General features: G+C 46.2%; 4 protein-coding genes, 1 long non-coding RNA gene and 2 other non-coding genes across 10 annotated transcripts; 4 read left to right on the plus strand and 3 right to left on the minus strand.

Annotated features, from left to right (window-relative positions):
- The first annotated feature begins 245 nt into the window (after nt 1-245).
- TRNAI-GAU (transfer RNA isoleucine (anticodon GAU)) lies at nt 246-319 on the plus strand. The gene has a single exon. It is a non-coding gene; the product is annotated as a tRNA-Ile (tRNA).
- A 20027-nt stretch (nt 320-20346) lies between these two features.
- LOC130487371 (uncharacterized) lies at nt 20347-58937 on the plus strand. The gene is made up of 3 exons (XM_056860864.1): nt 20347-20693; nt 47242-47319; nt 58715-58937. Exons 1-3 carry the CDS (start codon nt 20347-20349, stop codon nt 58935-58937), a joined length of 648 nt encoding a protein of 215 aa, XP_056716842.1.
- A 15834-nt stretch (nt 58938-74771) lies between these two features.
- Nucleotides 74772-175650, plus strand: LOC130487435 (protein Aster-B). 4 transcript variants are annotated; one of them, XM_056860930.1, is made up of 20 exons: nt 74772-74843; nt 126552-126762; nt 137997-138017; nt 140415-140438; nt 153103-153187; nt 154421-154524; nt 154669-154764; nt 156973-157053; nt 160522-160637; nt 162454-162613; nt 162937-163123; nt 163810-163953; nt 165932-166050; nt 166223-166365; nt 167266-167369; nt 167597-167800; nt 168644-168734; nt 172413-172520; nt 174134-174251; nt 175508-175650. In XM_056860930.1, exons 1-20 carry the CDS (start codon nt 74809-74811, stop codon nt 175595-175597), a joined length of 2241 nt encoding a protein of 746 aa, XP_056716908.1. In that variant the 5' UTR covers nt 74772-74808; the 3' UTR covers nt 175598-175650. The 4 variants fall into 4 exon arrangements, with proteins under 4 accessions (XP_056716908.1, XP_056716909.1, XP_056716911.1 ...); XM_056860933.1 differs by lacking the exon at nt 74772-74843 and adding an exon at nt 89785-89804; XM_056860932.1 differs by lacking the exon at nt 74772-74843 and adding an exon at nt 113210-113272.
- A 7823-nt stretch (nt 175651-183473) lies between these two features.
- Nucleotides 183474-203979, minus strand: SCN3B (sodium voltage-gated channel beta subunit 3). The gene is made up of 8 exons (XM_056860865.1): nt 203945-203979; nt 199032-199130; nt 192986-193338; nt 189999-190165; nt 189038-189272; nt 185284-185422; nt 184484-184582; nt 183474-183588 (listed from the first exon to the last, which is right to left on the minus strand). The coding sequence occupies exons 1-7, from the start codon at nt 203977-203979 to the stop codon at nt 184519-184521; spliced, it is 1092 nt and encodes a 363-aa protein (XP_056716843.1). The 3' UTR covers nt 183474-183588; nt 184484-184518.
- A 32504-nt stretch (nt 203980-236483) lies between these two features.
- Nucleotides 236484-270943, plus strand: ATP12A (ATPase H+/K+ transporting non-gastric alpha2 subunit). The gene is made up of 23 exons (XM_056860934.1): nt 236484-236572; nt 240109-240258; nt 243960-244019; nt 246386-246589; nt 247167-247280; nt 248194-248328; nt 249553-249670; nt 250252-250520; nt 252172-252370; nt 252688-252797; nt 253826-253960; nt 254455-254647; nt 256825-257000; nt 258366-258502; nt 259359-259509; nt 261682-261850; nt 263447-263601; nt 264534-264657; nt 265485-265630; nt 266925-267058; nt 268443-268544; nt 269534-269625; nt 270834-270943. The coding sequence occupies exons 1-23, from the start codon at nt 236564-236566 to the stop codon at nt 270860-270862; spliced, it is 3111 nt and encodes a 1036-aa protein (XP_056716912.1). The 5' UTR covers nt 236484-236563; the 3' UTR covers nt 270863-270943.
- A 6798-nt stretch (nt 270944-277741) lies between these two features.
- Nucleotides 277742-281417, minus strand: LOC130487438 (uncharacterized). The gene is made up of 3 exons (XR_008933780.1): nt 281376-281417; nt 279912-280013; nt 277742-277846 (listed from the first exon to the last, which is right to left on the minus strand). It is a non-coding gene; the product is annotated as an uncharacterized LOC130487438 (long non-coding RNA).
- TRNAV-GAC (transfer RNA valine (anticodon GAC)) lies at nt 278100-278171 on the minus strand. Its single transcript has one exon. It is a non-coding gene; the product is annotated as a tRNA-Val (tRNA).
- Nucleotides 281418-287202: the final 5785 nt, after the last annotated feature.

Here is a 287202-nt window from a genome sequence, read left to right on the forward strand (position 1 = left end):
TTTGACGGACCAAGGGTCTGATTCAGTGGAAGGCAGCTTCATGTGTTCATGTGTCAGTGACTAAGGTGGAATGTGTGAACTGACAAATGCATAGAAACTGGCACAGTATTTTAAAAAATTTCTTCGGATTTTGGCTTTAAAATGTTGGCGGTCGATGTGCAACTGTGGCTGCTTTACTTCTCTTATGTTTGGTATCCACTTTCAGATCAACCTGTGTGGGTAACTGGACATTCTTCGACCCTCGGGGAAGGCTGTGGCTCAGTGGTAGAGCATCTGCTTGATGTGCAGAAGGTCCCAGGTTCAATCCCTGGTATCTCCAGTTAAAAGGACCAGAAGTAGATCAGGAGTCCCCAACCTTTTTAAGCCTGTGAGCCCATTTGGGATTTTGACAGGGCATGGTGGGCACAGCAACAAAATGGCTGCTGCAGGAGGCAGAGCCAGCCACAAAAATGATTGCCACAGCGTAACTTCAGCAACACAGTGTGGATCCTTGTGCTGCGGTGGTAGCTGCTGCCAAAGCAATATTTTTTAAAAATCTGCACAGCCAATCAAATCTCCGGGTGCCATGGCGCCCACAGGCACCACGTTGGGGACCCCTGTAGGACATGACGTGAAAGACCTCCACCTGAGAGCTGCTGCCAGTCTGAGTTAACCTTGATGGGCTCATGGTCTGATTCAGTAGGTAGCTTCATGTGTTCATATAAGGCGAGGGGCTGTGGCTCAGTGAAAGAGCCTCCGCTTTGAATGCAGAAGGTCCCAGGTTCAACCCCCAGCATTTCCATTTAAAAGGACCAGGTGGTAGGTGGTGTGAAAGACCTCTGCCTGAGATCCTGGAGAGCTGCTGCCAGTCCGAGTTGATAATACTGACCTTGATGGGCCCATCGTTTGAATCAGTATAAGGTAGCTCAATGTGTATGTTCATAGTACCATTGTTGTTTCATAGCAGTGAAGCATGTATGTCAAGATGAAGATCTTCCCATCTGCTGCTCTAACACAAGTGGGGAGGGGCGAGCCTCTGCTTTGCATGCAGAAGATCTCAGGTTCAATCCCCAGCATCTCCAGTTAAAGGGACTAGGCATGTAGGTGATGTGAAAGACCTCTACCTGAGACCCTGGAGAGCCACTGCCACTCTGAGTAGACAAGACTGACTTTGATGGACCAAGGGTCTGATTCAGTAGAAGGCAGCTTCATGTGTTCAAAGTGCTGTGTTTTGCAGACATGCAAGCCTAGACTGCCACCTAGGATTCCTGACTGGTAAGGCTGCCTGTCGGAAGCAGTGCAGCATTGAGCGGCAGACGCCACCCCTGGATGCATGCCATTGCTGCATTGAACAAAGGCTGGGGTTTTCCTTGGCTCCTTTTCATCTGCTGCCAGATGAGAGCCGATTTGTTTTCAGACCTGATGATATCACAGCGGAGGAGGGGAACTGCGCTTTTCTCAAGAATCTCTCACAGTACTCATGAGCGCAGACAGAAATTTCCCAAACAGACGCTTGATAAAAACAAGATGTAGATGCAAGCACGGGCATACAGAAAGCTTGGCCATGTAGGTATTACTGGGACATTTAAGCAATGATCTTGAGCATAATACGTTACCGCGTCTAATGTGCAGATGCTGAGGTTCTTTTATACTACAGGAGAGGCAACCTTAAATAATTCAGCTATTCCGTGCTGTATATAAATAACATCAGATGCATAATTCATTCCAAAGCTTTTTTCTTTACACTGTTATGCGAAAGGCTGATTTCTGCATCGCCGTTCTTGGAATATAAACAGCATTCGTGTCTGGGGTTGCCACACAGCAGATTGCTCAATTGGAGCAACGGCGATATTGTTGTCACTGTTTTGCCGGCTCTTGTTTTCAGGCCATTATGCCGCGTCAGATTGCTCTACAATAATGAGGACTGGTGACAAATGCTCAACAGGTGCTCCATCCATAATATGGGGACTGTTGTCTTCCTGGCAAGCACCTTGCTGTAACACGATCTGCCTCGGGGTTATCTAGAATAGTTGGAATTCAAAGTGATGCGAACCTCAGAAAATACCCAGACTGGTGACGAGAAGCTGCTGGTGTTAGATCATGGGAAATACCTGAAAGGCATGCCAGGAGCAGGATAAATGCTTAAGAATTAGGGTTGCCAGGTCCCTCTTTGCTACCGGCGGGAGGTTTTTGGGGTGGAGCCTGAGGAGGGCGGGGTTTGGGGAGGGGAGGGACTTCAATGCCATAGAGTCCCAATTGCCAAAGCGGCCATTTTCTCCAGGTGAACTGATCTCTATCAGCTGGAGATCAATCATAACAGCAGGAGATCACCAGCTGGTACCTGGAGGTTGGCAACCCTATTAAGAATGCACATCTTTGATCTGTGCGTCGGTATGTCTGTCTCTGCATCCCCTTACCATTTAATGTGCATTCAGGTGTATCATACGCTGAGGATAACCTGGAGTGACTAACCTTATCCTGTACAATGTACAGGATTATCTGCCTTCAGCCTGCCAGACATTCTGTATGATTAAAAAATAAAACCTGAACAGATAAGTCTGCTAATGTAAACCCATCCAATAAAGAAGTGTTGCTTTGTAACTGGGGATGCCAGAGGATCCTCTGGAATTATACCTCATCTCCAGACTACAGAGATCAGTTCCCCTGAAGAAAATAGAGGGTGGACTCTCTGGCATTGTACCCCACTGAAGTCCCTGTCCTTCCCAGGCTCCACCCCCAAATCTCTGGAGATTTCCCAACCTGGAACTGGAAACCCTACCCACCCATCTCCTGCCTATGGCCGGGGGAACCTGGAAGCCCTCTTTGTGACAGAAGGAGTTTTGAGAAAGAGAATGGTGTTTCATTTACAGGAGGGGTGTCCAGATAAAAGGAAGTATTTCTTCACACAACACATAGTTAAATTGTGGAACTCCCTGCCCCAGGATGTGGTGATGGCTGCCAACTTGGAAGGCTTTAAAAGGGGAGTGGACATGTTCATGGAGGAGAGGGGTATTCATGGCTTTTAGTAAAAATGGATGCTAGTCACGATGCATCCCTCTTTTCTCCAGGATCAGAAGAGCATGCCTATTATACAAGGTGCTGTGGGACACAGGCAGGACAATGCTGTTGCAGTCGTCTTGTTTGTGGGCTTCCTAGAGGCCCCTGGCTGGCCACTGTGTGAACAGACTGCTGGACTTGAGGGACCTTGGTCTGATCCAGCAGGGCTTTTCTTATGTTTCTTACGTTAAGGCTTTAAGAGGGGAGTGGACATGTTCATGGAGGGTAGGGCTATTCATGGCTGCTAGTCTATATGGATACTAGTCATGATGCAGACCTATTCTCTCCAGGATCAGAGGAACATGCCTGTTATATGAGGTGCTTTGGAACACAGGCAGGACAATGCTGCTGCAGTCGTCTTGTTTGTGGGCTTCCTGGAGGCACCTGGTTGGCCACTGTGTGAACAGACTGCTGGACTTGATGGACCTTTTCTCCTGATCGGCTGGAGGTCAGTTGTAATAGCAGGCGATCTCCTGCTAGTACCTGGAGGTTGTATTTAAAGAGACAGCACGGAGGCTCAATTGTTGCGATACATACACCTGAGTCAGTTAGACTTACCTTCTGTGGGCAGTGAATGTACCTCCCCCTCTGTGGTCTCCAGGATCTTCTTGTTGAGCTTTTGGACTAATGTTTTTAGTCTGTGGACTGGACTCTTACACAGTTTATAGAAATAGTGGTAGTATATTAGTATAGTAATGTATAGTAGAGTTGTTAAGGTGTTCCTGTTTGTTCCTGTTGTGAAGTAGTAAATGTATGTATAGCAACAATTGAGCCTCTGTGCTCTCTTTAAATACAACGTAGTTTAATTCAGCATAGGTTTTCTTTTCTTGTTAGTACCTGGAGGTTGGCAACCCTACGCATTGGTCAGGCTGCACCTGGAGTACGGTGTGCAGTTCTGGAGGCCAAGAAGGACATGGACAGAATGGAGCAGGTGCAGGTTAGCACAACGAGGATGATCAGGGGCCTGGAGACCAAGCCCTATGAGGAAAGGCTGAGGGACTTGGGAATTTTCCATCCAGAAATGAGGAGATGGAGGAGGGACATGAAAGGCTGTCACTTAGCCATGTTCTTCAGCGAGTTGTTCCAGGAAGTTGGCAGTAGAGGATAGGACTTGCAATAATGGGTTTAAATTGCGGGCGGAAAGGTACCGGATGGATAGTAAGATTTTTTTTACAGTGAGTCGTTCGACAGTGGGATCAGCTCCCTAGGGAGGTGGTGAGCTCCCCCTCACTGGCAGTCTTTAAGCAGAGGCTGGACAAGCACTTGTCAGGGATGCTCTAGGCTGATCCTGCATTGGGCAGGGGGTTGGACTAGATGGCCTGTATGGCCCCTTCCAACTCTGTGATTCTATGATTTTGTTGGCTGGTTTCAGTTATTTGTATTTCTTATCTATTTGCTCGCTTCCTTAAGCTTTTCTCTTTTAAAAAGATGGGATGTGTGTAAAATAAATATATAAATACTAGGCAGACCTAGTAGGGTTACCATCTCTAGGTTGGGAAATTTCTGGAGATTTGTGAGGTAGGCCCTTGGGAAAGACCTCAGCAGGGTGTGATGCTATTGAGCCCACCCTCTAAAACAGCCACGTTCTCCAGGGGAAACTGACCTCTGTCATCTGGAGATCAGTCGTAATTCCAGGGGATCTCCACGCACCACCTGGAGTAGGGTTACCAGCTCTGCAGTTTGGTGCTGATGCTGATAATTCTGTTAGAGATTCCTAGCCCCTTTTCTCTTAGAGCTAAAGTTCCCAGGTCTCCCTAGGGAGAGGGAAGAATTGCTGCTGAACCAGTTTTAGTTGTCATGCACACGTAAGTCCAGTGGAACTCTGTGAGACTTGTTTATGAGTATTCCAGGTGGGTAGCCTGGAATTGTAGCAGCAAAATAAAACAGGAGTTTTCTTTTTATTTCTCAGATATGTCCCTGGGTGGTAAACAGACATAGGATTGGACTGCAGGTCTGTAGAATTGTCAAGACTCTCATCAAACTACAATTTCCAAGAGCCGTTAAAGATGCCATGTTAGTTAGGCAGCTAATATGTGATAGTAGCCTACGTGGTCCTACGTGGTTCTCTCCCTAGCTTTCAGATGATTGGTAGGAATGAAAGAAGACTGGAAAAACCAATATCTGTTTTGGTACATGATGGAAAGGGAGGGGGGAAATGAACAGTTTTGACACAGTTCAAACTACAATGGCCTAGGAAACCAGTTTTTAAGCCCAAGGAAAGGATGAGGAGAATTGAAACCTCGTGGTGCCGAAAACAGTTTCTCATTAAATTCAGAGCTGAGTCAGGTCCTCGCCAGGGTGCCGGTAGTCAGCCTGCTGGGTGTCGAAACCCATTTAGCTGGAATAATGATGCAAACGTACAAGGGAAGAGATGCTCTCTGCATTTCTGAAGAACAACCGAGTGTCGGGGCTAGGAGATCATCTACGTCCCAGTTTATTTTAAGAACAAATGTGTATGGGGGAGTAGCAGGCCAGACAAAAGTCTCATGCCCCCATCTGCCCTCATAATACTGACCACATCACTTCATGCCTATGTCTTCACTGTGGTTTACAGAATTAGCCTTGGAGGGCCCTCATTTACTCTTTTATGGGATTTTGCCAGGATTTCGTTTCCAAATACCATGTAGTTGGACTGTCAGGTGGCATTGGAAGGGAGAAAAGGGCTTAAGCAGGAGGGGAGAAACAGGGGAGGGAGGTTTTCTCACAGAATCTGGCTGTTAGTGGGTAAGTATGGGGATGCCAGCCTCCAGATAGGGCCTAGGGATCTCCTGGAATTACAGCTCTAGAATCATAGAGTTGGAAGGGACCACCAGGGCCATCAAGTCCAAGCCCCTGCACAATGCAGGAAATTCACAACTACCTCACCCCTCCACACCCCTAGTGACCAGAAGATGGCCAACATGCCCTCCCTCTCATCATCTGCCTACTGTCACAGAATCAGCATTGCTGACAGATGGCCATCTAACCTCCTCTTAAAACCCTCCAGGGAAGGAGAGCTTACCACCTCCCGAGGAAGCCTGTTTCACTGAGGAAGCACTCTGTTAGAAAATTCTTCCTAATGTTTAGACGGAAACTCTTCTGATTTAATTTCAACCCGTTGGTTCTGGTCCGACCTTCTTGAGCAACAGAAAGACTGTGTGTCTAGACTACACAGTTCTTCTGGAGAAAAGGGATGCTTTGGAGGGTAGACCAGGGGAAACTGATCTCTTTCGTCTGGTGATGGGTTGTAATTCCAGGGGATCCCCAGGTCCCACCTGGAGGCTGGCATCCCTATGTTGGATCCAGACTGAATTGGACAATTTCAACCTATTTCCTCTTCCTGCTGCAGTTCCTCATGTCTTTCTTCAGAGTTCCCTATTCCCCAGCATTGTGTAGGGATGAGTGGGCCACAGTGTGAGGGGAGGCAAGAAACTTCTATTCCGCCATTGGAAAATTTAGTCTGGATCCAGCCCACTGTCTCCCAGATGAAGAAATGTGCATCTTAGCTGTTAGGTCTAACTCCCTGCCCTCCAGTGGCTTGTGGGAGGCAGGACTGGGCAAGGACACCCATGCTTGCACTCCGCAGGGCTCTGCCCTCCTTGCAGCTGGGTGGCAGCTGGGGTGAGACCAGGAAGCAGTAGGTTTGCCAACCTCCAGGTTGGGCCTGGAAATCTCCAGGAATTACAACTGACCCCAGACTGCATGGCTCAGTTGCCATGGCTGCCGTGGAGGTAGGGTTGCCAGGTCCCTTTTGGCCACCAGCTGGAGGTTTTTGGGGCAGAGCCTGAAGAGGGTGGGGTTTGGAAAGGGGAGGGGCTTCAATGCCATGGAGTCCAATGACCAAAGTCACCATTTTCTTCAGGTGAACTGGTCTCTGTCGTCTGGAGATCAGTTGTAATAGCAGGAGATCTGCAGTTAGTACCAGGAGGTTGGCAACCCTATGTGGAGAGTGGACTTGATGTAGGGTTGCCAAGTCTCTCTTCACCACTGGTGGGAGGTTTTTGGGGCACAGCCTGAGGAGGGCAGGGTTTATGGAGGGGAGGGACTTCAATACCATAGAGTCCAATGGCCAAAGCAGCCATTTTCTCCTGGTGAACTGATTTCTATCAGCTGGAGATCAGTTGTAATAGCAGGAGATCTCCAGCTAGTACCTAAAGGTTAGGGTTAGGGCTAGTACCTAAAGGTTGGCAACCCTACCCTAGGCTCCACCACCAAAGCTCCAGGAATTTGATGCAGGACAGGAACTCCCCGTTAGAGGTGCTGAGGAGGATGTACCTGCCTCCCGATGGGTGACTCATTTCTGGGGAAGGGAAGGAAGTCCATGTGGAGCACGTGAGGTCTGCAGGGCTGCCTTTAAGAGAGGACGGGAGGAGGCCAATGAGGACATGCAAGACAAGCCCTTTCGAATGAGTCACAGTTCTGGTTCTGACTGTGAGCAACGCTGAGGTTCCCGTTCAGGAAAGTACAGCTGCATGAAGGAGCTGATTTGTGTCTGCAAAATGGCTATTTACAGCCCTTTGTTGCTTCCTTAATCACTGCAATTACCCACGAGCATACTTAATGCAGGAACGGCCAGCCAGAATAGGCGTCAAGTTTAGATTTCCCCTTCTCTTGGGAAGTACCAGTGGCTATGGATGTGATTCCTCTGATTAAGTTCCTCAATGCTTCTAGCGTTTATTAATGCTTATTTTTATTTGTATGACAGAAGCGCGTAGATTTTTGAGGCAGAAATGCCTGAGCTTTCTTTTCATTCCAGGGGAAGTACTTGGAAGGCCAAGCCAAATACATCAGTTGTAATGACAATGCTATTGCAATGTATATCTTTCATGGTTTCTTCTTTTTTTTCTGTGAAAAGAATACTGGGGAGGGATGTTAACCTGGATGGCCCAGGCTGGCCTGATCTCAGCTAGATCTTGGATGCTAAGCAGGGTCAGCCCTGGTTAGTATTTGGATGGGAGACCAGTGAGGAAATCCAGGGTTGCTACGGAGAGGCAGGCAATGGCACACCACCACTGTTCATCTCTTGCCTTGCAAACCCTGTGGGGTTGCCTTAAGTTGGCTGCAACTTGACAGCCCTTTCCAACACCACGAGAGAGAGAGAGAGAGAGAGAGAGAGAGAGAGAGAGAGAGAGAGAGAGAGAGAGAGAGAGAGAGAGAGAGAGAGAGAGAGAGAGAGAGATTTTCTGCATGATGATGGCCTTCTGTAAGGTTGACTCTGTGTGCTCGACTGATGATATCTTTCTCCATTGCCAGCTCAGTTCGCTAACACCTACTCATAACCCTTGTCTGTTTGCAAAAGCATCTGATAGAGTCTCAGAACATCCTGTGCAAGAAAGAATATGAACGGTTCTTTTGCCATGGTCAGACCACACACAGTGGAAGAAATTTCACACAGAGATTGACAAATACCTAATAGGGTTTTGATGAACAATCCAAGATAAGGAACTGAGGTATATGAAAAGGAAGCAAGCTGCTCTGGCTATAGGTTAGAGCAGAGGGGGTAAAATAATGGCAAGTATCTTACAATTCAAACCATATACCTGGTGTGCTGTCAAGAGAGGAGTCTGCTTTGGGCCTTTCTTAACAGTCTCTCTGTTCTTCCTGTCAACTGTGAAAGAGGGCAGTTTGCCAGCAAGAATAGTAAAAATTTCTGAGTGACTGCTCTATGATCTGTGCTCTGGAAGTTTAAACCTGGGCAAACGTAAGGCTCCATCTACGCATTGCACAGTCTTCATGTTTTGTTGGAAAACAACACGAGGAATTCGTATCATATGTGCAATAGAAGTTTTGTATCAAGACCATCAAGGAAGTTCAGCTTATCTATATGGATTATATCAAGTAAGCAACTTCACAGGGCTTCTCCCCACCCCCATTTATTTCGCATGTTGATTCTGCTGAGCATGGAGAGGGGAACACATAATGAGGTGCCGCTGAAGCCCCCTCTGGATAGAAATCCATGCTCAATTCTTTCTCTGATTTCTGAGATTTCACCACCAGTTTATGTCTAACATCTTAAGGTCTAGAAACTTGGTGTTTTATTTAATGAAATCTCAGTTTATCAGGGTATTATACACACTACTGTTGCTCAACATGCAGAGAGGGCATGTAGATTCACGCAGTTGTGGCTATAGATTTCTGCTGACTCTGTATTCTGCTGCTTCCATGCAGTATTGAGTGCGATCTCCTAGAATGACAGAAATGGGGAAAATTGGTCTGGAGTAGGTTGAGTTTCACTAAGAGAGGCTTTTCTGAAATCAAAGAATTGCCCAAGTGACGACAGAGGTCTTCATAAGAGTTACCACAAGCTGTGCACAGAATCAGTGACAGAGCAAGGTGCCATCAGAGTTAGATGATTTTAGTGTTGTGTTTTTGATTTGGAGATGAAACATTTCTACACCACAGAAAAGCGCCATTAATTATATTCATCTCAGGCACATCCGGTGTTGTAACTTGATGATCTAACACTCGCCTTTTCACTCCGGCTTCTGTTGCAGCCACATCTCAGCCAGACTTCCATAACCAAGGCAGTTGTTTACAACAGTGCATTGCCAGACCCTCGTTTTCTTAGCATAACCTGTTGGGAATTTTGGAGCAATGTCTCTTAATTTCCTTCAAAATAATACTTGGGACTAATATGTCCTTCTTTTCATGTATTAGTGCTCACGGCAGCCAAATAAACCCAGAAACCCGTGTGAGCAAAATCTCAGTAAAACAAAATTGCAAAGGATAATTCTCCAGCAGCACTTGATGTTCCTTAAATGATACAGAATTCATCAGGCCGGTTTGGGTCCTTTTGCTTTTACATTAACAGGCAAATGAGAGGGAAAGAGGCTGGGTCTGGGGCTGATTCAGGGTCATTAATCCTGGTGACAGATAAATCAGATACAGCACAAAGCCCTGGTTGTGTAAGTTACCTCGAAAATAACCCCATGTCTGTCCTTGTTGCAAAGCCTTTGAAGATGCGTGACCTTGCTTCGCCAAGGCCCACAGCCTGCATATTAATCAGTGGTAATGAATTTGTGTTGTGAAATGGGAACAAGACAGAAAATATCATGTCCTTGTATAAATCATGGCATATCTGCATTTTGAATACTGTGGTGAATACTTCTGGCCATCCTCTCTGAAGGGATACATCTGATGCTAGAATGTTGTGCTTTAATGCTGCAGGTAGGGTTGCCAATTCTTGGTTGGGAAATGCCTGGAGATTTGGGGGTGAATCCTTGAGGGGGGGTTGGGGAGGGACCTCATCAGGATATAAAGCCATAGAACCCACCCTCCATAGCAGCTTTTTGCTCCAGGGGAACTGATCTCTGCCGTCTGGAGATCAATTGTAATATCAGGAGATCTGCAGGCCCCACCTGGAGGTTGGCAACCCTATGCTGCCAGTCTGTGGCACAGCTGTTACCTAAAACGACAAATGATCTGTTTCAGGAACATCATCTCAGATGTTTTTGTGCCCTCTTGTTCACTGCCCCTTGTATGCTCTTGTGCCGTTCGGAAAATGTGACCATTTTCATGGGAGTCTCCAGCTATTAAATGCCCTTGTGTGGAAAGGTATGTGCAGGTTTATAAAAGGTTCACAGCATGTGTGTAGTATGTGTTTAATTATGGGCTAAGATGCATAAATAATCCAGCAGCATTAAGGTTACCAGCTCCGGGTTGGGAAATACCTCGAGTTTTTGGGGGTGGAGCCTGAAGAGGGTGGGGTTTGGGGAGGGTACGGCCTTCAGTGAGGCATAATGACATAGAGTCCACCTTCCAAAGTGGCCATTTTCCTCAGGTGAACTGATCTCTGTCTCCTGGAGATCAGTTGAAGTCCCAGGAGATCTCCAGCCACCTGGAAATTGGCAACCCTAAGCAGCATGTAACATTTTCTGAGCAGAAAATGGTTCCCAGGGCTGTGGTTTTCTGCAAAGGAATGATAAAGTTGCAGCGGGAGGGGTGGACACTTCACCCTTTTCTTTTTGGCCACAATTGCATACGTCCTTGTATTTCCCCCCAATGTGGATGAATAGCTGCCAGGCAGGGGTGAGACCATCACAAGCATAAAAACAGCTGGAAGGGTTAAACAGCTCTGCTCCTCCTCTCAGATTCACTGATTTTGAGTAATGCACGATTGCTTAAGGGCACAAGAAGTGCCTTACAAGTTCCGACTGAAGTCCAGCTTTCTTTTAAAGAATCCCATCAACTAACAGACTTTTAACAGAGAGCCAGTGTGGTGTAGTGGCTAAGAGCAGTGGTTTAGAGCGGTGGGGTCTGATCTGGAGAACCGGGTTTGATTCCCCGCTCCTCCCCATGAGCGGCGGAGACTAATCTGGTGAACTGGATTTGTTTCCCCGCTCCTACACATGAAGCCAGCTGGGTAACCTTGGGCTAGTCACAGTTTTCTTTGAAGTCTCTCAGCCCCACCTACCTCATAACTTGCCTGTTGTGGGGAGGGGAAGGGAAGGTGATTGTAAGCTGCTTTGATTCTTCCTTAAGTGGTAGAAAAAGTTGGCATATAAATCCAACTCTTCCTCTTCCTCTTCTTCTTCTTCCTCCTCCAAAAAACCGGCCAGCATTCTACCAGTGAACTCTGATCTGCCATCTGCCCACTCGTGATTTATACTGTACTGTTTGGAGTTGCACCTTTTCATTCCAGATCACTTGGATAATTTCAGCCCTTTAGCTGTTAATAAATAATACTTGCTGCTTATGTCCCACGATGGCCATACAGAAGATGGGTACATTTCCATACAGGGCATGAACTGAACCCTCTTTTTTAAGATACAGTTTGCATACCCTGAGCCATATGATTAGGACAGATAATAATAACAGTGCACCTTCAAGTCACCACCAACTCATGGCAGCAGGAGTGTGGGATTTTCAAGGCAAGAGAGGAGCAGAGGTGGTTTGCAGTTCCCTTCCTCTGCATAGCAACTGTAGTCTTCCTTGGAGTACTCCATCCAAGTACTAACTGAGCCCCCCCCCCACTTAGCTTCCAAGCTCTGACAGGGTCAGGCTAGTCGGGCCTATTTAGATTGCTAAGGACGCATAATATGTCGAACTAATAAAGTACATGGGAAGGAAGACAATCTCGTCAAATCTCGGAAGCTAAGCAGGGTTGGTACTTGGAAGGGAGACCTCCAAAGAAGACTCTGCAGAGGAAGACAATAGCAAACCACCTCTGCTTGTCACTTGCCTTGAAAGGCCCTTGCTGGTGGTCTCCATAAGTCAGCTGCGACTTGGCAGCACTTTACACACACACAGTATAGTACTCAAATCTCCTACATTTTGCACCTGTGTGAACACTCAGGTCGTTTATGCATGGGTACTTTCACTCACATTCACCCCTGGCCTGTCTCGGTTGTTCCTTGGAATGATGCATGAGTTTTCTATCCATTAGAGATGCCCTCGCAATGTCCGGGTCTTCCCATTCCTCTGTTAACCTGACTCTTCTCTCTTCCCTGAGCAAAGCTCAGATGAAATCCCTATGCATAAGGCAAAGTGAGGGGCATGCAAGCTTGGTTTCTCTCACAGCCAATTACAAAGCAGCATGTCCAGAGGCGGGGATTCAAATGAGATCTGTACGGCTGGAATAGGGAGAAGTAGGTAAGGGGCATTCTGCTGTGTTGACGTACCGAGTAGGTGCCATGTTTCTGACACGTTCGCAGTTTCTCGCCTTGTCCTGTGGTGTTGTCGTTCTGTTCTAACAGTGAATGAGCAAGTGGTCCTCTGAGAGGCACAACAAGCTAGAAGAGGTGTTTTTTTCACTTGTCAGCAACAGATTTCCCCAGTAGCTCCCTTTTGAAGGAAGAGTGAAGAGAAGTGCCCCCCCAGGCATTAATCTAATTAAAGGAAATGTCCCCTAATGGCCTCCCTGCTGAAGTTGTGGGTAATAAAGAGGTTATGGATAGGGCTGGAATTTAGGAAGCAATTTCTACATGCTTATTACAAAACGAGTTTCCCCTTCAGAGGCAGGAGCTGTCTGCCTCCTTCCCCGGCACTACGACTCCGGGGAGCTCCGAACAAGTTTTAAGCATTTCTATTTATTAGCTTTGTTTGGAGGGGAGCTGTGAACGTCATCTCTCATGTGGACAAATTGTTCAGTTCCTCACACGTTCCTCGGCACATTTCCTGTCTCTGCAAGGAAAAAGCCCTGGCCATTTGTACCTGAGCCTCAGGAAGACCTTTCGGAAGGATTCACAAGCCCTCCCTTTTGCCAGCCTCCGCTTATCAAAATGCTGCAGGTGTTCCCCAAGACACCCGATAACTAAAACCATGCTTGGAGTGCAAACGGGAACTTGCAGTTTTGACGGTGGCAGGGGTGCCATCTCTGCCAGGAAGAGTGGGCGGCTAGATTCCCAGCAAGCATTAAAGGCCCGCTCTTGGATAGATTCAAGATCAATTTCCAATACCAAGCAAAAGGTACTTCCACTTGTTTGTTGCAGTTGTTTTCTTTCCTGTGTCTAATGACAGCTACTGGCAATCGAGGCCCAACGTTTACTGCCACCCCCACACTTTTTTAAGGTAATGGTATTGCAAAGTGATGGTATCGCTTTACTCAGCTCTGGTTAGACCTCACCTAGAGTATTGTGTTCAGTTTTGGGCACTGCAATTTAAGAAGGATGTAGACAAGCTGGAACGTGTCCAGAGGAGGGCAACAAAGATGGTGAGGGGTCTGGAGACCAAGTCCTATGAGGAAAGGTTGAAGGAGCTGGGTATGTTTAGCCTGAAGAGGAGAAGACTGAGAGGGGATATGATAACCATCTTCAAGTACTTGAAGGGCTGCCATATAGATTCTCCCTTAAGTGATAGAGAAAGTCAGCATATAAAAACCAACTCTTCTTCTTCTTCTTGTTTGTGTATGGGCAGCTGGTTTCTCTACAACCTGCTCCCCTGATCTGAGCTACTGGAGCATAGTTTTTTTTTTTTTCAGGATAGGAAAGAATGTGCTGTTCAAAGACCTTTTGTGCTTGCAAGCTGGCCCCACTGTGATTAATTCTGTGTGCAATGAGCTGTGACCTATGATGAAAGCAACGGGCAGGTAGGGGAAATCAATGCAGCTGTTGAGAGAAGGGCTGTAGCTTGTCTCTTCCCCACACACAGCCACAAAATATTACACTGATACAAATAGCCAAGGATGCTACCGGGAATAACTTAGAATCACAGAATCATAGAGTTGGAAGGGACCACCAGGGTCATCTAGTCCAACCCCCTGCACAATGCAGGAAATTCACAACTACTTCCCCCTCCCACACTCCCAGTGACCCATACTCCATGTCCAGAAGATGGCCAAGTTGCCCTCCCTCTCATGATCCGTCTAAGGTAATAGAACTAGCATTGCTGACAGATGGCCATCTAGCCTCTGCTTAAAAACCTCCAGGGAAGGAGAGCTCACCACCTCCTGAGGAACCCTGTTCCACTGAGGAGCCGCTCTGACTGCTAGAAAATTCTTGCTAATGTCTAGACGGAAACTCTTTTGATTTAATTTCAACCCGTTGGTTCTGGTCTGACCTTCTGGGGCAACAGAAAACAACTCGGTGCCATCTTTTCTATGACAGCCCTTCAAGTACTTGAAGATGGTTATCCTATCACCTCTTGGTCTTCCCCTCTTTCAGGCTAAACATACCCAGCTCCTTCAACTTTTCCTCATAGGACTTGGTCTCCAGAGCCCTCACCATCTTTGTTGCCCTCCTCTGGAAACGTTCCAGCTTGTCTACATCCTTCTTAAATTGTGGTGCCCAATTTAAGACTAGGTATCACACTAGGACTTAGTGCACATCTGGATTGTATGTCAAAAGGATTGGCACTTAACAGAGGGTTTTTTTTGTTATTATTATTGCCATTCTCCAGAGAGTGTTTCCCCAAGTGAGTCTTAATCTTCATTTCAGCTTCTCTCTTGCTATTACATTAGCAAAAACGTCTGATCATTTTTAATGTCAGGGAAGACATGGAAGAACGACGTTTGTAATGCGAATGAGCTACAGATTTTTATGGCCCGTTCATGTTACAAGCTGTGTGAAGCAAGAGAACCTCTTGAAAATCATTTTACCACAAGAAGCCGAAAGCAGCTCTTGTTCCAACTGGTTTATAAAGTGAACATATAACCTACGTTGGCCTTTCTCATTTGCATTGCAGATTCCTTTCTGCCACATTAACAGCGATCAGTTCAAACTAATAGTCAAGGAGAAAGTTCAAAAGAGATTTAATTAAAGTTGCATGTATGAAAATACCGACAGTTGCTCAAAAGAAGTCAGATCCGAGTCCAGCAGCACCTTAGAGAACTTCAGACTATACGCTTTCAAGAATCAAACTGCCTTTGTCAAGCATGTGTAGGAGATCCTACACCTCCCACAATGTCTGGATCAGACTCAGCATTTCAGATAGACTTCATATTCATGTAAACGTTTTGAAGCTCGCTTCCTGTGGTCTTGCCTGTAAGCAAAAGGCGTTGATCAGACACAGAATACTAATAAGAGTTGGTTTTTACACCCTGCTTTTCTCTACCATAAGGAGTGGCCATTTAGGCATGGGAGTTTTATCTGAGGTTCGTTGCTCGCTGGCCCCACACTTTCCGGTTGGGAATCTATGCACCAGCAGTTGCCAAGCTCAAATCAAGTCCCCCACCTTTAAATGCTGCTTTGTAATTGGCTCACTTTGTAGTGCTTACAGTGAGAAAAAATCCCCCCAAAACGCAATTGCCACATAAAAAAGCATTTTAAGAACCAAAAAAAAAAAAAAAAAAAAAAGGAGCAATATGAAAGGGGGGGGGAGAAATCCAACCCTCTGTTTTAAAAAGCTTATCTTCTTCTCAGAAAGAGCTCCCAGGAAGTAATTGAATCCCTGCCTCTGGACATGCTGTTTTGTAATTGGGTGTGAGTGAAACCAAGCTTGCATGCCCTGCACTTTGCCTTATGCATGGGGATTTCACCCGGACTTTGCTCAGGGAAGATGGAAGAGTCGGGTTAACAGGGGAATGGGAAGACCCAGACACTGCGAGGGTCAGTCACGAGGTTATCTCTAATGGACAGAAAACTCATTAGAAATGAGGAACAACTGATTCAGGGGGGCGGTGAATGTTACTCTTCCCCTCCCCACAACAGACACCCTGTGAGGTAGGTGGGGCTGAGAGTGTGACTAGCCCAAGGTCACCCAGCTGGCTTCATGTGGAGGAGTGGGGAAACAAATCCAGTTCACCAGATTAGCTCATGTGGGGGAGTGGGGAATCGAACCTGATTCCCCAGATCAGACTCCACCGCTCCAAACCACTGCTCTGAACTGCTACACCATGCTGGTACCAACTGGAATGGGAATTTGGTGGCACTGCCAGTGTTTTTGTGCCCCTGGTGATGATGCATCACACCTGGAACATGTAAACACTTCTTGTCTGGAAGCACCGTGGGTTTTGGCTACTATTATTTAAAACAAAAAAGCAATTTTTGCTACTGGCTACCTTGAGATAGGTGAGATGCACATGTAAAAAATCATTAAAAGGTCAATACTTTTTAAAAAGTGGGATAATTAGTGTTTAAAATGCTGGATGCAAGGCTTTGAGCCACCTAAGACCCCAAAAGGCATTGCTATGGTAAGGTCACAGTTTTACCCATCCAGGCCTACAGAATTTTCCATCTTGAGTGTGGAAAACCTGGAGCCGTGACTAGTTAAAGAACAAAGCTTAACGCTACAAAATCTTCCCCCACTAACCATCCAGCCTGCCAAAGCCTGCTGTTTTGAATAAGACTTTGATTTGGCCCCTATGACATACAGAAGAAAGAAACAGCTAATCTTGCAGTGGCGCTAATCCTTTTTGTCCCGCGGAGCAAGAGCTTGGATCCGTAGCTGGTATTTTTCGCACCTTTTGGTCAGGAAGGTTGTGCCGTCTCTCTGGTTACACGGCTCCTAGATTTCAAAGAGCACCAGACAGCTGTCCAGTGTCCTCTGTCCAAAATTAAAAAGTGACATAGAATGTTATGGCATAAAGAAGCATTGCCTAGTAATGAGAAAAGCTGCTTAGAAAGAGAGAGAGAGAGAGCGCTGCCAGTATCAAGGAACTGCTTTGGGCATGTGTTGAAGCAGGGGACAGAGGAATCCTTCTGCATTATACTTAGCACAGTTCTCTTGTGGCACTCCCGAGCTCACCCCCCACACATACATACACCTTTGGCTGCTGTATTTATTTATTATTTCAACTTACTATCCCGCTCTCCCTGGCCAAAGGCTGGGCTCAGAGCGGCTTACAAAGGAACAAAAATGCTATTACATAAATAAATCCTTAAAACAACACTATAGGGTTGTCAGCTCCAGGTTACAAAATATCTGGAGACTTAGGGGGTGAAGCCTGAGGAAGGCAGGGTATGGGGAGGGGAGGGACTTAAATGGGGTATAATGCCATAGAGTCCACCTTCCATAGCAGCCATTTTTCTCCAGGTAGGCTTGCCAGGCCCTGTAGCTCCACCAGTGGGAGTTTCCTGGGGCCGTGGCTGTGTTGCGTGCACGCACCCCGCGCGATGCGCCTACGTCACTTCCGTGATCTAGTGATCTTGGCCAAAACTCTATGGTTTACCCAAAAGTGACGCGTGCGCGTTTGTGCGTGCACGCAGTGCCTGCCGGCCATCAGCTGGCTCGTGGGCAGCCCAGTGGATCGGCGGGATTTTACCCTCCACCACTGGGCACTTGGCAACCCTATCTCCAGGGGAACTAATCTCTTTCACCGGGAGATTGGTTGTAATCCCAGGGGATCTCTAGCCACCATCGGGGACCCTACTTAGGATCTTCACACTCCTTTTGAAATCCTGGTTGATGTGAGGATTTCAGGTACTACCCACATAGCTGATACAATCACCCCTAGACACCATTTCCCTTCCTGTAGAGCCTGTTTCTCCTTTTAGATTACAGGTCATGTGGCAGCTTATCTACTTGAGGTACCTCTTGCTGCTTCTCTCAAAAACACACGAAGGTGTGCGCAAGACAAAGATACATTAAAACTGATAAAACAATGCTCAGCTTGAGCTCAGATGTAGAAATGCACAAAACGAGTACGCCTGACTACAAACGGGGCCATGTTGTCTTTTGTGACAATGGCAGTGGCTGAGGGTTCTTCTCTACCATCGTTGTATTTGCTAATAGCAACCCTGCTGAGCTTTGCTGAGTGGTTTGCTTTGTATCAGGAAAGGGTTGTTTTACTATGGTATGTTTGCAAGGCATTTTGACTTATTTAGCTGTTTTAGCAATTTAATCTCAGGTCGTTTATGCATGGGAGTTTTACCTGAGGATCGTTGCTTGCTGGTGGCATCAGTGTGAGTGCCACAGTTCAAAACTTCAGCCATGCTGGAAAAAATACTGCATTCGTCGCTACCTTTCACAGCCCTCAATGAGCAAGGCTGTCAAAGATAGGACATTTTGGAGGACATTGATTCATAAGGTCGCCATGAGTCAGAAGCGACTTGATGGCACTTAACACACACACTTAGCGTATCATAGATTGCACTTCTGAGGATATGGTTTTTGTTTCTGTCCCCCCACCCTAACCTGAAAGTGCATGACTTTTGTGAAAGACTCTCCCCCGCACCCTGTGAACGTTGCTTGCAATACTTTGAGCCTCTTCCATCCATGCCTGTCCTTGCTGTCCTGTCTAGCCTGCCTCGTTGTCCTTCGTATGTATTCCGTGAGTCTTTCTGAGCCTGAGACTTTCTCAACAAAACATGTCATTTTGGAAGCAGACCCAAACTCGCCCTCTTTCCATAACATCCTTTCCGTAGTTCTGTAGCAGGGATACGAGACTTACGATAACTCATTTGGCTTCACTCAAGATCCTTCAGGTGTTTTGCTCAGGCCAGAACCTTCACGGTTGCTGAAAATGTTCTTTTAGGCAAAACTTTGTAGAAACCTCATGACGTGTGACCCCCCTAGGGGTGGACTGTCCCTTTAACTGCAGTGGCAGCCGGGAGTAGGGTTGCCAGGTCTCTCTTCGCCACCGGCAGGAGGTTTTTGGGGTGGAGCCTGTGGAGGGTGGAGTTTGGGGGAGAGGAGGGACTTCAATGCCATTGAGAGTTCAATTGCCAAAGTGGCCATTTTCTCCAGGTGACTTGATCTCTATTGGTTGGAGATCTCCAGCTAGTACCCAGAGGTTGGCAACCCTAGTTGGGAGTAGGGTGGACCATGCTGCTTATGTGGTGCTGCTGGCATTTCAGGGCCTTCTTGTTCTCTGGGCCTGTTATAACTTCCCACTCCCACCTCTGGAAACCCCTCCCTGGGCAATTTGCCACCCATCCTTTATCTTTCCTTGATGTTCCTTAGGTGTTTTGTTGGAACAGAAGCCTATAAATGCTCTTCCGGTGTCACTCCTGTCGAACTTCGCTGGCCACCCTGAAGGTCTTTTCTTAAAAGTTGGTGCCACTTTGGAACGGTCTTGCTGTCCTGTCTTCTCCCGCCTTCTGTGACTGTAAGGCACCGAACCCAAATTCTCACCCCGCTGGGCCTGCGCTCCAGGTCACTCGCTCCCCTTTCTCTGGACAGGGTGGGACATCTCGCCGGGAAGGCTAAGACGGAGAGGGAGCCCGGCCTATCCTGGTGTACAAGCCGTCTGTTTCCATCCTCCCCTCGTCGCCTTTCATTTGGCTGATTGGAGCAGGAGCACATTTCGTAAGAGAGACCTTGTCCCGCAGGACTAAGGGTACGGTTACGCTCGCAGCAGCTGCCTGAGCTTATCAACTACAGGCAAAAAAATATACCAGCACCACCACCCTTTTGCCAATTTTACCGTATGTCATTGCTTCCTTCCTTCCCCTCCGCTGCACTCTCTCTGCCTCTCTCCCTCTTCTCTGCTTCTCTTTCTTTTTTTTTCTGACCTCCTCGCAGCTCTTCGCCGGCTCCCACTCCGTTCCTCCAGAGCGTGCACAGCCGAGAGGTTTCCAACAGAGCCCCCGGGGGGAGTCCTTCATCTACTAAGCAAAGAGGCAAGAGAAAGACTGCTGGAAGCTGAGCAAAACAGAGAGGGGAGCCGGTTGCAGCCGGCCCGGGCTTTGTCCCCGATGCTAAGCCGGCTGCTGCTTTAAAGGAGCCGGGCACGAGGGAGAAAGTTGCTCTGCGGAGTTGACGGAAAGGGGTGGCAAAGTCAAGAGCGGCTGGCAGCTGGCTCCACCGATGGCCTTGTGGTGCTTCCTTGTTAAATGAAACCACCTGAGGAACATGAGATTTCCTACTCCCCAGGGTGGGGGAACTTGCCAAGCCGGGTAAGGAGGGAGACGGCCAGATTGTGATTCTTCGGTGTGGTTTGCATTGAGGTCACGGGTGGGGGGTGGGGAGAAAGGGAGAGTGTCGGAAGGGGAGGAGAAGTGATAGAGGACCCCGATGCCTGCTGCCAATATGACAGAGACCCTTCAGCTCCCAGCGCTGCAAGTCCCGGAACAGCAGGAGGCGGAGAGCAGCCGCGCCTGGTCCAGTTCATCCACGCCGACCCTGCGCCGAAAGCGGTTCAAGATGAGGCGGATGAAGCACGTCCAGGAGCCGAACCTAAAAGCCGCATCCTCCTCCAACAAGGAATTCCTGCAGCTCCCCTCCATCGAAATCACCCCTTCGAGTGACGAGGATACCCCTTGGTCAAACTGCTCCACGCCCAGCGCCTCCCCGCGGCGCAAGCGCTTCCTTCTGCGCAAGTGGCTAAGCGTGAGGGAGAAGAAGGAGTGTAGTGAGAGCAGGTAAGTTGTCTTCCTTTCCTCCTCCTACAAAAGGGCCTCCCCAAACTGGATTGTTTCTCTTCCTGCTACCTGGTGTGGTGGCACTGTGCATTATGTCTCCCTCTCCTGGTTGGACTGGGTAAAGTAGGGATGCCAATTGGACATAACTGTTGGACTGCAGGCTTCTTGTAACTCTAGATAGGTTCAAAGGAAATAGGGAGGGGGGCAGTTTATAGGCCAAGGATTATTATTTTTTTTTGCAGTATTTACAATACATAGTTAAAAATAGATCCTCATGGTATTACCCAGTTTGCTGGGGGTCAAGTGTAGACGACTGGGGAAGGCAATGGCAAACCTCTCCGTAAACATAGTCTGCCTAGTAAACGTTGGGATGTGATGTCACCCCATGGGTCAGGAATGACCTGGTGCTTGCATCTTTACCTTTATCATGGTGTCACACTTATACCTGAATTGCAGCTTGCAGACCTTGTGATCTAAACGTGTGTTTACAATTCAGAAAAAAAGATGGATAATTTGCCACAATTCCACACCAGTAAGTACCAGGGGACTAGAGGTGTTCTCTCCAAAGACCACACCATCATGTAGCTTTGAGGCCTGCCTTGGGCCCACTGGAGGAAAGGTGAGAAGTAAACATTTTCCATGAATGAATTTAAAATTGGTGGTTTTGCTAGTATGAGTGATGGTTCAGATCAGCCTCGCAAATTTAGAGTGGAAATATCTGATCATCTTCAGAGACAAGGGTCAGGCGTAGTTCTTTTAGTGCCATCCTAAGCAGAACAGCTAGATTCGAGCCCAGTAGCACTTTAGAGGCCAAGATTTTCAGGGTATAAGTTTTCAAGAGTCAACGCTTCCTTCGTCAGAGCATTGACTCCCGAAAGCTCCTACCCCGAAAATCTTGTCAGTCACTAAGGTGCTACTGGACTCAGATCCGGCTCTCATACCTCAAACCAACAAGGCTGCCCTCTGAACCTATCCTAAGCAGAGTTCTTCCAAGCCCAATAGAAGAGTGTCGCTCTGCTTAGGATGGCACTGTGAAGCATCCGTGCTCTGGGTCGTGATGGCAAATTTTAAAAGGAAAATATAGCAAATAGTTCTTAAATGCTGTTTGCAATATGTGATGAGTGAAATTTGAGACTCGAATAGCCAAGCCTCACTCTGTTTATTTGGAAGACAATCCTCTTCACTGAAATGAGATCTATCTCCAAGCAGCTTTGCTTCGATATTTCCCCCCTAAACACAAACTATTAGTTAGGACAATTGATTTAATGGAGCGCCAAGTCAAATAAAGCTGATTAACTACCTTCATTTTAATCTTTTTTTGATTAAATAACTTATTAAAGGCAGATAACATTTGAGGGGTATCTAAAATGCAGATTAACATCCAAATTCTGCAATTTGTCAATAATCAGAAATCAGTTATCCACACCCCTACTAAATATGATTTCTTTCTTTCTTTTCTCCCTCCCTCCCCCTCCCTCCCCCTCCCTTCCTACCTTCTTTGTCCCATACTTGATTTGCATCAGTCTATTTTCTCTAAGCTTCAAACTAATTAAGTAATGAAGTGAGGATTGTCATGTTCTCACCAGGTTTCCGTGGCAGTAAGGATAAGCACATATAATGAGAATCCCCAAGTAATTCACTTTGAAACCGAGAACTTGGTGGCTGAGCATGTGTAAGGCACAGGGATGCCAGCCTCCAGGTGGGACCTGGAGATGCCCCCCCCCCCGAATTACAGTTCATCTGCAGACTACAAAGATCAGTTCCCCTGGAAAAAATGGATGCTTTGGAAGGTGGACTCTTTGGCACTGTGCCCTACTCAGGACCCTGTCCTCCACAGGCTCCACCCCCCAATCTTCAGGAGTTTCCAAACCTGTATCTGGCAACCCTACACCCGCCCCCCTTGCTGGTGACCATGGGGGTCCTGGTGACTCTAGTAAGGTATGACAACCAGACTGGTGGGCGGATGTGGGATGGAGATCATTGCCAAGTGAAGTTTAACAATAGGTAAGCGTGGAGAGCCAGTATGGTGTAGTTGTTAAGAGCGGTGGTTTGGAGCAGTGAACTCTGATCTGGAGAACAGGGTTTGATTCCCCACTCCCCCACATGAGCGGCGGAGGCTAATCCGGTGAACTGGATTTGTTTTCCCACTCCTACATGTGAAGCCAGCTGGGTGACCTTGGGCTAGTCACTCTCTCTCAGCCCCACCTACCTCCCAGGGAGTCTGTTGTGGGGAGGGGAAGGTGATGGTAAGCTGATTTGATTCTTCCTTACGTGGCAGAGAAAGTCAGCATATAAAAAACCCACTCTTCTTCTTCTCTGAAGAGTGAACGTATATTTACGGTAGGGAGCTTGGTCATGAAGTGGATGCATCACAAAAATGCAAGACCAAAGGTCCAAGTAGCCTGGCATTCCATTGCTAGTAGAAGCTGCATGTCTCTGGGAAGCACAGAAACAGGGCATGGGGGCCTTTCTCTGTTGTTTGCCCTACAGCATCTGCCCTCTCAGTATCCACGTGCGCCTGACACTTGGGGAGCTGTTCTAATAGGTGCCCAGCTGAGATGTCACCACTGTACCCCTCTCCATTTTTGAAATGGTGTATGGAAAACTAGCTGAGACTGCGCATGGATTACAGAGCATTAGCATACCAAGACCAGCGTGGCATTTTGGCTCTTCATACTTAGCACATTCCAAATCCATCCCGGTTATGGAAATGGAAAATACACTGCACCTTGTTAAACGTGACCCCTGTTCTCCCTGTGTGGATCTGTTCTTCTGAAATGGCAAGTTTCAGATACGTAGAGAGGTTTTCAAACTAAGTGGAAGATGGAGCAATCCCCTGGGGCTATCAGGCTGGCCAAGATGGGTTATCATTGTAGCAGGCGGGGGCGGGAGGGACACCTGAAAAAGCTTTCTGAACATGCAAAATGTAGTGAAGCTGATTTTGAGTTAGTACTGAATTATAAGCCTACTCATGTTAGGAGGCTTCCTCCTTTTCCTGCCCCCTACCAAATCGGGTTGCCAACCTCCAGGTACTAGCTGGAGATCTCCTGCTATTACAGCTGATCTCCAGCCGCTAGAGATCTGTTCACCTGGAGAAAATGGCTGCTTTGGCAATTGGGCTCTGTGGCATTGAAGTCCCTCCTCTTCCCGAACCCCACCCTCCTCGGGCTCCATCCCAAAAACCTCCCGCTGGTGGCAAAGAGACACATGGCAACCCTAATGCCAAATCATACTGCAAAGCAAAAATGAAGCCCAGGCCACAGCCATGAGTAACCATGAGTAAGAATGAGAGCAGGAGAGTAGTGGCCCAAAAGGGGTATTGCGGAACGGAGCCCAGGCCTTGTACCCCCACCTCCCAGTGCTGAGCATGCCCAACTCTGAGGACTCTTCTGGATATATTAGCTGCCTATCAGAGTTCAGGGGAGGGAAGGCAGCTTAGTAGAGCCCCATCTCATCAGATCTTGGCAGCCAAGTAGGTAGGGTTGCCAGGTCCCTCTTCACTACCGGCAGGAGGTTTTGGGGGCAGAGCCTGAGGAGGGTGGGGTTTGGGGAGGGGAGGGACTTCAATGCCATAGAGTCCAATTGCCAAAGCGGCCATTTTCTCCAGGGGAACTGATCTCTATCGGCTGGAGATCAGTTATAATAGCAGGAGGTCTCCAGCTATTTCCTGGAGGTTGGCAACCCTGTGGTTAGTACTTGGATGAGAGACCACCAAGGAAGTCCAGGGTTGCTACACAGAGGCAGGCACAACCACCCCTGTTTGTCTTTTACCTTGAAAATCCCATGGGGGGGGGGGGGTTGCCATAAGTTGGCCGTGACTTGATAGCACTTTACACAAATACACACGTGCACACACATGATCCACATCTCCATGGCTGGAATAGCCTCACTTTTTAATTCATAGGGTTGCCAACCTCCAAGTACTAGCTGGAGATCTCCTGCTATTACAACTGATCTCCAGCCAACAGAGATCGGTCCACCTGGAGAAAATGGCTGCTTTGGCCATTGGACTCTATGGCATTGAAGTCCCTCCCCTCCCCAAACCCCGCCCTCCTCAGGCTCTGCCCCAAAAACCTCCCGCCGGTGGCAAAGAGGGACCTGGCAACCCTATTTATTCAGGAAGTGTCTGTCATTGAGGGACAACTGAAATGAAATATCAAAGAACGGCTGCATTTTCCATCGTTTCAGGCCCTCCAGTTACAGGGTTCATGGAAAGGCAGAGCTCTGGCACTGAAGCATCTGTTGCTGTGCCCGTCGGTCGCCAGCACTGGCTGGCACTCGGAATCTGTTAGCATTTAGCCGTACGAGTAATGGGCATGCAAAATTTATGTAGCAAGCATGATAGTGTCTCTGCCATTCCATTATTTATTGATCCCCGTGTTTCTGATCTTAAAATATGCTCTTTCTAGTTCTTTCTGGGCAGGTAGGAGCAGCAAATTGGTTTCTCTGGGAAATTAATCGAGTCAAGTCCCCCTCTCCCCCTTGGCTTCGTCCCTAAATTATTCTTTAGAAACAGTGCATCGCAAGACCCTGCTTTTGTCAACTTGGAGCAGGGTGGTGATGCAAAGTAAAGGTAACGGGAGGTCAGTCAGCCGCAGAAAAAGCAACTGAGTAGAAAGATGGTGCCCTGACCGGGATGACCCAGGCAAGGCCAGTTTAGTCAGAACTCGGAAGCTAAACAGGGTTGGCCCTGGTCAGTACTTGGACAGGAGACCACCAAGGAAGTCCAAGGTTGCTGCACAGGGGCAGGCAATGGCAAACCACCTCTGCCTCTTGCCTTGAAAAGCACAGGTCGGCTGCAACTTGGCGGCACTTTCTGCCACCAGAAAGATGGTATATAGGATGCAGCTTTTTTGTCTTTCTTTTGATGTTTTATAATGGACATGAGAAGAGCCTTGCTGGATCAGACCTGCGGTCTGTCTACTCCAGCATCTTGTCTCACACAGTGGCCAACCAGTTCCTCTGGAGGTCCCAACAACAGGGCATAGAGGCCGAGGCCTTCCCCTGATGTTGCTTCCTGGCCCTGGGATTCACAGGTTGACTGCCTCTGAATGTGGAGGTTCTCTGTAGTCATCATGGCTATTACCCACTGATAGGCCTATCCTCCATGAATCTGTGTAATCCCCTTTGAAAGCTGTCTGCCCCTGTGGCCATTACTATCTCCTCTAGCAGCTAATTCCACATTAATCACTTTCTGTGTATAGAAGTCTTTCCTTTTGCCTCTTCCGAATCTACCGCCCAACGGCTTCATTAGATACCCTGGAGTTCTAGTCTTTTGGGAGAGGGTTTCATCTTTTTTGTTTCTTTGGCCCACCTCCAGGAACATGGTGATGCCTTCTCCAGTGCGGTGTAGTGGTTAAGAGTGTTGGACTAGGATCTGGGAGACTTGAGTTCAAATCCCCACTTGTGCCATGGGAGATTGATGGGTGCCCTTGGGCCAGTCACTCTGCCTCAGTCGAACTGACCTCACTGGGTTGTTGTGAGGGTGAAATGGAGGAGAGTAGAACTAGGTAAGCTGGGAGAAAGACGGGGTACAAATGAATTAAATAAATATGACTGCAGAGTGTGAGAAAGAAGGGGATGTGGAATGGAGCAGGGTGCAGGGAGTCAGAGAGAACAAGCCAGGTGATATCTGTTGAAGAGGAAGGGAAGAACTGAAGATGAACTGAGAAAGGGCAAAAGAGAAGAAAGGCATCAAAATTCAAAAGAGAGAATTTAGCACGTAGCAGCGAGAGCAGTCAACTGGGATGAATTTGCAGATACTATCATCCAGTAGCAGAAATGATTTGAGATTTGGGGTTCATTTTTATGTGGGGAGGTTGGTAATTTTTATAATTGGTAATTAGAAGAAGAAGAGTTGGTTTTTATATGCTGACTTTCTCTACCACTTAAGGAAGAATCAAACTAGCTTACAATCTCCTTCCCTTCCCCTCCCCACAACAGACACCCTGAGGGCTGAGAGAGCTCTAAGAGAGTTGTGACTAGCCCAAGGTCACCCAGCTGGCTTCATGTGTAGGAGTGGAGAAACCAACCTGGTTCACCAGATTAGTGTCTGCCACTCATGTGGAGGAGTGGGGAATCAAACACGGTTCTCCAGATCAGAGTCCACCGGTCCAAACCACCGCTTTTAACCACTATACCACGTTGGCTCTCTGTTAACTGTTTAAATCTATTATGGAAAGTAACATGGTTAACAATCCACTCATTTGAGACTGGTGGCCTCTCTGCCTCTCCTAATTTGTAATTAATTGAGGACCTCAAACATTAAAGCTGCTGAACAGTCCCCTTCAGAGCAAGTGATCTGGAGGCTTGCCTTGGGGGTCCATAGCATCACAGAGCTGGGAGGGGCTCTAGAGGCCATGTAGTCCAACACCCTGCTCTGTGCAGGATCAGCCTAGAGCATCCCTAACAAGTGTTTGTCCACCTGCTGCTTGAAGACTGCCAGAGAGGGGGAGCTCACCACCTCCCTAGGCAGCCAATTCCACTGCTGAACTACTCTTACTCTAAAAATGTTTTTCCTAGTATCCAGCCTGTACCTTTCTTCCCCTAATTTAAACCCATTAACTTTCTCCAAGTCAGATGGTTCCTTGAAAAGACCTGTCGGGAGACTTTTCGTGAGAATCATCTCCTACTGAAGAAACAACCTTAACATTAACCTTTTCATCCTTTTTATCAAAGGCCTCAACTCCCTGTCAGACAAACCCTGACCCATTCAGTCTCTTGGCGATACATTTGTAGGTGCCATTGGGCCAAATAAGAGCTGTGTGATTTAAAACAGGACTGGGGATATCACAGCGGGTATATCGGATGTGAAACTTTTCAAAGAAACCCAATTTTTCACAACAGACACCCTGTGAAGAAGGTAGGGCTGAGAGAGTGTGACTAGCCCAAGGTCACCCAGCTGGCTTCGTGTGCAGGAGTGGGGAAACAAATCCAGTCCACCGGATTAGCCTCTGCCGCTCATGTGGAGGAGTGGGGAATCGAACCCGGTTCTCCAGATCAGAGTCCACCGCTCCAAACCACCACTCTTAACCACTACACCACACTCTTAGCACTTAACACTTTCTCTTTAAGAAAAACCAATGTGCTCACATAGATTTCGTTTTGGCGTCTTGGTAGCTGTGATGGGTCAGGAGATGCAAATGAAGTAGCTCAACTAGCAGTTGTGACCTTTTTTTGTCATTAGTGTGACAGGCAGGGAGGGGAAGAGAACTCTGCTGAGGCCACAGCTGCCTTTGACCTGGTTTTGGAGGCGGAAGAGGAAAGGCGATGTGGTTCCCTGACAGCTTCTGTTTCACAGAAATTGCCAGTGAGGGTTACTCGTTAGCACCCAATGCAGACAAAGGTTGTAAGGTGTAAGAAGTCTTGAGGGCCCTGGACTGACGTACGAGAACTTTTTATCATGATTAATACTTTTTGTGGGAACATTTCTTACATTTCCCCCATGCCAGCGGGCTGATCTAAGCACAGGCAAGATTCTGAGCAAGAGTTGGTTTTTGAAGCAGGAAATGCACGTGTGACTTCTTACCAGTTCAGTTTGTTTGGGCTGGTCGCACTTTCTTTGCACCTAAAACTTGAGTAAGGGTTGAGAAAGAAGGGTGAGCACAGGGGAACACACTCACCTGGATACCATTTGTAGCATGAGCTGGATCTCATTTGTAGCATGAGGAGCTGTGGCTCAGTGATAGAGCATCTGCTTGGCATGCAGAAGGTCCCAGGTTCAATCCCCGGCATCTCCAGTTAAAGGGAGCAGGCAAGTAGGTGATGTAAAAGACCTCTGCCTGAGACCCCGAAGAGTTGCTGCCGGCCTGAGTAGACAATACTGACTTCAATGGACCAAGGGTCTGATTCAGTATAAGGCAGCTTCATGTGTTCATGAGCTTTTTTTTTTGACACGTGTTGAAATTTCTGTCCAGGTCAGAGCGATTCTAGCCTTAAGATCATAAATCAAACCAGGCAACTTGATTAATCCCAGATGTTAATCATTTGCATTTATTGTATGATGATGGAAGCTTGTCACGTGAGATCCCGAATGGAAGCGCTATCTTCCATCCTCCGCGTGCACCCTTATCATGTTAAGCAATCTCTTGACAAAGGTTGTTAGAACGGAGTTCATAGGTAATGACTGTAACTATCTCTTCATAATTTGAACTAAAGGACCCGTTATCGTGGTTCACTGTCGCTTATCGCCTCGGATAATTAACTCTCAGTGGGAGACAGACTTGGGATGCAGTGAGGCTCCTATGCTTTGGCTGTCACCTGAGGCATCACGACCCTGTCGATTAAACTCAGCATGTTAACAGTCTCGGTTAATAAATATTGGGCATATTTTACGACTCTTTCTTCTGTGTTGCCAAAATGTGCTGTTCGGATAGATCAGGCCTGCGTTGTTGGTGACACAACCAGCTATCCCAACACCTTTGGTTGACCCGCCAAAAGCTTGATGAACTTCCTGGTTTTTGCTCTAGGACTGCATAAAACTCTGATACTCCGAGTTGCCTAACTTTTCATTCAAATGATGTTATGTCACACGTAAGTCAAAATTCATTGAAGCAAACGGAGATCAAAGGCAGATGTTCGACACGTGATCACGTTCCCCCTAATCAAAGAGAACAGAGCATTGGCATGAACTGATATATATGCCGCAAAGCCATCAAACCAGACAATGATCACAACAGAGGTCGATACCGGTAGTTAAATATAATTTAAAGTAGTAAATTGGCACTAGACTCGGTATCTGACATTTGAATCACATCCTTGACCTCTCTCCTTGCACTCTCAAATTAGCGGCTTTAATTGGCCAATTCAAAAGGCATCAGTGTTGGCCTTCAAATTCAGGTGACAACATTGATTCAAACTGATTTTTAATGTTCTTATCAGGTGCTCTAATGCCATCTTCTGGCTACCGTTTAGATTACACTAGAATTGGTCTGTTTGAAGTCTGACTTTTTCAGGAAATGTGATGCGTTTACACCTGGAAGTGCCGAGTCGCAATGGGACTTTTACCACTCAAACTCCCAGTTTGACTGGTAAAGGCCCCTTTGCGATGCAGCACTTCCGGTTGTAAACTGGAAGTGAAGCGATCGCGGCTGCGCGATCTTTCCCTACCTCTGCCCAAAAACCTCCCACCGGAGGAGAGGGGGGACCTGGCAACCCTACAGCTAACCTTCCCAAGAGGCTGTTTCCAAGGCAGTTCTAGCTTTATGAAGATCATTTCAGAGGGTTAGCCATGTTGGCCTGCAGTAGAAAGAGTTAGAGTCGAGCCCTGTAGCACCTTAGAGACCCACAAGATTTTTAGGGTATAAGCTTTTGAGAGTCAAAGCTCCCTTCGTCCGACTTTATAGGTTCCCATAAATTTCTAAACACTCTTATAGCCTGATCCAGAGTGTGTTTTCTGAGCAGTCTCCCTCCATCATTTGGTGTTATTTTTTAAGTAGATAGTCTTAGGACAGTGGCTGTTAATGGTGCGTGATGCTGAAGGCCCACGGGCATTATAGCAACATAGTACTTTTAGCAGAAGGAAGTTCTTTCACCAGGCCAACCATTTCATTCTTGTAGAATCAGGAAAAGGGATATTCAGCCCACCCCCCGCCCCAAAAGTCAGATAATGATTTATTGTTGACAGCTTGCTAAAGAAATAGAAAGGATCAGTGGCCAAAATCAAAGGAAATCAAATGAAAACAAGAAATGTCTCTAAACCTGGAGCGCCTTCTTTTCTTTGGCTAGAGGGGAATAAGGTGCTTACGTTATTTTTTGGGGGGAGGGGCAGCACCTCCAACCTTGCAAACAAGCCTGAGGTTTTTCATTTTTTTTTTTGAGCTTGTATTTATGATGTTTGGGTGGGGCTAGACCAGGAAGATGTCTGAGAAAGGAGAGAGAATTTGTTGGCTTAGGGCACAGGTAGGGTTTCCAGGTCCCTCTTTGCCACCGGCGGGAGGTTTTTGGGGCAAAGCCTGAGGAGGGCGGGGTTTGGGGAGGGGCTTCAATGCCATAGAGTCCAATTGCCAAAGTGGCCATTTTCTCCAGGTGAACTGATCTCTATCGGCTGGAGATCAGTTGAAATAGCAGGAGATCTCCAGCTAGTACCTGGAGGTTAATTCAAAATAGACCTCGTGCTGTAACTCCAAAGGTTACTCCATCAGTGCTGGTTTTGTTTTGCTTTAGTACCTGGAGGTTGGCAACCCTAAGCACAGGCTTCTCCTCTGCTGGCAGGAGCCACAGGCATATGAGGTCCTTTGAATGACAGTCAGCGTAGGAGGAAGATCTGGATTTCAATGTAAAGGTTGTCTTGCTCTATGACCGCCCCTTTCGAATCCATCTCTTCCTCTGTCTGTAAAGCCTCATGAAGACACTCTGTGAATCTCCAAGAATTAACATCAGATCTCCAAGCTACAGAGATCAGGTCCTCTGGAGAAAATGGTTGCTCTGGAGGGCAGACTCTATGCCAACTCTGGATTGAGAAATTCTTGGAGATTTGGGGGCAGGGCCTGGGAAGGGTGATATTTGGGGGACGGGCCTCAGCAGAGTGTCCTGGTCCTAAAGATGGGGCAATCTTTACAGTCTACATTAATAAATAATTTGAATCAATTATGTTTTGAGAGAGAGAGAGAGCTTGCCTGCGCAAGCTGTTAGTAATGGTTGACGTTAAGAACAAACACATGCATCATGTGGAAGTTAGTTGGCCCCTAGGCTGAAGAAAAAGTAATTTCATAGGAAATTTCACCCAGTAGCATTACCCTCAATCCTGCGGGTTTGGAAACTCACTTGGAAAACGAGTGCAATTTCTCATCTCATGAAAATAACATTTCCGCATCTGTAATTGAGCTGCGGAACAAAAAACTGTCTACTTTCCGTAGCTTGGAGGTAATCACCATCCATTCTTCTTGTCGTTCTTGGTGTTCCAGGGGACGGAATTTGTATGCAAATGGAGCAAGCAGAATATGTGTGTCTGGGTTTATATATTTGGATTCAGAGAAATGATTTTACTCTGGGATAATTTATTCTTGAGGCAGGCATGCAAAACAAAGCAAAACAAAAGTAAAAACCAACATGCCGGGTAAAGGAATTTGTATCCACCCAAAGCCTTCTATTGCCAGGAAAATATCCTTGGTCAAACACTTTAAAGTTCAATGCAAGATTTATTTATTTAGCTATTTAAAGCATTTCCCAGCCACCTTACCACCTACTTCGGGTCCCCGAGGTGGCAAACAATAAACAAATTAAAACAAGATTACAACACATATGAACATACATAATTTCAGAGGGCAGCCGTGTTAGAAGTAGAACAGCTAGATTCAGGTCCAGTAGAGACCTTAGAGACCGACAAGATGTTCGGGGGTATATGCTTTCAAGAGTCAAAGCTCCCTTTGTCAGATATGTCAGATAAATATACATAAAGCAATTAAAAACAACACACATGAACAAGAGGAAGGGCCAATGAGAATTAGTGAGGGAACACCAGACAAAATGAAAAAGTCTTCACTGGCTGGCAGAAGACACAAATAGAAAGAGAACAGACTAATCTCATTGGGGAAGGAGTCCCATAAATCTGGTGTCACAACCAAGAAGGCCCTTTCTTGGGTTGCCACCTGTCTAGCCTCAGATGGCAGGGGAACCCAAAGCAGGGCCTCCAAAGATGACCATAGTGGTTGAATACATTCATATGGAAACAGGGTCCTTATGGTATGTTGCTCCCCAAGCTGTGTACGGCTTTAAAGATCAATACCAGCACCTTGAATTGGGTCCGGAAACAAATTGGGAGGCAGTGTAGATGGACAGGAATGGAGTGATATGGTCCCAACAACCCACTCCAGTCAGCATTTTGGCCACAGCATTCTGTACCAACTGTAGCTTCTGGACTGTCTTCAAGGGTAGTCCAATATAGAGCTCACCGTAGTAATCTAATCTAGGTATAACCAAGGCATGTACAACAACGATAAGATCTACACTTCCTTGCAGCCTTATCTTTATTTTCAAGAGGTTTCATGGGCCGAATTTCTAAATGCATATCTTCAAGAGATAGACGACAGGGATAAGCTTTGGGGGAGATACTTATAGGTGTTTGCAGAGGAAATCAACTCTTCTTCCTTCCGAAGTAGTAGTAAGATCTGCTAAAGAGACTACACGAATATCTTCATGTATCTTCATGTATATTATTGTGCTAACAGGATCCACAGAGAGGAGAGGAGAAAGGAAGAGTGTAAACATTTTTTCTTTATTGACTCCAAGTGAACTAAATCTCTGATAAGCAGCCAGTTTTCCTAGATGACCAGCTTGGGAGAGAAATAGACAAGGGGCAGGCCGCTTGTTCATCCCCCCCACCTGCCCCGGTCAAATATTGCCTACCAAGTTATGTTACCAAAGATGTACATTTCTCTATATCTCTTTCACCACCAAGTTAGTAAGTACTGATTTAGGCAGTGCATTTCATGAGGCCAAATTTAACCCATGGCTCTCTAGTAGCTTATCACTGTGAAATCTCTTTCAGATTCCTCAGTCTTAACTAGATTGAGTTGAAGGTTGTTACAGATAAACCACTGAAAGAACCCCTAGTTCGGGTCCCAAACCTTTTTGAGCCTGCGAACACATTTGGAATTCTGACAAGGCATATTGGGCGCAGCAACAAAATGACTGCCACAGGCGGTGGACCCAACCATAAAATGATTGCCATGGCTTAACTTCAGCAACACAGTGCAGATCCTTGTGCTGTAGTGGCAGCAGCTGCCAAAGCAGCATTTTTTTTTAAAAAAAAATCTGCACAGCCAATCAGAAGCCTTGATGGGCAAAAGCCCTACTTGGCCCCACCCACTTTCTAAAATCACTTGGCAGGTGCCAAAAAGGTGTCGCGAACGCCATGGTGCCTACAGGCACCGTGTTGGAGACCCCTGCTTCTTAGCAAACCTGAGATCAAGCAAGGAAGAAGAGTCTGATTTCTTAATTCTGTGAGTGCAACGTCCATTCAGTACACTTTCGCCCAGTCTGCTGATTGAGCTTCTTTGTGTGCATGAGCCTTGACTATCATCGCCTTAAAGAGAAAATCAAGGCACAGATAAAAGTTCTGTTTAAAGAGTTTAATTGTTAAAAAGGTTGGTTAATTTTTACTGATGCTATCTGGTAGCTTCCAAGGTTTGTTAAAATGGTGCGCAAGGTTGCACAGACTTAAGACCACAGGAAAAAGCACTCTTAACAACAAGAGCTTGAATTGGCAAGGGACTCATGAATCCTTTGGTTATAGCCTAGCCTCTGCAAGCATACTTGTCCTGGAGATGTTAATAGCTGTGAAATTCACCCCATTGAGGAATGAGGTAAGGGCCATATTGATCTCGAGCTATTTCTAGTCTGGGCTTTGTAAAAATATCTCTACTTCAGGAGCATTTTGTTTCCAGGAGAGAATACCACAGTGCAGCAATAGGGTATTTTGATCATTATTGGTGCTCAACATTTAGAAAAGCATGGGTTCCAATTTTCAAGGGAAATAAAAAAAAGACTTCTTTGCAATTGTATGAAAGTCGGAAACACCCTTCCTTTCCCTGTGGGTGTTCTTCAGTTGCAGAAGTTAGGGTGAATGTCCACCAGTGTATTCCAACAAGATAGAGCAACATGCTGTGTTCTCCCACTCTTAACTTCACAAACAGGTTCTCTGGATAGGGGATGAAAAACAGCCTGGAAACAGGCAACCCTTGTCCTAAAGGAACAGGGGCAGGAGGGAGAACTTTGACATTACTTGGAAAAGGGGTCAACAACTCTCACGCGACTCTGCCTAGAGCGTCCTATCCTTAACAGCCTTGCTCAGGTCTTGCAAATTGAGGGCCGTGGCTTTCTTTATAGAGTCAATCCATCTCTTGTTGGGTCTTCCTCTTTTCCTGCTGCTTCAACTTTTCCCAGTATGATTGTCTTTTCCAGTGACTTGTCTTCTCATAATGTGACCAAAGTACGATAGTCTCAGTTTAGTCATTTTAACTTCTAGGGTCAGTTCCAGCTTGATTTGATACTGTTGGCATAAGCTATTTGGCTTGCCAGGTTTTTGCCTCATTTCCTTACATTTCTTCTGCCCCATCTAGAATGGAGACTTAAACAATAAAATAAAATCTCTCTCTCTCTATGTACTCTTTGTGTTTGTGTGTGTGTGTGTGTGTGTGGGGGATTTCTGTGTGCTTCTAGTCTTTTTTTTTTTTTTTTTTTTTTTTTTTTTTATAATTTTTTATTGAATTTTACAATATAAAAAAAAAGAAAAGAAAAAAGAAACAAGAAAAAAAGAAAGAAAAAAAATACATATATAGATATAAAAGGGTATTCACATAACATATTGAATACATTTCATTTTTTAATACATTCATCAAAAGAAAAATACCCTTTCCCCCCACCCACCAAAAGTGACCCATCACCATGACTTCCATAGAAGTGTCCGGTAGCTTTATTTATTTATCTAAATTCTAATATTGCTTAAAGAATAATTTTCTATAGCTCACTAAATAACAAAGTAAAATCCATTTTTGCCAACTTATCCCAATATGAGGTAGCCTTAAACCATGTTAACTTAAATTCTTCCAAATCATTTCCATGCAGAATTTCTGTTAATCTGGCCATCCTCATATATAACCACACTTTCTCTCTCCATTCTGTAATTGAGGGTTTACTTGTTTGTTTCCATACTCTCGCTATCACAATCCTTGCAGCAGCAAAACTATATTGACAAATAATCCTATCCCGATCATGAATATCGTTTGTGGGTATTCCCAATAAACAAAATAATGGTTTTCTTTTCACTTTACTATTAATCAAATTATTTGTTTCTTTTATTATTTTTTTCCAAAAATTTTTGATTTTTTTACAAGTCCACCAGACATGCATATAAGTTCCTCTTTCTTTTCCACATTTCCAACAGATTCCTTTATCTTGACTGTTCATTTTGGATATCATAAATGGGGTTATATGCCATCTATAAAACATTTTATAGAGATTTTCTCTAATTTCATTAGTTATTGTAAATTTAAACTCCCTCTTCCATAAATTTTCCCATTTATCCAGGTCTATATTGAATCCTAAATCCTGCATCCATTTGATCATGACTGGTTTAATTCTTTCTTGTTCTAAATTAATAGTCATCAATAATTTATACATCCTACCAATCAATCCTTTATTTCCTTTATCTAATATCTTTTCTAACTCGGATTTATTTTTACTGAATCCAAGTTTACTATCTTTATTAAAAATATCTTGTAGTTTATAATATAAAAACCAGTCTTTTATATTTAACTCTTCCCTGCTTTTTAAAGCCCATTTACTCTCCTTCCATTCAATAATACCCCTATATATCTCTATATCTAAGTTTAATTGTTTTCCCCTCTTCATATAAGCTTCTATTGGATTAATCCACCCCGGGGTCGTATTTTCTAAAGTCTTCTTATATTTTGTCCAAATTTGAAATAACCCAGCTCTAATAATATGAATTTTAAAATCTCTGTTTACCTTTTCCTTTTCATACCACAGATATGCATGCCAGCCATATCGAAGATTATACCCTTCTAACTCTAATAATCGATAATTTTCTAATTTAATCCAGGTTTTTAACCAGAGAAAGCAGGAAGCCTCATAATATTGTTGCAAGTCAGGTAAACCTAATCCTCCTGTTTCTCTTAATTGAATCAAATTTTTATACGCTATTCTATGTTTTCCTTTTCCCCACAAAAATTTTTGAATATCCTTCTTCCAAATTTTAAAAACTTTGAACCCCTTAATAATCGGTAAATTTTGAAATAAAAAAAGCATCCTAGGTAATACCATCATTTTAATCACCGATACTCTACCCCACAATGATAAGGGTATTTTTTCCCAATTTGTCAAATCGGTATTTATTTGTTGCCATGTTTTTTCATAATTATTTTTAAATAGGTTAAAGTTGTTAGGAGTTAACCATATTCCCAGATATTTTACTTTATGTTCTATACCAAAACCTGTTACTCTCGCTAATTCCTGCTGCTGCAAGAGTGTAATATTTTTGACCAATATTTTAGTTTTATTTTTGTTTATTTTAAAGCCTGCAAGTTTTCCGTAAACCTCAATCATTTTGCTCCATTCAGCTATCTGAGTAATAGGATCAGTTAAAAAACACACTAAATCATCTGCATATGCCTTAACTTTATAATGATTTCTCCCTATTTTATAACCTACAATCTCTGCATTCATTCTAATTTTTCTCATCAATACCTCTAAAATAATAATAAACAACAGTGGTGAAAGAGGGCACCCTTGTCTGGTGCCCTTTTGTATTTCAAATTGTGATGATAATTCTCCATTAATTATTAGCTTAGCAGTTTGACAAGTATAAATATTTCCAATAACCTTTTGAAATTTATCACCAAAACCCATATATTCTAACACTTTCCTCATAAAATTCCAATTTACATTGTCAAACGCTTTTTCTGCATCTAAAAATATCATTGCAAAAGGTGTATTATCAAATTCTGCATATTCTAGTAAGTCTAACACAACTCTAACATTTTGATTGATTAACCTCCCCGGAAGGAATCCTGCTTGGTCTTCATGTATAATACTATTAAGAATTTTCTTCAATCTATTCGCTAAAATCATCACAAACATTTTATAATCATTGTTTAATAATGATATTGGTCTATAGTTTTTAACTTCCATTAAATCAGCGTTTGGTTTAGGTATTAAAACTATATTTGCTTTCTTCCAGGTATTTGGAATGGATCCTCCCTGTATACAATTATTCATAACTCTCAATAAATTTGGTGATAGTTGATCCATAAAAGTTTTGTAATAAAGATTTGTGAAGCCATCTTCTCCTGGTGCTTTGTTTAATTTACTTTTCTTTATTACTGATTTTAACTCCTCTAATGTTATTTCTGCATCTAATAATTCTTTCTGTTCCTGTGAGATTTTATCCCATACAAATTGTGTTAAATATTTTTCTATCTCTTTTTCTAAAACTATTCCCTGTGTATAAAGATTAGAATAATAATCTATAAAAGTTTCTGTAATTTTTTGTTTATCTAATAAAATTTTTCCATCCTTCCTTATTTTCAATATTGGCTTTCTCCTCTCTTTATGTTTAAGTTGCCATGCTAACATTTTGCCTGGTTTATTTGAATGTTCAAAAAATCTTTGTCTATTATATAATATTTTTCTTTCTATATCGGTAGTTAATAAAATCTCATATTGTTGTTGCCAAGTTTTTATTTTATCAATCTGTTCTTGTTTAAGTAATTTGGTTTGTGCTTTTCTTAACTGTATTTCCGCCTGTTTAATTTCCTCCAGTATTTTTTTCTTTTTTGACTCTCTTTCTCTAAACCACCGCGAGTTTTGTTGTATTAAAATGCCTCTTATCACTGCTTTCCCCGCATCCCAGACAACATCTTCAGATGTGCCTTTATTTATGTTATCTTGAAAATAATGTTGTATTTCTACTTTTATTTTGTCTGTAATTTTCTTATTTTTTAATAAATATTCATTAATATGCCAAGATTTGTTTTTCTTAATTCCCAAATTCATTTGCAACAACAGTGCATTATGATCTGAAAGAACTTTCGGTAAAATTTCAAGGTCATCTAGTTTGCATATAATATCTTTAGATAGCCAAATCATATCTATTCTAGAGTGAGATTTATGTCTTGAAGAGTAAAAAGTATATCCCTTTTTATTACCTTTTTTCATTCTCCACGCATCAAACATTTCCCATTGTTCTGTTAAATGATCAAAAATACCAGGTATTTTACCTTCAAATTTCCCCTGTTTTTTTTTTGCTGATCTATCTAAACGAGGATCTGTTACTCCATTGAAATCACCCATCCATAACATATTTTCCGTAGCATATTCAGCCAATGTCGATATTAGATCCATATAAAATAATTTTTGGTTATTATTAGGTGCATATATACCGACTAATACTATTTTTTGGTAACCACACAGAACCTCTACCATCAAAATCCTCCCTTCCCTGTCTTTATACAACATCTTTGGTTCAAATATTAAAGGAATGTACATAGCTATTCCATTAACCTTTTTCTTATCATTACATGAAGTAAACAGTTTACCTAATTTATTTTGTTCTAATCTTAAAACCTCTTTTGTTAAAATATGTGTCTCCTGTAAACAAAAAATGTTAGCTTTTGATTTCTGTAGATGATAGAATATTTTTCTCCTCTTATTTGGAGAGTTTAAACCATTAACATTCCATGATAGTATCTTCATCATTTGTTGGTTAGTAACTCAAATTTTCCCCCAGGTATAATACCCCTTCCCCCCCTCCTCCCCCAATAGTATCCCCATCTCCTTCTCATAAATCCTCAGACCCTAATTCAGTCTGTGTCCTCTTCTTCCGTCAGAGATTTTCCTCCTGAAGCTTCTGCAGCCTTCTCATTCTCTGTAAGATTCTTTTCAACCAGTTCTTTAATTGGTTGTTGTGGTGGTTTACTTAATTCTCCTTCATATCTCCGAAAGAACTGATCAACTTTAGCCATGTCAGTAAGTTTGAACCTCTTTGTTTTGAATATAAATGAGACTCCTTGAGGGTATTCCCATCTATGTTGTATTCCATTATATCTCAGCCTTGCCACCAATTCTGCAAACTCCTTTCTTTTTCTCAGTAGTCTCCCTGGTATCTCCTTCATTAGTCTCACTGGTTGACCTTCTATTGTTAAAGGATTTTTGTAATGTTTATTTAGTATCAGGTCCCGGTGAGATCTTGAAAAAAGCTGTACCAAGCAATCCCTTGGAACTTTGTTTCTGGATGCATAAGCAGAGTTGACTCTATAAGCTGTAATTATCATCCCTTCCACTATTGCTTCTTCTTCTTGCAAAAAATCAGCCAGGAGCACTTTCAAATATTCTTTCAGGTCAGAACCTTCAGTCCGTTCTTTAAATCCGCGAATACGAATCCAGCTCTCCTTTATCCGCATTTCTAACATCGCCACATTATCCTCTTGCCGTTCTTCACGTTCCTGGCGGGCCTCCAGTACAAGTTCCATAGTATCAACCTTTTTTCTGGTTTCTTTATTTTCCTTTGCTTGTTTTTGCTGTTTCGCCTCCAACTTGTCTTGCTTCACAGTCAAAGCTGAGATAGAGTCCTGCAATGTTGAGATAGCTGCAGTATTCTGGTTAAGACCTTGCTTTACATAGTCCATATCTTGCTTCATTGAGACAACTTCAGATTTTACTTCTGTCACTTCTTTTTTGACTTCAACCACTTCAGTTTTAACTGATGTCACTTCCTGAAGTGTTTTTGTTAGCAGCTCTTGCAAAGAGTTCAGCGTGGCATCAGCTTTCTTAGTCATTTTTGCCAAAGAAGTTGATCCTGTTACTGGGGAGGAATCTGGAGAAATAGCTGGACTAGTGAGAGATGGTCTTCTTTTTGTTTGCATAGATAATTGAGTCTGAAGGGTCTTGGGGTCTTTAATAAGTACTTTAGGGTGCCTTTCTGAGTCCTTTTTATTTTTTCCTTCTTTATCTCCCATTGAAGGGCTCAAAAATGCAACATTTGTAATCCAAAGGAGAGGAGAGGGGGGGGGGGGAGAGATGACAGTCTCACAACATCAGTTCAAAGAATCTCAGTAATGGAGCATTTAACTGGTAAAGTCAATCTTGAAGAGCCAGCTCAGTGATCATAAATCTGCTGGATATCTCTTAAAACTGTCAAAGTCAACAGAGCAGGAAATTCAACTGCGCCACAGTCTGGCAAAAAGCCAAGTTTCTTTTTGTATTCGTTAGCAAGTATAGAAAAAAAAAACCAGCTTGCTTCTCCCTATGAGTTATACCACCAGACACCCCCGTGAATCACTAGTTGTACATCAAAAGAGTAAAAAAAAAACCTGTTGTTTCTTCCGTGCCTTTAAACCGCCGTCCCGATCAGCCTGAGAACAATGGCGCCTGCTTCTCCGCTGGTTCGCCCGAACGCTCCCCGCCGCTTCCAAGGCAGGGAGCGCATCAAGGGCAAGCCGCGAGCCGGCCGCTTGCTCAGCTTCCCCTCTACTTCAAGGGGAGCCGTGGCTGTTGTTCGGGGGAGGGGGGATTCCCTCCCTCCCTTGCCACTTTGATCGGGGCTCGAGAATCGTGCTGCCACGGTGATCAGCAACGGAAGTGGAAGTCCTGTGCTTCTAGTCTTAAGTAACTCTTCTTAATCTCAGAGTCACTATTTTGACTCTGTCTAGAGTATAGCCTGTTTGGAGCAGATTTGAGGTAATATTTTTGCCTTTAGGATTTGAAAAGACAAAAGGTTCTTTGCATGCGGCCCATTTAGTCTGGAATAGGTGTCATTTAGGATCATAGAGTTGGAAGGGACCACCAGGGTCATCTACTCCAACCCCTGCACAATGCAGGGAATTCACAACTACCTCCCCGTCAGTGAACCCTACTCTAAGTCCAGAAGGTGACCAACCCCCCCCCCCCCCAGGTTATCTGGCCAATCTGGCTTGGAGGAATATTGCTTCCTGACCCCAAAGTGGCGATCGGCATTACCTTGGGCATGGAAGAAAGAGCCACCAGAGCCAAACACTGACACAGTCCTTCCTGCCCTCCCTACCATGATCTGCCTAACTTCACACAATCAGCACTGCTGACAGATGGCCATCTAGCCTCTGCTTAAAAACCTCCAAAGAAGAAGAAGAGTTGGTTTTTATATGCCAACTTTCTCTACCACTTAAGGAAGAATTTAAGGAGAGCCCACCACCTCCCGAGGAAGCCTAATCCACTGAGGAACTGCTCCAACTCTCAGGAAGTCCTTCTTAATGTTTAACTGAAAACTTTCAACCAATTGGTTCTGGTATGACCTGGGGCAACAGAAAACAACTTCGCACCATCCTCTATATGTCAGCCTTTCAAGTACTTGAAGATGATTATCACATCACCTCTCAGTCATCTCCTCTCCAGGTTAAACATACCGAGCTCCTTCAACCTTTCTTCATAGGACTTGGTCTCCAGACCCCTCAACATTTTCGTTGCCCTCCTCTGGACACGTTCCAGCTTTCCGACTTCCTTCTTGAATTGTGGTGCCCAAATCTGAACACAATACTCTAGGTGAGGTCAAACCAGAGCTTTCGTTTTTGCAGAGAATCCAGACATTTCCTTTGTCAGCCGATTTATTCCAGTGCTTAATGATTGTTTTCCGTACTCTTTTTCAGCGATCATACATGGTGATTTATTTTACTTAAAATGCAATAACAGTGTCATGTGTAGACTAACAAAGTGCTACTGATGATTTCCTGGCCTTGCTGTCCCTTTAAATGCCCCCTTTTTATTCCTGTTGTCTTAAAGCAGCTTCTATTTCCCTGTGCTTAATTAATCACTTCCTCATTGGTGCTGGTGCTGGAGCACTTCTTGTTCAGGCCTTAATCAGTTCCTTTCTGATGTTTATGTAAGTGTTTGGGGAGCAGGCTTCCATTTCTGTTTTCCCTTTTAATGCAAACATGAATTTAATTTAATTTTAATGATCATAATCACTCAATTATGAAATGATGCAATGAGCCATCACTTTGCAATCAAAGAGAAAAGTGCTAATTGAAACCTCTCCCCCTCAAGGCCCTCGGGGGAAAAGGAACGGATTAAGGAACTGTTCAGGAAAGCTGCAGGAAGTGAGTCATTAAGCAAATAAAGATGAAGCAGCTGGAAAGTAATAAGTAACTGGGAGGGACTTCCTTTCCAGTAATAGTGGAGTCTTACATGTGAGAAAAGTAGTCAAAAAGGGCAAGAGTCCAGTAGCACCTTAAAGACTAACAAAAATATTTTCTGGTAGGGTATGAGCTTTCGTGAGCCACAGCTCACTTCTTCAGATACCTGAAGTTATCTGAAGAAGTGAGCTGTGGCTCACGAAAGCTCATACCCTACCAGAAAATATTTTTGTTAGTCTTTAAGGTGCTACTGGACTCTTGCCCTTTTTGACTACTGCAAACAGACGAACACGGCTACCCAATGTGAGAAAAGGGCATTGCTGGATTTTTATGGGAAATACAGCCCAAGAACATATATATGAAGCTGACTTATACTGAATCAGACCCTTGGTTCATTGAAGTCAGTACTGTCTACTCTGACCAGCAGCGGCTCTCCAGGGTCTCAGGCAGAGGTCTTTTACATCACCTACTCGCCTAGTCCCTTTAATTGAAGATGCTGGGGATTGAACCTGGGACCTTCTGCATGCCAAGCAGATGCTCTACCACCGAGCCACAGCCCACTCTCTTAAGCATTGTGTTTAAAAGACCCTTTTGCAACCTGGGTCTGCTTGTAGTGTGGAAGCAACCAAAACATACATTCTAGATTTCAGATTCCAGAATTAGTTCGTACTAAATTAAATGAAATGGTGTAATAACCTTGTAAAACCTCAGTTGTCTCGGAGAACTGCCTGAAGACATTTCAGTGAAGAGGAAGGACATTGGTTTGCTGATGCTTAATCAGACAGCAACCCTGACCTGGATGACCCAAGCTAGCATGATCCTGTTGGAAGCTAAGCAGGGTTGGCCCTGGTTAGCACTTGTGTGGGAGAGACCACCCAAGAAGTCCAGGGTTGCTATGCAGAAGTGGGCAATGGCCAACCACCTCTTGTCTGTTGCTTGCCTTGAAAAGCCTATGGGGTTGCCACAAGTTGGCTGCTACTCAATTGCACTTTTACACACACAAGTAGACACCGTATTTATTTATGCCATTCCTATGGAAGCCTTTGGCACGGGTACTAGAGAAGATCAGTGGGAGCATGGCTGAATCTTAAGATGTCAAATGTTTGGAGTAGAGTTTGATGCTTGAGATTCTCGGACCCAGAAGGTACATATTCTCCTATTTGTGGTTAACATCGGCAACATTTGTCTACAGATAAGTTGCAAGTAGTTTTGTTTGTCAGGTTTGTCAAGTAGTTTTGTTTGTCAGCACTTTTGTTTGTCAGGTTCTGTTTGTCCCCCCCCCCCATCCTTAGACGTGGAGGGTCTAGAATGATGGAAAACCTTGGTGAACCTTTGTTCCGTACAGCTGTTTTGCTGGGGATATTGTAGAGGGAGAAGCAGTGTGTCATGGAGTCTTCCACTCCCTTCCCTGCTTCTCTCACAGAACACTTCAATGGTGCGTGGAGGAATAATTCTGATATATGGATTAGGAGGCCGACACTCATCCCGGCAATTCTACCACCTGCCAGTCATCCCTGAATGCAACTTTCAATTCCAGCGAACACAAGCAAAATTAGTTTAAATGCTTTCTGCAAGGAATTGTCTTGTTGTGGTTATGACTGATATTGCATACAACAAAAAGCTGGCTGCAAAAAATCAGTATGCCACTTTGGGTGCTTCCATGCTTAGCTCGCCTGAAGCGTTTCTTTTCTGCTTTGGGGGGGGCATGTTGGCCATTGTAGCTGCATAGAGCACTTAACATCGTGCTGGCTTTGCCCAGGAGGCAGCACATTAGTGGTCTCTGGTGCAGTGTGTGTGGGGGGATAACCTTACAATGTAGTGATACCCCTCTCCCATATATAGGGTTGCCAACCTCCAGGTACTAGCTGGAGATCTCCGGCTATTACAACTGATCTCCAGCCAATAGAGATCGGTCCACCTGAAGAAAATGGCCGCTTTGGCCATTGGACTCTATGTAGGGTTGCCAACCTCCAGGTACCAGCTGGTTTTTACATGCTGACTTTCTCTACCACTTAAGGAAGACTCAAGCTGGCTTACAATCACCTTCCCTTCCCCTCCCCACAACAGACACCCTGTGAGGTGGGTGGGGCTGAGAGAGCTCTAAGAGCTGTGACTAGCCCAAGGTCACCCAGCTGCTTTCATGTATAGGAGTGGGGAAACCAACCTGGTTCACCAGATTACCCTTCGTCGCTCATGTGGAGGAGTGGGGAATCAAACCCGGTTCTCCAGATCAGAGTCCACCGCTCCAAACCACTGCTCTTAACCACTACACCACACTGGCTCAGCAAGGGGGTGGGGGGGAGGCACGTCAGACAATTAAAAGTGTCTGCCTTGGAGTGCAGAGGAGAAGTCTTGGGATCTCCAGAAAACATGGACAGTAAATTTGCTTTCTACTGTCAATGATGCTGTTTAGAGAAAGAGAGAGGGAGATCAACTCTAAAATGGGCTGTTTTGTTGCCTGCTTACAATGGGACAGTTGACCGGCATCTAAGCAGGGTCAGCCCAAGGGTTTTTGTTGCCATAAGCGAATGATTTTGCCCCCTCCCTGGGCTGCAGGGAAGCAGACCCCCTTCAGGCTACTCTCACTGGGGCTGTGCCCTGAACATCCCAAAGGAATAGGGTTGCCAGGTCCCTCTTTGCCACCGGCGGGAGGTTTTTGGGGTGGAGCCTGAGGAGGGTGGGGTTTGGGGAGGGGAGGGACCTCAATGCCTTAGAGTCCAATTGCCAAAATGGCCATTTTCTCCAGGTGAACTGATCTCTATTGGCTGGAGATCAGTTGTAATAGCAGGAAATCTACTACCTGGAGATTGGCAACCCTACAAAAGGAAGCTATATTGGAAACTAGGAGGAAATGCACAATGATAGCCAGACAGACGTGAGTGCCAAGGAATTCCCACTAACTTGCCCTGGGCACAGTGGGGAACTTCAAATCACAGGCGTTCACCTCACAGAATGGTTTGTGTGTGCAAGGTATCAGTCATGGAACAACAAAGGATGACATCTTGTGGACAGAGTATGCAACTCCTCCTCAACAACAAAATCCATCCTCCTTGACTTCTTTTTTACTGAGTCAGCAGCAAGTTTTCAGCTCTCCGTTTTTCAATTATCTATCAGGTATTGTTTTTAGAGCAAAAATACAGAATAGATTGTTTCTGTATTTTTGGGGAGGGGCCGTGGCTCAGTGGTAGAGCATCTGCTTAGCATGCAGAAGGTCCCAGGTTCAATCCAGTTAAAGGGACTAGGCAAGTAGGTCATGTGAAAGACCCCTGCCTGAGACCCTGGAGAGCCGCTGCCAGTCTCTGTAGACAATACTGACTTTGATGGACCAAAGATCTGACTCAGTATAAGGCAGCTTCATCTGTTTGTGTGTGCGTGTTTCATGAACAACAGCAGAGGTACTTTGGGTGTCTTGGACAAAGTAATGTATAGAAGACAGGGATCTCTCAGGAAGAAGTTGGTACCTTTTTGTTCCATGGCTTCAGGAATCTTTGTTGTAGAACTCAGTTGGGAAGTGGAGAGGGAGACTAAATTACTGTTGCACCAAAGATAAATGATAATGTAAAACAGGATTTATTACATAGTGTATCCATGTCCCGCCAGTTAATAGGAATTTTTTTTAATTAAGATTGTAAATTCATGCTTGTGTGGAGGATGATCACATGTTGAAAAGGCAGTGGCATATATGACTGTATCAGTTGGGTTTCACCAGTTTTAGTTAATCTAGCTCGAATGTCACCCTTTCTGTCTGAGCTAGTGAAGTATTTCTTAACATTCCACCATAAGGCAGTAATGTTTAATGTGTGGGGAGTTTCTAGAAGCTAATGTTGATGGGCCCAGTCCTAGTATGGGTAGCTTTCATGACAAAATGGGGAGGGGGAGGTGCCAGGATTTCAGTGTAGATTCTGGAGTCAATTTGAGGGGTATTTTGGGGAACTGGACACTGTTCTCAGAACTGAGATTTAAATTTTATAACAGAAAGCCAGCCCAATCCAGTAATTATAAGAAATGCTGGACTCAACTGCAGTGAAGTGTGAGAACATTTGGAAAGCTTTTTCAGTGTGCTGCCCCAACATTTCTACTTTCTTAATCATCTTGTGGTTACATGTAGGGTTGCCAGCTCTGGATTGGGAAATACCTGGAGAGTTTGGGGATGGAGCCTGGGGAGGGTGGGGCTTGGGGAGGGGAGGGGCCTCAGCAGGGTACAATTCCATAGAGTCCACGCTCCAAAGCAGCCATTTTTTCCAGGGGAGTTGATCTTGGTCATCTGGAGATCAATTGTAATAGTGGGAGAGCTCCAGGTGCCACCTGGAGGTTGGCAACCCAAGTTGCACTCAAACATGCTTCTCTCAACTGTTCAAGTGTATGTGGATCTAGAAGCATTATGAAACACGCAGCTAATAGGGTTGCGAGCTCCAGGTTGGGAAATACCTGGAGATTTTTGAGGCGGAGCCTGAGGAGGGCAGGGTTTGGAGAGGGGAGGGACTTCAATGCCATAGAGTCCAGTTGCCAATGCAGCCATTTTCTCCAGGTGAACTGATCTCTATCAGCTGGAGGTCAGTTGTAATAGTGGGAACTCTCCAGCTAGTACCTGGAGGTTGGCAACCCTAGCAACTGAGTATTTGAGGGCTTTTTTAATAGCTTGGAGAGAGCATCAGGAAGTATATCTGGGATGGGGGAGTCGCATGCTACCTGCCCACTTTTTAATTGGTGTTGCCACATAAAGCCCCCTTTCCACCTAAAACTTCCATGTGGATCTTAATTATTAACTAGCCCAAGGATACGACTTGCTGTACGAAGAAATCACTGTGCATTTTTAGTGTTCTAAGCTTGTCTACAACGGATTCATTCTAGACTGTTATATTTTGAGGTGGCCACTGGAAGACTGAATTGCTTCTGTCTCACGTTTCGTTTTTCTCCCCCTGCAGCAGCCAACAGAGCAGCCAGCAAAGCAGCCACGATGATGACACATCCCGATTCTTGAGCCCCCGAATGCGTGACGACAGGTAGGAGCGGCAGCAGCAGATCCCAGGAGGGGAGGAGATAGAGTTTAGGGGGAGAGAGAAGGCGCGCTTGCTTTGCGTTCGAAAGGAAGTCATGTAGCAGGGCTAGAAAAGAATGATTCGTCCAAGCTCTTGGAGAGCTGTTTCTTTTCAGAGAAGACCATACTGGACTAGATGGACCAATGGTCCGTCTCTATAGAGAATAGCTTCATGTGCCTGGGGCCGCTCGCATTTGGTCCTGACCTAGGGTTGCCAGCCTCCAGGTAGTTGTAGGAGGGAAACAGCAAAGACTCAATTTATATCAAACATTGTATTCAGTGTAACTAAATATGAAACAAAGTGCAACAAAGGCAATACAAGTGATACATATAATGTACAAATATATACAAGTTAGTCAAAATTGACAACAATGACGTTTTAAGCATAATAGCTCTCTCCAAAGGAAATGAAGACCAAAGAGTCCAAAGAGTCCAAACAAAAGACGTAGGTAAATATCCCAGCGTCTATGATGGCAAAAGTTGCTCCAAAAGTGTTCAGTGGCAAAGGCGAAAGGAAAGAGAAAACGCTATTCCGGATATTCGTAGTGCTTTCACCATAGCATAGCTTCATCAACCTATGAATATTAATATGATATGATACATTTTATACATTTTGGTACTCTTGTACAAATTTTATATAGTCAAATAAACAAATGCAATTCTATAACTATGTGTCTTACCTCACAAATTAGATGAAAAAGCCCATTTCAAATATTATCTAATGCCTGGGAGGTTCGTAGTCTTTGTTTTTTTTTTGTTTTTTGATCAAAATTAAATTCTATATATATATACTTGTATTTTTTGAAGGTTTTCAATATATTTTAATATTTTAACTTTTAGCTCCCACAAAGAATGGGCTGCTGAAATGGTCGGGTCATCTTTTAGTTGTAACGATCAGCATTGGTAAAATACCTACAAGAGTCGATCACATGATGTTGTGGGACTGACTAATCCAAGTGCTTTTAAAGAGACAGAGTCTATATACTAAGACTAAAGGACAAAATAAATTATAAATAACAGGACAAATCAGTTTCATTATTCAATCCATTGGGAATCAAGGTGTTAAAGAGATGGATGAAATGCATCTCGTGCTGTAGAAGTATTGTTTGTACATTATTGGAATCATGCGGATGATCTCTGTATACCCACAATACAAAAAATCGCAAATCATTTTCGGAGTGCTAGTAAGTGGAGCGTCCAAATTGCGGGCGCGTATCCTGGACCTATGTTCTCCAATGCAGAGTCTAATCTGGCAAAATCGTGCTTCCAACATAAAGTTTAGCGCATTTGCATGTGATAGCGTAAACTACGCGGCTCTTGGCACAGTTGGAAAAATGCTTTAGTTGGAATTTGAAATCAGAAGTGGTGGATCGGAATTCTTTCACAGGAAGGCTTAAGGGACAAACCAAACATTTTCCACATTTAAAATGGCCGATTGCTGAGGAATGTTGTGTAGATTTAAGTATATCAGTGTGTGTACCAAACGGTCACGGAAGGAGCTGGTTCTGCTCATAGCAAATGTAGGCGGAGTATTACATCCAGGGATCTCTTGAATGATATGCCAGTGTTTTCTAATGGCTTGCTGAATCTCCCGCGAGTGCTTGCTATACGTTAAAGAACAAAAAATATTATTGCTTGTTTTATTTTCAGTCTTTTTAACAAACAACGTAGAACGTAGAACGTTGTTTGTCCCTCACTTTTAATCGGGCTTCAGATATAACTTCTATAGGGTAGCTACGCTTAATTAAAGCAACCGTCATTTTGTCCGAGGCTGCTTCGAATTCCTGGTCACAGGTTGCATTCCGTTTTAGCCTAAGAAAATGGCTGAACGGCAGATTGTTCTTTAAGTAAATGGGGTGCAAACCAGAATAATGCAAACCAGAATCCTTGGCCATATTCTTCCTGTATGGTTTTACTGCTAATCTGCCATCTGATTGCACATAAATTTCTAAATCCAGAAATGTAGAAATCACAAGATCCCGTGAAGGTCAGGTGTTCACAAAGAGTATTAAGCCATTTAGTGAATTCATGGAAGGCTTGAGGGGAATCAAAAATAAAAAAATAAATCATCAACATAACATTTATACAGGAGCATCTGTTGAGCAAAAGGATTATGATGTACAATGTGTGAAAGTTTAAATTCAATCATAAACAGATTTGCAATGGCCAGGGTGCAAGCTGCGCCCATGGCAACTCCCTTTGTAGGAAAAAGTCCGCTTCAAATCTAAAAAATGTTCTCAAATATCAAATCAATAAGCTGTAACAAAAAATGAGTGGGAGGAAAAGGATCACTGCGAGAGTCAAGTCTGTCAGCAATAATATTTCTAACCTCATCAAGAGGTATGTTGGTATATAGAGTGCAAACGTCTAAGGTGGCAACAACCGCTCTGTCAGGTAAAGAAAAATTTTCAACATGCTGAATGAAGTCCCTAGAATCCAAAACATAAGATGGAGTTTTACTGAGAAAATAATCCAGGTATTTAGTTAATGGCTCTAACAGGGATCCTCGAGAGGATACAATAGGTCTCCCTGAAACCGGGTTGATTTCCTTATGTATCTTAGGGAGCATGTAGAAAATCGGTACTTTGGGAAAGGGAACTGTCAGATAGTCTGCTGTGTATTGGTCAATGTAACCGAGGTGAAGACCCTCAGAAACAACCACTTGAATCAATTTGGTAAGTTTAGTAGTAATATTGCCAGCTAGTTGTTTATAGAACTTCCTATCAGATAATTGTCTCATTATCTCGGCTCTGTAAGATTCAGCGTCTTGTATGACGACGGCCCCGCCTTTATCGGTAGGACGAATTACTAAGGAGTTGTTATTAGATAGATCTGAAAGGATCTTAGCTTGTTCAGGAGTAAGGTTAGATTTAGGTTGCCATTTGTGTTGTTCTATCTTGGCTATATCTTGAATTACTAGACGTTGAAATGTATTAATTAAATAGTTGGAAGTATTGGGAATAAATGTGGATTTTTTATGAAATTGTGTGCTGTCTTTTACCTGTTGGCCTTGAAAAAAATCACGTAATTTGATGTTGCGAAATAACTCAAACAATTCTATCCTAGTTTGAAAGGACGAATAAGGAGCATTTGGAACAAAACCGAGACCAAAGTTCAACACTGAAATTTCTTCCTCCGTCAAATTTCGGGAAGAAAGGTTGACCACTATCTTTTCTTCCATTGGTATACTCACGGTTGGGCACCTTGGGGAAAAATTTTATTGTGTCCTTGTGACCTTAATTGGTAAGGCCTAGTGGAAGAATTAGAGCCATAAGAGTTAATGCTTTCCTGATCTGATCCTCCTTGCTCGAAATCATAAGTTTGGAATCTCCTGTTCTTATTTCTTATAACATTACTGTTGTCTTTAAATTCCCAATTGTAAATTCTGTTTTCTAGCATAATCGTCCTTGTCATGATTAAATTTACGCAATTTATAGTTCTTAATATTTGCCACGTAAGCACTCAAATCCTTTTCCATATTCTCAATCTGTGTTTTAAAGTCTTGTTCTGGTAAATCTTTTTTAATAGTTACTTTGATGGTATCAATTTCTTTGGTAATGGTATCAGTTTCCGTCATAGCTTGCTCAATAATGAGAAGCATCAAATCCATAGAAAAGCGGTTCAAAACTGCCGCCCATTTTCTTTAAAGGCACCATTCTCACTAAACAAAGCTGGCCCTTTTTGTATCCAAAGTCCTCTAGGTATAATATTAGATTTGGCATAGTCTGTAAGGGATGACCCATGGAGTTCAATACGTGCTTTCTTTTTAAGCAAACCAAACAGTTTCTCACAGTCAACCACATCTTTAACTTCAGAATTGCATAAGGAAGGCATAACTTTAAGCAATTTTTCACGTTCTGCATTGGAGAAAGTAAACATAGAAATTTTCTGAGCCATAGTGAGAAAAAGAAATAGTAGAAAACTACTCACTATACTGTTAACAAACAATTGTAGGAAGGAAACAGTAAAGGCTCAATTTATATCAAACATTGTATTCAGTGTAACTAAATATGAAACAAAGTGCAACAAAGGCAATACAAGTGATACATATAACGTACAAATATATACAAGTTAGTCAAAATTGATAAACAATGACGTTTTAAGCATAATAGCTCTCTCCAAAGGAAATGAAGACCTAAGAGTCCAAAGAGTCCAAACAAAAGACGTAGGTAAATATCCCAGCGTCTATGATGGCAAAAGTTGCTCCAAAAGTGTTCAATGGCAAAGGCGAAAGGAAAGAGGAAACGCTATTCCGGATATTCGTAGCGCTTTCACCATAGCATTGCTTCATCAGCCTATGAATATTAATATGATATGATAGTAGTAGCTGGAGATCTCCTGCTATTACAACTGATCTCCAGCTGATAGAGATCCATTCACCTGGAGAAAATGGCTGCTTTGGCAATTGGATTCTATGGCATTAAAGTCCCTCCCCTTCCTAAACCCCGCCCTCCTCAAGCTCCGCCCCAAAAACCTCCTGCCAGTGGCAAAGAGAGACCTGGCAACCATAACAATTCCCCTTTGTTTGGATATGAGGAAGAAGGGGGGATAGGGTTGCCAACCTAAAGTTGGGGCTTGGAGTTCTCTCACAATCTCCAGACGACAAAGATCAGTTCCCCTGGACAAAATGGCAGCTTGAGATGATGGTCTTTATGGTGTCACATCCTTGCTGAGTTTCCTCCTCTCCCCAAGCTCTACCCTCCCCACATACTGCCCCCAAATCTCCAGGAATTTCCCAAGCCAATGGTGGCATGCCTGGGGTGTTAGCTGCTGTTATAAGCCTAAAACCTCTTTGAATGTATGGAACTAACAGTGCAATTATTTGAATCTGGGTAATAAAATCCTTCTATTGTTTACTCTTTGTTGTTGGCTTCTGTTTTCAACTTCCATTCCTATTTTTTCCTGCTAGGAAAACTAAGATATAGTTAGATGTACTGGTTTTTGGCGCCGTCTCTAACTGTGTATACTTTTATAATAATTGTTTGACTAGAATGAAGGCATTTATACCTTTGTATCTCATAAGCAAGTACAATCTTATCTGCAAGTGAAATTGTACATATTTCTCATGTACAAAATTCTCATTTAAAATTAGTCAATCAAACTCAGAAAGTAAAATTAAGTTTGACTAGAAAGGCAGCATTGCCTTATTCAAATTCTCCCTCCCCCTTAATAAAGCAAAACCAAAAAAAAACACACATCCCCCAAGGCTTCAAAATGCCCAGAAATGTTTCTTCTCCCATGTGTGTGCTGCCCATTGCTGCAGCAATATTATAATGTCCTTGGTTAAGTTATTGTGCGAAATCAGGTACCATTGCAAAGACAATCACCGTCACCGGTGGTTTTCGGTGTATATATAAATCTAACATAAATCTATCAGACATTGCTACAGCAAAAAAGAAGCTGCAAACCGAGGCAATTGTATAGAAGTCAAGGGTTTGTGAAATACTGTTGTCTGTGCAAACATGAACAATGTCGCTACAACATCATTATGCCGGAAACGGGAACAAACTCATTTTGCCCAATACAAAGAACAGACAGGAGGAGCATCAGGGCTATGTTTATGGCATTGGTGACTAATTGTGTGTTTTTTATAACAGGAGCAATTTGCTCTGTGCGTGTGCAACAGAAGCATGTGAGTGTGTATCGAAGAGGGGAAAACGTGTACAATGAGTGCTACTTGGGCCGTCCAGATGACGTATGGGCGAGATAGCTCTTCTCAATGCATGCTGAAAAGAAGTCAGAGCTAGGGTTGCCAAGGTGGCCATTTTCTCCAGGAGAGCTGATCTCTATCGGCTGGAGATTAATTGTAATAGCAGGAGATCTCCAGCTAGTACCTGGAGGTTGCAGCCCTAACTGACCCTGCTTAGCTTCCGTTTGGGCTACACTGTGCTGTTAGCAGCATGTTGTTAGCCTGACAGAATTATCGGAGATTATTCTGGCGATGCAGGATGTCAGATGTGCCTTTTGCAAAATCAGGGAGAAAAGGACTGATGAAAGGAAAAGTGGTTTTGTGTGTGTGGAGGTGTGTGGAGGGACAGGAAGACTGTCGCTTCCTGTCAGTTGGCTCGTCATATCAGGACTGAAGAATGCTCTGCAGGCTGCAGCTACTGTGGTTGGCGTAGGCATATTTTACGCTCATTGCTTTTTACACCTTTGTGCACCTTTCGCTCATTTCTTTTTGCAACTTTCCCTGGATTTATTACTGCTTTTGTATTTGTTTGTGCCTGGCCAGGGTCCTCCAAGCTCTCCAGGTTTTCCTTGTAACATAGGAGCACCTGGGTGAGCTTATTGGAAAACTACCTGCTTTTCATATACTTTGCAAGGGAAAGCTATGGACGAGTTTCTCTCTACTTTTAGCTGTGGGGTCTTTTGTGGGGCCTGGAAATCCTTTTGATTGTCAGAGCCTAGATCGTCTTCTTTGCTTGCTTCTAAATAAAACTTTTTCGCTGGTCTTTTCTCCCCAGTTCACTAAAGAAAGATTTCTGTATAATTTTAAGGCAAATTTGGATTCATAAACCTCTGGCTCTCTTTGGGAGTTGATTTATTAGGATTCCAAAGTACAGCATTGGCATAAAAGAGGCCGGGGGGTGGGGGGGAGGATGCAAGCAGCACATATGACTTTTGTTGTTGTAGTTTTAACCACACCAGCAAGATCTGCTGCTTGGCCACTCCCCCTTTTTACTGGTGGAGGGGGTGTTCCTACCCAGCTGCACAGAAGCGACAGGTCTTCTGTCATCACAACCTTCAGACTCAGAATTTCCAACCTTGCCTGGCTTGTTGACTCTGCTCCCAAACCAGCACAGGCTTGTCTTTCATGTTGTGTGTATAAAGTGCTGTCAAGTTGCAGCTGACTTATGGCAACCCCAGGAAGAGGTTTTAAGGCAGGTGAGAAGCAGAGGTGGTTTGCCATTGCCTTCCTCTGCAGAGCCTTCCTTGGTGGTCTCCCTTGCGAGTACCGACCCTGCTTAGCTTCTGAGATCTGACGAGACGGGGTTATACCATGCCGCCTTCCCTCCCTCTTTTATGTTACTTCTATAAAATTCTGATGCATACTACAGTTGGGGCTCAAAAGGGTGGAAAGTAGGGTTGCCAACCTCCAGGTACTAGCTGGAGATCTCCTGCTATTACAACTGATCTCCAGCCGATAGAGATCAGTTCCCCTGGAGAAAATGGCTGCTTTGGCAATTGGACTCTATGGCATTGAAGCCCCTATCCCTCTTCACTAAGGTTAACCCTGAAGGTAAGAAAGAAAAGCTTATGGCAAGACAAGCTGAGTCCCATCCACAGATGACCCAGGCAGGCATGCTGATAACTTGCAAAGCATCCCCTATCTCCACTTAACCACTTCAAGGCCACTATGGGAAGTAACCTTGCTAATAGGGCTGCCAACCTCCAGGTACTAGCTGGGGATCTCCTGTTATTACAACTGATCTCCAGCCGATAGAGATCAGTTCACCTGGAGAAAATGGCCACTTTGGCAATTGGACTCTATGGCATTGAAGCCCCTCCCCTCCCCAAACCCGGCCCTACTCAGGCTCTGCTGATGACGCTGGAATGGCAAAGATAGAAGACATACCTTAGCAGCTCCTGCATTGTAAACACAAGGCTAGAAGAGGCCCCAGCTCAATATGTTCTATCCCAACAGAGTGAAGTGCTATGGGCAACTGCTGTACATTGCTTCAAGGACGTGTAAATTCTATCAGATGCTGGGTCCATTCCCACTCCTCTTGAAGTTTATGTTCTCTGAGCTTTCACTGGAACCTGCAAGAACTTGGCCAGCAGCTATGGGTGGCTAATAACTTCTTCACAGCCTCCTGGCCACGATGGTCAGTTGCCAGGTAGTGCCCGGGCACATTTGTGTTCTTCCTTAACGAACTCAGGATCTGTTCTGATCTTGTGTTCTTGGGACAGGGTCCAAGAGGCCCTGCTTTACTGCTCCATTTGTAATTACATCTAAAATGATGGAAACAAGTGCTCATTCTAAAGAGAGTAATTTATCCCTGGAGGGCAATTAATAACCCGAGAGAGTTGCAAATTACTCTTTTGTACCTGTTGTGGCTTAATTCTTTTCCTAAAGACGTTTCCCCTCCAGTTATCTATCCCTCTTCAGTAAGGTTAACCCTGAAGGTAAGAAAGAAAAGCTTATGGCAAGACAAGCTGCGTCCCATCCACAGAAGACCCAGGCAGGCATGCTGATGACCTGCAAAGCATCCTCTATCTCCACTTAACCACTTCACAGCCACTACGGGAAGTAACCTTGCCAATTAGGGTTGCCAACCTCTGCTATTACAACTGATCTCCAGCCGATAGAGATCAGTTCACCTGGAGAAAATGGCCGCTTTGGCAATTGGACTCTATGGCATTGAAGTCCCTCCCCTTCCCAAACCCCACCCTCCTCAGGCTCCGCCCCAAAAACCTCCTGCCAGTAGCAACCCTATTGCCGATAGGAAGAGTCCTCACAAACCAGCATCAGCATGTTGCTTCCTACGTCCTTGATCCAGTACGAATTGGTTCAGAATTGAAGGCCTATAAGACGGGGTCAGGAGGAAGCTCTGAGAAAGATGGCGGTGCCAGACTGGAGGAGAGGGTGAATTTGTTTGCAGCCAAGGCTGGCTAAATGCCATTTGTTCTGGAGAGGGTAGAATGATTCTTGCAAGCTCATCCCTGTCCATCCTACCTCACCTCCTGTCTATTATCCTTGCTTGTCTAAAAGGGCATGAATGGAAGCTTTGGATCCATAGGAAAGGATCTGTTGCATTTGAGTTTTGCTTCATTATTTAACCAGGTAACCGTCATGATACTAAAGTGGCCAGGCAGGATTCTACTCTGTCACTGGCCACCAGAATGAGATCCCTGGTAGAACTGGTGACCCATGAGCAAGATAGTGGGGTTCCGTCCCCCACCCATAACAGAATGCAACAGCCAACAATCGGTGACAAGGAATACAGATATAGAAATACTTTATAATAAAATATTATTTTTGAAAACTGGGCCGCTCTGAGCCTAGGGTTGCCAGCTCCAGGTTGGGAAATACCTGGAGATTTTTGGGGTGGAGCCTGAGGAAGGCAGGATTTGGGGAGGGACTTCAATGCCATAGCATCCAATTTCTAAAGTGGCCCTTTTCTCCATGTAAACTGATCACTATCGTCTGGAGATCAGTTGTAATAGCAGGAGATCTCCAGCTACTACCTGGAGGTTGGCAACCCTGTCTGACACCCCTTTGGTGGGGGGAGAGCAGGATATAAAACAAACATACAAATTAATTAAATAAACCTTTGGAAAGGGTCAGTATAGCAGTGGCTATCTTTCCTCTCCTCAGCTACTCCTTCCCTAATTATGATGGGGAGTCATCAGTATCTTTTAGGAAGGAAAGAGCCCTTTGATGAAGGCTGACCCGAATGGCCCATCCTAGTCAGATCACATCAGATCTCGAAAGCTAAGCAAGGTCGGCCCTGGTTAGTACTTGGACGGGAGCCTACCATACAGAGGCAGGCAATGGCAAATCACTTCTGTTTGTCTCGTGCCTTGAAAACCCTCCAGGGTCTCCATAAGTCAGCTGCAACTTGCAACCAACAGGAATTTACAGTAGCAAAGGCAACATTTCTGAAATACCTGCATGTGGAATTTAAACCTGCGCGTGTATTCTGCCCTGGATTGGCAGCTTGTAATTTGATACATTATTCATGTTCAGAGGGGTACTAGTCATGATGCATACCTATTCGCTCCAGGATCAGAGGAGCATGCCTATTATATTAGGTGCTGTGGAACACAGGCAGGACAATGCTGCTGCAGTCCTGTTTGTGGGCGTCCTAGAGCCACTGTGTGAAGAAACTGCTGGACTTGATGGGCCTTGGTCTGATCCACCAGGGCTTTTCTTATGTTCTTTTCAGATGTTGAGTCATACAATAGGGGAGGATGATTGCCTTCATGCCCTGTTTGTGGACATCCTGGAAGCCAGCGTGGTGTAGTGGTTAAGAGCAGTGGTTTGGAGCGGTGGACTCTGATCTGGAGAACTCGGTTTGATTTCCCACTCCTCCACATGAGCACCACAGGCTAATCTGGTGAACTGGATTTGTTTCCCCACTCCTCCACATGAAGCCAGCTGGGTGACCTTGGGCTAGTCCCAGTTCTCTTTGAGCTCTCTCAGCCTCACCTACCTCACAAGGTGTCTGTTGTGGGGAGGGGAAGGGAAGGTGAATGTAAGCCGGTTTGATTCCTCCTTAAGTTGTAGAGAAAGTTGGCAATGGCATATAAAAACCAACTCTTCCTCTTCCTCTTCCTCCTCTGTCTAGCAAGAAGGTGTCATACAATCTTAGAAGCGTTATTGGAAAGCCCTCCTCCTTATTTGGATTTATTCAGTGTTTTGCCTCACTTCCTTACAAACTCAAATTGTATTTTGGGTGCTGCCCGGAGTCAACCGCACGCTCTATGCGGTTCTGAGAAGCAACACAGTTCTTGGGGCCGTGGCTCAGTTTGTAGAGCCTCTGCTTGGCATGCAGAAGGTCTCAGGTCCAATCCCCCGTGTCTCCTGTTAAAGGGACCAGGCAAGTAGGTGATGTGACAGACCTCTGCCTGAGACCCTGGAGAGCCGCTGCTGGTCTGGGTAGACAGTTCTAACTTCGATGGACCAAGGGTCTGATTTAGGATAAGGCAGCTTCATGTGTAAGGGAGTTATCTGCAGGGAAGGTCATTCCTATGGTGCTATGGGTTGTTTCCCACCTGGGCTCTCGCTGTGCTCATTTGCCGATCTGGGCATGCTCTGTGGAGCCTCCGTGCTCTCCAGCGCAACTGTGTGCGTTTCTCAAGTGCTCACGAGCCAGTCTAGTTGCTGACAGTAGCAAGAAAAGCCAGAAAGTTTGTGCTCCTTGGAGGAAGCAGTTTTCCCAGGTGCTGGGCTGGGATCTGAGGAATGAAAGCCTGGCCCCTCCCTGCAGCGCACCGCATCTGACATCACTTACAGGTGGAGCTGTGCAGGCAGGGTTGGGTTGCTTCTGGAGAACTGGAGCAGAGAAGACCTCTCTACATCTAAAGACGCACACGGCTGAGAATCTGGTGAGGAACGAATACAGACACCCCAGAACGGCTGCAAGGAAATGATCGAAGGCTAAATGTAAATATCCGAGCCAGCTTTTCAGCAGCCGGGACAGTGGCTCAGGGATGACAACAAAGAGAAGGTTATTTTGGGGACTGGCTGATATTTTGGAGTCTAGTTACATCTCCCTTCCCCTGCCTGTCCTTGACACAAAGATGGAGCTCAAGAGGCTGTCGCAAACTGGGCACGCTTGGGAGTGAGCGAGGCTCGACAGAAAACCCCCCTCGGCGTAGCCAGCTTTTGATTCTTACGATGCCCTTTGGAGCAGTCTCTGGGGGCTGGACTCTGGACTAGAAGCTGTGCCGGACTACTGCCGCCTCCAGTTTTCCTATGGGCGGCAGGTGTGCAGGCTGGCAGGTGCACCGCAAAGCCCGGCCATGGTCCAGAGCCTGTGCCCCAAGAAGTTCTCCTCCCACATAGCCGCTAAGCAAGCCTGCCATTTCCGCGTAGCCTCTCTAAGGAAAAAGCTTTCCTTCTTCAGAGCCATGTAAGTATTCCGATGCTGACGGGTTGGAGCGGGAGAAGGGTCCGTTGCGTTGAGCATGTGCGCCCATTTGTTCCTCTGCATGCCTGTATGTGCAAAGTATGACTGTGACAGGAAGCATGCAACCATCAGATTCCAAAAATTGCTTTCAGCTTACAAAAAGAGCCAGCGTGCTGTAGTGGTGAAGAGTGGTGGTTTGGAGCGGTGGACTCTGATCTGGAGAAGCAGGTTTGATTTCCCATTCCTCCACATGAGCGGCAGATGCTAATCTGGTGAACTGGATTTGTTTCCCCACTCCTACACATGAAGCCAGCTGGGTGACTTGGGATAGTCACAGCTCTCTCAGCCTCACCTACCTTACAGGATGTCTGTTGTGGGGAGGGGAAGGGAAGGGAATTGTAAGCTGGTTTGATTTTTCCTTAAATGCTAGGGAAAGTCGGCATATAAAAACCAACTCTTCTTCTTCCTGGTCAGACTGGGTCCCCCTACTTAAGCATCCTGTTTCCAGCTGTGGGCATCTCGTTGCTTCCAGGATGCCCACAAACAGGGCATGAAGAAGAAGAAGAGTTGCTTTTTATATGCCGACTTTCTCTACCACTTAAGGAAGAATCAAACCTGCTTACAATCACCTTCCCCTCCCCTCAGCAGACATCCTGCGAGGTAGGTGGAGCTGAGAGAGCTCTAAGAGAGCTGTGACTAGCCCAAGGTCACCCAGCTGGCTTCGTGTGGAGGAGTGGGGAAACAAATCCAGTTCACCAGATTAGCGTCCTCCACTCATATGGAGGAGTGAGGAATCAAGCCCAGTTTTCCAGATCAGAGTCCACTGCTCCAAACCACCACTCTTAGCCATTACACCAATAGGCAATCATCCTCCCCTATTGTATGACCCAACATCTGATAAGAACATAAGAAAAACCCTGCTGGATCAGACCAAGGCCCATCAAGTCCAGCAGTCTGTTCACACAGTGGCCAAACAGGTGCCTCTAGGAAGCCCACAGACAAGGCCACTGCAGCAGCACCATCCTGCCCGTGTGTGTTCCACAGCACCTAATATAATAGGCATGCTCCTCTGTTCCTGGAGAGAATAGATATGCATCATGACTAGTACTCCTCTGAACATGGGGGTTGCAAGTGGCTATCATGGCTAGCAGCCATTGGAAGGCTGTCCATTGTGACTTAGTCTGCCCTTAAAAGAAAAGCCTTTCCAAGCTAATGGGCGTCACAACATGCTGTGACAGTGAATTGCTCAAGTCAACTGTGTAGGTGGCTTCTGCATCCCAGGAGGGTGAAACTAAGCCACATTCATTTGACTGTGGCTCGCATGGGACTGGAACTTGGGGGCATTAGAGCTAATTTTTAAAATTCAAGACTACTTGTGCAATCTTGACAAATGTACTTAGAGTCTGTAAAATGGGATTACCTTCTCTTACTTCATATGGAGCATATGAGGATAAACCAAGCAGCATTGTCAAGTTTGGCCAGATAGTTCAGGGGACAGAGGGGAAGGCTATATATGGTTATGGAGGATTAATGTTTATCTGATTTGTCTGAACAAAAAGGAAATGTAGGAAAGGCAAAACATGTGGGACAGTCTTCTGGCGTACTTAATTGGGGCATTTATATTAAGCATGTCCTCCCATTGATTTTTTTAAAATCAGTCTTACTCAAGAGCAGCAAGGTGTAACCCCAAATCACCCCTCAGGCTTACACTGGAGAATAGCTTTAAATAGTGGGGTAAAATAGAAGTGCAGTGCATAGTTTTACAGATGTGCTTTTCTTCCAGCATCTAACATCTATCCCCAACCACAGCTGGGCATCCGAGGCCAGTGGGTAGATATTAGAGGGAAATTTTACATAGTCCAAGAGAGGAGCAACAAATAAATCAAAAGCTATGGAAAAAGGGATTTATGGAATGGAGGAAAGGTGTGAGAAACTGATGAAGGCTGAAAGTTGACGTAGAATGGGTCAGGTTTGAAATGTATGTGATGGGAAGGGGGAAACAGCAGATTTTGTAGGTTGATGGCTGGAAAGAGAGCCAGAGTGGTATAGTGGACTAGGATCTGGGAAATCCAGGCTCAAATCCCCACTCTGCCATGGAAACTTGCTGGGTGACCTTGGGCCGGTCACACTCTCTCAGCCTCGACCCTGGCGAGTTTTTGGATGGGAGACTCCAATACCAGGGGCATGATGTGGAGGCAGGCAATGGCAAACCACCTCTGAACATCTCTTGCCTTAAAAACCCTGCGAGGTCACCATAAGTCAGCTGTGACTTGATGGCAAAAAAAAAAAAAAAAGGCTAGAAAGAGAAATACTTCCTGTGCAAAATTCCCATTGCAACAACAGCTTAATCGTCCCCCGAGGGCTAATGATTTTTATGTACCACTAACCCCTGTTTGGCACATCTTACTTACTTTGAATTCAGTCTATTTTTAGTTAGTGGACGTTTTAGCAAAGGTGCAACTTAGTGCAAGATCTTAGTGCATGTATCGGCTGCCCCTATTTGTGTTTGCAGGCAAACAGATCCTCACGCTGCCCTTTGTACATCACAGCGCACACATTTTTCCTACACAGATGCTATCTCTATACCAGAAGAATGTGATGTATGAAATAGCCCTGTGTTTCATAACTGAGCTTCAGAGTTGACCTCGGAACTTCCTCACTGCTCCTTCTCCAGAATGCAAAGATTCACCCAAATGCCTTGACTCCTCGTATTCCTAACACAATCCTTTCCATATGGTTGAAATTCTGCAATACTGACCTACCCATGTCCAATATGAAAAAGCTGGTTTACTCAAAACTTGTAATGTGGGTCCTGTTTATCTTCTTTCTGGAATAATGAAGATTCAGAGGTGGCTAGCTCATAAATCTGAGTTCTGTCTTCTTGTGTTGTGGGAGACCAGAGTCTGCCTTTTCTATGTCTCAGTGATGTAGAGGCATTCATTCACTTTTCCTGTCTGTGCCTGCATGAAAGATTCACAGGGCCAGTGTGTTTATTTAATACTGTTGACTTCCCCAGCTGAATAAATTGGGTATCCTTTGGCTATTATCCTTTGGTCTTTTGGAGACGGGCTGTGGCTCAGTGGTACAGCATCTGCTTGGCATTCAGAAGGTCCCAGGTTCAATCCCCAGCATGTCCAGTTAAAAGATCAAGTAGTAGATGATGTGAAAGACCTCTGCTCGAGACCCTGGAGAGACGCTGCCAATCTAAGCAGACAATGCTGACTTTGATGGACCAATGGTCTGATTCAGTGTAAAGCAGCTTCATGTGTTCATGTGTCCTTTCAGTAGACTAGAAGCTCTCCAAATTTGAGGCCAAAAAAGGCTTCAGTGTTGGCATTAGGGCCGTAGGTGTGGATTTGGGGCTTGGGAATCTGGAAGGAGCTATGTTGGCCTTGCCTGCAACCTGTGGTGTAGTGGTGTAGTGGGTAAGAGTGGTGGTTTGGAGCGGTGGACTCTGATCTGGAGAACCGGGTTTGATTCCCCACTCCTCCACATGAGCGGCGAATGCTAATCTGGTGAACTGGGTTAGTTTCCCCACTCCTACACATGAAGCCAGCTGGGTGACCTTGGGCTAGTCACAGCTCTCTTAGAGCTCTCTCAGCCGCACCTACCTCACAGGATGTCTGTTGTGGGGAGGGGAAGGGAAGGAGATTGTAAACTGGTTTGATTCTTCCTTGGTAGAGAAAGTTGGCATATAAAAACTTCTTCTCCTTCTCTTCCTTCTTCCTCTCCTCCTCCTCCTCCTCCTCCTTCTCTTCTTCCTCTTCCTCCCCTGTCCTGCCACCCACTGCTGTTCCCCATGTTTACCACATTAGTACGGCCGTATTCCCTCTGCCATTTTGAATCCAGCATGAGGCACATGCATGTTGTCATGAACATATTTTGGGAACCTCACAGCAGCAAGTAGATGATCAGGGACAAAGGGAGGGTCATCAGCACATCTGGTGGTGGTTTGAGTCTGAAATTCTACATGGCACAGGCAGAAACCCACAGCCTCTCCATTTCCCAAGGGCCAAGCAATCCGAAGGGAATAGCTTCCCTAAGGCTCTCAGATCTGCTGTGCTCAGCACATGCTTCTTGCCGTCATAGGATCAGCCGCTCATTGTTCCTCTGACGCCAGCATTGTTCCTCGTCTGAAGCGGCAGAGGTGGGCTGTTAATTATAGTATGGAGCATCACAGGCTTTCTGACATTGCTGAGGAATGTAGGGTTTTTTTGACAAGAGGTCAGTGTAAGATGAATGCTTTCCTTTCTCTTTCTAACTCGGAGTCTTCTGCACCTGGCATACCAGCCTCGCTGGCCAGAGCCCTTGAAAATCTCTCCGTCACAGGAGGAAAATACAATCTATTGTCCAGGAGAAAAGTAAAACCTATTGTCCCGGCACCACAAAGGCCTGGGATGTCCTGTCCTCAGGACAACGGGCTAGCTTGTCATAGGCTGTGCTTCACAGTCACACCTGTCTTAGAAATAATGGACTTCCATAAAATTATCTCTTCTCCCTTAGGGGAGAGGACGTGGCTCAGTGGTAGAGCATCTGCTTGGCGTGCAGAAGGTGCTAGGTTCAGTCCCCGGCATCTCCAGTTAAAGGGACCAGGCAAGTAGGTGATGTGAAAGACCTCTGCCTGAGACCCTGGAGAGCCGCTGCCAGTCTGAGTAGACAGTACTGACTTGGATGGACTAAGGGTCTGATTCAGTATGAGGCAGCTGCATGAGTGTTCATGTGTATCCCGTTCATCCTTTCTCATATAGGGTTGCCAACTCCAGGTTGGGAAATTCCTGGAGATTTGGGGGTGGAGCCTGGAGAAGTCAGGGTTTGGGGAGGGAAAGGACATCAGCAGGGTATAAGGCCACAGATACCACCCTCCAAAGCAGCCATTTCCCCCAGGGGGGAGGGCTGATCTGTTGTATGGAGATCAGTTGTAATTCCAGGAGATCTTCAGGCCACCTGGAGGTTGGCAACCCAAATCTCATCCCAGAGTGTCCTAAATTTCTCCTGGCCCTCCCCTCCATAAAAACAACACTCAGTTCTGGGGAGCACACAGGTCAGCTGCCAGGGAACTGCTGAAGCAACACACTTCCAGTCCTTGCGCACAAGCACACAACCATTGTTAGGGTTGCCAGTTCCCTCTTCGCTACCAGTGGGAGGTTTTTGGGGTGGAGCCTGAGGAGGGTGGGGTTTGGGGAGGGACTTCAATGACATAGAGTCCAATTGCCAAAGTGGCCATTTTCTCTAGGTGAACTGATCTCTATCAGCTGGAGATCAGTTGTAATAGCAGGAGAACTCCAGCTAGTACCTGGAGGCTGGCAACCGTACTGATGGGCCAATGGTTTGACTCCATATAAAGCAGCTGCACATGGTTAGCTGTACTTCCCTTCTAGCATGGGCACGCACGCTTTCTTCAAATGCCATTCTGCCACTGAGATGTGGCTCTTCTGTTTGAGATGGGGCCAGTGGCTCAGCGGTACGACTCATGCTTTGCATCTTCGGTTCAGCCCTCAGCATATCCAGCTAATATAAAGGGATCTGGGATAACTGAACTGGGAACTCGGCACCGAGAGCCGAAAAAGCTATTTCTAGTTGGAGTAGGCAGCACTGGGGCAGATGGATCAATAGTTAAAATAAGGCAGCTCCGTGTAAGATAGAACATTTCCCCCTCGTGCTTCAGGGCCCACTCTAGGGACGCTTTCCTCTCAACTAGGGTTGCCAGCTCCAGGTTGGGAAATACCTGGAGAGTTTGGGGGTGGAGCCTGAGGAGGGCGGGGTTTGGAGAGGGGAGGGGCTTCAATGCCATAGAGTCCAATTGCCAAAGCGGCCATTTTCTCCAGGGGAACTGATCTCTGTCAGCTGGAGATCAGTTGTAATAGCAGGAGATCTCCAGCCACCAACTGGCAACCCTACTCTCAACCACAGTTCTTTATTGCCTCTGTGTGAAAATTGTCCATTCCGGCCTCCATCTTTGTTCCTGTCTTCTCAGATTTTTTTTACCTGTCTTACCTGTTCTTTGGTTGCTTAAAGAATGGACTGCCAGCTGCTCATTATGTTATCCCCATTTCCTCTACCATGTCTCCTTTATAATTTGTTCTACATTATTTATTTGGGATGCAGTTTCATCCATTATTCCAGCGTAAAGTGCTTTGACCATCGTTTTTCACGGGGAAGGAGACTACCGCTGTAGACCTGAAATTGTTATTACCTCCGCTGCTGGGAAGGGGGTTTGGTGGGATTTAAATACATTAATAGATCAGGGCCCGTCTGCTGCAGAACTTGGTTGGTTCAGACAAAGCTGCTGTGGTCATTGTTAAATATTTACATGGCACTTAAGTATTGGCTGGCAAACAAGATTCTTCTGCCGTCATCCTCATAATGACCCTGTGAGGTGGAACACTGTTATTCTTGATTGGGCAAAATGTGTGTGTGTGTGTGTGTGTGTGTGCCGTCAAGCCACAGCTGATTTATGGCGATCCTGTAGGTTTTTCAAGGCAAGAGACATTCAGAAGTGCTTTGCCATTGCCTGCCTCTGCGTGGGCTGAGAGAGCTCCAAGAGAGCTGTGACTAGCCCAAGGTCACCCAGCAGGCTTCATGTGGAGGAGCAGGGAATCGGACCTGGTTCTCCAGATTAGAGTCCGCCACTCTTAACTGCTATGCCTCTCTTAACCACTATGCCACTCTGGCAGCATTTAGTGCTTAAGAAATGGGTACCAAAACCTGGTTCCAATTTTTCCTGTCTCACCAGTTCAGTAGGTGGCTTTACCTTAGGCACAATTAAATAAAAAGGCAGGATATCTGTGTTGGATCTTTCAGAGTTTTTTAAAGTTAAATTCAGCCCTTTTGGGAGGGAATTGTGTTGGGAAAACAGTGCTGGAGGAGGGCCTTTTAGTACTGGCAACCTTTGCTAGTTTCCTGATCTAAATCCTGCCCCCTACCTGCAATTAATAGAGAGTAGCTCAAGGGGTGTGTCCATAAGTGTGATGAGAAAAACAGCATGAGGGGAAAGGGTTAACATCCATTCCCCGAGCTTTGCTTCCTCAGTTTGATTCAGTCTTCTGTTCGCCAAGTCTGCTTCTCGAAAATCTTTGGGAGATCCAATTATAGATTAAAATGGAAAAACCTCTTGGGGACAGGAGAAACAATGGGAGAAGAGCACTTAATGCTAGCATGGTGTTGTGGTTAAAAGCAGTGGACCCTAATCTGGAGAACCAGGTTTGATTCCCCGCTCCAACTTATGATGCATACCTATTTGCTCCAGGATCAGAGGAGCATGCCTATTAAATTAGGTGCTGTGGAACACAGGCAGGACAATGCTGCTGCAGTTGTCTTGTTTGTGGGCTTCCTAGAGGCACCTGGTTGGCCACTGTGTGAACAGACTGCTGGGCTTGATGGACCTTGCTCTGATCCAGCATGGACTTTCTTATGTTCTTCTCAACATGAGTGGCAGATGATGAGAGGGAAGGCATCTTGGCCATCTTCTGGGCATGGAGTAGGGGTCACAGTGTGTGTGTGTGAGAGAGGTAGTTGTGAATTCCCTGCATTGTGCAGGGGGTTGGACTAGATTATCCCGGTGGTCCCTTCCAATTCTATGATTCCTACTTATTTAAATAGTCAATACAAGCAGAGGGAGAATTCCTCTTCTCCCAGGAAGAGACTGTTGATCTCCTTGAGCACAGTGCAAGACCACTTCATTGCATAGTTAAGGTGTACCTATAAAATGGTTAGCTGTTCCTAGAAATATGTGCAGTTGATAAACATGTGCAGTCATCACATGGGTAAGTCCACCAGAAAGCCCTATAATTGATTAGGTAGAATTGTTGGGTGGGATTAGCAGAGATGTTTTCCCTTCTTTCTTGGTAAACATGTGAGTCTTCCCAGAAGCAGTGTCCAAAGGAAAGAACCTCAAGCTTTTGCCTTCCTGCTCCAAAGTCCACATGGACCCGTTGTAAAGCTTCATTCCGCCTGCTGATCTTATCTAGCTGGCCGGTTCTTCAGATAGCAGGGGCGGTCTTGGACTATTAAGGTCATGCTCTTGGCCTCGGTAAACAGAAGGGAAGGAAGATGGGCTGGATTCATTTCTTTATCTAGGCTTCACAGGTGTTAAGGCACCACACCTTGGATGTGACAGAATATCAGCTGCTGTGTCCAAAGTCCTTAAGTCTCTTGAGGAGAGTCAGTCTGGGTAAGGTCAAACTACTGAGTTGGGAGCCTGAAAACATATACCAAGGATTTAATTGAACCCCAAGTAATACGCAGGCGGTGTCATTTGCAAACATAATGTCCCCACTTTATAGTGAACATATGCTGAAGTTCTTCACCCTGTTCCACCATCCAAGGTTATCATCTTCATGATCGCAAATGAGGGAATCATTTTACGCTACAGAGGTATGAACAAGCTGAATGAGCATGTTGTTAGAGGATTGACCTCCTCTTTTTTTTTGCATTGAACGTTGGTTTGCGTTTGCTGTGGTCCAGATGTGGATGGCAGAAGAGGGTGGAGTGAGGGAAAATGTCTCTTTCTGACCCAGTGCATGCTGGGAGTGGCACAGAAAACTAAAAATAATGTAGAATTACAGGGATGATTTACATGACCGGTTAACCACACAGCAATTTTGCTGGCCAGCAGTGACGTGGATTTTACTGTTATTTTACTCTTGAGGAACAACCTTCAGAAAGTGTTCAGATTTAGAAAATGGGGGGGGGGAGTTGTGTTCATTGGAGCAAGTCCTTATAGCTTCCGAAAAGTGTATGAGGAGGCTCAAATCCCCTTGTAAAGGAATTGGTGGTAATTTAGATACTAAGAAAAAGTTGCCAAAGGGTGATGAACGGAGATAGATAAGTATGGATAAAGGTGTAAGGAAGGTAGTGGGACATGGATGGGTTAAATGTCCTCCACCCATCTCCACTAGAGGTTGTGCCCTGTGAGCTCCACTTTGTAAAAGAGTAACAGCATCTTGGCTTGAAGACATGTTTTGCAGACTCTTGATTAGTGTGTGAATACGAGTTGCCATGCTGGATCAGTAGAAAAGTTCACAAGCAGGGAATGATAGATTCTGGGAGGATGTCCATCACTGGCTACTATTATTGGCAGTGCTCACTGAAATTTTCAATTGTGGTCTTTTATGCATTTTTTATTGTTGTTGTTTTGGTTACATTGTAAGCCACCTCTAGTTCTGCAAAGTAGAAAGGCGGCTGATAAATATTTTAAATAAATAAATACTAGTCTTGAAGACTAAAGGGAACTATCACCATGCTGGAAAGCCAACGTGGTGTAGTGGTTAAGAGCGGTGGTCTCTGATCTGGAGAACCTGGTTTGATTCCCCACTCCGCCACATGAGTGACAGAGGGTAATCTGGCGAACTGGATTGGTTTCTCCACTCCTCCACATGAAGCCAGCTGAGTGACCTTGGGCTAGTCACAGTTCTCTCTGAACTCACTCAGCTCCACCTACCTCACTAGGTGTCTGCTGTGGGGAGAGGAAGGTAAGATGATTGTAAGCCAGTTTGAGGCTCCCTAAAGGTAGAGAAAACCAGGGTATGAAAACCAGCTCTTCTCCTTCTCTTCTTCTTCCTCTTCCTCCCCATTCAAAGGTAGCATACCATTGACTGCTGGGGTGGGACATCAGTGGAAGGACTTGTCCTCTATGCCCTGTTCGTTTTGTCCTCAAGGATAACTGATTGGCCACTATGTGAAACAGGATGCTGCACTAGATGGACCACTGGTCAGATCCAGCAGGGCTCTTCTTATGTTCCTATGTCCACCTGTTCCAGAGGCACACAATGTGGCAACCTACCTGAAACTGGTTTGGGCGTGGCCCTGGTCAATGCCTGGATGGGAGACCCCCTGGGAATCCTGTGTTTGGCTCCTTGAGTTCCAGAAAACTATGATAAAAATTAACAAATAATTCAACTCTGTTCTGCAGAAAGGTTCGCAAACGTGGCATGCTGGCAACATCCATTCTCTGTTGATTGTCCTGAGCATCCGTAATCAGAGGTATATTTTATCTGATTATGGAGATTCCATACCTAAGTGCTACTGATATGCCATGAAAGTATTTAATGTTGCAGCTCCTCCATTTCCTTCTTGGCATTTCCTTATCATGGTATTTCCCTCCCCCCACCCCATTTAACATGGTAGAATCTGGGAGACGTTCCAGATATGCCAAGAGGTTAGACGAGGGCTATCTATCTTTCTGTCAAAGTGATGTACTTTTCTTTTAATCTAAGAACATTTAGAATGGGGTTGCAGCCAGAGCACAGTAGACCAAAGATAAATCATGTCATGAGCGAGGCTGGAAGTAGCAGAACATCTGAACGTGTGTGGTTTTCTTTTTTCAACAATAGGACAGGTTTCATAGAAGATTTCTTGACAAAGACATGTATGTTGCCACATGCACTGTGAATGGTAGCATAGTTCCATTATATGTACCTGCAGATCAAAGAGATGGTGTGATGTACTTGTCTGAGAAGCAAGTGCGAGAAAGCTGCAGTCTGTGGGACCATGACTCAACACCTCCTAAATCAACCGATCAGCTCCCCCCATATCATAGCATTAAATAATACCTTTTTATTGTGCGTGTGTGTTAAGTGCCATCAAATCACTTCCAACTTATGGCCCAATGAATTAATGACCTCCAAAATGCCCTATTGTTAATAGCCTTGCTCAGATCTTGCAAACTGAGGGCCGTGGCTTCCTTGATTGAGTCAACCCATCTCACGTTGGGTCTTCCTCTTTTCCTGCTGCCTTCAACTTTTCCTAGCATTATTGTCTTTTCCAGTGACAATTGCAGATGTTGTCTTCTCATAATATGACCAAAGTACGATAGCCTCAGTTTAGTGATTTTAGCTTCCAGGGCGAGTTCAGGCTTGGTTTGATCTGGAACCCGCTTATTTGTCTTTCTGGTGGTCCATGGTATCCGTAAAACCCTCCTCCGACACTGCATTTCAAAGGAATCAACTTTTTATTAGGACAAACCAAAATACGACCAAACAGAACAATAGTTTTTTGAGTTTCCCAGAACTCATCACCAGGCCGGATGTTTGGTACAAAAAAAAGAAAGAAAAAAAAGAAATTGCAGGGAGTGGGGAATGTCCCTTTTTTCTTTCTTTATGGAAATGCCCCTAGTCTGCAGACTGTAGAACCTTACAGTAGAAGTCAGGATGTATTATACTCTTCATCGGATTACCTGGCGCTGGGTGCAAAACGTTTCAGGATGCACTGACTCATCGGCAGGCGTTTTTAATTCTCTGACAAAACATGGCCATCTTAATGCATTTATTGTGCTTCTCTGTGCCAATTTCCTTTGGCACATCCTGAAATTTGTTTTGCGCCTAACACAATTTAATCCAGTTAAATATGCAGCACATCTTGTACCCACTGTAACCTTCAAATTTGCGGTCTCTTATTTATTTGTTTGTTGGTTTAATTTGTCGCCCATCTTTCTCACTGAGACTCAAGGCAGAAATTTAAAGACAATCTAATAGGAACAGTATAAGACAGCCTGGTGTAGTGGTTAAGAGCGGTGGTTTGGAGTGGTGGACTGTGATCTGGAGAACCGGGTTTGATTCCCCACTCCTCCACACCAGCTACGGAGGCTAATCTGGTGAACTAGATCTGTTTCCCCATTCCTACACATGAAGCCAGCTGGGTGATCTTGGGCTAGTCACAGCTCTCTCAGCCCCACCTACCTCACAGGTTGTCTGCTGTGGGGAGGGGAAGGGAAGGTGATTGTAAGCCGGTTTGATTCTTCCTTAAATGGTAGAGAAAGTCAGCATATAAAAACCAGATCCTCCTCCTCCTCTTCTTCTTCACACAAAATAAGCAATGCAATAAAACAGGATTGCAAAATCAAAAAAGAATGCAATAAAAACAGTCTAAGACATGGAGTATCAAAAGAAATGCAAAAACTGGATTCCAAGAATTAGAACACAATACAGGGAGAACAAGAAAATGTATGCAATAAACAGGGTCATAAACTACGGCCTGTTTACAAAAATGACCATTATGCTCTGAAACATCCCTTCTTTTTTTTGTATCAAACATCCTGCCTGACAAAGAGTGCTGCAGAATTTGAAAGCTTGCACACTGTTTTAGAGTATTTTGGTTTTATTCCTAATTTAAAAATGGTTGATCCCAAATACCTGAGCCACATGGCTCGGCCATACTATTATCTTGGTAGATTCAGAGGATAGCCACATTGATCGGCAGCATAAGAGCTAGATTTGAGTCCAGTAGCAACTTAGAGACCAACAAGATTTTCGAGGGGCTTTGACTCTCAAAAGCTCATACCCCGAAAAAACCCAAGGTTGTAGATGCTGGAAAAGACCCCTACCCAAGACCATGAGGAGCCCCCACCCAGGGAAGATTAAACTGAGCTATATAAACCAACCTGAGTTCGATCCCAACGGAAGTTGGTTTCAGGTAGCTGGCTCAAGGTTGACTCAGCCATCCATCCTTCCGAGGTTGATGAAATGAGTACCCATCCTGCTGGGGCTAAAGGGAAGATGACTGGGGAAGGCACTGGCAAACCACCCCGTAAACAAAGTCTGCCTAGGAAACGTCGGGATGTGACGTCACCCCATAGGTCAGGAATGACCCGGTGCTTGCACAGGGGACCATTACCTTTCTATATAAACCAACAGTCTGACTTGGTAGTAGAAAAGAGCAAGAGTCCAGTAGCACCTTAAAGACTAACAAAAATATTTTCTGGCAGGGTATGAGCTTTCGTGAGCCACAGCTCACTTCTTCAGATACTGAAGAAGTGAGCTGTGGCTCATGAAAGCTCATACCCTGCCAGAAAATATTTTTGTTAGTCTTTAAGGTGCTCACGAAAGCTCATACCCTGCCAGAAAATATTTTTGTTAGTCTTTAAGGTGCTACTAGACTCTTGCTCTTTTCTACTACTGCAGACAGACTAACACGGCTACTCACTGTGAATAGTCTGACTTGGTATAAGACATCATCATATATTTTTGTCTTCTCTGCAATGTACTACTCTTTTTTTTTGGGGCGAACCCAGAGCAAAATCATTCAAAGATGACCTGATTCTGCCTCACTTGTCGCAACTAATTGAGTGTCAGCCCTTAATACAAACTTGTAAAAGGAAGATCTTTAAAAAAAAGCATTGCTGGATGGATCAGATCTGTGGTTGATACGATAAAATTTACTGTTTGTGGCCAAAGGCTGTTGCAATCTGTCATATAAAACCTAGTCATAAACAATAACATCAAAACAGTCTGACCAAAAAATCCTTGTCATTAAATGCATTAAATACCCTGATTAAAAACAGCTTTAGACCGAATTTTCTTGGCTGTTAAGGCAAAGAGCGACACTCTGTAGGAGACAACTGGATTGGCACCTGAAAGGAGAAAGAGCAGCTTCTCTGAACCTGAAAAGAGATTGAGTCCCTTTAGAAGTGCTGTGGTCTATCTGGTCAGCATCCTGTCTCACAGAGTGGCCAACCTGTTACCCTGAAGGGCCAACCATCGTGTAGTGGAGAGCCAGCGTTGTGTAATGGTTAAGAGCGGTGGTTTGGAGTGGTGGAGTCTGATCTGGAGAACTGGGTTTGATTCCCCACTCCTCCACATGAGGGGTGGAGGCTAATCTGGTGAACTGGATTTGTTTCCCCGCTCCTCCACACGAAGCCAGCTCGGTGACCTTGGGCTAGTCACAGTTCTCTTAGAGCTCTCTCAGCCCCACCTACCTCACAGGGTGTCTGTTGTGGGGAGGGGAAGGGAAAGGTGATTGTAAGCCGGTTTGATTCTTCCTTAAGTGGTAGAGAAAGTATGCATTTAAAAACTAACTCTTCTTCTAATATTGTTAATCTATTATTAATACTGTCGAAGGCTTATTATTACGGTAATAAGGAGTATTAATAATACTCTTAATCTATCTTTAATTTCATTGCCTTTTACTTATATATGGAGCTGATTCTGTATCGAAATAAGTATTGATTAATTGATAGTTCCCCTCTAAAACCATCTATGCTTGGGGTCATCGCTACATCCTCTGGCAGGTGGAGGGGCAAAAAGATGAACTAGGACACGGCTTTCTTTGAGCTGCTCTAGGTCTATTTCCAGGCAGTTAGTGTATTATTGTACACCCAGGGAAATGGAGTAACTCAGAAAGCTCCCATTCCGCGTTGAGTCCCAGTAGTGCAGTGGTTCCCAACCTTTTTTTGACCAGGGACCACTAGGACTTTTTTGTTCGGTGCAGGGACCCCAAGGTTCAAAATAAAAATTCCAAGAATTTTAAAATAAACTTTAATCATAACTGTTAGTTAAACATTAAACTTAGAATAATATTTGAATATATATATATTTATAATAGAGAACTTTTAATTGAAAATATTAATTTATTATGGGTTTATAACTTTCTTTCGCGGACCTTAATTTAGTTCTCACGGACCCCTGGGGGTCCACAGACCCCTGGTTGGGAACGAGTGCAGTAGTGAGAAAGGCGGACTAGAAATAACATAAAATAAAATAAAAGCTCCAAAACATTTTTGCAGGATTGGAAACTGACCCCCTGCACACGCACACCCCTTAGCAACCTCCTAGCGACCTTTTGGTGCAGACGGCGTGGAGCTGGGGAGGGACCGGACCTGCCGGACAGAACCGCTCGCCCCTGGTCCCCTGGGGGAAACTCGGCGCTGATTGGCTGCCTGGGATGCAGGCACAAAAGCCCATCTTTTGAATGAGTCAGCAGGCAGGCAGGCCAAGGAGGAAGCGTGCAGGGGAGGCGTCGGGCTGCTGGGCGAGGCTGCGCCGCTCGCCCTCCTGGCCGGCTGGAAAGAAAAAATCCCGGGCACGACGGAGCAGGAACGGAGAGAAGAAGCCGCCAGGTGGGAAAGCAGAGGCGGAGCAGCTCTTCCCTCTGGTCAAGGGCCGGCCGGGGCTGTCCGTTTGGCATCCTCGCTAGGGGTTTTGGCCCCGAAGGACCCCGCTGGGAATTGGCCCCCTTGACGGCCCAGATCCCCCTTGGCCTTGGGGTCCAGGGCTGCTCCTGCGTGCCTGGAGGATGGCGGCGGGAGAGACAGCTGCTGGAGAGAGCGGGGAGCAGCCGGCTGGGAAGCCACTCTTAATCCCGGTCATGAGCATCGGATCCTGATCGCCGGTCGCTTCCAAATCCCTTTTGGTCCCGGTCCAGGATTCCTCTTTTAATCCCCCTGGATTTTTGCAGGAGAGGTTTTTTTTTTTTTGGGGGGGGTTGTGTGTATCTGTGGTCCCCCCCCCCCCACACACACACCCTTTAGCTCCTCACCCTGCGGCGGCAGCGAACAACAACAGCAACTTTGCTGGGAGAAACCCGCCCCGCAGCTGCGTCTGGCGCGCCTGGACCATTCCGGCTCCCACGAGGAAGGGCATTAGCCAGAAGCCAACCGAGGCCGGATCTGCAGGGTTCTGCGATCCTTTTCCGGATCGGTTTTGCCTGGGTCTTGCCCTTTGGGGTCGCAGCTCAGGTGCCTTCTTGAGAACGCAAACTCAAAACGAAGAGAAGCCCACCTTTGTTTCTAGAGCCGCAACCGTGGTGACTTCGCATCTCTCCCTAAGAGGAGCCCCCCTCCGGTCTCCGCTCTTTGCACCTCCGAAGTGCAAAGTGCCTGGATTTCTTTTCCTGGCGGGTTTGGCAACCTCTTCCCCCTGGCCCTCCTCCCCTCTTTTTTTGTATTTTTTTTTTTAAGGGGAAAGGGCTGATTGGATTTCTGCAGGGTTGTTTTTTTCCTTTGGGAACCCAAACAGTTTGCAGCCCTTGAAAGAGAGATCGCCTGTCAGCATCCGCTGTGCGTTTCTGCTGGGTTTTTTCTTCTTCTCCTTCTCCCTTTACGCTACACTTGCTTCCTGACCCGTTTGAAGTCTGTGTCTGTGAATTCTGGGGGATAAAATGGCAGCATGTGTAACCTCAGTGCGCCATGCACCATAACAAGGTCAGCCTTTGAAACCACTGTATACTAAACACCCCCCCCCAGTTGTTTCAGGTCCCCGGCTTGCCCCCTCCCTCCCTTCCGCACACTTTGAACTGTGCACTTCTTGGACTTTGTTCAGTGCCTGCATCTCTCCCCCTTTAACCCCCCCTGCAAAAGCCATCTGCATTACCCCTTGCTGCTGCACCATCCCGCTGCCCTTCCCCCTGCCCGTTTTTGAAATGTAATGTTTTGATTCCTTCCTCAGCTGAAAAGTCACCGGGGTGGGGCTTCATCCAAGTTCTGTGCATCTGTAATGTGCATGCGCTCTTCTCTGGGTAGAGAGATGACTGGGCCGAAATGTCTTAAGAAGGCTCCAAATCCACTTCCGTCGTCATTTGGCAGAAAGAGGATGTGTCCTGAGCGCTGATTTCGCACCTCTCCTTTCGCCTGGCCCTGAATGGCCCCTTTGACATGCACAGCAGGTGGGGCAAAGTATGGGGTTACCTTCTCTGCTTGCCTGGATCTACACAATGGTCAGTTGGGGGGCAGCTGACAATGCCGCTTTGGGTTGGGGAAATAGCGCTGCTTGGGAGGGGATTGTTTCTGGCCAGCCCTGTTAACAGATGTAAAGAGAGAGGGAAGGAAATAGGAAGTTGTTTGGGTGTGGGGGGCGGGTAATTTGGTCAAAACTGGGTTGGGGGAGCATGCAGCTGGGCCACACCCAGAGCCCCCCAGAAGGTAAACTGAGTGGTTCTTAACCTTTGGTGCACTAGCACCTGCAGAGTATACAGCGTTCCCACTGGATATCCCCCAAGCCACAAGTAACAAATTAGGACATCTAATGAGTACTTCAGACAAGGCATGTTCATGATGTGTGCACACTATACACAGAGCTCAGGCATATGTTCGAGGAGGCTCTTGTGGCCGATGGCCATCAGCCAAGTCTTAAAGGTCGGGTTGCTCTTTGTTGTGTGTCACTTCTTAAGGGCCTGGGGGAGAAACTGAGGATCCTGGGATTTTATTTGTGTGGTGGAACGAACAATACCATCCGTCCTTTTCTGTTGTTTGCCAGAAGTCATTGTGAGCTGCGATCAAAGGTTGCCTAAAACCCCTGAATGTCACCCATTTGCCCCCAAAAGTTCTGAAAGCCCGAGAGTGGAAGGTTGCCCTGGGTAAAAAATAAAAATAAAAGTCAGTGGATTAATTAACAATTTACCAAGAAAGAATATTAGGACTATGAGTGTGTGTGTATATGGCCCGTGCTGACCCAATCTCGTCAGATCTCAGAAGCTAAGGAGTGGTTAGTGCTTGGATGGGAGACCACCAAGGAAGTCCAGGGCTGCTACACAGAGGCAGGCAACGGCCAACCACCTCTGTATGTCTCTTGCCCTGACCTAGATGGCCTAGGCTAACCTGGTCTTGTCAGATCTTAGTACTTGGATGGGAGACCACCAAGGAAGACCAGGGTTTCTTTACAGAGGAAGGTAACAGCAAATCATCTCTGTCCATCACTTTCACACGAACACATAAAGCTCCCTTATACTGAATCAGACCCATGGTCCATCAAAATCAGTATTGTCTACTCAAACCAGCAGCAGCTCTCCAGGGTCTCAGGTTTTACATCACCTACTTGCCTAGTCCCTTTAACTGGAGATGTCAGGGATTGAACCTGGGACCTTCTGCATGCCAAGCAGATGCTCTACAAACTGAGCCCAGCCCCCCCCTCTTGAAAACCCTATGGGGTCACCACAAATCAGCTGTGACTTGATGGCACTTTCCACAACTATACATAGATAGATTCAATATGTTCCACCTGGAGTGCATCTAGTCTCAGTTACCATGCTCTCGTGCCTAGAGCTACAGCTTCCATCATGCACTGCTGATTAAATCCTCACGGGCTTCCTCAGCTGCTCCTTTGCACAGCATCAGCTTGTCTTATGAGAAAGGGCTAAGTAGAGAGAGGATCCAAAATGTGGTTGCAAATGCACCTTAAATGACAGCAGACATCCAAGGCTGCAGTTCACTGCTTCAGAGAAGAATCAGAAATTTATGCATTTCTTCCAGAGTTCACTTCTTGCCCTGTTATGATACATGCCTTCCTGGTAGCCCTTCTTCTGCCCTACTGCGTTCTCCTTAGGCTCTGTTTTCTTTTTCTGATTTCTTCTTCTTTTAAAATCTCTTAAGTTCATTCTTGTTTGCTCTCTATGCAGAGACGACTGGATTCTACCTGGTTACTGGCACTTTAGGCAAAATGCCCTTCTATCATCCCAACCTTCCCCTCTATTCTGCGGATTACTTTCTGTTGTCCTGCAGCCTTCTTTGTGCTATGACTGAGTAAGCAGTGCTTTATCCACCATCGTCTAGGGCAGCAGTTCCCAAACCTTTTGAGTCATGAAACACTTTTCAGGAGAGAAATTCATCACGGAGCCCAAATTTTCAGCTAGCAGCTAAATACTAAACTGAATGACAGTAGTATTTTTCTTTCCAAGCTCTTCACGGAGCACTAAGAGATGTTTCGCGGAGCACTAAGTGGTCCGTAGAACACAGTTTAGGAACCATTGGTCTAGGGTGAAACTTGAAGCTACCGTTGGTTGTTATGAGGTTAATAAGATTGGCCAGTATCTGGGAATGCTGTGGTAACAGGGCCCAAGACTCTCTCCAGCAGCGAGGGCCATTTCTCCTTATTGGTGGTGGAAAGTGCCGTCAAGTCACAGCTGACTTATGGTGACCCCGTAGGGCTTCTAAGAGAAGAGACGTTCGGAGATGGTTTGCCATGGCCTGCCTCTGCGTGGGCTGAGAGAGTTCTGAGAGAACCGCGACTGGCCCAAGGTCATCCAGCAGGCATCATGTGTAGGAGTGAGGAATGAAACCCAGTTTTCCAGATTAGAGTCCGCCGCTCTTAACCACTACACCTTGCTGTCCCTCTTTCTCCTTATTAGAGCAGAAGAAACAGATAAAACGAAGTATTTTTTCACACAACTCATAGTTAAATTGTGGAACTCCCTGCCCCAGGATGTGGTGATGGCTGCCAGCTTAAGAGGGGAGTGGACATATTCATGGAGGAGAGGGGTATTCATGGTTATTAGTTAGAATGGATACTAGTCATGCTGCATACCTATTCTCTCTAGTATTAGAGGAGCATGCCTATTATTTTGCGTGCGATGGAACACAGGCAGGATGGTGCTGCTGCAGTCGTCTTGTTTGTGGCTTCCTAGAGGCACCTGGTTGGCCACTGTGTGAACAGACTGCTGGACTTGATGGGCCTTGGTCTGATCCAGCAGGGCCTTTCTTATGTTCTTAAGGAAACGTGTGATTGTCCTTTGGTTAACACCATATTCTGATTATATACTCTAGCAACCATAATTGTGTTTTTTTTTCTGAATATGCCCATCTCTCCCCTTGTATGGTCACGGCGCATTGGCCACATAATATTAGGATGCGCCAACCTGTCTCGAACTCCTCAGAAGGGGACCAGGTGTCCTGAAAACTTGCTGAACAGTTTGAACACAGATAACGCACACTTATTTTGTAGTAGAAAAGAGCAAGAGTCCAGTAGCACCTTAAATACTAACAAAATTTCTGGCATGGGGCGTATGTGACCTTATTCTCCAATATTTTCACTTTAAACCAGCTGTGGAGACCCTCAAACCAGATGGAAGGAGTGGTGCTCAGAGAAAAGATTTAACTTTCTCAATGTCATTTCTGTTATTAGACCAAACAGTGGAAAAGGGCAGATACCTCTATCATACCTGTCATTCTACTATTCCAATTACAGCTTTGGAGGGACATTTGAAGTAGGACAAACAGAGCAGAAGATGTAAAACATACATTCTTCTTCTTCTTCCTCCTCCTCCTCCTTCCTGCCTGAGTATACGTGACTAAACTCCTTAGCACACTTTAAACTAGTGGCTATGATGGAGTTAAAGAAGGGTAAAAAGGTAAAGGTCCCCTGTGCAAGCACCGGGTCATTCCTGACCCATGGGGTGACATCACATCCCGACATTTACTAGGCAGACTTTGTTTTACGGGGTGGTTTGCCAGTGCCTTCCCCAGTCATCTTCCCTTTACCCCCAGCAAGATGGGTGCTTATTTTACTGACCTCGGAAGGATGGAAGGCTGAGTCAACCTTGAGCTGGCTGCCTGAAACCAACTCAGGTCATGAGAAGAACCTGGACTGTAGTACTGCAGCTTACCACTCTTCACCACGGGGCTTTTAAGGGTAAAGGGTTAAGATTTCCCCAGTTTTTCAGCCAGTGAAAAAAGGGTTGAAAATGGTCTTAGTGATGGTGAAGATAGCACTAAGGGTCAATAGTTATTCAAACAGATTATTCTGGGTCATACAAATGTGTTTTTGATTATGTGCCTTCATAGCTCAGGGCCATTTAGCTAGAAACCTTCAGCACTGATTCACTGGCACTCCACTGCTCCTGCACATGCGGAGACGCCGCTTGCTCTTCTCTCTGATAGGTTGCTGCTTCCCCCTCGCCAAGTTGCCCATGATTGCCAATGTGTTATCTCTAGCTGCTCATTCAAATAATTCTATGTAACATGTATATAATATTTTCGAACATTCAGAGCGTTTAATATTATCTCAGCAATCTCTGCACCAAACCTATACATTACAGATGAGTATTCTCATATTGCAGATGTTGTGCTAAGGCCAGCTAATGACTTCACGGATGAAGCAAGATTCAAATCAGGGACTGCTTGGCTCAAAGCCCGAACTCTTTGTGTTAGCCATGGTACTCCACCTGCTCTCTCGCTCTCTCTCTTGAGAGAGAGAGAGAGAGATTTGCAATTATCTACTCTTGGTAACGTAACCAAGGACCTAAATGCCAGGAGTGTATTAGTACAACCCTTAAGCTTTTTTTTCTTTTTCTTTTTGTGCTCTGTGCTTACACACCTCTTGCAGTGTAGTCAGGCTTCTGTTTTTCTCTACAAACTTTGTGTGCCCGTCAGGGTTCAGTTGCCTAGTTCCATAAATAAATGTTAGTCTTGCTCACTCATTAACACACAAAACATACTCTGTTGAACAAAAACCCACAGGACAAGGGTCACACAAACATACTTCTCTCCACAGTCTCATGGATTTTTGGGGGTTTGGGTTGAGATGGCGATAACATTTGCATGTCATGCGTTACATAAAGGCAGTCATATGCTCATGCAGTAGGGTTGCCAACCTCCTGGTAGTAGCTGGAGATCTCCTGCTATTACAACTGATCTCCAGCCGACAGAGATCAGTTCACTTGAAGAAAATGGCCGCTTTGGCAATTGGGCTCTACAGCATTGAAGTCCCTCCCCAAACTCCGACCTTCTCAGGCTCCGCCCCAAAAATCTCCCACCGGTGGCAAAGAGGGACCTGGCAACCCTAACGTGCGGATAGGCTGTCGTGTGTGTGTGTTTGTAACCCGCAATTATAACACAGATGTGTGAATGCTTGCACTATATGGTTTTGTCCAGCGGAAGGCACCTTTTGTGAATGTAGAATTATGGGGGCTTCCACCTGCTGCATCGCACTGTTCGGTCGGCGCGCTCTGTGAATCTGTAAAGAGGTAACTCCGTCAGTGGACCAGAGGTTTTACAAAGCATGTAAGTAAAAGGTAGACCCCTGTCCTCTAACCTAAACTGAGATTGTGGGAGAGAAATGTGGAGCAACGGCTAGCAAATTATGCTGCGTGTTTTTAGGCTTTGATTGAAGCATGGAGTGGGAGCTAAGGAGGGGTTTTAAAGAGAGATTGAAAGGGGGGAAATGAGATGCCGGAAGCCGTGCCTCTTAATCTTGTGTGTGTGTTTGTGTGTGTGTGTGTGTGTGTGTGAAAGAGAGAGGAGTGCTTTTGTTTCTGCTGCCCGCCATCCTCCCAGGCGAAGGATGGGTTATGCTTCTCCACTTTTCCCTGAGTGCGCTGCCCTTCCGGTCAGTTAAACCCATCTGTTTCTGGGGCTGACAGTTCAGAGGAAGCGGGCTGATTTACTGTAGTAAAGTAGGCCAGGAAAAGAGAACTGCAGTCACTGTGAACGGAGAGAGAGACGCCGTCCCTGCTGAGCAGGAAACCTCGAATGATGAATGGGCCTGCATGAAGTCATCCTGGCTCCTCCAATCACGAGGCCTGGCTGGCTCCGAAAGGCAGGGGCCTCCTCTGCAGATAAAGATGCACGGTTTACCTTAGATGATGACTGGACGTTTTCTGGGCCAGGGCAGTGCAGGTGGAACCGAATTCTCAGGGAAGGCCCTGTCTTTTTGCAAGTGGGCTTTTTGTGGTGGGTGAGGTGAGTGCCTTTCTCCCCGCTCCCCCCCAGAGTGTGAATGATGACAACCTGGCCGCCTTCCATCCTGCGCCTCTGGTTAAGAGCATCTCTGGATTCTCCCTGCACTTCCACCCATGTTCCCAGCATCTCTCTGGCTTTTCCTTTGCACTCCTTCCCCTTCAAAAGCTTCCCTCCTCTCCGTTGCTGTTCGCCTCTCTCAAACGCCTCTCCCAAGAGCACACTGCTCGGCCACCCTGCTCCCGTTTCTTCCCACATTTCCCCTATATTTTTCTAAAGTTTCATTGCTGGGGAATGCCTGGCGTTGACCTGCCTTCCCCGCAAAAGGAAGGCAGGCCGTATGCCCTTTCCCCAAAGAGGCTGGAGACGTGAAGGACTAGGAGGGCAGCTCTCTTCCTTGGCAGCATGCGGAACCTTTGCTCATCGCGAGGGAAGGGCTGAGAAACTGCGTCTCCTCCTGAGACGGCTTCTCAGACTCCTGCTACGCACCTCGACCTGGATCGGATCACCGGAGCTTACGGGTCCCTTGCCGGGGTACGGGGTCCTCCGTGGCCCTCGCTGGGAGTTGCTGAATGGATGGGGGTGGGGAGCCGCTTCCTCCCTCTTCCCCTCCTCCAGCTCTTCATCCACCTATAGAATTGTTTGCCTTCTCCTCTACCACCACCTCATGTTTTATTTTCCCTTCTTTCCCCCCCTCCCCACCCCTCTCCTTCTCAATGATCTTGTTGACTGATAGGCCAAGCAGACAATATGGAGGCGTCTGATATGGCGACAGCAAAGGTAGGATGGAAATGCTGCCGGCCTCATTGTGCGTAAGTGGCTTCGCTTGGCAAATTCTTCCTTTTCATGTGTTAATTTTTTTTTTTTGCTTTCTGTGTTCCTTTCCCTGAAAGCTGTGCTGGAGCTGGAAGGTGCAGCCAGTTAGGATCAAGGTCAGAGAGGGTATTACCTCTGTTCCCACTCCAGAGGGAAGAATGATAAACTCTTCCATCTTTGTCCCCTGCTGAAAGCTGGACAATGAAGAAAGCGGATAGGAAGAAAGTTGATTCCTTTGAAATGTGGTGTTGAAGGAGAATGTTCCAGATACCGTGGACTTCAAAAAACAAAACAAAACAAACAAACAAACAAAAACAAAAAACAAATCAATGGGTTATAGATCAAGCCTGAACTGACCCTAGAAGCTAAAATGAAAAAACTGGGGCTGTCGTGCTTTGGTCACATTATGAGAAGACAAGAGTCATTAGAAAAAGACGGTCATTCTAGGAAAAATTGAAGGCAGCAGGAAAAGAGGAAGACCCAATAAGAGACGGATTGACTCAATAAAGGAAGCCACAGCCCTCAGTTGGCAAGACCTGAGCAAGGCCGTTAAGGATAGGACGTCTTGGAGGACATTGATTCATTGGGTCGCCATGAGTCGGAAGTGACTTGATGGCACTTAACACATGCACTTGGATATTTCCCCATCTTCTACAGTGCTGTAGACCTTGATGCAGGGAGGACCTGGCAAGAGTGTCCCTCACCCACGCCTTCCTGCCCTTGACTTTACTTAGGCTGTTGCAACTGTTTCCGTGCATTTGCATGCTGTTAGACAGTGGTTCTCCACCTTTTTGGAATGGTGACCCATATTGACCCACCCAGGTCTGGCCCAATGCGAGTTTTTTTTTTTTTTTTGAGAAACAGGGACTTCTTGGATTGCCAACCTATTTGGTCACAATATAGCAGCGGAGCACTAGAGGGCGAATTTGAGGAAGAATCCCCATACTAGGGAAATTTATTTGCACCTTAGAAATGGCTTTTGAGAGAATGTCTAAGCATGACCCTCCTCCCCAGATAGGAGGGTGTGCAGGGAAGGTGGGCTCTGCCTCCAATCAGCATGTTATTTACATACTGTGGAGAAGCATCTGAGTTTACAGATTTGGTTTAATTCCAGAGGGGCAGCTGTGTCAATTTGCTCCGCTGTAGCAAAATTGCACAGAGGTCCAGTGGCTCCTTGAGGACTAGCAACATTTGAGAGAGAGAGAGAGAGAGAGAAGTGTTGAAGTTATTGTAAAGAAGGTGCTCCATCAACTATTGTCCACCCTAATTTGGGTGAATCTCCCATGCCAGCTTCAGCCTGATGGGAGCCGTTTCCTTCAGATGAGACTTGGAAAAAGTCTTTGCCACATAATGCCAACAGCAGGTTATGGGCCTCTCTGTTACTCTTAATGCTTTGAGACATGCAGTGGGTCCTGAGTTCAAGTGCAGTTGGCATTTATAGGCAGGGCTGCCAGATTTTGTACAGCTCCTGCTCCATTCCTTTCAATGTGCCACACAGAAATCCACCACTGGAAGCTTTTTCTACCACCTGTCTTAATGCTGGGTGGTGGTGGGGATATTGTTGTATTACTTTCTGCGTGTCATGGTAGAAAGCGCCATCCAGTCATAGCCAATTTATGGTGACCTCATGTGGTTTTCAAGGCAAGAGACGTTCAGAGGTTGTTTGCCATTGCCTGCCTCTACGTAGCGACCCTGGGCTTCCTTGGTGGTCTCCCATCTGAGTACTAACCAGGGCTGACCCTGCTTAGCTTCCAAGACCTGATGAGATTGGGCTAGGCTGAACTGGATCAGGGCCTGTGCATGTAATTTCCGCCCCATCACGTTGCAGCCGAGTTATGGTGACCCTGTAGAGCTTTCACGACAAGAGACGTTCAGAGGTTGTTTGCCATTGCCTGCCTCTGCATAGCAACCCTGGTATTCCTCGATGGTCTCCCATCCAAATACGGACCAGGGCTGACTCTGCTTAGCTTCCAAGATCTGATGAGATGGGGCTAGCCTGGGCCATCCAGGTCAGGGCTCTGCATGTCATACTGCTACTAAAGTCACAAACGTCGGACCATTTCAAGATGGGCTAGAGTCAGGGATCACAGCTGTTGTTTGGTCCTCAGGAACAAGAGAAGGAGAAAAGTCACTAAAATGGTATCTCCTAGTAGCCTCATGCCTGGTTAAGGGCTGATGCATTTTAAAAGAGCCTGGCTAAGCCCTCTGCTCACAAAGCCAGTGTGGTGTAGCAGTTAAGAGCGGTGGTTTGAAGCAGAGGACTCTGATCTGGAGAACCGGGTTTGATTCCCCAGTCCCACTCCTCCACATGAGCGGCGGAGGCTAATTGGTGAACTGGATTTGTTTCCCCGCTCCTCCACATGAAACCATCTGGGTGACCTTGGGCTAGTCACAGCTCTCTTAGAGCTCTCTCAGCCCCACCTACCTCACAAGGGGTCTGCTGTGGGGAGAGGAAGGGAAGGTGATTGTAAGCCGATTTGATCCTTCCTTAAGTGGTAGAGAAAGTGGGCATATAAAATCCAACTCTTCTCCTCCTTCTTCTCCCCCTTCTCCTTCTATTTTAGTTTTCAGGCTCTCGGCAACAAGAGATTTATCTCCAACACACTTTGATTGTGGATTCCAAGAGCACATTTTTTTGCAAAGCAGAGTTTTGCCTGAGATGTTGGGACTGTACATGTGTGCCTTCTCGCACCTTTTCCCCCCACTAGATGTATTTGTCCACTGTTTTCTATTCCCGCCATAAAACACTTAGCTTTTGTTTTTTCTTTCCACTCTATGGGCCTTGGGATTATTCTGGTTTGTTTTTCCCAGTTGGCCCTTTGCTTGTGGCTCATTATAAGTATTTTATGGGCTCACATCTCAGGGCAGAGAGAGCATTTCTTTAGCGATGATCTCTGACATTGCTTCCCTTTACAGAATTCCCAAATGGGCAGGTGGCTGCCTGGTTTACAGCTCAGCTCCTTTGCAGTCTCCCAAAGTGGAAAGTGCCAGCGCTCTGCTTCTCACGAAGGGAGGCTGTGCATTGTGTGCTCAAGCCAGATGGAAGCCCACCCTTATTGTGTGTAATTATACTTAGTGCAGTAATAATAAGCATCTCCGTGGTGCTTTTGACTGTTCCGAGCTCTTCATAGTCAGCCTTGTAAGGTAGGCTAATATTATCACCATACCATAGAACGGTGGGTGGGCAGAACCGAGAAGTCGCTTGCTGAAAGATTCCCAGTAGCTGGGTGTTTGGGTTCACTGGCTTGCGGCTCAGTCAGTTGGCTTATTCTGTACCAGCTCTGTAGTATAAAAAATTACAGGCAAGTGCTGAACCAAGACTGTGAGAGAGCCCCATGCACATGCAACACAAGCAGCCATGAAAATAAACATCCTGTGTGTGGCATCTGGCAGTCCTTCTCCTCCTCCCCGGATTCCTTATTCAATATTTTGAAGCATCTCTCTCGGCATATTCTGTCTTTGGAGCAGAATTTGCGGCTTCTACCGACTGCATCCTCTGCCTTTTATACATGGCTGTTTCATTCGCTGTCACCCCTCCGACGACTTCGGGTCGTTGTCTGGATTATGCATCCCATTTCTGGCCATCAGAGGTCGCCTTGCCCTCCCCCTGCGTTTTCAAATTCGAGATAAAACAGGTCCCTCAAAATGTGGGCAAAACAGGGAAACGCAGGGGAGATCGAGGCGACCTCTGATGGTTGGAAACGGGATGCATAATCCAAACAAAGACCCAAAGTCGTTGGGTGTGGGGGGGGTGATGGTGAAACAGCCATGCATAAAAGACCTTCCTTTACCGGCTGACCTGGCTATTTCCTTGATGTCCAATGTGCTCTTTAGCATTGCACATGGCTGCATGTTTGGTTCCCGATGTCCCCCTGGCCTCTGCCTCTCTCCCCTTCCAAATTCCTGAACGGGTGATTCTGTGGTTCTGCTTTGTCCTGGATTGCTCCAGGCATACAGGTCTCCTGACCCCTTTTCCCATCACTGCTGTTTGCCTCTCTTTACATCACAACTAACACATCGGAGCGGCTCACCTGCCCAGGGAGGTTAGAAAGTTAGACAACAGCTGGGGTCCAGAGGTGCAGATCTCAAAGTGGAAGAGCTGTGAGGGTGAAGTCTTTGTCAAGACTGATTTGTAGTTTGTCATGTTGTGCTCTGAGAAATGGCCACCTGTCCTGAGCCGACATCTCATTCGCTCATTATAACAGAAGGGATGGATTGCGGATTTATAGCATTGGGCAACTTGTGGTCCATATGATGATGATAATAATAAATGTTTATGTCATAACATCAGGGTGCATGCTGCCTTATAGAAAGGAGAGGTCCCTACTCCAAGAAGCTTACACTATAAATATGTGATCCTGAACTAGTCAATAAATTGCAAACAGTATGTGGTGGAAATGGGAACTATCTACAATGGTGATGGTTGAAAGTGCTGTCAAGGCAATGCTGACTTATGGCGACCCCGTAGGGTTTTCAAGGCAAGAGATGAGCAGAGGTGGTTTGCCATTGCCTGCCTCTGCGTAGCAACCCTGGACTTCCTTGGTGGTCTCCCATCCAAATACTGACCAGGGCCGACCCTGTTTCCAAGATCTGACAAGATCAGGCTAGCCTGGGCCATCTAGGTCAAGGCAAGAGTTGAGCAGAGGTGGTGGTGGGCTTTTGCCTCTGGGTTGCAACCCTGGACGTCCTTGGCGATCTCCCATCCAAGTACTGACCAGGGCTGACTCTGCTTAGCTTCTGAGATATGAGGAGACTGGGCTAGCCTGGGCCATCCAGGTCAGGGCATCTACACTGTGACCCTATGAATTAATGACCTCCAAAGCATCTTGTCATTAACAGCCTTGCTCCGGTCTTGCAAACTGAGGGCAGTGGCTTCCTTGACTGCGTCAATCCATCTCCCTCTTTTCCTGCTGCCTTCAACTTTTCCTAGCATGATTGTCTTTTCCAATGACTTTTGTCTTCTCATAATGTGACCAAAGTGTGATAGCCTCAGTTTGGTCATTTTTGCTTTTGGGAGAGTTCAGGCTTGATTTGATTTGAGCTATCTATTTCCAATTTGAACTATTTTGTTACCTTTAGCCAGGTCTTATACATGCGTGTAATAAATGCAACCACAGCATTTTTTCCAGTCTTGCATAAAAATTCAATTGTGGATGCTTGTGGTGATTGTAACTCTAGCTGCAGCTGGGTCGTTTGGTGGTAGAAACAGAACAGAAGCCTATTTTAAACATTGCTAAGTGTCTCTGGATGTTTTCTGTCGTATTGGGGAAATCTAGTGTGTGTAAAGTGCTGACAAACCACAGCTGACTTATGGCAACCCGGCAGTGTTTTCAAAGCAAAAGACTAAGGCCATCTATGCACAGGAGGTTTTGCCTTGGATTTGGTGCTCTCCCGATGCATGTTTTCCCCATCCAAGTTCTCAAAACTCAAAGGCCATTTATGCATGGGAGGTTTTGCCTCGGGTTTGCCACTCTCTAGCTGCACATTTTCCCCATCCGAATTCTCAAAACTCAACAGCCCCCATGCAGAGTTTTGAGAATTTTGATGGGGAAAATGTGCAGCTAGAGAGTGGCAAATCCGAGGCAAAACCTCCCATGCATAAATGGACAAAAACAAGTTCCCATGCGGAGTTTTGAGAATTCAGATGGGAAAAATGGGCATTTAAACAGCGGCAAATCCAAGGCAAAACCTCCTGTGCATAAATGGCATAACTGAGGTGGTGTGCCATTGTCTGCCTCTGCATAGTGACCCTGGTATTATTTGGTGGTCTCCCATCCAAGTACTAGCCAGGACCAACCCTGCTTAGCTTCTGAGATCTGATGAGATCGTTCTAGAGGGGTATTGGATTGTATCCCACAGGGTAATAAGCCCTTTGTTCCGTAAGCTTTCTATATAGAAAGGGGCCCACCATCAGGCATCTGATCTGGAGCCCAAATCTCTGCAAGTTTTGGGTAATATAAGATTTAAAGATTTGGGTTCACCTTCTCTCCCCACCCCCCACCTTGTGACGACTACCATCGCTCCACTGGTATACATTCTCATGGCATGAAATCAGCCCAAGACAGAAAGATGTTCTCGGTTGGTTTCATGAACCAGGGTGGTCTTAGCAAAAGGGTAAGGGGCGTCGAGCTCTTCCAGTTCTAGTTTTTGCAGATACTGTGGTTGGTTAGGAGAGGCAGAGGGCTGTGCCTTCTGCCCAGTTAGGGTGGATGCCAGTATGGAAGATGGGCGAGGAGCCTTTGCCCATCTTTCCTAGCTCTGCAGGGGCCCAACATAGTCGTTTTTCCTCCACCCCCTCCCACTGTCTTCTTTAATTCTCAGCCAGGGTTTCAAATAGCCCCAGGGATGCATTGGATGTCTGCCCCAAAGCCTTCCCTTTGGAATTGCTCACTAGGTAAGGGATTTAAAGCCAGCCTCTAGGTCATAATTTAAATAATTTGAAAGAGCTCCATCTCTTTCTTTGTTTCCAATCCTGCCCGTAACGCATTCCGGACTCATGTTGAATCATAGAAGAATCATAGAGTTGGAAGGGACCACCAGGGCCATCTAGTCCAACCCCCTGCACAATGCAGGAAATTCACAACTACCTCCCCCATACACCCGCAGTGACCCCTACTCCACGCCCAGAAGATGGCCAAGATGCCCTCCCTCTCATGAACTGAAGTAGGGTTGCCAGGTCCCTCTTTGCCACCGGCGGGAGGTTTTGGGGGCGGAGCATGAGGAGGGCGGGGTTTGGGGAGGGGAGGGACTTCAATGCCATAGGGTCCAATTGCCAAAGCGCCCCGTTTCTCCAGGGGAACGGATCTCTATCGGCTGGAGATCCGTTGTAATAGCAGGAGATCTCCAGCTAGTACCTGGAGGTTATACCAAAAATATCAGCAGTTGCGGCGCGACTTTTTGCTTTGAACTTTATTCCATATAAGCTACACAGATTCCCTGACTTTCGGCTGCGGGAAGGCAGCCGCAGTGCGATTTGCGCTTTAGTTTTGTCATTAAGTTTCATTTGGACGCTCCCGCAGCTTACACTTGAGTAACTGATTTTGAAACTGACTAGCGTGAATTAACCCTTTGTATGATGTGGCGGAAATGCTTTGATGTTGATTTTGAGACAGACCGTGTCCCGTAAATAAGGGACACTCGTACTTGGTGAACAGAACCGGACGTTTGAAGAGCAGAGCCTCCGTGCTGATGGTTTTGGGGCACCACTGCGGTTAAGGCAGCCGAGGCTTATTGTTTGCATCGAGCCCCCGGAGGCTGGCAACTCTGGGCCCGAGGCGCCGCGGCCCCAAGCGCAAAGCGCCTCTGAGCTCGAGCAGAGCGCCTCCCCCTTCTCCGGCGCGCTTCTCCCCCCCAGCCTTGGAGGCGCGTGGGCCCCCGGAGCCGCCGCCCGCTCCCCTGGACAGAAGCGCCCCCTCCCCGCCCCGCGGTGCTGCAGGGTCTCTCCCCCAGGCCGGTCCTCCTCGGGAGTCGGCCTCCCCGCCGCCGGGAAGGCCGGCCCTCCGGCCCCGCTCTCCGCCCAGCCGGCCTGGCGGGTGCGCCTTGGGAGGGCGAGTGGGCAGGCGAGCCGCGGCCGCCTGGCAGGCTGGCACGCACGCAGGCAGGCAGGCAGGCTGGCTGGCAGCACCCGGCGGGCGGAGGGGAGGGGAGAGGAGGGCCGGCCGGCGGGGCTGGCTTGAATCGGCTTGAGCAGCTGGCGGGGCGGGCGTCGGGAGGCATGGCATGACCGCCGCCTGGCTGCCCCGCCGCTGCCCCCCTGCCGCCGGGCCGCCTTGCCCGGGGCCTGGCGCTGCCCCGGCTCCTGCAATATGTCCTGGGAGCCGCTCCGGGGGCGGCGGCGGGCGGCCGAGGACCCCCGCCCGGCCTCCTGGCCGCCGCGCTGATGAGAGGCTTCAAGCTCGCCTGGTAAGGCGGAGGGGCGGGCCGGGGCAGGCGGGCAGGCCTCCCCCCCGGGGTGCTGGCCCCGCCCCAGCTGCCCCCAGCCTCACTTTCCCAATTGCCCCCCCCCCATGCAGTATTCGGTAGGGCTGCATCGCTGAGCGCCCAGCCCAAGGGTGGGGGTGGGGTGGGGTGGGGGACAGGCACACCGGCCAGCACCGAGTTGGCCCCACCGCAGCTTCAGCAGGAGGACAGCTGCTGCTTGGGGGGGGGGGGGGCACAGGCTGAGCTTCACTGCGGTGTCTTGATGGGGGGGGGGAGAGGAGGAGAGGTGGGCCCTTGCAAAGAGGTCCCTCCTGGCCTCAGCATCCTCCCAGGGAGGATCCGGCTGCCCCTCTTTCTCCTGTGTCCCTTTCTCCCCCCACCACCACACCCCTGTCAAGGGGCTGGCACGCAGCCTAATGGGCATGGTTTCTGATGCTGCTGTGGGCAACCGGGGTGCTTCTCGCCTTCTCTCGATTGTTATTTACCGCTCCTTTGGACTATCGATCTACTGGTGCGGAGTCCTGAAATGCAAAACGTGGTCGGGAGCTATTCAGACCGGCTCCTGTGGGCGTCGGTGCGTGCAGGCTTTGGAGTTACATAAGACTCTTTGTCAAGGAGAACAGAGAGAGAGAACGCCTTCCCTTGGGCGTAAGAGGAGAGAGATGCTAGCCGTCCGGGCAGCGCTTGCAACTAACCTTGATTGATCTCTCTAGATCCTGCCTGAGATATCTCTCTCGTTTTCCATGAGGGAAAGGGTTCTGTGTAACCGAAAAGCCTGGTCGGAAGAAGAAAGACCACAGTATCTGTTCTGTGTTCTTTTCGAAAGAAGTCCTCTAGTCCGACCCCCTACACAATGCAGGAAATTCACAACTACCTCCCCCCCTGTGAGGGGGAGGTAGTTGTGAATTTCCTGTATTGTGCAGGGGGTTGGACTAGATGACCCTGGTGATCCTTGATTCTAAGGAAATTCTAGGCTGGCATAATAATATCCGTGGCAGATAGAGATTTGAGGTCCAGAGATGTCAGCTCATGGCCCAGAATTGTGGCCATGCAGCATTGTGGAGGATGTTGGGGTGCCAGGCTTGGATCATGCCCTGGCCACCCCTGGAAAATATTGTCGTGTCCCCTGAAAACATTGCTGTAAGCGCCTCTGGGTTATTATGCTGGCCTACAGGCAGAACTGCACGTATAGGGATTATGAACAGTTGAAAGCTGGCTTGTTTGGGTTTGAATATGACTAACAAAGCTTGATATACGATTCCACTTGGTGGAGATCTATCAGTTAACTTAGTGGCGTCCTTATGGGCTTTCCTGAAAAGACATTATAACCTGCGCTGATTTGGGGGGGGGGGCGTTTAGCTCATTCCACCGCAACATGACTAGGGGCTTTTCAAACGGGCAGGCGTACGTCTCGATTTACTTCAGGTGGCGAGTTGATGTTATTCCTTAATCCGGTTTCCCTGTGTGTAACGTTGTGACTAATACCTGCTTGCATTGATGAGTTAGGAGGAAGCTGGGAAGCTGAGACATATGAAGCTTTTTGCAATCTGTCTGTCGTGAGGATCGTGAGGGGATAGAGGAAATATATTTGTTGCTAAAATACGTTGGTGCGGTAGTTTATTTGCACTTTTCGGTTGGGGTGAAAAGTTTGTGCATATTTGTGTCCTGGGGAGCCATCTTGAAATTGGGCTTGGTGGGGGTTGGGGGAAGGGTCTGACTGCCTCCGTAGGGCCTTGTCAGTTTTTTCCATCTTTATTTCTCGGTGTGTTTTGTAAATACAATTGCAGAAACAGTAGGAGTTTGTGGGTGGACCGGCACTTGTGAGAACACCATACAAACAATCCATAAATGTGCTGATATTTCAGTAACCTCTCTGACTTCCTTGGTGCGTGTGTGTGTGCGTGTGCGTGCTTCTTAATTGTTTTTTAGGCACCCGGCTGTTATTCTCTTGAATGAATGAAAGAATGAATGAAGCGTCAGTTAGAGCTGGAGAGTTGCATAATAGCTGAGCAATGCTTCCTGGCAAATGAGACCTGCATTACGCCGCCTGTGAGTAGTAAACCCCGCCGTGTTTGTATCGGGCTCGTGCGCCCACTCATAAAAGTAATTTATATTAATTATGTAATTGCACCGCTTAAGTTTGTGCTGGAAATGCATATGCATTGAAAAAACGTATATTTAAAGGGATTAGCGCCGGAGATTGACGGGGCCTGTGATTCCCTCCCCTCCCCTACAGATCAGAGGCTAAGACGGATTGGGCAGGGACGATACACGCACAGCAGATGTGGTAGATTCATGCTCAGCATTCAGAGAGAGGGTGCTGACCGTACAGTAGGGGTCACTCTCCCTGCTGAGGAGGAATGCCCTCGGAGGGTGCTAGGGGGCGCTGTGCCACTATTTGGGTGCTTAGTTTCCAATGCAGCCTTATGTCTCCAGAGCTGATGATAAGACCGGCTGGATTCTCTTCTGATGGAAACGTGGTCCAGATGTTCCTGGTTCCCCCGCGGTCGTCTTCTGTGGCTTCGCTTCCCACACTGTCGACAGGAGACGTTCTTCTGTTCTGTTCGTGCTGGACACTGCCGCTGCTGCTTTCTAGTCGGAGACCTGGGAATAGTCCGAGACTCTGATCTGAGCGCGCCTCCCCAGGGATTCTCCTTCACGTCCCTAATTGCAATGGAGGTCCGCCCTTCCCTGCTCTTGAACGCTTCCTATTTATGTCAGTGAAGAGTTGCCAGTGATTTTGGTGTCCTTCGTTTTTGCTCATGTGGTCCAAAAGCAGTATGTATCTCGCGCCGCTGTTCACCAAGCATAAGTAATTAAATCAAAAATGAAACGAAGGTTTTTTTTTTTAATGACTGTAATGATAATTGTGTGCTGTTAAGCCACAGCTGAATCATCGTGGCTCCAGGGCCATGGAGTTTTCAAGACGAGATGAGCAGAGGTGGTTTGCCATTGCTTTCCTCTGCATAGCAAACCCAGTCTTCCTTGGTGGTCTCCCATTCAAGTACTAACCAGGGCCGACTCTGCTTCGCTTCCAAGCTCTGAAGATGCTGGGCTAGTTGGGCTATTAGTGAGTTTACAAGAGCAAAAATGCGTTTCTACTCAGCCTTGAAGCTGGATGATTGGGCTGGGTATTGTTTTTCTGCGTAACCTGCCTGTTGTGATGTGCTAGTCTGAGCTCCGGAAGGAAATACGGCACACAGATGTGATGAATGATTAGGGACACTCTGGATTTTTTTTTAAGACGTGTACTAATTATATTTCTTCTATATATTTAAACGTATAGACCGTAAAAGTGTGTTAATGGCTTACAGTCACTTTTGGAAAGAACAGCCTGATGGCAGCTGAATGGCATTTGCCGCCCCCATATCCTTAGTGTGTTTCTGCAGCAAACGAACATGATTTTCAAAAAGCCTCTTGACCTCGCTGTTTTAATTACAGTAAGGTCATTTATGCATGGGTACTTTCACTCACGATCATACTTCGTCCGTCTTGGTTGTTCCTTGGAGTTATGCATGGGTTTTCCCTCCATTAGAGATGACCTCGCTGCCAGTCCTCTTTGGTACATACAAGCACCTTTCCTGACATAAGGGATCTTAAGGAAGGCGTAACTCCAAGCGGCTGTTGGAGGCTCTTCGTTGTTTGTGTGCAAGTAGTGGATACTTCTGTTGGAATCTGGCAGTTGGAGCCCCCCCCCCCCCCCGGTACATCTCTGCTTCTGGCTTCGGTTGCCATCAGTTGGGGGTGACCCACACCGTCGAGTGTCTCATAAACCCTTGACAAGGTTTCCGCTGCAGTGAAGCCGATGTGGACTGCGTGGTTTCTTTAAAGGTCAGAGGTCACCCAGTCACTAGACTTGGGCATCAGATACCAGGTGGGGGTGAGGGAGGAGGCAGGTTAATTTGATACCTTGGAAAAAAAACGGAAGGGAGGGAAAGGTTTAAGGTTCACTAACAAATTCAGGTGTGCGTGTTGGTTTGGTTTTTCCCCCATGTGAGATTAAAGTTGTGTTTTGCTCATGATATTGTACTTGGAGAAAGAGAGAAAGAGAGAAAAAGAGAGAAAGAAAGAAAGAAAGAAAGAAAGGTTGCTTTTCTTTTCTTTTTTTTAATTTGAACATTAGCAAGGGACAAGAAGTGAAGCACTGAAGGCAACTCCAGTTAGAACATGCATGGCTAACTGGTTGATCCTGAGGCCATATTTGACTAATAGAATAGTTTGCATTTGCAAATTGTCTGTCTATTGAAAGGAAGGGCTTGAGGTGGTGTGCAGTGGCAACGCCAGAATTCAAAAAACTCACAAGCGGATGCTTGCTATGCATGTTGCAGGCTGAAGGATAGCTGGAAAGATGCTCTTGTCTGCTCTTTCCATCAGGCTATCTGATAGCCAGTGAGCCTTCTCTCCCCTTCCCTTAGAGCAAAGTAGTTCACAAGTATCTATGCCCTGTGGTAGCATTTGGGGAGGGGGCGGCTGGAGCCACCAAGAGCTGCCTGGCTCTCTCTCCTCCCCTTGGAGCAAGGTGATCCTTAAATAGCAGATTCGCACAAAAGCTTATTTAACAAACACACGTTGTCCTTTGCACTCATTCATTCCTGTACTGTTCGAACTGGCAGATGATTTCAACTGATCGTGGAGCACAGTTGCCAACCTCCAGGTGGGACCTGGAGATCTGGTATCACAGCTGATCTCTACATGAGAGAGGTGAGTTCTGGAGAAAATGGCAATTTCACAAGGTGGACACTATGGCATTAAACTCTGATGAGGTCCGTCCCCAAAACCTGCCCTCTGTAGACTCCACCCCCAAATATCCAGGAATTTCTCAACCCAAAGTTGGCATCCCCTCATGGATTAAGATTATGGTCTCCTTTTTGAGGAGGAGAAGGAATAGCCCCTCTCCTTTTTATTTGTCTTAACGGTAATGAGGTCCACAGTGCCACATAGAGAGGTAGTTTTGGAGGGTAGCTATGTTGGTCTGCAGTTAGATTCAAGAGGTCAACAAGATTTTTGGTTTATGAACTTTCGAGAGTTAAAGCTCCCTTCATCAGACAGGAGTAGGAATGGAGATCCCTGAGTCTTTGTATACCAGTCAGAAGGTAAGAGGGGTGTTGTAAAGAATGCATAAATAGAATCAAGAACAACTCTGAGATGAACATGATCCTACTGAGCCAGCGTGGTGTAGTGGTTAAGAGCGGTGGTTTGGAGTGGTGGAGTCTGATCTGGAGAACCGGGTTTGATTCCCCCACTCCTCCACATGAATGGTGGACGCTAATCTGGTGAACTGGATTTCTTTCCCCACTCCTACAGATGAAGACCAAACAAGAGATGGATGGACTCAATAAAGGAAGCCACAGCCCTCAGTTTGCAAGACCCTGAGCAAGGCTGTCAAAGATAGGACATTTTGGAGGACTTTCATTCATAGGGTCACCATGAGTCAGAAGCGACTTGATGGCACTTAACACACACACACACACACACATGAAGCCAACTGGGTGACCTTGGGCTAGTCACAGCTCTCTTAGAGCTCTCTCAGCCTTACCTACCTCACAGGGTGTCTGTTGTGGGAAGGGGAAGGGGAGGTGATTGTAAGCCTATTTGATTCTTCCTTAAGTGGGAGAGAAAATGGGCATATAAAAACCAACTCTTCTTCTTCTACTTAGTTGGATGGGGAGGGAGAGATGGTTTTACATACCCTTGTTCTTAAAATATGTAAAAGATATAAAATTAAATGAGCCCTATTGGATAACATGTATGGAATTTGCTTGGGGTTCAGTTTGCTACTTTGACAAATAAGTACATTGGAGCATGGTTGTAGGAGTACCATCTCAAAGTAAGTTAGGCAAGTTTCACAGGACAATTTTCTGGCCTTGTGGTCTGAAAGGGCAGCACAGACATCTACATGAAGACTGTAGATCAGTCACCTAAACTTCACGTATCCCGGGCATATCTGCCCACAGTGCTGGAGCAACATCAAGGTGATGCTTCAACACGGGCTAAATTGGTTCGCCATGGGGACAGGGAATCTTGGCAGAATGCTTTCTTTCCTGGTCCCATGGAGCTGAGCTTTGTAAAACATTATCACCCAGAACTGGGGTTCCAAGGCTCTAGATGGGGCCTGGAGATCTCCCGGAATTACAAATGATCTCCAGACTACAGAGATTAGTTCCCCCAGAGAAGAAGACTTGGTTTTTATATCCCGATTTTCTCCACCTTTTAAGGAGTCTCAAACCAGTTTACAATTGAGTTCCCTTCCCCTCTCCATAACAGATACCTTGTGAGGCAGGTGAGGTTGAGAGAGTTCGGAGGGAACTGTGACTAGCCCAAGTTCACCCAGCTGGCTTCATGTGGAAGGTGGGGAAACCAACCAGTTTGGTGTAGTGGTTAACAGCGGTGGTTTGGAGCGGTGGACTCTGATCTGGAGAACCAGGCTTGATTCCCCACTCCTCCGCATGAGTGGCGGAGGCTAATCTGGTGAACTGGATTTGTTTCCCCACTCCTCCACATGAAGCCAGCTGGGTAACCTTGGGCCAGTCACACTCTCTCAGCCCCACCTACCTCACAGGGTGTCTGTTGTGGGGAGGGGGAGGTGATTGTAAGCCGGTTTGATTCCTCCTTAAGTGGTAGAGAAAGTCGGCATATAAAAACCAACTCTTCTTCTTCTTCTTCCTCTTCCTCTTCTTCCTCTTCCTCCTCTTCCTCCTCTTCTTCCTCCTCTTCTTCCTCTTCCTCCTCTTCCTCCTCCTCCTCCTCTTCCTCCTCCTCCTTGCCACCAGATTAGAGTCCGCCACTCATGTGGAGAAGTGGGGAATCAAATCCGGTTCTCCAGATTAGAGTCCGCCGCTCTTAACTGCTACACCACGTTTGCTCTTTGGAGGAAGGACTCTATGGCATTATACCACACTGAGATCCCTCCCCATCCCCAAATCCCACCCTCTCCAGGTATTTCCTAACCAGGAGTTGGCAACCCTACCCAGAACTCCCTGTCTCCCTCATTCAGTCCGGTGAGAAGAAATTTCAGCAGAGTGAATTCCGATCGCTTGTAGCTGTTTAAAATTACAGAGATGGCGTTGATCAAATCGCGCTGGCCAGTCAACGAAAGGGCAGCTCTGAGGAATTCTAGAAGCTTCTGTTCCAGTGGGCCTTAAGTACAGGTGTCACTGGATCTTTGGCTGGATCCTTTCATGGGGAGGCTTTTATCCTCCATTACTCAGCGCAGTAACAGGACGCGAGGAAAAATTAAACCCATGAGTCTTGTGCTAGAGCAGTGGTTACCCTGGTACTGGTTAAGATTGGCTGAGGGGCTCTCCTTTTATTGGCCTTTTCCCGCTTTCCTTCATATTTTTTAAAATACAACTCCCAGGCTGAGGAAGATTCAGAAGAGTGCAGCCAAGTTCAATCAATCAATCAAACAAACAACCAATCAATCAATCAATCAATCAATCAATCCTTTATTGGCATACACAATACCTGCAGGGAACATAATCATACCATTTTACTCAACAGAGCTTACCTGTTCCCGTTTACAGTGTCTTTCGTGGATCCACATTGCATATTGCAAAAAACTAGGCTACATGGTCAATTGCGACCACATCCTGAGTAGTCGTAAGAAAGGCTACCTTGCAATCAACTGGGTGCCCCATTCCCTACCAGCGAACAATGGGTTGGTGAACTTAAGGCGGATATTGTCGAAGGCTTTCACGGTCAGAGTTCATCGGTCCTTGTAGGTTATCCGGGTTGTTTGACCGTGGTCTTGGTATTTTCTTTCCTGACGTTTCCTGACAACTGTGGGCGAAACGTCAGGAAAAAAAAATACCAAGACCACGGTCAAACAACCCGGATAATTTACAAGAACCTTAAGGCAGATACTCTGATAAAGGGGGCCGTGCAAAAAAAACATGTGCAACCGATTCTATGTGATTCGTTCCACAGGGGCATAACCTTGCAGAGAGTTGTATCGATTGAAATCTCCCCTGTAATATTGATGAGGGTAGCACATTTAATCGTGCTAACATATATGCCCTCCTTTGTTTTGGGTCCGTTAAATGAGAAAAATAGGTTGCCACTGAATGTTCACATTTTGCCATCCTCAAACTCACACCAGCCTCATTCCTGACTTTGCTGTTGAGTTCTTGGAATTCGATGTCTAGCAATCTGTGTTGGCTAATACCAAACACTGGTTTTTATTGCAGCCAAGTTAAATGAGTATGTAGAGCCGACAGGCTTAAGATGTTCCCAAGTGGCAGTTTTGAAGTGTTGAGAAATGTGCATTTGAGGAGAAGTGGGGCAGCTTTGTGGTTGTAAGCTGGGAAGTCCATAGTCTTGCCTGGGCCACAAACTCACTACTAGGAGGCCTAACTGTGAAAAAGAAGAGTTGTTTTTTATATGCCGACTTTCTCTCCCATTTAAGAAAGAATCAAACTGGCTTACAATCTCTTCCCCTCCCCACAGTAGACACCCTGTGAGGTAGGTGGGGCTGAGAGAGCTCTAAGAGAGCTGTGACTGGCCCAAGGTCACCCAGCAGGCTTCATATGGAGGAGTGGGGAAACCAACCCGGTTCTCCAGATTAGCCTCCACCGCTCCAAACCACCCCTCTTAACCACTACGCCACACTGGCTTTCAATCTGAGCATGCTGTGAAAATGGCGAAGGCCAAGATCCTGGTATGGCTGAAGGAGGGAAGAACTTGGAGGGAAGAACCAACGGAAGGTGCTCATCCCCCAAACTGGAGGTTGTCCGGTTTGCTGCAGCCAGGGCCGGTGCTACCATTAGGCGGATTGTGCCTAGGGCACAGAGAGGGGCGCAGAACTGGCCTGAGGGGCACAGTTTTAAACAGATTCATTTCTTGGAAAAAAAATGCAACTGACAATTTAGATATTTTTTGAATTTTAAGGTAAGTACCACAACAGTGCTACGGAATATAATTATTATAATGTCTTATCAAAAGTTTTCTGCTTTTATTTTTCTACAAGACATCTGATTTTGAAAATTGGTTAGCGACGAGGGGGGCACAAGTAGTTAACCTTGCCTCGGGCGCAAAAATGACTGGCCCTGGCTTCAGCAGCTTCGGTGAGCGCTGATAAGCAAACTTGGTCTCCTGCACGCAAGAGCTCCATCTGCTGACCCAGATAAGTTCTCAGGCTTGGAGGCAGGGAGTAGAAAACAGCCACCATTATTGAGGGCTGTTCTCCCCACCCCAGATTTCCTTAGGCTTTCCTCAGAGTTTTAAGAACTGGGTGCTAGAGCCATAATTCTCTCTCTCTCTCTTTTTTTTTAAAAAAGAGTTTTTATTTCATTTCAGTAAGAACGTAAACAGGGATAAGCTACATAAAAACGTAGAACACAGTAACACACAATACAAACGTAAGATGAAGGAAAAATAAAAAACAACATTCAGGGTGAACATATAGCAATTTTGATAGCATTACAAAACTCCCCCTTTATTGTAGATTATTCTAGCTTCTTAATCATAAATGCTCTTAATATTTACTCACTCATTCATTCTCTGTGATGTTAATACTTTTACAATTACATAATAATGCTTGCCTTACTAAATGTTCAACTAATTTGCACATTAGTGCTAACTTATTATTTCTGTTGTTTACTTTTCCAGTCTAAATTATATGCAACCATTTTCAATTTTGTTTGTACAACGTTTTATGAGACTTAAGAAGAACACAATTTCCAATTCTGTTGGAACTCTTTGCCGGCTTTAATTCTGAAACTCCTCCATAGCTGCATCTCTGGTGTGTGTGTGTGTGTGTGTGTGTGTGTGTGTGTGTAAAGTACCACCAAGTCACACCTGACTTATGGCGACTCTGTAGAATTTTCAAGGCTGGAGACCAACAGAAGTGGTTTGCCATTTCCTTCCTCTGCGCAGCAACATTGAATTCCTTGGTGGTCGCAGGGTGAGAGGATGTCTCCATGGTGCCCGCTAGTATGTGGGGTACCGCAAAGGGCCATCCTCTCCCCCATCTACATGTGGCCCCTCGCCCAATTGGTCTGGAGTTTGGGACTGGGATGTCACCAGTATGCTGATGACACCCAGCAGTATCTGTTGATGGGCGGCTGCCCGACACTGTCCCGGAAGATCAGGCCAGATGTCTCGAGGCCATGGTGGGGTGGCTGAAACAGAGTTGGCTGAAGTTAAATCCATTGAAGACAGAAGTCCTATGGCTTTGCCAGGGAGCATATTAAATTAGTGGGCAGGTGTGGAATACAAGGGGCGCCAAGGTATATGGAAATTCAAGCTTGGTTTGCTTGGGCACAGACATGTTGCTATTTGTGTCTTCCCCCCTTTTTTCTCCCCCCATTTTCCCCCCATTTTCTTTTTTCTGTGCCCCTATATATCATAAATAAATAAAAATTATTATAAAAAAAGAAGTCCTACAGCTTTGCCAGGGAGATGGGAGTGACCTTGGATGCCTCTCTTACAATGGAGACTCAGGTAACCAATGCAGCCATGGTGGCATTTTACCAACTTTGCCAGATCCGGTTACTGGTGCCCTGTCTCTCTTAACCTGACCCGGCCACTGTGATCCATGCAACGGTCACCTCCACGCTGGACCACTGTAATTCTCTGTACGCAGGGCTTCCCTTAAGACTGATCTGGAAGCTTCAATGGTCCAGAATGCAGCGGCGCGGGTATTTACGGGGACCTCTTGGAGGACACAAGTCCCACCGGAGCTCCGCCAGCTGCACTGGCTTCAGATTGAGCACTGAATCAGGTTTAAGGTTGGGGTATTAACCTTTAAAGCCCTAAACGATCTGGGACCGTTGTACCTGTGGCCCCACCTCTCCTGGTATACCCACCCAAGAGACTTTCGCTTGTCTGGTGGACATCTAATGGTGATTCTCCTGACCCAAAATGGCTGTCCTCAACCAGGGCGAGGGCCTTTTCGGCTCTGGCCCCGGCCTGGTGGAACGCTATGCCCAGTGAGGTTCAGGCCTTGCGGGATCTAAAGTTATCTCGGGGAAAGTGAGAAATCCTCTGCTTAAATGAAAACATCTCCATTCCTGCACTAAGCTGAATGTTCTTAGGCCAGTGCAGAAAGCGCAATGTTTTTCTCTCTTTGTTTTTGTGCTTCTGATTTCCATTCGGACCATTCTAGGGGATGCTGGAGTTTACCCACTCAGCGTTTTCTGGTTCAGCGAGCTTTACTCTCTGCAAGTCTTTTTTTTTTTTTTTTTGCCTCTGGGCACAAAACTGCATTGGGCTGCACAAATTCATTGGGCCTAGTGTTTTTTTTGTTTTAAAGCTGTCTCTTTTTTCTTCCGAACGCCACAAACGTATGCTCTAGCACAGACAGGCAAGAATTTGACATGAAACTGCCTTATACTGAATTGACTATTGGCCTATCAAGATCCGTGGTGTCTACACAGACTGACAGTGGTTCTCAAGGGTCTCAGGCAGAAGTCTTTCCCATTATCTATCACCTGATCCTTTTAACTGGAGGAGCTGGGGCTTGAACCTGGGACCTTTTGCATGCCAAACAGATGCTCTACCAAAGAAATCCTTGCTGAAATATTATTCCTAAGCATTGCAACTGAGAAGACAAGACTTATTGCCTGCGTGGTATAGTGGTCAAGAGCGGTGGACTCTAATCTGGATAGCTGGGTTTGATTCCCCCACTCCTACACATGAAGCCAGTTGGGTGACCTTGGGCTTGTCACAGCTCTCTTAGAGCTCTCTCAGCCCCACATACCTCACAGTGTGTCTGTTGTGGGGGAGGGGAAGGGAAGGTAATTGTCAGCCGATGTGATTCTTCCTTAAGTGGTAGAGAAAATCGGCATATAAAAACCAGCTCTTCTTCTTCACTGGAAAAAGTCAGTAATGCTTTTAGAAATTGAAGGCAGCAGGAAAAGAGGAAGACCCAACATGAGATGGATTGACTCAATGAAGGAAGCTACGGCCTTCAGTTTGCAAGACCCAAGCAAGGCAGTTAAGGATGAAAGGTTTTGGAGGTTATTAAATCATAGGGTCCCTGTAAATTGGAAGTGACTTGACAGCACATAATGTACACATTGCAACTGAAATGTTAAGAAACCAAGTAAAAATTGAGCTTTTATGCATCATTCCATGGTGAAAACCTAGGATTTCCATTCCCTTGTGGTATATATAGCCCTATGCCTTCTTGTGTTGCCCTGATAGCAGCAGTTCACTGCTGTGCTGGCTCAATATTCATGCTGCTGAATTGAAATGGAAAAGTCCCCACAAGGTGACATTTCTCTCTTTTTTTCCCACATAGCAGTACTGATTCCTGATTGCATCCCCTTGTGGGGTGAGATTAACACTTATGAGGAACCAGTGCGGTGTAGGGGTGAGAGCAGGGGTGTCGAACTCAATCTGCTATTTCAACTGATCTCCAGCTGATAGAGATCAGTTCACCTGGAGAAAATGGCCGCATTGGCAATTGGACTCTATGGCATTGAAATCCCTCCCCAAACCCTGCCCTTCTCAGGCGCCGCCCCAAAAACCTCCTGTTGGTGGCGAAGAGGGAGCTGGCAACTCTACCAGTTCCCCTGGAGAAAAGGTCTGCTTTGGCAATTGGACTCTATGGCATTTAAATCCCTTCCCTCCCAAACCCTGCCCCCCTCAGGCTCCGCCTCAAAAACCTCCCGCCGGTGGCAAAGAGGGACCTGGTAACCCTAGCCACTGAAGATACCCCAGTGCTGTCTACTGAGTTCCTCCTCTCTCTCCCCCCACCCATTAATTCCTGCCAGCCGTGAGGAAAGAGCACAGTTAACTTGGCTTGGAATGACAATGAGCTTCCTGTTTGAGAAAGAGGCAGCTATCGTAGGCAAGAGTGCGGCCTGGTGCTCGTACTGGACCGGGAAGAAAAGGCTGTTGAGCAGTTGCTTGCATCATGGTCGCACCCAATTAAGATCAGCGGGCTAATTGACTAGCCGGAGGCTTCCCTGCTGCTCTTTGCCATCTCCTCTGGTTTGAGAAGTTGGGGCAGGCTTGCAGATGGTGGAAGAAAACATCCTCTTGCCTGTAATGTATTCTGCTTCCTGCACTCAGCTCTCTCAGGCAGTCTCGGAAGCTGATACCTTTGCTTGCAGATGCTCTTCCTATAAGTAACAGTGAGTCCAAGACTGAAGCAAGTCTCTTCTATTTGTGTGTGTGTTAAGTGCCGTCAAGTCTCTTCCGACTCATGGCGACCCTATGAATGAAAGTCCTCCAAAATGTCCTATCTTTGACAGCCTTGCTCAGATCTTGCAAGTTGAAGGCTGTGGCTGTGGCTTCCAAAATGAAATCAGAATCTGAACTGACCCTAGAAGCTAAAATGACTAAACTGAGGCTATCGTATTTTGGTCACGTCATGAGACGACAAGAGTCACTGGAAAAGACAGTAATGCTAGGAAAAGTTGAGGGCAGCAAGAAAAGAGGAACACCCAACAAGACATGGATTGACTCAATAAAGGAAGCCACAGCCTCTTCTATTTACTTATTTGCTTTTTGTCTTGCTTTATAACTTGCCTTTCTCCCTACTGGGGAACCCTCCATTTCATCCTCACAACAACCCTGTGAGGGAGTCCAGGCTGAGTTTGTGTGACTGGCCCAAGGTCACCCAACAAGCTTCCACGGCCAAGTGGGGACTTGAATCTGGGTCTTCCTGATCCTGGTCACTATAACCACTTAGAATAAGAAGAAGAATTGGTTTTTATATGCTGACTTTCTCTACCAGTTAAGGAAGAATCAAACCTTCCCTTCTCCTCAACAAAACAGACACCCTGTGAGGTAGGTGGGACTGAGAGAGCTGTGACTAGCCCAAGGTCACCCAGCTGGCTTCATGTGTAGGAGTGGGGAAATCCAGTTCACCAGATCAGACTCCACCACTCATGTGGAGGAGTGGGGAATCAAACGCGGTTCTCCAGATCAGAGTCCACCGCTCCAAACCACCGCTCTTAACCACTGCACCACGTTGGCTCTCTTATTAACTGTTTAAATCTATTATGGAAAGTAACATGGTTAACAATCCACTCATTTGAGACTGGTGGCCTCTCTGCCTTTCCTAATTTGTAATTAATTGAGGACCTCAAACATTAAAGCTGCTGAACAGTTCCCTTCAGAACAAGTGATCTGGAGGCTTGCCTTAAGGGTCCATAGAATCACAGAGCTGGGAAGGGCTCTAGAGGCCATGTAGTCCAACCCCCTGCCCTGTGCAGGATCAGCCTAGAGCATCCCTGACAAGTGTTTGTCCACCTGCTGCTTGAAGACTGCCAGAGAGGGGGAGCTCACCACCTCACTCGGCAGCCGATTCCACTGCTGAACTACTCTTACTCTAAAAATGTTTTTCCTAGTATCCAGCCTGTACCTTTTTGCCCGTAATTTAAACCCATTAACTTTCTCCAAGTCAGATGGTTCCTTGAAAAGACTTGTCTAAAGAGTTCTCGTGAGAATCATCTCCAGGCTCGATTAAAAGAACAAGAGAAAATTGCACATTTTTTCGCCTATTGTTTTGCAACAGAAGGGAGAGGAATTAGGGTTAATGACAAGTCCATGCTGTGTAGAATCAAGTGCATTTTGAAAGGGAAAGCCAGTGCCAACCCCCCCCCCCCCACTGGACTGTGACCAGTTGGGATGCCGGCCCGGGCAGTGTGGTCTAAGCAGAAAGATTTATCCATTTGATAATTGCCTTGGCCACGCAAGGCTGTTATCAGATGGAGAAATCTTGCTTTGTTTCCTCTGTCTTTTCCCCGCTGTCTCCAATGGCAACTTAACTTTTTGAACATATGAAAAGTGTGTTTCTCGGGTGGATGAATGGTGCTGAGCTTTACTGTTGGTGTATGGCATTGATGGGATTGAAAGGATGATGCCTACACCACCTTCCTAGTTCTCTTGGAGGAAGTAGCACGGAAACTGGTGACAAATACGTAGATCTGCGTTTGCGGCGATTTTCGGCAGTTCCAGAAAGCACTACTGTGTTTTCAGGAGGATTGGGGGCGGGGGGAAAGGAATGTGTTTTTGCACAGTATTTTCTCTATAGGATCGAGTACCTGTCCCTTGTAAATCTCTCCCTACTTTATGTTTTGAAGGGGAGGCTCAGAGAGTGCTTGTTCAGTGTTTTTCGTTAGGGTTGCCAGGTCACACCTCTCCTCTGGTGGGAGGCTGCTGGGGCAGAGCTGCTGGGATCATGTGCATGCGGCCGCGCATGTGCGTCACTTCCAGTTTACATCCAGAAGAGCAGCATCGCGAGGGGCCTTTTACCCTCAAACTCCCAGTGTGAGTGGTGTAAGGCCCCTCGCGATGCTGTGCTTCCAGTTGTAAACCGAAAGTGCCGTGCTGCGGCATGTAGGCACGTGTGCCCTCTGACCCTCAGCTGGTCGAGGGGCAGGGGGGTGAAATTGGTGGGGGTTTGCCCGCCACCACCAGGCACGTGGCAACCCTATTTGATGAGTTGCTATTCCGTAGATTTCCACCCTTTCTCAGCTGTCTTGAGTTCCATCTTTGTGTGTGGGGTGGATGTATAATGACTCACAGTCATGGCTATAAATGTGCACCAGTGGACACAAAATGCCAGTGCTTTTAGTTCAAGATGTATACCCCACAAATCTGGTTGAATGATGCCCTCTGGGGCCAGGACAGCTCACAATAGACCAGAAATGATCAAACAAGATGAAAAGAAAACAATCTTGATAAGCGACATATCAACTAAAAACTGGGCGTGAATTAAGATTCTTTGTGAGAGTCTTGGGAAGTAGTAGGGGGTCTTGTGAATTAATCCATAAGGAGCTTGGACAGGTTTGTGGTGGATAAGCCAGTTTTTAACCAGGGCAGTGGCTCCCTGTTTATTACTGCACCCAATTTTGAGTACAAGTTTGGTATCTTTAAAGCCCCAAATGTCAGTGGCCGGGGTGTCTAGAGGACTGTCAACTCTCACATACACCTGCCCTTTCATTGGGATCTCCCTTTTTTTGGAGGTGAGCAGGACTTTCTCAGTTGTGGCCCCCAGCTTGTGGAATGCCTTCCCTTTATGTGGAATGCCTCCCCTTTAGCTGTTCCCTTTGTATCGTGTCTCTTGAGCTTCTGGCGCCAGGTGATAATGTGTGTCCAGGCATTTAGTTGATGTACTATATGTTTTCCCACCCCCATATTTATTGGCTTGTTTGTGGCTGTTTATGTCTGCCGAATTATTGCTTCTGCTGTTTTAAAAGTCACTTTTACAGTCCTGTGTTTTAATGACTCTGCTGTTTGAAAGGTCAGAGCGGCTGTAAATCTGCCATTTTATTCTTCGAAGCTGTTTTAAAAGGTTTGAGAGAGTCCTGCTGTTGGCTTTAATGGGTTCTTTTCGTCGCCGTTTTGACGCCATTATTTCTATTTTCTTATTTTTATTATGTGTTTAGGATTTTTTTTTTTTTTTTTGGCAAGCTATCCAGGGAACCAGTTTTGGTTTAGCAGCGGGGTAACCATAACTAAGAGCTAAATTGGAATACCTGATGGCAGAAATGCTAAAGAAGGCACATGGAAGCAAGCCTGTATGGGTATTTGTTGTTGTTGTTCCCAGTTCCTCAATAGCAAAATCTTCACGTTCCGTGTGTTCAGCATGTGCTGGATCGATTAACTGAGTGGTGCAAACGATGGGTGACTTCGAACATGCAAATTAAACATGACTCTCTTTTACGTATCAGGAAGAGGCGTGTCAAGTTCTGGAACCAAAACCTTGCTGCCTGGGACCCTTAGTGGACTTCTTTGTTACTTTTGTTGTTGGTGGTGGCGTTGTGTGTGGCTTGAAGAGTCTGTTTTGCGCTGTTAAGGAGAGCTAATTAGTTCCTTTTTAGCGCCTGCTCCTTGCAGAGGTAGATGACCTCTTGTTAATCCCAGATTAAGTTCTTAGCGGAGAACCGGCTCATTGTGTGCCCCAGTTAAGATGCTGGCACCCTGCTCTTGAAGGATCTCTCGCTGTCTCTCCTTACTTTCCTTCCACCTCTGTGCCCCTGCGTACATCAGTGTGAAGCCACGAGCATGCCGGCCAGCTCTCTGGCTTTCCACACTCAAACGCACGCCAGCGACTCTCAGTGTGATTTCATCGCCGTCCACCAGCTCGACGATGGAAGCGATTGTGCGAGCGTGCCTCACGCCGGGCTACTCTGTTGACTCATCCAACCCTGCGTGGCCCTTTCTGGCAGTGGTTCTGCCGTCTCACAGGCAGAGGTCTTTCTTTGCTCTGGCACTGGAGATAAACTGACATGGCAGGGCTTGAACAACAACAACAAAAGGAGAGGGGGGCAAATTAAGCTCAACCAAAATGCTGAATCCAAACTGAAAAGGTTGAGCTAAAAAATACAAATACATAAATGTTAATACGGTGCACAGTAAAGTTAAAAACATAAGGCCTATATAATAGGCGAGTCATACATAGTAAATAAATACATCGAACTCATACACAGTTGATGTGAAACCGTGCAATGACCAAAGTAGGACCAAATAAGGACCAAACACATTTTGTGTGTTAGGTCACTGTTTGATGTACCGTATACACATCCTTAGAAGCCCGGCATGAAATACAAGGTGGCACATGCGAGCCATGTTCTAGTGTACAAGGAATAAATACAGCCCAGCATCCTGTCTCACACAGTGGCCAACCAGTTCCTCTGGAGGTCCAACAATAGGGCATAGAGGCTGAGGCCTTCCCCGGTGTTTCTTCCTGGCACTGGGATTCAGAGGTTGAATTTCCAACTATTACTTGTAATTTTCAGGGACTGACTGGGTTTCCGTCACGCCTCTCTATTGGAGGCTTTGGGGGGAGGCATTCTTTTAAGCAGCCTGAATAGGCAAGTTTGGGCCAAGCTCTGCAGGGCCTGGGAGCTAAGCAGGATCAGCCACAGCCAATACTTGGATGGGAGACCACCGGGGAAGTCTGGGTTTGCTTGTGTGGAGGAAGACAATAGCCAGCCACCTCTGCTCGTCTCTTGCCTCGAACACCCCATGGTTGGGGCCACATGAGTCAGTTGCAAGTCAGAAGAACAAGGAGTGGTTTTTATATGCCGGCTTTCTCTACCACTTAAGGCAGAATCAAACCGGCTTACGATCACCTTCTCTTCCCCTCCCTACAACAGACACCCTGTGAGGTAGATGGGGCTGAGAGAGTGTGACTAGCCCAAGGTCACGCAGCTGGCTTCTTGTGTAGGAGTGGGGAAACCAACCTGGTTCACCAGATTAGCGTCTGCCGCTCATGTGGAGGAGTGGGGAATCAAACCGGTTCTCCAGATTAGAGTCCTCCGCTCCTAACCACTGCTCTTAACCACGATACCACGCTGGCTCTCAGTGGTATGTCCTCCTCCTTCTTTCTTTTATATGTCAAAAGTCCACAATTTGGTTTGAGATGGTCAGAAGCCGCTCGGCTGGCTGATCCTCTCCAGTACCAGGATCTTTCCAGGTTTGAATGCCGAGAGCCAGGGCTGCATCACACACTTCCCTTGTCAGTCTCGGGCTTTAATTACCTGGACAGGTGAGTCATTTCCCATCACCTGAGAGATGTAATATTAATAAAGAAGCTTGGGTTACAGCTGTTTCTGAAGCAGCCAAGCAGAAGCCTTGGCAAACAGTGAGAGAACTGACTTCAGTAAAGTATCCGTGGCCTCCTCAATTCCCGCTTCCCGTGCCAAACAAATGCCTGACATTCATCGATATGTGCTGGAAATCTTGTCCTCATTGCAAAAATTGCCTTTGTGCTGGCTTGTGAATTCTAGAGAATGATCAATTCCAGAAAGAACACTAACAAAGACTTGTGATGAACGGTAAGCCCCCATTATGACTTAGGCTAGAGCTCTCGCTTGGGAAAGGGGCCATGGCTTGGCATGCAGAAGGTCCCAGGTTCAATCCCCGGCATCTCCAATTAAAGGGACTAGGAGAGTAGGTGATGTGAAAGACCTCTGCCTGAGAGCCACTGCCTGTCTGAGTAGACAGTACTGACTTTGATGGGCCAAGGGTCTGATTCAGTAGAAGGCAGCTTCATGTGTTTAAAGAAGAGGTTAAAAAAAAATCTAAAAACAAATGACCAACAGTACTACTTAAGCATTTGTTTCTGTGATATTTAAATAAAAGTCACAATGATACAGAAAGGATGCAAAAATGTCTGGCCATTATTATTCTTTCTTACTTCAGTATTGAATGTAAAATTTTGACTTTCACCATTTGTCTACCGTTGACCTTCCTCAATTGCGCTAGGATCTGTTGAGCTTAACTACTTCATTCCTTGTAATCACTTTAATTAACATCATTGGGGAGGCGCTGTGGCTCAGTGGTAGAGCATGTGCTTGGCATGCAGAAGGTACAAAATTCAATCCCCGGCATCTCCAGTTAAAGGGACTAGGCAAGTAGGTGATGGGAAAGACCTCTGCCTGAGACCCTGGAGAGCCGCTGCCAGTCTGAGTAGACAATACTGACTTTGATGGACCAAGGGTCTGATTCATTATAAGGCAGCTTCATGTGTCCATGTGTATCATTATACTTCACAAATGATTCTCATAGCAGCTTGACTAGCCCTGGCTTAGCTGATCTAGTCAGATCTCAGCTGCTAAGCAGGGTCGATCCTGGTTAGTACTGGGATGGAAGACCACCAAGGAAGTCCAGGGTCACTGTGCAGAGGCAGGCAATGGCAACCCCCCTCTGCTTATCTGTTGCCTTAAAAACCACATGAGCGGTCACCATAAGTTGGCTCCAACTTGTTGGTGCTTTTATTATTTGTAATGCTTTATCTTAGAGCAAAACCACTATATATGGATGCCTATACAATTCTGTAGCAATTTGTTCAGTGTCAGGAATTGGGATGGTATAAGCATGTTCTTAGGATTGCAGCGTTATTAATATAAGCTGCCTTGGAAGACTGTTATGGAAAAAGCAGAATATAAACCTAACAATAAACTGCCAGATATAATTCCCGAGTGTTCTCTCTTGCTACAGCATCCTTCATTTCTTTTGAAGTGGATAAACTTCCTGGTTTTTCTAGTTCTGGAAGTTAGGTAACAAAATCCCGTTACTATCCACGTGGATCAAAAGAGATCTGACTTCCAAAACCAAGTCAGTTCTTTGCTGACCACTTTTCAGAATGGATTTGCCAGTGGCGTACTGGGGGTGGTGGTGCAGGGGGGGGGGATTTTTATGCCATCTGTTTTAGCCACACTTTTTTGATATCAGTCAGTAACCATATCTCCAGCTCTTGCTGAATTGTTTACAGTGCAGTCCTAAACCTCTGTAGTGGTGGAAAGTACTGTCAAGTTGTAGCTGATTTATGGTGGCCCTGTAGGGTTTTCATGGCAAGAGACATACAGAGACGGTTTGCCATTGGCTGCCTCTGCACAGCGACCAGGAACTTCCCTCAGTGGTCTCACATCCAAGTTCTAACCCCGGGCTGACCCTGCTTAGTTTCTGATATCCGACAATCTGGGGCTAGCCTGGGCCATCCAGGTCAAGACTAGCACCCTTCTAAGCCCAGTTAAGTTGATAGGTTGCACTGTTAGTATCTAAACTTGCCAATCAGTCAGGTCTCCATTGTGCATAGTTGATAGGAAAGGGAAAGAGCCAGGCTCGGGTTATTTTTAAAATGTTTCCAACACCTTGAAACAGCACACAACATCAGATTACTAGATTAGCCAGAAGTGAACACATGGACACATGAAGCTGCCTTATACTGAATCAGACCCCTGGTCCATCAAAGTCAGTATTGTCTACTCAGACTGGCAGTGCCTCTCCAGGGTCTCAGGCAGAGGTCTTTCACATCACCTACCTGCCTAGTCCCTTTAACTGGAGATGCTGGGGATTGAACCTGGGACCTTCTGCATGCCAAGCAGAGGCTCTACCACTGAGCCACAGCTCCTATGCTATGGTATGATAACAATGGTATTAAGGGTGTTTTTTTGTTGCTACCAGTTTCTGTTGCAAATCCCCGCTCTGCCTGCCATGGAAGCTCACTGAGCTCACTCGCTTTTGGCCTAACCTACCTTATAGGGTTGTTGTTATGGGGATGAAATGGAATGGAGGAAGGGAGACCAATATTGTAAGCCACTTTGGTTCCCCATTGGGGGAGAAAATGTAGAGTCCAAAAACAACTAATTAAATAAGAGTGATGGGAATTTAAAAAAAAAAAAATGAGTGGAACTCCAAGCTGGAACTTCAGTGGCTCCACAGTCATTTAAGGATTTCCACTGAACCCTTTAGCAAAAGAGAGGACATTTAAAAGGGACAAGCTTCAGAATTTTAAAACAAATAAAAAAACCCTTCAGTTACACCAAAAGCCTGCTTTGCAAAGAACAGTGGGCTAAAAATACCCTAAATAAATAAAACCCAAAGGTCTCTGCAGTCATGTATCCTTTTGTGCATTGTAGCATTTTGGCGTTCTTTATCATTTCAAAGTGCAGCCCTTTACCATGATTTAAGGGCAAGCCTCTGTCTTTCATATTGAACCTGTTTGCTGGGGGAAATGGCAGTAGAACCCTGGCATAACTGTATAACTAGGTTGCTGAGTAATTTTTTTTATTCATTTAGCGTATTTATAGCCTACATTTCTCATTGAGACTCAAAGAGGATTACAGAGTGCAGGGGAAATAAACATATACTCATACGGTATAAGGCATCAAATGAGCTATATGGTTGGTTTAGGAGTACAAAATTAAAGGCCAATGCTAGCAATAACATGAACACACAGTATATAGGGTTGCCAGGTCCCTCTACACCACCGGTGGGAGGTTTTGGGGGTGGAGCCTGAGGAGAGCAGGGTTTGGGGAGTGGAGGGACTTCAATTCCATAGAGTCCAATGGCCAAAGCGGCCATTTTCTCCAGGGGAACTGATCTCTATTGGCTGGAGATCAGCTGTAACAGCAGGAGATCTCCAGCTAGTACCTGGAGGTTGGCAGCCCTAACAGTGTAAGATATACAATGAACCGTGCAATAGAACTAGGAATATAAAATTGAATGCCAATGCACCAGGACTAGGAATGAGAGCCAGAGTGGTGTAGTGGATAAGAACAGTGGTTTGGAGTGGTGGACTCTAGTCTGGAGAACCGGGTTTGATTCCCCACTCTTCCACATGAAGCCAGCTGGGTGACCTTGGGCTAGTCACAGCTCTCTCAGCCCCACCTACCTCACAGGGTGTCTGTTGTGGGGAGGGGAAGGGAAGGTGATTGTAAGCCGGTTTGATTCTCCCTTAAGTGGTAGAGAAAGTTGGCATATAAAAACCAACTCTTCTTCCTCTTCTTGTTCTTGTTCTTCTTCTTTTTCTTGTTTGTAAATTACCAGTGAAATTGACAGCTTTGAGGAACTGGCCAGAATAAGAGTAACTGACCCGACCCCTTGAACTACAGGAAGTGATATCCCCCCCCCCCATACCCTCATGTATTACTTTAGATCACTGGTTCCCAACCGGGGGTCCACGGACCCCCAGGGGTCCGCGAGAACTAAATTAAGGTCTGCAAAACAAAGTTATAAACCCATAATAAATTAATATTTTCAATTAAAAGTTCTCTATTATAAAAATATATTCAAATATTATTCTAAGTTTAATGTTTAACTAACAGTTATGATTAAAGTTTATTTTCAAATTCTTGGAATTTTTATTTTGAACCTTGGGGTCCCTGCACCGAACAAAAAAGTCCTAGTGGTCCCTGGTCAAAAAAAGGTTGGGAACCACTGCTTTAGAGGAACATGGGTTCTCAAGAAGGGGGGATTTTAGGGTTTGGGGGTGGGGAGTGGGACCGCTCTTCAGCAAAGCGTGATGTCCTGTAGATCATGTACCATCTGTCAAACCGTAGTTTGTTTTGAATAACTGTTCGACTCTCTTGGGAAGGGGGGGCATGATATTCTGAACAATGGCGAAAGGGGGGGGATGGAACCAAAAAGGTTGAGAACCACCGCTTTAGGAAGCCCTAAGTTGCTGCAAAGAAGCAGCAGGACATCGGAACGGATTCCTGCTGTGATGTCCCCCCCCCCCAACCTGTTTGACGCCTTCAGCCCAGAGGGGGCTGTCCCCCACCCACCCACCTCCCCACGGCCCCATTCCGGGCCAGCGCCAGTGATGGAGACGGGCCAACCGCACCAAAGGGTTGCATTATGTAAAGCGGCGGCCGGCAGGCTCCCCCCGTGCCCGCGCCTCCCTGGGTGCGCGAGAGCGCGTGCACGTGTGCGAGAGAGAGCATCCGTGTGCGAGAGAGGCAGGGAGAGAAGGGGGGGGGGGTCGGCAGGGAGACCTCCTTGGTGCCGAGGAGTGGGGAGGGCGCAGGAGGGCCTCGGCCATGGCTGCGGGCAGGCAGCTCCGTGGTGCCGCAGAGAGGGGGGGCTCCTTTCTGGTGTAAGCCCCCCCTCTCTCCCCCCCTGCCTGGGGAAGAAGGGCTTCAGGATGGTCCGGGAGGGGGCACGGCCCCTCCGCCTCCTCTCCGGCCCACCCCCCTCTTCCCCCCCACCCAACTGCATGAATGAATGAACTCCACTTGATGCTACTGGTCCCTAATGGCTAGCAGGTTAGTGGTGCTCTGCTCTTCCTTCGTCCGCAGCCGGTCTCTCTCTTTCTCTGTGCCTGTCTCTGTGTGTCTGTGTGTGTCTCTGTGTGTGTGTGTGTGTGCAGGCGTTTGGTTTTTTTCCTTTGGACATGTGCAAGAGCCGCTCTCTGCCTTTGCACCAGACTGGAAATGCCGGAGAGCGAGACAGACGGTTTCCCACTCGAATAAATCCGGGAGTCCATGTTGACGGAGGCCTCTCTTCTCCATTGCTGTGGGGGAAGAGGCTGAGCATGAAAGCAGCCGGCGTGACATCATGTTGCGGAGATGCCCGGGTTTCTCCTCCTCCTCCTCCTCCTCCGGTCCTAGCCAGAGGGCTGCGAAACCCTCTTCGTTGGCTGCTGAATGTTGGTCGAAGCAGTGATTGTTGGTTCCAGAAGAGAGATGATTCCTGGGGTATCCCCCCCCCCATCCATCTTTTTCTTTTCTTCCCAGCTGGGAAGAAGAGATGGACCCCCCCTCCCTCCCCGCAATGCTTTCAGCCTTTGCCCAGCAAAAGGAAGGGAATGGGATGGAAGGAAGGCGAATTCTCCATGCGTCATGGGGTGGTCGTCGGTGTGTTTGTGCGGCCATGTGCGCCCTGGCTGACGCGCTCGCCCTCCCCCAGCGTGGCTCAGTGGGGTGGCCTTTTCCCCCTTTTGTTTCGTGGTGATGAAAAGCAGGAAAGGAGGGGAGGCTTAGCGTGCCAGCTCCCTCCCGCCATCTAGGCTCATGAGGGGTGGGGGGCTACGGGTGGACTGTCAGCCACTGGCGGAGTGATGGGCAGGAGAGGAAGGTGTGTCTGCACCCATTACCTCCCTCCCTCCTCTTTATCTGCTGGCTTTTTGCTGGCCTGGTTGTAGTCCATGCTGGAAAGATGCCGCACGCTCCCCTTTCTGCGTGAAAATAATAACTCTCTGCCGGAGGGAAGCGGAGGGCTCTCGGGAGCTTGGCGTCACTCCTGTGGGATGAAATTAAACTTCAGACAGTTTGGGCTCAATCTCCAGATGACTTCTTTTTTTATCTATTAGCAAGATATTAAATTGACAGAGGAAAGTCTCCCTCCTGGCCCTGATCCGGTCTTTGAAAATGAAGAGTAGGGGCCTGTGCCGTCCTGGGACAGGCCTCTGCCACCCACCGGCCTTCAGGAGCCTTAAAGAGTAGGTGTGTGGAGAGTTTAACTTTGCTCGTGCTCTGCGGGGAAGGGAAGGTGAGTGCAGCGCCAAAGGGAGGGGCCGCAGAGACTGCAGGGGAGGGGGGGGGAGAAGCACTGAAATATTGATCTTTCCAGGATCCGACCTGAAAGGAGTGTCGGATGACCCCTGACAAAGGGAAATGGAGTCGATCCCCCTCGCCCGGTGCTGCAGATCATGGTGACTTCTGCTGGCCCGCGAAAGTTGATCCTGCTGAGCCGCAGGTAGCGAGTGGGAGGTTTGTCAGGTGCTCCTTCTGTCTTTCTGCCTTGGGAAAGACAATCTCCCTCCCGGCTCCTGCTTCGTCACTAGGAGAAGGAGGCCTTACGGCTGTCCGCGCAAGGTGTCCCCGTTGTGCAGTTGCAAGCAGCCGTGGCCAGTTGACTTATAAACAGGCCTGGCCCCAAAGAAATGTAGAAGGGTTTGAGGCAAAACCGAGAGGCGGGGAGGGGCTGTGGCTCAGTGGTAGAGCATCTGCTTGGCATGCAGAAGGCCCCAGGTTCAATCCCCGGCATCTCCAGTCAAAGGGACTAGGCAAGTAGGTGATGTGAAAGACCTCTGCCTGAGATCCTGGAGAGCCGCTGCCAGTCTGAGTAGACAATACTGATTTTGATGGATCTTGATGGTCTGATTCAGTATCAGGCAGCTTCAGGTGTTCATGTGCTCATGATGGGCCAGGCAAAGGGAGACTTGGTTGGGAATTGAGGGCGGGCTGTAAATATGGATAAATAAATTAATAGACAAGTCCTGAAGAATTGTGGGCCAAATTACCTTGAGATGCAATAAAATTCCTCCAGAGCATGTGAAAATGTGGTCGCCCTTTTCCAACATGGCAAAACTTTTTGCTTGGGCAGAATGGTTTCCTTTCCTCACACGAAGCTGCCTTGTACTGAATCAGACCCTTGGTCCATCAAAGTCAGTATTGACTACTCAGATGGGCAGCGGCTCTCTAGTGTCTCAGGCAGAGGTCTTTCACATGACCTACTTGCCTAGTCCCTTTAACTGGAGATGCCGGGGATTGAACCTGGGACCTTCTGCATGCCAAGCAGATACTCTGCCACTGAGCCACGGCCCCTCCCCCAGTATCATCCCATTGTCCAGCTAAGACCTGGATGCGGTGATCATTCCCACAGTGGCCTCACTTAATCTCTCTGCAATCAGGGGGAGAGAATCTTGTCAGAAGTCCTGACTACCTTGGCCATCCTAGGACATCTCTTTCCTAGCCCATTTCTGGAAAATGCACGCTTATTTTAAAGCAAATTTCAGAATAGGTAAATGCAATGTTTTGTTGAAACGCTTTGAGATGTACAGGCTTTCATGCTTTAAGGTAGGACAGCTCTCTTAATGTCCTTTCCCCAAAGGAAATTCGCCAGATAAGATTTTTTTTAAATCTGTGTTCTGTCATTCGCTAGGATCAACGTAGCAATGTAGCGATGTTCCCACACTGTTCTTAATGATTTTCCTTTACTTGCAAGGGCAGTTATTTTTGTGATATGCCAGAGATATTTTATGGTTGTTAGCCTCAATTGCTATGTATGTAGATGGAAGTGTGTGTGTGTGTGGGGGGGTACATATTCTTCTATTTCATGTTAGACATCATCATCTTTTATTAGGTATAAATTTTGATTCGGAATTGTGTTTAGATGTGTATTGTAGGTTGGTGAACGATTATCATCATCATAACTGTAGTCTATAGCCAGTGTATGGAGAAGAGGTGAGACTGTTGTTGCTAGATTGATCTCTATGTTGATACTTACCCTTGGTCAGAGAGGCTGAAAACCCAAAAGTCTCAGGCCAGTGTAAATTTTACAGACAGGAACAGTTTAATTAAACAGTTTAAGTATGTTTAGCCTGAACTAGAGGAGAAGACTGAGAAGGGATATGAAACCATCTTCAAGTACTTGAAGGGCTGTCACATAGAGGAGGGTGCCGAGTTGTTTTCTGTTGTCCCAGAAGGTCGGACCAGAACCAACGGTTTGAAATTAAATAAGAAGAGTTTTCATCTAGTCATTAGGAAGAATTTTCTAACAGTTAGAGCAGTTACTCAGTGGAACAGGCTTCCTTGGAAGGTGGTAAGCTCTCCTTCCCTGGAGGTTTTTAAGCAGAGGCTAGATGGCCATCTGTCAGCAATGCTGATTCTATGACCTTGGCAGATGATGAGAGGGAGGGCATCTTGGCCATCTTCTGGGCATGGAGTAGGGGTCATTGGGTGTGTGTGGGGGGAGGTAGTTGTGAGTTTCTCGCATTGTGCAGGGGGTTGGACTAGATGACTCTGGTGGTCCCTTCCAACTCTATGATTCCAATTCATGTACTGGGAAAGGGGTTGGAACAGGAACAGTTTGATTCATGTGCTGGGAAAGGGGTTGGATCGCTCCTGCTTCACAGCGATGGCACAAATCTCTCTTCTTTTCCCCCTTGTGGTCTTTGCTTCCTTGTAAAGAACACTGGGGAGAGACCTGCATTATTTTAAGTTCAGGCACTGTCAACTTGTCTTCATCATACTCTTCTTCTTGTAAGCTCAATATGAGCCATCAGTGTGATGCAGCGGCAAAAAAGGCTAATGCGGTCTTGGGGTGTTTCAACAAAGACATAGCATCCAGATCATAAGATGTCATAGTTTCACTGTACACCGCATTGGTTGGGCCACATCTGGAGCACTGTGTGCAGTTCTGGAGGCCTCCGTTCACAAAGCATGTGGACAGAATGGAGTGGGTGTAAAAGAGAGTGACTAGGATGATCAAGGGCTTGGAGACCAAGCCCTACAAGGAAAGGCTGAGGGACTTGGGAATGTTCAGTCTGGAGAAGAGGAGGTTGGGAGGGCATGATAGCTCTCTTTAAGTATTTGAAAGGCGGTCATTTAGAGGAGGGAAGGGAGCTGTTCCTGTTGGCAGCAGAAGATAGGACTTTCAGTAATGGGTATAAATTATGGGCAGAAAGCTACCGGCTGCATATTAGGAACATTTTTTAAAACAGTAAGGGTAGTTCAGCAGTGGAATCAGCTGCCTGGGGAGGTCGTCACCTCCCCTTCCCCAATTGTCAGGGATGCTGTAGGCTGATTCTGTATGGCCCCTTCCAACTCTATGGGCAAAAACGCATGGTCGCTTTAGCCTCCTTTATTCCCTGTTTCAACCAGGATTCAGCCAGGATCGAACGCATGCGTTTTGCCGAACGTGCGTTCAATCCTGGCTGAATCTTGGCTGAAACAGGGAATAAAGGAGGCTAAAGCGACCATGCGTTTTCACCCTATGATTCCAGTTTCCCCTTGTGTTAAGCATTCTAGTTAGTGTCTTCCCGTTCCTTTGATTTTAGGCGTTGGTCCAAGTATGTACACCTGCACTGCTTGAAGAAGCCAATAGCTTACAAATTAAGGTCTGCAGAAGTCAGAGCTTCCTGAACATGCTGTCTAAAATGGACAGTAATGTCTTCAGAACGTTTCTGCCCGATTCTTTTTGCGGTGCTGCATATCTGTTTGGGAAACATCTGCCTCTGTATTGGTAGTGTTGTATTTCAGGGGAAATTCACTCAACGTTGGAGGCAGCCACCAGTCCTCTTAGTGAATGTTACCCTGCCTCATCCCTGTTCCATTCATCTTCACAACACGTGAACACATGAAGCTGCCTTTTATGGAACCAGACCCTTGGTCCATGAAAGTATTGTCTACTAAGACTAGCAGCGGCTCTCCAGGGTCTCAGGCAAAGGTCTTTCACATCACATACTTGCCTAGTCCCTTTAACTGGAGATGCTGGGGATTGGACCTGGGACCTTCTGCATGCCAAGCAGATGCTCTATCACTGAGCCATGGGTCTTCCCCTAAACAACCCTCTGAGGTAGCTTAGGCAAAGAGAGTGAAAAAGGCATATAGATTTCCATAGCGCTGTTGCAGTGACCTAACTATGAACTGGCTCGTTGTTCACTGCTGCCCACTTCTGGGTCTGAAACCGCCTTCGCATATATTGCAGACTTCGCATCAAGGCTTGATTTTGTATCCAACTCCATTAGGGTTGCCAGCCTCCAGGTACTAGCTGGAGATCTCCTGGTACAACAACTGATCTCCAGCCGATAGAGATCAGTTCCCCTGGAGAAAAGGGCCGCTTTGGCAATTGGACTCTGTGGCACTGAAGCCCCTTCCCTCCCCAAGCCCCGCCCTCCTCAGGCTCTGCCCCCAAAACCTCCCGTTGGTGGCGAAGAGGGACCTGGCAACCCTAAACACCATCGAGGCTGGCCCAAGGATTTGTGGCACCCTTGCTGAACAAGTTCACCGCTTTGCCCTCCTGTTGGAGATCCCTCCATTTCCCTCCCCCACCCCTCACTGTGTGGGGGGGAGCCATTTCCAGTCATCCTGCCTTTACTGGGGGCCACACCTTCCAATGGGGGGGGCCTGGATTGGGAGGCAAAAACGGCCCCAGATAAGGGCTCTGCCCCCTGATGGAGGGGGAAGAGAAGGAGCAGGCTAGATGCTACTGAGACGATGGGCACTGCCTAGAGCAGGGGTGGGGAACGTCAGGCCCGGGGGCCGTATAAGGCCCGCAGAATCATTTGGTCTGGCCCTTCATGGGTCCTGGCAGATCTCTAGCTCAGAAGGATGTTGCCCTGCCTGAATCTCTTGGGCCCAGCTGGGGACAGGAGAGCTCAAAAGCGAGTCGCTCTATGTGGCAGACACTCAGAGCTGTCTCCGGTCCGGCCTCTTGGCTAAATGTTTGACCAAATATAGCAGGCTAATTTTTAAGTTGATAATTTTGTATGGACCGCGAATGAAGTTATAAATATCCAAATGGCCCTTGGCAGAAAAAAGGTTCCCCACCCCTGGCCTAGAGCTTCCACTGATGATGGCAGACCCCGACACCATGAGCAGTCAGGACAGCGACAGGGCTAATTTGGGCACCCTTCCACCTCTGGTGCCCTAGGTGTGCCTAATGGACTGGCCAACTCTGAACTCTGTTCCTCTAGCTCTGGCAACACTGCAGTAGCCTTGGAGGACCGGAGGTTGAGTAGATCTGCTTTGGATTGGTTTGTTGGTGACCTTCCCCCCCCCTTTTTAAGAATTGCGATAGTCACAGCTTTTGAAAGGCAAGCTTGTAGTCCTCATGGTGGCAGAGATAACTTTAAAACATCTAATGAGGCATCTAACCTTTGGCTCTGGAAAGCTACTGGAGTCGGATCTAGCTGTTTGAAATATTAGCAAGGAAATATTAGCAGCGCAAGCCCAGAGGAACCGGTCCTCCCATCACTGGAAGAATTAATGGAGGAAGTGGCACTTGGATGTTGCCGGGCAAACGAGACTACGGAGATGGCACCAGATGTCTGGTTTTGCAAGTTGTTGAATCTCTTTTTTTCCAGCAGAAGTTCTTGTTAAAAATCACAGAACCAGAGGCGTGATGGCGTTAATTGTCAAGCAGGGGAAGTGACGGTGTGCAGTGATTCTCTTGGCTTAGTAAATCTAATGCCAGACCTGGCCTTGGGGACTCCTTGCAGAGGGGCAGCCGTGGGATAATTCTGCAGGTGAGGAGCAGACTTCCAAGGGAGAGCCAGCGTGGTGTAGTGGTTAAGAGGGGTGGTTTGGAGCGGTGGACTCCTCCACATGAAGCCAGCTGGGTGACCTTGAGCCAGTCACAGTTCTCTTAGAGCTATTTCATCTCCACCTACCTCAGAGGGTGTCTGTTGTGGGGAGAGGAAGGTGATTGTAAGCCAGTTTGATTTTCCCTTAAGTGGTAGAGAAAGTCGGCATATAAAAACCAACTCTTCTTCTTCTTATCCTCCTCCTCCTCCTCCTCCTCCTCTTCTTCGTCTTGCTCACACTAGATTCTTGCCTCTGTGGCTTTCAGTGAGTTGAGAGAGATGATGGGTTGGATCCAGACTATTGTATCCACCTATTTTCCCTTCTTCCTGCAGACCCCCATTATATCATTCCTTGGGGGGGGCCTTCTCCCCTGGGACTAGGCTTTTTTTGTGGAGATCAGTGGGAAGGGAGGAGGAAGGAAAGTTCCCTTCTACTATTGTGAAACTTTGTCTGGATCCAGCCTAATATGTCAATGAGTGAATAACAACATCGAGAGGTGTTAAAAGCCATTATTATTGTAGTCACTATTGTTATTTTCATTTATACCCCATCTTTGTCTCCACTGGGGACATAAAGTGCATTGGGTTGTACTCTTCTCCTCCACTTTATCCTCACAACAACCCTGTGAGGTAGGTTCAGCTGAGAGCGTATGATGTATTGTATTTAAAACGTTTTTAGGCTGCTTTTGTACCCGATCGGGGTCCTCGAGGTGGTGGCAGTTGGCCTGAGGTCACCCAGCAAGCTTCGTGGCAGAGCGGAATTCGAACCTGGGTCTCCCAGATCCTGGGTCCCAACACTCTAACCATGACACCACACCATCTTAGTGGAGATTTTTTTCAGCAGGAGTTGATTTTTCAGCATTGCACCAGGGGCCACAGGGCAGGTTTTGGAACACAGAGGTTGGATTCTCAGGAGAGTGATACAAGCCAAGAGCAGGACAGGAAGATCAGATAAGAGTTATATGTTGTCCTCCAAATTAAGGCTGTGTGATGTTAGAGGGATGTCCCTGGAGTCGATGGCTGCCCTTGGTCAGGAAGGCTGCGGCCTTCGAAATGAGAATGTTTCCCTGCAGATTCTTTGAGCTCCTTGAAAAGGGCACGGCGGCTCCCAGTGTTTCACTCCAGAACCAGCAATTATGGGGAAATGTGCAAACCAAGCCATTTAACTACAAACCTGGAACCCCTCCATGTTAGCATACAAATTGACACCCATCATGATGTAGTATATTGCTGTAACCTTCCAGGAACTTGAACGTATTGGTTTGTAATCCTTGTTAATTGTAAAAGTGACAGGCTGGCATTTTGCAATGCCATATATATATAGAGAGGGGGGGGGGGGAGAGGGAGGAATTGTGGAACTCCCTACCCCAGGATGTGATGATGGCCACCAACTTGGAAGGCTTTAAGAGGAGAGTGGACATGCTCATGGATTCATGGCTTCTAGTAAAAATGGATACGAGTCATGATGCATACCTATTCTCTCCAGGATCAGAGGAGCATGCCTATTATATTAGGTGCTTTGGAACACAGGCAGGACATTGCTGCTGCAGTCTTGTTTGGGGGCTTCCTGGAGGCACGTGTTTGGCCACTGTGTGAGCAGACTGCTGGACTTGATGGGCCTTGGTCTGATTCAGCTTATGTTCTTATGAGAGGGATTTTTTTTTTTTTGCAAAACTTTATCCTAGTTTATTCATTCATTTATTTATTATTTTATTTTGATCTTTATTTCCTGTTCTGAATTGTTGGCCACCATTGGAAAAAGAAAATACTACAGTTAACTATTACTGGAATCTCTTAAAAGGTTGTCAGGCTTCGTTGTTCTGCCTTTTTATGGTAGAACTTTGTTACGGGCTTTAAATTTGCCATCCTTTGCAGTGAGGTTCAAGGTTTTTCAGCTGGTTCACTTCCCCCCATGTTGGAACAAATAATGTCAGAAGACTAGCCATCTTTTATGAGACACAGAATCCTTCTTCAGGCACAAGCTTGGGCTTTACCTCACTGGATGACCCTGGGCCAGTTTCTCTCAGCCTAACCTACATTACAAGATTGTTGTGAGGACGAAACAGAATGCATGCCACCCTGACGGCCTTGAAAGCAGAATAGAATGAAAATGTACAGGTAGATTATGGGAATTATCTGGTTCCCATGAACGTGCAGGGCTGGCTTTTTCTGTGTGTGGGCATGTGTGCCTGCATGTGTACAGGTGATTGTCAAGGGTCCTCGGTGTATGTTGCTTTGACTTGAAGGTGCTCATGCATTTCAGCTTTGGAGGTCTCTTACCGGAGCTGTTTGTACTCCAAAATTCTGGGCACAATGGCTAAATGCCACAAGCTGTGCCAATTGTGCACACACGCTCAGCGTGGGTACATTTTTCTGTCACAAAGGCAAGAAAGGTGTGAGGTCCTTTTCCCATCACCAGTGGAACTATCCAACCACGTTCTTGCTCCTGAGCTAGCAATAGATCTTTAAATGTCTTGCCGCATACTTACAAGTTTTTCTCCACAAGCATGAGAAATGATAAAGTAATATAAATCTATATATGAATGAACATGGTAGCTGTGATTGTCCAGAAATTGAAATTTGTGCTTTTTATACTTGCCCAGAATCACAGAATATACCCATCCCCATCAGTAAGTTCCAACTTTACCTCTTTCCTATACCTACATACAGGTAGAGTATCCCTTTTCTGGACATCCCATATCCGGTCTGACCCGAAAACCAGACCCTTCGAGCTGGCATGCATGCAGGCAGATCCACGCTGCCTGCTTTCAGTGTTTCCTCTCATCTTAAAAAAATTCTCTAATAGATCAGGAGGCTGCTACCTGTGATCTCTGTATATTTTGCATGTAAATGTAAGAGCTCTAGTTATTTGTCAACAGAAGTGTGACCCCCCCCCCCCACACACACACACAACGATGCTCATAATTGTATAAGAAAAGTTCTTAGGTCTGGTATAGCAAGATTATATCTTGCCAGCTGAGTAAGCGTATTGATAGACATGCGCTAGTGTTCGGTAGATGGCAGTCACAGGTATGCAGAAGAAAATGGTATCAGAGATGCTGCAATGATGTCAAATTTCAAATTCTGACCCAGATATTGTCACACCACCAGTGTGGGTAAGTTTCATAAGATATAAAATAGTAAGAAAGATTTTGGGGTGGGGATTCAAAAATTTGCTTCCTGCTTTGTGACTTTGTAGTTATGTACATAAGTGCCTCAGAAGGTCAGACCAGAACCAACAGGTTGAAATTAAATCAAAAGAGTTTCCGTCTAGACATTAGGAAGAATTTTCTAACAGTTAGAGTGGTTCCTGAGTGGAACAGGCTTCCTCGGGAGGTGGTGAGTTCTCCTTCCCTGGAGATTTTTAAGCAGAGGCTAGATGGCCATCTGTCAGCAATGCTTATTCTATGACCTTAAGCAGATGATGAGAGGGAGGGCATCTTGGCCATCTTCTGGGCATGTAGGGGTCACTGGGTGTGTGTGTAGGGGAGGTAGTTGTCAATGTCCTGCATTGTGCAGTGGTAGGGTGTCCAGGTCCCTCTTCACCACCGGCGGGAGGATTTTTGGGCAAAGCCTGAGGAGGGCGGAGTTTGGGGAGGGGAGGGACTTCAATGCCATAGTGTCCAATGGCCAAAGCGGTTATTTTATCCAGGTGGCCAACCTTCAAGTACTAGCTGGAGATTACCTGCTATTACAACTGATCTCTAGGTGAACTCTATTCCCTGGAGATCAGTTGTAATAGCAGGTAATCTCCAGCTAGTACTTGAAGGTTGGCCACGCTATGCAGGGGGTTGGTCTAGATGACCCCCTTCCAACTCTATGATTCTATGAGTGCTGTCAAGTCGCAACTGACTTATGGCGACCCCAGCAAGGGGGGTTTCCAGGCATGTGAGAAGTAGAGATGGTTTGTTGTTGTCTTCCTCTGTAGAGCCATGCTTGGTGGTCTTGGAAGCGAAGCAGGGTCGGTACTTGGCAGCTCTGACAAGATCGGGTCTGCACCGTACTATCCTCCCTCCCGATGTTGTAGATAGTGCTAATAACATGTAAAATATGCTCATTAAGAAGTAGGTTTGAAATAAGGCTCTCCAGTTTCATTTAATGGGGGTGTGCCTGAAGGCCTGGATTTCCAGCTTTACCTTGTCATCATGATAGCTAGGAACTTGTTTTCTCTTTTGCAAAAGCCGGAATCTTTGCAATTTTACCCCAGATCCTTGAACTTAAAAGTTGTTTCACAGAGATTGTCCACGGTGTAACCTTGGTGGTGTTGTGTCTACAAAAGCTTCTGGTGAGTGCAGGCAGGAGGTTATCTGGGGTCCTGGACCGCCTCCGGCCAGCCGGACTCATAAAGCATTATTATAATTTTTCCCCCCGAAGTGGGTCAAGCCGTTTTGTCATTTCAAGCGTGGATTCCTGGTTCTTTTGCAAGCCCTGGTTGCTATGGGAACAGCAGAAGGCATTTGTCATGGTTGTTCTTGGGTCGGATTCAAAACTCTGGGATTGAAGCAGGAACAGCAAAGGTTTTTGAAAGAGATGGGGTGGGGGGCGGTGGCTGTGGCTAAGGCAGGCAAATAAGAATTGCCGTGCCACATGCCCTGAACGGGTATGTTACTGCTGACTTCTTTGGTTGTTGAGCGGAAATGCTGAATCAACTTGAGAGTTGTGTGTCAACATGAACACATGAAGCTGCCTTCTACTGAATCGGACCTTCTGTCCATCAAAGTCAGTATTGTCTACTCAGACCAGCAGTGGCTCTCCAGGGTCTCAGGCGGAGGTCTTCCATATCAACTACTTGCCTAGTCCCTTTAACTTGAGATTGAACCTGGGACCTTCTGCATGCCAAACAGATGCTCTACAAGGAAAGCATCCCTTAGCTGCAGGGGAAGGGAAGGTGATTGTAAGCCGGTTTGAGACTCCTTAAAGGTAGAAAAGAGCGGGGTATAAAAACCAACTCTTCTTCTCCTCCACTGCTGGGTTTCTCTGAACTTGAATATTGGCAGCTGAGTGTGCAAACTGGCTTCATTATAATGGATTGCGTTCGGGTGGTACAAAAGTTCTGCCTGTGGTTCTGGCTCAGTCACCCAACCAAATCATCACTTGATGTCCTGGCCTGTTTTCAACACACACTCATGTCATTAAGCAGCCAGAAATGTCTGCCACCCCAGCTCACAAAAGGTCTCTGTGTAGCTCCCCAGGCATTGGCTGACCGGCTTTCAGTTACCCTTCTGTGGAATCAGGTGACTGATAGAGTTGAGGCAATGATAACATCACCATTTTTTTTTAAACAGAGAGGGAGGGTACATCCAACAGACAATAAATGTCAAAGGAAGTAAATCCTTGCAACTACCCTAACCGTTGGTACCTTGCTAAATACAGCATGGTGATTTTTTACCCAAAACTGTCGATGGGTAGGGTTGCCAGCTCTGGGTTGGGAAATACCTGGAGATTTTTGGGGCAGAGCCTGAGGAGGGCAGGGTTTGGGGAGGGGAGAGACTTCAATGCCATAGAGTCCAATTGCCAAAATGGCCATTTTCTCCAGGTGAACTGATCTGTCGGTTGGAGATAGGGTTGCCAACCTCCAGGTAGTAGCTGGAGATCTCCCACTAATACAAGGTATCCCCAGCCGATAGAGATCAGTTCCCCTAGAGAAAATGGCCGCTTTGGCAATTGGACTCTATGGCATTGAGGTCCCTCCCTTCCTCAAACCCTGCCCTCCTCAGGCTCCGCCCAAAAACCTCCTGCCAGTAGTGAAGAGGGACCTGGCAACCGTAGCTGGAGATCAGTTGTAACAGCAGGAGATCTTCAGCTAGTACCTGGAGGTTGGCAACCCTAACGATGGGTCAGGTTGGGATTAACACACATAATTGCAAAGGAATCATCAAACATGTATTTGCCAACTGCAGATGAAGGCAAAAGAAGTAATGCAGAGTCAAGTTTGGGTTTGCTGGACACAGTTAGGACCTACTGATCTTTTTTCCCAGCAGCTTCTTGATGTAAACCAATCTGGGTAGATCAAAGTAAGGAAGATTAATTGAATCCCTCTTAAATAGGGTTACCAGGTCCCTCTTCACCACCGGCGGGAGGTTTTTGGGGCGGAGCCTGAGGAGGGCGGGGTTTGGGAAGGGGAGGGACTTCAATGCCATAGAGTCCAGTTGCCACAGTGACCATTTTCTCTAGGTGAACTGATCTCTGTCGACTGGAGATCAGTTGTAATAGCAACAGATCTCCAGCTAGTACCTGGAGGTTGGCAACCCCACTCTTAAGTGATGCAAGCTGGCGGTGGGAGCCCTTTCACTCCCCCAGGCGCCTCCTTTGGGAGTCACCCAGCTTTGGGGCGTCCCAGTTTTGGGACTCGCACACAGGACTGAAACCTTTCCTTCAGGAATCCAAATTTGAGAACTTCTATGCCTTGTGCTCCACAGATGGCCTGCCATAAGCATCATGTTATACCTGTATTTTCGTGACGTTCCTCTTGCGGATTGTTGACTCTTCTCTCTTTTCCCCCCTCCCGCCTCCAGCACTGCCAGTAACTCGAACCGCAGCACTCCCGCCTGCTCCCCTATCCTTCGCAAACGCTCCCGGTCCCCGACGCCACAGGACCCGCAAGGAGACGCCATGGTGGAAAAAGGCTCGGACCACTCTTCAGACAAATCCCCTTCCACGCCGGAGCAAGGCGTGCAGCGTAGCAGCTCCTCGCAGTCCGGTCGTAGTGGGGCCAAGAACTCCAAGGTGAGCCCAGTTGTTTACCCTTTGGCATTAGGAGACGGACTGCCACTGTAGCGCTTCCTCTTCCCCTGCTGTCTTCAACTGACTTTGTTCTTTAAGCAGCTTTTTCCCAACTTTCTCCTCTGCTAACCAAATAACTGGGTGGTGCCTGATTATGCGCTTGCATCCTGGTCTGTGCCCATTCTAGAAATTGATGGTCCTGGGAAACTTATAAAGGCTTCTGTGGACTGCCCCTTTTGACTGTGAAAGTCCCTTTCTTTAGCACTTGTGTCTATTCCAGAAAACAGACGATAGCAATTACCGGGTTTCTAAATTATATAGACTAGATTATTTTAGTTGCAGATTAGAAGGGGGCGAGGAACAAGTGGTAATTTTCAGCAAGCTTGGCCGGGGCTCTGCATGAAACAAGTATATCCCATGCAGTGTAAAGAAGGTTCCTTGGAAGATGGCAGGTTAATTTTGAAAAAAAGAAAAAGAAAAGATTCTTGAAGGTAGAAAGTTTGAAAACCTCTGTCTCCTGTACCTTCTGCCTCCGCACAGGGGTCACAGCGCAGGCCAAGAATAAGGCCGCATGGCAATTTTCTAGCCCTAATGAAGTCTTGAACCCACCTGGCATCTCAAGCTACATTATTGTGGCTCTGTGGACGCTATATAATAATAGTAATAAAAAAAAATATTAGACTTCTAGGTCGCTCTGTCCCAACAAATCAGTCTCAGAGCGGCTTACAACATTATTACACCCTTACAATCAATACAATACATAAATTAGTTAAAACGTCAATTAAAACAAACCACGCCCTTCAATTTATTTATACATCCCAGCAGTAAAAAGGAGTGGGGGAGGAAGGAGAAGGGAGGCCTTGCAGAATTGATTGAAGTGCCTCAGGGCCTGGATCTCACTTGAGAGAGCGTTCCACCAGGTCGGGGCCAGAGCCGAAAAAGCCCTGGTCCTGGTTGAGGGCAGCCAGACGTTCGGGGGACATAACGGGAGAGGTGGTCCCCGCAGGTAGGACAATCCCCGACTGTTTAGGGCTTTAAAAGTCAGTACTAAAACCTTAAACCTGATTCGGTCTTCAATCTGGCAGAGCACTGGTCAAATGTGTGCTCTCCGCACTGCCACAGTCTGGACCATGGATCATGCTGGCTGAAAATTGCTGGGCCCACGTTTTACAGAAGAGGCTTGTTTTCTTTCACCAAAGACAGTTCTTCAGTCAGCAGAGCTGCAGGATTTATTAGACTTCGTGGAACACCGCAGTTGCCCCTGAGAGAGAATTTATTATAATCGGTGTTCGTGAGAAGAATTGTGATATACCTTACGGAACCAGGCTGTTTGTATTTTTTTTTTTAAGTTCTCTTGTCTTATTGCTTTAGTCAGCAGGGCCTTATAAAATCTGGATCTCTGTGCCATGAATGAACAGAGCAGGATATTACAGCAGGTAGTTGAAGCTTCCTGGGGGGGGGGGGGGAAATTGCTTATGGGGATTTAATTTGCAAAGATGAAGTGTTCACTGGAGTCCTAGACAGCTACCCTTGTTACAATGTCAGACGCCCCAAAACAAGCTGCCGTGTTGTTTGTAGTGGACAGTAACTTTCAGTACCCCTAAAATATACCTATTCTATTGACTGCGATTCTGCCATCAGCAGCCTCTATGAAGAGTGATACCGTCAGCCACTGACACAGAGATCAAGTTCCTTTCTCCTCTGGGCAGAGGGGAAACACCAACTTCACTGGCAGTCTTTAAGCAGAGGCTGGACAAGCACTTGTCAGGGATGCTCTAGGCTGATCCTTCATTGAGCAGGCGGTTGGTCTAGATGGCCTGTATGGCCCCTTCCAACTCTACGATTGTATGATTCTACTGTTGGTTATGGAAGCTTATTTTTATTTTATTTATTATTTATTTAAAACATTTATCAGCTGCCTTTCTTCCTGGAGCCCAAGGCAGCTTACATCATAGATAAAACACATACAGTAGAATACATTCAAAACATAAAACCCAACATTTAAAATAACGACTTAGGACTGCTCGTAAACTTAACCACGTGTGGTCCTAAATAAAACTGTCCTCAGCTGCCTCCTAAAGATCGAAAGTGAAAGGGCCTGGCACGCATATCCTTGGGGAGGTTGTTCCATAATCGTGGGGCTCCCAATAAAAAGGCCCTCTCTCATGTACCCACCAAGCAAGTTCCTTTGATTGATTGGACATTCAGGAGGGTCTCTCCCTGTGATCTTCATTCCTGGCCAGGAACATATGGGAGAAGACGGTCCTTTATATACCCCAGTCCCAAGCCATGTAGGGATTTAAAGTTGGCTTTCCTGTTGCTATCATGGGTGCCCAGTTGGGCAGGGGAGAGGAGTTTAGGGCTAAATTCAGCAGACAAAGAAACAGACCATTTGTTCCGGACCCCTTTGAGCGGTGAAAGGGATATTTCCTGTTCTGTTTGACTTTTTCTTCTCCTGAATTGCAAGTTTAATTTAATTTTTTTCCCCTTTTCTGCATGCTTTTTCTACACTTTTATTTGCACACAAGCGCCTCTCTAAAGTAAGCCTTCTTTCTGTTCTCCGATCCACCTTACTGTAGAATCAGTCTCCGGTTCCATCCGTGTGCTGTTGTGAAGTCGTCCCTCCACCCACCCAACCCCCTCCGACATTCTCCCAGTCGTTTCCAAGGGAATGTTGATGATCGTTTCTCTTCCCCCTCCTTCATTCACACGCTTTTGAGCCGTGCAAACTGGGTTTCCCTTGAAGTCCCTGGCAGTGCCTGGACGTTCTTGCGTAGATCCGAGTAAGAACCCTTACTCAGGGGCTGTGGCTCAGTGGTAGAGCATCGGCTTGGCATGCAGAAGGTCCCAGGTTCAATCCCCAGCAAGGATGCGTCCCAGCCTCCCTTCTGTAGCTGTCTTAATGCTTGAGATTCACAGCTTAACAGCAGTTCCTCAGGAAAACTTGGAAGATCCCTTCAGGTCGAGACCTATCATAAGGTCTTTTTCGGGGGATGCTGGAAATGATGTGTTTGCTGCTGCGTTTGCTGGGCTGTTGTCCACAATGTCTTACCACGTTTGCAAGAATAGCCAAAATCCAGTGACCTCAAAGAAACCCAGCTATTAACACATATACTCCCCCCCCCCAGCCACACCCAGGCTAGAGACTCGTTTCCCAAAGAATCCTGGGAATTCCTGGGCTCTGCATGAAAGGTAATAGCTACAGCTGCTGGTCCTGGAGTTGTCGTCGTTGTTTTCCACCCCGAGATGTGGCAGAGGAGTGTGCTTGCGATGGACAGGATACAGCTGTATCTCGTTGGCATCTCTATTTGGAAGAGAGGCGGAGCTGTTAGTGCTAAAGAATGCATTCTCGTGTTTCCAGCCTCTTTCAGCATTGACCTTGCTTGGGGTCATGTGCTCATCTAGTTGTGAGGGGAGGGGGTCCATTAATCACGGAAAGCAGCATGCCATCAAGAGCTTTGCAGTTGTGCAGTTTGCACACAGATCTGAGTTGTGCGATCTCCCCGCACCCATTTGTTTCAAAAGGGGAAAATCACACAAAAGTTTTATTTATGCCCAGTTTACGGTAGGTGGTGGTGGTCTGCAGTCATATGAATTGGGGGCCAGGTGAATGTATGAATCAGTCCCTTGACTTAACTGTTCTAGAAGAAGAGGAAGAAGAGTTGGTTTTTATACCCCGATTTTCTCTAACTTTAAGGCTTCTCAAAGTGGCTTACAATCGCCTTCCCTTCCCCTCCCCACAACAGGCACCTTGTGCGGTAGGTGGGGCTGAGAGAGTTCGGAGAGAACTAGCCCAAGGTCACCCAGTAGGCTTCATGTGGAGGAGTGGGGAATCAAACCCAGTTCTCCAGATCAGAGTCCGTTGCTTCTAACCACCACACCGCGCTGGCTCTCATTTTACAGCCTGGTATCATTTTACAGCATCTTTTCATCTTACTCGTAAAAGACACCTGAGACTCTTTTATGAATCTTACCTTCGTATTTTTCAGCTGTAGGTTGGAGCAACAAATGGGGTCCATCTCTTGAAGTGGTTCAAGAGGCCGTGTGTCCAGAGGCCATGTGTTATTTGTCTTCATTATATGATGTTGTTGTTGTTGTTGTTGTGCTGACTTACTAGTCAGGTGTGACACCCCCCCCCCCAAATGAAGTGCCTTTTGAAAAGAAATGGGAGCACCTCCCTTGGCCTCAAACTTCTTTAAACTTGGGGAAGAGCGCATTTGGGAAGTTTTACTATACTCTGACTGTGTGGCTATGTGGTGGTGGAAAGCGCCGTCAATTCACAGCAGATTTACGGTGATCCCGTAGGGTTTTCAAGGCAGGAGACAAATACAGGTGGTTGGCCGTTGTCTGCCTTTGAATTGTGACCCTGGACTTGCTTAGTGGTCTCCCATCCAAATACTAACCAGGGCTAAGCCTGCTTAGCTTCCGAGATCTAGCCTGGGCCATCCAAGTCAGGGCTTGGCTATTTAGGAGTCGCAAGCAATTCCTAGAAAAACTGATCACGAGGGCGATAAATTGAGGGCAGAGTGTACGTACATCCAAACAAACTTCATGGCTTAACCAGCAAAGTCATCACAAGGGCAAAATCCAAATATCCAAAAGAAGCCAAGCTGCTTGTAAGGAGGCAGAGGAATAAATATATGGATTTTACAGGTTTTGCTGCTTCTGCTTCAACAGACTCCCTTCTGAGGGGAGTCTGCTGTGGAGAATTAAGGTGCGCACTCAAGTCATTCTCCCATTTCCTATACCCATGCCCCATGTCCCAGTTTGTTACTGATCCCCCACCCCCCACCCAAATTGCATTGTTGGCTGTGACTGGCCCTTATCCATGCTTTGCATAGGTAAACTGCGGAACTCCCTGCCCCAGGATGTGGTGATGGCTGCCAACTTGGAAGGCTTTAAGAGGGGAGTGGACATGTTCATGGAGGAGAGGGCTATCCATGGCTACTAGTAAACATGGATACTAGTCACGATGCAGACCTATTCTCTCCCCAATCAGAGGAGCATGCCTATTATCTGAGGTGCTTTGGAACACAGGCAGGATGTTGCTGCCGCAGTTGTCTTGTTTGTGGGCTTCCTAGAGGACCTGGTTGGCTCCTCCTATGTGAACAGACTGCTGGACTTGATGGACCTTGGTCTGATCCAGCAGGGCCTTTCTTATGCACTAGTGCAAAGGGTATTTGTTGTTATTGTCGTTTGAAACTGAGGCAGAGAGGAAGCTCTTCCTTGTACCTGGCTCACGTCCCCGTTCTGTTCAAAATTTCTGGGTGTATCAGACAGAGCACAGAGCCTCTGTTTTGATCCTGGAAGAAGGCATTTTCCCTTTAGGTCATGGTTAAGGCCCGTGGGACATCAGAGCACAGGAAGAGCAGTCCAGGGCCACCCTTTGGACTAACAGCCTCCTTTTCCTTTGAGAACCCGGCTGCCCTCTTCAGATTTTTTGCTGTTCCTTGACCAGAAGGAGTCTCCTGGGCCTCTGCCAGGGACCCAGCCGAAAAGTTGGGCCCGTGTGGTTTTCCCATTGCAGTGGCCATCTCACTGTCCACCCTTATCCCATAATGTGGTGCTGCACACACTTTTCGAAGTCTCACTTTGGGTCCGGGATCTGAAATGAGTCTAAGAAGAGTTTGACTTTGTAAGAAAATGCACCAAACCCAGATGTGCTGCTCTCCCAAACATAGGCTGTTACCGCACTAGGTATTCCCAGCGATGTATTAAGCGTTTGAAAATGTCATAAAAAATACTGTTCGCACTTTCTGTGTGTTCCCACCGATGTATTAAGAGTTTGAAACTGTTATAAAAAATACTGTTCGCACTTTGTTTGGCCTCTTTAGCTGTGAAGACGTCTTCCAACCATTTTCTAGCCATGGCATCCAAAAACCCTTTTAAAGCGATGTTTTTTATAACATTTTCAAACCCTTAATACATCACTGGGAATACCTAGTGCGGTAACAGCCATAAGGGTGTACGGTCTGTGGTTTGAAACCACTGCCAGCCCGTGAGTTTTGGCACTTTTACAGTGGCACTTCCCCTGCTTTCAATCCTCGCTTCCCTTATTTTGTGTGTGGTCATGACGCGGTTTTGCCACCCGAGGGAGCTCCCTCGCCAGCTGAGTTTTCCAAATATTTGTCTGGGACGCAGAAGTGTTTTGTGCGCTCCGCTGTATGCATTTCACACTCCGGTGTGTCCCTGAGGCAGCCAATCGCATCGTCCTATTTGGACAGCGTATCAGGCATGCGGTTGTAACGGCCTTGTGAATCTTCGCAGAAGGGAAGCGGGGATGAAGAAGGCTCCTGTGTGAAATGTTTTGGGGGTGCCTGCAGCGTCAGCCCGCAGCAGAGGGCCTGTGGCTCAGTGGCAGAGCATCCGCTTGTCATACAGGAGGTCCCAGGTTCATTCCCCGGCATCGCCAGTTAAAAGGATCAGGAAGGAGTTGAGATTAAAGTTTCTCTGCCTGAGACCCCGGAGAGCCGCTGCCAGTCAGAGTAGACAATACTAACCTTGATGGACCAAGGGTCTGATTCAGTATAAGGCAGCTTCGTGTGTCCTTATTTCTTAACGTGCAGTTCTGTGCCAAATGTGCAGTTCTAAATTGGATTTGTGTAACTCTCACAAGAAATGTGTGCCATTCTGAAGTGGGAAAAAAAGAAAGAAAGAAAGAAAGAAAGAAAGAAAGAAAGAAAGAAAGAAAGACAGACTTTAGAAAACCAGTTTATTTTTTCAATAAATACATTGTGGCACAGATCAGCTCTTCATTTGCTCTCATGCTCCTGCAGTCCTCAAAATGGCTCAGCCGTCCTCTTGGGTGTGGCCTGGGGAGGGCGGGCTATAAATTAAATTGAAATAGTAAATAAATAAAGATCTTCCTTCTGGTCAGCGTATAACTCTGCTTCCTCGGTAGCAAGAGGGGAGTGGCGCTTTCCTGCCTGAAAAGTCCCAGATAACATGGACTGGATGAACTGGGCCCAGGCTGACTGTGGTTATTTGCCAGGAGGTGGAAGAAGGGGTTGTCCAAATGTGTGTGTGTCCAGTCACAAAAAGAGCGCAAATCTGGGCTGCCACAGCATGCATGCGCTGTGTGCCCAGATGAAGAATGCATGCTTAACGAGCGTGCATACCACTACAGTCCTGCTGACTCCAAAATTCACCGGCTGCCTGGGCAGTTCTAAATTGTCCTTGGAAAACTCCTGTATGTTTCTGTGTACGCATGGGTGGACGTTTATTAGCTAAAGTGCTGGGCCAGTTGTAGGTGGGGTATGTTCTTATAAGATGAATCACAGGTCTGCTCTAGCAGGGCTCTTCTTATGTTCTTATGAGAAGATGAATCACTGGTCTGATCCAGCAGGGCTCTTCTCATGCTCTTATGATAAGGTGGACCACTGGTTTGATCCAGCAGGGCTCTTATGTTCTTATAAGATGAATCACAGGTCTGCTCTAGCAGGGGTCTTCTTGTGTTCTTATGATAAGATGATTCCCTGGTCTGCTCTAACAAGGCTCTTATGCTCTTATGATAAGATGATTCCCTGGTCTGCTCTAACAAGGCTCTTCTTATGAACTTAACCCTTAAGAGTGTCTCAGCTAAGCAAGTGAATTGGCAGTTGAAGAGTTAGGCATGCCTGACCTGGGAACGGTTGACAGATAGTTGAGGGAGCTCCAGAGGCCGAGTCAAGATTGCTTTCCTGAGCTGGCAGCTTCTCCCCATGCAGCACGTGGCACACACTTCCACTCTTCAGTAGCTGGGGGTGCCATTTGTGTGCCACCAGCTCTGTCAGCTCATGGAGGGAGAAAGCTGAGTTGGTGGTATGGACAGTAGAAACACGAAGTCCTTTGGTGCTGAAGCGGACGGCTGATTGAGAGTACAGATGCCAACAGTGGGAGCCCATCACAGTTGTGAAGGGCTTTCAAGCCGTACAGCATTTCACGTACATTATCTCGTAATCCTTGCGACAGCCCTACAAAGTGTTTTGCCATCATCCCTGCACTGTGGATGGGAGGCTGAGGCTTAGAGAGGACAGCTTGCCTCAAGCCGCCTGGTGCTTGTGGCAGATGCAAGGTTTGAACTAGGGGCTTCCTAATTTGTAGCTCAGACTGTTCCCATCTACTTCTGAGGTCACCCGGGGACTCTGCATTCCACCCCCAAGCATTGTAAAGATGGCGGCCTTCCTAGTTGTTTCCGTGAGCGGTTATTCCAGGCCGAAAGGAGAGCAGTGAAGAGGCCCCTGTCTTCCCATGCTTTGCCTCCAACTTGCTGGAAACTCCAGTTTGCCTTTCAAAGGCTTAACCAACTGGAGGGCTGAAGCAAGGGTAATGAAGGAGTTATCCCGAGATAACAGTTCCCCCGACAAACTTGCTGGAGATCCCTGTCCAAGCTAGAACTTACAATGCATGACCTTGGCAGAGAGGGCTGCCAGATCACACTTCACCACCAGCGCGAGGTTTTTTTGGGCAGAGCCTGAGGAGGGCGGGGTTTGGGGAGGGGAGGGACTTCAATGCCATAGAGTCCAATTGCCAAAGCGGCCATTTTCTCCAGGTGAACTGATCTCTGTAGGCTGGAGATCAGTTGTAATAGCGGGAGATCTTCTGCTGTTACCTGGAGGTTGACCACCCTATTGGCAGAGGCTCTACCCACTTGGACTTGCTGCCCAGCTGTAGAACCGTGCGCAACGGTATAGTGGATAGTTTTCCCCAACTGCCAGCATAGCTTTGTACTCTGCTAGTCTGTAGTTCCTGCCTTTGCCCCACTGTGCAAACATCCCCCCGCCCCATATTTCCTATATATTTCATTTCCTTTTCTTTCCATTCTAACGTTTCACGATTTTTTTTCTTTTTTCAGTATGACAGATTAAACCTGATCAAAGTAAGAACCTGACTCTCTCTTTCTTTTGGTACCCTCCTGCTGCTCCTCTGCTTCTTCTCTTCCTTGGTCTGACCCCCCCCCCCGCCCCCTGTACAATCTCTTTGAAAGAGCAAGGGGGTGGGGGAAGCCTCGTTCTTTTGGTGTAAAATGAGCATCCAGAATCGAGTCGGAAAGCCACAAGCCAGGCGGCAGCAGGAGGAGATGTTCTCTCTGTGTCGAAAGGTATTCTGGCCAGGGTGTCAGGGGACCTGCCCTGGATGGTGAGGTCTCTGCGTTTCCGAAATACCCTCTTGGACATGGACTTTTCCCCTCTCTCCAAACACACCATCCCAATGATACAGCTGCTGATTCAAGTGAAAGTTGTATTTTGTGGATGTGGGTGTGGAAGGAAGATGCTTCCAAATGCTTGGTCAGTTTGGTTCATTTTATTTGAATTGATTGCATTTCTTCATACACCTCCTTTCTCCTCTGTTGTGGGGAGGGGAAGGTGATTGTAAGCCAGTTTGATTCTTCCTTAAATGGTAGAGAAAGTCGGCATATGAAAGCCAACTCTTCTTCTTCTTCTCAGTGGAGACCCGGGGTCGTTTATGCATGGGAGTTTTACCTGAGGTTTATTGCTCACGGGACCCACACTTTCCTGTTGGGAATCTATACACCAGCAGTCTCCAAGCATAAATCAAGTCCTGTCCCTTTAAATGCTGCTTTGTAATTGGCTTTCTTTGTAGAGCTTACTGTGAAAGAAAGATTGGGGTGGTACGGAGATAGCTGGCTTGGGGAAGGCTTGTGTGTGTGTTTGTGTGTGTAAAGTGCTGTCAGGTCGCAGCTGACTTATGGCAATCCAGTAGGGTTTTCACAGCAAGAGATGTTGGGAGGGGGTTTGCCATTGCCTGCCTCTGCACAGAGACCCTGGTATTCCTTGGTGGTCTCCCCTTCAAATGCTAGCCAGGACCAACCCTGCTTAGGTTCTGAGATCTGATGCGATCAAGCTACCCTGGGCCACCCAGTTCAGGGCGATAATTATTTAGATTTAAGTAAATAAATAAAGGAAGGGAAGATCAAGGGCAAGTTTCCGTTGTGACGCTAGATGAAGTGCAACCCCTTTGTGAAGTCGCACCTGTCTGTCTGTATGTGTGGAGAAGCAACTTGGTCTAGTGGGTAGAGTCTTCAGGTTGAGCTGTAAAACCTTTGCCTTTTCCCCTGCCGGAGTTTGAAGATCAGCCCTTTGACTGTGTGTTCGGGGTCACAGGATTAAGCCTGTAATGGGTGTATCCTCTTAGGGAAGGTGTCCCTCATTTCTCAACCTCATTCTGCGCATGAGAACATAGAACCAAGAAAAATGACCTGAGTTTGCACAGCGATTCTGTGTGAGAATCCAGCCTGAAGTGGAGGCCAGACGCCCATTTCCCGTGTGTTCCTTTCTGCCGTGGGACACCTGTGAATTTGACGTGGAAAGCCGAGAAAGGAGTACTTTTCTTTATTCAGGTTTAACGGCCCGTAAGCACCAAGGAAAGCATTTAAGGATTAAAAGAACAGCGAAGAAAAAGCTTGCCTGTCAACCGTGCAAGCTTTACAGAAGTCTCTCAGGAACAGTCTTAATTTATGGGTGTCAGAAGCGGTTGAATATTTTAACAAGCATTTCACAAAAACTTTCTCCCTGACAACTGTATGTTCAGAACAGTAACGAAAGACATGCAGTAACGGATCAACCACTGACAAGGAGCAACCACAAAGACATTGTTTTGAGGGAAGCTCAGCAAAACGCCCCTTCATCTGCACTGTAGGTAGCACATTACAGCGCACAAGCATATACGGCCGTCTTAATTTAGGTATTGTCAGCATGCAAAGACAGGATGGAACTTCCAATTCGGTTGAATATTTGATTCCCAGGTAGAGCAGGGAACAATTCCATCTGGCATTTTGAAGCAATAGGTTCCAGCGCTTACTCGATGGGCAACTCGAGGGTACGGCTGATCTTGGTGGCATAAAACTGTAGATTTCAAAACTGCGCAACTGGCTCTTTTGAGGTATTTGACTTCTTTCGTAGGGAAGGAAGGAAGGATTGCTAATCACCGGTCAGTGCTTTCAGGTTGGAAGTGATACACCAAGTATGAACAATATTGCTCTCTCCTTCTGCATGGTTGGCTGGGGGTGTTTTGCAACCTTGGACAGTGTTTATTGCAGTTGGGCCAGCTGAAAAATAAATGCCTACATTTCTGTCTTCATTCCCTTCAGGCTTCATGTTTGTGTCTAACCCGTACCCCTCTGGTTTGTTACTAATAATTACCAACCTTTGGCATTAACTCCGTTTCCTTGTTCCCTTCTTTCCCTAGTGCCAGAATCTCCGTACTAACTAACTTTTTTTTTTATTTTGTCCTTACAGAAAAGCCAGAGTTGGTACAATGTAAGTATTGCAGTTTCATTTATCCCTCGATTTCATGCAGGGAAGGAAGGAGGGGTGGAATGGGGGAATCGAGGTCTTCCCATTTCATCAGGCATTTGAGTTCGGACACGGGTGGGGGGGATGGGCTGGGCTAGCTCTTTTTGGGCGGGGGTTTCAGGGCCAGCAAGGGTTTTTCCTCCTTGGGACAGGCTCTTAATGGGCAGAACAGGTGCAAGAACTGTCAAAGTCATGGATTTCCTGCTGCATGTAAACAGAGGAGTACTCCCAAGTTTGCCTCCTGACATCTTCTGTTTAGACTTAGAAAAGGGTGAACTTTATGTAGCCAGGGTAGAAGAGAAGGCACGTATATCAGCATGGAACTGATCTCCCCCTTTCTGCGTGGATGTATGTAAAACCCTTATACCTGACCTTTCCATATCTGCTATCCACAAGGCACTTTACTGCAACAAAAAAGTCATTTTCATTGCCATCCTAAGCAGAGTAAGTCCACTGAAGTCAATTGGCTCAGAAGGGTGTAAGCGTGCTTAGGATAGTACCGTTAGGAACGCACCGCAATGGCACGTCTTGAAAGCAGCAGCGAAGGGCTTGCTAATTCTGTGCAGTCCCAGGGGTCCCGTGTGTCATGCCCCTCTCATTCTGCGCAGGTTTTTGGCCTCCCTTCTGCAAGTGGCAGCGCTGCCTTCGTACAATAGCATCTCCTCCGTAACCTACCCTCTAGACACAAGGAGGGTTTGTGTTTCCCCCTTCCCCTTGGGTTGAACGTGCCAGAAATGTATTCAGCCAGGCAGTACTGAAGGTATCGGTTTCTTTGTTCCATCCTTCCCCCGCTCTCAAGTCTGGAGGGTTCCGGCTCTAGAAAGTATTTCTTCCTAGAAGCATTTCTTCACACAAAGTATTGCTTTTCACAAAGGAAGCATTTCTTCACACAATGCATAGTTAAATTGTGGAGCTCCCTGCCCCAGGATGTGGTGATGGCTGCCAACTTAGAAGGCTTTAAGAGGGGAATGGACATGTTCATGAAGGAGAGGGCTGTCCTTGGCTACTAGTCAAAATGGATATTAGTCATGATGCAGACCTATTCTCTCTAGTATCAGAGGAGCGTGCCTATTATATGGAGTGCCGTGGTACACGGGGAGGATAATGCTGCTGCAGTCGTTTGTGGGCTTCCTAGAGACACCTGGTTGGCCACTGTGTGAACAGACTGCTGGACTTGATGGACCTTGGTCTGATCCAGCATGGCTTTTCTTCTGTTCTTAGCTTGACCACATTTTGGTTTGTCCTTGTTTTCATCCATTCCCCAGTCGCTTTCCTCGATGGCAGACTAATCCCGGTTGTGACCGATCCTCCTTATGTACCCTCCACTGTCTGCTCCCTAACCCTGTTCCACGGAGTCTGTCTCTGCTGTTTGTCGACAGAGCCTTGGCTCCGTGGTCCATCCTCCCAGGCAAGGTTGAATATGCTAAACCACCTGAAGCAAGGGCGAGAGGGCAAATATGTCCAGGCTGTCTCCACTGCCAGAATGAGATGCTCGACTAGGGGAGGGGCTGTGGCTCAACGGTAGAGCATCTGCTTGGCATGCAGAAGGTCCCAGGTTCAATCCCCGGCATCTCCAGTTAAAGGGACCAGGCAAGTAGGTGATGTGAAAGACCTCTGCCTGAGACCCTGGAGAGCCTCTGCTGGTCTGAGTTGACAATACTGACTTTGATGGACCAAGGGTCTGATTCAGTATAAGGCAGCTTCATGTGTTCATGTGACTCTCTGCAAGGAGACAGCAGCCTGGAGCTAACCCAGAGGGAGCTGCTTGAAGTGTTGTGAGCACGCATTTGCGCAAAGTCTGGGACCCAAGGTCCTGGCGGCAGATACATCTGCTGGGCTGTGAGTCTGTTTGGAGCCCTGGCCAATATCTAAAGCACAAACTGGTAGTTTCCTTGGGGACAGGTAAATAAAAATAACAACCCCCCAAACACAGATGATATGCAGCTAAAGAGGGCTCAGGGTCCCAGGTTCTTTCTTGGGGGAGAAAGGTTACAGGTTATGCATGCCGTTTCCAACCATCAGAGGTTGCCTCGCTCTCCCCCTGCGTTCCCCTGCGTTTGCCCACATTTTCTTTTATCTCGAATTTGAAAACACAGGCAAAGCGCGGGGGGAGAGCGAGGCGACCTGTGACGGAACGGCATCCATAATTCAAACAAAGACCGGAAGTTGTTGGAGGTAGTGGTGACAGCGAGTGAAACAGCTATGCATAAAAGATCACAGAGATCTCTAATCCCAGGGCTGCTTTGCCCCCGGCGCAGTCTGTTTTTGTGGTTCATGTGTGCATGTCTCTGTGTTTGCCTTTTGGGGTGTCCTCTTTATTTCATCTCTCTTCTTTTTTGTTTCTCCCCCATGTGCTTCCAGCATGAGAGACAACAGATCCGGAGAGTAAGCCCTGGCTGGGTTTTGTTTTTTTAAAAAATCCTAGGCTTCTAGGATAATCCTAGTCTTTTCACCAGGTGAAAACAGCAGTGCCACAATAGGGCTGGATTCCCTCCCCCCTCCACATGCTAATGATGAGGCTTCCAAATTTGACTGCACTGGTTCTTGCCAGTCTGCCCTGTTCTAAGTTACACTGGCAGCTCATTGATTCTGAACTCACCAAAAATTCTTTTCTGTGCTCAGGCATCACTTCATAAGTATGCTGTTCGTCTGCTATAAAGCTCTGGAGTTTATTCTTCTTAAAGATAGAGCACCTCTGCTGCTCCAAGAAAGAGTGGGCCAATAATTGTGTGCCCCTCCGACCCACCAAATTGCTTTGGAGTGAAAGCAAGCAATCTTTATGAGCTGGTTGCAGCCTGAAGCTGCTGCTTCTAAACAGAAGAGCAAGTAGTACCTAAAAGACCAACAAGATTTTCTGGGTGTAAGCTTTCAAGACTTCAAGCTCTCCTTGATAACACATGAAGCTGCCTTCTACTGAATCAGGCCCTTGGTCCATCAAAGTCAGTATTGTCTACTCAGACAGGCAGCTGCTCTCCAGGGTCTCAGGATGAGGTCCTTCACATCACCTACGTGCCTAGTCCCTTTAGCTGAAGATGCCGGGGATTGAACCTGGGACCTTCTGCATGCCAAGCAGAGTCTCTACCACTGAGCCATGGGCCCTCCATCTCTCCAGGGTATCAGGCAGAGGTCTTTCATATCCCCTATCTGCCTAGTCCCTTTAACTGGAGATGCTGGGGATTGAACCTGAGACCTTCTGCATGGTAAGCAGATGCTCTATAACTGAACCACAGCCCCTCCCCAAGAACTTTGATTCTTGAAAGCTTATACCCTGGAGAACCTCCTAGTCTTTAAGGTGCTACTGAACTCGAGTCTTGCTCTTCTGCAGCAGACCAACACAGCTACTCACCTGGAACTGTCTTTTTAGCAGCATGTTGCCCATGAGGTGGAGCTACCAGCCCTATTCCTGCAGGTTTTCTTCTGGTTTTCTTGCTGCTGTGTCCATGTCATCCTTTAACCCAACCACCAACCAGTCTTGCTCATCCCACATTCCTTCTTGTCTTTCTAGCACCCTCTTCCCATGCTCTGCTTTCTTCCTTCCCTTAACAAGTCTCGCTCATGTCTATTGATCTGTAGAATACCAAACCTCTGCGTCGTTACTGGTTTCTTAGCTTTCTAAATTGTCATTGAAGGTTGGTTTGATTTGCGGAGAGTGAGGGAGGCTGATCTAACCCCAGTTATGAAGAAGCACCCTCACTGGCAGTCTTTAAGCAGAGGCTGGGCAAGCACTTGTCAGGGGTGGTCTGGGCTGATCCTGCATTGAGCAGGGGGTTGGACTAGATGGCCTGTTCTTATGTTCTTAAGGTTTGGAATGAACTGCTGCTTTATTGACAGTGTTAATGCTGTTATAGGCTGTCTTTTTATTGTAAGCTACCTCAAGCAGGACCACACTTGGAATACTGTGAGACCACACTTGGAATACTGTGTACAGTTCTGGTCACCACACCTAAAAAAGGATATTACAGAGCTTGAGAAGGTGCAGAAAAGAGCAACCAAAATGATTAGGGGACTAGAGCAACTTTCCTATGAGGAGCAGTTAAAACACTTAGGGCTGTTTAGCTTGGAAAGAAGGTGGCTAAGGGGAGACATGATAGAGGTCTATAAGATTATGCATGGTTTGGAGAGAGTGGACAGGGAGAAGCTTTTCCACCTCTCATAATACTAGAACACAGGGTCATCTGCTGAAGCTGGAGGGTGAGAGATTCAAAATGGATAAAAGGAAGTATTTCTTCACGCAACGCATAGTTAAATTGTGGAACTCCCTGCCCCAGGATGATGTGATGGCTACCAACGTGGAAACCTTTAAGAGGGGAGTGGACATGTTCATTGAGGAGAGGGCTATTCATGGCTACTAGTTAAAATGGCTACTAGTCATGATGCATACCTATTCTCTCCAGGATCAGAGGAGCATGCCAAATATATTAGGTGGTGAGGAACACAGGCAGGATGCTGCTGCTGCACTCGTCTTGTTTGTGGCTCCTAAAAGCACCCGGTTGGCCACTGTGTGAACAGGCTGCTGGACTGATCCAGCATGACTTTTCTTATGTTCTTATGTTGATTCTGGAGAGGCAGCATAGAAATATGCTAGATAAGTAAGAACATTCCCCATGGCTGCTCTAAACAGAAGGCGAGATAGCTTTGCTCTGCTGAGCAATTTGAACAATTGTGCTCTGGACCGCCCTGTCTCGGGGAAAACAGGCGCTGACTTTGCTTCACCAAGGCACTGGAACGCTCTCTGTGGCAGGAGCCATAAACTCCTGTGCCGGGTGAGGCGTCTTCTCTGCAGCAGGGCGGTGACCCTGAGCATTCATACGACGCTTGAGCATTCAGTGCATTTCACGGACATGGTCTCGGTAATCCTTACAACAACCCTGTCAGGTAGTTCAGTATTGTTTCCCCCATGTTGCAGATAGGGGACTGAGAGAATAGCGGCTTGCCTGAGGCCACGTGGTGAATTTTGTGTCTGAGGCCTGATTTGAGTTAGGTTTTCCAAACTAACACCGTTAGGCCCGATACCGCGCCAGCCGTGCGCGTGGCTCGTGCTGAAAAGTGTATCCAAAGTGTATCCTGTCCAAAATGTCTGTAGAAAAACTCCGATTTGGAGCCGCAGTGCCTGATCCGCGGGGGCCCAAGTGTGGCTCTTGACCTAGGTCCCACACGGGTGCTGTGCAGCAGGGTGACATAACTTCTGTGGATGAAACCATTTTCAACTGTGCTGTTTCAGGTGGCTTAGTGTGAAAGAGCTGGCCTCTAACCTACCGTTCATAATCCTCAATTTTCTTTTTAGGCTGGCTCCTCACGGTTGCCGCCGGATGTGAATTTGGACCTCCCAGGACCAATTTTACTCGGTGGCTTAAAACAAGCCCCCTAGTTCTTTCAGCCCTGTGCCCATTTCTTCTGTCCGTAACCCAAGCCTAATGAAGCTGGCCTGTCTTAAAAGAGTACCGGAATAATGTATGGGAAGCACTCAGGGCGAGGTGGGAAATCTCTGTGCAGATTTCTTAATCTGTGTTTAAGGTTGAAACACAGCTGTGGGGGGGGGGGCGTTTGGAGAGGAAGCACTATTTTCCAGGAGAAATCCCTCCCTCTGAGATTTTATTAGCCCCAGTAGGGAAAAAGACAGGCCATAATATGAGTGTCTGTCTTTTTTCCCTACCGAGGTTATCAGCAGCTTGGGACAGGAGTAGAAGTGCCAACTCCAGGTTCGGAAATTCATGGAGGATTTGGGTGTAGAGCCAGGAGTGTGCAGTTTGAGGAAGGGAGGGACCTCAGTGGGTTGTAATGCCATACAGTCATTTTCCTCCGCGGGAACTGATGTATGTAGATCTGGAGATCAGTAGATCTCCAGGCCCCATCTGGAGGTTGACAACCCTAGACGGGAGAGGGATTTCCATAGGGATGAAGCAGCTCATGGATAAGACCTCCTCCCGATCTTTATAATCATTAAAAAATCTTTCTCATACCATAACTGCAACAGCTATTATTGTTATTCTTTACTGCAGGCCCCATTCCAACTTCTGCTTTCCCGTTTTCCAGTTCCCTCCCTTTTTGGGGTATGGCCCAGCCCAGCCGTAGCATCCGATTCTGCGTCTGCCAGCAGTGGGGTACTCTTTAGGGGGGAGAGACTGGGTGGCTGCAGCCAAGCCCACCCATTCAACCAGTTACAGGAAAAAGTACAACCCCTCCTATTTGATGCGTTGCTAGTATGAAAAATATTGAGGTTTCACGTCTTTGCAGTCTTGGGCATGTTTACCTAGGATTAAGTCCCGGTGAAATGTTTCTGAATGAGCTTGAATCTCATTGGGAAAGTTCCAAGTAATTTGGGTCTCAGTTTAGTTATTTATTTGCTTCGTTTATACTCTACTTTTCTCCCCAGTGGGGGACCCAGGGCAGTTTACACTGTTCTCTCCTATGGTTGCCAGCCTCCTGGTCAGGCCTGGAGATCTCCCGGAATGACACCTAATCTCCAGACTACAGGGGTCAGTGTCATCGTCGTCCTCCCCGCCCCAGAGAAAATGGCTCCTTCTGAGGGTGGACTCTATGACATTGTCTCCTGCTGAGCTTCCACCTCTAAATTGCCAGGAATTCCCCAACCCGGAGTTCGCAACCCTCTCCTCTCCTCATTTTACCTTCTCAAGAACCCTGCGAAGTAGGTTAAGCCGAGAGTCACAGCAGAGTGGGAGATTTGAACCTGGATCTCCCAAGCCCTAGTCCAGCTGTCTAACCACAACACAACACACAGTTGATCTTGGCCATCCAAAGTTGTGACTTTCTTTGCTTTGTATCTCATCCCTTTTACGAAAGTAGCACGGCCACCTCCCTGTACTGCTAGGGTTGCCGACCTCCAGGTGGCTGGAGAGCTCCCGCTATTAAAACTGATCTCCAGGTGACAGAGATTAGTTCCCCTGGAGAAAATGGCTGCTTTGGCAATTGGACTCTGTGTCATTGTACCTTGCTGAGGTCCCTCCCCGCCCCAAAACCATGCCCTCCTTGGGCTCCACCCCCAAAATCTCCAGGTATTTCCCAACCTTGAGCTGGCAACCCTACATACTGCCTTGCCGTGTGAACATGCAGATTTTCATGCTAATAAAACCCTTGAAATCAGAATCAAGTCTTTTGTGTCTCGATCCTCGTTTCCTTCCTCTGCTTGTGCTCCGCGGCCCCCATCCCCCCCCAAGATTTCATGGCCTCCCTGTTTTCCTCCTCTGAGATTTCCTGTCCAAAGATATTCTCCCCCAGGGTTTTCTTCAACAAACAGCCACAGCCAATGGGTTTTTGTGGGGTGAAATCCACCTTGCAAAATGCCCTCCACCCTCTTCCTGTACCATTTGGTCCCGGCTCCCAGTGTTTGTGGTAGGGTTAATGTTTACCGCCTCCGCTTCTCGGCGCTGCTCCCTTTTTCTTTGGGGAATGTGGGCGGGTGTGCAGAGACAGGCGCATCAGGAAGATTCCTTCTAACAAGTTTCTCACCATCCTCCCGGAAGAGAGGGATGGGGCACGCATGGCAGCTCCCACTGAAAGGGCCCAGTCATTTGACTAAAGCATCCAGCCTCCACCTGAAGCCCAGGGTTGCCAACCGGCCTGGAGAAAAATGTCCTGTTCTCTTAAATTGGAACTTACCGAGCTGTTGTTTATCAGGCGATGGTCTTTTCTTCCATGTGCTCGTTTCTACATATTAAGCCTCTGTTAAAGTGTATTAATTCATGCCATCGTATTCCCCATTACGATGTATGAGTGTGAAAGCTGGACATTGAAGAAAGCGGATAGGAAGAAAGTAGAGTCCTTTGAAATGTGGTGTTAGAGGAGAGGGTTACGGATACCGTGGACTGCCCAAAAAACAAATCCGTGGGTTATAGATCAAATCAAGCCTGAACTGACCCTAGAAGCTAAAATGACTAAACTGAGGCTGTCGTACTTTGGTCACATTATGAAAAGACAAGTGTCACTAGAAAAGACAGTCATGCTAGGAAAAGTTGAGGGCAGCAGGAAAAGAGGAAGACCCAACAAGAGATGGATTGACTCAATAAAGGAAGCCACAGCCCTCAATTTGCAAGATCTGATCAAGGCTGTCAAAGACAGGACATTTTGGAGGACATTTGTTCATAGGGTCGCCATGAGTCGGAAGCTACTTGATGGCACTTAACACACACAAAGTGTAGACGACCGGAGAAGGCAATGGCAAACCATCCCGTAAACACAGTCTGTCTAGTAAAGGTTGGGATGTGACATCACCCCATGGGTCAGTAATGACCTGATGCTCGCACAGGGGACTACCTTTACTTTTACCAAAAGGAGCAGGACATTCCCCTCCACCCCTGTCCAGCCTGATTTTAACTTGATGTTGCCACTCAACATACTTCCCTTGCGTAGATGCTGCCAGTGGGCCATGCTGCATTGACGACACACCCATCCCCATTGCCAGCACTAAATCTTTTTAACTCCAGCAATAAATGCTCTTTGGGAATGCTGGAAAGTGCAAAGCCACTTGTGGATAAAAAGAAGAAGAGCTACTGCTAGGCAAAGGATCGTACCCCCTTTCCTGCCTCAGCTCTAACTTCCCCTCTTGCAAAACTGTTTTTTCCTCTTTTCATAAAATGATGTCTTGCATTTTTAACATTCTGTGTGCATGATAAATGTGGGATTCTTAAGCATGGTTTTCCCCTGCCTCAAAGCTTTCCTTCATGGATTTCTGTAGAAGCAGGTCTCTGCTTATGCTCTTTTGCATCCAAGGAGCTTTGCCCTTCACTGAAATTAATAGAGAATGGGAACCAATTGCATATGTCTGAATTTGGCCAAGGCTTTTACATTGGGGTGGGGGTGGGGGTCGTTTTTCCATTCACCAACCTTGTTTGATAAAGCAGGTATTTGCAAATCAAATCTGGAAGAAAAGCTTCCTTTAACGTCTTTGCATCAAAGTTTGCACCATTGTCAGCTGATTAGTATAAAACGCACTGTCCACGTGACCAGTGTTGACATGAACTAAGCAAGCTAACTGCGGTTCAGTTGAATAGATTTTGGCTTGGCTGAACAAGCAAACAAGAGCTGCGAGATAAGCTTTTTAAACTTTAAAAAAAGTTATAAAATTTAAATTTAAAAAATAAGTAATATGGTAATGGTAACTAATTCCAGGAATAACGAAAGGGAGTCACCTGCACAGGCAAATCCAAGATGGCAAATTACAAGCCAGTTTCAGGTTTGCAGTTCATTGCCTTGAAAAGCAGGAGAGGTGCTCCTCTACAGCTTATCATGGGCAGCTGCCTTGGAAAGCTGTGTTTGCCTAGCCTGCTTACTCTTTTTCATTACTCTCAGGTGATTTTGCCTGCTTCGTCACTAGCCAGTGTTGTCTTTCCCCTTCAGCCCTTCTTGGAATGATGTTCAGATTTGTTTCCTCTTATTCTGCAGAACAGTGGGCAAGAGAAACTATCCCCACCTCTGCTCGCATACCCACCCTAGATTTATCGAGGCAAAAATCTCTCTTACCCATACTCCTCTCTGCTCTGGGCACGAAACAAAGTGTAAGGCAGAATTTCGTTCAGGTTACCAAACGTGTTCTGCGCCATCCCGCGCTTAAACCCTCCCCTTTTCCATAGCCCTGCTCTGTTCTCACCCACCACTGGCCATTTATTCACAGTGCCTTCTATTGCTGTCTGTTCCCCCCCATCTCCCCCCTACCTATATCCTTAATCCTCCTCCAGATCTCTGCCTTTTGTATATTAGATCTTGCAAGTTGTAGCTAGGGTTGCCAGGTCCCTCTTTGCCACCAGCGGGAGGTTTTTGGGGTAGAGCCTGAGGAGGGTGGGGTTTGGGGAGGGGAGGGACTTCAATGCCATAGAGTCCAATTGCCAAAGCAGCCATTTTTCTCCAGGGGAACTAATCTCTGTCGGCTGAAGATCAGTTGTAATCGCAGGAGATCTCCAACTAGTCCCTGGAGGTTGGCAACCCTAATTGCAGCACATGCCCTTCCCTTTATATGGTCTCCAAAGCATTGTATGTGTGAGGTGCATGCATGTGCATCTGTGTTGAGACCACAATACTCATGTTAAGAGTATTACACGACGACGTATATATGTATATATAGTTCCTTTGCATGCTGGAAGATGGAGGGGATCCTTTTTTACACATACTGCTAAATTCAAGGAACTGAGGTTCTCTGGTCCGTTTCTTTGCTTGAATCTTGTCTACGTACCCTGGCGTTTATTCTTGCTGTAGTTCTGGGGGCACTGACAGCTGTGATATCACGGTCACTGTGTCATGCTGTCCCTGCATTTAGAACATTAACTCCAGCTCGGTCGTGAACTCTCTTACCTATTTTGCGTAGTTTGCCAAACTACCAGTGAAAATGGAGCTAACAAGAACGGAGCGGGTTTAGGAACCGTTCAGAAAGACTCAGCAAATCTCAAAAAGGTTCCGGTTTCAGATAGAAGGACCAGGGGGTGTCTTTTCTCATGCCCATGAAGCATACTGTCGATTGCTTCCCGGGGGAAGCCCCTGGTTTTGTCGACGAAGAAAGCACAATGGAGCCAGAGAGCGTCTGACGAAAACAGCCGTCTTGGGTCTCCAGCTGCCGATTTCATCGTCTCCGCGCTTCGGCAGACTGGCCTCGGTGTCTTCTTTTCCCCACCCCTCTGCACAAACTGTCCAACAACTTTGCATTACAGGAAACATCTGCCGGGAGGGGAGGGCCCAGGCTGGGTTACTTTAGGGCATCGGCCGACGGGATCGCTCTGAAATTTCAAGCTTGTGCAAATCATTCCAGGATCTCCCCACCACCACCACCACCCCGCCGCCTGCATGAGAAAAATTAACCAAGAGCAAAGCTGCCCTTCAAGGAAGTGACAGCCCAGACTGAAGAGAGGGCGAGGCCATCGGACGGTGTTCGGTGTTCGGAAGCTGCGGCTGGAACCAGCCTGCTGACTTATTGCCGCTTTGGAGATGTCAAACCAGCCCGGGACTGGAGAATATTGTTTAGACCTCTGAGGCGCTTTGAGCTTCTCACTCTTCTGGAGAGTTGGCTCTAGCTGTTCCAGCCTTGGAATTTTTGGACGAGACCTGGGAATTCACGGGCCATCTCCTTAGAGTCCGCCCAAGGCGGGGTTTTTGGCGCCGTTGCTGCACTAGACCCGCAACAAAATTGGGGTTCTCCAGATGAAGGCGCCCCTTCAGAGCCGTGCTGACCTAGGAGGCTAGATACTATGCTTGCTGGCAGCCTCTCTCGAATCAGCTCGTTTCTCCCAGACAATCTCAGGAGGGAGATTTATTCCTCCCCCCCATTTCTGGATCAGCGTAACTGCATAGTAGGGTTAGCTTGGTGCCCTCTGTAGCAAGCAATTTTGGTGGCAGCTAAATGGAAGAAGTCCATGTTCTGCTTGGCGACTGAGGAAGGCGACTGGCCAGACAAGGAGGGGCCTGGGTGCAAGGTCATGGATTCTCTGCTCGACTGCAGCGTGCTCTGGAGTCTCCTCCTTGACCTCGAGGACAAGAGGCTGCTGTGGCAGCTGGAGCTGCTGCACGGCCTTCCCGAAGGGTGCGGCAGTTCAAGATGGGAAGAAATTCCAGCTGTAAGTGTCTCCTGGCTGGAGCCGTCCCCCTTCAGAACAGATGTGCTGCCATCCTCCTCCTCGCTTAGATTTGACCGACAGGCAGAATCCTCCGCCAAATCCTGTGTTCCTTTGCATTTGGGACCGTCTGTTTCCCCAAGGAATCGGGAAAGGCCAGACATAGGGGAAGCTATGGATTTTATTGCACCATCCCTTCCCCTCCTCTCTCCCCCCCACCAAATCCAGCAAATCAGGATGGAGTCATTCAACCCTCTTGAGCGTTTGAAAAAAGTCTGTCCATCCAGCTTACCTAACCTTCTGTAGGCTTCCCACCGCCAAAGTTAGCAGGGATTTTCCTCCCCTTATGATGATCGGAGGAGGGGCTGTGGCTCAGTGGTAGAGCCTCTGCTCGGCCTGCAGAAGGTCCCAGGTTCAATCCCCAGCATCTCCAGTTAAAGGGACTAGGCAAGTAGGTGATGTGAAAGACCCCTGCCCGAGACCCTGGAGAGCCGCTCCTGGTCTGAGTAGACAATAACTGACTTTGACGGACTGAGGGCCTGATTCAGTATAAGGCAGCTTCATGTGTTCATCTCTCACCAAGTCCCCCACTGCAGGCCATTTTGTAGTAGCCAGTGTGTATTTCCACTGCTGTTGCAAAGATTTATAGGGACTGGAGTTGTTTTTTCAGGTGACTTTAGAATGAGAGAGAGGATGCGATCCGAGTAAGTACTCTGGTAGGAATGGAGGCTGCGTGAGCGTATTTTACCCAGCACCCACGATGAGGGATCTGTGTTGGTTCCAGTCCGCCTATCCCAGTTTGGGCGCCTTCTAGCTTCATTGGCATGTTTGGATGGGCGAGGCTTTATGACGTTCCGAGACCCTTAGCTGTGCGGTTAGCCCTTCTTGAGCAGGATTGTGTAATGCTTTAGAGGAGGAAAGCCACTTTCCTGGTTGCCTTCTCTTGGAGTAAGGTTGAAAAGAGGAAAGCATTGCAGGCTGTGTGTGTTGTTGTTTTTCCGTCTTGCTCAGTGTTGCCTGAAGAAGGGAAGGCCTTATTTTGACAAGCTGGTTCCTTGAGGAGCGTGAGATGCTGCAGCTGGTTGAAATGCCCACGGCTGAGCGATTTTTTTAAAAAAAAATCCCACAAGGGATTCACCAGTAATTGGTCTCATTCAGTGGCATGTAGTCGTTAAGAGCGGTGGTTTGGAGCAGTGGACTCTAATCTGGAGAACCGGGTTTGATTCCCCACTCCTCCAGATGAGCGGCGGATTCTAATCTGGTGAACTGGGTTGGTTTCACCACTTCTACACATGAAGCCAGCTGGGTGAACTTGGGCAATTCACACTCTCTCAGCCCCACCTACCTCACAGGGTGTCTGTTATGGGGAGGGGAAGGTGATTGTAAGCTGGTTTGATTCTTCCTTAAGTGGTAGAGAAAGTCGGCATATAAAAAAAACAACTCCTCCTCCTCCTCTTCCTCCTTCTTCTTCTACTTTTAATGGTCACACCCTGATCTGTTTTGAGGGTTTTTTTTGCTGTCAAGTCACAGCTGATTTATGGCGACCCCGTAGGATTTTCAAGGCAAGAGGCGTTCAGAGGTGGTTGGCCATTGCCTGCCTCCGCGTCACACCCCTGGTATTCCTCGGAGGTCTCCCATCCAAATAGTTGTCAGGGTCAAGGCTGAGAGTGTGTGACTGGCCCAAGGTCACCCAGCAAGTCTCCATGGCAGAGTGGGGATACGAACCTGGGTCTCCCAGGTCCTAGTCCGACATCTTAACCACTACACCATGCTGGCTCTCCTTTTTTGAGTTAGGCAAAAGTTAATCCATTCAGCATCCCATGTTTCCTCCTTGTTCAACTAGAATTGCCCTGGTAGCCATTAATCTATGGTAGCCATTAAAAATGTTTGACTGATTGATTGATTGATTGAAGAAGAGGAACAGGAGTTGGTTTTTATATGCCGACTTTCTCTACCACTTAAGGAAGAATCAGTCCAGCTTACAATCGCCTTCCCTTCCCCTCCCCACACAGACACCTTGTGAGGTAGGTGGGGCTGAGAGAGCTTTAAGAGAGCTGTGACTAGCCCAAGGTCACCCAGCTGGCTTCAAGTGTAGGAGTGGGGAAACAAACCCAGTTCACCAGGTTATAGTCCACCACCCATGTGGAGGAATGGGGAATCAAACCCGGTTCTCCAGATTATCCATCGCTCCAAACCACCGCAGTTAACTACTACACCACGCTGACTCTATAGCAGCACAGATGGCTGCAAGAGAAGATCTTTGCAGCCCACCAAGACGTGCCATTTCTATTTTGCCAGCCTAAACTGCTATTACGTTTAGGAAAGACCAAGAGTGTGTATTCGTCTACTCAGTCCATGAAAGGGCCCATTTCTAGCACAAAACCTATTTTCCCAGAACGTCCTTAGATTGAGAAGACAGTTACTATGACTGCCACACATTCATTATCTTGGAAACTCCGTCCTATACAGTTTCCTTGTTCCAGAACTTCATGCCCCATCCAAGCCAATGTTGCCCTCCTAGAGCTATGATAAGTACCCCAGCCTGTTGTCCAGGGTTGCCAGTAAGGTTTAGAGAAGGGAGCAGTTGGCTGGTTCTTGTAGGCTATCCGGGCTGTGTGACCGTGGTCTTGGTATTTTCTTTCCTGACGTTTCGCCAGCAGCTGTGGCCGGCATCTTCAGAGGAGTAACGCTGAAGGACAGTGTCTCTCCATCATCCGGAAGCAGTTGGCGTTCATCAGTTCCAAGGAATACTTGCCAGAGGCCTGCAGTGTGCCATTTTTTGACGGGGGGCATTGTGATGACCACTGTATTTAGTACTGGCCAACATTGAATCTAGAACCTGACACAGAGGGGGGTAACCCCGTCTGACTTTCTGGAGACTTAACCTTTCTAAAAACCAAATGCAAGTTTCTATTCTTAATGGCGATGGAGTTTGTTAAGGGGTGGGTCATATGCTATAAAACAAGCATAGATCAAAACTACCACCCCATCGAGAGCGTCTTTTCTTTCCCGGACTCCTAAATCTTTTACTCTGCCTCTCCTTCCTTACCCTCGGCCGTCTTGTCCTTGGCAAAGAATCCTTTGAACGCTCCCCAGACCTAGCACTGTGGTTCAAGTGAATACAGGGGGACCTGCATATGGGCGAGGGCTGCTAGGAAAACATGGTAAAAATAGCGGGGCCGTTCTTGATGAAAGCACCCTGCCTGGTTTTATAGCATTGATTTCTCTGGTGTGATCTACAAGGAACAGGATGGTACCTCTGCTCACGCTTCCCTGATGAATCACATTGTCTCATAGGCTGTAGTTCTTGGTTCCCCCACCCACCCACCCCGCCCATATGTACTAAAATTATCCCCCCCTGCAGTTACCAGTGCCAGTCTTGGGCAGTAATGGGATAACATTGCCTGCTTTTTCCATGCTTAGTTGCAAATACTAACCCTCCCCCTCCTGGCTCTCTGCCCTTCCCTTCTACCTAACAAACTATCCACTGTTCACAGGTGCTGAGTCCAACCTACAAGCAGCGGAATGAAGACTTCAGGAAACTCTTCAAACAGCTTCCCGACACAGAGCGCCTCATAGTCGGTAAGGCTTTCCTTCTCCCCAGGGTAGTAAACGCCAGCCTTCCCAAGGTCGGCTACAGAAGGTTGGACTCTTCGGAGATGTAAGGTGCTGAGAGAGAGGCCCGTCTGCCATACACAAGGGTGGGTTTTTTGAGCCAGCACTGAGCTGGGTGGTAGCTTTGCTCCCTGTCTGATTACAACTAGCCTCCAGGCAGCTTTGAATAGTGGATTCTGGGGCCTTATTCCCTGCTAAGGCCCTTCCCCTCCCCAAACTTTGCCCTCCCCAGGCTCCACCCGCAACTCTCCAGGAATTTCCCAACCTGGGGTTTGCAACCCTGTTCTCCCCCCACCCCCGGTCTTGATTTCATGCACTCCTCAGTGAGGTTTGGCCTGCATTCCTGTTTCACTACTGAGTTTTTTTATTCTTCATATCTTACTTGGGTAGTTTGGGTGTTTGTGAAAAAAATGCAACTGAGAGGATTTGGCCATTGATCACAATCAGGCAAAATGTGACTGAGGCATTATTATTACTTTTAAATAAAGCACAATATACTGTTTTAGAGATTTTAAGAATCGTCTTGAGGCTTATTTCAGTCAGCAAACTTGCTTGTAGGCACCTCCATCTGTTTTTTTTTTAAATATATATATATATCGGCCTCCGCCCCAGGAATGCCAGCCTTCAGGTGGGACCCGGGGATCCCCTGGAATGACAGCTCAGATTACAGAGATCAGTTCCCCTTGGAGAAAATGGATGCTTTGGAGGGTGGATTCTATGGCATTGTACCCCACTGAGGTCCCTCCCCTCCCCAGGCTCCACCTCCAAATCTCAAGGAGTTTCCCAGCCTAGAGCTGGCAATTAGTGATGCCAGCCTCAAGGGGGGACCTGGGGATTCCCCAGAATTACAGCTCATCTCCAGACTACAGAGATCAGTTCCCCTGGTGAAAATGGATGCTACGTAGGGTGGACTCTCTGGCATTGTATCCCACTGAGCTACCTGCCCTCCCCAGGCTCCATCCCCAAATCTCCAGGAGTTTCACAACCTGGATCTGGCAACCCTATACCCCCCATCCCCTGCTGGTGGCTGAGGGGGACCTGGCAACCCTGCCCCACACCCAGTTATTTGTTTACCAATTATTAGAAAATATCCACAGGGCTCTGCTTCCTTTTAGACAGTGCACAATGCCTAGTTATTTTTAGGTCCCTAATAAACGTCCTCGGTATTGTTTACAGTTCCTTCCTCTTGCTTCTCTGCAGATTACTCCTGTGCACTTCAAAGAGACATTCTCCTGCAGGGCCGCCTCTACCTCTCTGAAAACTGGATCTGCTTCTACAGCAACATTTTCCGCTGGGAAACATTGGTGAGTGCCTTTACTCTGCTCAACCCGGCCCTCTGCGCGGTAGGACCTGTTTCGGGACCTTTCTGGGAATGCTCTGCTAACCCTTTTCTCTATCGCCTTCAAAATATATATATACATATATTTTTGGCCTGCCCCTGACTGCAGTTGACGGTTCGTTTGAAGGACATCTGTTCCATGACCAAGGAAAAAACTGCACGGCTCATTCCTAATGCTATCCAAGTTTGCACTGACACTGAAAAGGTAGGTGCTAGACTCTTCCATTCCTAACTTGTCTGTGAGAATTGAAAATGTGGAGTCGAGGATAGAGCTGAGCTAGGGTTGCCAGCTCCGGGTTGGGAAATAACTGGAGAATTTGAGGGTGGAGCCTGAGGAGGGCAGGGTTTGGGGAGTGAAGGGGCTTCAATGGGGTATAATGCCACGGAGTCCACCATCCAAAGCAGCCATTTTCTCCAGGGGGACTGATCTCGGCAGTCTGGAGATCAGCTGTAATCCCAGGAGATCTCCTGTAATCCCAGGAGATCTCCAGCCACCGCCTGGAGGTTGGTCACCCTACGCTCAGCCCAGGAATTGGGGAATACCAAACAGAGTTCTTTTGGTTTTGTGCCGCACATGCAAAGAAAACATACCAAAAACATTCCATTTGTATTCCGAGCACGGAGCTCCCAGGATGCATCTGGTTGACAGGCCTGGGGTGGACATGCAGGGGAGGGGCTGTTGGCTCAGTTTGTAGAGTATCTGCTTGGCATGCAGACGGTCCCAGGTTCAATCCCCGGCATCTCCAGTTAAAGGGACTGGGCAAGTAGGTGATGTGAAAAACCTTTGCCTGAGACCTTGGAGAGTGGCTGCCGGTCTGAGTAGATAATACTGACTTTGATGGACCGAGGGTCTGATTCAGTATCGGGCAGCTTCATGTGTTCATGTGTCATAACAAAGGCTTTGCAATGTGTAATTCAGCTCTCAGGGGTGCTGCCTTAGTGAATAAAAGCAGTGGGGTGGATCATGGGTAGTTTGCCAGCTTTGGGTGGGGGCGGAGCCTGGGGAGGACAGGGTTTGGGGAGAGGAGGGACCTCAGCGGGGTACAATGCCACAGCGTTCACTCTCCAAATCAGCCATGTTCTCCAGGGGAACTAGTCTCTGTAGTCTGAAGATCAGTTGTAAAAGCAGGAGCGCTCTAGGCCTCACCTGGATGTTGGCAACTCTAATCATGGGGCAGAGAATTGGAAACAGTACATATTAAGGCTGAACTATTTTTTTGCCTGCCACCTCTTATGAGCTGTTGAATTCATGCATCACCAGGTGAAAATGAGATTCGTGTCTAGTAGCACCTTAAAGACCCACAAGATTTTCCAGGGTGTGGGCTTTTGAGAGTCAGAAGCTCCTTTTGTCAAAAGAAGGGAGCTTTGGTATCTGACAAAGGGAGGTTTGACTCCACATTTGATTCCCCCACTCCCTCCACATGAGCGGCAGACGTTAATCTGGTGAACTGGGTTGGTTTCCTCACTCCTCCACATGAAGCCAGCTGGGTGACCTTGGGCTAGTCACAGCTCTTTTAGAGCTCTCTCAGCCCCACCTACCTCACAGGGTGTCTGTTGTGGGGAGGAGAAGGGGATTGTGAGCCGGATTGATTTTCCCTTAAGTGGTAGAGAAAGTCGGCATATAAAAACCAACTCTTCTTCTTCCTCCTCCTCCTCCTCTTCTTCTTCTTCTTCTTCTTCTTCTTCCTCCTCTTCCTCTTCCTCCTCTTCTTCCTCTTCTTCCTCTTCCTCCTCCTCCTCCTCCCCCCTCCCTCCCTCCTGAAGGGGGGTGGGGTAGATCTTCCCAGCTGTCGCAGACACAATCCCCCCTTTTACAAAATTTAAGGGGGTAAAGGCCCCTTTGCAAACAGCGAGGCTGCACCACCATAAATGGGGCGCAGCAACGCCGTTGAGTTAGGGGGCATTCCTGGTGCCCCCAGAATGCCCTAAGAACGTCTCCCGGGACGCTGGCATGGGGATTTTCGTGGGAGAATGCCAGCAGGAAGCCGCACCGGCAATCCGAGGGCCACGCTGCCGCCACAGTCCAGGTGGGCCACCATAAGTAGCCCTACACTGGCTCCGAAGAGCATTTGCCTCCTCCCCCTTCAGGATTGCACTGCAAAGCTTCTATACCCTGGAAAATCCTTTTGGCCATTAAGGTGCTACTGGACTTGAATCTTGACCTACTGCAGGCCAGCATGGCTACCTACCAGAAACTGGTGAAAATAATACTTGAGCTGCAGTAACCGACTGCTGTGCAAGTAGCGCATAAATCTGAGGCCGTGCAGGCAAGGCACGCAGCCCTCTGATTTGATTCTTCTTTCCTTGCTTCTTCGGTTCCCAGGTGTTTGCTCGTAAATTAGCATGTTCTCGTCTTCTTTGCCAATGTGCTCCAAGGCACCGTTTTAATGAGCAATCTCTCTGCCTTTCACAGCACTTTTTTACTTCCTTCGGTGCCCGAGACAGGACATACATGATGATGTTCAGGCTCTGGCAGAACGCCCTCCTCGAAAAGGTATTTTATTGGTTTGCTCCCTTTGTTTCTTCTGACCGCTTGTTCCTCGCCTTACAGTGCAGCGTTCTCTCCAAGGCTGCTCGCCGAATAAGATTATCGTGTAAAATAGCTACAATAAAATCAGCCACGTGAAAAACACAAGTCCGTAAGAAAGTAGCAGATAGGGAAATTTAAAATGAACAGGCCGCTAGATGACGGATTGAAAGTGTCGTCCTAGGCAGAGTTAATGCCTTTCTGAGCCCATTGACATCAGTGCACTTAGAAGGGTGTAACTCTGCTTAGGATGGCGCTGTAACTTTGTAGTCTCATGCAGTTACTCCAGGCTAAGCTTGTTGACATGGGAGTAACTCTGTGTTGGATTGCACCGTTAAAAGCATAAGGGCAACCGGTAAGTCTCTTTTCTTTGCATTGGCCGCCCCTCCCCCCCAAAGAAAATCATTGAGTACCAAAACCCTGCTGAGCCAGTATGTCTGAACTTGGATCACAGATTCACTGTGGGCAGAATTTCAACAGGGAATTGCTTTTATCCTCAATTAGCACAGTTTGTCAGAAAGTTTTTCTTGAGCCTTTCCTTAGGAGGGGATAATTTATTTATGTATTTGTTTCAAGCATGCCTGTGCCACCCTTCCACCCAAATGGAGCCCCCAAGGCAGCGAATATCAGGCACTAAAACATTTAACATTTAAAATTTATGTCTAATTATTTAACAACACCGTAAGAACTATGAACATAAATGACAAGCACGCACAACCAGGCTGGAGGGTCAATTAAGAGCAGTAATAAATTGTAATCAAATAAATAAAGATGTTCCTATGGACAAGTGGCATGATTTAAGAGACAGACAGAAGATATATATTGCCTGCCACTATTAGCACAAATGGCATAAATTTACTCGTTGCGTAGGATGAAAAGCTAATTTAAAAAAAAGTGTTTCCATGGCGTTTAAATTCCAGCAACAGCAAAGACTGTGATGCTAATCGATGGTGCTGATTAAATCACAGTTGAAATTCAAATCTGAAAATGTGCAGGCCAGTGTGAGGCAAAACCAAACCCTTTTGACCTTGGGCCTGTGCAAACGTATTTATTTATTATTTAAGCACGTCATTTATATCCTGCCTTTCTCCCCACTGGGGAGCCGAAACTGCACACATCATTCTCCTCTCCTCCTTTTCATCCCCATAACAACCTTGTGAAGTAGGTTAGGCCGAGAGAGTATGACTGGGCCAAGGTCACCCAGCGAGCTTCCATGGCACGAGTGGGGATTTGAACCTGGGTCTCCCAGGTACTGACACTCTTAACCACTACACCACACTGGCTCTCTTATCTGGCAGTAGAGCAATGGCAGCAGCCATGTTTTAGGCACAAGGAGCTCCTGGGAAATGTATTCTCTTGAATCCAGCGGACTTGTTCTTTGCAAGCTTCAGTGCAAGCACTGGTTAAAATCTCAAAGATTTATTTGCATGACCAGAAGAGCTCACAAGAAGTGCACGAAAATCAGGGTGAGCTTGTAGCAGTTTGCTCATCCGCGGTGTTCAGAGTTCTTTCAGAAAACCCGGTTTTCATAAGCACTGGCAGTGCCTAGCGGTTCCTCTACTAGCGTTAACAAAAATTACGTCAACAATAATAGAAATAAATGTTCAATTCTCAGTTATTTTTGTTGGACGCAACAAGGGGAATAGTTCCAAACTTAATTGTGGTGCTAGGTTTTTTTGTTGATTAAACACTAGGAAGAAAATAGGCAGTTTTTCGTAGATGAACCTTTAGAAGTTGGGGGTGGGGTGGGGGCTTATTTTTCTGAAAACTAATGCATGATATAAAATTAAGAGGTTACCCGAAGAAGAAATTCTTTGTGCAGAGTAAGGTTTCCTTCTAATTTTATGGCGGAATTACAGGTAACAATACAACTCATGATTCAGAGTCTCATTTAATGTAATATTCTCCTTCGCACCATAAACATTTCCCCTGCATTTCTTCATCCGAGTGCTTGCCTCGAGTCGGGTCGATATGCTGCCATTTAAATCAAAACAGCGACAAATGATTCCTTGCCGTTGCCCCCCTCTTTAAAATGAGCTGGCTTTTGCTGTCTCTGGGAACCGGAATCACAAGTTCCTTTTGTTAACGTTTATGGCTTACGTTGAGTCATGTGACGGCCACATGCAGGAGTGCGCACATCCGAATGGCTGTTCGGCTTGGGTTTCAAGAATGCCTTTTCTGTCTCCCTTCCTTAGGGCTAGCAGCATAGCTGACCTTTTCAAAAATGAAAGCTTTGTATTCCATCGAAAGCCTCAAGGGCATATATAGGCAGTGTTCAGTTCACATTACTTTTTTCTGTGAAGTGTTGTGGGTCGATTTCCATTATCAGCCTAGGGATTCTCCTGTGAGATTCTGAACTGCAACTTCCAATTGCCCGTAGTTGCAGCAGAATAAGATGCTTGCATGGCAATGCCTACAGTTTTTTGGGGCCATTCCTTTTATATGCAAATTGCATAGCCAACAGCTGGGACGGACGAGGACTAAGCAAATGTTCCTTTTTTTGTATTCATTCACAATGTTTGCCAATGGTTTTGTGTTCTCTGTTCTTTGCTGGTGGATTTGTAGAGTTGTTGGAATTGAATGAGCACATTCTACAGCTTTTACACACAAAAGTATCGTAAACGGTTTGGGACCATCATTATCTGTGGGACCGCCTCTCCTGGTACGCCCCCCCCCCCGAGAGCCTCGCGGTTTGCAAATAACAACCTACTGGTGGTCCCTGACCCGAAGAATGTACAGCTCTCCTCAACCAGGGCCAGGGCTTTTTCGGCCCTAGCCCCAGCCTGGTGGAACTCTTTCTTGGGTGAGACCAGGGCCCTGCGTGATCTGGTCAACTTCCGCAGGGCCTGTAAGACCGAGATGTTCTGCCAGGTTGAGGGCAGCAATGGCTTCCATCGTAGCTGGCCTCCCTACCCCTTCCTTTCTTCATCTGACCTTCAGTTGGGGATCCTGATTGCTTTCCCCGGGCTCGCTGTGATCCTGTGCCCGATAAATGGACGTCAATTGATTTGCAATGGAAACGTTACTTTAAATTTAAACTTGTATTTATTGTATTTTGTTTTTAATGTATCTTTTTAATTGATGTTAGCCACTCTGAGCCCGGACTTGGCTGGGATAGGGAGTGGGTTATAAGTCCAAATACATAAATAAATATACAACGTACATTATTTCTACCTATAAAGCGAATATATAGGGCCACGGACACCATCAAAAGATGCATACATTTTACGGAAACTATTTGCTATGAGGAGAGCAATTAGGAATGAGCAGTTCGAAAGCATCCCCAGTACAGACCATAACCTTAGTTATTAAATTGTCCATAGGGAAACATTACAAAGGTTTAGGGCCATGATCCTCAGTACAATGCTGCTTAGTTTTTAGTGTCTTGCTCATAAAGCGGGTGCCAATTTTCTCGTTCCCTCTCCCCACCCCCAGCCCTTGTGTCCGAAGGAGCTCTGGCATTTTGTACATCAGTGTTACGGTACCGAACTAGGGTTGACGAGCGACGATGAAGACTACGTGCCTCCTGACGATGATTTCAACACAATGGGGTAAGCCGAGTTGCCCGACAGCAAGTCTGGTGATGTGAGAAAGGAGCCTTGACGAGCAAAGGGCAAATGCCTCCTTTGCCTTAGGCAGTGCAGACTCAGGCCAGTATGTTTGGTCAAACTGGTATGCCTGGGTCATATTTCTTTGGCATTTATATTTAGTACACAAGTATCCTACCTGCCTTCCCTCAAACAAGGCCGCACACTCCAGGGTTCCCAGGAGGTCTGCTAGCCTGTTGTTGACCAGCTCCACATCTGCATTGCTTTGGCAAGGTTGCCGCATCATGTGTCTTCAGACTGTACCTTGGGCCCTGATAGCATGACAGTTATTATTGCTCCCATGGCAAAAGGCTAGATATAGGGAGTACACTGGTAGCCCATTGGGTAGATCGAGCCTCAGACAAACTGAAGTTGGACTGTCAGCTCAAACCATTACAAGATAAGATCTTAAATGAGGATTGGTCCGTAGTGTTTAAGGATGCAAACCATAAATGTTCACCTCGCTTCATGCAGATACCCTTCAACAGAACTTCTTCCTTGCCAGATTATTTCCGCTGGTTAGAAGTTCATTAGTTCAGACGAGCTTTCTAATTGGCGAGATGCAATGCCCTAAACTCAGCTGAGACACAAGGGCGATACAATAAAATTATTGCAGAAGAACGAAAATGCCATTTTTGTCTGCATCAGATAGACTCCCTGGCCCACATTGTTTTAGAATGTCCGCAAAATAATATTGCATGAAATAAATATATCACTGCCTGGATAAAACAGCTAAAGACACTTTCTGAGAAGCAGATACTGCATTATCTGCTGTCAAATAGATTGGTCAATTGCTTGCGAGATGTGGCAGTTCTTCTCTTTATAGTGTCAAGGAAAAATTAAATTTCATTTCCCCTTTTTAAAGTGTGAAGTGGTTGATGGATAGACAGTGGCTGTTAAATCTAGGGAAAGGAAGGACTGTCAGTTCTTTCTAGACTGTAGAAAGAAGCCCATGAGCCCAAATCACCTTCTGAGCAGGTAGGCATACCTATGTGTGCGCATTTGTGCTACTTGCATGTGCTAGAAATGCATGGGTTGCACCACCACAGTTGTGGAGATGAGAAATGGCAACTGAGAAACAGTCGTTTCTTCCAGAGGCAACTCTTCTTAGGCACGGCAATGCATCATACATCTGACCTGTCAATCAGGAACCAGTTTTTGGCTGGACTAAGCTTTTTTCCCATTACATGTGGCTGTGGCACAGTTCCGATTTCCTGCCTCCATAACTTTTGTAAAACTGAACATAAGGACATAAAAAGAGCCATGCTGGACCAGATCAAAGTCCATCAAGTCCAACAGTCTGTTCACACTGCAGCCAACCAGGTGCCTCTAGGAAGCCCACAAACATGACCATGTGCAGGTGTCCCACTGATACAGTTGGGAGGGTTTCTTCCAAAGAGACCACATTCACGTTCAGCATCTCCACTCTTGATGGGCCCCATCTGAAACGCTCAGATTGAGAAAGGATTTTGGGGTGATCGTGCTCACCAAAATCATTCATGGGCTGGCCAAGCTTATCTGAAGCTAAGATAGTGCTGCTTATGAATGAGTTTACTGATCACTCTTTACACTTGCTAGAATGCCATCTGAGAAGCAGGGTGTGTTATAGAGAGGTTATCCGGGCAAGGGATATGAGACAATTACCCAAACTCTGAAGTCGTCATCCTAGGATCTGCTCAGTCCAGAGGATGTAACACGTGTACTCCAAACGCTTTGCTCTCCAGTGCTTTGGTTCTTGAGAGCTGCTCAAACTCTCGCGGATTCTGTTTGCTCTTTTTAGCTACTGTGAAGAGATCCCAGTGGAAGAGAATGAGGTGAATGACACCTCCCTGAAAAGCAGCATGGAAGCCAAACCGGAGGCCAGCCCCCAGCTCCCCAAGAAGTCTGTCACCAACAGCAGCACGTTGACGCCCACAGGAAGCACCGAAGCTCCAGTCCCAGTAGGTATTCCCCTCATCTTATTGCAGTAAGCTTGAAAATGGCCCGTTCTGGATGGGGTGGCACTCCCCTTGAAGAAACAGGTCTGTAGTCTGTGGGTGCTCTTGGGCCCAGGCCCATAACTTACACAAGTCTTCCTTGGTTGCATGTAGACAGAAAATAATCCTAGATTTTATCACACGTGCACAGATCTTGCCCATTTCATAGGCAGCGGTGAGAAATCCCAGAACTCGAGGTTTTTTGGGAATTGCAACTGTGTTTGGCAAGCAGTGACATCACCTTTGAGGGAGCGGTGACATGATGATCTTTTGTGGCTCTCTTCTAGTATGAAGGGATCTTTCCTGAGGAACAGGAGGTTGTGGACATCCCTATAGAGAAAGAGCTGACGATCGCAAACATCATTGGAGAAAAGATAGAGATCATAGCACCCGTGAATTCCCCTTCCCTGGATTTCAATGACAACGAGGACATTCCAACTGAACTCAGTGACTCCTCGGAGACGCATGACGAAGGTGCGCTGAGGGGTGCCATGGTGGAATTGAGTGCTCTTGTAGTGTTTGTGTTAACCTTGTATGCCGTGATAGCCAATGAGTGAAGGACCTGACTTCCAAATCCCAATAGTCATGTGACTCTATCTCTTGACATTCAGTGTTATCTTGTGTTTGGTGCCTCCTCTTTTCGTCGTTCTCCATATTGAGGGTCACTACCATACCTTGCTAATTTCCGGCTAAATAACTTTAGGAATCTAGAGCATCATTAGATTAATGGGTATAGTACCTGGGCACTATCCGCCAGGAGCATCTTCTGGGTATTTCCAGAGGTTAATGGCCAATATTAAAGACTATTTATGTGACACTTCTGACTAGCTAAGATGCTTACGAGGTGGTAATAGTTAAAACCATCAGTTTGACCGTATCAGGCCATCCGAAAGGCCATCTCTGGTCGCCTGTGCATGGAAAAGTGACACTGGGAATGGTGGAGAAAGTACTTGTTTCAAGGATAGATCAGTGAGCTAAACTGGTTTCGTGTTGGGCCTCTCTTACTGATTTGTCCCTAGAAGAGCTTGTGGGATAATCTAGTCGGTGTCACTTTTCCAGACATGCGCTTCAGTAAGAGATCATCTGAGCCCAAATCATTACATCATCTGTTTAAAAAAAAATAACCCAAAACTGCAGCATTATCTCTGCTTCCTCTGCAGGGGAAGTTCAGGCCTTTTATGAAGACCTGAATGGTCGGCAGTACATGAATGAGGTGTTCAACTTTAGTGTGGACAAGCTGTATGACCTGCTCTTCACAGACTCTCAGTTCCTGAGGGACTTTATGGAGCAGCGGAGATTCTCCGGTGAGTTTGGTGCTCCCCATACCTGCGTATCCTCATGTTCTAGCCGGCATCAGCTCAGCCAGAACCTCATTGAGAGAGAGAGAGAGATTCTGCCTCTTGATCCATATAGAATTGGATCCAAAGGTTTAATTAAGGGCATGCCCATACTACAAACCTGAACTAGTCTGATGATATCGGTTGTGCTGTCGTAGCAGGCAGCCTTAGGGAAGGGCTGTGGCTCAGTGATAGAGCCATCTGCTTGGCTTGCAGAAGGTCCCAGGTTCAGTCCCCGGCATCTCCAGCTGAAAGGGCCAGGCAGGAGGTGATGTGAAAGACCTCTGCCTGAGACCCCGGTCAGCTGCTGCCAGTCTGAGTAGATGATACTGACTGTGATCCTCTGATTCAGTATAAGGCAGCCGCATATATTCATGCATCTTTGGGGAATTACAACTCTGTAGAAGCTGGGGGGATCTCCGACGATTAGTTTTCTGCACCCTCCCAATATTCTGGTTCCACTTTTGGATTAATTTAGTATTTTTAAATCTTTGGCAAGGCAACAATAAGGTTCTTTGTGTAACAGTTTTCCCCCTTTTCCTATTGCCCAAGGCAGCATCAGAAAATCAGCATACAGACATTTTTTTCTTGCTAGTGGGAAAGAACAAAACGAAGAAGTCATCTAATACACACACACACACCCCTCCTTCTATATATTTTATTTTCTGGGTAATTTGTGTTGCTCTTTCACCCGAGAAGCTCAGATAAGTATCTGCGGCCACCTAGAGTCCCACAGCTTCCAAGAGCAGAACTGATTCACATCCTGTCAAGCCCATGCTTGATTTATGTGGCTTTTCTGAGATTTACGTGGCCTTTCTGGAGGCAAGCAGCTTCCCTGAGACACGGCCTTCTGCAACCCCTCCAATCAATTTCCAGGCAGAATGCCCCAAACATTTCGTGAACTTCAGTTCAGGCAAAATTTGGTGGCAACTGGAGATGTACAAAGTGAGGACTATTTTGGCAGTCTTACAGAATTCCTCTTGACATCCCACAGAATTCCCTCCAAGGGATCAGCAGGGCAGAGCCGCTCAAATTAATGTTGATTTTCACTTTCAGACAAAATTATGTCATCCTAAGGTGTGTTGGTGTGTGTGTGAGTGCGTGTGTTTGTGTAATAGACAAAGAGCCCTGAAGTTCAGGAAGGACAAATGGCCATCAATAGATGCCCCTTAGCTTGCTTCTAAGGTTCCCAAAGACATCATCTAGCAAGCAAGATGCAATACTTTCCTTTTCTTTTTCAAGCTCCCATGACCCAAAGAACATGAGCAGTAAATGGGGAGCCTTTATTTCTTTAAGGAAAATATGGCAGAGAGATACTTAGCCACCTCCGGTGTTATTCTTGGATCTCTATCCACCAGCAAAAAGGGGGCTATTTTACCTTTTGTTATGGTGGCAGGTAATTTGATTAAGATAGGGGTAATCCATTGATCCATATGGAATTGCGATAAGAATTGTATTGGGGACATCCCAACATCATATGAAATAGTGTGTCAGCTCTCTTCAGATCACATGGACAAAGTCTCTTCAAATAAGGTAAGTTATCATATCGAATGCTGTGGTTCAGTGGCTAGATCTTTGGCTTTGAAAGACTCGAGTTCCAGTCCGCTTCTCTGTGTTGCCTTGGCCAAAATATCATTTCCCATCTTTCCTGTTTCCCAAATGGGAACCACTGATAGGAGCACGGGTTAAAAAAAAGGCCTAAAAAAAAAAAAAAAGACTTGTCTTTCACATGGTGTGGGATACATGCTTGACAATAAACCCTTTTGTGCCCCTCTTGTTTGGGCTGCCAGCTAGGGTAGAGGTGGGGTTACCGGGCTGCCTGTGGCCTTGATGCAGGTCATGGGAGCATGTTTTTTCCCCTGGGAACTGTGCTGCACCCTGCGTCATTCGTCAGCACGACATTCTCACCCAGCCCTGGTTTTTTTTCCTCTCTCTCTCTTCTCAGATATCGTCTTTCATCCGTGGAAGAAGGAAGAAACTGGAAATCAGAGCAGAGCTATTCTGTACACCATCACCCTCACCAATCCTCTGGCCCCGAAAACTGCCACTGTCACGGAGACTCAGGTAAGTAAGGGGCAGGCCAAAGCCTCCTCTCCCCGTTCCCCCTCAGACCCCAGAGTGCAGCACACAACTCGGCGCTTTTTGCCGTGGATGCTTTCCCCTGCGAGTCCCCTCGCGGCATCTTCCTCAGCAGACTAACCTCTGTCCTGTCGTGCTTCTCTCCGCTTCCTTCCAGACGATGTACAAAGCCAGCCAAGAGAGCGAGTGCTACGTGATAGACGCAGAGGTGCTAACGCATGACGTCCCCTACCACGATTATTTCTACACGATTAATCGTTACACGTTGACGCGTGTCGCCAGAAACAAATGCCGACTCAGGTGGGGAGGACGGCCGGCGGGGCGTTAGCGAGGGAGGAGTGCCGGGTGCTAATTTTAACGGCACCAGTGCAACAAATCAAGAGAGGACAATCCCTTTAATTTGGGGATGGGAAAGGGGAAAATGAGGCAGCGTGGTGTAGTGGTTAAGAGCGGTGGACTCTAATCTGGAGCGCCGGGTTGGTTTCTCCACTCCTCCATGTGAAGCCAGCTGGGTGACCTTGGGCCAGTCACAGTCTCTGAACTCTCCCAGCCTCACCTACCTCACAAGGTGCCTGTTGTGGAGAGAGGAAGGGAAGGCGATTGTAAGCCGGTTTGATTCTCCTTTTTAAAAAGGTAGAGAAAATAGGCATATAAAAAACAACTCTTCTTGGAAGGGACCCAGTTTCTTCCTGCCCACAGCCAACTTGTGTTTTTTGCTCTGTAGCCTGTGGTCTCCCAGAGACGTGTGTGTGTGTAAAGTGCTGTCAAGTCGCAGCCTACTTCCAGTGACCCCGTAGATCTTTCAAGGCAAGAGAAGGACAGTGGGGGTTTGCCATTGCCTTCCTCTGCCATCCAGGCCAGGGCTAGAAATATGCTGTTTCAAACTAGCAACTTCAGGTGACCGATCCAAATACAGAGATTTGGATGTGACAGCTACTTAGGGTAGAGGCAGCGCTGTGGTTCCACTGTGGCTCAGTTTGTAGAGCATCTGCTTGGCACGCAGAAGGTCCCAGGTTCAATCCCCGGCATCTCAAGTTAAAGGGACTAGGCAAGTAGGTGATGTGAAAGACCTCTGCCTGAGACCCTGGAGAGCCGCTGCCAGTCTGAGTTGGCAAGACTTTGATGGACCAAGGGCCTGATTCAGTAGAAGGCAGCTTCATGTGTTCATGTGAAGTGACCAGACTTCCTCTTCTTTTCCAGGGTTTCTACAGAGCTACGATACAGGAAACAGCCGTGGGGGCTAGTGAAATCCTTCATTGAGAAGAATTTCTGGAGCGGCCTGGACGATTATTTCCGCCATTTAGGTGAGAGCCGCATGCCTCGGGCTGGTGTCCGTTTGCTCCTGCATGCCAGAACAAGGCAGGAGGAGACAGACTACTCTCCTTTGGGGAGGGAGTTTCAATGTTTTGGTGCCGCGGCTGAGAAGGCCCTTTCTCAGGTTGCCACTCACCTCGGCTTTGTCCTCAGTTCCGTTGTGGCTGAGATGAAATTGGTCTCCTCTTTCTTTACTGCATGCGGCTTTCTCCGGCAGAGAGTGAACTGACCAAAACGGAAAGCACATACCTAGCTGAGCTTCACCGACAATCCCCCAAAGAGAAGGCGAGCAAACAATCCACGGTGCGCCGGAGGAAACGACCCCACACTCACTTAAGGGGGCCACACCTGGAGGAAGTGCTGAGCCCTGTAACCACTCCCACAGACGAGGAGGCAATAGGTCGAATCAAGCGTGTGGCAGGTAGGGGAGCGCGAGTGAGGAGCAGCAATGGTCACCCGGAGGGGTTGTGGGGAGGCGTGGGTCTCTCTGGCGCTCTTTTGTTGAGGGCATCTCTGGGGAGGGGGAATGGGTTACAGATGGAAAGCTGTAGACCAGCTAACCTACAGGAACTGTCAGTTCCCCTAAAGAATGGCCTTTTCTTTCTCCTGGTAGTCTGTTTTAGTACCGATGGCACAGGCCACATTTCGGAGCTAGCTACCTTCCTCTTTTTTGGGGCACAAGTTGGTCCCAGGTGCCGCTGTGACATGAACATGGATCTTGCCAGCCCTCAGTTTCAGGGCAAACCCTCTTTTAGAATAATAGAATCAAAGAGTTGGCAGGGACCACCAAGGTCATCTAGTCCAACCCCCTGCACAATGCAGGAGTTTCCAAACTACCTCCCCCACACACACCCAGTGACCCATACTCCATGCCCAGAAGTTGACCAAGATGCCCTCCCTCTCATGGTCTGCCTAAGGTCATAGAATCAGCATTGCTGACAGATGGCCATCTAGCCTCTGCTTAAAAACCTTCAGGGAAGGAGAGCTCACCACTTCCCAAGGAAGCCTGTTCCACTGAGGAACCGCTCTAACAGAAAATTCTTCCTAATGTCTAGACGGAAACTCTTTTGATTTAATTTCAACCCATTGGTTTTGCAAGGGTGGCCGTCCCAGAAAGTTACCCTGGGGCTGCAGGTCTAAACGCGCAGCCATGGGCGATACCACTCCAGAAGAAAAACAGAACTAGGTTTGGGGTGTGCATCAGGGAAGGGAATTTATGTCTCACCAGAGGATCCTTCAGTGTGTAACTCATGCTTCCTTCCAGGTTCCACACAAACGCGGCACATCCCCGAGGAAAGTCCCAGCGGCTTCCATTTACAGAGTGTCTCCAAGTTGCTGCTCATTATCAGTTGTGTGTAAGTGATTCCTTTGCCCTTTCTGCCCAGGGGGGTTGTCTCTTTCCTCTTCTTTTCCTCCCCCCCTTCCTCTCTCTGTGTCTTTCCCTGTATTATTCCCTGTTCTACTTTCTCTCCCCAAAGCAGGAAGGGTTTTTGCAAGAGATTGCTAATGATCGTTCCCCTGCCTCCCAATAAGAATTCTCCCTCCGTGTGTTTGGAATCCATTTCAAGTTTTTGTGGCATCCAACTCTTGTTTTCCTTCATTCTGAATCTGGTCCATCTCCTCTGGCTCGGCTGTGCACATTCCCCTGAATCCTAGGGGGTGGTTTGGCTCCAGTAGTGGTTAGACAGGGAACAGCTGTTGATCCAGACGGGGGAAAGGGTATAATGTGGGGGCTGGCGGAGAGAGTGGAGAGAGAGTGCTCACAGGCGACTGTGAAAAGACTATGAGATAATTTCCCTGCCTAGAGTGAAGTAGACAGAGAACAAGCAGGTTTTTTGAGGGGGTGGGGGAAGCAGGGCAACCGTTGAGAGATTTCAGATTTTTGGTGACGTCTATTCTTGAAGAAAAAACAGTCCGTGCCAAGCAAACAGTTGGGCTGATAACTTATGCTGGTTATGGTTTGCTCCAGGGGGGCCTTTCCTCCTGCATAAGGTGGGAATCTTCCCTTTGGCCTTCTCTGGTCTGGGGAAAAAGAAGTGTGTTTATTTTCAACCAGCTTGGATAAAAGAAAGCACCCTGAATTCTTTCACCCTTCATAGGAGTTTTAAAAAATCCATCTTCCTCTTTAAATTTTAAAAATCTGTGTTGGGCCCGGCGATGGGTGAAAGCTTTTTCCTTCCGAATTTATTTCTCCCCCCTTGCTAAGCCCGTTGCGTCGGCTGGTGCAACACTGATTTGGTCTGCTCTTGTGTATGCGTGTGGAGGGGGGGGTCAGATGTGTGTGTGGGGTGGGGGTTTCAGCTTGGTCCTCCCTTCTCATTTTCATCTTTTCTAGTTCCAGAGGATAACCATGTTGGTCTGCAGTAAAACTGTTAGGTCTTTTATGCATGGCTGTTTCCTTCACCGTCACCCCTCCGACAACTTCGGGTCTTTGATGGTGCATGCTGTTTCTGACCGTCAGAGGTCGCCTCACACTCCCCTTGCATTTCCCTGTGTTTTGCCTGCGTTTTCAGATACCTGTTTTATCTCGAATTTGAAAACATGGGCAAATGTGGGGAATTGCAGGGGGAGAGTGAGGCAACCAATGAAGGTCGGAAACGGCATGTGTAACCAACACAAAGACCCAAAGTTGTCGGAGGGGTGACGACGAGGGAAACAGCCATGCCATGCATAAAAGACCTTAGGTTTGAGTCCAGTAGCACCTTACAGATCAATAGGAGTTCCAGGGTTATGAGCTTTTGGGAGTCAAACCTCCCTTCTTCTAGTTGTGGACTCCAGCAGCGCCATCTGCCGGCACAAAAACAAGCATGAACAAAGGCAGTGATTCTGGGGTCCTGGGAAAAAGTCAAGGGCGGGGGACTTTTCCACTTAACTTCCGTCCAATCCACTGATATTAACCTACCTCACAGGAGGGCAGGGAGTTGTTCCTGTTGGCGGCAGATGATAGGAGTCACAATAATGGGTATAAATTACAGGGGGAAAGGCACCAGATGGATATTAGGACAATATATATATTATTTTACAGTAAGAGTTGTTCCACAGTGGAATGGGCTTCCTAGGGAGGTGGCGAGCTCCCCCTCACTGGCAGTCTTTAAGCAGAGGCTGGACAAACACTTGTCCGGGATGCTTTAGGCTGATCCTGCATTGAGCAGGGGGTAGGACTAGGGTTGTCGAACACAAATGTTACGAGGGCTGGATATGACATCAGTGTCACTTGGTCGGGCCGGGCCATGCCTTGCTAGCCCAGATTGAGAGGGTGGTGGTGGCTGCCTCGGCTGGCTTCCGGGCCAAATAAGAGCTCTCAAGGGGCTGGATTTGGCCCCCTTATGTTTGACACCCCTGGGTTGGACTATTTGTTGTTTAAAAATTTCAGGAAGGGTGAGTGCCTTCTTTCCATGATCAAATGACTCAACCAGTCTCTGTCTATCAACCTCAAATAACAGACAATTTAAAAAAAAAAACCACAAGTGACTTATTGTACCTTATTGTAGTGGGAAACTGTACTCAATACGTATTTTGTTCTTTCACTGAACGAACCACCATCTAAGGTCTGCAAGTCCACATGTCCTTCCCTACCCAGCGACCAGGAAAAAAGCCATATTCCGCATCAGCTGTGCGCATTGAGTTTATCTTCTCAATTGGCATGGTCGGTTTAGACTGCTTAATACGGAGTCTTCTGTTTGGGATTTCCATGCTTGCGTCAGGTTCAGTGCTTGGTTGGTTGGCGACTGGGCTGGGTGCATGTGGAAATAAAGGCTGTGCATCCCAAAGGGTGGGGTGGCAGCCACATCCGGGCATGATCCATGGGCCTGGAAGCTGTGCCCAGTGAAGATGCCCCCTCCTATGGCAAGAAGACTCTCCACGCCCCTTCCTTGTTTCCAGCTGTTTGCAGACACTCTACAGATGCTAGGGATCCCGAGGATTAGAAATGGACTCTTTTTGAAAGCTGGGTTTCTCAGGACTCTGCATTCGTTCCATTTTGTGATATGCACATTCCTAGCCCCCCCCCCCCACCCAGTGCTAGGCTACCCTCTGGTTAAATGCACGTGTTCAGGGTGTCCTCTTTTTCTTTGCGTGCTCTCCCACCCTCCCCAATCTGTGTGTTCAATGTCCTTTAGAAGACCTTCCCTGGCAATTTCTCCTCTCTCAGCTCTGGTGTGCTTCTAACCTTCTCCTCCTCCATCTTTTCTCTTCCCTGCTCACATTAGGATTTGTTTCAGGTACTGTCTCCTTTTATTACCTTCCTCCTCACCCGTCCCTCTCTTTCTCCATCTCTGTCTCTCTCCTCATTCTCGTCCGTGGGCTTATTCTTTAACACCGTCTGTCTGAACACCGCTCAGATTCTTCTGGGGCCCGTCCTTCATCCGTTCCTTTCCGAAACAAGCTAGCCTTTCCCACCTCATTCTTTCTCTGCCCCCCAATTAAACCTTTGCAGCCCCATTTACTGTTGAAATCAGCCAAGGGTCGGCCTGACTCCTTCTCCCATTCTTATGTTTTGAGATGCATACACAGGCCTTTACAATCCTGTCTTGGGGCTGCGAAATGGCTCCCGAAGAAGAGAAAGGGAGCACAGCATGCATGCCAAAAGGGGACAGGAAGCAGGGCACATAGTACCCCCACAAGCACCCCCCCCCCCAAAGTCCCATTGTTCATTCCTGGCCCAAACATGCTCGGGTTGTGACTTCCTGCTTCCCAGTTCAGCTTATTTTACCCTCTTGCTCTTCCCAATACTCAGTGGCTTTCACTTAAGCAGTATGAGCCAAATTACTTCTTCTGCAGCGAATGACTACTTGGAACTTTATCTGCTGACGTTCATGCACCTTCTTTGTTTTGCAACCAGGGCATTGTTGGATTGTGAAGGTAGATCCTGAGCCGTTTACATTTGGGCATGGCCCACATTGCCCAAAGACCCTGGACACCTGAGTTTACTTTGGCGCATTAAAAAAGGACTCAGAGTCTTCCTGGAGAGAGTAAGGACCACAGCTCGGGTTGGCTGTCTTAAAGCAGTATTTTTTTTTCTTTTCCCTCCCCAGTCTGGTGCTTTTGGTAATCCTCAATATGATGCTGTTCTACAAACTCTGGATGTTGGAATACACCACCCAAACTCTCACGGCATGGCAGGGCCTGCGGTTACAGGAAAGGTAATAGGATAGTTAAATTGTGGAACTCCCTGCCCCAGGATGTGGTGATGGCTGCCAAACTAGAAGGCTTTAGGAGGGGCGTGGACATGTTCATGGAGGAGAGGGCTATTCATGGCTACTAGTCATGATGCATACCTATTCTTTCCAGGATCAGAGGAGCGTGCCTGTTATATTAGGTGCTGTGGAACACAGGCAGGCTAAGGTGTAGTCGTCTTTTTTGTGGGCTTCCTAGAGGCACCTGGTTGACCACTGTGTGAACAGACTGCAGGACTTGATGGGCCTTGGTCTGATCCAGCAGGGCCATTCTTATGTTCTTATGACACCCGGAGAGTTGAACTGCGCTCCTTCTCACGACCTGATGTATAGATCTGTGTGATTACATATGAACTGTGTGCACATATGTGTGTGAGAGAGAGAGCGCACGCGCAATTACAAGACAGTCTTTGGCTAGTTGCCCTTCTCCGCATTTGCTCCTGTGTAAATTGGAACCATTTGCCCTACCACCATTAATGGTGGCCAGATGTTAAAAGGGAATGAAGCACCTCTTCCTTCTCAGTGCACCTTTTCCTAGCAGGGCTTCTGATTGGCCACTGGAGATGTGATTGGCTGGGCAAATAAAAATAATGTTGTTTCAGTGGCTGCTCCCAGCACAGTGTTGGTTTTATTCTTTCTCACTCCTCTTTCTCAGTTTATTTATTAAGCTGCCTCTCTTCTCCCAAGCACTTGAGCTAGCTCGAGCCAGTGTGTTGTAGTGGTTAAGAGCGGGGGTTTGGAGCAGTGGACTCTAATCTGGAGAATCGGGTTTGATTCCCCACTCCTCCGCATGAGCGGCGGACGCTAATCTGGTGAACTGGATTTGTTTCTCCACTCCTCCACATCAAGCCAGCTGGGTAACCTTGGCCTAGTCACAGATCTCTTAGAGCTCTGTGAGCCCCACCTACCTCACAGGGTGTCTGTTGTGAGGAGGGGAAAGGGAAGGTGATTGTAACCCAGTTTGATTCTCCCTTAAGTGGAAGAGAAAGTCGGCATATAAAAACCAATTCTTCTTCTTCTATATGTGTGGCTCTGCGTCTTGTGGTGGCCCTTTTGTGGCTGCGCCCACCACCCTGTATCAGAATATTGAAGGTGCCCAGGGGCTCAAAAAGGTTGCGGACCCCTGGTGTAAGGGATCTCAAGTTGCTGGCAGCTTTTCCTTTCCTTTCCTTTTATCCCTTAGAAGCTCCTTGATCAATTGATCTTGAGCAGCATATATCTAGTGTTGGAGGGATATAAGGACTGAAACAAATCTTGCCACTGACAATGTTGCCTTGGGGTCCCTATCGCTTAGTAAAAAAGGCATTATGTCAGTCACAGAGGCATTGGATTTGTATATTAAAAGGGGGGAAATATAGTGCGATTGAAGTTTGAGTGAAGATTGAGTAAAGGCGGCATTCCAAAAGGGCATGGGCTAATGAGTCAATAGAGCCAAAGGGCAAGGGCAGATCCTGTCTGAGTATGGTATATTCAGAATTCTGCCCTGCATTACCATAGAAGGGTTAGCATTCAATCTAGCCAAGCAAAAAGCTCTACAGGCAGCTTTTCCAGAGCTCATGTTTGCTTCTCTGTCCTTGTAGGTTACCCCAGTCGCAGACGGAATGGGCCCAGTTACTAGAGTCCCAGCAGAGGTATCACGACACGGAGCTCCAGAAGTGGCGGGAGATCATCAAGTCCTCTGTGATGCTTCTAGATCAGGTGAGAACTGCAGCCAGCATCTGCGGCCACTGTAAGGACGGGACCTGTGTTCATAGCACATAAGCCACTGGAGTCACGTGACGCAGATACGCCGGTGCAGTCTGCAGTATTATGGGAGGGGCTGTGGCTCAGTTTGTAGAGCATCTGCTTGGCATGCAGAAGGTCCCAGATTCAATCCCCGGGATCTCCAGTTAAAGAGACTAGGCAAGTAGGTGATGTGAAAGACCTCCGCCTGAGACCCTGGAGAGCTGCTGCCGGTCTGAGTAGACAATACTGACTTTGATGGGCCAAGGGACAGGGAGGGCCTGCCCTCTCTAGTGAAGTGAGCAAAGAATTCTAAGCATGCTGGCGTTGCTTTCAGCAAGCCGAAGAATCATAGAATCATAGAGTTGGAAGGGACCACCAGGGCCATGTAGTCCAACCCCCTGCCCAATGCAGGAAATTCACAACTACCTCCCCCCCCACACACACCCAGAGACCCCTGTTACTTTTGATCTTTAGGAGGCAGCTGAGGGCAGTTTTATTTAGGACCACACTTGGTCAAGTTTCCTAGCAGTCCTAAGTCGTGATTTTAAATGCTGGGTTTTATGTTTTTAATGTATTTTTACTGCATGTGTTTTATCTCTGATGGAAGCTTCCAGGAAGAAAGGCAGCTAATAAATGTTTTGAATAAATAAATAAATAAAAATAAGCTTCCTTTACCAACAGTAGAATCATAGAGTTGGCAGGGGCCATACAGGCCATCTAGTCCAACCCCCTGCTTAATGCAGGGTCGGCCTAGAGCATCCCTGACAAGTGCTTGTCCAGCCTGTGCGTAAAGACTGCCAGTGAGGGGGAGCTCACCACCTCCCAGGTCATGCAGGATTCCAGCCATGGCTCTCTTTTTCAGTTCTTGTAGGTTATCCGGGCTGTGTGACCGTGGTCTTGGTATTTTCTTTCCTGACGTTTCGCCAGCAGTTATGGCAGGCATCTTCAGAGGAGTAACACTGAAGGACAGTGTCTCTCAGTGTCAAAGTGTGTTGGAAGACACTGTCCTTCAGTGTTACTCCTCTGAAGATGCCTGCCACAGCTGCTGGCGAAACGTCAGGAACGAAAATACCAAGACCACGGTCACACAGCCCGGATAACCTACAAGAACCGATGAACTCTGACCGTGAAAGCCTTCGACAATATTGTGGCCCTCTTTGTTTCTGTATTTCTTAGTCATTTCTTTCTCTCTTCCCCTTCCCCCCCCCCCACCCGGTTTGGCCTTACAGATGAAGGACTCGCTAATAAACCTTCAGAACGGCATCGGGTCTCGAGACTACCGGTCTGAGCCAGACGAGAAGCGGAAACGGTTCCACTAGCAGGCGGGGAACGCAAGCGGCCAGAGGACTGTGTGCAATATGTATACCTAGAAAATATATATATATATATATATATATATATATATATATATATATATATATATATATATATATATTATATACAGATCTTAAAAAGAGAAAAACGCCGTACGTCCTGAGGAGAAAGAGCGGTGCCGATTGACCTCCAGCACTGGATGAAATGGAGTGCCCCTGAGGTGGGGGTAGGCTATCGCAGGGTGGTGCCCTCCCAACACGGGGGCAAGGCACGGCCTGTGCCGTCCCGGGCCCCACACACCTCTCTTGGTCTTTTCCTGTCTGTCCGTCCATCCGTCTGTCTTTCAAAACTTCCATTCCGAAAGGGAAGAATCGGAGGGAGCGAGACCCTGCCTCGAGCTGGAAGTCAACAAACGTGCACTTCGACGTTCAGGACTGCGTGCGGAGGAGGCGGGGAAGCCTCTGGCCGTGGGGTCTATTTCTTCCGCGGGCTCCGAGCTGGCGGGTTCTGCGGGAGCGTCTCTGTGTTAACTGTGAACCGGTGTTCATTTCGCGGTGTTCATTTCGCGGCATCTCCCACCACCCAGCTGGGCGCGTACTTCTCCCAGCCTCTCTTCTGCAACTTCAGCTGAGGGCCCCGACACAGGGCCGCAGCATTCCTTGTATCATGGAATGAGTTTGTTTGACGAGAGAGAGAGGGAGAGGGAGGAGGGTCGCTTTGGGAGAACCCCTTGTCCAGTTCAGTCCTTGGTACTAGCTCTCTTCACGCGGGAGGAGTTAGAGGCGAATGTATCCTTCGTTTGTTTATAGGTTGTCCTCTTTGGGTGTTGGAGATTCTCTGATTGTAGTGTATTTGCATCTTCACCCCCCTCCCCGTATGTCCTATGAAACTGCTGCTTCACTGAAAGGGCTATATGTACTTGTATCCATCTGTCCTTACTGGAGGCGGAGGGGAATTCCGAGTCGAGAATCCCATTCCCAGAGCATCCCTTATTGATCATAATACATTTCCAAATCTTCTTCTGCCAAAAAGTGTAATCGTAGCTTGGGTCCAAGCCTCAGACTTTGTCGAGGGGCTCCAAACACCCGCTCCTGCAGCCAAATTCCCCCGTCCCAGTTGGTGAGGATTTTGTGCATGGATTTCTGGTTTTTATCTGCACCTGGCACAGCCGGCGCCCGAGCGAAACACGTAACGGAAAAACAGAAGCGTATTAAATGAGAGGACCTCTCGGTCGCCTAAGCAGATGAATATATCTGCGGTGAAAACCCAGCTGCCTTCCAGAAGAGAGCCTGTCTCTTGGAGAGGTTAGAAGGAGGAAGAACAGCAAGGGAGTGGTATTCTAGGCGGGGGGTCCATTGGGCAGACTGGTAGTTTTCTTTAGGGAAGACTTTTTTGAACTCTTGGTGGCCCGCTAAAACCCTTCCTTGCATTTTTTGGTGACTGAGACGAGCCAGCTCTGGCGTTCTGGGGCAACTGCAGGAAACATGGAGTCCGTAGTGTTGACTGGCCGGTGGGCTAGGAAAACCATGCAAAATGCTTACTTTTACAAATATCGCGGACCAAGTTTTTTTTTTCTTGAGCGACACAATTTGAGCAACCTCAAATCGACAAAAGTCAAACCCTCCCCCCTTTTCTTGTTATTTTTAATGGCAACGAGCCAAGTCAGAGTGGACCAAGTTTATAATCCTGTGTAAAAAGAGCAGGAGGGTTCCCTTCTAGAGGGCAACAGATGTGCGTGAGAGGTGGGATCTGGGGTAGCCGTGGGCTGCCTCTTCTCTGCCTGCCTGCCTGATGACCCAAGGAAGCAGTTTGCGTAGAGCCCAGCAGAAAGGGAGTCTCTCCTGTTTCAGTGAACAGCGCCGGCTTCTCCCCCCAAACCCCTGTGCTGAATTGGTGTGGGAAACAAACCGTGTCATGCTGGGGCTACTTTGGCTGTGATGTATCTTTCGCAGGTGGAGAACCCGAGTAGGAAGCCCCTCGGGAAGTGCCACGTTGCTGATGCTCAGCGCCGCTCCAGATTGAGGCCCTGCTCCTTCCTTTAGTATGAGACAGTTGTGCCTGCTTGCAGGGCGAGAGAGGCACCATGGATTTAATCATAGGGACTGAGAGCAGCCGTCCTTCACTGGTTTGGCATGGGAGCTGCGGTGTGTAAGGACTGTGTCGTAAATGCACAAGCTCCTTGGTCAGGGATACCTTTGGGCTCTTTCTTCCGAGCCCACAGAGGATGTCCAAGTCAGTGCCAGGGGTCTCTTTCTGGTAGGGGACGTATGTTGAGCTCCTGCGCTTACGTTTCGCCTTTGAGGGAAAGAGTCATTCCTTTTGTGTGCTATAGCAAATGCTGTTTATTTGTCCAGAAGCCAGGAAGGGTTGTCTTGGAGCCTGGCCAGGGGGAGGGGGGTTCTGTCTCCCTTCAGAACCAGCTGGCTGGCAAAAGACAGTGGCCATTTAAGCATGGGAAATTTTACCTTGGATTTGCCGCTCTCTAGATGCACATTTTCCCCATCCGAATTCTCAAAACTCTGCACGGGGGCTTATTGTTGAGTTTTGAGAATTTGGATGGGGGGGAATTTGCATGTAGAGAGCAGCAAATCCAAAGCAAAACCTCCCATGCGTAAATGGCCAGCATTTCCCGAATAGTGCTTGAAGGGGTTCAATGACCCACACTGTGAGTACCTGGGCAGGTGATGCTGTTTGGGGCGAGGGCTGCTGATGGAGCCGTGTGAAGGCATTCAGGCGAGGCGTTCAGGAGCCCTGGGATGGGTGGGTGGAAATTATTTATATAATTTATTGTATTTATATAGAAATGCATTTACGTAACGCTGCTGATTCACCAGCAGCCTGCAGGAAACCTCAGCCCGCCGTTCGTAGGATCTCCAAGAAGGGCTTCCTTGCTTGTGGCCTCCCAGTTTTCACGCGTCGGATGCCCTCGCAGAGCTTTCGTACTGGGGTTCCTTGTGCGGAGGCAGCAAGTGGGAGGCAGAGATAAGTGGAGATGCCAAGGCATAAAGGCAGGGTTAGCAAGACAGCAGAGAAAACTGGTCTCTCTTCTGCCTGACCTGGTCAGCAAGAATCTTTTATGGCAGTTTGCTGGACAAACTGTACCAAGAAAGGCATTCTCCCTCCCCCCTCCCCACACGCACACATCATTTGATTGGTTTAAGAAGAAATCCTGGTTCTTTGTCAGTCTTTGTCTGAACTAGAAGCCCAAGTCATTTTTAATAGCGGGATCTCACCTGTATATCCAAAATAATATACATGTAGCCCTTTCTATTGTCAAAGGGAATGGGGCTATTCTTGCTGGAGAAGGAATTGTTTCTTTGTGCCCTAGGCAAACCATTAGTTTGGGTGCAATTCAGAGAGAAAAGCCCCCCCCCCCAAGTTTCTGTGACACTCAGGTATACCCATTCCCCCCACCCCGGGCTATGCCAATAGGCTACAGTGCAGAAGCAGGCAAGCACACGTCTAAACATTTTCAACTGGGCGGAAGCGTGTTTGTATCTTTCTCTGCATTGCACCCACTCTGCCTGTGAATGTCGCTGGGGTAAGAACCTGTCGCCTGAAACAATTTGGCCATTTCTCCGGGTGTTTTCAGCTGGTGTGTGATGAGAGAAGGGTGTTAACAGGCAGGCCGGTGCCTTTGTGCTTGCTTCTGCCCAGCTAATAGTGTCCCGAAGGAAGGGCTCCTCTTCAAAGGCCACAGCTGAATTTTTAACCGGCAGCTGCATTTGTCTACTCCAAATTATCCCGTTGATGTAAGAGTTTCCCCTCTGCCACATGACTTTCGGCACAGCTCGCAGTGGCGTTTGGGGCCTAGATTGGATTCAAACATCATTTCTCTTGGCCTTTGTGGGCTTCTCGGTTTTATAACCCCACTCCTGGCTTCACGGTGTGAAGAGTTTTTCAGTTTTAAAGCGTTACGTTCCGGGTTTTGGCAGCGCTACAGTGGAACACCCGATTTGCAGAGTGAGCCAGGCTATTCCTTTCTGTTCCACAAGAGGGATTTTTGTTCCCCAGTTTTGCTTCTGCTTCCCCCCCCCCCAATTTCTTCCCTCATTCTCGGTCGCCCGCCTCATGCTTTCCCAAAGCGCAGGGGAATCTATTTTTGTGCCATAACACCTTTCCCCTTCACCCCACTCCACGTGCAAATCCGCCAAACCGGAGTGCTCGCTCTCGCACCCTGTCTCGCGCTGAGATGCAGCGACGCCCCTTCCTTGTGCAGAGAAGGTGCCGATTAGCTGCTTGCGCTAGAACAGGCTCACCCCCCTGGAAAACAGGCAAAACCCCACGGCTTCTTCCTTTTCTATGCATTCTGCCGTTCCTCCACCTAATCTCTGCCTAGCTGTGGTACAATCTCCCCCCCCCCTTTGGATCCTGGCTGCAGGGGCTGATGTGGTGCTATCCCATGTTTCTCTTTTCCACTTGCCTCCCCTTGGCGTGTTTTGACATGAATGTGTCGTTATCAGGGCGAGGGAAAGAGGAAAAAACTAGACTCTCCCTTCCTTCCTTCCTTCCTTCCTTCCTTCCTTCCTTCCTTCCTTCCTTCCTTCCTTCCTTCCTTCCTTCCTTCCTTCCTTCCTTCCTTCCTTCCTTCCTTCCTTCCTTCCTTCCTTCCTTCCTTCCTTCCTTCCTTCCTTCCTTCCTTCCGAAGGAATTCCGTTTGCACATGGCTCGGAGCATCTGCTCTCTGGCCGTTTTCTTTTTAAATTACCTCACTTGTTTTTGGGACAGTTTTGTCGCTAAAGGTTTGAAGGACCGGCTTCCCAGCCTGAGCTGTGTGTTCGATTTCTGCGGTGGTGCCGGGGGCGGCGCGACATAGCTCTGGACTGCGAGCTGCATGGGCAATTCTTCTGGTTTTTCAAAAAAGCAAAGCAACCTTTGCAGCGTGAGAGTCCTGGAGTGTCTGACTTCTGCGTTGGCTCCCTAATCGTGTTGCAGAGGGGGGGTGAGAGGTGGCCGCGTCAAGATCTTCCCTGTTTGGTGGCGAGGATGACTCGAAGGTCCCCTCTCTCCTCTCCCCCCCCACCTCCTTCAGCATGAACATCTGGCCCAGGTGATGCCGACTCCCATCATGAAGTTTCCCCTGCTACATTTCAACGGTTTAAATGAAGAAGGGTTTTCTGGGGGTGGGGCGGGGGGAGAGAGAAATGAAGGGCACAGAGGAGTGAGGGAGCGGGGGCCCTCCTTCGCCTCCCCTCCAGAACACTTCTTGCTGCTGGGAGAGCTTGTGGCACTAAGACGAAACGGCGGAGCCGGGCTGCGTGCAGAAGGGGTCCGGATTGTGTCTGTAGGAGTTGTCTGGCTTGTCTGCGTGTCTGATTCTGTAACTATAATAAACCTTGCGCTGTGCGCAAGGTCCAATACAAATTGATTTAAAAAAAAAAACAAAAAAACCCCACAAACACACAAACTTGACTGCTAGAACCTAGGAGTTACAAAGGCTATAAAGCCAAAATCTTAATGTAAAGTAGCTAGAAAAAAAAATGGAATAAAAGTATGAATAAAAATATAATGAACCAAATAACAGCATCGTGTCAGTTCTTTTCCTTTTTATTCGCCCAGCTCATTCCAAGTCTGCTGTGACCGTTTCATACACAGAGGATCTTAAGAACGTAAGAAGAGCTTCGCTGCATCGACCAGTGGCCCACCTAGTCCAGCAACCCGTCTCATACAGTGGCCAACCAATTCCTCCGGAGGTCCAGCAACAGGGCATAGAGGCCGAGGCTTTTCCCTGATAGTACCTCCTGGTGCTGGGATTCAGAGGTTGACTGCATCTGAACGTGGAGGTTCCTTTTAGTCACCATGGTTAGTAGCCACTGATATAAACCTCTCCTCCAAGAACCTGTCTAATCCCCTTTTAAAGCTGTCTGTCCCCATGGCCATCACTGCCTTTCTGGAGGTCAACCAGAAAACACCATGTACCTTTGAGAGGAACACTTTAGACTAGTCTCCTCCCTTTTCCCCATGTGTCTCCCCCTGGGGAGATTGTGCTGGCCATCATAAATCCCCACATGGACACATGAAGCTGCCTGATACTGAATCAGACCCTCGGTCCATCAAAGTCAGTATTGTCTACTCAGACCGGCAGCAGCTCTCCAGGGTCTCAGGCAGGGATCTTTCACATCACCTACCTGACTAGTCCCTTTAATTGGAGATGCCGGGGATTGAACCTGGGACCTTCTGCATGCCAAGCAAATGCTCTACAAACTGATCCACAGCCCCTCCCCAGTGAACTAGCAGATTAGGAGAAGGACACAACAAAGGGTTTCCCCCCTTCTGTTAATTATATTAAATATATTGTTATGTTCACATTCATATATTCACTCCTATTTAACAGTGTGTCTGTGTGTACATGTACACCTATGTTGTAGGACCATCCTCTAAAAGTCGATGTTGGAAAGGGATACTGACGAGTCACTGCTCCGGATTTCAATTTGAGGTTATCCAACATGAAACACTGGTGGTCCAATTAGCGAAAAGGTACTTCATTCATTCATTCCTCTCTTAACATGTTGGCCAGCCAGTGACTACTTCCAAGAGTGTTGCTGCACCTTTAAGTGTTGCCAGGTTGGAACCCTGCTATTCTAACCACTCTGCGCGAGGAGCCCACTTTCAAATTTCTCAGTGTCCCATTCTGCCCATTCAAGACACCAGTCCCCTTGGAAAGTGAAGACAGCAACATGAAACTGCCACCCAACAAAAAACCCTATCCAAGGGGAGTTTTCCATTGTCCTTACACTGCTTAAATACAGAATTGAAAAGGCACCTGGTAAGGTCCCTCACCCCGGGGAGGCTTGGCTGTCAGTATGATCTTGCCAAGCAGCCAGGAGACTTCAACATCTCTCAGGTGCAAATATAAAATGGCCACTGGTAACTATTCCCTTCTGCCTGACTGGTAACATTTTTTAAAAAACAGCTATTCAGGTGCTACTAAATTACTGAACAGGTAGCTAACTCTAGGCACTATTTGCCCTAAACACAGTAATGTGACATTCCGTGATGTGTTGCGATGTGGAAGTAGCTTATTACGCAAACAAAAGGTGCTTTCTGATGTCCCTCCCCTCCCAACCCCGCTGATGTAAATCTGACAATTCGTACAGTGTTACTACCATTTCTCACATTCCAGAATGCACCCCAGAAACAGAGAATCATAGAGTTGAAAGGGACCACCAGGGTCATCTAGTTCTACCCTCTGCACAATGCAGGAAATTCACAACTGCCTCCCCACCCACACACACACACAGTGACCCCTATTTCATGCCCAGAAGATGGCCAAGGTGCCCTCCCTCTCATCATCTGCCTAAGGTCACAGAATCAGCATTGCTGACAGATGGCCATCTAACTTCTGCTTAAACACCCCCAGGGAAGGAGAGCTCACCACCTCCCGAAGAAAATATCTCTAGCTCCTTGATCATTTTCTCATTCACAACACGGTTTCATGAACAACCATAGTAAAAACCATTTTTCCCTTACATGCCCATATCAAAAACCGCTTTTGCCTTACATGCCCCCCCACCCCAGTTCTCCGCCCCCCATGATCATGATGACGTCAGCCAAAACATACAAGCAATACCTGTGCTGCCCCAGGGAAATGCGGTGAGCTTTCAGGACCATCGGTTGGGCATTTATGCGTCAATACGCATGAATGCTAATGCAACAACTACTGAATAAATGTCACTTGAACGCTGTGAGGTGCAGGACTCTCGCTTTCTTCCAAGGTAACTGTCATGTCTGAAAGCACCCAAAGGGAAGTGTGAGTTGGTGAGAGATGAGCCTATTTACAAAGCTGTCAAGGGGGATGAGAGGAAGGTGTGGCTCTGTCCTTTCCCCTTTGACTCAGCATGCCTCAAAGGAGAATTCTGTAGCAAATGGGGCTGACATGAAGTCAAAGCTGTGGAATGTCCCAGACAAACTGAAACGGATTTACACTCTTTCTTTGGTCCTCTTCCTCTGATTATTGGACTCCCGCAAACCAGGACTGCAGGACGGCTGGAGACTCCTTGAAGACAAGAGAAAAGGCATGTGATTCATAGAATCATAGAGTTGGAAGGGACCACCAGGGTCATCTAGTCCAACCCCCTGCACAATGCAGGAAGTTCACAACTACTTCCCCCACACACCCCAGTGACCCCTACTCCATGCCGAGAAGATGGCCAAGGTGCCCTCCCTCTCATGATCTGCCTAAGGTCATAGGATCAGCACTGCTGACAGATGGCCATCTAGCCTCTGCTTAAAAACCTCCAGGGAAGGAGAGCTCACTACCTCCCGAGAAAGCCTGTTCCACTGAGGAACCGCTCTGTTAGAAAATTCTTCCTGATGTCTAGACGGAAACTCTTTTGATTTAATTTCAACCCGTTGGTTCTGGTCTGACCCGTCTGGGGCAACAGAAAACAACTGGGCGCCAACTTTTATATGACAGCCCTTCAAGTTCTTGAAGATGGTTATCATATCCCCTCTCAGTCTTGTCCTCTTCAGGCTAAACATACCCAGCTCCTTCAACCTTTCCTCATGGGACTTGTTCTCCAGACCCCTCACCATCTTGGTTGCCCTCCTCTGGACACGTTTATCGAAGCGTCCTCCAAGGCTGATGAAATGTTAACAGGTTAAACAGGCTGAAGCCCTAAGGAGAGAAAGAAGCCTAATCCCTCCCCACCCCCACTGCATTCATACAGCTCCAATCAAACTGGATTCTGACACCTAGCATGTGGAGACTCATGGTCAAGATTTTCCTCAACTGTTCGTCTTTGTTCCGTGATCTCTACAGGACTGGTTGCTACTGGAATCACCTAGAAATGGCACACTGATATATGGATGTCTCTGTTCTAACACTCCTTATACTACGCTCCAGTTTCCTAATTATCAGACACGTTACGCACTCAGATTTCAGCTCTTACCTTTGGTAGCAAACCATACCCTGGGGTTTCACCTGCTACTCCTCCACAGGTACAGCACAATTCTCCTTGTTCTCTGATGGGATGGCGAGGTAGTCAGTCCTGTAAGTCAACACGGAGAGGTGAGCACAAGAAGGAACTTACCAAATTCATGCCCTCTTTAAAAAAGAAAAGAAGAAGATATACTTCCCTCTAGGGAGGGGACATTGTTCAGTAGTGCATGCTTAACATGCAGAGGGACCCCAATTCGATAGCTGGCGTTCTCCTTTAAAGGAGCTCAGAAGAAGAAGAGTTGGTTTTTATATGCCGACTTTCTGTACCACTTAAGGCAGAATCAAACTGGCTTACAATCACCTCCCCTTCCCCTCCCCATAACAAACCCCCCGTGGGGTAGGTGAGGCTGAGAGAGTGTGACTAGCCCAAGGACACCCAGCTGGCTCCATGCATAGGAGTGGGGAAACAAACCCCATTCACTAGATTAGAGTCCGCTGGTCATGTGGAGGAGTGGGGAATCAAACCCGGTTCTCCAGATCAGAGTCCACCACTCTTAACCACTATACCACACTGGCTCAGGTGGCAGGTTTTGGGCCTCATGGCTAGAAAAGCCAGCTGCATCTGTTCAGCCTCTTGGGAGCATGCTGGTGGAGCTCCTGAACAGGGTCGTCTTCAGTCATTTCAACGGAGCTCCACGCAGGCAGCTCCAGGTATGCAACCGAGCCTCCACAGCTGCGGAGCACATCTATCGCTACTTCATGCATTCCTGATTATGCCCTTTCTGGAGCAACTGTGGATCTTTCACTTACGCATTTTCCTCGGCTGCCTCCTCTGCTTTGGAGACTTTCCTGTAGCAGTAGACCATTTCTATCAGAAGCCACAGGGTGAGGAAGACCAAAAGGATGTACATCATTATTTCCGAGATGACCGATGTGAAGTCTTCTCCAGCTGTGATGGGGACAAAGAAGGAAGGGATTCTTGAGGCATTCCAATAGCCGTATCAGCAAAACCAGGGATCTGGTCCACTGTGACCTAATTTGCAGGCAAGTCCCCCTAGCCTGTGTGGCTTTCTGTATCTTCCTCCATTGAATTAGGGCTGCTTAGCTTGGAAAGAAGGCGGTTAAGGAGAGACATGCTAGAGGCCTATAAAATTATGCATGGTATGGAGAGAGTGGACAGGGAGGAGCATTTCTCCCTCTCTCCTAATACTAGAACACAGAGTCATCTGCTGAAACTGGAGGGTGAGGGATTCAAAACAGATAAAAGGAAATATTTCTTCACACAACGCATAGTTAAATGGTGGAACTCCCTGCCCCAGGATGTGGTGATGGCTGCCAGCTTGGAAGGCTTTAAGAGGGGAGTGGACGTGTTCATAGGGGAGAGGGGTATTCATGGCTACTAGTAAAAATGACTACTAGTCATGATGCATACCTACTCTCTTCAGGATCAGGGGAGCATGCCGATTAGGTGCTTTGGAACACAGGCAGGGTAATGCTGCTACAGTCATCTTGCTTGTGGGCTTCCTAGAGGCACCTGATTGGCCACTGTGTGAACAGACTGCTGGACTTGATGGTCTGATCCAGCATGGCCTTTCTTATTTTTCTTATGAATTGCTGTCATGCAGAAACTGAGTGGCTGAGCTACGCTGCCTGGATTTTATGCCCTGAATCAGTTCAGGAGACATTCATATGCCTATCGATTTTCATGGAACAAACTGTGCCGGCGGCAAAGTACTAGCATCTTGCATTCAAGAGCCAAAATATGTACAGTCCTGATTCTGCTCTGCAGCTGTAAACTGTGCATGGATTTCTTTAATGCCACAGAGCAGCGAAGCCTCAGGGTGCTGGTTTTTTCGATTGCAATGAAACAATCGTACACATAATGATGAAATGTACGTTATAATCAGCCGCTTACATTATAATCAGAGTGTGGATAATCAGAGCTCTGCAGAAACAGCAATGCTGTGAGGCTACCTGAGGGGAAGAGGGTGACTGCAGGGAACTGCTAGCCCCAAATGACAGAACTGAGGCTCCATTGTCCCTTAGAAGACCTTGCAATGCTCCCCATTCATTAAGACCTTGCAATGCCCTCCATTAATTAAGACCCTGCAATGCCCTCCATTCATTAAAACCTTGCAATGCCCCCAATTATTTATTTGCTTCATTTATACCCCCCTTTTCTCTCCATTGGGGACCCAAGGTGGCTTACACCATTCTCCTCTCCTTCATTTTATCTTCACAACATCCCTGTGAGGTAGATTAGACAGAGCGTGCGTGACTGGCCCAAGGTCACCCAGCCAGCTTGCATGGCAGATGGGGGATTCGAACCTGGGTCTCCCAGATCCTAGTGTGATACTCTGACCTCTCCATCAGACTGGCTCTCCCATCCTAAGTGCATGCTAAGACAAGCAGCATTGCTCAGATTGCAAACTGCAGAGATTCAAAGATTCCCATTTGTTTCCTAAGTATCCCCCCTCCCCATCTGCAGATGGTCTATAATGTGCTGAAGTCAACGAAACAAAGAGAACTACCAAGAAATAGAGTCAACTTGGGGAGGGCTCCTCAGTAAGGGAAGAAGACAGGAAAGAAGAGATGCAGGTGTGTGGAAGAGAGCAAGAGAGAGAGAGAATAAGAGAAGATGTAACAGGAGGGAGCCACCTTTGCCTCAACAATCTCGCAGCCCTGCTTCTTCTCTCTGGGGAACTTCCGCAGCTCTCAGTGAGCCATGGGAGAATCATATGTTGCTGCCCTCGTCCCCAGATGATCCTGACTCTGTTGATACCTTGCAATAAACATTGTGCTGAGCTAAGAACAACTCTGGAGTGGTTGGGGGGAGGTTTGAGAGAGAGCAGAGTTCTGCATAGGAACTAGCCTGGCTATCATGGGTTAAGCCTAAACCCAGACTGTGCTAATGGAAGATCTGAAATATGGCAAGTTGGAGTTGGGAACCTCCAACTGCTCCTAAAGGAGGAGAGAAAAATCCCCGGTGGGAAAATGAACAAAATAAAAAGCAAAAACCTTCAGTTTTGAACTAAGGGGTTGCCTTGCACAGCTCAGGGTGGGGTGGGAGAGAGAAGACTATTTGATGACTCGTGGGGTACATTGTAAGGCCCCTTCCTTTAGCCTGCCTGGATTCACTGATAAGTTGTTTCAGGGAATGGAGGGAAGAAAGACTAAAGCGTGATCCAAAATGGTACGCAAGCCCCTGAAGGGCTGCAAAGTCTACCAGCAGCAAACCTGTACATGAGCCAATTGCTACCTCAGTCACTAACTGAGAGAAGACTGAGAAGTGATATGATAACCATCTTCAAGTACTTGAAGGGCTGTCATATAGATGGTGGTGCTGAGTTGTTTTCTGCTGCCCCAGGTTGGACCAGAACCAACGGGTCAAAATTAAATCAAAAGAGTTTCCATCTAGACATTAGGAAGAATTTTCTAACAGTTACAGTGGTTCCTCAGTGGAACAGGCTTCCTCGGGAGGTGGTGAGCTCTCCTTCCCTGGAGGTTTTTAAGCAGAGGCTAGATGGCCATTTGTCAGCCATGCTGATTCTATGACCTTAGGCAGATGATGAGAGGGAGGACATCTTGGCCATGTTCTGGGCATGGAGTATGGGTCTCGGTGTGTGTTGGGGGGGGGAGGTAGTTTGGAATTTCCTGCATTGTGCAGGGGGTTGGACTAGATGACCCCGGTGGTCCCTTCCAACTGTATGATTCTATGAATCACCCTGTGCAGAAGCACTCTGGTATCCTTCCCTTCTTAGGCCCAGGCTGCTTAAAGTTGTGCAGCTCACTCATCATCAAAGGGTAACTTTTTGAATTACTTTGACTTTCAGTATCTAATTTCCAAGCCTAAAGTGATCACACCTTGCTCTTTGAAAACTGTCACCTTTTTAAAGAAGAAGAAAATCAGGAGTTGATTTTCTCTACCTTTAAGGAATCTCAAACCAGCTTACAATCACCTTCCCTTCCCCTACCTACAATTGACACCTTGTGAGGTGGGGGGTAAGAGAGTTCGGAGAGAGCTGTGACTAGCCCAAGGTCACCCAGCAGGCTTCATGTGTAGGAGTGGGGAATCGAACCCGGTTCTCCAGATTAGCGTCTACCGCTCTTAACCACTACACCACTCTGGCTCTCCAAAAAAAACCAAACAAGCAACTAACCCAATCCTGGCCTATGCAGATTTGAGTGATGTGCCGCTCTGCTGGATCACAGGAGACATTCACATCCCCCAGAGAAGCAGCATTCATAGTGATGCAAAGGTTTCATGACAGTGAAGCTAGGAATTGCCAAACACACTTAATTGTCAATACAGCAACTGTCTTGGGCTGCCTCAAAAGCCACCCCTTAATTTGATGTTTGCCTGCCACCACATCTTCTGTTTCACTCTGCACAGAAACAGAAGATGCAAGAGAACCAGTCACAAACCGGAGGAGTCTCTGTCCCTCCTTGGATACACAAACTTGACCTGGAGGAGGGTCTCACTGCCGTGCTTCTTTGCAAATGACTTGGCCATCGCATAGAGACACCAGAGCTAAGGCTGCCTGTTAACCCCCCTCCTCCATACCCTTCTCTACGACTGTGAGGTGGATCAGTGTGGAGGTGATGACGGTGTGCTGATAGATGTCGAAGTCAAGTGTCCTGTTGACCTTGCAGGTGTAGACCCCAGAATCGTTCAGAGAGATGTTGTGCACGGAGATGGATACGTCCTGCATGTCTTTGCTCCCGTTCCACATCAGCCGCCCGCTGAACTGAGTCTGCGGCGGGAGTATCGGCTGTTTCTCACTCTCATACACGTAAATCTGTAGGGAGCAGAACAAGGAAGAATGCCGGTGAGCCCTAGCCCATACTTGAACACATGAAGCTGCCTTATACTGAATCAGACCCTTGGTCCATCAAAGTCAGTATTGTCTACTCAGACCGGCAGCGGCTCTCCAGGGTCTCGGGCAGGGGTCTTTCACATCACCTACTTGTCTAGTCCCTTTAACTAACTTGGATGTGATCAAATCATGGATTGTTGTGGCCAGTGGTGTGTTTTTATAATTGCTTTGTTTTTATGATGTGTTTTCACAGTGCTTTAATGGTTAGTCATCTTGGTGGTCCTTTCTGGGCAGAAAGTCAGGATACAAATCTTGTGAATGAATGAATGAAGAAGAAGAGTTGGTTTTTATATACTGATTTTCTCTACTTGTTTAAGGAGAAACAAACTGGCTTACAATCTCCATCCCTTCCTCTCCCCACAACAGACACCTTGTGAGTTAGGTGAGGCTGAGAGAGTTCGGAGAGAACTGTGACTAGCCCAAGGTCACCCAGTTGACTTCGTGTGTAGGAATTGGGAAGCCAACCCAATGTCCAGATTAGAGTCTGCCGCTCTTGTAGAGGAGTGGGGAATCAAACCTGCTTCTCCAGATTAGAGTCTGCTGCTCTTAACTGCTCAACCACTCTTAACCACTCTACCATGCTTAAGGAATTAATAAGTTTCTTCATCCTCCCTGCTCAGAGTTTGTGTTACCCAGTGAGTTACTTACAGGCTTATCAGCTACTTCTCCGTCAGCCCTATAGAACCACTCCACCACAGTATTGGCGGCGACTTCTTCCCGTTTCATGCAGGAGATACACAGCAGCTTCATGTGAGATCCTTGGACCGCCTCTGTTTCTGACGGCACTTCGACACAGACTGCAGAGCAGACGCCGACTTGGGGGGAGGGGACAGAGACAGCACCGTGGCACAGAAGGGGTGGCACATGTAAACATGTATGTATGCAGAGGCCCATTTCCATGGAGGGGAAAAGAAGACAGGTAACAAACACACATGGACAGGGGTAGAGGGACACAGAGAATAATCTGTTATTCAGGTCTCCTCTGTTTCTCAGTGAGAACAAATCTTTTTAGTGTGAGAATGGAATTCATTGAGAATGGATTAAATACCCGGATTTGCCAAAGCTTCCCGCTTCATGAGCTCAACCAATAATCTCTATTGAATAATATCTTGGCATGGGAAAAACTGGTCATTTTCAGATTTATGAGCTGTTCCTTCCCTATTCATCAGCACAGGGATCTGAATCTATACTTTCATAGTGCCTGATTCAATTTGGGCTAAAAGTAGAAGCGACCTTTTCTAAATAAAACAATTTAGATGCCAGTGTACATGTGACATAGAGCTAGCCAACCAGAAGTTTGCTAACTCAGAATTGCTGATCTACATGTTCAAGTTTGACCTGTTCTTTTGAGAAGAATGAAGGAATGGGTCACCTTTCTAAACAAAGATTTGGGTTCAACTCTGTGCAGTGTGAGTGCAAACATTTTCAAATGCTCTGTACACACTAGCTCTAGTAACGGCATGGTCACTTTATATATGTGCATATATTGTACCATCCCCCCAAAAGCACAGATATTCATCTTGTCCCTAAAAGTAATTTACAAGACCGCACAGAGCTGTTCTTTGGTCTTCTTCCAAAAGATCACAGGAGAATAGAATGTTTACAGCATTTGGCCATGCTATCTATAGTCTCTCTCTCTCACCATGGGTACAGATCTCTATACTAAAGATTACCCTAGCTGTCTGGTCCAAATCTTGTGGTAATGAGTACTGGACAAAGGAGAAAAAGGCTTTTAAATTCTCTCTTACAGACCTGCAGACAAGGGGTTTGAGAACTATTCCTAAACCCTTTTCAAACTACCATTCTTTTATGCCAATAAAGGTTATGTGATGTGAACTACCATTCAACCGAGACAGTTCCTTATTGCTAAAGGGAATGGTGCCAACTAATTTCCCAGTGATATACTATCCAACAATTACATTATGGTCTTCCTGGAGCCAAGAAGACATTTATAGTTAAGGAAATTATTGCAAAGGATCCTAAATGTACTGCTGAATCTCTCTCACACAGTGTATGCACATATGTGAACATGGGTAATACGAAGTAAAAAATGGAGAACAGCCATTTTTAAAAGAAAGAAAGAAAGAAAGAAAGAGAAAGAAAGAAAGAAAGAAAGAAAGAAAGAAAGAAAGAAAGAAAGAAAGAAAGAAAGAAAGAAAGAAAGAAAGAAAGGCACATTCCAGCCAATGTAAGGATTTTCAAAGTTGGGGAGCGCAAAATGCTATTAGGCATCATGTGTGGAAAATGCTCCAACCCCAAACAGCCCAGAATCTACCAATATTGCCAAAGAGCAAGAATGCAATTGTGAAGTTGCCTGAAAATGTGTTCCATTAGGTCTATATACAAACTGGAATCTCATAAATCTGCTCCTGTACAACCAAATGCAATCCTTTCCCGGCACAGCCACCCTTTCTAATTACCCCTCTATTGCCTGGAGTCATTTGAAATGAGCTCTTGATTTTACTGGGCAATCTGATGGGAAGTGGGAGGGGGAGGCAGCTTTAAAATTCTCTCTTACAGACCCACAAACAAGTGTGAGTGCATTGTGCAGGGGGGTTGGACTAGATGACTCTGGTGGTCCCTTCCAACTCTGTGATCCTATGATTCTAAGTCCACACCTGAAGATTCCTTCCTCTTTTAAGTTTCCCTTCCCATCTTCGGCATTCCAAAACACAACCTTGTTCCCCAACAGCTTAAGCTGTTAAGCAGTCTCTAACCTGAAAAAACCCCACCTGCTTGAAAATAATATCACAGTGGCATGTCCCTTAAATTATAGTTTACAGGGTTTTAAAAATAATCTATGGAAGATATTTTTAAAAAATGTAACTGAAATGTAAAGAAGGGCAGTCAGATTCAGATTCATTTATTAATACAGCAAATTTATTAATATGGCAAATGCCATTAAAAACATTCATATCCGTTACAGAGGGTGAAGCAAGTAGCTAAATTCTGTGCTGCAATATATAAGATCCGTCAGACAAAGCTGGGGCTTGGCAATGCAACTTAAAAATGGAAAACATTTTATTAATTCGAGCTCTGTTTAAATGGTACGAACGACGAATCGTACATGCCATAGCTTCAGTTCCTATATGTTTTCCAATTTTAATCCTGTAGCTGATGTGAATGTTTTTAATGGCCTCTGCCGTATTAATAAATGAACCTGAATCTGAAGAAGGGCAGTCAAAATTCCATTGGCATCTCTCATAGGTAGATCCACACCGTACACATCCATACCTCTGCTTCCTCCAACATCTAACCAAGCGGATGAAGAGAACGCAGATTCGACCCTATAACCAGGCGGTGCTCGTAAACTGCTTAAGGATGGAGTCAGGCTTCGGTTGCAAAACCTACCCACCCCCCGCGTTTATTGCAGCCCTTCTCCTGCAAGAGAGCGATGCCTGGCTGCTTCTAGGAACAGAGACGGACTCCATTTATTCATGGAAGGTTTTGCATCGGATTTGTCACTCTATAGATGCACATTTCCCCCATCTGAATTCTCAAAACTCTGCATGGCGGCTTATTGTTGAGTTTTGAGAATATGGATTGGGGGAAAAGCGCATCTAGGGAGAGGCAAATCCAATGCAAAACCTTCCATGAATAAATGGCCGGAGAGAGAGAAGGCAAGCAGCACCTACCCCACCAGACCACCAGGAGGGAAGAGGCGTAGGCCACCTTGGTCAAGGCAGCCATGGCTCCGAGCGAGGAGGGAGGGCGGGCTGCCGACTCTCCCCGGCCGGTTGCGCGACAGGACCGCGGGTCGAGGCTGGGGAGGCGCCGGCCTCGGTGTGGGGAGCCGCCCGCTGCCGCTCGGCGCCTGCCAGGGGTCCCCCGGGAGCCGCTTTCAGCACCATGGAGAGCGCCGCCCTCCCCGGACAGCTCCGCTCCCTGCCAGATGTTCACAGCGGCGCCACCTCTGGCCGATCGGGCGCTCCGCCTCCTCTCGCCCCTCCCTCCGGCCCAGGGGCATCGGATCCAGATGCAACAGCCTCTATGGGGGGAAGGGAGCGGGGGTCTGCTCTCTCGCCCAAGGATCAGAGCCCCTGGGACCTGTTACTGTCGTGCAGCCCCGCAGAGGGCCAGGGAGGCTCGCGGCCGCCTTCTCCTCCGACCCTCCAGGCGGGAGATGCACATCTCCAGCAGCGAGGTGTCCTGGCAGTGGATTCAGCTTTTCTCTCCTGTAACGCCCGCGTGACCAAGGCCAGCCTTCTCCCCGGGGACTGGGGACAAGGCCTCCGGTTAAGCATGCGCAGCTCGCTCCTGGAGGGAGAAAGGCTCTTTGCTTTGGAAAGGAATGGAGGGGGGGGGATGGGGTGGTCTTCTCCTAAGCCTCCCTGACAAACCGTGCGCCCAACCTTTCTCTGGCCCTTAGAGCATCCTCCTCACATCTTCCCAGATGCCAGGCAAATCCACCCGCTTGAAAACAAAGTTAGTGGTAACTGTCTAGCAGCAAAAAATACCCTCGTTCGGGAAAGAGGCAGGCACAAGCTCTTCAGCCAAGCCCAACACAGAAGAAACAATGCAAGCAAGAGGGAGGAAAGTGGCTCCTCCCTCTGCCCAGAACACAAAGCCCTCCTCGCCTGTCTCGGCCTCACGCTATGTGCCCTGTGCTAAATCCGTGGGGATATTTGTGCTCTGGGCTGCTTCCAAAGGCCAGGCTTCCTGTTCAGAGTTACGCAAGGCACTGAGTGGTGGCTGAATAGCGAGGTCCTAACTCAGGGAATTTGGACAACTCCAAAGGTCACGTTAGTCACAGTGGGAAGTGCTGAGGAGCCCTCTCTTCTCATGTGTTGGGCCTGTGCCCAGAAGGTTGGTGGCAGGAGCAAGATGGGCCCTCCCCCCATTTGGAGGGTAGCCGTAACACCCACTGCATGAATCTCCAACTCCGCCAGGAACTCAAATTCGGAGCTGCAGATCTGGAAAGAAGGGATGCTCACTAAGTGTTCTGGCAAGCCAGCGTGGTGTAGTGGTTAAGAGTGGTGGTTTGGAGCGGTGGATTCTGATCCGGAGAACTGGATTTGTTTCCCCACTCCTCCACATGAGGCCAGCTGGGTGACCTTGGGCTAGTCACAGTTCTCTTAGAGCTCTCTCAGCCCCATCTATCTCACAGGGTGTCTGTTGTGGGGAGGGCGAGGGAAGGTGATTGTAAGCTGGTTTGTGTCTTCCTTAAGTGGTACAGAAAGTCGGCATATGAAAACCAATTCTTCTTCTTTTCTTCTTCTTCAAAAACCTCTGTCTCTCTCCCTCTGTAGGAGAAAACAGCATCTGCAGCTTTGCACTAGTATACAGTGTATGTGTGTGTGTATCCCTGGATTAAGTTGGCTGGTCCTCCAAGTTGAACTGGACTCCAAGATAGACTGTCAGTCACTGGAACCTAAATGTGCACAGCTGCTTTGCCTGAAATGCTCAATCAACGTTCCCATTAGAAGGTTTCTCAGAATATTTAACGCCATTGGAAATGTTGATCCAAAATGCCAATCCCTTCCCTGGAAGGCACAACAGTCTAGGTCTGTGGTATGAAAAGCACTGCGTTATCCTGGAATCAATTCACTTCTAGAAGGCATTAGATAGCTTAGTATTCTTGCCCTTCATGGATTTGAATGGTTTGCATACCCATCTGGCAAATAAATAAATAAAAATTGACAGTATTACACCACATGGAAGAAAATTCTACAAGAATATGGGGAGGAAGAGTCTCTGTTTACTTTAAACATTCTCCATGCTACTTTTTCTTGGAATTGTCCTCTTCTGTCACATGAAGGTAGAGACAGCTGTTCTCTATTATTTTCCATTCTCCTCATATGGTTAACAATATCTTCCTGTTATCATCTCCTCCTCTCCCTGTGGAGTAAAGACCATGGTATTTATTATTTACTTATTAAATTTATTTAAAGCATTTGTAAACCACCTTTCTCCCTTGCAGAACTCAAGGTGACTTACAATATTAATCAAATCAAAACAAACCTATAAAACCTATAAATATAACCTTGTGAAGATATAGCTTTTCTCCAAGAGTCACACGTGATTTATCTCCAGTTCACCCAATATGATCTATCTTTACTGCTTGGTGAATTTTTTAAAAGATCTTCAGATCTAAAACCATATGCTGTGCTGTCTTGTCTGACAGCCACATGCCCACAGAAGTACACTGTGTTAACATCTGCTTGTCCTAGGCCCCCAGGTGCCCAGCTCCAGAGAGCAACCCCCTGGATGTAGCATAATAGCCAAGTCAGCAGAATCTGCAGAAGTTGTTTCAGTGCATCTGCTGATAGTCCAGAGTCAGCACAAGCAAAAGTGAGGGTTTACACAGCAGCATGTGATTAAGAGGAGCCCAGGACTGATCCTGCTGACTTAGCTCCTACAAATGGCCTCCCTTCATTCCCATTTGTAATATGGCTCATCCGTCAGACACTTGACCCAGATTTGTTCCACTGGAGGAAACCTTCCTGTTCCTTCAAACTCCAGGGTCTAGAGGCAGCTGGTCGGTCGCTGTGTGAACAGAACGCTGGACTTGATGCTCTTTGGTTTGACCCAGCATGGCTCTTCTTAAGTTCTTATGTTGAGAGCCAGCATGGTGTACTGGTTAGGAGCAGTGGACTCTAATCTGGAGAACCAGGTTTGATTCTCCACTCCTGCACATAATTGGTTGACTCTATTCTGGAGAACTGGGTTGGTTTCCCCACTCCTGCCCATGAAGCCAGCTGGGTGACCTTGGGCTAGTCACAGTTCTCTTAGAGCTCTCTCAGCCCCACTTACCTCACAGGGTGTCTGTTGTGGGGAGGAGAAGGTGATTGTAAGCCGGTTTGGAGTCTTCCTTAAAAGGTAGAGAAAATCGGCATATAAAAACCCAACTCTTCTTCTTAAATGATTGAAAAGCTGCAGCCTTCACACCCATTTGTGGAGACTTTCGTCATTTGCACCTGCCCATCAATGCCAACCCCATTCTGAATGCTCAGAGCTGCTGTATATCCCCTCCTCCAACTCGGTACCACGTATTTGCACAGCCTTGGCAAGGGGTGGCACAGGGGAAGCTGCCAGAGACCCAGATGCTGGAGTCAGACGCTGATACTGTGGCTGCTTTTGCCTGTGCTGAAAATTTCTGTTCCTGCCAAGGTAGCGAAAGCACATTGCTAGATTTGGAAGGCCACAGTTCCAATGTGAAGATGGTTCCCGTTTTCACTCTGGCCAACTGACATCCAAGAAGCAAGAAGCGACTGATGCCGTTAAGCTAGACCTCGTTTCTCTGACCTTCAGCTCACTTATTAAACAAGTGAAAATCAGTGGTAGAGCCTCTGTTTGGCATGCAGAAGGCCCCAGGTCCAATCCCCGGCATCTCCAGTTAAAGGGAATAGGCAAGTAGGTGATGTGAAAGACCCCGGACTGAGACCCTGGAAAGCCACCGCTGGTCTGAGTAGACAATACTGACTTCGATGGAGGGTCTGATTCAGTATAAGGCAGTTTAATGTGTTCATAACAGAAAGTGGAGAGAAGCTCTCACCTTCCCAAAGGGCACCAAGGTTCTCTGTGACTGGCAAAGACTCAGATCTCTGTAGCCCTCCAGCTGGAGCAGGAGCCTGAAAACATTGATGCATATGAATTCTGACTGCTACAGCAAACAGAGCTACATTCTGCACAGGGGCTGCCATGGCAACCAGCCCAGCCAGAGCAACACAGGGGGGGGGGGAAGATGCTGACACTTTTACATCAGAACAATGAGGATGGGAGATAAAAAGAAATGCCGGAGTCAACAACAATCCCCAAATGTCTAAGCAATGTCCCCCTCAGCTGGGATTTGGATTTAAAATGCAAGGAGTATCTGGCCAAAATGCCTTCTCGCAACCATTACAGCAATTGCAGAAAGGGTTTCACTGTTTAAAGGCCACACCATTCCATGCACAGCCTCCTTTGGGATGCCAAGGGTTAGAAGGGACCTGGATTTATCAGCAGCTGCTAACTGCCCATCCTGCACCACCTGTTAGTTTTTAATGTGGCTAAATCCCAGTCACAAGCAGGTTTGGCAGGCTGTTTACCAGCAAGGATCTCTTGGGGCTGAAAGAGCATGAGGTCGGCCATTCCCACCAGGCCAGAACAACAGACGAGAAAGGGGAGTGCTAGCCTGCTCGTGTATTTTTTCCAACAGACACTTGGAAAGAGCCAGTGTGGTGGAGTAGTTAAGAGCAGTGGACTCTAATCTGGAGAACCAGGTTTGATTCCCTACTCCTCCACAGCTCTTTTGCTCCCTTCCTTGTTTAAACCAGCTGGATTCTGGGGAACTTGACCCTTTCTGCTTTGGAAGGTGTTTCATGCCATTGGCCCTCGCAGTTTGGTTTCCTCCTTCGAACATTTGACTTTGACGTCATCTTGATCTTCATCTTGACAGCCAGCGTGTTGTAGTGGTTAAGAGCAGTGGACTTTAATCTGGAGAAATGGGTTTGATCCCCCACTCCTTCACATGAGCGGCAGACTCTAATTTGGATAACGGAGTTGGTTCCCCTACTCGTCCACATGAAGCCTGCTGGGTGACCTTGGGCTAGTCACAGCTCTCTTAGAGCTCTCTCAGCCTCACCTACCTCACAGGGTGTCTGTTGGGGGGAGGGGAAGAGAAGGAGATTGTAAGCCAGTTTGATTCTTCCTTAAAAAGGTAGAGAAAGTGGGCATATAAAAACCAACTCTTCTTCTTCTTCTCTAGATCCAGACCAAACTGGCAATTCCCACCAACTCCCCCTTCCTGTTCCAGACCCTCCCATGACATTTCTCAGAGTCCCCCCTCCCCAAAAAGAAGCATTTTTTGGAGATCAGCAGGAGGGGGGAGTCCCGTGAACACATGAAGCTATCACACTGAATCAGACCCTTGGTCCATCAAGATCAGTACTGTCTACTCAGACCGGCAGTGGCTCTCCAGGGTCTCAGGCAGAGGTTGTTCACACCACCTGCTACCTGCTCCTTTTAACTGGAGATGCCAGGAATCAAACCGGGGACCTTCTACATGCCAAGCAGGTGCTCTACCACTCAGCCACATCCCATCTGGTAAGCTCCTTCTGCCATTAGAAAATTTAGCTCGGATCCAACCCTTATTGCAAAAGGATGAATCCCTGACCTCCTTGATGACAATGAACTAACTTTTCTCTGTTCATATGGGTTGATATTTGAGATGTCAAGAACGTAAGGAAGGCCCTGCTGGATCAGACCAAAGGCCATGCTGGATCAGACTGTCTGTTCACACAGTGGCCGACCAGTTGCCTCTAGGAAGCCCACAAACAAGGCGACTGCAGCAGTGTTATCCTGGCTGTGTTCCACAACACCTGATATAATAGGCATGCTCCTCTGATCCTGGAGATAAGAGGTATGCATCATGAGTAGCATCCATTTTTACTAGTAGCCATGGATAGCTCTCTCCTCCATGAATACGTCCACTCCCTTCTTAAAGCCTTCCAAGGTGGCAGCCATCACCATATCCTGGGGCAGGGAGTTCCACAATTTAACTATGCACAATTTAACTATCTCTGTGGGATATGGGGTGAAGGCTAGCCACAAATGTAGCTTAGGGGATGATTTAAATATGACAGCCCCTCTGTAGCAGCCGTTGCCACCAGGCAGGCACAAATTCTTTGGAAGAGTCTAATTCAAACCGACTACACAGAGACATGTGCGCAGTCATGAGGCTGTCCCAAGAACATCTCGTACTTCCTGTAGCAACTGCCTCCACCTCCGCTAGGGAGGACCACACCAGACTTTGTGATCCATAGCTCCAGAAAGCTGTGGGCATCATCTTGGAGGCACCGGCTGCCAAAAGGAAAGGACAAGGAGTCTCTGCGTGTCTCTGTCTGTCCTCTCTATGTGTGCAGACAGATGGCCCACGGGAATCTTCTCAAGAACTGAGATTATATGGTTTCAATCTTTTTTAGCCCTTGGAATTTCATTTTAGTTCAGCTTCATAAGAAGTTGTCTCATATAGCTTACTGAAAAAGAAAAGTTGGTTTTTATATGCCGACTTTCTCTACCACTTAAGGAAGAATCAAACCGGCCTACAATCCCCTCCCCTCCCACTCCCCACAACAGACACCCTGTGAGGTAGGTGGGGCTGAGAGAGCTGTGACTAGCCCAAGGTCACCCAGCTGGCTTCATGTGGAGGAGTGGGGAAACCAACCCAGTTCACCAGATTATCCTCCGCCACTCATGTGGAGGAGTGGGCAAACCCGGTTCTCCAGATCAGAGTCTACTGCTCCAAAGCACTGCTCTTAACCACTATACCATGCTGGCTCTCTCTCTTAGGCTGAGCATGTGTGATGTAGAACCTCTGGTTTGCTACTCAGCTGTATAACATCATCTTGCTTGCTATACAATTCTTAATTGGCTAGGATTGCCCAATGAGGAAGAAGACATGGAGTGCAGAAAAGCTACCAGGAAGTGATACTTCAGCCCACTCCTGCTCTTCAGCCCACTCCTGCTGTTCTCATGGCTGAACAGGCAAAGCTGCCTTTCCGTTCAAAACTGACTTGCTCATTCAGCCTTACAAGTGGGTGCAGCTGAAACTTCAAAGGCACTGTGGGCTGTCCTAGGGTTGCCAACAGGCCTGGAGAACACATGAACACATGAAGCTGCCTTATACTGAATCAGACCCTTGGTCCATCGGAGTCAGTATTGTCTACTCAGACTGGCAGCGGCTCTCCAGGGTCTCACGTAGAGGTCTTTCACATCACCTACTTGCCTGGTCCCTTTAACTGAAGATGCCGGGGATTGAACCGGGGACCTTCTGCATGCCAAGCAGATGCTCTACCACTGAGCCCCGGCCCCTCCCCCAAAATGAAAAAATGTCCTGGCCTTTTAATAGAGGCTAAACATGTAGAAATGGGCAGGTGACACTTTTCATGGCCCACAGATAAATAACAGCACCTGGTAAATGGCATCCCATTAAGCCTCTGATCAAGGGACATTTTCCTCCAAGCCTATTGGCAGCCCTAAGCTGTGAACGTTGTTCTGCCCCACATGCGCAAATATTTTCAAGCACTGCTGCTTGGAAGCAGAGAGATATGGAGAACGCCCTGTGTGCACATGTGTTAACTCAAGAGGTTGCAATAATTTCTTACATAAATTTAAAAAGAGTTTGTGTCCTATACTATCTGTTACTACCATGATGGGTACAAGTATATCACAGTATTTTTTAGAAGATGGTGAAACTCAGGCAGATCAAGGGCTGCGGACGAGCTTTCAAGTCACTGGCAAAATCAGGAATTTCCAGCTTTTCAACTGCTATGCTCAATAAAGAGCATCACTTACTTTTGCTTTATATTTTGGGGGAGATTTTGTTCATTTAAAAATTAAATTGAATGAAGGTTGGAAATGTATCTCAAGAAAGACGATATCACAAAGAATTCAGCTGGAGGAACATAATAAACATGGCTGAAAAATCTGCATCTCTTCCAAGACTCTCCTTAAATCCTAAGGACATAGATTACAACATGAAATTAAATCTCTTTGCAATAGTAAACAGAAGAGACAGGAAGGAAGGCTCAGAACCAACAAGAAAATACCATCTTTGCTCAAAAGGAAGCTGACCCTGAATGTAAGATGACCCCAAGGTATACACTGAAAATATTTTTTGCTGGACATAACTGTAACTTATATGTGAATGTAAGATGACTCACTTTTTTGGGGGGGATGGCACACCTGGTGGGGGGACTAGTCTTGCATTGGGGTAAATACTGTACTTCTATGCAAAGTGACATTCACCATTTAGCCACACGAGGGCAACTCAAAGAGAAACAAGAAATGCAGCTGAACGATTTGTTGAGGATTTTCTTGCAAGCCTCAGAAGTCACAAATGCTTGAGAGAGAGAAAAAATGCTTGAGAGAAAAAAGGCCTTGGATAGGTAACCTCCACTTTCTAGACATATCCCTGAGAGTTCTTTGGATCCTCCCCCCCCGCCCCCAGGCTTTTAAAAAATAAGAATGGGTTACAAAATGCAAACTGAAGCCCTGCAGTTGGCCTCTAAGGTACTACTGGAGATCTGATGAAGGGAGCTTTGACTCTTGAAAGCTTATACCCTGAAAATCTTGTTGGTCTTAAAGGTCCTCCTGGACTTGAATCTAGCTGATCTACTGCAGACCAGCACAGCTACCCTCTGAGACTAAACAATTTAATATAGCTTAAGCCTCCTTGGTAGGGTTGCCAGCCTCCAGGTGCTTGCTGGAGATCTCCTGCTATTACAACTGATCTCCAGCCGACAGAGATCTGTTCACCTGGAGAAAATGGCCGCTTTGGCAATTGGACTCTATGGCATTGAAGTCACTCCCCTCCCCAAACCACGCCCTCCTCAGGCTCCGCCCCCAAAACTTCCCACCAGTGGTGAAGAGGGACCTGGCAACCCTACTCCCTGGACAAGAGAAGAGTTGACTTCTTCAGATGCAGGAAGTGTGCCTTCAGTTGGCAGACACAGAATCATGGACATAGTACAAAAAAACAAACCAAGGGCATAAAAAAAGAAGAGTTGGTTTTTATATGCTGACTTTCTCTACCACTTAAGGGAGACTCAAACCAGCTTACAATCACCTTCCCTTCCCCTCCCCACAACAGACACCCTGTGAGGTAGGTGAGGCTGAGAGAGCTCTTAATAGAACTGTGTCTTGCCCAAGGTCACCCAGCTGACTTCATGTGTAGGAGCGGGGAAACCCAGTTCACCAGATTAGCCTCCGCCGCTCCTGTGGAGGAGTGGGGAATCAAACCCCGTTAACCAGATCAGAATCCTCTGCTCCAAACCACCGCTCTTAACCACTACACCAAGAGACGTGCGCATAGCTTGTGACATTTCCATGCAAAGCTCAGATACACACAATAAACCGAGTGACCCTTCAGAGCAGTACTGTTGGATTTCGCTGCTGCTGCTAGCCTGCTGCAATAAGCCAACAGTATCTTCCTCATTTCCCCTTCTGCCACTTAAGAGAGAACCATCTTCATCCGTCATTCTTCTCACCTCCAAGGCATTAAGGTAAAGGTCCCCTGTGCAAGCACCGGGTCATTCCTGACACATGGGGTGACATCACATCCCGACATTTTCTAGGCAGACTTTGTTTACGGGGTGGTTTGCCAGTGCCTTCCCCAGTCATTTTCCCTTTACCCCCAGCAAGCTGGGTACTCATTTTACCGACCTCGGAAGGATGGAAGGCTGAGTCAACCTTGAATCGGCTACCTGAAACCAACTTCCGTCGGGATCGAACTCAGGTCGTGAGCAGAGCTTTTGACTGCAGTACTGCAGCTGACCATTCTGCGCCACGGGGCATTACTGAAGATAAAAGGAGGTGAGCCCTCTTTAGGTCTGGGTCTGGCAGCTGAACAGACCACATTTTACAGCCCTCCTTCTTGCAAGCTGAATTCGCCCACTGTGCCACAAAAGGTGGCCACTGCAAAGAGTAGTCGCGTGTGCACCTGGACGTGTGAAAGTGTAAGCCTGCCTGAGCTGCAAATTACTGCCTTCTGCCCCGGCAGTGCAGGCATCCTGTGATGCAAAGTAAGAGGGAATCTGAGAGTCTTTTGCAACTCTGTGTTCAAAGTCACAACTCCCACAGCCATGGTACAATTTCCAGTACAGATTGCTTGCTCTTCCCCACTTGCAGGTGCTCGCCTGGCATCCAGTGTTCTCAGTGTCTCTCACTGGAGAGCCAGTGTGGTATAGTGGTTAAGAGTGGTGGTTTGGAGCGGTGGACTCTGATCTGGAGAAGCGGGTTTGATTCCCCACTCCTACACCTGAAGCCAGCTGGGTGACCTTGGGCTAGTCACATTCTCTCAGCCCTACCTACCTCACAGGGTGTCTGTTCTGTTGTGGGGAGGGGAAGGGAAGGTGATTGTAAGCCGGTTTGATTCTTCCTTAAGTGGTAGAGAAAGTCGGCATATAAAAACCAACTCCTCCTCCTCCTCTTTTGCTGCTGTTTCCTCTCCTCTTGCTGTTCTTCTCCAGCTTCCCCTCCCTGCCATTCTCTGCCCAACTTCCAGAGTCCACACACTCCCAGCATTCTGCCTTATTCAGGCTATCCTCTCATTTCTCTATTTTTTATTTTCCCTTCAACAGACCACTTTGTCTGTTTCCCCACACCTGCCTCCCGGTTTTCACGTCCTCCTCTTTCCTTTTTCTCCTCTGTGCCTGTCCTAGGAAGATATTTTTCTTTCTAGCTGCTCTGTAACCTGAACCTTTTGACAGTTCCCTCCCCCTCCCCCAAATTTGTTCCCTTTCATCTCAGACGATGAAGGCTGCCGTCGCCCTGCCTGGGGAGGATGCTGCCTGGATGGTATTAAAAATAGATTTCATGCTGCATCCAGTAACCAAAGAGTATGAGCCACTCCTTTAAACTATGTGGTAGGCCTTATAAAACATTGGCTATAGTTGGGCAACCCGATGCGCTTAAGGGAGTGAATCATTAGCTGCTGATATCACAGAGCTCTTTGTTTCCTTGACTGAAATTGTTCAGGTCCATTTTTTTCCCCTCTCCCACATGCATGACAATTGCTTGGGGTAAGTATGTTCATAGCAGATAAATGGAATTCAGCGATGACTCCATTTCCAGCTTCCCCAGGGACAAACAGGATGAAGATTTCAGTGACTCACGGCCAGTGGCTGTCGATTTCGAAGGGAACGGACATGACAGCGCATGGTATTTAGGTCATTTGTTTAGATCAAATAGGGACAATTATTCCATGTGTTGCATGGCCTAAATGGTTTTGGTGGCAATAGGTTTGGGCATGAGGGATAGAGGTTAGTTTCTCGCCATTGCCCTATATTTTAAGGGCATCTTTCACTGGGTGGAATAACGTGCGCAAATTAAGCCTCCAACCGCTCAGGTAAGTTTTCGTGCCGCGCTTATTCTGTAAACCGACGGCAGAATTGTGACTGAGCGGTGGACGGAAAATAAATTTGAGTTGCAGGTGTGTAGGATAGTCTTATCACTGACTTATCACCAGGTTGCTACATGGTTATGCCACATTCGTTTACTATTATAATAAAGTATTTAATCCATATCGCAAATGGCACATTTTACCATAAGCTTAAGCGGCAAAAATGCCATTGCCTCAAGGAGCTATTAATGAATATTCCCATAGCTTTTTATAGGACTCAAAGTGTTGGATGGTTCATATTTTTCTTCATAACTACCCTGTGAGACAGATCCATCGGAAGAAAGGTTGTCAAAAATGAAATTAGTGAACTGCAGCTGAACAGTAAATTTAACCTGGGAATATGTCACATTTCCAGTTCTTGCCCCCTGTACTCTGACAGCTGGATTAAACTTCTAGAGAGTTATATGAATTTCCTCCAAGGATTTTTGCAGCATTTTTTGTTTCTTTGAAAATTTCCTCCAAAATTCTCCTGAACCGGAATATCCAAATCTACTTCAAAATTTCAATTTAGGGGAAATCTGGTGGCAGCTCAAAACCCCGGTCCCAGGAACACTACAGAGTTCAGTATCCAACTGCTCCCAACAGGAGATCAACCTAATGCAGATGAAAACTCCTTTTCTTTGGGTTCCACGTATAGATGCATAGAACCCCACTGAAAAATACAGCTAGTCTTATCAAAACTTATTCGGCTTACCTTGCAATTCCTTGTATTTTTCTTTCCAATCCGGAACCTCCACTCATAATCACACTTTAGGCAAAATTCAACAGAAGCTTATTAATCTGTTTTAAAATAGGCCCAACTGGGACTAACTTTTCCAGATCACTGCCTGTCCATTGGAATTGCCAAAACATACCAGAGAACTCCCCTTAACGTGCCCCAGCAAAAACAAAATCTACGGAGCCCTTTTTGTGTCTAGAGATGAAAAATTTCTGAGATCACACGGAGCCATCTATTACCTTTATGAAGGTCACCACTTGCTTGCGCATGGGGTGATAGGTCAAACGCATGACCTTATTTCAAATGTAAGGAACACGATCATTCTAATGAGATGAGGTGTGGCCATCGGCATCTAGTAGTTCAAGAGGAATTGACTTCCCATCAGTCACGGCCAGGATGCTCACGCACTAATCCTTGTTCTCTTGCTAAACCCCTAATTGAGGAAGGGAAACTATTAAGTAAATGAAGGACTTTTTATTTCACTTCAGGAAAGTATAGCAATGATGACAGGCTAGAAGATCACTATCTCTTCAAATTGGGTCAGACAAATCTTTCCTATAGAATTGTTGAGGGTAATCCAGCTGTGGTGTCTTTCATCTCAAAGGGACCCATCCAGTGTATTGAATTGTTCCCATTTGGTGTAACAACATACTCTTCATTGAGGGAAATTTGTACTGCAATCACATGCACAGCAGCTGCAATATTTCAAATAATTCTTTCCCAAGAAAATGTGGAGTCAAGAAGACCAGAGGAAAGCAACCAAGAAAATCCAATGCAGGGTCTCTCCTGCCGCCTCATATCTCTTGTAATAATGAGTAATCAAGGGCCATTGAGTCAGAACCAGGGTTGCCAGGTCCCTCTTCACCACCAGCAGGAGGTTTTGGGGGCAGAGCCTGAGGAGGGGAGGGTTTGGGGAGGGGAGGGACTTCAATGCCATAGAGTCCAATTGCCAAAGCGGCCATTTTCTCCAGGAGAACTGATCTCTATCGGCTGGATATCAGTTGTAATAGCAGGAGATCTCCAACCTCCATGTACTAGCTGGAGATCTCCTGCTATTACAACTGATGATCTGGAGAAAATGGCCACTTTGGCAATTGGACTCTATGACATTGAAGTCCCTCCCCTCCCCAAACCCTGCCCTCCTCAGGCTCCGCCCCAAAAACCTCCCGCCAGTGGCTCAGAGGGACCTGACAACCCTAGTCACCAGCCTCCCAGGTCTCCCAGTTGCAGAAGGCAGCAGACCCCAGCCTTAGTCTCAACAACAGGAAAGGTGGCCCAGAACCAGTTGTGTTTTTCCTGCTACAATGAGGCCAGACTGGGCCTGGTTTCAGCTGGAATTTCCTCTTGCGGCAAGGATAACGTTCCCCAGCCCAAGCCTGCAGCGATCAGTTCTCGCTTCACATGCAACACGGCCTCTTTTCTATTGTGGGGAAGATCCCGGAGGCGGAGCGGGAGCGGTAAGTGCGCAGTCCCTCTCCCAGTTCCCAGAGTATTGCACTATTGCAGAGAGCTGGCTGCTCACGTGTTAGCATCTTTTTGAATGGCGGTGAACAAGCCCGTAAAAATCTGACAGCTTTAAGTAGGGCACCCATTTCCACAGCTGAAGAAGAGGAAGAAATGTGGGGCGCATTGTTTGTTTGTTTGTTTGTTTACCTGAAGGCCAGAAACTTGCAAGCGTGGGGAAGGTGAGGGAGGGCATGTCAGTGACTTACAGGATGGAATGGTGGACTGGTCCAGTGGAACATGAGTTCAAGTGCCACAGACTTATCGAAAGGGACCTTTGTCCAAAAGTCCCTGTCTCTCATGTGCAATGGCTAGGGTTGCCAGCTCTGAGTTGGGAATTACCTGGAGATTTTGGGGGTGGAGCCTGAGAAGGGCAGAGTTTGGGGAGGGGAGGGACTTCAGTGGGGTATAATGCCATAGAGTCCACATTCCAAAGTGGCCGTTTTCTCTAGGCGACCTGATCTTTGTCGTCTGGAGATCAGATGTAATAGCAGGAGATCTCCAGCTGCCACCTGGAGGCTGGCAACTCCAGCAATGGCCCACCTGTAATATGGGAGTAAGAGTGATTCCCGCACTTTCAGAATAAGCTAAGCGGCAAGAGAATGACATGTAGGCCCAGGATCCTGTGCCGTTGGGCCAAACTAGACACAATGATTATTTTAAACCCCACACAGAGTGCAAGCAAAACCTCACTCTACCCACAGCAGTCAGGCATGTAAGGAAAAATAACCCACATGAGCACCTGATTCTTTTCCCTTCCACAATTAATAGCTGTGTGAGGGGGATTTCTGTGTACATACCCAAGAAATCAGAAGCACTGCAAGTTTCATTTTATGTTTGCTGCAAACCCTTCCAACCTCAATATATCACCCGACAAGAGTTGCCAGCTCTAGGTTGGGCAATACCTGGAGGTTTTTGGGGTGGAGCCTGGGAAGGGCAGAGTTTGGGGAGGGGAGGGACGTCAATGCCATAGAGTCCAGTTGCCAAAGCAGCCATTTTCTCCAGGCGAACTGATTCCAATTGCCTGGAAATCAGTTGTAATAGTGGAAGGAATAGTGGGAGTTTTCCAGCCACCACCTGGTGGTTGGCAACCATACACCTAGGGTTACCAGCTCCGGGTTGGGAAATACCTGGAGATTTTTAGGGTGGAGCCTGAAGAGGGCAGGGTTTGGGGAGGGGAGGGACTTTAATGCCATAGAGTCCAATTACCAAAGTGACCATTTTCTCCAGGTGAATGGAACTCTATCGGCAGGAGATCAGTTGTAATAGCAGGAGATCCCCAGCTACTACTTGGAGGTTGGCAACCCTACCTTCACCCAACTGAAATACCTGAAAAATGACCGGAGTCCTGTGTCACACCAGGCTCAATCTGAGGCAGGAAAGTCATCAGCACAGCAACAAACTGTTGACCATTCAAACATTAAAGTAAAACTTATCAGACGCACTACTGTGCATTCTCACACCTACCATGTGCTTCAATAGGGCATGCAGGGAGACCCTACAAGTGTCATTCATGTCATTCCTGTGTGTGTGCCCAAAGGAGGAAGGGTATTTATTTATTTGCTTCATGTATCGATTTGAGGAGCCTTGCATTTGTTGTTTACAAACCCGCTGGCACATCAGGGAAGATAAAAAGAAGACAACCAGTCCTCTTCTTGAGATAAGAAAGTAGCACAAAGCACGCGCTCACTCACACGCACCCATTCACAGCACGAGACAATGCTGGTGACAAACTGAAAAGCTCTGACAACTGTCCAAATTCCTCTCGGATTGTCCATGGGTTTATTACACCATCACACTGTTCAAGGATGTACACAGCTCTCAGCTCTTTTCCAAGTGACCTACATAACAAACCCAAACAAATTAAGCGCTGACTAATAGCCTCTCTGAAGGTAGGAGGTGGTATAGTTATTTCGGGCTTAAGAAATTGTCTTCTTCCTGATTGAGGAACCTAAACGAAACACAATGCACATTGGGTGTGAGATAGAGAGGGATGCATTCACATCAAGCTTAATTTAAGATGAGAGATACTCAATACGGTCAATAGGAGAGGGGTGGCATATACTAATTTTCTGAACATAGGGGCAAGAACTAACATCAGTCCACTAGATTGCCTGGGGGTTAGGTTGCCAGGTCTCTCTTTGCCACCGGCAGGAGGTTTTTGGGGCGGAGCCTGAGGTTTGGGGAGGGGAGGGACTTTAATGCCATAGAGTCCAATTGCCAAAGCCACCATTTTCTCCAGGGGAACTGAGCTCTATCAGCAGGAGATCAGTTGTAATAGCAGGAGATCTCCAGCTACTACCTGGAGGTTGTAGCAAACAAACGTTAGCGTGCTGTATAGTTACTTGAGCAAACCCAAACCAGCAACGTATTGCAAAAACAATGAATAATTCAAAATTAAATACTTGTAATAGTGTTATTCAAAATATCATATACACTATATACAATGAACTTGGTTTACAAACTGAACTGTATATACCAAAGAACACAAAATTAAAGTACAGAACAGGTGCAATGTCCATTTTTTGCAGTCCTTTTAGCTGTATAGAACGTCTTGTCGTTCAAGAGGTAAGAAGGTCAGTTCTTCATTTAAACAGAAGCCCGGTTGTCTTTCTGTTTCGGCTTAACAAAAAAGCCTTCCTCAGCGGCCACTACAAAAATACAGCAATATATACAATGCAAAATGGTCTATAAATAACAGGAATCAAAAGTAAGCATTACTTTTATAAAGGTTTTGAAGGGCACTGGGCAGGAAGTGTTCACAATCCCCCTCCCTTCCTTTGCCCACCACTAGGAACCCCCACTGTAGGGTTGTCAATCTCCAGGTGGTGGGTGGCGATCTCCCACTATTTTAACTGATCTCCAGCTGATAGAGATCAGTTTACTTGGAGAAACTGGCCGCTTTGGCAATTGGACTGCATGGCATTGAAGTCCCTCCCCTCCCCAAACCCCGCCCACCTCAGGCTCCGCCCAACCCAGTGCTGTAACCTGACCCCACTCGCTCCTCCTTCCTGCCTCTACCATATATGCTTTGGAGACCTAGATAGAAATCCTTTTGGTCCCTCGTTGAATTTGATATGATTGTCATGAACTTCTTTGATACGTGTAGCTGATGAAGCCATGTGCGAAACGTGTGCATGATCTAGACAACATGTCCGGGCACCTCTTCTGGCACCTCTTCGCTGTGGTCCTTTTTTTGACATCTTGTGTCCAGCTACTGAGAAGCACAGGAAAGTCTGTTATGGACAGTTATATTGTTTTTATGTGATCCAATGGACAATTTCCTTTGTTATATTGCATATCTTGCTGGACTATTTATGCTAATTGTATAGAAAAACTCTGATTGTGTTTCCCTTTAATTTTTGTATATATGTTCACTTCTTGCACTTACCTGCACTCTTATAAATTTATCTTTTGTTAGCCTCCAGGTACTAGCTGGAGATCTCTCCCTGTTACAACTGACCTCCAGCCGATAGAGATCAGTTTGCCTGGAGAAAATGGCCGCTTGGCGACCTCCCCCCAGTGGTGAAGAGGGTCCTTGCAACCTAAGCTCCAGGCTGGGAAATACCTGGAGATTTGGGGGGCGGATCCTGAGGAGGGTTTGGGGAGGGGAGGGACTTCAATGCCATAGTGCCCAATTGCAAAAGCAAAACTTTTATAAAGCATTTTTGCACCAAAACTTTGGGTCATGGAGCTCACATGCACAGAATTTCATCTGCTCTAAGAGACAGAGTTTTGTTTGGCTTTCTCTGTGCGCATAAGCACAATCACTTGGAAAGCTAAAGCTGCAACCCTATGCTGAGTTAGTTGGAAATATGCGCCCTTGGGGAGTGAGTTTTACTTCTAAGTAAACATGCACTGGATTGGACTATGAGTATCTGGAGCTTTCCAAAAGCGAGGGCTGGCTATCGTTGGGTATCAAAGTGTTTCTTGATGAGATGTGAATAAGTTAATAGCGGTGCTGTTTTGTTAGCAGGGTCATAATATTCACAATTTGAGGTCTACAGTGGATAGGTAGACAGAGAGCCTAAAACAGGAAGAAAAGATCACCCAGATGGGTTCCATGGATGAACCTGATGACACATGTAGAGTTGCCAGGTCCCTCTTCGCCACTGGTGGGAGGTTTTTTGGGCAGAGCCTGATTAGGGTGGGGTTGGGGGAGGGAAGGGACTTCAGTGCCATAGAGTCCAATTGCCAAAGCAGCCATTTTCTCCAGGGGAACTGATCTCTATCGGCTGGAGATCAGTTGTAATAGCAGGAGATCTCCAGCGAGTACCTGGAGGTTGGCAACCATAGACACACAGGCGGTACCTCCTGGATCCTCATGCCTGAGATGACTTTCCAGATCAGTCAGAAGCCCACGTTTATGAAAACGATACATGACCTATTGCATTAGTTATGACGCTTAGAGAACAATCCGAAGCAGGGCCTACTCAGAATCCTACTTAAGTCCGTGTAAAGGGGTTTACTCCTTGGAAAGTATTCTTAGGATGGAACTGTAAAATCTCAGCAAATATTTCCCCTCATATTCTTTTTCACGTAGAAAAGGAGGTTTAAACTCGTTTGACTTTAAACGTGCTTGACAGAAGGTTTTCAGTGATTATCATGATATCTCACTGCCTAGGGCTTGATGCTGTGTGGATAGCAGATCTGCACAAAGGCCCCAACGTGGCCGCCATTTCAGGTTCTGCATACCTGGGGAAATCCCCAGCCAGAGACGGCGAGGCCCTGTGAGTCTTCGCTGGTCCCCTTCTTGTCATCAGCATGTAACATTTTAGGTTTTAAAGATAGGGTCACATTGTAAATTGGAGTATTTTTTACAAAAATAAAGAGAAATAAGATTTTTGTTCAAAGCATGCGTGGTGTAGTGGTTAAGAGTGGTGGTTTGGAGCAGCGGACCCTAATCTGGAGAACCGGGTTTGATTCCCCACTCCTCCACATAAGCGGTGGATGCTAATCTGGTGAACAGGGTTGGTTTCCCCACTCCTCCACATGAAGCCTGCTGGGTGACCTTGGGCTAGTCACAGCTCTTTAGAGCTCTCTCAGCCCCACGTACCTCACAGGGTGTCTGTTGTGGGGAGGGGAAGGGAAGGTGATTGTAAGCAGGTTTGATTCTTCTTCTTCTTCTTCTTCTTCTTCTTCTTCTTCTTCTTCTTTTTCTTCTTCTTCCCTACCTCTGTACTTTTACAAATGTACAGATTCCACTAATGGTTCATTTACAAGGGTGGGATCCCAGTGTACACTGCAAAACCCTGGACGACCAGAGTGGTATATTGGTTACAGCGTCAGACTAGGAGTTGGAAGGCCTGGGTTGAAACCTCTGCTCAGCCATGGAGCTCATCGAACTATCTTGGGCTAGTCTCTCTCTCACTCTCTCACTCTCACTCTCACTCACTCTTCCTCTCACTCTCTCATTTACCCTACTTTACAGAGCTGATGGGAGGACACTATGTGAGGAGAGAGAACCCAGTGTACCCTTCTTAGGGTAAGGGTGCAATCGAAACGTCATAGATGGATGTAGGCGTACAGATGGGAGAGAGCCTTCTCTCTGCTGCTGTGAGCTTCTTAATGAAAGGGTGGGATTGAAATGGGACAGAGAGATGCACGGGCTGCCAAGCAACCAGTGTGGTGTCATGCACCACAGCTGCATTTGCTTACCTCTGAGTCAAGTGGCCAAACTGGTAATGTGACAAAATGTCACCTATTCAATTTCTCTTGCATTTGGCTTGCCTTTCCTCATTTTGTATGCTTTGTTTTATTTACTGGTTTAGATTGGCAGCCTGGATCACAGGAGGTCAAACTCACAAAAATAGGGACATGCAATAACCTCAGCAAAACCTCAGAATCAAGGGTCTGGTTCAGTAGAAGGCAATTCCTTGTGTGTTCATGACTGCTTCAGAAATTCTGATGTTAGATAACAAATACATTTCAGAGGGGCACCTTGCTTTGTCGGGCATCTGTTCACTTTTTTTTTTTTTGGTGGCAGCCTGCCCTGATATTTTGGATCAGACCTCTGTCATCAAATGTGGACCGCGGGAGCCAGATGTTCTCAGCCATTTACAGGATTACCCTGTATCTGACCTTCTTCTAGTTCGGTTCTGTCAGTCCATGGAAGATGAGTTTGTGAACTGTATTTCTGAGATTAGCAAATTATAGCTGCAGGAAATGTTGCAATGGCATAATTATAACGAACCATAATTGGTCTCTGGGTCTGTAAGGCACCCAACAGTGCTGCCTGCACAAGCTTTCATCAATGGAAGCTGACAGCAAATCTCTTTGTCTGGAAAGGACTATGTGATTCCTTTTTGATTTTGCTCCAACAGGTTTCTTGTCTGTTTGCTTGTTTAAGGCCAGTTGCCTAGAGGTTTCCAGGGTTTTGAAGCTTCTGTGCTTTTGATGCTCTCTTATCAATGACCGAAAACTTCACGTTCTTCTGCTTGATGCATCTGGTATGTACATTGCCAAAGTCAACTTGTAAAATGTGGGTTGGTTGCAAAGCTGAAAGCACTTCATGCCCAGGCAAGCCAGGTGAATGACTTCCGGGGAAGCAAGTCACATGAGCACACCATGCTTGCTATCAAACACGAGTAAGGGCCTTGGTAATTTCTCATAGAGATCTCAGTTGACTTATGCCTGCACTACATATGGCAGAGGCTAGATGGCCATCTGTCAGCAATTCTGATTCTGTGAATTTAGGCAGATTATGAGAGGGAGGGCAGCAAGGGTTGAGCCAGTGTTTGGCTCTGGTGGCCCTTTCGTACATCCCCAGGGTAATGCCGATCACCACTTGGGGGTCAGGAAGCAACTTTCCTCCAAGCCATATTGGCCAGGGATCCTGGAGGCCTTTTTGCCATCTTCTGGGCATGGAGTAAGGGTCACTGGCATGTGTGTGTGGGGGGAGGTAGTTGTGAATTTCCTGCATTGTGCAGGGGGTTGGACTAAATGACCCTGGTGGTCCCTTCCAACTCTATGATTCTATGACTCTACACTCAGTTGGAGGCCTTCCACAGTTCCAAACACCAAACTGTTCAGCTTAGTGGGACAAACAATTCTGAGCAGTGAACAGTTCCGTTCAGTAAATGGGCAAGGAAGGAGAAAGGTGATGTGATTATACAAACATGGCGATAGGTTGCTACTAGCTAAATAGTTGTCTCCAGGAACACTATGGTTACTTCTCATTATCTACAAAAGCCAGTGTTTCAAAATTCAGGCAGCAAAATAATTCAAAAGATAAGGACACCTTTGGTGATGGGCAACGCTCATGAGAACTGACCTTCATGATCAGCTCTGAAACTTGTTCTACTACAGTTTTTGATGAGAATAAAAGCATGTCTGTCAACATTATTTTACCCACAATTTCTCCCAGCTTGTCCAATCAAATGCAAAGGTACAATCAACACAGGACAGACTCCTTTCTAGACTCCTTGCTTGTAAGCTGAACACAAACCATTAGTCAATCACACTTTTGCTGCTCCTCTAGGATGATTATTTATCACCCTATTGTTTAATTCAGTTCAGTGTTCTAGTTTGTTCAACAACCAGACTATGAACCAAAAACAATATGTAACAGATCGACGGTGACAGTCCTAAGCAAAATTACCTCCCTCTGGATAATTGGGCTTAGAAGGGTGTAACTCAGGGATCTTGAACTCATTTGTTACAAGGGCTGGATATGACATAAATGTCACTTGGTGGGGTCTGAGCCATTCCTTGCCAGCCCCGACTGGGACTGGAGGGATGGCTGTCTCACGGGCCGGATAAGAGCTCTCAAGGGGGCCGTGGGCCTGATGTTTGACACCCATGGTGTAACTCTCCTTCGGACTGCACTGTATCTGATCACCGTTTAAAAATATAGGATTTATAATTCTAAGCTCCCATTCCCTGGGAATTTTGCCAAATATATTTATGTAGGTCAACAATTTTGCCAGAACAAGCACACGTCAGTTCTGACTGTTCAATCAGATCATATCCTCCCAGGGTGGGGGGTCTTTAATATGATAGATTACTGGGTTTGAATACTTTTGTTGAAATTAAAGCCAACTCACAAAGATTATGTAATATCTACCTTAACCTTTCGGGAAGCCAGTTATTACAATTACCTTGCACGAACACATTTCTGTTTGTAAAGGGCTGCATAAATTCCGATTTATTATCCCACACACAATGGACTGGTGGTGCAAGAAAAGGCAGTGCTGCTATTTCCATTCAACAGGTTAGGCAACTGAGGCACAACAAAGTGAAGGATTACTTGAGTTTCCCTCCTGATGATGAAAGGGTGGCTTAACAGTCATGTAAAGAATTGGAATTCCTGGGCAATTTGAAAACAACAACACACAAAACAATCTGAGAAATTGATGTTGGTATCACAGAGATAACAAACCCCTTCTCACTGAATGCCAGGCAGACTGGGCATCCCATAAACCTCATATCAACGAGAAGGATGATAATACCCCTCCGCATGCAACAGATGAGTGGGAAAGTCTTGCTGCTAGTGTAAAAGGAGAAGAGTTGTTGTTTTATATGCCGACTTTCCCTACCACTTCAGGAAGGATCAAACCGGCATACAATCACCTTGCCCTCCCCACAACAGACACCCTGTGAGGTAGGTGAGGCTGAGAGAGCTGTGACTAGCCCAAGATCACCCAGCTGGCTTCATGGGCAGGAGTGGGGACACCAAGCCAGTTCACCAGATTAGTGTCCACCGCTCACGTGGAGGAGTGAGGAATCAAACCTCGTTCTCCTGATTAGAGTCTACCACTGTAGGTATGCTGCAGTTCACTGCTTTTAAACAAATCAGGCAAGCTGTGCTTCCCACGCAAGAGTGCAGAAGAGAGCACAAATGCAAAAGGCTCACATCGAAGTTCCTCCTCCTCTTTTCCAACATGTAATTGTGAACGAGAGCAGATTTGAATATGTGCCTTCAGATCCTTCCCCGTTGTATGATTCAGTGACACAGCACTATAGGCTGGTGAGAGGCAGACAACGCTCTTGTCCTTTGCTAGATTCTAGAGGGTCATCAGTGTGTAGGGTTGCCAGCTCCGGATTGGGAATTATCTGGAGATTTGGGGGGCGGAGCCTGAGGAGGGCGTGGTTTGGAGAGGGGAGGGACTTCAATGCCATAGAGTCCAATTGCCAAAGGGGCCATTTTCTCCAAGGGAACTGATCTCTGTCACCTGAAGATCAGTTGTAATAGCAGGAGATCTCCAGCTACCACCTGGAGGCTGGCAACCCTATCAGTGTGGTGGGCCGGGCCAAGAAAAGCTGCACTTTTTGATATTCTCTTTAAGGACTTCCCTTCTTTTCATGTGGTCCTTCTCTGAGGCCTTATAATTGAAGGAGGGTTTCCTATAACCAGAGAAAAACTAGTTTCCTGTAACCAGGGCTGGTGCCAGTCTTTTTTGCGCCCGAGGCAAGGCTAACTACTTGTGCCCCCCCATCGCTAATTAATTTCCAAAAACAGATGTCTTGTCGAAAAAATAAAAGTCTGATGCATTCCTACAAAACTTTTTATAAGGCTTTATAATTAATTATATTCCATAGCACTGTTGAGGTACCTATCTTAAAATTTAAAAAATATAAATTGTCAGTTGAATTTTTTTCAAGAAACTAATCTGTTTAAAACTGTGTCCCTCAGGCCAGTTCTGCGCCCCTCTGAGGTCTGCACCCTAGGCAACTGCCTAGTTCGCCTAATGGTAGCACTGGCCCTGCCTGTAACTAGAGGTCCTGTAACTAAAGGTCCAGCAAGGACTTTAGTTTGCTGACTGAATGAACGCTGAAATCAATCTGAGAGTCTGAGCCGAACTGGGTGTTATGGAGGCCGTGGCTCCAACCCATGACCGCCAATGTCATTCTTGAGGAGAATTTAGCCATTTAAAAATTGCCTCAAGGGCCTGGGCCCGTGGCGCGGTGTCACCGTATGATCTTGTTTACCCCTCCATGCCTTTCCAAGTGCTGCAGCAGTCTGGTGTGGCCCTTTAGGCTTCCGAATTCCATCAAGCCCAGGCAGCCACAGCACAGAAGACACCTCCTTCCTTAGGGCGAGGTGTTCTCTTTGCACAAAAACAGATCAGCTGCTGTGCCAAAAGACGGCTGGTCTGAACTTTGCCCTGCTCCTCTCTAGGGCTGGAAAAGCCATTCCAGTTGGCTGCACTTTTGTGGCTACTCCAGGTAGTCTCAGCTTTGACCCAAACAGAACATTTATGACAACAAAGTGAAGCACAAGCCAGCCTATATCCCAAAAGCCAGAAGGGTGGAAAAGTTGACAAAAAAGAGGACTGTCCACTGTGTGTTTTGATGGGATACTCCTGGGTCATTCAAAACGACTGGTAAAATATAGAATAGATGCTTTAGGGTGAAGGCCGGAAAAAATGCTCAAAGATCATCATGTTCTCCAAGATCATGGGAGGGACTGTGGCTCAGTGGTAGAGCATCTGCTTGGCATGCAGAAGGTTCCAGGTTCAATCCCAGGCATCTCCAGTTAAAGGGAATAGGCAAGTGGGTGATGTGAAAGACCTCTGCCTGATACCCTGAAGAGATGGAGGGCCCATGGCTCAGTGGTAGAGCCTCTGCTTGACATGCAGAAAGTCGCAGGTTCAATCCCCAGCATCTCCCATTAAAGGGTCTAGGCAAGTAGGTGATGTGAAAGACCACAGCCTGAGACACTGGAGAGTAGCTGCCAGTCAGATTAGACAATACTGACTTTGATAGACCATGGCTACCCATCGTGATCTTTTTCCAGGACAGTCATAGAATCATAAGAGTTGGAAGGGACCACCAGGGTCATCTAGTCCAACCCCCTGCATAATGGCAGGAAATTCACACCTACCTCCCCCCCACACCCCCAGTGACCCATACTTCATGCCTAGAAGATAGCCAAGGTGCCCTCCCTCTCATGATCTGCCTAAGGTCATAGAATCAGCATTGCTGACAGATGGCCATCTAGCCTCTTCTTAAAAACCTCCAGGGAAGGAGAGCGCACTACCTCCAGAGGAAGCCTGTTCCACTGAGGAACTGCTCTAACCGTTAGAAAATTCTTCCTAATGTCTAGATGGAAACTCTTCTTGGGCAACAGAAAACAACTTACCACCATCCTCAATATGACAACTCCTCAAGTACTTGAATATGGTTATCATATCCCCTCTCAGTCTTCTCCTCTTCAGGCTAAACATACCCAGCTCCTTCAACCTTTCCTCATAGGACTTGGCAGTGGCGGACCTACATTTTTGGGGCCCTGAAGCTTGAACTGTTATGGGGGCCCCTTCGCAACCAGCAACAATAGGGCAACATCCAACAAGGTCCAAAGGGCCTCGCTGCCCTTGCAAGGACCCCAAGGCCCAAATGGTGGAGGACAAGGTGGTGGGGTGGAGTCCTTGAAAATGGTCCATACAGTGAGCCCCTTCCCACCAGCAAGAAGGTCTGGGTAACCGCTGTTATATTCTTCAGTGGGGTTGTTTTATGGCAGATCACCACAACTTTTTAATAAATTAAGTACTGCAGCTCAGATTTTGATTAAAATTGCTGTACTGGGTTATCTCACGTGTCAGTCACTGGTGTGAATAAAAAATGTTGTAGAAGCAAAACAATAGTTATATAAAAACGCAGTAGATGGCACTGGGGAAGACCGAAGATGCCATGAGGAAGAAAGACTTGGGTAAAGGCATTACCCTCAACATGACCCACATGAATAATTATGTTGAACTGTCTAAAAAGACTTCTACCACTAGAAATTCAGTAAATAATAATCCAGGTCTGCCTCTTCCAAAAAGCTCAATTAAATAAGTGAAATATAAAAAAATTATGCTAGAAAACAGAAATACCTTGGTAAATATGGGTACTAAAGGACGAGTTGCTAGTTAACGAAACCTGTAGAAATATACACATAAAAATATCATCCATGCTAACTATGGACTAAGCTTATAAGCACACCTTGACCTATACATCTTTAACACTAAACACTAGCAAAGATATAATAATAATAATGATAACGCAAGCCACAATAGGACGACAAAACCAGTAAAGGTAAAGGTAAAGTTGCTTCGGGGCCCCTCCAGGATTGGGGGCCCTGAAGCTTAAGCTTCATTAGTTTCAGAGTAGATCTGCCTCTGGGACTTGGCCTCCAGACCCCTTATCATCTTTGTTGCCCTCCTCTGGACCCATTCCAGCTTGTCTACATCTTTCTTAAATTGCGGTCAGGGGAGGTTACTGTGTTTTGAACCATTTCCATGTACAAAAACAAATTTTCATTGTGTATTCATCTATCTTTGACCTTTTGTTTAACCCACGGCCAAAGCTACTTACAGCAAGTACAATCTTGCACAAATATCAATTAAGAAGTAATTTTAATGAGGTTCAATCCAGGCCGCTGCTTCTTTGCCCGCTGGACTTGCTGCTGGGAGTTGGTAGCTGGGAGGAGAAGAGCTCTCAGCTGGACCCAAGCATGGGGAAAGGATGGCTCGCTGCTACTCTTTTACCTCTGGCCTTCCTGATGCCAGCTGGTATCATTTTGTGGAATCAGTAAAGTCTGTATCATTTAAAAATGCTTCTCTTAGTAATAATTTGCAGCTATCCTTGCTTTCTCACATGCCTTATGGTTGCCAGCTGTGGGTTGGGAAATACCTGGAGATTTTTGGGGTGGAGCTTGAGGAGGGAGGGATTTGGGGAGGGGTTTGGGGAGGGGTGGCCCTTCAGTGGGGTATAATGACATACAGTCCACCTTCCAAAGTGGCCATCTTCTCCAGGGGAGCGGATTTCTGTCACCTAGAGATCAGATGTCATAGACATAGAGGGAGATCTCCAGCCACAACCTGAAGGTTAGCAACCCTACCTATAAGAGTACGAGACTTGGATGCTTTCAGTACCTGCAGCATGTCAAATGTGGGGTTAAAAGACACCAAATTTCCTCTGGGTTTCCTCAATGCTAAGCTCTCTTTCCCTACTCAGGCATAGTTTGACTCCCTTCACAATGCCTGCCCAGCCTTATCATTACTGATGTTGAAATCCTTTATCCAATTTAATATTGTTACATTTGCAGCAACCCTATCCATAACTGAATAACCTCTGAGAAAGTAGCTGAATTGAAGGCTCAAGTCTGCAATTCTCCTGACCCAACCATACTCTTGTAAGGACACGGTCACCAAGTACTTGACCCTTGGATTATCAGCTTCTGACCTAGAGACAGCGTGTGACTCTCATGACCCCGGGTAGCCAGCTTTTAGGAATACCTCCTGCCCTTTTCTCTACTTACTTATCTAGCCTGCAGGTGATACTCATTCACCATGAGTGGTTTAAAAACTGTGGACTAAATTTTATTGTACTTTGGTCACATTATGAGAAGACAAGACTCACTGGAAAAGAAAATAATGCTAGGAAAAGTTGAAGGCAGCAGAAAAAGAGGAAGACCCAACATGAGATTGGTGGTCCCTTCCAACTCTATGATTCTATGAGATGGATTGATTCTATAAAGGAAGCCACAGCCCTCAGTTTGCAGGACCTGAGCAAGGATGTTCAAGATAGGACATTTAGGACGTAGGGTTGTCAGGTCCCTCTTCACCACCAGTGGGAGGTTTTTGAGGTGGAGCCTGAGGAGGGTGGGGTTTGAGGAGGGGAGGGGCTTCAATGCCATACAGTCCAATTGCCAAAGCGGCCATTTTCTCCAGGAAAACTGTTCTCTATCAGCTGGAGATCAGTTGTAATAGCAGGAGATCTCCAGTTAGTACCCGGAGGTTGGCAACCCTATTTGGAGGACATTGATTGATAGAGTTGCCATGAGTCGGAAGCCACTTGATGACCCTTAACACACACACACAAATTTTATCCCACTGTGGAATGAGGCAGTAATGCACAGTAAGTGTGTGAGATAAAGGTTTTTTTGGGGGGGGAGGGTCTCACCTTGTGGCAGCTTTTCCTCTTGGTTTGTGTTTCAGAAGCCCCCAGACCAGTTCTATGCTGTTGTTGGCAATACTTTTAATAAATCACATCAGAGGATTTGGCCACCTTAAAGAAAATAGGCAAAAGGTCAGCAGCAACTGATTAGTCATCACCTTCATGAAGGAGGCTGCATCACAAGAAGATGAAAGAAGACAAGCAAAACAACAGCCAAGGGCCGGGCAGATGAAAACTTGTCACAAATTGAATACAACTACGAGGAAACCTGAGCCTTCCGGGTTGCAAACGCCTTTCCAAGTATCACACATCTCAATTTCACCACTCACTTCCAAACATTCCTTTCAGGAGAGAGCAAACGGTGAATCCGGAGAGGCTGTTTCTTTCCAGAGCTTCAGTGGGCGATCAACGTCTTCCTGAGCTTTCAAGCAGAATTTGGCAGCCTCGCCTGCTAGCGCACGCAAACCACAAAAAGGCTCTTGAGATTTCGGCTGGCAGTTGTTGCAAAACCATGAAGCAGCACGCAGGAATTTCCAGCGGGCCGGCTGCGCTCCGGTCCCATTCCGGAGCCTTTGCATGCTGAACTCAGAGAACCTCAGAGGTCAGATTGCAACAACCGCCTGTGATGGAAAAATTAATTGCCCCTGTAAAACACCTTAATACTCTCAGTTCAAGTCCTACTTTGCCACTTTTTAATAGAAGCTAAGCATACAGTCAACAATTGTCCTTAATTAATTAATGTGCAAGCACATGTACACATGTATAATATCAACAGTATCATAGCCGGGTTCATGACACTAATGATTAAAAGGGGTATTTCAGGAAGCAGCTGCAGCTAGCCTGTAATGCTTGCCCATGAAATATATTTTATAGGGATGGGATAAGTACACTGGGAAGACTTAATCGAGAAAGCTAAGAAACCAAAGCAATATACAAAACACATACACACACAATTTAATTCATATTTCATACCATTCTCCAACTATGGCATCTTCTGAGGTTTCTTCACACTTGCTGCTCATCCATAAGCCAGGCTTTTTGTATTGATGCCCAGTTCCAAAAGTAGAGGGTTGCAAACCTCCATGTACTAACTGGAGATCTCCTGCTATTACAACTGATCTCCAGCCGATAGAGATCAGTTCACCTGGATAAAATGGCCGCTTTGGCAATTGGGCTGTATGACATTGAAGTCCCTCTCCTCACCAAACTTGGCCCCCCTCAGGCTCCACCCCAAAAACCTCTTGCCTGCGGCGATGAGGGACCTGGCAACCCTACAAATGTGGGGGGTTTGGCTGCATATCCAGAACATGGATATTATTTCCCATCTTAACTTCTGCTAGTTTCTCCACAAACAAATCTGTCAAAAAGATAAACATTTGAGAAGATGTTCGTGTTAGAGTTAGGGTCCTGAAAATCTTGGCCGCCATAACTTACGAAAGCAGCTCCGAGAGGGCAATTGTTAAGCCTGTCTTTTTGTATCAATACCCAATAACAATAAAACAGTAGGAGGTTGAAGATTCAAAGCAGTTTGTTTTATTGGCCAATACACAAAACGCCTGGTGAAAATTGCCCAAAGCGCAGGACAATTCACACACACATCAAAGGATTGCAAGCATGAATATAGACTTCGATAATGGGTGGTTACAGAGGCGTAATACACACGTAAGGACCCAAATGCCCAATACTCGGGACCCCCAAATTAGCATAACCTATTACAGAATTGAAGGCGGTTACAGAGAAAGTGATGATCTCATGCTCACTAATAAGCAAGAAGACCTTTCAGTGTCAGGTGCTGTTCTGTTTGATCCTAAGTTACTGCAGTTCTTCTTATCTTGGACCCTGGCAGCTGCCAAGGCTTACTAAGGGAGTTTTCCTAGCTGGCCCTTATGAGTGGGGAGCCAGCTTATGAGAGCATACTCGGCCCTTCTATGGATTCTCTAATTAGCTTCTAACTAGCAAAGCTGGGCCTCTTATACTCAAGGCCTTTAACATATATGTGCTTGGTGTGACTTTAATCATAGATGCCAACTCTTATACATTGAGTATGGCACATTCATAAGTGCAGATTATACTTTATTGATTACAAAGAATATATTTCAAATCAAAGAATACATTTCCCATAGCATATAATGATTTCAGGCATTTCACAATCATGAGAGGGGGATCATTACATATTTGTCTACTTCCGGGGTCCCCAGACTTGTTAACTCTGTGGGCGCTTTTGGAATTTTGAGAACAGATAACAGGTACCGCAAGTCAATGGCTGCTAAAGTGGGGGGGAACTAATCACATAATGGCTGCCATGTGGGGATAGGTTCAATCAACAAAGCTTTGGAAGCTTCCTCCTCAAGCACTTTCCTACGACTGGCCCAGTTTCCAAATCAGTGTTCCCTGCAGACCCAAAGGTGATGCCCACAGGGCTCTTCTGAAACACATCAGACTCCGATGGAGGGGAGGAAAGCCAGGACTGGCCCTTTGCTCGGGGGAAGAGGAGCATTGGGGAAGAAGAAAAAGAGCATCAGCAAATACACTGACTGGCACTATGGTACTCGCAGTCTCACCACACTGGGGATCACTACTGGATAAGGAGCTAGGTCAGAATCTTACATCCCTGCAGTGGTGACATGACAAGTATCTAGGGTTGCCAACCTTCAGGTGGGGCCTGGAGTTCTCTGGGAATTACAACCAGTCTCCAGACTACAGAGATCAATTCCCCTGGAGAAAATGGCAGCTTTGGAGGGCAGACTTGGGAGGCCAGCTACAGCTTGGGAAACTCCTAGATATTTGGGGGCAGTGAATAGGGAGAACAGAGTTTGGGATGTGAAAGCAGGTTTATAATGTCATAGATTCATAGAATCATAGAGTTGGAAAGGACCACCAGGACTTAGGGTTGCCAGCCTCCAGGTATTAGCTGGAGACCTCCTGCTATTACAACTGATCTCCAGCCGACAGAGATCAGTTCACCTTGAGAAAATGGCCGCTTTGGCAATTGGACTCTATGGCATTGAAGTCCCTCCCCTCCCCAAACCCCACCCTCCTAATATACAGTTAATATAAGTCCCCTCCCCTGCAAATAACAGCTCTGGAGCTTGCATTTAGAACAGGAAAGCAGCTTCCTCCAGCTTTGCTGAAGTTTAACACAGAGAGAGACAAAGAATGAGAGATCTGGTCATAAAACTTGTGTATCGTGTCTACTTTCCAAAGTCAACACAGCAATGTCCTTATTCTTCTTGAGGTGACTACCCCTAACCCCACTGGAATTTGATGTACCTGTAAATAACAGTAGGGAGCAACAGAAGGTAACACCAGGAAGAAGGAAGAAAATTAGGAAAGTCACCTCCCGTATTTTATGGCTGATGAGGTCTCTATGCAAAATTGACTCCAAAGGCTGTAAATCAATAGCCACAGTCTTAGTTTGACATTTAAAGCAATTCACGTAATACATTTACCGCTGCTGATTCAGTAGAATGCCAAACAAACCTTCTTTCTCCTTGCCTTTTCCTTGTTTCTTTGTATAAAGTGGAGACTATCACAACAGAGCATCCTGAATTGCACAGACTAGCCAGAGCTGGTCAGAGTTTGGATGCTAAGCAAGGTTGGCCTGGTTAGTACTTGGATGGGAGGCCACCAAGGAAGACCTGGGTTGCTATGCAGAGGAAGGCAATTTTAAACCACCTCTGCGTATCTCTTGCTTTGAAAACCCCTGAAGTGTTACCAAAAGTTGGTCGATGGCACTAAATTATTTATTAAATAAATAAACTATTTATTAAATAAAACATGATGTAGGGATAGGGTGTACATCTCCTTCTCTTGTTCATCCAATTCAAAAATTTATTAATTCATCTATTCTAAGTATTTATCTCCCACCATACAACTGATTAGGGTTGCCAACCTCCAGGTACTAGCTGGAGATCTCCTGCTGTGACAACTGATCTCCAGCCGATAGAGATCAGTTCACCTGGAGAAAATGGCAATTGGACTCTATGGCATTGAAGTACCTCCCCTTCTCAAACCCCGCCCTCCTCAGGCTCTGCCCCAAAAACCTCCCACTGGTGGTGAAGAAGGACCTGGCAATCCTACTGGCAACCCTACTTCAGAGGACAGCAGGAAAATGAACAGGGCCTCTGGACCTGATCTTCATTGTTGGCCGGCTACTCTTACGCTACCCAGGTCCCAGTCTGTGTTTTAAATTAAGCCTGGGAAACATAGCAGCAAGTTCTTGCAAGGCCGGCACGATATGTTCCCTGCAATCAGTGCCTGCTAACTGTTTTCGCTGCTCCAATTTGCACCACTTGATGTTGCCAAATCATTTTTAAAGGCAGGCCTTGTATACACTCTGCTGTAATCTAATCTGGATATAAACAGAGCATGGTGACAGAAAGGAATTTTCATGGTTTATAGCGATACAGAAAAGTACCAGCTCCCTTTGTGACAAGCAAAAGTCTCTGTCATGTGCTGTTTAAAATTCCACTGCCTTTCTTTTGAAGCCATATTGAAGGTGAGATACCAGAGCCGGGGTTTGGGCTGAACGACTAAAGTACATTCTGTAACCAGGTCTCAAAAGGTTTGGTCTGATTGTTATGAATTGCTGTACTTGGGGCTGCTAAAGGAATTTCTCCCTACAGATCCCCTCAGGATAGGGTTGCCAACCTCCAGGTACTAGCTGGAGATCTCCAACTATTACAACTCATCTCCAGCCAATAGAGATCAGTTCACCTGGAGAAAATGGCCACTTTAGCCATTGGACTATGGCATTTAAATCCCTCCCCTCCCCAAACCTTTCCCTCCTCAGGCTCCACCCCCCCCCCCAAATCTCCAGGTATTTCTTAACCACTGGCGGGAGGTTTTTTGGGTGGAGCCTGAGGAGGGTGGGATTTGGGGAGGGGAGGGACTTCAGTGCCATAGAGTCCAATGGGATTTTTTTTACGTGTGTGTAACAAATTGGAGGATGGCAGCTATTTTTTTTAATGCATAATGCATAATCCAACTGCTAAAATCTGTTTATAGTATTCATTAACCAATGTCCTGCAAGCCGTTTTTCAGTAAATCTATAGGGCAGGCTTCCCCACTGTGGTGCTGTGGGTGCCATAGCGCCTGTCAATCAATCTACCTTTATTGGCATATACTCAGAAACATAGAGGGCAACTTGGCCATCTTCTGGTCACTGGGGGCGTGGAGGGAAGGAGGTAGCTGTGAATTTCCTGCATTGTGCAGGGGGTTGGGCTTCCAACTCTGGTGGTCCCTTCCAACTCTGTGATTCTATGATTCTATAGCATAAGCAGTGCACAAAAATTCTCATAGCACCTGTCAACACCTTTCCTGGCATCTGCCAAGTGTTTTTAGAAAGTGGGTGGAGCCAGATGGGGCTTTTGCCCAGCAGGGCTTCTGACTGGCCATTAGAAACCTGATTGGTTGTGCAGATTTTTTTAAAAATGTTGCTTTTACAGCAGCTGTCACCACAGCACAGGGATCTTCACTGTGTGACTGAAGCTGTGTGCACGCAATAAAATATTCGGAAAAATGCATTCATTTTTAAAAGCATCCTATTAAACAGATTCTGTCTGAAATGTTGAAAAACTGCTGTTAGGCTTATGCATAACTTCATTCCCTGACATTCTGCGGTTGGCTCTGCCTTCTACAGCAGCCATTTCTCGGTTGGCTCTGCCTTCTGTCGCAGCCATTTTTTGGGGTTGAACCCACCACCCTATGTCAAAATTCCAAAGGTGCCCATAGGCTCAAAAAGTTTGGGGACCCCTGATATAGGGAATAGCGATACATACAAACACAACCATCTACTGGACTCCATGCAAGTTTTTTAAAAAATGCTTTAAATGTTAGAAAAGCATTTTACATTCCTTGTCTTCTTTGTAATAATGATAAAACTAAAAGCTGACAATAATTTGGTTGGCTCAAATATCTACTAGCATCAGGAAAATAGCCGATAGGGTTGTTCTGCAAAATACCTGAGCAGGATCTTGTGCAAGAGTTTCACATAGTGATTTAATGGCTAGGTTCTATAACATTTCTCATGCTTCTGCATGTACACAAGATTGTGTAAGCTCCTGTGTAAACAGAAGGGCATTTTTTGGAAATTAATTTTTCATGCAGTGCTCTAGTGCAAGTTGCATAAGGGCCCTGTGGAAAGTGGAAAGCCCTGACCCAGGCTAGCCTGATCTCCTCAGATCTTGGAAACTAAGCAGGGTTGGCCCTGGCTAGTACTTGGATGGGAGACCACCAAGGAAGTCCAGGGTTGCTACACAGAGACTGGCAATGGCAAACCATTGATGAACAGGTTGAAAAGCACCAGTCCCAACACAGTGTCAGGTAGGGCTTCTGACAGCTCCGTCCTCAAACAAGATGGTTCCCCCGCAAACAAAATGGAGTTCTCCGTACACTCCTCCCCCCCGTTTTGCACACGAGCTCCGGCCAGAGATTTACAATTGTATTGGGACCCGCCAGTGTAAATCTTCGATCTGATATTGGGTCCCGGGGACAAAGCCGAGAGCTCGGCCACTGATTGTTCATGATTGTTTCTGTTTCAGTTTTACTTAAGTCATTACTGGCAGGAAACGACTACATTGTCTCTTTGTTCCTGTAACCCTATTGTAACAGCCCTATAAATGTATCCACACTCTCCCTGTCATGTATTCCAACCTTGCTCATCTCTTACTAAAATCACTGACTTCTGAAATAAATCTTTGAATCACTGCTCTGCCTGGATTGAAGGTCTGTTGCCTGAAACGCTGTGTATTTGCTGAAGCCTGACACACAGATCCCTGAGGGACCCCACTGCTCACATCCCTCCATTGTAAGAACTGACCATTGATCCCTACTCTCTGCTTCCTATTTTTCAGCCAACTCTCAATCCATAAGTTGTCTTGTTTGTGGGCTTCCTAGAGGCACCTGGTTGGCCACTGTGTGAACAGACTGCTGGACTCGATGGGCCTTGGTCTGATCCAGCAGGGCCTTTCTTATGTTCTTATCTCTGAACTTCCCTTGCCTTGAAAACCCTATGGGATCACCATAGGCTGGTTGAAACCTGAAGGTACTTTCCACCACCAAGGGTGGAAAGCATCTTCTGCATGTGGAAGGGCGCCTTTAGATCCAGCTCAGTATGATTTTCCCACACCTTATCCATTGAGTAAATAGTTGAAGTGCGATATGAATCCAGGACTTCTGGGTTCAAATCCAACACTCCAATAGGGGTGCCAACAACCTGGAGGGAAAAAAGTCTTCTCCCATTCAGAGAAAATTAATGTGTAGAAATAGCGAGGTGAAGCTTTTCATGGCATGGAGGTAAATAACATCACCTGGTAAATAGCATCCTATGAAGCCTGTATTAAAGGAGCAGAACATATTTTCTCCAGGCTGTTGGCAGCCCTAGACTACAACTGTTGATCAATCTGCAATTTATTATGGTCATGGACCAGCAGAATAAATAATACATTAGCAGAATGGTTATAAGAACATAGAATCATAGAGTTGGAAGGGATCACCAGGATCATCTAGTCCAACCACCTGTACAAGGCAGGAAATTCAAAACTACCTCTCCCACACACCCCCAGTGACCCCTACTCCATGCCCAGAAGATGGCCAAGATCCCTCCCTCTGCTGATGAATCTGCCTAAGGTCATAGAATCAGCATTGCTGACAAATGGCCATCCAGCCTCTGCTTAAAAACCTCCAGGGAAGGAGAGCTCACCACCTCCCAAGGAAGCTTGTTCCACTGAGCTTGTTCCACTAACTAACTGTTAGAAGATTCTTCCTAAATTCTTCGGAAACTTATATATACAGTCTTCCACTGTGTGTGTATAAAGTGCTGTCAAGTCACAGCTGACTTATGGTGACCCCAGCAAGGGGCTTATGGTGACCCCAGCAAGGGGCTTTCAAGGTAAATGGGAAGCAGAGGTGCTTTGCCATTGCCTTCCTCTGCAGAGTCTTCCTTGGAGGTCTCCCTTCTAAGTACCCTGCTTAGCTTCCAAGATATGATGAGTTCGGGCTGTATACCATGCCACATTCCTGAATCAGGTGTTATTTCCTCCCCACAGTGAGGAAGGGATGTGTGGCTGCTTGAATCCTTATTAGGTTGAGATATGTCCTTGGTAAGTAATGTCTGAATAGGCCCAAAAGGCATTTCACAGGTATTTTGCATAACCCCTTAAAATAAGCTTAATATTACTCCTGGCTTGTGCAGGGATAACAAGGTTGATTGGCCTGACCTGGATGGTCCAGGCTAACCTTATCTCATCAGATCTCAGAATTTAAGCAGTATCATCACTGATTAGTACTTGGACGGGAGACCACCAAGGAATACCAGGGTTGCTATGCAGAGGAAGGCAATGGCAAACCACCTCTTCTCATCTGTTGCCTTGAGAACAGCTGCAACTTGACAGCACTTTACACACCCACAATACGTTTTATTACATTATTTACCAATAGTCAGCTGCCATTCATGCACATATATTGCACAGGTTGAGAAAGGAACTTGCCATGATATAAGAAGGCTTTGCCTATGTTCTAGGCTGACAAAGCAGATACAACTTGCTAATGACAGCTAATGATAACCGATATCACAGCCAGTTTCTAATTTTAGCTACCACTTTCTTCCCCTCAGGCAAAATGCCCTTGTTTTTATGGAATATGCAGGGAATACAGCTCACTCAAAAAACCCACTGGAGTAGTACACGCAAAATTCCAAACCCTACATTTCCAAACCAGGATTTCAAAGTTTATCATCACAAAGTTACAAAATACTGGGATTGCTGGATCCTTTTTGAAAAATAGTTCTTACCTGTAACTAGAATAATTAGGTACTATTTGCTCTTTTTTCTCCGCAGTCAAAGCTCTGCTCACAACCTGAGTTTGATCCCAACGGAAGCTGGTTTCAGGTAGCCGGTTCAAAGCTGACTCAGCCTTCCATCCTTCCAAGGTCGGTGAAATTAGTGCCCAGCTTGCTGGGGGTAAAGGGAAGATGACTGAGGAAGGCACTGGCAAACCACCCCGTAAACAAAATCTGCCTAGGAAACGTCGGGATGTGATGTCACCCCCGGGTCAGTAATGACTCGGTGCCTGCACAGGGGACTATCTTTACCTTTTTAATTTATTATCCCTAGATCTGTTATAAACTTTTTGTTTACAGCCCACGTAGGCTTCAAAGTCTGCATTCACATTTGTGCTAGTAGGTCAACCTTTAGCTTCAACCTAAGCACCTGTGTCCAGCAACAGGCAAATGTCATCTGAGAGCTCAATCTAGCCTCTCGCATAATTGCTGACCTTGAAGATGTCACTCTGTAGAGTCAGACCACTAGCTGTTTACTTGTCCCCCCAGGCAACTGTGTTCCTATTAGATCATGATGGGTAGCCGTGTTAGTCTGTCTGCAGAAAAGAGCCAGAGTCCAGTAGCACCTTCAAGACTAACAAAATTTCTTGCAGTGTATGAGCTCTCGTGAGCCACAGCTCACTTCTTCAGATACAGCTAGAATGTGAGTCCATCTGTCCTTAAGTAGAGAAGAGTGAATTAGGCATTGAAGTCCCTCCCCTCCCCAAACCAATGTCATAGAGTCCAATGGCCAAAGTGGCCATTTTCTCCAGGTGAACTGATCTCTATTGGCTGGAGATCAGTTGTAATAGCAGGAGACCTGGAGGTTAGCAACCCTATATTTCCCCCCCAGAATGCTGTTGGGGAACACACAGCAGGCAAGGCCTGGAAGGGCAAGTCTAGAAACGGAGTTTTGAGATTGCAGTTGGACCCCGGCTTTTGTTATCGTCCCACTATTGACTCACTGTGTTGTTTGCCTGCCTCTGCATAGCAACCCTGGACTTTTTTAGTGGTCTCCCATCCAAATACTAACCAGGGTTGACCCTGCTTAACTTCTGAGAACTGATAAGATTAGGGTAGCCTGGGCCATTGAGCTGAAAATTCAGAATACCATAAGAAGTTATCTTGCTTGCTGTAAGTGTAGCAATAGTACAGTATAGTATTATCAAATAGCTCAGTATAGTATTTCAAATATCAGTGATGTTCAGAAAGGGTATTGATTTTGTAGATGTGTCATGAAAGCCTCCAAACAATGTTATTTATAAAAGGGCTTTACTTCATCAGTTCCCTCACGATACTAAACAATTCATTCACCCACGTTTCATGTGCACCAGCTTGGCCAGGATTTCAGTGCCATAGCTGAGTCATACCAAGGGAACTAGGAAGTATGAATCAGGGTTTTAGGAAGTAAGCGAAGGACTCTAGTTCACTCTCATGCCATTATTCATTCACACATAATTTGCATTTAATTTGGCTTGGGCTAATTATAGTGTGGAGCTAACCTGATTTCACCCTTTCCAAAATCAGTAGAAGTTTCACAAGGTAACGGAAACTCTGCTTTTAAAGGACAATTCAACAATGGCATACTATAGAGTGCCATCCTATAGTATAGATACACTATCCCCTGTGACTGGTTCTCTCCCTTCTCCCTGCTTGCTTCTTTGGGAAGGTGCATGGCTTAATGAGGGCTCGACAGCTGCAGAGGATATTTCAAAATCTATTTTGAGTTGAGCCAGAAATTTGGAATTTGAACAGCCTGGGTTTTAGAATGGTACGAGCTTTTCAAACCTTGTCAGCACTGATGTTTATAAGAAGCATGCATTTGGGTACTGGTTGGACGCTTCTTGTTTCGTTCCAGATTTTTACTGTCATGGTCTTTTAGGGTTGCCAATCTCCAGCGTGGTGAAGTGGTTAACAGTGGTGGTTTGGAGCGGTAGACTCTGATCTGGAGAACCGGGTTTGATTCCCCACTCCTCCACATGAGCGGCAGAGGCTAATCTGGTGAAATGGGTTGGTTTCCCCACATGTACACACAAAGCCAGCTGGGTGACCTTGGGCTAGTCACACTCTCTCAGCCCCACCTACCTCACAGGGTGTCTGTTGTGTGGAGGGGAAGGGAAGGTGATTGTAAGCCGGTTTAATTCTTCCTTAAGTGGTAGAGAAGGTCAGCATATAAAAACCAACTCTTCTTCTCCCTGTGGGACCTGGAGTTTTCCCAGAATTATAAGTGATCACCAGATTTCAGAGATCAGTGGCCCTGGAGAAACTGGCAGCTTTGGAGTCCAGATCCAATGGTAGACCATAGATTTTAGGTGAAACCCCTCCCTAAACTGCCCCTCTACCAGCAATGCTAGGGTTGCCAGCTCTGGGTTGGGACATTTCTGGAGATTTGGGGGTGGAGCCTGGATGGGTGGGATTTGGGGAGGGACCTCAGCAGAGTATAATGCCACCGAGTCCACCCTCCAAAAGCAGCCACTTTCTCTGGGGGAACTGATCTTTTCAATTGGGAGATCATTTGTAATTCCAGGACGTCATCAGGAGGTTAGCAACCATAGGCACTGCCCCCAAATCTCCAGAAATTTCACAAGTTGGAGTTGGCAACTCTGTGTGAAATAGTTGAAAATGTAATGATAAAATTGCCTGCAAGGTCAAATACAATCACATATTATTGCAGAAGCAGGGATTTGTTAAATGGAAACTGAAGGGGAGAATTAGGAAAGTCAAATCCCTTCAGGAAACTTGGTGGCTATTTAAAACCACTATAACAGAAGCTCAGGATGTATAGACAAAATGTAAAATATATATATACACAAATGGCAAGAAAAAGTCCCAAATGATTCCAATGTAGTTAAATAGTGATGCTAAGGAAGCCATAAAAGACAAGAAAAGTCCTTTAAAAAACGAAGGTCTTGTTGAACAAGGGGGAAAGAGCCACAAAGTTGATAAGGCCCGCAAAGAAGGGATTTGAGGACCAGAAAATGCTAATGCTATCAAACAATAAAACATTTCTTTAATTTCAAGAAGAGAGGCAGAGAGCAGTTATCCTTAAGCAAGGAAGATATGAAATGAGTAGTGAAGGAAGACTATTTTTTTTTTGTTAGTCTTTGCTCCAGAAGATGTTGGAGAGATACCCACATCCAAACTATTGTTTTCAAGGAGGGTCTGACAAGCTGCCGAGTAAGGGTGACAAAGAGATTAAAGGTTAGTTACAGATAACAAGAAAATAACTAATTACCAAGGCCAGATGGCGTTTTTCTCAGGCGAACCAGACAACCCCAGCTTCCTAGCAAACTCAAATGTGAAACTGATGAATTTTAAAATATGTAATTCATTGTTTCGTCAGCCTCCTAACTAGAGGACTGGAAGGTAGACGATATAATATCAACTTTCTGAAAATGGAAACATGGTAGAATCTGGGGAATTACTAACCTGTCAGATTAAGTTCTTTCCTAGGCAAACTGATACAAGAAGAATTGTTAAATATTCAGAAGAACAAACCTTGCTAGATGAAACAGCACTGCTTTTTCAAAGAGCAACCATGACCCACCATTCTTTGAAACGTGATCAAATCTGTGAACAGGGAGGTTCTGGTAGATTATACATGGATTTCCTTTAAAAAAACTTTCACCAAAATTACTCATGAAAGTGTGCTGAATAAATTTTAACGTTTACAGGATAAAAGGATAGAATAGAGATGTTTCTCTCTCTTGTCATAATACATGAACAAGATCACTGAATGAAAGTATAAGAAGGTAAAATTTTGTTACATAATGCAGTTAACGTACAGAATTTACTTCCACAAGTTATGGCAAGGGCCCCCTCTTTGTTGTCAAGTCACAGGTGATTTATGGCTACCCGGTAGGGTTTTCAAGGCAAGAGATGTTCAGGGGTGGTTTTCCATTGCCTGCCTCCATGTCACAACCCTGGTATTCCTTGGAGGTCTCCCATCCAAATAATGATCAGGACGAACACTGCTTATCTTCTGAGATCTGACGGGATCAGGTTAGCCCAGACTGGGTCAGGGCTTGTGCATGTCATTCCCCCCCCCCCAATCTGTCTCTGCCTCCCATCTGCAGTATGGGAATAAAATAGGGTTGCCAGGTCCTTCTTTGCCACTGGCAGGAGGCTTTTGGGGTGGAGCCTGAGGAAGATGGGGTTTGGGGAGGGGAGGGACTTCGATGCCATAGACTAGAGTCCAATGGCCAAAGCAGCCATTTTCTCCAGGTGAACTGATCTCTATCGACTGGAGATTAGTTGCTGGAGATCTCCTGCTGTTACAACTAATCTCCAACCTGGAGGTTGGCAACCCTAGAATAAAAGTACTCACCTTCCATAAGAGGTTTACAAGATAATTAAGTGCTTTGAACACTTTGAAAGTGCTATACAAATGTTAAACATTATTCAAGTATTGGATTTGGACTTTAAGGAGGAGTTATGAGTAAATAATTGTTGCAGCAGAGTTATGCTGTCACTGTGAGCCAACCTGAGAGATCACACCAGCACAGAAGAGCAGGCAAATCATCTCTTTGGGTGGGGCCAGACCACTGCAAAGTCAGGATGGAGTACATCTATCATAAAGCATATGGGTGTTTGCCAGCCTCAATATCCCATTTTTTAAGCTGGTAGAACAATCTTCTTCTGAACGTCAAGGAGATCTAAATGGATGTTCCTTTGAACTTTTCTTCCTCTCCCTCCCCTCCCCTCTTTTCTTGCTCTCCACCATCATCACACTTGGCCAAGAAGGAACACCAGCATTATGAGCTCCATAGAGAGTACTGAGACTGGTGGTGGAAAGCGCCGTCAAGTCACAGCCGACTTATGGCAACCCTGTTGGGTTTTCAAGACAAGAGATTAACAAAGGGGTTCGCCATTGCCTGCTTCTGTGTAGCAGCCCTGGACTTCCTTGGTGGTCTCCCACCCATGTAGTGACCAGGGCCAGCCCTGCTTAGCTTCTGAGATCTGATGAGAGATATGGCTAGCCTGGGCCAACCAGGTCAGGGTATTGAAGCCGAGAGAGGAGAAGTTTGCATAAGGCCATACAGTGAGTTCATGGCAGAGGTGTACTGTGACTCAACATTTTGTGGCTTTAGCCAATACTACACAACAATTCTGTCATCTGCTGCACTGTCACTATTGCCTTTAGTAAGATGTTATCTGATGGCAAGTTTGTTGAACTGTGTTCAATCAATAATTTATTTGCAGTCACAGACCATCAAATAAAGCAAATTTGCATAGTTAAATAGTATAGGATAAAAACAAATACAAAATGGATTTGCTATGAACATGGTTAAAAATGGCAGGATTATCAAGATGCATAACTAATTAATATTCGAACAAATACTAGATGTGGGTAAAATTAGAATGCTTGATAATATCCTAAAATTACAGAGGTTAAAACGAGAAAGAAATAATAAACAAAGAAACATGCATTCAATCTGTAGGGTCAAACAGTATTCATTCTCTATTTCCTTGGCTATTGTAGGTTCTTAAGCAAACTCTGCCTGATTTTAATTGTGAGCCAAGCAAACCTAGCCTTGCTTGCAGATAAGCTAGCCACAGTTGAACTGTGTTAAAATGACGGCATCAGCGTGATTATATGATTGCTTATTGTGTATTTTGTCACTCACAAGACTGACATTTGGTCACCACTGGAAGTCACAGACACAACCACGTTCCAAAGAATTGTTAAAAAATAATATTAATTCATTTACAGCATATTGAAGGTATCAATGAAATATTAAACATAAGTGACATATGATGGTGAAGTATAAACTGAACTATGTAAATCTGACAAATGCTTGCACTGCAGCTTAGAAACATTAATATTTGTGCATTCCCATTCTAAGATTTTTTTTTTTAAGGAATGGGACATAAAATAGTTGATGGCGAGCAAAGTCAACAAGCAGGAACACAATTTTAATTGAAAAGAAAAATTAAACCAGAACAGCATGAAATCAATTTCCTATTATTTCAAAATACTAAAAGATAATTAAATCTGCTCTCTGGATAATTAAATCTGGATTACTCTAGCGTGACTAAAATATCCACGCCATTTTAGACTGGTCCCTCTTACATTGCTTAAATGCCAGAAGTAGTAAAAAGCCATCTTTGACCCCCGTTAATAATCTCACCCTCCTTCCCCAGAAGTGCCATTCCATGTGGAGATATCATAAATGATGTAAGACAAACATTTTAAAATGCCACCCTCGAAATGGCTCTTACTTGTAAAGCTCAGGACCAGGGCCTTCAGTTAAATATTTTCTCAGTGTTACAACTGAAGTCAAAGTATCATTACGTCAAGGGACTTTTATGCAGGGACCTTTCCCCGTCGTCACCCCCGCCGACTGCTTTGGGGCTTCCTTTTGATTCTGCATGCCTTATCCGCCTGTCAGAGGTCGCCTTGCTCTCCCCGCATCTGGAAAACATGGGCAAAATGCACAGGGAGAGTGAGGAGAATTCTGACGGGTGGATAAGGCATGCAGAATCAAACCTCAAAGCCAAGGAACCCCCTATTATTATAGTTAAAAGACATTTCCCCCAACCTAGGGCATTCCATAAAACTCATCAGTGGTTCAGAAATAGGGTTGCTAACCTCCAGGTACTAGCTGGAGATCTCCTGCCGATAGAGATCATTTCACCTTGAGAAAGTGGCTGCTTTGGCAATTGGACTCTATGGCATTGAAGTTCCTCCCCTCCCCAAACCTTGCCCTCCCCAGGTTCTGCCCTAAAAACCTCCTGCCGGTGGCGAAAAGGGACCTGGAAACCCTATTCAGAAAAGATGCCTTAAGTATCTTTCTCTTTGATCATTCCCTATTCCTTTCCAGATGCCAACACTTCTGGAAAGGACGCAATTGAGGCATACACAATTCCCTTTAAAACAACAACAACCACCACCACCAAGGGTTAAAATGAAGCCTTGAAGGAAGTTCCTGTCCTGATCAAGACAAACCTACAAGCCAGTGTCCGGGATCAAACATTGCAAAGCATAATTAGAAGCTATCTGACCTGGAACTTGTATGCCCATTACTGTGGTATTTTTCCACCTACTGTTTAGGGAAGCAGAGGATGGGCAGTCCTCAGAGTGGAGGAGGAGTGGCCATGCAACATTCATAAGGGCCAGTGAGAGGCAGACTCTTCCCACAGGCACTGGAAGGTGAACCTGTCCTACCTGAAGGATGCCTCACTGTGGAGAAGACTCCAGCTAACATTGGCTTCCCTGTCTGGAGAAGGCGACAGCCTTTGTGAGCTCCTGTATTCCATCACCACTCCTGCTCATAGTTCCTTGGGTCTTGCTGAGTTGTATATTGGTTTTTTTTTTTTGAACCATTTTTGGCCAAAGCTTCCTTGGTATCTGTTTATTGGCTTGCAAGAGATCTGTTCTTCCACTTGGGCAAAGGAGAAAGAAGTTTATAATGGGGAAGGTGAGTGATCCTATATATACATTCCTGCAGAGGATTCCAGCAGTTTTGACATGACTTTGACAGAGCTTACCGTCAAGAAAGCATGCATTGGGGTCAAGCAGTTGATATTGAATAGCTGACTTCTGTCATGTTCTGGGAATAGACCTGTGCTTGGTTTTCCCAATGCACGAGTATTTTAAGAGGAGATAACCCAAGAAATCATCTATGTTGTGATTTGAATGGCGGTTTTATGAGGATTCAGTAAAATAGTAAACTCTTCCTTTCTTCACGTTTATCGTTTAAATTGACATAAATGTATAGGAGGAAAGGAATATTTAACACAGAATAATTCGTCGACATTACAAAAATAACAGTTCTGGATGTATTACTTTTCAACATTTATACAAATTAATGTATTATTTTTCAACCTCCTGCCTTCCTGCCTCATCAAGACGCTATCTTTTCTGATAACCAACTATCCAGATTTATGTGTAGTGACTAAATTACAAACTTTGACTGAACAGGATAATTCAGTTGATATTGAACAGCTGACTTCTGTCATATCCCGGGAATATACCTGTGCTTGGTTTAACCTCTAAGAATGTTCTTGTAATGAGATGTTTCCAGCAGTCTATTTCTACTCACCATCAAAATAGTAACAACAGCATGCTAAGAGCTGCACTACATTAAACTGACTGAGTGTTTACAGTTTTCAGGAGTCAGCTATTTACAATGGAATAGATTTAATGGATAGTCAGATGGTGGATTTAATGGACAGTCCGATGATGCCAAGAAGCATCATTTGGAAATTAATTTCAAATGGCAGAAACAGGATGACATTTCAGGTACAAAGAAAGAGATCTGGACATTTAGCTGATTTTCTTTGAGGCGACATAATTTCATTTTTACTAGCAAAAATTAAACGGACATCTTGCAGACATTTTATTTTCATTTTGGTAGAAACGGTCATGGGTCGGCTTAGAATTGGGGCAGGAGGCAGGTTGCAACAAACGACATCTAGGAGTTGGTTTGAAAAAAAACTGATGTAGAGGAAAAAAGTTTAATCTACAATTTATTATTGGAATTAACAGTTCCAAATCATAGTTATTTAAGTGTACATGAGTTCAGAGTTAAGCTCTCGTGCCAATAAGCAAGCTGTGACTTGAACTTCAATCATTGTGTTTTATACTTTCTAAAAAACTGACTAGTATAATTCTCAAAGAATCTGGGAAGAAATGGGGTCAGCCAATACCTGTCATTCTACAGAATGGCATGCAGTTTATAGGGCAATTATGAACTGCAAAGTTATGTACATAAAAGCTGACACGCTCTCACAAAACAGGAAGCCTGTCTTTGGAGCATAACCTACTAGTGAGGCGTTAGGGTTGCCAGGTCCCTCTTTGCCAACGGCGGGAGGTTTTTGGGGCGGAGCCTGAGAAGGGAGGGGTTTGGGGAGGGGAGGGACTTCATTGCCATTGAGTCCAATGGCCAAAACACCCATTTTCTTCAGGTGAACTGACCTCTATCGGCTGGAGATCAGTTGTAATAGCAGGAGATCTCCAGCTAGTACCTGGAGGTTAGCAACAACAAAAATCACCAGTGCTGTATACACGTAGTCACTCAACAACCAGCACAGAGGCCAAGGAAAGACCCAGAGAAATAAAATCAAGTGAATTACATCAAATATAATAAAGTCAGTAGACCTCTCATAAGACTAATAACAAGTGTTATACTGTGTTAAACACTACACAGTGAAATATGGCCAGTCATGTCAAATAACCATATAATTTGTCCATTGAAATATATGGATTAGATTGTGTAGATGTCACATTTACCGAGCAATAAAAAGCACAGTGCTCACTACAGACCTTTTCCATTTAAAGCAGAAAAAGTAATATGTTGAATGGGATGCAGAAATGGATGGGAGGCAGAATCTGCTTCTCTGCATTTTTCACCAAATTAGGGATCTGCCCCTCCTTATGTAACTGCAATGGGTACTTGTGATGTACACCTGGTGTGCCACTGGCATACTTGGATGGGGAGTCAGGTTTCAGATGTGCAAGAACAAGTGCATTGTTGACACAGTGCATGGATATCTGAAATTTTCAACATGGCACTGCTTTCACTGGTGCCTCCATTCTGAGCTATGTTCAAGCATGCTCAAGCAGTATGTTCATACTTCTGAGTCTGTACTTAAGATTTTGGAATACCATAGGAATATTACATTTTCTCCACCCGTAATTCTCCCTGATTTTGAGGTTTCAAATTAGCTTGTTTGCAAAGTGGTATAGATGAGTTAGTAGGGTTGCCAATCTCCAGGTACTAGCTGGAGATCTCCTGCTATTACAATTGATCTCCAGCCATCAGAGATCAGTTCACCCAGAGAAAATGGCCGCTTTGGCAATTGGACTCTATGGAATTTAAGTCCCTCCCCTCTCCTAGTCCTGCCCTCCTCAGGCTCTGCCCCAAAACCTCCCGCTGGTGGTGAAGAGAGGCCTAGCAACCCTAGGAGTTAGCGATCCACCATTCTACCATTATTTATTTCCAGATTTATATATCCACACGTGTAGAACATGCACAAAAAAGCTCATGTGATTGTAAAACATTAGCTTTTGTGCTCTGAAATGTTTTTATAAGGGGTGTGTATGTGTGTGTGTGAGAAAGAAGGAATGAGGCAATGCCAGTGAGGAAACAGTTTCAGATGTTTAGGGAATCTATGGAATAATATACTGGTGGTCCCCAGCCCCAAAAAATCTGGCTGTCCTCAGTCAGAGCCAAGGGCTTTTTGGCTCTGGCCCCAGCCTGGTGGAATGCTCTGTCAAGTGAGACCTCAGCCTAGGGTTGCCAAGTCCCCTTTCACCACCAGTGGGAGGTTTTTGGGGCAGAGCCTGAGGAGGCGGAGTTTGGGGAGGGGAGGGACTTCAATGTCATAGAGTCCAATGGCCAAAGCAGCCATTTCCTCCAAGGAAACTGATCTCTCTTGGCTGGAGATCAGATGTAATATCAGGAGATCTCCAGCGAGTACCTGGAGGTTGGCAACCCTAGCCCTCCAGGACCTGAAGCAGTTCCACAGGGCTTGCAAGACTGAGATGTTCCACCAGGTCTACACCTGAGGACAGTGACGGTTTTCATCTTGATGGCCATTCTCCCTCCTTCCCTCCCCCCTCCCCTTTATTTTTATTACTTACTTATCCATTTATATAATCCCCATCCCTTCCCTTTTTGAGAGTATGTATTGTTTTCCCTTATTCCTTCCCTCTGAATGGGTCCCCACCAGTGTCTTTGAGATATGGTTTTAGGGCACCCTGGAAAAGTTTAAGTGATTTTGTGGTTTTAAATTGTAAATTGTTGGTTTTAACTGCCGCTCTGGGACTGACTGAAAGTTGGGAAAGGGCGGCACATAAACCAACCAACCAACCAACCAACCAAACAAACAAACAAACAATTTTCATCTCTCCACATTTCCCCCCCCAAAATGCTTCTGTGAGCAAGAAGGGTATAGGAGTTTAAATTAACAAACTACGGTAATCCAATCTAACTTCCTGATTACATTTCAGAAAAAGCCTGACGTTTACTCAGTTGAGATCAATGGAACAAAAGATCTGGAAAAAGAGGACATAGGAAATGAAAAAGAAAATTATAAAGATTTAAAAGAGAGCATGAAGAAAGGCAAGAAGACTGAAGACCTCAAGAAAGAGCTGGACCTGGTAAGTGTCTTCAGGAAGTCTAGCAGCATCTGCTACCAACACCTCCTTGCTAATTTATCCCAACAGGGTTAAGTAGAGAGGCTGAAACCAAAGTCTTCACTTGCAGTTTTCTGGGGAAATTTGCATCAGATTACAGTGCCAGATTTTCTGTCTCCTGCAGGGATGATTTATCTACCATTAAATGATTTATCCCCAACAACCAATAACAGTGATATTTTAGATTGTACAGCAGAAACAGTTGTAGTGATTTTTAGCTTTCAAAATACTTCATAAGTACTACCAAATTACATTTTAATTAAGCAAGCAAATATTAAGCTCATTTTATTATGCTGTCCACCAGCCACAGGTCCCTATACCATTACGTTTTTCAGCATAAAGAAGATACATTCAGATATCATTTCACTTCCTCTGAAGTTACACTTGACAATAGAAGAAAACTAGCTCACAGCATTTTGAATAAACTATTGGGACACAGAGCTGGAACAGATGCAATCTCCCTTTCTGCTAGGGCTGCCAACCTCTAGGTAGTAGCCGGAGATCTCCTGCTATTACAACTGATCTCCAGCTGACAGAGATCCGTACAGAGATCCGTACAACTGGAGAAAATGGCCGCTTTGGCCATTTATGGCATTGAAGTCCCTCCCCAAACCCCACCCTCCTCAGGCTCTGCCCCCAAATTTCCACTGGTGGTGAAGAGGGACCTGGCAACCCTACTTCCTGCCCAATCTGCAGATTTGTGAACATCTGGATTCTGGGTTACACCAGAAAGGATTCACTTGTTTCCTGACAATTGGCCAACGTGGAACAATGACATAGTTCAACAATAATCTATTTTGTCTTTGAAAAAGCTTTGCAATTTCCCCTTTCACTTTTTACTATAAAGGTATTATTGGTGTAATTGCAATATTTCATTCCGAATACTGTCTGTTGAGCTAAAGCTCAGATTTAATCCGGAGGACAGGACCTTCTGGATAGAACTGCAGGGAAAGCTCAGACTAGATCTGTCATTCCCCTATATCAGCTCAGGCTACCGAATGGGTGGAACCTCTTCCTTCTTGACATCGAGTTACACGTAACATGTATACGTTGTTCTGCGCTGTGACAGATTGCTCCTGCCATGTGACAGATTGCTCCTGCAAGACAATGCAAACACTGTCCCAATATTATTACAAGCATAGACCTGTGAGAATTTACATAGTTTCTGTTAGTACAAATTGCGCGTGCCTTCAGATCCACATCACAGTGTCAATTTGGGGCAGCCCAATTTTCAGTAGATGGCTCATTCAGCTTTATTTGGAAGCATATCCAGTTGACCCCACGGTCCTCTTTAAATTGAAAAGGGGATTTCCCCCTCACAGGGTGTACACATTCTCCAAGTTCAATTTCCCCTGTCCTTTAAACTCTGAGGAACATCTCCTCATGCCCCGCATTGATGTGGGCTGTAGGAGACCAGAGTGGTTGCTTGCTTCTCTTTAGCATGTCGACCCCACCAACCCCAGAGAGTCACACAATATTTTCAGCTGCTAGGGTTCCATGGCAACAGGGCAGCACATATGCGCAGCCCTTGTGCACCGTCTAGTTTTGGATATCCTCAGAGAGGCAGGTAGGATTTTGAAAGGGTGCGACAGGATTTTCAGGGAGCCAGTTTTGCCTTCCTTCATGCTGTTTTTTGAGCTAGATGTCTGTGTATGTGTTAGGGTTGCCAGGTGGATGGTTTCGGCGGGCAACTGCCCACCAATCCACCGGGGTATTCCAGAGCAAGGATTACATTACTTCTGGGTTTGCCCATAGAAGCGTCACAGCACCACAGACGCTTTAGCACTCAACCCCCCCAATATAAATATATATATTATACAGCTTAAAAAATGCTCTTTTAATCCAGCCGTTTGGCCATGATTCTGCATCATTAAATGTTAAAAGCTCTAAGGAAATCACGAGTTACATTTGCTATCAAAATTAATCAATGCTTGTGATGATCCACAATTAATACTGCCAGGAATATATGATGGCCTGCTGTGAGCCTGACACCTCTTCTGTTTGTGAAGCTCAAAAAGTCAGCAAAAGCAGGCAGTGGTCAGCGCCTACAGGAAAATCACAAATTGTATAACTAAGATACCTCATTTCGCTTGAATCATAGAATCGTAGAGTTGGAAGGGGCCATACAGGCCATCTAGTCCAACCCCCCTGCTCAGTGCAGGATCAGCCTAGAGCATCCCTGACATGTGATTGTCCAGCCTCTGTCTAAAGACTGCCAGTGAGGGGGAGCTCACCACCTCCCTATCTAGCAGATCCCACTGTCGAACAATTATTGCTGTAAAAAAATTTCCCCAAATATCCAGCCGGTAACTCTCCGCCTTCAATTTAAACCCATTACAGCATGCAAGCATATGTGACCGCCTTAAATCAGGAGATTACTCCTTTTAATACCTGGAACAGATTAGGTTGCGTAAAAGCTCTAGAGGAAGGCTAAGGTAGCTGCCTAGGAATGTGGTGCTTTCCAAGAAGAGGTTGTACAAACAACTGCTTTCAACTCTACAGATAACAGACTATCATCTCTCTGTCTGGCCAATTTTCTGGGATCCTCCCAGCTCTGTAATTCCACAACCAACAGGAGGAGGGCTCCCAACCTCAGTAATGTAAAGCACAGCTTTAAAGTCAATACTCTGCATTTACATCTCCACTGACAGTGCATTCCTAAAGGGGCGCGGGCGAATGGTTATAGGAGGCAGTGTGACCCCTACGCCAGTGGCCATGCCACTTGTACCATGCAAAGTGGCATGGACACTGGTGTAGTGGCACTTACGCCGGCCCCCCTGGCAACGCAGCCCTCGGATGCTGGTGGGGCCTCCCGCTGGTGTCCTCCAGGTGCAACTTCCCGCACCGGCGTCCCGGGAGGTGTTCCCAGGGCATTTCGGGGGTGGTGGTGGTGGAGCTGCCATTAGGCAGCTTCCAAACCCCTTTTGCCCCAGGGACACCTCCCGGGATGGCGGTGGCGCAAGTACGCTTTCCCCTATGGGGCAAAAAGCCTTTTTTCCTATTTTTATTTTGGAAAAAATGCTTTCCCCCCCTCTGCGACAGCTGGGATCCCTCTGAGGCTTCTCAGCTGCACCGTCCCAGCCGCCGTGGCTCCCTCCCCTTCAGGAATGCACTGTCGTTCCACAAGTTCAGTTAAACTAATTGCAAAGGGTCATCCATGATGGTGCAGCTGGATAAGTTGTGTGTTATTTACCATCCTATACTGAGCAAGCTGTATTGGCAGTTGCCACTCAATTTCACCTAACATAAACTAACCGTCGCCCTGACCTGGATGGCCCAGGCTAGCCTGATCTCATGAGAACCCAAAAGCTAAGCAGGGTGGGCCCTGGGTTAGTAATTCGGATGGGAGACTACCGAGGAAATCCAGGGTCGCTGTGTGGAGGCAGGCAATGGCAAACCACCTCTGATCGTCTCTTGCCTTGAAAACCCCTCGAGGGTGTGCTGTAAGTAAGCTGTGACTTGACAGCACTTTCTGGGTGAAATCATTGCGGAATTTTGAAGCAGGCTAAAAAGTTGTTATCTGGAAAGTTTTCTCAGGAGGGTTTCACACATCCCTAGGTAGAGCAGTAACCATCACCAAGATGTTCTAATATGCAAATACAGAACCAAGAGCAATTCATCTTTCCCCCACTCCCCAACATTTATCTTTTTTCTTATTCTTTTAGGATGACCACAAACTTAGCAGTGAAGAGCTGGAAGAAAAATATGGCTCCAGCATTATCAAGGTAAGTTAAGAGACAACAGAAAATATAGTTTTTTTCCCTTCATTTTGGGTAGGGGAATGCAAATAGTAGCTGGTGCTGCTGCACCTGAGGGCAAATCTTCATCATAGAACCTGGGAAGTGGATCAGTGTTTATCACCAGTCAGCTGGAAAGCTTCTGTCTAGTTCCTCAGTAACAGAAACAATCAAGCCACATACCTGGTTGCATCAGTTCTTCTTAATCTCTGGTGCCCTGCCAATTTCACCCAAGCGTCCTTGTATGATGCTGATGAATTAGAATAATAGAATCATAGAGGTGGAAGGGGCCATACAGGCCATCTAGTCCAACCCCCTGCTCAATGCAGGATCACCCTCGAGCATCCCTGACAAGTGCTTGTCCAGTCTCTGCTTAAAGACTGCCAGTAAGGGGGAGCTTACCGCCTCCCTAGGTAGCTGATTCCAATGTCGAACAACTCTTACTGCAAATTCCCCACCCCTAATATCCAAGCTGGTACCTTTCCGCCCGCAATTTAAAGCCATTATTGCGAGTCCTATCCTCTGCTGCCAATAGGAACAGCTCCTTGCCCTCCTCTAATTTACAGCCCTTCGAATACTTAAAGATAGAGCAATTCTTGGACAGGACAATTCTAGCAGGATGAAGACTCAAAGATTGTATTGAGAGCTGCTACTGAATTGCTGCCCTTATACTGGAACTGGTGCCTCTAATCATGGTCCTATGTACCCATAGAGTTCATAAGGTCAGGAAGTTGGAGTCTGCTTCATACCAATAGCATTATCCAGACTCCCCCAAAGAATACAATTTTAAAGTTCTGATAGATACTTTACAAGACAAGAACATAAGAAAAGCCATGCTGGATCAGACCAAGGCCCATCAAGTCCAGCAGTCTGTTCACACAGAGGCCGACCAGGTGCCTCTAGGAAGCCCACAAACAAGACGACTGCAGCAGCACCATCCTGCCTGTGTTCCACAGCACCTGATATAACAGGCATGCTTCTCTGATCCTGGAGAGAATAGGTATGCATCATGACTAGTTGATAAATTTGAAAATAAATACATAGTATTCATTTTGACTAATAGCCATGGATAGCCCTCTCCTCCATGAGCATGTCCACCCCCCTCTTAAAGCCTTCCAAGTTGGCAGCCGTTGCCACATCCTGGCACAATTTAACTGAGAAACAGTCAAGGCTGCAAATATATCTGAAGAAGTTCCCTTTGAAAGAATAGCCTTAGGAAAAATCTTAGAAAACTAAGCAATCATTTAAGGAGAAGGAATCCTCACATGAGTCATTTAACAAATTTGTACTAAACAGGAGAAGTAACTGCCTATTTTTCCCCACAGTCTGAAACAAACAAAGATCAATATCAGTCATCAGAGTCACAAGAATGTTACTGTTAACGGAGCTGTGAGCAAATGAAAGTCAAAGCAGATGATTTATTTGAAATGTGCAATGACTGATTCCCCCTTCTCTACCTGATGGAATAGATAATATTCCTTAGGCCCACGGAAATGGGGAACTGGTTTCCTGAAATAGCACAGGGTGTCAAGGGCATAAAAAACAAGTCTCATACAGGTCAGCAGCTACACCCAATCTTTAAAATACTCTTTCAGGCATGACCTAATGATGTCAATTAGGCTTACCTTGGTGTAGCACTTTCCAAGACTGAAATGAGGCTTGTATGTCTTTTATAGCAAATAGTATCTCAGGAACTGCACAATATAGGAATTTTGGTTCTGATTTGATTAGCTGTTCTGCTGGAATTTAAATCTGTAGATAACTGCTCTCACTCTTCAGGGCGGGATGAACAGGGAGAAGCTTTCCTCCCTCTCTCATCATACTAGAATGCAGGGTCATCTGCTGAAGCTGGAGGGTGAGATATTCAAAACTGACAAAAGGAAATATTTCTTTACACAACGCATAGTTAAATTGTGGAACTCCCTGCCCCAGGATGTGGTGATGGCTGCCACCTTGGAAGGCTTTAAGAGGGGAGCGGAAATATTCATGGAAGAGAGGAGCATTCATGGCTACTAGTAAAAATGGATACTAGTCATGATGCATATCTATTCTCTCCAGGATCAGAGGAGCATGCCGAATATATTAGATGCTGTGAAACACAGGCAGGATGGTGCTGCTGCAGCTGTCTTGTTTGTGGGCTTCCTAGAGGCACCTGGTTGGCCACTGTGTGAACAGACTGCTGGACTTGATGGGCCTTGGTCTGATCCCGCATGGCTTTTCTTATGTTCTTATGGTGGGCCATCCAATCAAATAAATAAGTCAACATTTCCATCAGCATCCAGAATTCACATTTGAACATAACACTGTTCTCTGTGAGGACTTCTCATTCTAGCAGTGCTCTTTATCTCCTTTAGGGTCTTACCAGTGCAAAAGCTGCAGAGGTTCTGGCCCGAGATGGCCCTAATGCACTCACGCCTCCCAAGTCCACGCCGGAAATCATCAAGTTTCTCAAGCAGATGATAGGAGGATTTTCCATCCTCTTGTGGATTGGAGCTGTTCTCTGCTGGATTGCCTTTGGGATTCTGTTTACTCAGAACCATTCCGGAGCTTTTAACCAGGTAAGTAGCATAGCATCATGTGGTTTCTGCATTTCTCATGGGTAGATCCCACATGAAATTTTTTTTTTAAGGCAACACCACATTTTGGTGTTTCTTTTCCAAAGTATCTATTTTGAATTCTCACACGAGCTCCAGTATTTGTGTGGTTTTAGATCTCTTTCTAAGCCACATAACCATGAAGACAGAAGTGTCTCAATGCAAAACAGAATCCTGAAGTTGTCTTCCAGTACTTCCATCATCTATCAGCCAGCGTGGTGTAGTGGTTAAGAGCAGTGGTATGGAGAGGTGGACTCTGAGCTGGAGAACTGGGTTTGATTCCCCACTCCTCCACATGAGCGGCAGAGGCTTCTTCTATTTTTGCAATATTTCTCTTGATCTGAGCAGAAGATGCCACATTTTTGCCTATGACTTTTAGCAGTATTTCTCATTCATGAATATGCTGTACAACACAATCCCTCTTTCCCCCTTGCTATTTAATCAAGTGCATTCTTTCTTGTGTCAGTTATGTAATTATTGTATTGCAGGTGAGAAATTGTGTTAAATTTTAACTAACTTGGATAATCTTCTTTGACTTTAGCTCTACCTGGGGGTAGTCCTTGCATTGGTTGTTATCCTTACTGGGATGTTCGCTTATTACCAAGAAGCTAAAAGCACCAACATCATGGCCAGCTTCAAGAAAATGATACCCCAGGTTAGTGACCAATATTGTGCAATAGATCAGTTGAATGAAGACTCAGGAGATGATTTTCAAGAGCATCTCCTGCAGTGAATCAGGAAAATGGGTTGAAAGACAGCGTGGTGTAGTGGTTAAGAATGGGGGACTCTAATCTGGAGAACTGGGTTCGATTCCTCACTCTTCCACATGAGTGGTGGACTCAAACCTGGAGAACGGGGTTTGATTCCCCCCTCCTTCACATGAGGGGCGGACTCTAATCTGGAGAATCGGGTTTGATTCCCCACTCCTCCACATGAAGGCTGCTGGGTGACCTTGGGCTAGTCACAGTTCTCTCCGAACTCTCTCAGCCCCACCTACCTCACAAGGTGTCTGTTGTGGGGACGTGAAGGGAAGGCAATTGTAAGCCGGTTTGAGACTCCTTAAAGGTAGAGAGAATCGGGGTATAAAAACCAACTCTTCTTCTTAACACACAGTATTATTGAAAGAGCTTATCAGGCTCCTGTTACTTCCAGCGACTCTTGAAAGCAATGGTGGGTAAATTGGGTAAATTATAAAATGGTGGGCCCCACTGCTATGAAGCAGGAGCATCAGTTCTACTGCTCTGTCTGAAAGTTTCCGTCAGCCTGGCTGCAGTGGTGGCATCATTACCAGCCTGGCATTGGGTCCTGGAAAGTGGAGTGCCGGAGGTACTTTACTCTTCTGCCCACTGGATAAAGAAGTCTTTACTCCCAAGAAATGTAGCCTTGTCCTCGACTTGTGGATAGCAAAATAAAAGTGACACCACACTGATGAAATGCAGTTTGCCGACAAAATTATTCAACTCTTCTGTAGATCACCCGGAGTGATCTTTGCTGGAAATGTACACTACTCAGACCAAGGGTGCAACCAGGCCTTCTTCTTTTTTTGTTTTTGTTTACCTTCTTAATAGCAAGCCCTAGTAATTCGAGATTCAGAGAAAAAAGAAGTTCCAGCCGACCTGCTCGTGGTGGGTGACATTGTGGAAATCAAAGGCGGCGACAGGATACCAGCTGACGTCCGGATAATCACCAGTCAGGGTTGTAAGGTAAAAAAATAAAAAATCGATACCGGATATGAACCAAGACAGAAACCAAGTTGATTCACCTGAAAGTACATCTCCCTGCAGACTAGAGACGCAGCTGTGCGCGGAAGGAAAGGATGGCACAGCAGCCATGTGAAACTGTATCTAAAAATAGTCACGGCTCCCTTTTGAAGTTTTACAAGGAAGAATCTTCTCACAGCTAGGCGGATTGGATCATTAAGTCATAACAGAAGTCATGTGGGTGGCTCTCTCTCCCTTTGGGTTGTTGCATAATCAGTTGTTGAGGTAAAGCCACCTTTGCCAGCTCAAACTGTGCATTTGTTTACATAGGTCTGCCTTTAGAAAAAGTTCAGAAATTGCCACCAATTCAGATAGAGCCATGTTAGACTGTCAATATAGTAGAAAAGAGCTAGAGTCCAGTAGCACCTACAAGACTAACGAAATTTCTGGCAGGGTGTGAGCTTTTGTGAACCACAGCTCACTTCTTCAGATACAGCAGGCATTTGAGTCCATCTATCCTTAAGTAGAGGGGAGTGAATTATACGCACAATGGCAATGTAAATGTCAAAAGCAAGTAAATGACATTATCAGACTTAAATGACATTAGAGACTGCTGAATTACAACTAATAATGGAGCTCAAGACAATTCATTCTCCTGGATTGAATGTGTATGTGTTAAGTGTCATCAAGTCACTTCAGACTCATGGTGACCCTATGAATCAATGTCCTCCAAAACATCCTATCTTTAACAGCCTTGCTCAGATCTTGCAAACTGAGGGCTGTGGCTTCCTTTATAGAGTCAATACCATCTCTTGCCTAGATTAAATAGAGATCTGGGATTCCTGTCTCATTACCAATGCTAATTTCTCCATGCCTACTACCCCTCTGCATATCACACCTAATCCAATCATGCCTGCTGATGTCATTTACTTGCTTTTGACATTTACATTGTCATTGTGTGTCTGAATTCACTCTTCTCTACTTAAGGACAAATGGACTCACATTCTAGCTGTATCTGAAGAAGTGAGTTGTGCCTCACGAAAGCTCATACCCTGCCAGAAGTCTTGTTAGTCTTTAAGGTGTCCCTATCATGACAGAATCAGAATATTTCTTGGTTAAATGCTACTTACACAAGAATTAATGAAGTTCCGCATAAAATGTAATAATAATGAGTAAGCACAATGAAACTCATCCAATCATGTGTGTGGATTTGTCTTTGATCAACAGGTAGATAATTCTTCACTCACAGGGGAGTCCGAGCCGCAGTCCCGCTCCTGTGAGTTCACTCACGAAAACCCACTGGAGACCAAAAACATTGCCTTCTACTCTACAACTTGCTTGGAAGGTACAGGCATACAACTCAGAACATTTTGAGAAATGTTGTGCCTATGTAAAGTTATGGCAGCCTCCTGGTATCTTCATGTATTTTGCTATCTTAAGCATTTAGGTGCGGATATAGCAAGTTATAGGACCAAGTAACAAGGTTCCCCCCTCCTTTGTAGGCTTACATGGTCTCTTCAAAAGCAATTCTGATTAAGTGTCATTAAAATTTATACTAAAATACTGATGAAAGAGTCCATACCTTCTTGTATTACTGGAAAGGTTCAGAATAATAGGTGGAAAGTTGACCTCTAAGAACCCTGGAAGACAAATTGGATCCAAATTGGATGTGTCATGAGGTGTGGGAGGGATTGCCAAGAAGAGCCACAAGTAGAAAGCAGAACTGTATTGATAACGTTTGAGAGAAAACAATGTTGATATCTTCCTCTAATGGAGCCCACTTTTTCCAGCTTGTAGCTATTCTAAAATATGTATAAAAGAGCAATTAAAAGAACAAAAGCATATAAACAAAAAAACCTGGAGCCCTATTACCCAGATGTGCAGAAAAGACAGCTCTTTACTAAGATCAGCTCTTTTTCTCTTTAGGAACTGCTATGGGTATGGTAATCAATACAGGTGACCGCACCATAATCGGACGGATCGCTTCACTGGCTTCAGGAGTTGGGAATGAGAAGACGCCTATTGCTCTTGAAATAGAGCATTTTGTCCACATTGTGGCAGGAGTAGCTATCACCATAGGGGTGATTTTCTTCATTATTGCCGTCTCTATGGGTTACCACGTCTTGCATTCCATCATCTTCCTCATTGGCATCATTGTGGCCAACGTGCCTGAGGGGCTGCTAGCCACAGTTACCGTAAGTATGCATTGGTCTATGGCATATGGCTCAGGACCTGTGTGCACAAAGGCTCACACCTCTCTGTGTTACTGATTATAGCATGTAGAGAGCCAGCATGGTGTAGTGGTTAAGAGTGGTGGTTTGGAGTGGTGCTCTCTAAACTGGTGAACAGGGTTTGATTCCCCACTCCTCCACATGAGCGGCGGACACTAATCTGGTGGAACAGAAATTTAAATAGAAATATAACAAGCCAGTGTGGTGTAGGGGTTAAGAGCAGAGTACTCTAATCTGGAGAACTGGGTTTGATTCCCCACTCCTACACATGAAGCCAGCTGGGTGACCTTCGGCTAGTCACAGCTCTCTTAGAGCTCTCTCAGCCCCACCTACCTCACAGGGTGTCTGTAGTGGGGAGGGGAAGGGAAGGAGATTGTAAGCCGGTTTGATTGTCCCTTACTTAGTAGAGAAAGTCAGCATATAAAAACCAACTCTTCTTTTTTAATCTAAATATTTTAGAATGAACAGGGTTTTTAAGGTGCCTTCATATTATCAAAAACAATGTGTAAGTGGCAGGTGCTGGCATTGGACAAAAAAAAACATTAATTATGGGACTTGGATGAAACCACCTCTATTGTTTGAAAATCTAAAACTGGCACCCTTTTCCATCCTTGCAACATGCTACTTTTTAGCAGGAGAATATTCTGTCTACTCCTAAAAACTGCATGCTATTTAGAAGTCCTCAAATCCCTTCTTGGGTTCCGCTACTAATGCATCTTAGTGAGGGAATTCTTCTACCAGTAGTATTTACACCAATGTGGGCACACCTGACATACTATTTTTTACTATCACATGATCATAAAAGCATTTCATGAAAGCATTTTTATAAAGAGGACAGGGCTGTATTAAAATGTGAATTGTTCAGGGGGATACTTAAGGAAGAAGGCTGTGATTTGTGGCAGTATTTACTGTATGCAGTTCTCATTTTTACAGCACTGTCTTCTAATTTCTGTAATCCAGTTTTGGTATCTCTTTTGTCATGCTATACTGTTTCCATTGCATTGTTTTCTAACTCTGTAATCCAGTCTTAATGCAATGTTTATTCTGTTTTCTAGTTTGTCCATGGCATTGCTAAATTCTGTAGCCTATCTTGAGTCTCAGTGAGAAAGGTAGACTATAAATGAATAAATCAGCAGGCCCGCTGTGACATTCGTCAACTAAAATTAAAGATTCTGATTATATTTTAACTTGACAGTAATTCTGCTGATGTCACTTATGCTGGATTAAGTTATACATGAGTAGAATCCAGGGTAGAATCCGGACATATGTAATTAACAGGGACAGAAACAGATTATAGCCCCCTGAGTGAGGTGGTAAGAAATTCATAAGAACATAAAGGCCCTGCTGGATCAGACCAAGGCCCATCAAGTCCAGCAGTCTGTTCACACAGTGGCCAACCAGGTGCCTCTAGGAAGCCACTAACAAGATGGGTGCAGCAGCACCATCCTGCCTGTGTTCCACCGCACCCAAAATAATAGGCATGCTCCTCTGATACTAGAGAGAATAGGTATGCAGCGTGACTAGTATCCATTCTAACTAATAGCCATGAATACCCCTCTCCGGACTTCATTTGCAGTCTGATTAATACGGGTTGTGATTTTCTCCAAACTCTTAGGTAAGTTTGTCTTTGACGGCCAAGAGAATGGCCAAAAAGAACTGCCTGGTGAAGAATCTAGAAGCCGTGGAAACTCTGGGCTCCACCTCCATCATTTGTTCTGACAAGACAGGAACTCTTACACAAAACAGGATGACGGTTGCACATCTTTGGTTTGACCAGCAGATCTACTCAGCTGACACCAGTGAAGACCAATCAAGTAAATTAAAAACCGGTTGAAGAGCGGGGTTTTTTTTTGGGGGGGGGGGAGTTCCCTGTTCCTCTGCTTTAGAACTTGGGATGGCTATTTTTTGAAAGTAGGCTTGCCATCTCCAAATTGGGAAGCTCCTGTACATTTTGGGGGGTGAGAGAGTTCAGTAGGGATGTGATGCCATAGAGTCCACCCTCTGAAGATGTCATTTCCTTCGGCGGAACAGAACTCTGGAGATCAGTTGTAATACCAGAAGAACTCCAGCCTCACCTTGAGGTTGGCAACGCGGTCCAAAATGCAATAAAATTTTGCTGCTTTCTTTTCAGCTCAGACTTTTGATCAAACATCTGGCACATGGACAGCTTTGTCGAAGATTGTAAGCCTTTGTAATCGGGCAGAATTCAGATCAGGACAGGAAGATGTACCTATCATGAAGGTAACACTTATTTTTTTTAACCTATTTCCTAAGAACTGAGGGCTGATCTGGCTCGTGGTTTTCATTGTTGTTGTTTAGAAAGAGTACTTTCTTTTAAAAGACCTAAGACTTGCTTATTCTTTCCTGCTCTCCCTCTAGAATGACAGCATAATAAGTGCTGCAACAGCTTCATTGGTCCAAAATGTATCAGTGAAAGCGCCTGCACGCTTTCAAGTTACACACAGCCCTTTTCAGCTTTTTCACCTTTCCCAAACACAGTTTGGCCCAAACGAATATATCCTACTGCCTTCTCGTTTCCTTGCAACATTCTTTACATGCAACGTCAGGATTGTGTGCAGTTTAAGGAAAAGAATTTTAAAACGCCTACCAATTAACAGTCTGGGATCCAAACAAAGATAAAGGAAGAGTTCTCATACACCATGCAGGCTGTATGGCGAAACGATGTAATAGATAAAGCATGGTAGCACAAGCTTTTAAATTATTTTATTTTACTACTAGTGTTCTGTGCTACTCCCATGGAAATTACCATAGTGCAATGTGTGTGTGTCAAGTGCCATCAAGTCACTTCTGACTCATGGCAAACCTATGAATCAATGTCCTCCAAAATGTCCTATCCTTAACAGCCTTGCTCAGGTCTTGCAAACTGAGGGCCATGGCTTCCTTTGTAGAGTCAATCCATCTCTTGTTGGGTCTTCCTCTGTTCCTGCTGCCTTCAACTTTTCCTAGCATGATTGTCTTTTCCAGTGATTCTTGTCTTCTCATAATATGACCAAACTGCGATAGCCTCAGTTTAGTCATTTTAGCTTCTAGGGTCAGTACATGCTTGATTTGAACTAGAACCCACTGATTTGTTGTTGTTGTTTTTGGCAGTCCATGGTATCCACAACACTCTCCTCCAACACCACATTTCAAAGTGCAATTTAGTCACATCAGAAATGTGCAGTGTATATAACACCAGTTATGTACGTCGGTGCTTTGGATATCATATAACACTGTTCCTGAAATCCACTTTTCAAAAATGTCCTTAGAGAATTGTGGTGGGAGATGCCTCGGAAACAGCCCTGCTGAAGTTTTCTGAAGTTGCCTTGGGTGACATCTTGGAAATCCGGAAAAGAAATAAAAAAGTGGCTGAGATTCCCTTTAATTCAACTAACAAGTTTCAGGTAAGCTTTATTACTTAGAGGCCATTTATGCTTGGTAATTAGCATTGCGTTCCAGGCTGAAGTGCCCCGCATATTTTTTTTGAGTTTTTCACGCTGAACCGTCATTTAGGAAGTAACTGCGAAGCCGGCACATATCTGCTTCACATTTCTTAAGAACCCCTTTAACGTGACCTTTTGTGTTTGTTCTGCCCCGCCGCAAAGAATCCCCTCAAGGAAGCATGCAAAATCACAGCTGTGCACACGGCGGTTGCTAATGGCTATGCAAACAGGAACAAAGGATCATGCGAGTGTGGGGTTGGAATTTCTCCTTTCTCAGAGTTCTCTTTTGCATCGGGACTGTGAATAGGAATTTTAAAGGTCGCATTTAAAAAAAGATCTTTGAGCGAGCATCAAAATTGACCCTGCATAAATGGCAGAGAGAATGGCCGATGGAATAAGTAAGTGCAATACTGAAAGTCCGCGCATTTCAACTCTTGCATCTTCCTGGCATTCAGCTTTCCATCCATGAGACCGATGACCCCAATGATAAACGTTTTCTGTTGGTGATGAAAGGGGCCCCAGAAAGGATTTTGGAGCGATGCAGCACCATGATGGTAGACGGAAAAGAGGAGCCACTCGATGCAGAGAAAGCAGAGGCTTTTCAAACTGCGTACATGGAACTGGGAGGCATGGGAGAAAGAGTACTTGGTGAGCAGATCTGTTGCAAAGGAGCACTCGTGGAGAGTGATACTATGTTCAAGGAATTAAAATTTTATATATGTATATAAAATCCTCCATTGTGCTCGGAAGAATGGTAGTAATGTTATATTTGCTTACATAAGCATCCGAATTCTTGTGTGTATGGCTATACTGTTTGGGGTCAGCCAGAAGGCTCTGGGCCTCTTAGTTAGCCATGAACTAAATACTACTTAGCATTTGTATAGAGTTGTAGTGGTTAAGAGCGATGGTTTGGAGCGGTGGTCTCTGATCTAGAAAACTGGGTTTGATTCCCCACTCCTCCACATGAGCGGCAGAGGCTAATCTGGTGAAACGGGTTGGTGTCCCCACTCTCACACATGAAGCCAGCTGGGTGACCTTGGGCTAATCACAGCTCTCTTAGAGCTCTCTCAGCCCCACCTATGGGTGTCTGTTGTGGGGAGTGGAAGGGAAGGTGATTGTAAGCCAGTTTGATTCATCCTTAAGTGGTAGAGAAAGTCAGCAAATAAAAAACAACTCTTCTTCTTCTTCTTTGGTATCCAAAGCAACTCATGTATATTATCACAGTGATTCTCACATCAGTCTTCTAAGTTAAGCTAGTATTGTCTACTAATATAGATGATGGATGGTGGGATGCCTAAGGCCACCTTGTGAGTTTGTGGTTGACTATTGATAGCTGAACTGGGGACCTCTGAGATTACAGCTCATTCTCCCAGCTACACCATACCCTATAAATTATGGAACAGTCACTATTTTCTCAGCCCGACATCTGCAATATGGGGATCATACTGATAGCTTGCCTTATAGGTCTCATAAGAAGCAATCGTAGCCAGGTCTACTCAGAAGTAAGTCCCATTTTACTCAATGGGGCTTACTCCCCAGAAAGTGTTCTTCAGATTGCACCCATATACTGCTTAGTGAGATAATATATATTTAAGGTAACTTTGAAGGAACTACTATTGCTAGATATTTTGCAACACATCTCTTTATTTCTGGGTCAGAGTCCTCTAGCAGTAGTGATTCCACCCATGGCTCAACAGGAAGCCGATATCTAGATAAAATAGGAGCAATCCAGATAGCCCTGGGTGCAATCCATTGATTACAGAATAGAAACAGGTGATCCATCGTCTCTATTGCCCCTGATTCGCAACCACAGAAGCCATCTGAGAATGGAATCTTATCATATAGTCCTCTCAGTTCTGCTGTCGGCAGGACATTTAATCTAGCAAACATAAAAGCGCGCCTATGACTAGGGATTGTGAGGAACTTCAAATATGAAGGGAGGGTAATTGGAGAAGAAATTCCTCTCACAAAAATCGAGCACACTCTCCTTGCCCGACTCAATGTACTAGCTCGGTCCAGGTCAATCACCCTCATATTAATCAACTTCTGCACTTTCTGGATACCCATATTCCTGAGGATTGTAAGAGAAAGGCCACGGAATTCAATCTTATCATCTAAACGCTTCACCCAGGCACTTCTAAAATTGACTTCCTTTAAGAGGTGAAAATAATCCCCAATAACCCCCATGCGATTGGGTACCGCAAAAGGAACCTTCTCAACTGAAAAGCAGCAACCCAAGCCCTAGACTCAAATGAGCACTGCGCTACGATAATATATATGAAGAGCTTCAAGCACGCAAAAAGTTCTGCATAGTTGCTTGCATTACAAGAGCGCTTTCAACCAGGCTCCAAGGGATCTGGACCATGATATTAATTTCTCTCGAAATATATACTTATCACAATTATAATTTGTACTGGAATTTGCTTTCCCACTCACTACTTTCTAAGTTATACTGGTTGAGCTATGTTCAGCTGCCTTCTACAAATTCTAATTAGTGGTTTTGAAGATATCTTCCCTCCCTGCCTATTAATAAGGTGGTTTTCGGGTGCTTTGTGGGGTTAGCTACTATCCATCGCAGAGTAATCAACGGTTACCTTGTTAAACAAACATTAAATTTAACTTAAGAGTTTAATTTAGGGATTAATTTACTTCTGTCTACTACTGTTGAAACTCCGAGAGTAGACATCCCACTATTTATATTGCACTGTAAGTTTTGTTCTAGATGGCAGTGATAATTAATGTCTTTCAATGAAATATCTGATTATCAGTATGAAGTGTCTCCCCCCTTTATTACTTATACTCAATTGTTCAATGTTTAACTCTAGGCTTCTGTCATTTGTACCTCCCGGAGCAAGAATTTCCAGACACCTATCCATTTGACACTGATTCCATGAACTTCCCTACTTCCAATCTTTGCTTTGTTGGGCTCATGTCAATGATCGATCCCCCCAGATCCACTGTTCCAGATGCTGTCATGAAGTGCCGGAGTGCTGGAATCAAGGTAAATTTTCCAAGTGAAACTTTAAACTGTTGGATTTCAAAGTCCCAACATACCTCACCCTGCATTGCTATTGCCTGAATTCCTCCTGTATTTTGGTGACTGGTATTTTACCTTTGGTGACTGGTATTTCATGGGAGTCCCGTGGCGCAGAGTGGTAAGCTGCAGTACCACAGTCCAAGCTCTGCTCACAACCTGAGTTCGATCCCTACGGAAGTTGGTTTCAGGCCGCCAGTTCAAGGTTGACTCAGCTTCCATCCTTCTGAGGTCAGTAAAATGAGTACCCAGCTTGCTGGGGGTAAAGGGAAGATGACTGGGGAAGGCACTGGCAAACCACCCCGTAAACAAAGTCTGCCTAGTAAACGTTGGGATGTGACATCACCCCATGGGTCAGGAATGACCCAGTGCTTGCACAGGGGACCTTTACCTTTTTACTTATTTCACCTTTGGGGAAAGTAGAATTGTATGGCACAGCCCAGTCTTGTCAGATCTTGGAAGCTAAGCTGGTTTGGTAGTTTGAAGTGAGTCCTCCAAGGAAGGCAATGGCAAACCACCTCTGCTTCTCACTTGCCCTGAAAACCTCACCAGGGGTCAGTATAAGTCAGCTGTGACTTGACAGCACTTTACACACACACATCCCACCTGTGTTGTCTTATGAACTACCTACTGTGTGTGTGTTAAGTGCCGTCAAGTCGCTTCCGGCTCATGGCGACCCTATGAATCAAAGTCCTCCAAAATGTCCTATCTTTGACAGCCTTGCTCAGTTCTTGCTAATTGAGGGCTGTGGCTTCCTTTATTGAGTCAATCCATCTCTTGTTGGGTCTTCTTCTTTTCCTGCTGCCCTCAACTTTTCCTAGCATGACTGTCTTTTCCAGTGACTCTTGTCTTCTCAGAACTACCTACTACTGATCATTATTACAACTTAAAACCTGGAGCTAGAAATTTAAACCTCAAAGACAGGCCTGTAACGAGGAACAATGACAAAAGGTGCCAACTTGAAAACTCATTCAGGATTCAGCTACAATCAAACTATTCGACAGTTTTCAGTTCCTGACTATTGTACCAAGATATTTAAATTTTAAAATAAAAAATTAAATGGCAGAACTTGAAATATTTCTGCATACACTGGAAAATACATACTTAAAAAAATATAACAGGAAACCTTAATATACAGCTAACTTTCCTATTTCATGCAAAAAGGTCTATCATTTCATACCAAAACAGCCAATGTATACTAAGAACAGATCCTGTAAATCAACATGCATTGAGAATAAATAAAGAAGTCAGGAGAAACAGAGTGCCACAAACTCTCTTTAATTTGGATCATTTGTGTTACTTATGTGGTCCTCACATATGTCATTTCTCTAGGTGATCATGGTCACCGGTGATCATCCAATCACAGCCAAAGCCATTGCCAAAAGCGTAGGCATCATTTCAGCCACCAGTGAAACAGTGGAAGACATTGCGAAGCGCCTGAACATTCCCGTTGAGCAGGTGGACAAACGGTAAGAATTGACACAAGATTACAGGAACCAAATCTGCTCCTTCTCAATCTCGTTATTAACTTTTTAAAATACACACTTGGTCCTGTCATTTGGCACAATCCGTGCTCTAAAATTAATTAGATTTCTTGTTCCTATTGAAATTTCCCCCCATGTAGATAATTTTCATGGAATTCTGGGCTCGCTTCCTTATTTCCTAAAGGCCATACATTCAGTCTGTGGGTTGCCAAAATGAACCAATTATTTAAATGACACAGCCAGAATCTGCAAGTTATGAATCCAATATATTAATCCTACTCATTTTGTCTCACCACCAGCCAAAGTTTCTTTCTTAAACTGAATTATCCTCCATTGTACTCGTAATTTTAAGAATACAAGTATTTAGGTGTTCTTGCTATGCTTTGTTGCACTTCTGCGGTACCTTTCTGCAACATCGTTAGAGAGCAAGCGTGGTGTAGTGGTTAAGAGTGGTGGTTTGGAGCAGTGGAGTCTGATCTGGAGAATCAGGTTTGATTCCCCACTTCTACACATGAGTGATGGATGCTAATCTGGTGAACTGGGTTGGTTTCCCCACTCCACCACATGAAGCCAGCTGGGTGACCTTGGTCTAGTCATAGCTCTCTTAGAGCTCTCTCAGCCTCACCTACCTCACAGGGTGCCTATTGTGGGGAGGGGAAGGGAAGGTGATTGTAAACCGGTTTGATTCTCCCTTAAGTGGCAGAGAAAGTCGGCATATAGAAACTAACACTTCTTCTTCTTTCAATGCACATTTTCTAATGCAGATATATGAACTTATTAGTATCTGATTCTCACACCTAGTGCTGCGTGTTTTAATTGTAATAACTGATGGCTATTACAGAGAAGCCAGAGCGGCAGTAATTAATGGGATGGAGCTGAAGGATATGACTACAGAACAGCTGGATGAGATCCTGCGGAATCACTCAGAGATTGTCTTTGCCCGCACTTCACCCCAGCAAAAACTGATCATAGTGGAAGGCTGCCAAAGACAGGTGAGTGATTTATGAGATTAGCAACATGTACATTTGACTGTATTGTGATGGTCTTTTCACATAGTTTCACATAGGGCTGTTGAAAAAAAATTCGGTAAGTTCGGCTTCGGCAAAATTCGGCCCTTTTAAATTCGGGCCGTGCCGAAGTCCGAACTGCCCCGCTTCAGATCCCCGAAATTCGGCGGGAGATCCGGAGTTCAGGGAAAAATTCTGCCGGGTCTTTGAAGTGCTGGGCGCCGCCTGCCCAGGCAGCGCTCACCACTTCAAAGAGTTGGGAAGGGGGTGGGGGTCTTTAAAGAGCCCCCCGTGGGGCTTCACGGGGCTTCCCTGAAGGCGTGCGGGGGGCTCTTTAAACAGATCTGCGCCTTCCAGCTGGAAGGCGCAGATCTGTTTAAAGGGGCCCCCGCGCTCCTTCAGAGAAGCTCCGTGAAGGCACGCGGGGGGGGGGAACAGATCTGCGCCTCCCGGCCGATCTATTTAAAGGCCCCCCTGCACGCCTTCAGGGAAGAGGGGGGATGGGTTGTCAAGCCCCTCTGCGCTGTCTGCGCAGGCAGGGCAGAGGGGTTTAAAGACCCCCCCCACCCCTCTTCCCGGGACATCCCTGAAGGCGCGCGGGGGGGGGAGAGGAACAGATTTGTGCCTCCTGGCTGGGAGGCACAAATCTATTTAAAGGGCCCCCAGCGCGCCTTCAGGGAAGCTCCATGAAGGCGCACGGGGGGTCTTTAAACAGATCTGCGCCTTTTTTGAGTTTGGTTCAATCTGAACCGAAAAACCGCCAAATCGGGGGAAATTCGGCTGTTTTTCGGTTTGGGCCGAATTGAATCGACAGCGCTAGTTTCACATGGAAAACACCGATTACAACAAAGAATATCAGATACAAGCACAATGGAGAGAATTCTCATATTCATCTTTCTCAGCAGGACGGTTTCCCAAATTTCTAGTTTTAACTCTCCATGGAAAGAAAATAATTTCCATGCGAGTTTGCCCTATTTTTAAAAGTCTTAGATATATTTTACATGCTAATATTTATACCGAATGCTTAGCTCTATAACGGATGGAGAGCAGAAAAAAATGAGTGTGTGTACATACTCTATATTTAGTAACTAGAGCCAATAAGCTCTTTGGCACAGTATTATTTATATCCACTCATTACATTAATTCCCCATGGGGAAGATATCCAGCATTTGCCTTAATCAGGTTTTCACTCTGACTGCTTAATTCGGCCCATGATGTACCAAATGCGCTCAAATTACACAGGTACTTTGATATCCCCTAAAAGAGAAGGTTGCATGAGTTTGCTACTCCTCAGTTCCATTCACTTCCTGTTTAAATCCAGTCAATGTGAGCAAGGAACAGATGTCACTGTATCAAATTAAGAGTTTAAGGAAAGAAACTTAGTTGGCATCAGAGAAGCCCCACTGTCTGGTTATTGGAAATTTCCAGCTTTGCAAATTGTGATCCGATTGGTCAATGTGACCCTCTGCAGACACTACTGGACTATGTTGGACATTCCCAAGATTATTTGGATAAATGAGATTTTGCCCCATAACAAATAGCAAATTACAGCAGGAAATGATGTTATTTTTAATTTACTATAGTAGTAATCAGAGCAAGAGTGGAATTCTGTTTTCATTCTAGAAAGTGACCCAGGAGATTTTCCTCAGGCAGAAATAAGAGATCGTTGCCAGGCAAGGCATGGGAAACTTGATGTAGCTAGGATCAAAATTCTCATGCTGATGAAATGCTTATGCCTTCCAGGCTTCCCACCTCCCATCGTAAATAAAAACATAATTACTATCCGAAATAGTCTGGAGCTATTCTTACGAGTTCAATATAACAGAGCTTTAACTAAAACAAGGAAGGATTGTGGGAACAGTGTTTATAGTAGCTCTTGAGAGCCAGTTTGGTGCAGTGGTTAAGAGTGGTGGACTCTAATCCGGGGAACTGGGTTGGTTTCCCTGTTCCTCCACATGAAGCCTGCTGGGTTACCTTGAGCCGGTCACAGTTCTCTCCGAACTCTCTCAGCCCCACCTGGCTCACAAGGTGCCTGATGTGGGGAGAGGAAGGGAAGGTGATTGTAAGCCGCTTTGAGACTCCTTAAAGGTAGAGAAAAAGCGAGGTATAAAAACCAGCTCTTCTTCTCCTTCTCTCCTCAACCCTTATATCCTCCAGGATGCTGTAGTGGCAGTGACCGGAGATGGCGTCAATGACTCCCCAGCTTTGAAGAAAGCTGATATCGGCATCGCTATGGGCATTGCGGGCTCGGACGCAGCGAAGAACGCCGCTGACATGGTCTTGCTGGATGACAACTTTGCTTCTATTGTTACTGGGGTGGAGGAAGGTAAGAAGGCTTCTTGATCCTTAGCTGTAAAGTATAAGTAATGCATATGGGGGTAAGTAATGCATATGTGTATGAACTAGGGTTGACAACCTCCAGATACTAGCTGGAGATCTGCTATTACAACTGATCTCCAGCCGATAGAGATCAGTTCGCCTGGAGAAAATGGCCGCTTTGGCAATTGGACTCTATGGCATTGAAGTCCCTCCCCTCCCGAAACCCTGCCCTCCTCAGGCTCCACCCCAAAAACCTCCTACTGGTGGCGAAGGGAGACCTGGCAACCCTAGTATAAACACATATCATGCATTCATACAGTAAGTTCACCTGGAGATGATTGTATAGCCACACATTGTGTACATAAACATAGGCAGTGCAGTTTCATGCCAAACTATGCAAATACAAGCAAACAGTCTCTTTAAATGTTTTCAGATGCAGAATTTCCTGTAGTTTCTCCTCCTGCAGTCTTCTTTGGGCCTCATACACTCAACGTGAGCCCCAACTCACCATACCTAGTCATCTGCTGATTGGTAAATTGCTTAAAATCTTCTAAAAAGCCCCTCTCTCTGGTTTCATTTTTACATGCAGAAGAATGTGGCGAGGATTAGGTTGCAGAATGGATGGCAACATTATCAGACTATAGATGGAGGATCATGGAGACTCGTGTTTTGGAACACTCTCCTATATAGACAGCTCCCTAAAAATGGAACAACACTCAGAACAGCTTGCACAGGAAGCAAGAAGAAAGGGTAGAAGTTTTCCCCAGTGCAGCTAGTTTTCTGCTTGAACATTTCCTTTTCCTTCATTTCCTGGGTCCCTCATATCAGAAGGGCCATCACCTTGCATATGTTACCATGAGGCAACTACAGCAGTCACGCTGCCACCTGCTGGCTGTTGCCCCATTCTGGGTTGCTTGCCTGGTATTGATCGCAGCCTGGGCCTTTTCCATCATGGCTCCCACACTTTCAAATGGGCTCCCTGAAGAGATGAGGGGAACCCCCGAGTTCAGGAGGAGCTCCAAAGTTTGTTTGTTTACCAGGGCTTTTGATGGCGTGTGAACAGCAGGCATCTTGGTGTAGGGAGATATTTGTGTTTACTAAATTTTATCTGATATTAATCTATAATGTTTTAACTATTACCAGTAAACCACCTTCAGCTGAGAGGAAAGGTGAGGTACAGGTATTTAAATAGATGGGTGGGTGGATGGATGGAAAGATGGATGGAAGATGGATGGAAAGAGGGAAAGATGGATGGAAAGATGGTTGGATGGATGAAAAGATGGTTAGATGGATGATGGATGGATGGAAAGATGGTTGGATGGATGGAAAGATGGATAGATAGAATGATGATGAATGGATAGATAGATAGATGGATGGATGGAAAGATGGATGGATGGATGGATGGATGGATGGATAGATAGATAGATAGATAGATAGATAGATAGATAGATAGATAGATAGATAGATAGATGATGGATGGATAAACTCCTGTCAGAAACTCCTCTTTAGCACATACTGGAAAATTGTATGCAGCGGTCACAGAAACATGGCAAACTAGTATCTTCCACAAGCCATTTGACAATTAGCCATTTCTGTCCTGCAGGTCGCTTGATCTTTGATAATCTGAAGAAAACCATTGCCTACACCTTGACCAAAAACATTGCTGAACTTTGTCCTTTCCTGATCTACATCATGGCCAGCGTCCCGCTGCCCATTGGCACCATCACCATCCTTTTTATCGACCTGGGCACAGACATTGTGAGTTCTTATCTTCTGGAAGATGCAGCCTTCTCTTTAATGTAGGCAGCTGGCACTGCAGATTTATGTATATTTGCCCAACAGAAGGGTGAATCAACAGAGTTCTCGTGCTTCTCATAGCATGAAGCAATCAGATAAATTTGAGCTTATCCAAGAGGAGCAGATACATTTTCTTCTCTGTATTCAGTTTCAGGGAAATATTTTCATGATGCACACATACATCATGGGAATCATTGAGTAGAAGGACACCAGAAACCTCACCACCAAGTTCCGCATTTAACTCACTTTCTATTTGCTAGACTACCCATAGCTCAGTGGTAGAGCATCTGCTTGGCATGCAGAAGGCCCCAGGTTCAACCCCTGGCATCTCCAGTTAAAGGGACTAGGCTAATAGGTGATGTGAAAGACCTCTGCCTGAGACCCTGGAGAGCCGCTGCCAATCTGAGTAGACAATACTTACTTCGATGGACCAAGGGTCTGATTCATTACATGGCAGCTTCATGTGTTCCCAGATCTTTGCTAAGTAAGGACATTAACAGTGTCAACTTGGAGCTGGCAACCCTATTTCAGGCTCTTGATTGCAACATTCCTAACCTTTGACTGCTTGATGGGGAGGTGTTGTGGCTCAGTGGCAGAGCATCTGCTTGGCATCCCAGGTTCAATCCCCGGCATCTCCAGTTAAAGGGACTAGGCAAGTAGGTGATGTGAAAGACCTCTGCCTGAGATCCCGAAGAGCTGCTGCCAGTCTGAGTAGACAATACTGACTTTGATGGACCGAGGGTCTGATTCAGTATCAGGAAGCTTCATGTGTTCATGTGTACCCTGGCAGCCTGGATTTCTGTTTTGTCATCAGAGAAAGAAAAAAACTGCATCAATCCTACAATCTATCAACAGACTCATGGAACATTTTTTGTAATTTATTTTACTCACAGATCCCTTCCGTTGCACTCGCCTATGAAAAAGCTGAAAGTGATATCATGAAAAGGAAGCCGCGGCATAAGAAAAAGGACAGGCTGGTCAATCAGGAGCTTGCGGTTTACTCCTACTTGCAGATAGGTATGAGGAATAGCTCTATACAAGTTGGGGGTGGGTGGTGGTTAGGGTTGTCAGGTCCAGGCTGGGAAATACCTGGAGAGTTTAGGGGTGAAGCCTGAGGAAGGCAGAGTTTGGAGATGGATGGGACTTCAATGGGGTAGAATGCCACAGAGCCCACCTTCCAAAACAACCATTTTCTCCAGGTGAACCAATCTCTGATGCCTGGAAATCAGTTGTAAGTGGGAGATCTCCAGCCACCACCTGGAGGTTGGCTACCCTAGTGGTGGTTCAGATCTATTGAGAGATGAACTCTGATCTAAACTTAAGGCTTCAGTAAGCCTTTTAGTTCCCTGCCAAGTGGAATGAAAAGTCTTACCATAAGAACATAAGAACAAAAGAATGGCCACACTGTATCAGACCAAGGCCCATCAAGTCCAGCAGTCTGTTCACACAGTGGCCAACCAGGTGCCCCTAGGAAGCCCACAAAAAAGACGACTACACCTTATCCTGCCTGTGTTCCAAAGCACCTAATATAATAGGCATGCTCCTCTGGTCCTGGAGAGAATAGGTACACATAATGGCTAGTATTCATTTTGACTAGTAGCCATGGATAGCCCTCTTCTCTATGAACATGTCCACTCCCCTTTTAAAGCCTTCCAAGTTGGCAGCCATCACCCCATCCTGGGGCAGGGAGTTCTACCATTTAACTATGCATTGTGTGAAGAAATACTTCCTTTGATCTGTTTTGAATCTTCAATAAAACTAGCATTAAAAAACCATCCAACCTTTATTTTGTCAGCTCCTACCACTGAATAAATATGCAATATTTCCCATCATCTCTATTGCAGGCATCTTGCAGTCTATTGGCGCCTTCCTGACCTACTTTACTGTGTATGCTGAGCAAGGCTGGCTACCTTCCTCATTGCTCAACATCCGTGTCGATTGGGAAAACCTAAATCTTGATGATTTGGAAGACAGTTATGGACAACAATGGGTATGACACAATTCTGTTCAGTTAAATCACTGATTATTAACAGTCTAGCAATACGGAATCATAATCCCAAACATTCAAACATACAATGATTTCATTGTGAATGTATGATGGAAGGCATATCAACATGAAGAAGAAGAGTTGGTTCTTATATGCCGACTTTCTCTACCAGAATCAAACCAGCTTACAATCACCTTCCCCTTCCCTCCCACAACAGACACCCTGTGAGGTAGGTGGGGCTGAGAGAGCTCTTAATAGAACTGTGGCTAGCCCAAGGTCACCCAGCTGGCTTCATGTGTAAAAGTGGGGAAACAAACCCAGTTCACTAGATTAGCCTCCACTCCAAACCACTGCTCTTAATCACTATGCAATGCTGTCTCTGAACTAACATCCATGAGCTAGTACTGGAAAATACAAAGTGAGATCAAATAGTCCAAATACTGCTTGGAGCAGGTAAATGGGTATATCACAATCCCAACAAAACAATAATATAATGAATAAACAGTAATGTTGATAGAAGAGACGGAGAACCGCATGTCTGCCGTTTCGACGAATGACTTCATCAGTCTACATATCATGCAATAAAGAGGAGATGCATGTATAAATAACCTTCCTCACATAGGTCCAGCTAGTAGTGACTGTTTGAATGTTTGGGATTATATTGGTTATTGTTAGCCTATTATGCTCTTGCGTTTACGTTCAGTATTTCAGCACCGAGGTTGAGGTCCCAAATTTTCAGGGTAGCAGGAAGGGACTTTCCTTGCAAGAACCCTCAAGTTTGGTGAAGATTGGGTCAGAGGGTCCAAGGTTATGGGGTCTGGAAGTGGGTACCCCCTTCCTCCATAGGAATGAATAGAAACAGCTAGAAAACCAACAGGGAGGGCAAGCGAGGCAATGTTTTAATAGCAACCCAAGGAACTTGTCACCAGTAAGTAACCACTTGCAAAGAGAGTGAATTAAACCAGGAAAAAAGAGCTGAGCTCAAACCCCATAGCCCACAACTTTACTAGAAGCCCACCACCCAAACTCTCACCATAGATTTGTACAAGGGCAGTATGATATCAGCAGTTTTATTCTCTATTCCTCATCTAATTATGGCCAGCATGGAATTTGCCTTTTTTACAGCAGCCGCACACTGGGTTGACATCTTCATTGAGCTATCCACTACCACCCCAAGATCCCTTTCTTGGTCTGTCGCTGCCAGCACAGATCACCTTAAAGACTAACAAAATTTCTGGTAGAGTATGAGCTTTCATGAGTCAGCTGTCTAAGCACCACATTTGATATTCATTTTCAGACGTTCTACCAGAGGCAGTACTTGGAGTGGACAGGCTACACAGCCTTTTTCGTCAGCATCACCATAGAGCAAGTGGCAGACTTGATCATCAGGAAGACACGACGGAATTCCATTTTCCAGCAAGGTCTTTTCAGGTAAACGTCTGCTGGTTATTCTCTGATCTAACTGGAATCTCAACCAGTAGTAGGGTTGCCAGCTCTGGGTTGGGAAATACCTGGAGATTTTGGGGGTGGAGCCCGAGGAGGGAGGGGTTTGGGGACGGACTTCAATGCTCTAGAGTCCAGTTGCCAAAGTGGCCGTTTTCTCCAGGTGAACTGATCTCTGTCGACTGGAAATCAGTTGTAATAGCAGGAGATCTCCAGCTAGTACCTGGAGGTTGGCAACCCTAACCAGTAGGATGGTTTCAGGCACACAAAAAAAGGTCATCTCTAGAAGGGCTATAAAGAACCCATGGTCAAATGGACAGAATTTCTTCCATTTTCTAAATAAGAAAGTTGAAACCTTAGGTAGAAAAACAAGTCAGGCTATAATAAAATGCATTTAAACACTCACCTACGTCCCACCCCCAGTCTCTGCCTGATGGCCTAGCATCAGTTCTGACCAATGCAATGAACAGAAACATTATTCCTAACTCCTGTTGTAGAAAGTAACTTGCAATGAGGAAGACAAGCCTCTCTTTTCAAGACCCTTGAAGGGGCTGGTAATATTCTTTCCTGGCTCCATGAACTGGCAACCAACTAAAGTTCACAGCAAAGAAACACAAATGACAAAAACAGGGGAAAGGGTGGGAGCAAGAAGGGGAGGACACATTAGCCGCTTGCTTGGATATTTAACACACAGCTGCAGACTATGGGGTGCAAGTTTCTACCATGATCTATTCCTAGTTTCCTGCCTTCTAGACAATCAAAGGGCAGGACGTCCCATGTAGGTGGAACAATTCATAAGTCCAGCAATTGAACTGCCACAGCCCATTTCAACCATCATTCCACCAGCGTGGTGTAGTGGCTAAGAGCAGTGGTTTGGAGCAGTGGACTCTAATCTGGAGAGCCGGGTTTGATTCCCCACTCCTCCTCATGAGAGGCGGAGGCTAATCTGGTGAACCAAGTTGGTTTCCCCACTCCTACACACGAAGCCAGCTGGGTGATCCTGGGCTAGTCTCAACTCTCTTAGAGCCTTCTCATCCCCACCTACCTCACAAGGTGTCTGTTGTGGGGAGGGTAAGGGAAGGTGATTGTAAGCTGGTTTGATTCTTCTTTAAGTGGTAGAGAAAGTCGGCATATGAAAACCAACTCTTCTTCTTCTTGTCCCGTCTTCTCCAAGACAAGTATAAACAGGTGCTCCTACTGTAGGGCAAATAACTTTGCTTATGAATTGGAGGGGCAATGCTTTCGCCTCACATTCCACATTATGAAGGCACAAATGATGGACTGATATTTGATTATGCCTGTAGAAGTACAAAATAATAATAATAATTGAGCTGTTGATATATGTTAATCATGTATTTTATTTTTCTCATAGGAACAAAGTCATTTGGCTGGGCATATTCTCCCAGATAGGAATAGCTTTAATTCTTTGTTATGGACTTGGAAGCGTTACGGCCTTAAACTTCACACCCCTCCGGTGAGTTCAGCTGTTTTCTTACAAGGTTCTGGGGTTCATTTATGCACCGTAAGAGGTAGGAAAAACATAAGGAAATATCTGAGAATGAGACCAATGATATAGTTTGAGACATGGGTATAGAACAGGTTGGGAACAGCAAAGGCAAAATTCCATCTCAGTTGTAAGTTTACACAGAAAACTGTGTAAAAGGGAAAAAATCACTAACAGTGCATTCCTAAGGAGAGTTACTCCAGTCTAAGCCCACTCATTTCAATGGGATTAGACTGGAGTAGGAGCCCCGTGGCGCAGAGTGGTAAACTGCAGTACTGCAGTCTAAGCTCTGCTCACAACCTGAGTTCGATCCCGACAGAAGTTGGTTTCAGGTAGCCAGCTCAAGGTTGACTCAGCCTTCCATCCTTCCCAGGTCGGTAAAATGAGTACCCAGCCTGCTGGAGGTAAAGGGAAGATGACTGGGGAAGGCACTGGCAAACGACCCCATAAAACAAAAAAGTCTGCCTAATAAACGTCGGGATGTGAAGTCACCCCATGGGTCAGGAATGACCCGGTGCTTGCATAGGGAACCTTTACCGTTACCTTTTTAACTCTCCTTAGGAATGCACTGTAAATTTATTAATTTCTGTATCATAAACAAATCATTTCCCCCCTAAACTTCATTGGAGCTTTACCTGGTAGTTTTTAAAAGATGCTACAAACTTGTGTTGAATCACTCTGTATTATTTGAGTGTAGCTTCTTAAAAGGCCTACGTATATGTAGGAGTCGGGCATGCTGACGGTGTAATTTTTTCCTTACAACATCAAACCACATAAAAATCAGCCTGCAAACAGCTATCTTTAAACTGACTGCCTATGCAAGTGAAATCAATTACGGTTTAAGGACTGCGAAAGAAGAAATTCCAGAATATTTTAGCTACACCAGATGCAAAGCTGTAGATCTCAGTCAATTAAATAGCTTGCGAGTGAACTCTAATACTTAATATTCTCTTTTCCAGGTTTCAGTATTGGTTTGTTGCTATGCCTTATGCCATCTTGATATGGGTATATGATGAAATCCGCAAGCTGTTAATCAGGCGGCATCCAGGAAGTAAGTAGCATACACGTTATTAAAATTTTCGTATGCATTTATACCCAGCTAATCTTACTATGTGGACAATTTCAAATGAGTGCCCATTACTGCAGGTAGCAACTGAAGCAATATGCTGTGATCCCCAGTGCTATTGCAGAAGCTATTAAAGTGCTGTTATTTACAAGCTGAGGATCAGTTTCTCTGAATTCCATTTTATCTTGTTTTGTTGGTTTTTGTTTATTTGTAGATTGCCAGTAGCACTTAAAGGGATGGGAGCATGATGGTAGTCCTTACATTAAGGCCTTTTATGAAACCTATCAACCCTCTAATCCAGTTGATAGGGTCACAAGCTCTGGGTTGGGAAATACTTGGAGAGTTTTAGGGCAGAGCCTGAGGAGTACGCTGTTTGGGGAAGGGAGGGACTTCCATGCCATAGAGTCCAGTCGCCAAAGCAACCAATTTCTCCAGGTGAACTGATCTCTGTCGGTTGGAGATCAGTTGTAATAGCGGGAGATCTCCAGCTAGTATCTGGAGGTTGGCAACCCTACCAGTTGATAAACTTGTACCTTTAACACACAATAGACATCCTGTGTTAAAAGGAAAGGCTTCTTTCATCACCACTCTGCAGTGACAAAGTGGTTGCATTTGTCAAAGATGTATGAAAGACACAGGAGATCCCTCAGGAATTCTTCATGTCAATTTGCATAGGCCTCAGTTGAAGCTTGGGTTGCCAGCCTCCAGGTACTAGCTGGAGATCTCCTGCCGTTACAACTGAGCTCCAGCCGATAGAGATCAGTTCCCCTGGAGAAAATGGCCGCTTTGACAATTGGATTCTATGGCATTGAAGTTCCTCTCCTCCCCAAACCCCACCCTCCTCAGGCTTCGCCCAAAAAACCTCCCATTGGTAGTAAAGAGGGACCTGGTAACCCTATCTCCAGCCGATAGAGATGAGTTCCCCTGGAGAAAATGGCCACTTTGCCAATTGGACTCTATGGCATTGAAGTCCCTCCCCTCCCCAAACCCCACCCTCCTCAGGCTCTGCCCCAAAAACCTCCTGCCAGTTGTGAAGAGGGACCTGGCAACCCTAGCCAGGCCCTATAGTCATGTACTAATGGGTCCCAGGAACCAAAGGGAACAGATCACCCTTCTCCTACTGACAAATTATGCCAGCTAGCTCTTGCTGCTTAAGAACTGTTTAATTCCTTTCTGTCTTCCTTTCCTTTCAGGTTGGTGGGATAAAAATATGTATTATTGAGTGGCATCATCACTCCTCTCATTTCTCCACGCTGGAGAGTGTGTTTTAGTCGCCTCCTTGAAGGGCCTGTCTGTGCAATACGGGACGATAAGAAATTGCCATCAGCAGGACAAAAAAAAGGAGAAAAAGATAAGGAGCGGAACTGAAAAGTACTGTAAAAACTGACCCTCTGGTTATCAACTTGAATGTTTCCTTTTTTATAATGCCTGATACCTTGATTATTTAAAGTGTATAAAGTTCAAAGGAAAGAACACCCCCTGTATATATCATTAAAGAAACCACATGTTTGTAATAATAGTAAGGTAAGCCGCTGACTTGCACTAGGTTTCTTGAAGCTGTATTTTGTTGTTGTTGTTCATAAGCATTTAATGTCTTCCACGGCAATCCAACTAGTACGTGTGGACCAGATACATGCTGCTAAGGACTGCACTGTATAAGCACAATTTGATAATAAAAGAACTCTTTTTACTAAAAGGACTTGTTTGTCACTGCAATCTCTTATCAAGTGGCTGGAGGAAGGGCAAAGTGAAGGCAATGCAAAACAGAGGCTAAAGAATCATAGAATCAGAGTTGGAAGGGACCACCAGGGTCATCTAGTTCAACCCCCTGTACAATGCAGGAAATTCACAACTACCTCCCCCCACACCCCCAGTGACCCCTACTCCATTCCCAGAAGATGGCCAAGATGCCCTCCCTCTCATCAACTGCTTATGGTCATAGAATCAGCATTGCTGACAGATGGCCATCTAACATCTTCTTAAAAACCTCCAGGGAAGGAGAGCTCACCACCTCCCAAGGAAGCCTGTTCCCCTGAGGAACCGCTCTGTTAGAAAATTCTTCCTAATGTCTAGATGGAAAGAGAAAATGGGTTCATCATCACAGGGAGAAGTAGAGAAAATTGGGCCTGGGGTAGGGTTGCCAAACTCCAGGTACTAGCTGGAGATCTCCTGCCATTACAACTTATCTCCAGCCGATAGAGATCAGTTCCCCTGGAGAAAATGGCCGCTTTGGCAAATGGACTCTATGGCATTGAAGTCCCTCCCCTACCCAAGCCCCACCCTCCTCAGGCTCTGCCTGCAAAAAACCCTGTCGGTGGTGAAGAGGGACCTGGCAACCCTAGCCTAGCAGTAGAACATGACTGACTATAACCGTTGCTGGTAAGAGGCTTTGGCGTTGAGCTAGTGCTTTAGTTTTTGGGGCCAGTTTGTAAGTTGAATAACATCTATCTGCTGCTCAACATCTTAGGGCCCAAATTCAAAACCGTAGCATAATTTACTAGCATTGTTAAGAGCTGCTCAGTTGTTAAGTCCTGTTTTGACACTAGTGCTTAAACTCTGTACTAAGACAACTCACCAAAGGAATGCTAATTTCCTCCTATGGCTGCAGGAATAGGGTTGCCAGCCTCCAAGTGGTGGCTGGAGATCTCCCGCTACTACAGCTGATCTCCAGGCAACAGAGATCAGTTCCCCATGAAGAAAATGGCCGCTTGGCAATTGGACTCTATGGCATTGAAGTCCCTCCCCTCCCCAAACTCTGTCCTCCTCAGAGTCAGACTCCGTCCCCCAAATCTCCCAACCCAGAGCTGGCAACCCTATGCAGGAAACATGGTGCCTGCTACATAATGCTGTCCCAGCCAATTGCCAATGGTGGAAAAAGCTGGCTTCTGTTACGGAATCCCAAATGTTTGGTAAGATATTTTACACATGGACGCATATAATTTTCTCATCCCCCAAACTGCACTTTGGAAAACAATGCTGTCTGTCTAGCAGGTGTAAACACAGCGCAAGAAAGGTTAGCAGTCAAATGCAATTCTCAGGAAATCCAAGTCCTTTGCATGCTGTAACATTTAGGGGCTCAGTGCTTATGTCCTCATGTTTTTACGGATGGAGAAGTAAGTTATTTCACTCCCTTTACCATGATTGCCTAGAACATTGTGCTGATGGCCAAAATCCAGGACCTCCCGTGTTAGATTTCAAACATCTATATTCATAAAAATATCGTCTTATTCCCGCAGTCTCCATCCTCCACACCAAGATAAAAGGCAACTAATGGAAAATCAGATGGATGGAGGGGAATTCCTAGGGAGTGGTTATTCAGGGCTTGGCAAAGGAAAGGCACGCCAGTTTCTGTGGCTTGTGGTGCAAGAGAAACTCAAGAGGCCAATACATACAGGCAGTTACTTTTTTGTCATTCCAAAATATCGAGCCAAGGTTAAATGCAAAGCTGTTAGGATACTGAGGTGTTCAGGGTCGGGCACGGGAACTGCTATGAGCTTTTACAGGGGGCACACCAAGGAAACCAAACCCCATGGGTTTCAAGGAAGAAATCCATATTTCTCAACACAATTGCATCATGTGGAAATATGGGCACGGCTTGACAAATTCTTTCTGCAATCGGCTTGCGCTGCTTTCATGGTCCACTGCCTTGAGAGGTCCCCATTTACAGTGGTGCGGAGTTAGGGTTGCCAACCTCCAGGTACTAACTGGAGATGTCCTGCTATTACAACTGATCTCCAGCCGATAGAGATCAGTTCACCTGGAGGAAATGGCAATTGGTAGGGTTGCCAGGTCCCTCTTTGCCACCGGCGAGAGGTTTTTGGGGTGGACCCAAAGCGGCCATTTTCTCCAGGTGAACTGATCTCTATTGGCTGGAGATCAGTTGCAATAGCATGAGATCTCCAGCCACCACCTGGAAGTAGGAAACCCTAGCAATTGGACTCTATGGCATTGAGGTCCCTCCCCTCCCCAAACCCTGCCCCAAAAACCTCCTGCCGGTGGCAAAGAGGGACCTGGAAACCCTATGTGGAGTGGAGGAAGCATTTTGATCTGGAATCAAGTGAAACTTGACCCCACACAATCTTCTAAAACATAGGGGGGATCCATGACAAATAAGCCACAAGGATACCAGGAGCTCAGCTTTGAACTCATGTGTTCGAGTGCATTTAATACTAATCTGTACCACATTGTTCTGGTTGCAGCCAAACTCGTTCAACGAGCTTTGCTTATTTTATTGCTTGCAGTTGAAGTCTTTGACTTCCCCCCCCCACCCAAATTGGGTTTCATTTTGAAAGGCCCCTTGTTCTGGCCTGAACTAACCCCCCTCCCTCCAGCCTCCCCTTGCAAGTCTGATAGGAATCCATCCTAGGGTTGCCGGCTCTGGGTTGGGAAATACCTGGAGGTTTTGGGGGGTGGAACCTAAGGGTGGGGTTTGGGGGAGGAGAAGGACTAGGTTTGGCAACCTTCAGGTAGTAGCTGGAGATCTCCTGCTAATACAACTGATCTCCAACCGATAGAAATCAGTTGACCTGAAGAAAATGGCTGTTTTGGCCAAGCCGCACCTGGAGTATCGTGTGCAGTTCTGGACGCCTCACTTCAAAAAGGATGTGGACAGAATCGAGCAGGTGTAGAGGAGAACGACTAGGATGATCAGGGGCCTGGAGACCAAGCCCTATGAGGAAAGGCTGCGGGACTTGGGAATGTTTAGTCTGGAGAAGAGGAGGTTGAGGTGGGACATGATTCCTCTTTTAAATATTTTAAGGGCTGTCACTTAGAGGAGGGCAGGGAGCTGTTCCTGTTGGCACCAGAGGATAGGACTCACAATGATGGGTTTAAATTGTGGGAAGAAAGGTACTGGCTGAATATTAGGAGAAATATTTTACAGTAAGAGTTGTTTGACAGTGGAATCAGCTTGTCCAGCTACCTAGGGAAGTAGTGAGCTCCCTCTCACTGGTAGTCTTTAAGCAGAGACTGGACAATCAGTTGTCAGGGATGCTCTAGGTTTATCCTGCATTAAGCAGGGGGTTGGACTAGATGGCCTGTATGGCCCCTTCCAACTCTATGATTCTATGTAATGGGCCCAGCACTTCATGGCAATCATTTTGCAACTCCTTCACCCCGCCCCCCGCCCCATGGCAGCCCCCACTCCCATTATCAAAATTACAAACACGCAGACAGGCTGAACAAGACGGGGGACCTATGCTATAGGCAACATAATTTCAAACCAAAGATATTTGTGGCCTATTAGAGGTATGTCCTCAAGAAAAGAAATGCAAACAAAAATGCAGAAGCAAACTGAGCTAGGGCATAAAACAGAGCAAATATTGTTGCAAATAAGACACTCATAGCTGCATAAGTCCAGTTTACTGTGCGGATTGTATTTCAAGAATTTAAGAACTGCCTTGCTAAGTCACCTCAAGGTTGATCTAGTCTAGCATTAGAATTGCCAGCTAAGAATTAGAATTCTTCATTCTTCAACTTTTAATTGAATCCCCTCCATAACTTTAAACCTCACTAAAGCAAAGTTCTCATTCCTTTGGAGAGATGTCAGTTTTTGCATAAGAAAAACCCCTTTCACTTTATTGAGCCATTTGCTAACTTCAGGCATCTTGTTTGATTTCCAATAACGTGAAAAAGTTAAGCATGCTGCAGTAATTAGATACAAAGCCACATAAGATATAGCCATTTAAGACAGAACTATATCTTATAACGTAACTGCAATTTTAAAATTTGCATATTTTTTTGATTTACCATATAAAAATGAACATTGTTCTCTGGCAGGTTTGCTGAGACAATCCGCCACAACGGTCAATTGCACACTTCCCGTTTTAACTCGATAGGATTTAACGTTCGTCCATCTTCAGATAACAGCTGTCAAGGAATGTCCTGAGCTGAAGCCCATCTTGATAACGAAAATGCCAAGAATGATCAAGTTGTTTGTTTTTCCACTCTGTGAACTTGGAGGTCACCTATACGGCATTTGTCCCCCCTCCCCACTCTAACCCTGAAGAGTCGCATATTCTAAGCCTTGTAAAATGTCCACATGAAAAAAACAACAACCATCCTTAACATGCATTTTCTGCCTCTGTTTTCAGACCCCAATCCTCAAACCACTGACTTTGGAAAATGCTTTTGTGAATCCATGAGTGTATTCTGAAATAAAAGGTTAAGTTCTTGACACTGTAGTTGAGGAGCTACAAGACAGAAAAAAACCCAAGATTGTTCTGTTTATACCCAGCATGCATCACAAAAATGAAAAGGCATAATACAGGGTTTTTCAATGGGCTTAGACTGGAGTAACTGCAGAGGATTGCACTGTTTCTTGTGTATAATGATGGGTAGTCATGTTAGTCCATTCGTAGTAGTAGAAAAGAGGAAGAGTCCAGTAGCACCTTAAAGACTAACAACAAGTCACTTCATGGTGACCCTATGAATCAAAGTCCTCCAAAATGTCCTATCTTTGACAGCCTTGCTCAGATCTTGCAAATTGAGGGCTGTGGCTTCCTTTATTGAGTCAATCCATCAGTGACTCTCAGCCTAACCTTCTTCAAACTCCGCTGAACCCATTTTACTTATTGCCAAGCCGTTGGCATAAACAAGTCATAGAGAGGTTGCCCTCGAACCAGGTTGGGCCAAGTTGATGGTGAAATCTTGTCACAAACTCTGCTGCAGGGCTGTACCTGTTCTGTTGCTAAATCAAAGACTTTAATCTCCAGGGCTGAAAATGACTCTCACCAATTTGCTGTTACCAGATTTGTACCTCTGGAAGGAGCCTTTGCTGGTACCAGTGGGGAAGGGCAATCAGCTTGTGAATGGACCTCCTGTTCTCTGTGGGAACCAGAGGTTTATGATGTATTCCCTCCCCATTTGCTGGCACTGCATGCCCTTGGTTTTCCTCCCTGTTAACCAAGGCTGCTGCTTCTTGGATAAAGGAACCAGGGTCATTCCGGGGTCACTTATATGCTTGAGGTCCTTTTTCGTGCACAAAAGTAGTTCTGCCAGATTCCTGAAATTCAGGGCCTTTCCCTAGTCTGGGGAAGTAGATTGGGGGGGAAAACCCCCAAAGCAATTAGGGTTGCTAGGTCCCTCTTCACCACCGGCAGGAGGTTTTGGGGGTGGAGCCTGAGGGGGGCAGGGTTTGAGTAGGGGAGGGACTTCAGTGCCATAAAGTCCAATTGCCAAAGTGGCCATTTTCTCCAGGTGAATTGACGTCTACCGGCTAGAGATCAGTTGCAACAGAAGATCTCCATCTAGTACCTGGAGGTTGGTAACACTACAAAAAATGCAGTCTTAGAGAGAGTTACCCCTTGTCACTTAGAGGAGGGCTGTCACTTAGAGGAGGGCATGGAGCTGTTTCTGTTGGAAGCAGAGGATAAGACTCGCACTAATGGGTTATAAATTGCGGGCAGATATTAGGATTTTTTTTTTTTACAGCAAGAGTTGTTTGACAGTGGAATCAGCTAGCTAGGGAGGTGGTGAACTCCCCCTCACTGGCAGTCTTTAAGGAGAGGCTGGACAAACACTTGTCAGGGATGAATGAATGAATGAATGAATGAATGAATGAATGAATGTCAGGGATGCTCTAGGATGATCTTGCATTAAGCAGGGGGTTGGACTAGGTGGCCTGTATAGCCCTTTCCAACTCTATGGTTCTTTGATTCTATGCTAAACCCACTGAATTCAGAGGACTTAGAAGGGTGTGACTCTTGAGATTGCACTGGAAACCAGACTACTACACAGCCCTAAGCAGAGAGGTCCCACAGATAGAGCTACGGGGATTCAGCATTTGCTTCTCTATGGAGGAGGGGGGTGAGACCCCCAGGAGCTGATGCCTTGTGCTGAATACAGTGCCTTGGATACTGATTCAGTAAGTAGAATCAAGGGACCACTTCACTTTTGTGCCAGGGAGGTTAATTTGGTTTATTTTTTTAAAGTTTGGGAGAAAACTGGAAATGGGAAATGGAAAGGTTTCCAAAAAGAGATTTAAAAAACAATCATGGAAAAGCTGCAGGCATCTCTAGGATAAACGTATCTATTGAGCGGTGCATGAGCTAAGCGACGTCTGCACAAAGTAGCCGAAAAGATGTTTCCTAAAGCTTTTGCTCTTGTTATGTCTTGGGATCCAGCAGTAATTAGAATTTTCTGCTTTGTCTCGGGGAGGCAATTGGGGTCCTAGTCCGGCTGCTGAGGGGAGAATGATTCCGTAAGCCTGCAGCAGAAAGATATAATAATTAAGCACACCTGTACACGGGTGGAAAACAAGCCCGGTGGCTTTATTCCACGTAACTACAGAGATTCCAGAAGTTCAGTTCCTAAGTTCAGTGTTGAACACATAAAGCTGCCTTATACTGAATCAGACCCTTGGTCCATCAAAGTCAGTATTGTCTACTCAGACGGGCAGCGGCTCTCCAGGGTCTCAGGCAGAGGTCTTTCCCATCACCTACTCGCCTAGTCCCGTTAACTGGAGATGCCAGGGATTGAACCTGGGGCCTTCTGCATGTCAAGCAGATGCTGTACCACTGAGCCACAGCCCCTTCCTTATGTTTGCCTTCCATCTATGACACAGCGTTTAGCTTACTGAAACTAGGATCCTACTGTGTAATTTTTGTAACATGCTATCTGTCATTTTTAGGTTTATGCTTTGCTTCAGTTCTGTTCTTAGATTTCTGATTGGCTCTACACCCCTAAGCCTATTGCATTGTTTATTGAATACCACATCCTGTTGATTGCATCAACTCTTTCTGTGTAATCCACCTTGAGTCCAGGTGAGAAAGGCAGACTATAAATGATGTAAATAAATAAATAAATACCTCTAGGCAATGACAACTAATGACAGCTACATGGCAGCTAACTCAAAAGTATCTGCTTACAAGTTGCTGTAATATAGATTTATTGATTTACAAAATTTATACCTCGCCCTTCTCTCCTCATCTGAGTCACCAAGGCAGCTAACAGATTAAAAATTTACATAATCAAAACAGGTCTTAAAACTAGAAGAATCAAACTGGTTTACAATCACCTTCCCCTCCCCACAACCTGTGAGGTAGGTGGGGCTGAGTTCCAAGACAGCTGTGACTAGCCCAAGGTCACCCAGCTGGTTTCATGTGTAGGAGTGAGGAAACAAACCAGTTCACCAGATTATCATCTGCTGCTCTTGTGGAGGAGTGGGGAATGAAACCTGTTTCTCCAGATTAGAGTCCACCACTCCAAACCACCGTTCCAAACTATTAAATCCAAACAGAAACACATCACCAAGACCATTCATCCTCAGATACTGCCTGGCTGCTGTTTGAGCGGTAAAAGGCCCATTGTGATGCGGTGCTTCTGGGTGTTAACAGGAAGTGACGTGGCGCAGCGGACAGGCGCACGTGCATGCGTTGCCCACTGACCCTCAGCTGGTCGGCGGGCAGCCAGGTGGATTGGTGGGGGTTTGCCTGCCACCACCTGGCACTTCAACCACCTGGCACTTGGCAGCCCTACCAGGAAGGCTCTGGGAATCCCCACCCCCCATGCCGGAAGGGCTTTCCCTTCTGGTAGCAGGGGCTAGTGGAGCCCAGAAACCGGAGTGTTTGCCCCCGCTCCCGGTGTAGGTGCCACCTTATTCAGTGATAAGGTGGCACCATGCTGGCGTGGGGGTCACACTGGCTCCTAAGGAGCTTTGCCTCTCATTCAGGAATGGGCTCCGCATCTGTGAGATGTTAAAACATGTGTCCTTCAAACATATGCTCCCTGTTTTAAAATTAAGAAATATACTAATCTGGGTTAAATCTTGGAACTCCCTGCCCCAGGGTGTGGTGATGGCTGCCTACTTGGAATTCTTTAAGAGGGGAGTGGACATGTTCATGGAGAAGAGGGGCATCTATGGCTACTAGTAAAAATGCATACTAGTCACAATGCATACCTATTCTCTCCAGGATCAGAGGAGCATGCCTATTCTATTAGGTGCGGTGGAACACAGGCAGGTGCTGCTGCTGCAGTCGTCTTGTTTTTGGGCTTCGTAGAGGCACCTGGTTGGCCACTGTGTGAACAGACTGCTGGACTTGATAGTCCTTGGTCTGATCTAGCATGGCCTTTCTTATGTTCTTATGGGTTTGGATGGTTTTCGGAATAGACGGATTCATTTAAAGATACATGTTAATGTAATTTGGCTCAATAACAACAACAAAATATAACATGTTTTATCACACTTGGCCATAGGCTAAGCTACCCAGCCATGGAAAGACTCACAAAATGAATCATGAACAGGGTCGTTTGTTTCATGATTATGAGCTTACCATCCACAGCTGGAACATCCAAGGAAGCTTTCTTGTGGTGGGTCTTTTTGGATTTCACTTTGGGAGAGGGGGGCTTTGGTTCTTGCCAGCTCCCCAGTTTAGCTGCAGATAGAAGAAAAATACAACAAACTCTACAAAACAACAACCATCTTTAGGGACCCCGCTATCATCAGTGCAATGGGTATGCTAATACCAAGCTGTTGTTTTGAAAAATAAACTTTTTATTACCAAATCTGTATACAAAATAGCTATGTATGCCAATATGAATTAGCTACAAAATATCAAATGCTTATATCAAACCTGCTATTGATTTAATCAAATTATATCTGACTACTTCCTCCCCACCCCTGGTTGGAAAAATTATTTTACCAAAATGTAACTAGTTTCAGGCCTAGACTTTCCCCTTAACTTGGGTGGAGTCTTATAGTATAAGAAAACCTCCCAAAGCTAAGGTGTCCATAAATTACCGTTTTGTTATGAAAACAAGAGCAATAATTTTTCCTGTATTTAAAATTTTTGTACTCTGGTTTCCCTTTAAAATGGACTCAAGACAGCTAAGTGAGCCCAGAATGAGCCTCTGAATGTTGCGCATCCTCCTTTCTCACACACTGCAACTTCTCTCCCACACAACTTCCTCTTGAAGTGCAGCAAACCATGAGTGTGGGTAAAGTGCAGCCGACTCATGGTGACCCCTTAAGGGGTTTTCAAGGCAAGAGACTAACAGAGATGGTTTGCCATTATCTTCCTCTGCATAGCAAGCCTGGTATTCTGTGATGGTCTCCCATCCAAATACTAACCAGGGCTGACCCTGCTTAGCTTCTGAGATCTGATGAGATTGGGCTATACCGTGCTGCCTTCCCTTCTCAGCAAAACATAGTTAATACCCAAAGGAGAAAATAAAGAGAGGGGCTGTGATTCAGTGGTAGAGCCTTCGCTTTGTGTGCAGAAGGTCACAGGTTCAATCCCTGGCATCTCCAGTGAAATAGGATCAGATAATAGGTGGTATGAAAGATCTCTGCTTGAGACCCTGGAAAGCTGCTGCCAGTCAGAGTAGACAATACTGACCTTACAGTATAATACAGTAGATAGTACAGACCTTAACAGACTCCATACAGGGCAGCTTCATATGTGTGTGTATGTGTGTGTGTGTGTGTGTATGTGTGTGTGTGTGTTCAACTACAGTTTCTGCTTGCCTTGCAAATCATTATTTCAAACCACTGAATAGCCCTGAGGGTCATTCCAGATTTGTTTTCAGGGGCAAAGAAACCAAGGTTTTGTCTAGCTTTGCACTCTCTGGCTCTGATTATTCTTGGAGTTAGAGGTATTTCGAAAGATAGTAGCAATTTCTAGCAACCCGACTAGTATGTGATATGGGCAGATTAGCTGGAGCTCATAATCCCATTTCCAAGGTGATTCTGGGTACCATAAATCCATACATAAATAAAATTAAATGCCTTTACCCACCCAGGAACTTATGGTTAACGACACTGTCTTCTTGCAACAGAGGAGTAAACTCTACCTCTGAAGAGTTTTCACGCCCTGTAAGGAGAAAAGAGAGAAACAATTAGAAGAAGAGTTGGTTTTTATATGCCGACTTTCCACTTAAGGGAGACTAAAATCAGTTTACAATCACCTTCCCTTCCCCTCCCCGCAACAGGCACCCTGTGAGGTAGGTGGGGCTGAGAGAGCTCTAAGAGAGCCATGACTAGTCTGAGGTCACCCAGCTGGCTTCATGTGGAGTGGGGAAAGAAATCCAGTTCACCAGATTAGCGTCCGCCACTCATGTGGAGGAGTGAGGAATTAAACCTGGTTCTCCAGATCAGAGTCCACTGCTCCAAACCATCGCTCTTAACCACTACACCATGCTGGCTCTTAGGCATTAGACTTGCCTGTTGCTCAGCAGAAAGTGAGAGAGCGGAGCCTGCCATGACTTTATTTTATTTATTTATTCCATTTCTACTCTGCCCTCCCCAGCCAAAAATTCCTTTACTGGCTATTATTTTCCCAAGGTGTCTTCTCAGCTGGTGAAACGAAATCTCCTTAAAGATATTGTCGAAGGCTTTCACGGTCAGAGTTCATTGGTTCTTGTAGGTTATCCGGGCTGTGTAACCGTGGTCTTGGAATTTTCTTTCCTGACGTTTCGCCAGCAACTGTGGCAGGCATCTTCAGAGGAGTAACACTGAAGGACAGTGTCTCTCAGTGTCAAGGGTGTAGAAAGAGTAATATATAGTCAGAAAGGGGTTGGGTTTGAGCTGAGTATTGTCCTGCAAAAGTATTGTCCTGTAAGTATCAAGATAATGTGCTAATGAGGATATGGTATGTTAATATGGAACCATTGTATCCTGAAGTGATCTGTTAATGTGTGTAATCCAAAACTAATCTGTATGGCTATTGTTGAATGTTGTCTTTGTCTGGAGGTTTTTCAGGGCAGGAAGCCAAGCCTTATTCATTCTTAAACTCTCCTCTTTTCTGTTAAAGTTGTGCTGATGTTTGTGAATTTCAATGGCTTCTCTGTGCAATCTGACAAAATAGTTGGTAGAACTGTCCAGTCTTTCAGTGTCTTGGAATAAGACCCTGTGTCCTGTTTGTGTCAGTCCATGTTCAGCCACTGCTGATTTCTCAGGTTGGCCAAGTCTGCAGTATCTTTCATGTTCTTTTATCCTTGTTTGTATGCTGCGTTTTGTGGTCCCGATGTAAACTTCTCCACAGCTGCAAGGTATACGATATACTCCTGCAGAGGTGAGGGGGTCTCTTTTGTCTTTTGCTGATCGTAGCATTTGTTGTATTTTCTTGGTGGGTTTAAACACTGTTTGTAGGTTATGTTTTTTCAAAAGTTTCTCCATCCTATCAGTGACTCCTTTAATAAATGGCAAGAATACCTTTCCTATGGGAGACTGTTTTTCTTGAGTTTTCTGATTTTTGTTTGGTTCAATGGCCCTTCTGATTTCATTCTTGGAGTAGCCGTTTGCTAGCAGTGCGTGATTTAGATGGTTAGTTTCTTCCTTGAGAAACTGTGGTTCACAGATCCGTCTTGCACGGTCCATTAATGTTTTGATTATTCCTCTTTTCTGTCGGGGGTGGTGGTTGGAGTTTTTGTGTAAGTAGCGATCTGTGTGAGTTGGTTTCCGGTAGACCTTGTGACCTAACTGAAGGTTTGATTTACGGATGACAAGGGTATCAAGAAATGGGAGTTTACCCTCAATTTCCTTTTCCATGGTAAACTGAATGTTTGGATGGATATTATTAAGATGATTTAGAAAGTCCATTAATTTTTCTTCACCATGGCTCCAAATGGTAAATGTATCATCTACGAACCTGAACCAGACTGTAGGTTTGTAAGGTGCTGATTCTAATGCTGTCTTTTCAAAATATTCCATGTAAAAGTTTGCTATTACTGGACTGAGTGGACTTCCCATAGCTACTCCATCAATCTGTTCATAAAATTCTTGATCCCATAGGAAATAACTTGTTGTCAAACAATGGTGAAATAAGGCTGTTATATCTTCTGGAAAAATCTGGTTAATCAATGAGATTGTGTCTTTAACTGGAACCTTGGTAAAGAGGGATACAACATCAAAACTGATTAATATATCCTTTGGATTGAGTCTTAACGGACTGATTTTGTTGATGAAGTGAGTTGAATCTTTGATGTAAGAAGTGGTTTTTCCAATGTGGTCCTGTAGGAGGGTGGTCAGGAAAGAAGACAGAACAGTCCAAAACTTGACAACAAACGGATTATCATGAAAACAGAAGAATACAAAAAGAAGATTGAGGAACTTCTGGACCCTGCCACATACAAAAAACTAAAACGAGATCCAACTTGCAAAATTACCAGGAAAACTAGCATTCTGATCAAGAATTCCACTCTTCATCCCGACACACACAGAAAACTATGCAAGACTGAAGCACAACCACCACGATTATATGGACTACCTAAAATTCATAAGGATTCCGTTCCACTCCGACCCATCGTGAGTGCCATTGGTTCCCCAACATATGAATTAGCTAAATATTTGACCACCCTCCTACAGGACCACATTGGAAAAACCACTTCTTACATCAAAGATTCAACTCACTTCATCAACAAAATCAGTCCGTTAAGACTCAATCCAAAGGATATATTAATCAGTTTTGATGTTGTATCCCTCTTTACCAAGGTTCCAGTTAAAGACACAATCTCATTGATTAACCAGATTTTTCCAGAAGATATAACAGCCTTATTTCACCATTGTTTGACAACAAGTTATTTCCTATGGGATCAAGAATTTTATGAACAGATTGATGGAGTAGCTATGGGAAGTCCACTCAGTCCAGTAATAGCAAACTTTTACATGGAATATTTTGAAAAGACAGCATTAGAATCAGCACCTTACAAACCTACAGTCTGGTTCAGGTTCGTAGATGATACATTTACCATTTGGAGCCATGGTGAAGAAAAATTAATGGACTTTCTAAATCATCTTAATAATATCCATCCAAACATTCAGTTTACCATGGAAAAGGAAATTGAGGGTAAACTCCCATTTCTTGATACCCTTGTCATCCGTAAATCAAACCTTCAGTTAGGTCACAAGGTCTACCGGAAACCAACTCACACAGATCGCTACTTACACAAAAACTCCAACCACCACCCCCGACAGAAAAGAGGAATAATCAAAACATTAATGGACAGTGCAAGACGGATCTGTGAACCACAGTTTCTCAAGGAAGAAACTAACCATCTAAATCACGCACTGCTAGCAAACGGCTACTCCAAGAATGAAATCAGAAGGGCCATTGAACCAAACAAAAATCAGAAAACTCAAGAAAAACAGTCTCCCATAGGAAAGGTATTCTTGCCATTTATTAAAGGAGTCACTGATAGGATGGAGAAACTTTTGAAAAAACATAACCTACAAACAGTGTTTAAACCCACCAAGAAAATACAACAAATGCTACGATCAGCAAAAGACAAAAGAGACCCCCTCACCTCTGCAGGAGTATATCGTATACCTTGCAGCTGTGGAGAAGTTTACATCGGGACCACAAAACGCAGCATACAAACAAGGATAAAAGAACATGAAAGATACTGCAGACTTGGCCAACCTGAGAAATCAGCAGTGGCTGAACATGGACTGACACAAACAGGACACAGGGTCTTATTCCAAGACACTGAAAGACTGGACAGTTCTACCAACTATTTTGTCAGATTGCACAGAGAAGCCATTGAAATTCACAAACATCAGCACAACTTTAACAGAAAAGAGGAGAGTTTAAGAATGAATAAGGCTTGGCTTCCTGCCCTGAAAAACCTCCAGACAAAGACAACATTCAACAATAGCCATACAGATTAGTTTTGGATTACACACATTAACAGATCACTTCAGGATACAATGGTTCCATATTAACATACCATATCCTCATTAGCACATTATCTTGATACTTACAGGACAATACTTTTGCAGGACAATACTCAGCTCAAACCCAACCCCTTTCTGACTATATATTACTCTTTCTACACCCTTGACACTGAGAGACACTGTCCTTCAGTGTTACTACTCTGAAGATGCCTGCCACAGTTGCTGGCGAAACGTCAGGAAAGAAAATTCCAAGACCACGGTTACACAGCCCGGATAACCTACAAGAACCAATCTCCTTAAAGAGTTTCCAGTTACAGATTCCAAGCATGCAGTGCTTTCCGCTAGGTTTCTCGCAATTCCCAAAGATGGTACCTGAAGCAAAAAAGAATCTCCGAGCCTACATCTCATTAGGAACCACCACCTAGATTGATGGTCCCTCTAATCTAGCATCACATCTCTTTCTCAAGGAGGAGGGCGGTAAGCTGTATATTATCACCCAAATTCTTGTGAAGTACATGAGGTAGTTTCAGATTTTGGGGTAGAAATGTAAGCAGGGCTGAGCATCTGAGTTTGTGCTCTGTGTTTCTGTATGCATGAGACACCATGGGAACAGGCCATAGAGCAGTGGAAGAACACATGTAGAAGGTCCTAAATTCAATCTCTGGCGTCTAAGGTAACAGCTGGGCCTTGTTTATGTCATTCAAAGTAATAATGCTGAGCTAGATGGTCCAATATGGCTGCTTCATACAGTTGCCAGGTACCCCCTGGAAACTAGCAGGGGTGGGGAGGAGTTACTGGGAGGAAGGAAAGGCCTAGGCTGGCATTGCTGGTGATGTGTCAACGTCACTTCTGGTGCACACTGGAAGTGACATCATCACGTCAACAGTGATGCTCTGGTATATGAGCAAAACCTCTATGGTAGAAGTCATTTTTACCATAGAGATTTTGCCAAATACCATAGCATCCCCGCATCACCGGCAACATGGTAACATCATTTCTAGTGCGCACTGGAAGTGAAGTTGCTGTGTTCCCGGCAACACAGGCATAGGCATTCTTTGGCTGCTGGTAAGTCTCCCATAATACTGTCCATATACTGAAACTAGGGTTGCCAACCTCCAGGTGGTGGCTGGCGATCTGCTATTACATCTGATCTCCAGGTGACAGAGCTCAGTTCACATGGAGAAAATGGCCACTCTGGAAAGTGGACTCTATGACATTATACCCCACTGAAGTCCCTCCCCTCCCCAAACCCAGCCCTCCTCTGGCTCCACCCCCAAAATCTCCAGGTATTTCCCAACCTGGAGCTGGCAACTCTAACTGAAACCAATTTGCATAAATGATTCTGATTGGTGCATGTAGGCTTTTTTGGTTTTAGCTTTATGTTGGCTTTGTTACTGTTCCTTTAAACAAAATAGTCACAGCTCAACATTCAATCACTCAGATGGGAAACTGTCCTGTTGTTTGTAATGCTGGTCAATAACCGTAATAAAGAAGAAAGAAGAATGAGAGAGATGCCCGCAGGTTCCAAAAGGTTGGGGCCCCCTGGTCTGGGGATCTGGAGCACAGAACCTACTTGCTACGCTAAGGGCCACGTAGGTCTCTCTTTCGCCCAGGAGCTCAGCTGCACACCGGTGCTGGTTCAGGAGCAAATTTTTTACTTGGCCGGTCTCGTCTGCTAACTCGATTTCACCTGAAACACATAATGGAGGAACTTACCAACATTAGCAGTTATCATAAAGGGGCTACAGAGCAGCTGATTATGCAGACCCTCCCATCCGACAAGGGAAAATACTTTTATTTAGACTTCCAAAAGGCAGTTTCTATAGTTGGCATAACTAAATCGATATAATGAGTGGCATACATCCCCAAAGGATCATAACAGCTGCCCTGGAAGGCAGGTCAGGCTGAAAGCATAAGATTGGCCTATGGTAGGGTTACTAGCTATGGGTTGG

The sequence above is a fragment of the Euleptes europaea genome, chromosome 14, assembly GCF_029931775.1.
Source record: "Euleptes europaea isolate rEulEur1 chromosome 14, rEulEur1.hap1, whole genome shotgun sequence".
Lineage (NCBI taxonomy): Eukaryota > Metazoa > Chordata > Lepidosauria > Squamata > Sphaerodactylidae > Euleptes > Euleptes europaea.

Bases quoted from the DNA above. Each gene is read 5' to 3' on its own strand.
- LOC130487371 (XM_056860864.1), top strand. From the start codon at position 20,347: ATGCCTGCTGCCAATATGACAGAGACCCTTCAGCTCCCAGCGCTGCAA. The intron at 20,694-47,241 runs GTAAGTTGTCTT...CTCCCCCTGCAG, and splicing joins AAGGAGTGTAGTGAGAGCAG to CAGCCAACAGAGCAGCCAGC. The intron at 47,320-58,714 runs GTAGGAGCGGCA...CCTTTGGAGCAG, and splicing joins CCCCGAATGCGTGACGACAG to TCTCTGGGGGCTGGACTCTG.
- LOC130487435 (XM_056860930.1), top strand. From the start codon at position 74,809: ATGTGTAACCTCAGTGCGCCATGCACCATAACAAG. The intron at 166,051-166,222 runs GTAAGTAAGGGG...GCTTCCTTCCAG, and splicing joins CCACTGTCACGGAGACTCAG to ACGATGTACAAAGCCAGCCA. The intron at 166,366-167,265 runs GTGGGGAGGACG...CTTCTTTTCCAG, and splicing joins AGAAACAAATGCCGACTCAG to GGTTTCTACAGAGCTACGAT.
- SCN3B (XM_056860865.1), bottom strand. From the start codon at position 203,979: ATGTCCGTTCCCTTCGAAATCGACAGCCACTGGCC. The intron at 189,273-189,998 runs GTAAGTAACTCA...TGCTCCCTACAG, and splicing joins GAGAAGTAGCTGATAAGCCT to ATTTACGTGTATGAGAGTGA. The intron at 185,423-189,037 runs GTATGGAGGAGG...TCCCCATCACAG, and splicing joins CCTCACAGTCGTAGAGAAGG to CTGGAGAAGACTTCACATCG.
- ATP12A (XM_056860934.1), top strand. The intron at 249,671-250,251 runs GTACAGGCATAC...TTTTCTCTTTAG, and splicing joins CTCTACAACTTGCTTGGAAG to GAACTGCTATGGGTATGGTA. The intron at 252,371-252,687 runs GTAAATTAAAAA...CTTTCTTTTCAG, and splicing joins CACCAGTGAAGACCAATCAA to CTCAGACTTTTGATCAAACA.